The sequence below is a fragment of the Phaenicophaeus curvirostris genome, chromosome 1, assembly GCF_032191515.1.
Source record: "Phaenicophaeus curvirostris isolate KB17595 chromosome 1, BPBGC_Pcur_1.0, whole genome shotgun sequence".
Taxonomy (NCBI): Eukaryota; Metazoa; Chordata; class Aves; order Cuculiformes; family Cuculidae; genus Phaenicophaeus; species Phaenicophaeus curvirostris.
Window position 1 is genome coordinate 128,170,146 of NC_091392.1, and position 282,345 is coordinate 128,452,490.

General features: G+C 40.1%; 4 protein-coding genes across 8 annotated transcripts; 3 read left to right on the forward strand and 1 right to left on the reverse strand.

The window, feature by feature from the left end:
* Positions 1-2,550: 2,550 nt before the first annotated feature.
* On the forward strand, positions 2,551-85,850 carry MAP3K15 (mitogen-activated protein kinase kinase kinase 15). The gene is made up of 29 exons (XM_069854485.1): positions 2,551-2,791; positions 24,166-24,305; positions 27,127-27,150; positions 35,316-35,509; positions 38,090-38,258; positions 39,380-39,486; positions 48,970-49,140; positions 50,176-50,288; positions 51,316-51,475; positions 52,083-52,233; positions 52,637-52,744; positions 54,129-54,178; positions 55,977-56,072; positions 57,665-57,752; positions 61,508-61,641; positions 62,248-62,375; positions 63,843-63,973; positions 64,265-64,370; positions 67,606-67,763; positions 75,913-76,096; positions 78,365-78,542; positions 79,246-79,420; positions 81,124-81,309; positions 81,628-81,733; positions 83,245-83,455; positions 84,267-84,379; positions 84,561-84,658; positions 84,767-84,843; positions 85,337-85,850. Exons 1-29 carry the CDS (start codon positions 2,551-2,553, stop codon positions 85,455-85,457), a joined length of 3,918 nt encoding a protein of 1,305 aa, XP_069710586.1. The 3' UTR covers positions 85,458-85,850.
* Positions 85,851-85,996: 146 nt separating this feature from the next.
* On the reverse strand, positions 85,997-103,060 carry PDHA1 (pyruvate dehydrogenase E1 subunit alpha 1). Of its 2 annotated transcripts, XM_069874192.1 has the most exons (12): positions 102,897-103,060; positions 100,788-100,802; positions 99,346-99,414; positions 97,713-97,886; positions 97,238-97,364; positions 94,684-94,775; positions 94,214-94,306; positions 90,230-90,385; positions 89,920-89,991; positions 87,960-88,027; positions 87,040-87,148; positions 85,997-86,377 (listed from the first exon to the last, which is right to left on the reverse strand). In XM_069874192.1, exons 1-12 carry the CDS (start codon positions 102,975-102,977, stop codon positions 86,213-86,215), a joined length of 1,221 nt encoding a protein of 406 aa, XP_069730293.1. In that variant the 5' UTR covers positions 102,978-103,060; the 3' UTR covers positions 85,997-86,212. The 2 variants fall into 2 exon arrangements, with proteins under 2 accessions (XP_069730293.1, XP_069730301.1); XM_069874200.1 differs by lacking the exon at positions 100,788-100,802 and having other exon boundaries at positions 102,897-103,058.
* Positions 103,061-194,074: 91,014 nt separating this feature from the next.
* On the forward strand, positions 194,075-235,182 carry ADGRG2 (adhesion G protein-coupled receptor G2). 3 transcript variants are annotated; one of them, XM_069874350.1, is made up of 27 exons: positions 194,075-194,192; positions 198,155-198,772; positions 207,798-207,839; positions 209,203-209,226; positions 210,972-211,004; positions 211,786-211,827; positions 213,572-213,619; positions 214,698-214,765; positions 215,573-215,646; positions 216,697-216,736; positions 216,869-216,903; positions 218,286-218,368; positions 219,022-219,082; positions 219,567-220,300; positions 221,061-221,259; positions 221,602-221,758; positions 223,835-223,984; positions 224,208-224,330; positions 225,433-225,478; positions 225,584-225,687; positions 226,272-226,396; positions 227,258-227,526; positions 228,306-228,405; positions 228,714-228,988; positions 230,551-230,652; positions 231,313-231,465; positions 233,113-235,182. In XM_069874350.1, the coding sequence occupies exons 1-27, from the start codon at positions 194,075-194,077 to the stop codon at positions 233,295-233,297; spliced, it is 4,008 nt and encodes a 1,335-aa protein (XP_069730451.1). In that variant the 3' UTR covers positions 233,298-235,182. The 3 variants fall into 3 exon arrangements, with proteins under 3 accessions (XP_069730451.1, XP_069730465.1, XP_069730458.1); XM_069874364.1 differs by having other exon boundaries at positions 233,188-235,182; XM_069874357.1 differs by having other exon boundaries at positions 209,206-209,226.
* Positions 235,183-237,997: 2,815 nt separating this feature from the next.
* Positions 237,998-281,782, forward strand: PHKA2 (phosphorylase kinase regulatory subunit alpha 2). Of its 2 annotated transcripts, XM_069874376.1 has the most exons (32): positions 237,998-238,088; positions 243,454-243,612; positions 244,913-244,960; positions 245,445-245,613; positions 246,463-246,545; positions 247,152-247,232; positions 249,233-249,331; positions 250,203-250,349; positions 250,560-250,613; positions 251,158-251,280; positions 253,453-253,548; positions 254,884-254,991; positions 255,713-255,791; positions 257,189-257,323; positions 258,574-258,683; positions 261,445-261,589; positions 262,077-262,155; positions 263,044-263,207; positions 263,815-263,988; positions 264,816-264,877; positions 266,041-266,174; positions 267,663-267,819; positions 269,264-269,343; positions 269,592-269,670; positions 269,795-269,924; positions 271,434-271,535; positions 272,152-272,270; positions 274,688-274,735; positions 276,932-277,096; positions 278,733-278,786; positions 280,075-280,275; positions 280,734-281,782. In XM_069874376.1, exons 1-32 carry the CDS (start codon positions 238,011-238,013, stop codon positions 280,905-280,907), a joined length of 3,636 nt encoding a protein of 1,211 aa, XP_069730477.1. In that variant the 5' UTR covers positions 237,998-238,010; the 3' UTR covers positions 280,908-281,782. The 2 variants fall into 2 exon arrangements, with proteins under 2 accessions (XP_069730477.1, XP_069730487.1); XM_069874386.1 differs by lacking the exon at positions 274,688-274,735 and having other exon boundaries at positions 280,734-281,781.
* Positions 281,783-282,345: the final 563 nt, after the last annotated feature.

A 282,345-nucleotide genomic window follows, 5' to 3' on the forward strand; every position in this document is an offset into this window, starting at 1 on the left:
ACTTAAAATCTATTCTGTCACAGTGAGTGAAAAAATGAGATGAGAAAGCTTTCCAGCCAGGTTTACTACTCCAAGCACAAATTTGCTTGAGGACTGCAGTTTTCCAGTGTTCCTTTGGTCACTGGTCAGCCATGGTCTCCGTAGGGTAGGCTGGTGTCCTTTAGACAGCTGGGGTACAAGGCTGAGATACAGGTTGTCCACACACAGCCTGCCTTTCACTTTCTCTTGCTGCATAGATCAGCAACTGTCCCACTGGCCGCGCCAAAGCTGAGGCTGCCATCAGCAGCTTGCCTGATAACAAAAACGTGTTTGGAAATGGGATGCTCAAAATGATTTACAGGCTGGAAAAGTGGGCTTGTGAAAACCTCATGAGGTTCAACAGGGCCAAATGCAAGGTCCTGCACCTGGGTCGGGGCAATCCCCGATTTCAGTACAGGATGGGGGATGATGTGACTGAGAGCTGCCCTGCAGAGAAGAACTTGGGGGTGCTGGTTGATGAAAAGCTTGACAGAAGCTGGCAGTGTGCGCTTGCAGCCCAGAAGACCAACTGTATCCTGGGCTGCATCAAAAGAAGTGTGGCCAGCTGGTCAAGGGAGGCGATTCTGTCCCTCTATTCCTCTCTTGTGAGACCTCATCTGGAGTATTGTGTCCAGTTCTGGAATCCTCAGCGTAAGAAGGATATGGAGCTGTTGGAATGGGTCCCGAGGAGGGCTACAGATGTGATCCGAAGGCTGGAGCACCTCCCCTGGACGACAGAAGGCTCCAAGGAGATCTTATAGCAACCTTTCAGTACCTGAAGGGGCTACAGGAAAGCTGGGAAGGGGCTGTTAGCAAAGGCTTGTAGTGATAGGACGAGGTGGAATGGGTATAAACTGGAGAGGGGCAGATTTGGACTAGACATAAGGAAAAATTTCTCCACGTTGAGAGTAGTGAGGCACTGGCACAGGTTGCCCAGGGAAGCTGTGACTGCCCCATCCCTGGAGGTGTTCAAGGCCAGGTTGGACGGGGTCCTGGGCAGCCTGGTCTGGTGGGAGGTGTCCCTGCAGGGAAGCTGGAACTGGATGATCTTTAAGGTCCTTTTCAACCCAAATCATTCTATGATTTTTGTTCTTATAGAGCATCCAGGAGTTGCCACACAGTTTCTAGGAGCTGGGTTTTTTGCCCTCACGGTGTGAGATTTTAAGGAAGAAGAGAAGGAATTGAAGGACGAACTAATATCCGAACTTGTGATACATTTTGCGGCCAAAGCCGTTTAAACAATAACGGAGCGATAACGGGACGAAGAACCAGTGAGGGGCAAGCCGTGACAGAGCGAGCCGAGGGACGGGGACGGGAGGTAACACGCGAGCCGCGCGGTCGCCCCGACGGTGCCTTTTCGGTGACGGAGAGAAACGGGGGCGCCCGTTCGTCCCGGGAAGGCGCGGCGGGGCTGTCCGTCTGTCCCGCCGAGGGGGGAGCCCGGGCTCTCGCTCCCCGTGCGGGGAGGGCAGAGCCGAGCGCCGCCTGCCTCCACCTCGCCTCACCAGGGGCCGGCGGCGAGCGGGGCCGGGGAAGGAGAGAAGGGAGGTAGGGAAGGAGGGAGGGAGGGAAGGAGGGAGGGAGGTAGGGAAGGAGAAAGGGAAGGAAGGGAGAGGGAGGGAAGAAGGGAGGGACGGAGGGGGAGAGAGAGAGAAGGGAGAGAGGGAAGGAAGGGAGGGAGAGAGAGAGAAGGGAGAGAGGGAAGGAAGGAAGGGAGAGAGAGAGGGAAGGAGGGAGAGAAAGAGAGGAAGGGAAGGAGGGAAAGAGGGGAAGGGAAGGAGGGAAAGAGGGGAAGGGAAGGAGGGAAAGAGGGGAAGGGAAGGAGGGAAAGAGGGGAAGGGAAGGAGGGAAAGAGGGGAGGGGAAAGGAAGGAGGGAAAGGGGGGAGGGGAAAGGAAGGAGGGAAAGGGGGGAAGGGAAGGAGGGGAAGGGGAAGGGAAGGAGGGGAAGGGGAAGGGAAAGAGGGGAAGGGCAGGAGGGAAAGAGGAAGGGCAGGAGGGAAAGAGGAAGGGCAGGAGGGAAAGAGAGGAAGGGCAGGAGGGAAAGAGGAAGGGAAGGAGGGAAAGAGGAAGGGAAGGAGGGAAAGAGGAAGGGAAGGAGGGAAGGAGAGGAAGGGAAGGAGGGAAAGAGGAAGGGAAGGAGGGAAAGAGGAAGGGAAGGAGGGAAAGAGGAAGGGAAGGAGGGAGAGGAAGGGAGGCGGAAAGAGAGGGAGGTCAGGAGAGAGACAGGTGGGAAGGAGAGAGGGAAGGAGAGGGAAGGAGGGGAGAGGCAGAGAAAGGGGGAGGGAGAAGGAAAGAGAGGGAAGAAGAGGAAGGGTGGCAGAGAGAGGGAGAAAGAGGTAGGGAGGGAGAGAGGGAAAGAGAGAGGGAGGGAGGTCAGGAGAGAGGGAAAGATGGGGAGGGAGAGAATGGAAGTTGGAGGGGGAGGGGGGAGAAAGGTGCTGCCCCACCCGCCCCCTTCGGATGGGTGTCTCTGGGCTGCAGGCGCCCTTTGCCGGCTCACGTCGAGCTTCTCCTCCAGCAGCGGCCCCGCGATGGAGAGCGTCGCGGCGGCGGAGCCGGAGCCGTCGCCGGCCGGTGTGTGCGCGGAGGCGTCGCCCCCGCGGCGGCTGCGGGCCGTGTACGTGCTGAGCGAGGCGGGCGGGGGCCCCGAGGCCGGGGCGCGGCGCTGCCTGCTGCGGGCCTGCGAGGCCGAGGGGGCGCGGCTCGGCACCGCCAGCTTCGGGGAGCTGGACTTCGGCGAGGCGGCCGTGCTCGACGCCTTCTACGACGCGGGTGAGCGGGGGACCCCGGGGGGCTCTCGGGGAACGGGGTTGGGGGCGGGAGGATGGGAAGGGAGGAAGAGCCCGGTCTTCGGGAGCGGCCTGCACGTGGAACGGGACGGGTGAGAAGAAACTCACGGGCTGACGCCGGCTCCGCCAGGAACCTCGATGCGTCATCCCGGCAGGACCGTGGATTGAGTCCGTGGTACTGACCGAGCTTTAAGGGGTAGCAAACCTCTCGCTAGTGTCTTTTGCTAAGGAACCCTCTTCCAGCTCCCAGCCTGCTTGGGAGCTCGGGGTGAGATGGAGCGTGAAGGCCGGCTGGCCAGAAGCCTCCCATCTGGAGGCCCTGGAACAGGCTGCCCAGGGAGGGGGTTCAGTCACCTTCCCTGGAGGGGTTTAAAGGATGGGTGGATGAGGTGCTGAGGGGCATGGTTTAGTGCTTGATAAGAATGGTTGGACTTGATGATCCAGTGGGTCTTTTCCAACCTAGTGATTCTGTGATCTGGCTTGGCCAGGTGCTTCATGTTCATTGCTCCAACTCCAGACTTGGACAGTGAAATTGTCTTGCAAGGTTAGTGAAATTGGTTTAGCAAGGAACAGGGTGATTCAGCATCGCTCTGAACTGGGGAGTGCATAAGTGTGTACTGAGGACAAAGACCCATGAGAACAAGTCTTAGGAGGAGCAGCTGAGAGAGCTGGGGTTGTTCAGCCTGGAGAAGAGGAGGCTGAGGGGAGACCTCATTGCTCTCTACAACTGCCTGAAAGGAGGTTGTGGAGAGCAGGGAGCTGGCCTCTTCTCCCAAGAGACAGGACAAGGGGAATGGCCTCAAGCTCCGCCAGGGGAGGTTCAGGCTTGACATCAGGAAAAATATATTTCATGGAAAGGGTCATTGGGCACTGGAACAGGCTGCCCAGGGAGGTGGTTCAGTCACCTTCCCTGGAGGTGTTTAAAAGATGGGTGGATGAGGTGCTGAGGGGCATGGTTTAGTGCTTGATAGAAATGGTTGGACAGTGAAATTGGCTTGCAAGGTTAGTGAAATTGGTTTAGCAAGGAACAGAGTGATCTGACATCGCTCTGAACCAGGGAGTGAAGTGTGTCCTGAGGACAAAGACCTGTGAGTATTGCCTGTCCTGTCTAGGCTCAGATGGTTCCAAATAAAGCTGCTGTCCCTTCTCCACTCAAAGAACACCTGAGTGGCTGGGCAGTGTGTTACATAATTGATAGCTTTTTGAGCAAGCAGAGAAAGCTCCTGAGTGAAAAGGTGTTATTAAAACTAATCAAGGTGGGTATGTGAGCATGTTATAGACACACACGTATTTTTTTCTCATCTCTTTCTAAAGCAGGCATTAGGAAACTGGGGGATTCACAGACTCTAAAGAGGGAAAATTACCATTAAGTCTGTGTTGATGTTCAACTTTCACATGAACTTTGTTTTGGTCATGAGATATGTTAAAGAATGCTTCTTAAAACCTTTGTTTTACTTTTAAGTTCTCATATGGTGATGAGTCCATATCATACCCTGATAAGTCACCCAAATATGGAGAAGCCTCACCTCTGTTGTTTGTTTTTGGTTTTTTTTAACTTCCCAGTCAAGGGATTTTGTTGTATCTCTGCTAGCAATGTTGACAAGTGTGTAATAAATATATTCTTTGTGTGTCTTAGTACACAGCCATGAACTAGAAATTTCTTTGTGTATCTCCAGTGTTTTTGTAGTCCTTCAGAAGGTACGTGTAATAGTGTACTGATGGTCTTATAAATGCAAAATTATTTTTCTGTTTCTGCTGATAGTCCTATTAACATTATAGGCACACACCTCCTCTGCATTGTACTGAGAGTGTGAGACAGTCATTTAAAACGGTTTCTTAAGTTGCTGCATTATGAACTGGGTGTCTGTTCTCTGGGAATGTGGCAAAGCTTCACAGACTTCTGCATTCGAGTAATCTTGTAGGACCAAGATAATTTTATCAGTGATTACTATCACTTTCTAATTGTAAAGTGCCTTGTTGTTGGATACTCCAGTCACACACATGTCCAGGTTTAGTCAGCAAATACTTTAGATAATTTTTAGTGTCCTTTAAAAAATAATGGAATAGTCCTGAACTAGGAATTGTTCTGAAGTAGTCTGTTCAAACTAATCCTTATGTGGATTTATTTTCAATAGCAACATTTGAGATCAGCCAGGGGAACATCTTTCGAATCTGTGTAATGTATGCCTTTATTTGGCAAACTTCTTGGTCAAAGCATCCTTTAATGATGTTACCTGTATTAAGAGGTACTCAAGTGTATTAGCAAGAGTCACCTTTATCAACAAGACCTGCAAGCTGTCACAAAGCAGAGAGATTTATTTGTCTGTATATACTCTACTGAAAACCATGCTGGATGTGTTAGTAGTGTTTTAGCATTAATTCATTGTCAGGGGTCCCAAATTAAATCTGTTAACTGGAATATTACCCTGAAAATGCAAACATTCTTAATTGAAAAAAAAATGCTATTAAGTATAAACAACCGTTTTAATAGAGTATGTATTTTACTCTTCTGTTGTTTTTGTATATTAATAAGTAGCTCTTCTACTGCCAACATTTTTAATAGCTTTTTTGTTCTTGCATTGCTGCAGTTACTGTTTTTTTTTAACTGAACATCTCTGTAGTTACCTTTTATTTTTTTTTTTTAATTTTTTAAAATAGTTGGGCTGTACTGATGTTTGCCTCATCCTTTGGAGTTTCCCAATACCTATGGTATGTCTAAAATTGATGTTCAGAGAAATCTTCAGTCAGAACCTTTAATCTTCTAAGATTTATACTTATACATTTATGCTTGTGCATTGAGAAGAAGCGTCTTTATCATAGTACTTGCTGCTTCATTTCTTCCTATTACGTGGGGAAATTTTTAGTTCCTTTAACAGTTTCACGTGGAGTAACTGCATCTTCTTGCTTCATTCTGCAAAGGGACAAAAAGTATGCATTACACTTTTCACTTTATTGTTTTGATTTCCTTTGTTTTCCTTTTTCTTCCTTTTATCTTTGTGGTGTCAACTAACAGTGGACCTCAATATCTTGTTGAATTTTCATTATCATGGATTTTAAGTGCTGCCTTTTTTCAGTTCTCATTTTATACACAACGGTCGGTCGTTATTTCCTAAGAACTTTTGTTGCACCATTCTTGTTTTCATCCTTTGTGTTGTTTATTGATGAGTTCTTCCTGTCTGTTGTTTTTGAATACATATCAAGCTGTTATCCAGAAATGCTGAATCTGATAATTCTTCCTTTACATGCAACAGTCTTAAGCTACTGCCCTGCAATTTCTTTAATCTTTGAAAAATCAGTCCTTTTTATTTGCTATATTTCATAGATACATTGTTGCCATATTCTTTTTTTTCTAGAAGATGTGTTGGATTGGGACTTTTGGCATCTATTCAGTTCTTAACAAAGAACAATGTTAAAGAATAAGTTTTAATATGAGCAATTCTATGGTTCATTGTGAGCTTTCTGTGTAAGGGAATTACTGTGTGTTCTCTTTAAAAAACCAAGAAATCTAAAGAATTTTTATTACTGTCTGTTTAGGGTATCAAGCAAATGTTTTCCATTCTGAAGATATCTATGATAATGTATATTTACTTTCTGTGCGCCATGGGCAGAACCTTGAGAAGCAGTTGTTCTTGCTTTGCTATGAGAGTGGGAGTTATGTAAAATATGATTGCCAGTAGGCATGTCTAGGTTTGCTAGTTGGAACCTTAATCAGTAAGTATCCGCTAATGCTTTTAAAGACTGAGCAGGGAGGTCCACCTCACTGTGAATAGTAATAGGGTCCTTGTTAAAAGTGCTAGCCCTTATCCCTTTTTCCCTACTCTCCCTGACACTGTAACCATTAAAGTCATAAGACACTCCACTCCTGCTCCCAAGCAAGCTTATCTGCTCTGAATCTGTAATATAATAATTTTTGGAATTGGTACCTTTGATGACAAAACTAGCAAACTTTAAGGACAGTGCGAAGAAAAAGTTCAAAGGGAACGTCTTTTCCTATCTGCAGGCAGACTTTCTAATAGATGATTTTTCAGTAAATGACTGAGAAGAGTGCTGCAAAACCACCTATATTGCATAATAAGAGTATGATCTCTCTTTTATCCTTGAGTATACTCATTACTGACTTCCCAGCCTTTGAGATTTTATCATGAATGGTAGTGTGGTTTATGCCTTAGGTTAGTTATTGCAGACCAGCTGGTAGTGCAGAATGACCCTGATCTTTGGAAATCACTAAACTTTTGAAGATGCTTTGCTAAAGGGGAACTAAAACACTTATGATGGCAGGCAGATCAAATTGTGAAATAAGGGCTTGATAACAGAAAAATGAGATCTCCTTGCTCAGTCTGTGCTAGAAACAAACTGTCAACAAAGTAAGTCAGAAGTGGTTCACCGTATCTGCGTAATAAAGAAGCCACACGGATGCTTGCCTACATTGGCTGTACCTCTGGGAAGAAAGAGACAGTATCTTTAGACAGAAAGCCACAGAAGCTGGGTATTAGTGTAAAGATTTTTAGCGTGAAATAAAAGCAGTTTTACAAAGGAATGGTGAGTCTAGTAGCTAGCAGGATTTTAAAAATTTTTCAGAATTATGCCATGCAGAAAATCAAACTACAGGAACTGCAGTGAATTAATAAACAGCTTAAGAGACGTTGTAAAAAGGTGAGCGTGGCTTGGGTAGCGATATTATCGATAGAGTGATTCAGCCTCTTTGTGCTTTTACCGTAGCTGCAAAGGATTCTTCTGTTCTGGATGTACTAAGAAAGTAAGCATGTTGTCAAAAGTAAATGTCTGATCTGTACCTATGGAAAGGTGATGTGAGATGGAAAGAGATGTAGATTTTAGTTCTCTACCTAAAACTTTATCAAGGCTTATTGCCCAATATCCCAAGATATTTGGCTGCAGTGTTAGTGAAGCGGTGGCCTCTACAGTTGTATGAGTTTTGAATGTTCCCATTTTGCTTCTGTGAAATCCTATTTCTGTAGCTGATCATCCTTTTACCTGGAGTCCTGAGGAATAAAGCTAAAAGTTTGCCTGAAAAAAATGAGTAAACCAGTAAACCATGTCAGATCATTTGTGAGTATGGTGGACTATTTTGAAGTCTGTTGTTTTGCTACATGTGAACTTCTCAAAACAACATCCTGCATGATAAAGCAGCCTCAAAATGCATTGTTTGATACATGTCTCTGAAGTTCCATCTTCAGTGCACTGTAGTTGAACCACTGCTAATATAACTGTAATTTCTTGCTCCTGAAACTCTTTCTTCACGTAGCACCATGAAAAGAGATGGAGGAAATGTATGTTCTGGATCCTGATTTTCAGAGTCTGGCAGCCACTGAAGGAATCCTCACTGCCTGTATCCAGATGCCTGCCCTGAAGCCCTGTGCCCTCTGAAGGCCAGTGTCCCCACTTCATAATTAGCAGGGATGCTTCTTCAGCCCAAAGAACGTTATGTCAGGATACATGACACATTTGTCACTAGTTTAAGGTAATATATGACATGGTAATCAGTGTAGCTGAACTGGAGGCACATAACTTGTTTTACTGACTCCTCAGCAGGGATTGGAATCTGACAGGAAGGTAAGAATGACAGCTGAGGACAATAACTTCTTAAAGAAACTTCGACAAACTTTCCTGCTGCTATTCATCTTTGCCCCTGGGTGTGACAGTCAACAGTGAGGAAACCTGCAAAAAAAGTCTTTGTATCAGCTGTGTTGCTTTTTCCAGCCATAACCTGAAAGGCTCCACTTTAGTTCAACTTGTGTGTGTTTTATGAAATAGCTCCTTTAATGTCAGTTGAGCAAGTTTAGAAACATGCAAATAAATAACTATAAATAGATTATGTGGAATTCATTAATTTTTCTTTGGTATATTGCCATGGGCCAAATGCAAGATCAAAGCTGTATTCAGAGAATGATGATGGTATTAAAAACAAAAAGAAGAAATATATCTTGATTCTCTAATGGAGAGAGATTCAGTTTAATTACTTCTCCTTTTGCTACCAGCATCTCTTTTTAGTTGTAATGGATCGCGTGGAAAAAAAATACTGACAATCCAAACCCGGTCTGAGTCTTATGCTTCAATGAAGCTTTGAATGAAGTTCTCTGCATCTCTAAAACTCTGATGCTAAACATGTGAATTTGGATTTTTTTCATTGTTCCAGGGTGAGTGTGTGTACGTGTGCATGTACTGTCTAGCCGAAGTGACTAATTTCTGAGCCATGACTTTTAGATATAGAAAAAAAAAAAAAGGAATGTACTTTACTGTTCTTTCCTGTGCCTGAGACTAACTTACTTCCTGGAACCTGACTGTGAACCCCATGTCACTATGTTTTGAAGCTGGGAACGCTACAGGTGTTGAACCAGCTGAGAATAAATGTTCTCCCTAAATGTAATACAAATTGTGTGTGTTTCTGAAGAAGCTTTTATGCCCATTAGAGCAAATAATGTAGAAAATTTGAACATTTAGGGTTATTCTGTTGAGATGAATGACTGCATCTATATTGAGTTGCCTTTGATCTGAAGACGCTGACAGTCCTTGAAAACATGGCAGTTAGGGTGGGTTTTTTGCTTTGTTTTGGTGGTTCTTCTTTCAGTATTGCTCAAATGGGGTTTTTTTTTTGAAATGTAATATTTCTGGACTTCTTCATATAAATAAATGTTCTGATTACTGGTAAAAGAAAAAGTGCTGACTACACATACCAATCAGTCAGTGAATTCTAAATGTCACCATTTTATTCTGTTTAAGAATGATACGCTTAGAGAAACATATTTTTCAATATGGTTCCAGAGTTACTGTGAAGGCATCTGCTGTGCCATTTGACCATGAGATACCAGCAAGTTCCACCATGTTACATTTCAACTTGACTCTTATCAAGGTTGCTCCTGGAAATAAGCTGTGCGTGAGGCTGACACGCTTGAGTTAACCAGGGTGGGCGCAGGAGGCTGCATATGTGTGAGCCTGGATCCTGCAAGCACATCTCCTTTGCAGTGATTGCATGCTTTTTCATTCTTGCTGTGCTGTGTGTAGCATATTCTTTATAGGCTTAAGATTTTTTTTCTGTAAGACCTGAGGTCAGAAAATTAAGTTAATATAAAATAAAAGGGAAGTATTTGCTTATATGGGTTAATGACATTGCTTTAATTTCCATCCTTCCATAAAATAGACAAGTTATGGTAGGTATATGGTAGCTTATTTTATATTCTGCAGTCATGTCCTGCTTTTATCAATGTAATCAAACATAGCTTTTGTAATTGCTAAATTAGACTTGCACGTTAATAAATGTTGATGTACTCCCTAGTTAAAAAGTAACTAATGTTCTTGGTTTGAGGACATAGAAGTTTGAGGCACAGCTCTTCTGATGTGTAAGGAGTCAGTGCAGAACTTGGGTGAGAACTCCAGACTTGTCTTCCTCTATATTCTGCTTAAAAGATGACCTTAAGTTCAGACTCCCTGGCTGTCCATGTTGGCTGCAAGCCTGTGTTCAGCCAGTACTCCAGGCATATTGCTACTTCGATGCACATGGAAAAGCTGCCCCAGCAGTGGTTGGTTGTTCCAGCTGCTGCCTTTTTTCACACCACAGGGATGTTACGTGGCTGAAATTAGGCAGTCAGGATAGTTGTAATGTTCCCCTTCCTAGGGGAACATTAAGGTGCTTTGCCACTTGCAGGTGACATTTGTGAGCATGTTAGGCTCTGTTTGCCTTGCACTTCAGCACGGATGTGAATTGCTTTAGCTTCAGGCTACCTTTGAACAGCCACGTGGGTGGCTGAAACTGAGCCAAGAGAGGGAGGGAGCACGGCTGTTGCTTCATCCTGCTCCCTGGCACAGGCTTGCTATAAACAGCATAGTTGCGGTCTCTGCCGAGGTCACTGTGATTCAGCTGGCAGCTGATGGGCCAGACGTGTCCCACACTATGATTTCACCTAGCCTGTCTTCTTTCTCTCAGGGGTGCTGCTACTGCCCTCGCATTTTCCTGGGAGAGTGGGGTGGCTGTAGAGGCGTGCCAGGAGCAAAAGCTGCATCACTGTAGTCTGCAAGGAGGGACCCAAATTTGGGACATGAATTCTGATGCTTAAAAGTATTGGATTTTTATGTTGTGCTAAACTGTGCTTGCTTTTTTTATCCCTCATAACAAGGTAAAATGATTCTGCTGTGGTGTTCAAGGTGTTAGAACTAAAACATTTCAGATATTCTCTGGTAAAGCTTCTGGGCATTTAAACTTGGTTCTAAGTCACTAGGTCAGCAACATTTATGACTTGGAGCTCAACGCCAAATGGAATTCACAACTTTGAAAATGTACCCAAACTTTTATTACATTGAAAGTACATGATCCCAGTCTTAGTAAATGTGATCTTTGATTGACTGAAGCAGTGACTGATGACAGGCACAAATCCAAAACAGTCATGACACTGTTAAGACTACATCTCTAGCTTTCTGCTGATCTGGGATGGTATAGCTAAATCTAGTATTAAAGAAGGAACTCTAGTTTATCATGGCTGTACCCGTGCACACATAGTTGTTTCTACTCTAGTATATACTAGTTTTATGCTTCAATTATGTATAAAAAATCTTTATTATTTCCTTGTAGTAAGCAACAAAGGGTAATTGTAAGTAGAATCATCTTGAAAAGTGCTTTTTAACACCATTTCCCACTGTAATCTTTTGTTTCATTTTGAATTGTTATGGAAGGAAATGCCTGGACACTCTGCTGTTTGTTTTTTTTTTTTAATTCCCTTTAGAAAAAACATTCCATCGTGCACAGAACTGTCGCACAGTCACTGATGGTCATTGGCCTCTCAAAAATTTCAGAAACGTTGCAGTGGAAATATTCTCACGTGACACTTGTCACACTGCTAGTGCAGCAGGCAAGTGTGAAGTGCATGTTTTTAATTTACCCCACTCTTTCTTTTCTTCTCTGCTGTTAAATAAGGCAGAGGAATGACAGATTTGGTAGTATTAGCAGGCTCGTTAGCTTGCAGAGAAAGGTTAGGAAATGTTATCCTTATTGAGCTGGCATAGAGAAAAGTATGCATGATGAGATATCCAATCATTATGGCTGTCTAGCATCTGTGTTAACGTTTTTTATGTACTAATAGTATATAAACAGGGAAAATTATTGAACAGGTATCTTTCTCACCCATCTTCACTGATCACAGATCATCTGTGACGGTTAAGTATTTTTGTAGTGTCCTGAATATGTATATTTGGAAGACTTTCTCAGTCGGTGGAAATGAATTTGAGAAAAATGAGAAGTGAGTGGATTATTAATGTGGATTATTTAAATACTCTTTGAGAAGTTTTGAATGCTGGTTTGTTAGTATTCATTTGGATATGAAGATTGAATAAGCACATGGGAAGTGCAAATATCTTTCTTGAGCTATGATTCAGGCATATTGATTGCTCTGTAGATGCTTGGCTGCTTTGCAGATGGAAGACTACAGATGCTAAGTCAGAGACTATTTGAGCTGTAACTCATGCCGAGGTACAACTGGATGATAGAAGGGAATAGTTTAGATAAAAGGAATTTTCTTCTCTCTAAGGGCATTGGGCTTGTTACAACTACATTTAAAATGGAGGCTTTGTTTTTCAAAGCCATTTTTTGTGTTCCATTGGAATATTTTGATTTCCTTGCCCCCAAAAATCGGAATCTTAATAACTGTATGGTCACCAAGTTCATTTCTGAAATCTCAGTTTATGTGACTAGGCTAGCATGACACAGCAGCTGTGGGGTAGAAGGAATCAGGGGTGGAATTCAGTTACGCAGACAAGCATTCAGCTGCTTAATCCATGATACTGCTGTTACTCTTCCTGCAGTTTTGTCAGCCTGTGTCACAGTATGCCACTGATGCAAGTGGGAACTGCTTTTTTCACCACATACCTCACAGTTGCTTGTCTGCTATGGTTGTGTTGGATCTCAACACTGCACAGTTAGCTCTTACAATTGGTCTTTTGCTCCTCAGGAAATCTTGGTTTTCACTCTTCCCATTTTGACAAGTAGATAATGAGTCCTGGATCAAATGTACACTTTATCCAGCCTCTGCCTTGCTAAGAGACTGGGGGGGGGAGAATAAAGGTGAAAGCTAAGGTAACAGAAAATTGAAACTTCAGTCACCGATGCAGTGAACCTTTGAAGGATATTTTAAAGCATGTGTTATAATAGCTGCTCTTCCATGACTTTTTTGATATCAGCTAAGCTTGATTCTTGCTAAAATATTTTAGGTGTGATGTTGAAAAATGTTCTTAGAATGTTAAGATTCTTCAGTACAATTTAACAATAATTAGGCAGTGAGCATAGAGCATTTTATGCTATATATTGGCTTTTTAAAGGAAGGATTTTTTACCTGAAACTTGCAGTGGTTAGTAATTGGTACTTTTTACACTATAAATGGTTGAATGATGGATGTCAACCTGCAATAGCAAATTGCTTTAATTTGTCTTCCCCCCCCCCCCTTTTTAATTCTGTTGGATGTGTGCTTACCAGGTTTAAATAGCAGCTGCTGTACATATAAATACTTTGGTTTTGCACTCAAGAAAGACGATTATACAAACCTCCCCTGGTGCAGTGTGAGGCCATTTTTTCTCATCATGTCACTTGGGAGATGGGACCAACATCTACCTCACTACAACCTCTTTTCTCGTAGTTTTAGAGAGTGGTAAGTTTTCTCAAAGCTAGACAGCCCCAGTTTCCTCAGCCACTCCTAATAAGACTTGTTCTCCAGCCCTTTCACCAGCTTTGTTGCCCTTCTCTGGACATGCTCCAGCAGCTCAATGTCCTTCTTGTAGTGAGGGGCCCAGAACTGAACACGCTATTCAAGGTGTGGCCTCACCAGAGCCAAGTACAGAGGGATGGTGACATCCATAGTCCCTACTCCATTCCAGCTTCTATCAGCTGCTGTGCTAGCACTACGTCAGGCAGAAGTTATCAAGTTAATACAATTGAGCAGTATGGGGAGGATAGCATGTGACAAGAGGGAGACAGAGACCCTGGGTCATGGAAAAGAGGTAGGATTTGCAGATGGGCATAAGCATTCTTCTGCCTGGGCCATGAAATTGCTCAAATGGCTGAGATCCAAGTGATAAGGTCTCTTTCAGTTTCTAACCCAGGAGCTTAGAGGCTATAATTTTACAAAGAAGTGGCATGAATATTGGTCTCTTATGCACGTCAAAACATTGAGAAATAATTTATTAGCCATTTGCAGACCTGGGCAGGATGCATCTGATATGAATGTGATTGGTAACTAAAAATCTGTGGCTTTGTGGTCCCAGAGTGGGTAAACTTTTACTATCTTTCCTCAAGGAAGAGTGACTATGCAAAAGGGTGAGTTTCCAGTGATGGGGGTTGTGTATATGCTCTTTTTTGTAACTGTGGTCTCTCACACCCCTGTGAATTAGCTCCCTTAGACCTGAGACTATGTTGCTCCCAAGACCTTTGGAGTTATGGTATGAAAGATGCACCCCCGCCCCGCGCTTTAAATCTATTAGTAGTCAGTATGAATTTCATTGGCCTACAAGAAAATGTAATGCTTATATTTAGCTTGAAGGTAATTTTGCTGAGAATTTAATTCAAATGTAAACTTCAAATTAAAGGAGATTACAGCCCGTGTTCCAATGTAACTAAACAATCAGATTATATGAGCAGAAGAAAGGGCTCTGGGCTGAGATAGTACATGCAGAAACACGTCTTGAAGAATGGTCCTCCAGATAGTTGTATAATCACATTTCTTTGATGCCAAGACAAACAATGTCATAAACTGGGATTCACAAAATGAGCTCCCAGTTTCTGGAAAGCTCGAGCAATAGTTAGGTGTTTCAGAGAATCCTTTGGGTCTGAGAGCTTCACTTATGACAATTCCTCCTTTTCTTTCTCACAGGCAGAGAGGCAGAGTAACTGTGGGAATAGTACTGATGAGAAAGAGCTGTAGTCCTTCTCCATGGACCACCAATTCACTAGTCAGCTGGTGGAAATATCTGCAGAGAAATACCTGATGAGATGATGTCATTCTTGGCTGAAATGCCTTGATGGTTAATGAAGTTCTTCAAAGCAGAGCTGTTAGGCTCTATGGAGAGGGTTCATAACATTGAACGCCTTCAGTGAGGGTGTCTGCAGTTGGCTTTGACTCTTTTCAGAATTGGTGGAGAGAAATTGGCACTTCAGGGCTCTGTAGTTAAACTCATCCTAAAGCAAATTTCTGACAGATCAGATGAGTGGTGTTCTTAAAGTTGTTTCCTCTCTCTGCATTAACAATGAAGTGAGTGAGGACTGGCTCATCTGAGACCAGACATTTCCCTTGTGACTCCGACCAACTAATTTCTGAAATCTTAGAATGAGTGGCATTTCATGAGGCTAACGAGTACTTCCAGACAGCCTAACTCGTCTGACACGTTTCTGATTTGGTCCTTGAAAGTCTTCTTAGTTTGGCATGAGAGGATGTTTAACATTGCTCAGAAAAATAAGTTCTCCAATACAGTGTCCGAAATGACTGGATTGTTTTTAATTAAATCTTTTATAAAGAAAAAACCCCAAACCCATCAACCTGAAGCAAAGACTGAAAAAGTTAAAAAGGACTAAAAGCAAAGCTTTGTTATGGTAAACATTAAGCAGATTCTAAGCTTAGGCATACACTGTTTACAGTGAATTATATATTTCCTAACTTCTGCAATTCAATATTGCAAAAGTTCTTTGAGGAATTAGTTCTTTGTTTCCTTCTTTTCCTAAACTGCCAACTGTACAAAAAAATAGTAGTTTTCTGCTCTCTTCTGAATGACAGGTTATTCTCAGGTGTTTCACTGTTCCAATCATACAATATTTTTCTCCTTCATACTTTAACAAAAGCATTAGAAATATATTTTAAGTTTGGATGCTCTATGTATTGTGTTAACTGCATTACTTTTCTTCCCAAGCCACTTCTTGTGGATGCTGGTTGTATTCTGTTTTGGCAGAGTCTGAGAGACTCTCTTTAAAGATTAATTAAAGAAATAATAAGCACACACATGCTCTGGACACAATTTTTGCTTTTCTGGATCAGTAGAACTGTGTTCTTATTTTAGTGTAGTGCCTTGCCTTGCTTGAAGCTTAGTTTTACTGCAAATTTAATTACATTTAAGAAACATCTAAACTGTTTCTTAAAGCTTTTGCTTTTTGTATCTGAGGGTTTTAGAAGAATCCTTGCTCTCATTTAACAAAAAGAGTTCCTAGTATGATTGCAGCAGAAAGAATTGAAAGCTTCAGATGATGTAGCTAATGAATAAAGAACCCTTTAAACATAAAGTTAAATGAGAACTTGAGTTACAGATCAACCTCTGAAACTGTCAGTGTTGCTCACATGATGTAATTTGTTCTGTTCCTTTAACTAAAGTGCAGTTTCTTGGGTGATTTAAATTTTTGAACAGATGGTTATTTTGATATTAAGTAATATGTGTCAATTATAAATATGACACAAATATTTGTCATAGTTTAGAGAAGCAATACTTTCAGATGCTAGGTTCTCCTGAGTTGCCACTGGAGCACGAAAAATATGTTCTAGTTCTATTTTTAATGTGTTCCGTGTACCAGAGGACAGATGAAAGATACGATATCTGAGTGCAACTGTAAAGTAATACCACCGTGCTAGCATGATTAGTGGCCGTAATGTTTGGGTCTGAATGTAACCCTGATGTGGAGTTAATTGTATGAAACAGATACTCGTAGAGAATTATGAAAGCCAGAGATGAGCATTGGCCCCTCAGTCTAGTCTGTGCTGTCCATGAATGCTTGTCTGGTTTTCACTGTATCCTGAGGGTCAGTTTTGCTGGATGGGAGTTGCTGGTGGATGTTGTAATGTCATAGGTTACTAAGATAGCGTAAGACTAAAATTTTCAAATGTTGTTTCAAAGGCTGATATTTGAGATCAAAAGAACTAAAGGTTACAGGTGAGAATTGATCTCACAAACAAGACCACAGGAAATATTGAAAATAAATATGGGGTTTGTATTCCTTACCTGCATTAAAATACTTTCAGGCTCTGTGTACGTGTTGCTGTGCTGGTTGCACTCATTACTGGTCTCACTCAAACTACCTGTGCCTCTGTTTCTCCCACGCTGGATTATTCTGATGGCTGCTTCTTTGGACTTTTCACCACCTGGAATAGATATTCAAAAAGCACTCGTGCTGTTTCAAGCTGCTGGAGGTTCTCCCAGCACTTTTGTGATCTATGCATGGGAAACAATTGTACCAGCTTCCTTATCTCCACTTTTAGAGTGTAATCCAGGTTACAGCTTTGGTTGGTAAGTTCTGACCATTCTGGTAGTTTAAAAACTGCTGTATTTCAGCACTGGGAGCTGAGAGGCTTAAATTTAAATGCTCCAAATGTTTTAGATGTGGAGGAAGGAGGAGTTGCCTTGCTGGGTCACTTGAAAGGACTGTCTAGCATACACCCAAATGCTGTGGTTAGAAACAGACTTGAATGTCAACTCTTTTCCTCCCTCCTCCTCTATATGGATGCACACGCTTTCCAGGCAGAGGCAGTAGGTCAGCTGGATGCAGCCTGTTAAGTGCCAGTTGGACCACTTTGCTTGACACAGCCGTTCCCAGATTTGTCTCTGGAGGTGGGACACTGCCAGTTTTAGCATGTTTGTGTTAAGTGGAGCAAAGCAATCATCCTAATTGTTGCAGTTAGTAATGCTGCCATATAGCGGAAGGGCTTATCTGAAAATTAAAGTTTTGCAGTTTCCTAGCAACAGCAAGGCTCTGGATGCGCCTGGTCCTTTTAGGAAAGTTATTTAACAGCTGACTTTCCTTAGCCAAGAATGCTCAGCTAATACATAGTTAAAATTACTTCTTCAGCACTCACAGTATTCACATTCACAGAGCAGAATGACTTCATGGGGAAGGATGTGAAACTGCTTTCCAGAGCAAGATTTGACACACAGGAAGGAAGAAATGTAAAAGAAAGGTCTGACGTTCCCCCTTGTATTTGCTGTTCTGATAATGTTGGCTTTTATAAGGTCCCCAGCTTTTAGGCTTTTTTTTCTTCACCTTCCGTTATGCTAGGTGAGAGAAGCAGAACTGATATATTTTAGGGTGTGTGTGCTTTTCTTACCAACAGATCATTTTGTAACATAAAACCTGTGGCAAATAATGGTAAGATTAAAGTCATAGCCAAGTAAAAGGCAAATGACAAACTTAGTCCAAGAGCAGAAATTAGAGGTGTTGCTCTGTTTTCTGTAAAACAACACATGCCGGAAATTGCCTTTTGTCGTCCTGAGCAAACAAACAATGGACAAGCACATTTCAGAATTTTTGCCATTTGATGCCCAGGTTTTCAGAATTCCTGAAACACTTAACAAATCCACTAGAGCTGTCAAAAGTGAGATATTTTAATTTAGATTTTGCTTCCTTTTATAATCACAGTGGATGTGGATGGATAATACAGCAGAATCTGAATCTAATGTGCTCTATTGTCTTCCCAAGATAATTATCGTGTAAAAAAAACAAGTGAATTAAAAATTATTTGGCCAATATTAAAGTTATTTTCTTTCTCCCATTTGAGATTGATGTGATTAATAAAACCCCCAGATATTTTTGTTTTTTTTTTTTCAGAGCTTACTACATGTGAACAAAAAAATAAAAGCTGTAAGGAATCGTGAAAGGCAGGTCCTGCCAAACTAACCTGATTGCCTTCTATGGCAAGGTGACCTGCTTACTGGATAAGGGAAAAGCTGTGGATATAGTCTTCTTGGACGTCAGTAAAGCCTTTGACACAGTTCCTCACAGCATTCTGCTTAGGAAACTGGCTGCCACTGGCCTGGAACGGTGCACACTCTTCTTGGATGGAAAACAGGTTGGACGGCTGGGCCCAGAGAGTGGTGGTAAATGGTGTGAAATCCAGCTGGAGGCCAGTGACAAGTGGTGCCCCCCAGGGCTCAGTGCTGGGTCCAGCCCTGTTCAACATCTTTATCAATGACCTGGATGAAGGCATTGAGTGCACCCTTAGCAAGTTTGCAGACAACACTAAGCTGGGAGGAAGTGTGGATCTGCTGGAGGGTCGGGAGGCTCTGCAAAGGGATCTGAACAGGCTGGACCGCTGGGCTGAGTCCAGTGGCATGAGGTTCAATGAGGCCAAATGCCGGGTCCTGCACTTGGGGCACAACAACCCTGTGCAGTGCTACAGACTAGGAGAAGTCTGTCTAGAAAGCTGCCTGGAGGAGAGGGACCTGGGGGTGTTGGTTGACAGCGACTGAACGTGAGCCAGCAGTGTGCCCAGGTGGCCAAGAAGGCCAATGGCATCTTGGCTTGTATCAGAAACGGCGTGGCCAGCAGGTCCAGGGAGGTTGTTCTGCCCTCGTACTGAGCACTGGTGAGACTGCTCCTCGAATACTGTGTTCAGTTCTGGGCCCCTCACCACAAGAAGGATGTTGAGGCTCTGGAACGAGTCCAGAGAAGAGCAACGAAGCTGGTGAAGGGGCTGGAGAACAAGTCTTACGAGGAGCGGCTGAGGGAGCTGGGGTTGTTTAGCCTGGAGAAGAGGAGGCTGAGGGGAGACCTCATTGCTCTCTGCAGCTACCTGAAAGGAGGTTGTGGAGAGGAGGGTGCTGGCCTCTTCTCCCAAGTGACAGGGGGCAGTGACCTCAAGCTCCGCCAGGGGAGGTTTAGGCTGGACATTAGGAAAAAATTCTTCACAGAAAGGGTCATTGGTCACTGGAACAGGCTTCCCAGGGAGGTGGTTGAGTCACCTTCCCTGGAGGTATTTAAAAGACGAGTAGACTTGCTCAGGGACATGGTTTAGTGGCAGACAGGAATGGTTGGACTCATTGATCCAAGAGATATTTTCCAACCTGGTGATTCTATGATTCATACGTACTTTTATTCTTAATTTTTCTGTCCTTTGAGTTCTTAATTCCTTTCACCTATGGAAAGGAAGTGCCCTTGCTGTATCAAAAACTTTCACACCTCCAGTGTGCATGCTTTTGTTTTCTTTTCTGAAGTAGGAAGTAGGCTGGATCTTGTAGTCAAACTCCACCTACAACTGAATTCTTGTGCAAAAGTTGATTGCAGCTTATATAAACAATCTTCCTTCTTAAAAGTCCTTTGTAAGTAATTTCTAAACCATTACAGTTAATTCTGTTATTTATACAAAAATGCAACATTTGGTTTTAATCTACAAGAAGTTAAACCTGCTCTGAAATATATGTAATGTTTTTTGAGTTGCTATTTAATGTGATTATATTATATACAAGTCTATATTGCAGCAGAAATTATTATTGTCTGGTTGTTTTATTAATTTGTGACCAATTCTAGCTCTATAACAAATGAGTGAAGTTAACAAAGTTCATGGTATAATATTGCAAGCTCAAAGAGGCTGAGTTGAAATACTTCCTTTTTTAATCAGGAATTCCTAAATCTAGGAAAAAGTTTCACGTTTATATCTCATGACTCTTCTATCTTCTAGGGCAACTTCTAGTTGTATTCTTGTATTTTACTGTGTGGTCACAATTGGAACAAACTATTTGTATTTGTAAAAAATAAACAGATTCTTAAGGAATAGTGTGATTTTAGAGAAGTGAGATTTTAATAAAACTTGATGCATTATGAGACTTATAATAACATCACAGATGTTGACAGTGGAAATGATTTCTAAAATTAATTTCAGTTGTTACAGGTATTTATTTTTGACCCTGTCTGGTCTCTTAAAACAGAGTAATGTTAAAAGATGTAAAATACAGTATGAGAAATTATTTATGCACCATCTGCTGTAACAATGCAGAGACCTAATCAAGATTGTACAGGTAATATTAATTACCTTAATGCACTGTAAAATGTAAACATAGTGAAATTGTTTTAAAATGGAAACAAATGCTGAGACAAATGAACTACAACCAAATAATAAGTGTTTGGGATTGTGATAAAAGATAACTATTTTCAGGATGGCAGTAGTTTCATGTACATCTACGAGAGAGCAAAGAGATTTGAAAAGATCTCTTATGCTTAAGAAATGAGGAAGGGTGCATTTTTATGGGCGTGTTCTTTTGAATATGAGTTGTTGCTGTAGAAATAAAGCAGTGAGTTTAAATGTTCTATCCCAAAGTCATCCAAAATTTGTCATGTGCAACATTAAGCACCCTACCTTTCCACACCTTCTGGTGGTTACACTGTGAAGATATTTGGACTTCCTTGGAAGTCTTTACAGAGGGGCTGTGCCTTTCCGTGCTCTCTTTCCTTCTGAACGTGGGAAACCATATCCATTGGTCTTTTAAACTGATATGAATCATTATCACATAAAATTCCTCATTCATTAAAAGGTTTGATCAGAGTTGGCATTAGCGCTCGCTTCACACTTTTCTGTAATGGAGGAAATTGAACTTAAATTTGAAAGGGGAGCCCAGAAGTGAATTTGGCTGAACAGGCTCTCCTGGTATGGAAGATCGGAGTTGAGGATGAAGTGACTTATGCTTCTATTCATAAATCAAGCTTTAAGAAGCAGATACTAGTGTTGTGGTATTTTTTTTTTTATGTATTGCAGGAAGTTTAAGGGAGTTATTATCTCTTATCAGCCATACTAAATATGTGGTTGAAGTACAGGGCTCTGTGTCTGTGTTAGAATTGTAGAGGAAAGATTTTAGCATAAATAATAAAAAATAAAGGACAACTGAAATGGAAATATTGGTTGTGTCACATATCGGCGTTGTTCACTGAGTGATTCACAGAACTACCTTCACCAAAAAGAGGGGTGTAACCCTGGAAACAGTAGTATTGGATCGTGTGCTTAGACCCAGTGATCAATGACACTGAGCATCGTACTCTCAGCACTGAGTACACTGGAAACATTTTAGGGGTCTGTTTCCTTCATACGCGTTGTTTGGTAATGACCTGTTCTCCATAGAAATTTGCGTGCATTTTCTGGGTTCACTGGACTCAAGGGGTGTTCATTAGCGTATTAGTAAATCTGATTTGTAAGCAGATCTCTTTCCTCCTTGCTCCTGCTGGAGGGAGGCTTGGAGAGCACCCTGGGAATGCAGCCTGTCATCACTGCTCTAGTCCACATCTCTGGCACTTCTGATGCTCTGCTTCTGTCTGCTGTCACTTGCTTCTATGCCATCCCTTGATTCTCATGATCTGATTGGATCCATTCAATTATATTCCTAGGACTGCTTTTCACTTGCATGCATGTTTTCGTGATACTGTCATTATCTCCTCTGCTAGTCTTCAATTTGTTTTATATTTATTTTGCTTTACCTTATTCAATCCTGTGTGCATGAGGTGTGAATAAACAAGAAAAACTTATTTTCATGCATCTCTGTTATCGGTGTGAATGAATATTTAAGTGATGGATAATTACCTTTTTTAATGCAGATGCTTACTTCTGTTCTTAGATCCATTTAATGTGTTTGTGATGCTGCTTACATTGTTACCTAGTAGCACTCAGTAGCAGACAAATTTCAGTTGCAGACTACTATATGTAGCAATGAACTGTGTATAGCCTTGTTTCAATAAACCCTGTTATGGATCAGCGCACACATTGTATTGTAAAATGCAGTAACTGTGTGCTATGTGAACCCATTGTTTAAATTCTCTTACCAGGATGGTGATTTTGATTTCACAGCACTCTAGTTCCACAAAAAAAACAGTTTACACATCCGCTAAAAACGGTTCAAGTTCTTAACCATAATGTGTTGGGGGTTTTTCTTCTTAGATGATACTTGATTCTAGGGCTGCTTGTTAGTTTGTCTTAACTTTTGTTTTGTAGATAATTTATGTTTTCCAAAATGATTTTGTATTGAAATAATCTAGATTTGGACATGTGTGTAGAGGTGGGATTTTGGGATTTACTACTTTAAGTCTGTTTGGTTTATGTGACCCTATAGTGTGCCATACAGTAAGAATTTTGTAGTGAGCTGGCTAAACAGGAACAGCAAAAATCATCAGTAGATGTTGCAGGATGTGAGGTTCCACAGGAATACGGGAATTTTCTCATGATTTTATGTTGGAGTTTTGGTTTTTGAGGGGGTAAGGGAAAATGTTTGGATTTTTGTGACGTTTGTTTGGTTTGTTGTTTCTTTGTTTTTCTCTTGAATGCTGATATTTTGATTTTAAGGCAGATTCAAAATGTTCCTTGCATTTTAACAATGCATTTGTTAGTAACCAGACTGTCTGGCTGACCACAGTGGGGTGTATTAGCATAGCCTGATGGAATTGTATTGGAATGTACGCTCATTGCAGGCTTTTCCAAGGTCTTACCTACTAAGATTGATTCCTGTAATGAGTCACCTTAATGAAGCCCTGGTAAACTGGTTGCTGGTTTTGGATCTTATAAATCAGATTTGCTTTTAGATTTCTTAGTTTTTAGCAACTCGTACTCATTCCCTGTAGGTACAGACACTGTCTGTTACCCCTTCAGAGAGGTAAGATTTACTGCCCAGTTGCACAGAACTTCTGGAACCTGTTTTGAACCTCAGACTCCTCTGTGTCTAGTCTTATGAATACTTTGAATTTAAGTTCATCCATCTATCCCATAGTGGTGATAGTAGACAGATGTATAGATACAGGCCTTTAAAAAGTTTAAAATAAAATTTTCTTAGGAAGCATAGAGGTTATAAAAATCAAGGAAAAACACTCAGCATTAAGTGTCGTCCAGATACTTCTCTCTGTATTGGCCTTCAGGCTTATATGAAAACCAAATGATGAACTCGGAGTCTTTTGCCTGTATTTCAGCTTTCCTGCATAATATGGGATATTTCTCCTTAGACCTCTGTATAGGTCATCTTCCACAGATGTCAAATTTTTACTTCCCTTTCTGACTGGAATACTATTCAAGAGCAGAGGAAGTCTTACTGTGGCTACTTGTATTGAATCCTTTCATTCCTGCAAACCCCCATATTGAACTTCTTGCCTGTAGCTCTTAAGAGTCAACTTTCACACTAATTCCTTTTTCTACTGTTAAGGAATTTCCTGTTCTTCATACCCCAGCTTCTTCGGATAAACATGGTCTTGCAATTTTCCCTAATTTTCTGCTACATTATTAGAGGTTCCACATGCAAGTTTGGAACCTTCCATCCTGTTGGGTGTTCAGGCTGTCAGGCCCAGCTCAGAGAGCAAATACAGAACTGCTGCTTCACTCAGGGTATTCCAGATACAGTGATTTTATGCAGAATTCCTAAACTCTGCTTCCCAGTTACTGTAACACTGTGATAGTTTCCTGAGTAGGTTCTTTGTATGAATGTTATCATTTACTTGTACCAAGAGAAAGTGATTCTTCTTTGAATATGTTGATTTTATATGTCCAAATGTATGTGTAATTTCAGGATGTATTTTAAATCCTGTCTAAGAATAAAACTGGTTTTAAGATAATTATTCTTTTAGCACTTCTCTCCCTCTCTCTCTCATTTCAGATGTTGCAGTTGTGGACATGAGTGATATTTCCAAGCAACCATCACTGTTCTACCACCTTGGTGTGCGTGAAAGCTTTGACATGGCTAATAATGTTATACTCTACCATGACACTGATGCTGACACTGCTCAGTCTCTCAAAGTAAGATTCTCACTTCAAAATCTGTTGAATTTTAGAATGTTGCAGTCTGTGTAATAACAACGCTTGAACTATATTGCAACCTACTTCTTCTATCGAAACACTTCTGTTAAGTGAGGTTTGTATCTCCTAGGTGCTGAATAGCTAAGGCTACAGGAATCTCCTTTTTATTACTGTTTGAAGGCAGAAACAATGTCCTTGCCAGATCTTTTTATAGGCCTGCTGCTCAGTTACTATGTTATACATTTTAAGTCCTGAAATTGCTGTTCTGGATGCAAGTAATATATTGTGGATATTTCTGTCTTAGTACAGGTTCTCTTTGTTTTAGATTGCATTTAGACTTTTACCCTCTGTTTCTTTTATCCTCAGGTCCCCATATGCATTCACATTCCATCTGACTCAGAGTTGGACCATCTCCCACTCTTTGCTGAAGAGGCTATCCGTGCAGATATGTGCTAAGACATACTTGCATGCCTTCCATTCCTCTAGCTAATCTGGGTGGACAGGCATGCGACTTTTCATCCTGCATTGTTAATATACCTGACAGCAAAGAGATCTTTCATTTCTGATTTTCAGTAGAACAATTCTACCTTTCTCTAATGCTCATCACTCAGTCGTTCTGATCAACTTGGTTCTCCCAATGGTGTGCCAAAGTTTGGGAAGCACAGGCCCAACATCTATTTATCTCTACCCAGTGATGACCTCTTGTGAATGGCTTTGATTTCTGCACTTTGTTGCAAACACATATGCCAGCACCTGCTCCGTAACTGGAGTGCTGAATGACCTCCATGGTTGCATCTATCCATGGGCTGGATCTTCACATTGTTTGTTGCCAGAACTTGCAAGTCTTTACAGTGTCAGTTTTGGGGCTTTTTTTCCCTGAGGATGTAAAGCTCAAGGACAAGTCTGTGGACTTGGGAACATTGGCACATGACTGCATCATTATCACAGAATCACAGAATAACCAGGTTGGAAGAGACCCACCGGATCATCGAGTCCAACCGTTAAATTATATAGCCATAAATAATTATGGCTAGAAGATTTCTGGTCTGCCTTCGTGTCTCTTCTGCTAGGAACTTTATCAGTGTCACTGATGTCTTTCTTATCTCCCAGTTGTCTCATAACCTCCTTGCCCTACGTAGGACCTTGGCGTATCTTACTATGGGATCAGAAAGTTTGATTTAAGTTGCAGGAACTGGGTAGAAGAGGTCAAGTGCTAGAGTAGTTTAGGCAGGGTGCTGATTCAGTCCTACCCTGATGTCCTTGATACCTCTTATGCCCAGTTCAGTGTTGGGTACCATACAAATAGGCTTATACCCCTTTCTTAGGAATATTTCAGAAAGTAGTAGGGATTGCACTTGGGGTCTTTAAGTGAAGAACAGTTCATGACACAAGTCATGGCTTAGGTGCTGGGTAGCTCTCAGCAGAATTTGTTTCTCCCTGCTGAGAAAGATCTTTATCTGCAGTAAATAAAGCTATACTGGAGATAATTGATTAGGTAGGCAGACATATTGATTTTCAGATATGTGCTATTTCAGATGTCTAAGCCTTCCATTATCTTTGTTCTGAGGTATTCTATTTGGAGTTTAAGTTAATCAGCAATTCTGTTTAGGTTTTGATACCTTCATATGTATTTCAGATCATTTGCTGGTGTTTCTTTATTCTCAGGTTTATGACTAATTTGATCAGGGTTTTTTAACCCTTCCTTTCAGGAATTTATTGCTTTACTCTATATAGCTTGCTGAGCATGCCTCTTAAGAGTTATAAAGGCCTAAGCGTTATAAAGGCAGTATTCATGACTGCTATTGCTTCCACTAGGATGATCTGTGAAGTTCGGGTAGCCTGACTTTATATGCTTTATTTCTTGGGAGTCATACTGAAATTCTCCCAAGAGTTGTCTCTTGAGCTTCAACAGAACAGCCTAGTTCCAAGCATATAAAAGAATATATAATCCAGATTTTAAGAGGGTCATATTTGCAGAACTAAATCTATTAGATGGTCCCTAATATTTTGTTTGTTTTTGAGGAAAAGGCTGCATAGGCACTATCATTTCTATGCAGTGGTTGTTGAAGAGGATGTTGGGCTGTTATGTGTGAATTTACACAAGCAGAATCATCCTAGATTGTCAGAGCACATACAATTAAATTATATCAATAACTTTGCTTAGAATTTACTCTATATCTAACATTTGTTGGGTGACTTACCTGGAGATCTCGTTATTTTCACTGAGCAATGTTTATTGGAAATCTAAGCCATCACTAGAAGGCGGAGGAGGCTACTTACCAGAAACTGTAAATCTTTGGGTTTAAATGCCCATTAGTTTATCATCTGCCTCATAGTTTCTATATATATCTTTAGATTTCAAGATGAGAAGAATTAGGTTGTAGGAGGAATGTCATGGTCTGTGCCCATCCAGGTACGCCTAGGTATCTTAAGGATATTCTCTCAGAGAAAGAAAATCTTCAGCTTTTAATGTTTTATTTATTTTATCACAAATGCCCAGAGTGTGACTGGGTATGCGGAGTACCCAGCCTGAGAAACTCCAGTTACTGGCAAGTACAACCTTCTCATCTTCTGAGGACTTCTTTAAATAGGTTTCTTAATTGAATTGCTATTTTTTTCCTAATCTGAACTAGTAAGACTTTTTTTGATGTTGTTCTGTCCCTTTACTTGGAATTTACTGTGGCAGGAAATATGGGTTATGCTATGAAGAACCCATCTGTCTGTCTATGTGTGTATGTATATGTATATCAGTTATTTTTATTTGAAATAATAATTCCTAGTAAAAATGAACCAACATTTTTATTATCTTTTTTTTTTCCAGGATATGGTATCTCAGAAAAACACAGTAAGTATTAAATCTACATTCATTTTAAAACACAAAATGAGGATACAACATTTGAAGCAACTCTAATAACAGAGCTACCAATCATATATATGCTTTATATGGTTGAAAGAAGTCTGTTTTACTTCCGAAAATCTTGTTGACTTCCTTTCCAAAGTAAAGCCAGATCAAAAAAAATCACTTTGTTTAGAAGTTCCTTTTTAAGTTCTGGGAAAATTCCAGTAGATGTTTGTTATATATGTAGATTTATATATAAAAATTTAAATTCAGAAATTCACTCTTATTCTCCCTCTATCACTTTCACCCACTTGTGCAAGTATACCTGTGTGTGATGCCTTAATAGGGCTTAGTCTTGTATCTCAAATAGTTTTGGCTACTAGGTACCTATCCTCTTCCTCACTAATTAAAAGATTTTACTTAAGAATGCAAAAACTTATTTCCCAAAATGAAAAATATTTTTACCCTTAATGCAAGTAAAACTAAACAAGTAAGTGAGCCTGAACCAAGATAAAATTTAGTGGTGTTTTTAGGCTTGTTGCAATATGCCACGATATCTTAGACAATTGTGTATTTTGTCATACTACACATCCTATTGGTGCTCCTTTGATGATCCCTTAAACACTCTACACTGCCGTTTGGAGGACTATTGAATCTGCAAAAATCTTAAACTTCTGTTTATTCCTTTCTGTTTCCCTACATTCACCATATACTTCTATTTTCTTCAGAAGAATATAGAGCAGGACTAATAAAGCAGAATATAATAAAATGTTCTTTGAGTTGGCTAATAATTTAAAATAGAACTAGAGGAGAGAATTAATTAGTCACAAGTTTTACTTTGAGTTGCTGTTTGTACTTGGTCACAGAGTGGCATGTAGGCTAAAGATAGATCAGATGAGCATGTGAGTAAACCCAGGTCATTTTCCTGTCCATGTTGGTGATCTTTGAACTAGTTTTACCTGCACTTACTGGTCTGTAGCTCTGCGAAGGGGTGCCTCATAACAAAGCAGATTTTCTTGTGAATGCTGCTATCCATCAACTGGTGAATGATCAAAATGTCACAAGCATGTGTTTTCCCCTCCAGAGCAAGAGAGAGGATTGAGACTGAGCTATTTGGTGGTAATTCCAGAGATGGAATAAAGGCGAAGAGGACTGTGGCAAATTCAGCCTAATGCAAGCAGATTAGCAGCCTGCGATCTTTTCTTTTGGCAGATTCTTTCTCCCACAGAGGGAGGTATTTACCTTCATGTGGAAGAGAAGAAAAGATGGATCTGCTTTCTACAGAAGTGTCTGGTATTAGACCTGTAAACACACGTGGCTGGCAAAATGGGCAGGGAGGCATCCTGAAACTAAGATCCTGATGCTTCCTTTAAAAAGGAGGGATTGCCTAACCCACTTTCTTAAAGTGCTTAAAGTAAGAGAGCAATTGTGAGTAAAATACAGCGAGGGAAAAATAAATTATTGTAATACCAAGTATGGATTCTTGATCCTTTTGTGTTATTTGAAGTTGTTCATATTCTCTTTTATTAGAGAAATGCAATCCCATATTGCATTGTTTTATAAGTTTGTTAATCAAAAATTGCAACAAACATTAGCAAGCTAAATAGTTAATAGGTTAAAACTTTATGTTTCTAAGTTGGAGTTGACTTCAAATAGGCAAGTGCTTTCCCCTCCTTTCAGATCCACGGAGTTGTGAGGAGAGGCAGGCAGTTTGCCCTGCCACAATACAGTGCCACTGCTTCATTACTTATTAAATATTTCACAACCATATGGGATGGGCAATGTCTTGTTTGAAGTTAACTGCTAATGAGGGTTGATGTGCCAGTTAATTAGGTACAGGATTGGTGTGAATTTTCTGTGTCCAATCAAGTATGTAATTGCATAACAATTTCAGAATAAATGCTATTAGGTTCAACAGCCAATACCCCTGTACCAAGGTTTTGTATTTTCCTTTCACTTTTCCTCATTGAAAAGTGTGGCTATGCCTCTGCTATAGATGTGGAATAGCAGAAAGGACTTAAATGTACTCTTCATTAGGGTCTAGATGCACGTTTGAAAGAGGATAGATACTTGATCTGCTGAGCCTTCCTGTAACCCACAGGTAGCCATAGGAATACTATTGCTAATCTTACAAAGAGAAGTCCTGTCTGCATCTTAGCTCTGTCTGCACAACTGCACTGTGTATAAGGGAAGGGGGACAACTGAAGTTGCTACCAGGCATTGCACGCCATTTTTCCAGTAGCACAAGTGAAACTATCTGTGCTGGCTGCTGTGGCTAGGAGCTTTCTCTGAGGTTTTTCTGCCCTCACCTTTGCAACTTATTCTGCAGATCTTAAGTCACGGACAAAGGTGCAAAAAAATCATAGCGTAGAATAGGGGTGGATCTGTGTTTAAGATACGGAGAAGGCGAGTGCCTAGTGTGTCCTTTGTGGCAATTTTCTTTTATGTATTCCAAGTAAGCCTTGAAGAAAACAGATATTTTCTTTTTAAGGAAAACTTTTGCTTATTCAGCATCAAGTAGGAGGCCAGAGCGAGGAAACCAGACATACAGCTGAAAACAATGCATAGAAAAAAGGTCAGCAATTCATTTGGGATTTGGCCTGAATGCAGCAGATCTAACAGTGAAAATTATACAGGAGCATGCTGTGGCAGTGTTCATCTGAGAGATTTAATAGCTTACTGTCTAAAAAAAATAATGTAGGAGTAGGAGAACTTCCCTCCAGGAATGAAGTTTTAGGGATAAAATCACATGGGGAATGTGATTCAGTTCTGCTTGACTCCCCCAAACAAGCAATTGAAATTCTGTATTGATAATTTATTGCACACTTGTATACAAAAGGAAAGAATTATTGGCTGTGGGAGTTCAGTTCCCAAGAAAGAATTGTCCTGGCATGAAATTCAAGGTCAAGATTCAGTGTCGCAGGTTTCCTTCTGCAGCGCTCCTCTGAGCTTTGAGGATCTGCTAATTTTACTTAGGGAAGGTACACAGCTTCCTATTTTCTGTCAAAATTTTTATCAATGAAATAAATTGCAAACATGCAGTCTTGCAGAATAATTAATTTCCTATGTCACGGTGGAAGAATCAAGGTTTGATAGCACAGTGGATGCTACTGTACTGTAAGGTACAGGAAAATAAATATATCTTTGGAAACTGATCTTGTGCTTTGTAATTTCTTTAGATGTCAAATAACCATTGATTTACTAGATTAATGAAATTTCAAGGATTTTAAAAGCAAAGAAAGTTTAAAAAATAATCTTCCCCCAAACCAACATAATAGACAAAATCCATGGGAAAATTGTTCTATTTTGAAACTACATCTTGGGAATTTTTTTTCTTAGTAGGGAAGTTTCCTCTCCCTCTACAGAATTTTAAGAGACAGTGCATAAAAAACATCCAAGATGCAGTGAAGTGCACAAGAGGCTTTTTAGAAATTGCTGGAGTCAGGAAGCAAAATGTACAGTCCTCCTGGCAATAGTTCTAGCAATGGCTGCGCATAGTTTGAGATACAGACTGCGATCCATTCTGTTTGTCTGAATGTGACACTAAGAATACAAACGAGAATATCCCACTCTAGAAGAATTATTGTGGCAAGTACAGAATATAAAGAGAAAGTCTCAATAGTTAATTTTTCTATAGCTGATGGTATGCCTGAAGAAATATGAATAACCCTGTTAATTGCTTTCAGGGAAGGTATTTAAAGGAAAGTAAGCTGCCTATTAAACCAAAAGGTTTATTATGGTATACTTAGGCCCGTGGGCCTGATGAAGTGTTTTCAGAGATTTAAATGGGTTTTTTTTTTCATTAAATCCTCTAGCAGCTCTTATAGTAAGCAGAGAATAATGTCTGGGCTGTAGAGGAGTCATTAGCAAAAATTCTCCTTGATCTAAAGGGAACAGGACTGTAATTTATCCTTGCTACAAGGAATTTTTATTGTAATTGGCAGAAAGTCTCTTTAGAGTTTCACTAGCTCTATAAATTAGACTGTATCTACTGTTTCCAGGCAATGATCGCATGAGAAAACTACATAGAAAGATTTTGACGCTTTTACTCGTATTCTCCTGTAGCCCCAATGGATCGAGTTAAGCCAAGACTTGAAGATATGATTACGTTATTTGAATTTAATAATCTGTAGAAATAGTATTGCAGAGTAGCTTTATATTTTTTATTTTCTGATCATTATTACAGTGTATAAAAGTTTGTATGTTATGGTAATTTAAATATGTATTTTTAAAAAAGCTTGAGGCAGCAGAAGTTTTAAAAGAGTTTGCAAAAGGACACATAATCAAAGAGGAGGAGGAATGCCTTCAATACAGACAAGCATTTTTCCTTTTGGGGGAAAATAGTACAAAGGCAGTGGGTAACCCTGTAAATATTACTCCTAATGTTTCTAATCATGAAATATGCCACTGTTACTGTAAATATAATGAAAACTAAGGTTTTTAAACTTTATTTATGAATGGAAGTTTTAATTGAAAAGTAACTATCTCAAGAGATGCGTATTTGTTGTGGTTGGATTATAGATACCTAATCATTACTTAATGATTCTGATGTGTAGGTAATAGTAAGGCTTGAAAGCATCTTCATGATTACTTAAGGAGATATAGACAAATCATGTAGACAGAAATCTTATATTCTAGGTGGCGAAGTATTGCACTGTTTTCTTGGCCTTGTAAATATAGACTTGTTATAAATATTTATATTCGTTTTCCATTGTTTCCTTCTTTAATAATTTCTCTATTCATGTGTTATGTCTGTCTTTTTGATCCTTATGCTGTTTTGTGGTGGTGTTTTCCTATTTGTTTTATTTCAATTTGGAGTAGATTGCCAACCACAAAGCTTCAAGTTCAAATACCTCCTGAATACCACAGTGGTAATCTGATAGGCTAAGTACATATCGTGTTAAATCTGCTTTCTGTTAAATAAATATGCCTTTTTATTACTGCGTTTTTCTACATTTTTGTATAAGGAGGTTTTAAGAATTGTGCAAGTCAGACCCGAAGCATTCAGAATGATTGGCTTTTGATAATCTCCCTTCACAATCTTCACATAAATATATTGTGTACTTTTCAATTTCAGAAGAGGAGTTATTTTTACAAAATTTGTAATATTTTAGTCACCTGTACAGCAAGATGGATAGGAATGTGATGTCACAGAAAACTACTGTGAAAACCTTAATTCTTAAGAGAACAGTGCATTAAACTCCCTGAACACTCCAAAGTTTGTGACTTCTTTGAGTGAATGTAGTTCATTTTCAGTTATCATCCTGCAGGTTTTCCTTTTAACTGCTTTGTCAAGTAGGGTAAGCACTCCTAATACTCTTGATGCCTGACTTAGTCGAAAAATGAACTGCATGGCTCAAGTGAATTAATTGTGCTATTGGCTGTGCAGGCATAATTCCCTCCTAAAAATGCACAGATTTTACTCAAGATTGTTTATTTGGAAAAGAAAGCCCTTTAATTTTAGTGTAGCACCTCTGTCTCAAAATGACAGTTGCACTGGAATAATGTAGCAGTACAATTAAAAAACTGTTTACATTATTAAGCTCAAAAGTTTACTTTAAACAACATTAGCAAAATGTTTGGAGGAGTATTTTATGACAAAAAGCACTCCACATCTGGCCTGTCTTGTCTAGAGCCTAAAAATGGCGTATGTGGTCCTAACGCTGTCAGGTCTTCAGCAAAAGCATGGCTCTGTGCTTACTCCTCTTAACTGTTTTTCCCTGAAGAACAGGTTACTCTCTCCACTTACTTGCAGTTATTTACCTGGGTGGTTTTTTTGTCCTTAACCTTTTGGCATTTTTTTTGTGGTAGATTTTAAAGTATTGTGATTGAATACCAAGGTTTCATTAGTAGCATATTGGGCATACATTGTCTGATGGACAATAAGCTATTGAGAGCTTTTCTTTTTTTCAGTCTGCTTGGGTTTTTTGTATTTTTTAATCTAAACATTTCTCAAAACAGGAAAGTAAAAATAGCTTAACTACTAATCCTGAAATAAACCCACTCAGCATACAGTCTTTATAAGCTATGAAGTTATGATTCTGTTAGAATTAAGTAGGTCATGTTTTATGGGTTATACACATTTGCAGCTGGAATTGTTATATATGTTACTTCATATGTAATTGTGCCATTTATTGATTGTCTTAAAAAGGAATTGTTAGAGTATGACAGGATAGTAATTTTCACAATGATTAGCTATTGGTGTCAGACGCCAGCATCCTGAGTAGATAATCTGAAGAAGCAAAGATGATATTTTCAGCCATTTCTGTCCATTGATGGTATGAGAAAAGGTGATGGACAGAAGAGGTTTTTTATGTAATGAGGATAGGAAAGACCTCATAGAAAGCCCACACACTCTGTATGAAGGGGCTTTAAAATTTATTATGTATAAATGCTGGACAGAAGAAGCTAGAATATTGGAGCTGGTTGCCTTTCAGACAAGGTGACGTGCTCAAATATGTGCAGAGTTTGTAAGTTCTGCACACAAAAATGTCATTCATGGATAAAAATGTGGTTGTAATTGCATAGATTTCACTATCCAAAAAGTGGAAAGAAATGTAAGTCAAATAGATGAGATGTTGGCTGAGTAGGATTAATACAGTGTTTCATGCATGTCATTTAATTTTTTTCTGAAAATTGCTTTGCTTTTTCAGTAGATAACTGCAGCTCTCTTTGTGTCACAAGGTGCATCATACTTTCAGATTGGATTTTTATTTTTTTCCATTACAGGAAGAGCTTATTCATCGTTACAACTTTATGAATAGAGTTTATACACAAGCAGCTTTTGCATTGCCCTGAACTTGGTGTTTGTCTGAATAAACCCAAGACTGAATTGTTCTAATATACTGGTGACTTGAGTTGCAATTGTCCTAACTTTTTCAGTAGGAAGTTAAGATAGCATTGCAACAGATAATTATATTGTTGCAACAGAGATACTGTACTGTAGAGTTTACAGGGAAGGAATGTTGCTTGATCTTTATCTGTTAGAAATAATTTAAAATCCTAAATCCTTACAGATTCAGATTAGCAACAGGGTGTACTGTACAGGGTTTTTTCATCTTTATTTTTAGCAGCTGAATACCCTATGTTGTTACTTCCTGTGAACAGTTTCTCTCTTGTCTAGTTTATAGAAGAGCGTATAAAAAAGTGCCATCTTCATAGCCACTCTTTCCATTATTTCAGCATTTTCCCATTGCTCAAAGTGACTTTAAATGACTATAACTTTACTGCAGGCTTAGATGATGTGGAATAATGAAAGGTATGATTTTGCTGTATGTGTTTGATATCTCCAAGGTAATAGTTAAAGGGTATTTAGTAGTAGCTGATTTTATTAGATTTGTCGTACTTGTCCATGCTTCAGTGCTTCTATCTATTTACTCTGAAATGCAAAGTTTGCTTTTCTTTTAAACAGCAGAGAATTGTTGTAGCTCAAAATGGGATATTGGTGCTTGTTGCTGTGGAAACCTTTGCACTTGTCTGGTTTTGGGATCTTGCTCAGTAGCTGAAGACTCTGAACTTGCTAGTTTGGGGCTCTGAAGAGTATTTCCTGTTTCCTCTCCATTTTCATCACTTGATCACATTTACACTTAAGTGGCATATTAAGGGTTTCTGGGTTTTACTTCTAGAATTTCGTGTTAGAAGTCTTCCAAAATGTTTCAGAGTTTTGTTGGTTGGTTTAGTGTTTGATGGCAGCATGCAGCAGATATTTTGTAGGCTCCACTGGATTAAGCATCTCCATAAAATCCTTCCAGTGATTGTGTTTCTTTCTTCCTGTCTCTCTATGAGGAGCTCTATGTCATCTTTCTAGCACAGAGTGAGCCTACAGGATGCAAGTACATCTCTGGGTCCAAAAATTTGGGAGCAGAAGGTTAGCTTGTAACTGTCAGACCCTCTTAGGGTCCATGTCTCACATAAGACAAAATGAACAGTTTTGTTGTATTGTCAGTTAACAGGTCTGGACCCTTATTCATCACCCTTCTTAATATTTGTAACTCTTCCACAGAAAATTCCTTTAATTTAATGCTCACAAATCTTGTGTTAAATGGCATGCTAAAGCTTCATAGTGCACAAACTCTAATCTATCTGTTTTTCCTGACAGTAGAAGATTCTGATATACACAAGCATATTTCCACTTTCAGTTGTTTTCTAAACTGTGTCTGTTTTTCTTTTAGGCTTCCAGTGGCAATTATTATTTTATTCCATACATTGTCACACCTTGTGAAGACTACTTTTACTGTGAAAGTGATGCTCAACGAAGAGCTTCTGAGTATATGCAACACAGCTGGGATGACATCCTGGGGCCTCTTTGTGTCCCACTGGTGGACAAGTTAATCAGCCTTCTCAAAGATATTAATGTTAGATCATGGTAATTTTGCAACACACCTGCAGAACCTTTGATAGACTCTTTTTAATGTTATGAAAAAGAGATGCAGAATCTTGAGTAGCATTTGGGGTTTTTTATTTTTAGCTGCACTTAATAGATTGATAAAAGAATCTGGTAACTTCAGTGCTTTCTGTATTAGCGTCCCGCAGCTGTTGCAGTTAATTAACCATGTTACATTAGAAATTGACTTATGGTTACTTTCTGAAATACCAGTAAGCAAAGGCGGTCCATGAATAAGGTAAAGTGCTTAAGTATAAATTACAGTGCATGAGGTTGTAATAGGAGATAAGATCACTGCCTGTTCATATAGCTCAGACCCAAAGACTGTCCTTTTCTGTCACCAAACAAGTGTGTGTATATATATGTATATATATATATGGCAGCAAAGGGCAATCAAATGTGACTTCCATGGTTCAGGTTTTGTTTTATAACTTCTGATGTCACCTAATCAACATGGTACTGCTCAGCCACTTCTACAAGGGATTATTGGAGCTCTGAGAATTGGGACTGGAGATGAAAATCTTTTCTCCATTGCTCACTCTGTACTCTGCAGCTTGCCTGGTTTTATTTGCATTTCTGGAAAAAACTGGGAGAGGCTGAACTTCTAGGTTTTATTTTTCCCAGTGTCTGAAGCATGAAGGAGCACTGAGGACCCTTTGATTTCTTCCTCTTTCCATATTGTTATCCTACCCAAGTAAAAGGCTTATCTAAAAAATTTTTTCTTGCCTGGTCGCACACTTAGGATCCCATATATGACCCTTCACACACACCCCTTGTTCCTTACAGCTCCATCTATGGCAGGTGTGCTATTTTCTGGTACTTTGCTGGGCAGTCACTGGGATATTGGTGCCTTGAAGAAGCACAGGCTCCCTCTGGCTTTTTCGAAACAGGGCTAGTGAGGAGGCTACATTCACACAACACAGACCCACTTTGACAAAAGGTACAAGAGGAGGGGCAGAAACTCATTGAAGTTGGTCAGTATACAGGAAAGCTGTGCTCAGCAGTGCAGACTTGTGAAATTAGTAGCACAGTGTTCCTGGTAGTAGTAGATGTTGGTACTGCCTAGTGTTTGTATCGTTGTAAAATGGTGCCCTGGGCACCAGCTGCCCAAAGCTACTTGTTTACTTTGTCTCTGACATATATGCCCAGAATGGTGGGTGATTTTGGTTTGATAATTGTGTTGTGAAGTCCTACAGTAAGCATTTTTTTCTTGTTTTCAGGCTGAAGTGCCTGTAAGAGCCCTTTGTACAGCTGCAGAATTTGGCACTGTTGTTGTAGATCCTTGTGAAGAAGAAGGTATAGCTAGGTGATCCCTTGTTCCTGCCAGAAACTTGAATATGTTTGAAGAGGTTGTATGTTGCATCATTTTTGAACACGAGGCTCCCATTCCTAAGTAATTTAAATGAAAAACATTATCCCAGTATCCGCTTTTAGTTTGCTTAGCACAAGAAGTACTAATTATCATTAGCCTAGTAAAAGGCAATGCTGGATACAAACCTGAGATTGGAAATCCATGGTGAATTAGGCCTAATCTCCACTGACATTAAAACAACTACTGAAAGCTTTACTATAGTGTGACCTTGCTGCTTTGCATTATAAACATATGTCATGTGTAAGATATAATGTGTATTAGATAGAGAACTTGGTTTTCTTTGCTGTGTGTAGGGCTTACGCTAAGCAAAGCTGAATACTTTGCAGTACACAATTGTAAGCAAAAAAGGTCTTGTATGTACTTGAGTATCTGTCAGGTGACGTGCTAACATCCAAAGTATAGACTCCATCAGCTGCCCCAGATAAAGTTACTTCTAAGTTGCCTGTTCAGGTCATTTTTAGCTGTCACACTGATAATGTGCATATGATTTTGTGTTTTAACCAAAGCTCTGGTGCTAAATTGTACACTGATGTTAGTGTAACTAAGATGCACTTAGTGGGGCCTTTTACAGAGATCCTGCCTGCATTAGGAGTTATTTTCATTGAACAGATTGCAGTTAAATCAGCTTTTGGTGGCTTGTTTTTGTTTCAGTTTCTTTGTTTGAAAACCTCTTTTCTCCATTCATGGTAAAATCATGTACCTCCTCTTTACATCACACTGGTCCTTCCTGGGTCACTTTTTGAAAACTTCTTTTCTCTATTCATGGTAAAATCATGTACCTCCTCTTTACATCACACTGGTCCTTCCTGGGTCACTTTTTGAAAACTTCTTTTCTCTATTCATGGTAAAATCATGTACCTCCTCTTTACATCACACTGGTCCTTCCTGGGTCACTTTATTATCCCCATTGCTGCCTTCTTTACGATACAAATACAGTGTACCACATGGTCAGTAAAGTGTTGATAAAATGATCTCACGATCCTGGTTATAAACATATCGATATATGGCCCCACAGTCTGAGGTGGGACATGGCAGAATATTTATGAGTTAATGAAAAATATGGAAACATTCCTCACTCTGAGGAAATGGTATCTTTATTAGAAATTACGCTTTTTATTAGAAATATACCCATGTTTTGTAAGAAATGTGTAACATTCTTCTTCCCTTATGTCTATCTTTTATTTCCTTAGTGCCTATTATAAAGAAACACTGCTAAGTGATATTAGAAAAGCTAGAGAGAAGTATCAAGGAGATGAACTGGCTAAGGAGCTGGCCAGGATTAAGCTTCGTATGGATAATACTGAAGTGCTGACTTCTGACATTGTCATAAACCTGCTTCTTTCTTACAGAGATATTCAGGTAAGTTCCTAAAGACTAAAGAAAATTATTTTACTGTGATTTTGTCTCTTGTTTGCTCTGTACTTCATTGTTTGTTGAACAGTGATTCAAAGCTGACTCTACATTGTTACACCGTTTAGCATTTTGACTTGTCTGCTGGGTAGGTTAAGGGGCTTTAGACTCATTTATGTGCCCCATGAACAAGAAACATGGATTAAGTGACTTGTTGAGGTCTCCTCCTTTGTTTTTAGTAATTTTTAACCTCCTTAAAAATCTTGGTTCTCTGGGTAATTTTTTACAAAAAATTCCCCACAGAAGCAAATTTTTGCAGCTCCCTTCCCTCTCTTTCCTCCCTTGCTCCCAAAGTCAGATATGTTTAGCAATGAACAATATGCATTTGTTGTGACCATTGTATTGGCCAGGGCTGCCCAAGTTGACAGGTTTCTCTCAATGATAGTTCAGTTTGTCTTTAAAAGATAACTGCACCTTCTTTCCTTGACTTTTATTTTACATAAATTCTACTTGTGCTAAAACACAGCTTGCGTACTATATTTCCAAACTGCCAGTCTGTGTGTTTGACATCCCTTTTAAAATACATTTTCACAGAACCACTCTGTTGAATTTTTTTTCCATCGGGAGCTATGTTGGTTATTTTATCAGTATAAATGGGATATGAGAGCAGTGAGTGACCAGGTCATGCTTTGTAACTCAACTATCCCTTCTGAGATGCACATTTTCTTGCAACGATTTATGCAACTTCATTTTGATCGCCTCAGGTGGTCATTTTCATTCTTTTGAAAGATCATCTTAACTGAGAGATGTAGTCATCTGGAAACATGTTTTGAACAAACAAATTAAGGAATGTGAGACCATTTGTGTTGTCAATAAACTGGCCTCTTCAGCAACGTATTTGCGGTTTACCCCTGAGGAATCAAAATGAGTGCACAACCAGCTGACATGCTTAATTTCCCCGTTCAATTCCTTACACAGAATTTGTGTCTGTTTCACAGACTCTTCTAGGAATAGTCAGTTGAGATACTGTCTAGCAGTCATTATACATTTTAGTTCAGCGATGCTTTCCTCTGTTCTCCATTTCTTTTGTTTTCTTTCTTTTCTTCTTTTATTTTATTTATTTATACCAGGACTATGATGCTATGGTAAAGCTGGTAGAAACACTGGAAACGCTTCCTACCTGTGATCTGGCTGATCAACACAACATTAAATTTCATTATGCTTTTGCATTGAATCGGTAAGGATGATGAACGAAGATTGTTTCATTTTATTGCTGTTCCATGTTGGCTTATATATAAATTCATAGTGCAAATAATAGTAAATTCTTTTCCCCTGGCTGCACACGCTCATATTCACCACAGCCATCTTTTCCTAATACCATGCTTCCTGCACACCAGGACAGCTTGTAAGTTTTGAAATCATTGTTTCCCAACAGCCATCATTTTGTCATTGACTGACACCTCAGTAGATTGTGAAAGATACAAACGATACCAGTGGATTCTTGGTCAGGCTGTGATTGTTTATTCTGAGTAACTAATTATTCTGGACATCTTGAAAAGTTTAGTATAGCAGAGTACACATTCATGATGTGGCTTCCTTGAAAGGCTGAGAGGTGATCTGAACCTGTGGGCATGTCGCTGGATTAGGATACACAGAAATATTATTGAACTCTTCTATTTAGCTACAGATTTTTGTAGTGCCTATGTATAATAGTTACTTAATTTCTATAGAATTTATAGTAAGATTGCACTTTAAAAAATAGATCTTATGCAAATAAAATCATGTGTTATAATAAAAGTAACAGGTTACATGCAATTCACGTGCTGCTAGAAGTTATGACTTGCAGTCTAACTAAAAATTAGTGCTGGGTAGCGTCAGGATGGCATATATCAAAGGGATTAGGAATTTAAGAATAATCTACAGAAGCAATTCCTCTGACATGTTATATAAAGTGCTAGAAAAGCTATTTCTATGGCAAAGAAAAGTCTTCTCACAGCTTTAGATTTATTTATTTTTTAGAGAACACAGTCTATAATTCTCGTGCAACCATGTGCAAGGTCATGCACAGAGGAACAAAGAATGCAGTACATGCCAACAGAAAAGTTGATAGAAAACAGTGATTTTTTTTTTAAAAGGATCCAGTGGTTTGTTGAAAGACTAAATGATCATCTGAGTGATTCAGTATGAAGGAGGTTGGTTGAAGTCTTTGAAAGGATATAGTAGTGAGTAATACAGAGTGTATAGAGGATTCAGCATAGGTGTGACTGTAGGGCTTTTTTTTTTTTAAGACTGGAAGTGAACACTGGGTATTTTGATTATCCACTCCTGATATCATAGACCATTAAATCTTAGCTGATTAACCTCTACTGAATCTGTTAACTTGTTTTGTTGAAGTGTATCTTTCAGAAGATTTTGATCTGAACATATGAAGACAGAGAGAATCCATTTATGTAACTTGCAGTTTGTTCTGGTATTTATCACACCTAATGAAAGATAATTTTCTTGTTAGGCTGCTCAAAAAATAAAATGAAAAAATGCACTTTTGGTATAAAATGAATTGCTTTCCTCATCAACAGGTTTAATTAAATCGACCTCTAGCCTGAACCAGCGTGACTTTCCTTGTGTTCTTCTCAGAACGATTTAAACATTGCTATGGAAAAGTTTTTTCAGAAATAAATAATAAGTTTTCCATGAATAAGAATGCAGAATTTAGCTGCTACAGTTGCTTTTGCTTTCTTCAAACACAATGGTGGACAAAATTCAAAAGTTAAGACTTGAACATTTTCAGAACAGGTTCACTTAGTTGACTCCTAAGATGTTGCTTTTAGCATCTTACTTCTGTGGGATTTTTGAATCATTTATTTTTTCCATTTTAAAAACAAACTCTTTTTTAGTGGGTCCTACCAGAATCTATTTATAAAAATACACAATGATATTTTCACTTAATATTCTACTAATTTCAGCATGTACAACAATATTAATGTTGCTCAGTACAACCCATTCAGCCCACCCTGAACAAAATGCTAAAGTGTGCCAGAACTGTGATAATAATCAACGTAGGAAGTAATTAATTTATTTCTTCTTGGACACTCTGAGTTCTCTTTGCCATTAATTTCACTCACTATTCTCAAGTCAGTTCTAGTCTAGTGCTGCATAGAGCTAGAGATGTGGCAGGCAAGTGGTAGAGGATTGCTTCTGAGGGCCTCAGCTCTTTGCTGATGCATCAAGAGGACACAAGCCCAGTCTGAATGACAGGTGTGTGCAGTTCTGGGTACAAGTTAACAAGCTGTGCTAAGGAAAGGGGAAGGAATATTTTACTTTATACTCAGCACCATTCTAGCCTAGCTGCATGTCTTCTGGTTCAGAGCCAGCCTGGCTTGGATTATGAGCAAAACAAGCCTGGGCTTCCCTGCAGAGTACTGTGCAGAAATGTACTAAAACATATGTCGAGGAGGCAGACATTTTCATGTGAATTTCTGGTACCCTGATTCACAGAGCAGGTTTCTAAGCACAGCCGCTCTCCTGGATTGCTGTCTTCCACCCTGGTTTCTGTTTCAGAGCAGACCCTTGAGAACATTTTAGATTTGTTATGCCTTATGTCTGATAGTATTGAGGCTAATAATGGTGGCTTGCAATGACAGGCTTGTGCTTGTTTCCAAATCTGGGCTATCTAAATAGGTCACCCTCCTGGCTGCTTGTTTAGAACTCCTAGGGAGCAAAAGGCCATTCCTCTGCCAGTGTCTTAAGCTAACCGATTTTGACTCCATGCACAAGCAGAGCAGAGAGTGCTCTCTTTTATACAGATATGGGTTGATTTAAGATGTTGTTCCTTGCCGTCTCCTAGCTGAGATTTAGATATGATTGTATCTTAATTTAGGTGTAGGATGGAACACATCTTTAGGTGTAAGTTCAGCCCCAATGTGCAGTATGAATGTTTTCAGTTATTTGTATTCACAGCTTTGGTGTGAAGTAGGATGCTGTGCAACTGAGGGCTGGATGTTTCAGCTATAGATGGCTGTTTGCTTCTGTCTGTTGGTATACATACCCTGGAAGGCAAGCTCTGTGTAAGGAGAAGATTTAGTATGGGAGCTGCCATGAAAGGATGTTCTCTCTCATGTTTGCATGGTTGGACTCGATGAAGAGGTCTTTTCCAACCTAGTGATTCTATGGTAGTTCTATGATAGTATTTATTGTTGCAATACCTGAGTAATTTATGACCGTATAATGGAGAAATAGAGCAATGGTTTTTACTTACGTTTATAGATGTGGAAGTAACACATACAAGTAGATACCTGAACTCCAGTAATTAAAGATTCTTAGCTTGAGGTGTCTACAGTGTGATTTTTTTCTTTTGAAGTATAAAGCACAATAAAACGTATTCAAAAATCCCATTGTCTTCAGCAATAAATGTAAATTCAATTTTATTATTTAGCCTTCACTCTCTCGAGCTAGCCCTCCTTTAAAATGAGGACTGCACATTTCTGTGGCAAGTCTTTGGGTGAAGTGACCTGCATAAAGCCAGAAGGTAGTCATGCGGTATGGCCTCCAGCTGCCTCAGGTGTATAGTTGTTCTTTCTCCTGCATCTCCCAGCCTCTACTTTACCTGCATCCCAACTCCCAGGGCAGCGGCCTCAACACCTATAGCAAATGCAAGTCCATGGCAGAACCTCACAGTAAAATCAGCTCTTGTATGAGATGACCAATGGTCGTTTATCATTTAAGCAAACAAAACAAAACCACCATGCACCTGCACTTGATCTCACAGTTTAATTTTACATTTGCTAATACGCATATGGGAGCCTGAATTTACATTGTAATGACGACCTGAGTTTCTGGGGTTTTTCCTGAATTTTTCGGGGTTTTAGCAGCTTTAAAGAGTGTTCACCTGTGTTATGTCATGGTTTGCATGTTACTACGTATGTTACGTTTGTCCTCCCTGCTTTCCTGTATGAGTTACAGATACAGTTCATGGGAGTGACTTAGGTTAATAGTGCTGGCCTTAGGACCTGGCTTTTGTGAGATGAACTCTTTCTTGTACTGCTCTTATAGCTGAGGTTTGTTGAGTGCTTTTATTGATGAATTTCTAGACTCACACACAGAGGAGCTGGTCAATGATCCTGTTTTTAGTGGAAGCTTTCACCCTTGGATTTAATGTCTTGCAAAATCTGAACGTGCGAACTCATCCAGCTATCCTTTCAATAAGTAATTTGCCCGAATACCCAGTGCAATGGCTCTCTTTATTAATAAAAAACAGGTAGAAATACTACGTGCACGAATGGCATTGTGCTAAAACTCATTCTCTAGTATTACAGCTTTAGTCTTCCTTTTCTTTTAAATTAGAAAGACCTGAGAATCTTCTCAAGGAAGATGGTCATATAAAGTGATTTAATATGCTTTATTAATGTATTCTATATGCATACATTCTTCCCTTTTTTGTTTCAAACCAGAATATTTCTATGTTTTAAAGTATCATGTGGATTAATTATAAGCAACAGTTAAATTTTTGATCCATCTGGAGAAAAAAACAAACAGTGAAAGAAGATCTTAAAGTTTTTTTTAAACCTACTATTGTTTTCCACCAAGTCTTTTGTAGAAAGCAATAGCTGTGATGTTTCTTTAAAAAAAAAAGTTTATAGAATATCTTTTCTTATTTAGTAATTTTAGAATAAAACTAACCACTTCCTATTCTGTGTTTTATATAGCCTCAGATTATCTAAGTGTTGAGCAGGTTACATGAACAGTGTAAATCATAATCAATACCAGTGGATAATAAAGTTTTACAATCCATTTCTGTGAATTTTACATGCACAGAGTAAGTTAAGAGAGAGGTTAAGAGAGAAATAAAAAATTATAGTGGTTCTTTATTATTTTATTTTCTGTTGCTGTAGTATATATAGTAGATAAATAAAGTGCATATATTTATAGTTAATTCAAATGTGTGCTTTTCAGCTGGCTGTTTACTTAGGACCTACTTCACAAATTCAGGGCTGGATATTCAAGTTTTTGAAGATATGCAGTACACTTATTTTTGATTATATTCGTATTGGCCTTATTACCAAGACTGGAGTTATCAAGTTTTGGAAGCTTGCAAAGAAGCCAAATAATATGCCAAATTCTGTTCAAAACAGAGTGAGCTTAAAACCAAACCCAGCCTGGGCATGAGACCAGAGCTGTGAAGACTTCAGTTTCTTTCCAGGACACTTCTATCTTCACTTACAGTAAGGATGAGGGCAGCTGCAGTCACTGTTATTTAACTCAGCATGCTCTGTTTTAACAAGCAACATATTCCAGTACAATAATAAAATAAGCCAATTAGCAAGTGAAGGGCATAACAGGGTGCAAGTAGAAAATCACTAGTAATTATGAGTAATAATAATCCTAGGAAATTATTCCCATTGAAAAACACTGGGCTATTTAAAATGTCCTGTTCTGCAATTACTCAGATTTAGTAAAAAACACATGATGGGTTTTCTTATTTTATATGAGTGACTTGCATGAAGCACCAAAGTGTATACAAAAGTGAAAAAAAAAAAAATCAAACCACAACTGCTTTTTTAATTTTTATAGTTAACTGGAGACTTGCAAGTTTAGTTCCATTCTCAAAGCCCAATTTAGAGTCTTGCTTTCCTCATTTGCTGTTTCAAATATTGAAGGTTCTACAGTCAAACTGAATCCTTGGAATAATGTGTCATAACTCACAAATTAGTTTCTTGTTTAAGTGACAGTGCAAGTGTGATAACTCTATTTCAAATGAGTTGTTGTTTTTCTCAACAATTAAGATATTGTTTGCAATCTTTTTTTGCTAAAGATTTGTGTGCAGTTAGTAGCAGTTCAGATCATCTGCTATGGAGTCATATAGGCATACTTAATGAAGTGTCTTATTTTTATTCAAGAAAATTAATAATAAATATTATTAATTACATATAATTACTATAAGCAAAGGTATTGTACATTATAATAAATGAAAACAGTACCATATATGAAGACCATTTATTTTATCAATGGTAATCAATTAAGTAATCAATTAAGTTAATCAAATAAAGAAAATCAAATGAAATAAATAAATAAATGAATAAATAAATAAATAAAGTTAATCAAATTTAAAAAAGTTAATTAAATTAATCAAATAAAGTAATCAATTAAGTTGTATTGCTGACATTTCCGAAGTCAGGGGTTTTTTAAATCTTAATATGTGCAGTAAAATGTTGATAGCTGCTTCAAGGTTGAAATCAGATGATACACAAGTTTTATATAGGAATAGAGTGGAAAAAACAGGTTACTCTTTTTGAATGTACTATTCTATGGCAAATGTTTTCAGAATTATTGCTTACGGTTTTATTTATTCCCTTGTGCATTATTTTTCAAGAAATCTGCTTACAGATGCCTTAGAATAATAACAGAAGATCAAATCAATAAGTCAACATGAAATATAAAGAAAACCAAAACTAGATTCCCTTGAGCAAATTACTTTTCAGTGACATATGGCTTTCTGTAGTGTGCAATTTTCTCCAGCTAGACAGATGGAAACAATAAGGAGAAGATGTGAACAAAAAGGTGGAAAGAAAAGATTGTATCAGCTGTTACTTACAGAGTGAACTAATTCTTGTGCCAGTAAAATCCATGCTGTTCCTGTTAACTTTGTTGGACAAAGACTTGGTTCCTGAGTGTAGTTCTGGCTACTTAACCTTGTCAATGCTCTAAAGCTGGTGAAATCAGCCTGTGAAGCAGGAAGAATTCTTGTTCCAGGAATATTTAAAATTAGGACTCATTATAACGACTGCAGCAGAGAGAAGGATTCAGAAAAATAGAATGGATTTGAGGGGGAAGAAAGAAGCTATGAAACCAGAAAGAAAGAAAAAAAAGAGAATTTGGATTTTGCTGAATATGGGTTTTGCTGTAAGGCATTGTTATGCCAGGTGAGAGGCTGTGATATATGTATGATTTCTGGATGAAGTTTGAGAGTGAGAGGAGAGAAACGGTGTAAGGATGGCCATACAGGCTCAGGGCATAGTTCGCTCTAACCTGGATTCCTGTCTCTGCCAGTGGTCAATAGCACGTATCTGGGGAAGAGTATGAAGACAGGAGAATGCATAGTGATAAATCTCTGTGTTTCCACTGCTTCCACCAGCTTGTGACTGAGGGGACTTCCTGAGAGAGCAGTGGTGATTTTTATGTTTGTTAAGTAAATTTAGGAAGGGAAAAGAAGGATAGATTTGTAAAAAGATTCTGGTTTCTGCAAATGATGATTGATTGCTGTTTTTGCAACCTCTCTCCATTAGTACGAATTCAGAGAGAACTTGAACAATCTGAAGCAAACTTCAACAAGTGATTCTTGCACTTTGGAGCAGGAGAGACCTAGAGAACTGTGGAGTGGTAGATGGGGACAGGAACGTGTCTCAGCAGCACAGAGTACCTCTGGGCTTCTAAATTCGAGCCACAATTCTTGTGACTCAAGTTAGGTTATGCATGTTTATCCAACAGTATATTTTCATATTCATTTTGAGAAGCTGCTTGTAGCTGAAATTATGTGGTTTTTCTGGTTTGATTTTGTTTGGTTATTTTGCCTCTTTTTGGGTTTGCTTCAGAAGGCAATAACTGTTCCCAAATTTGTAATTGGTGTGTTGAGTTTGTTATTGCCCAATAGGCACCAAATTCTGCTGCCATGAAAAATATTTAGTGTAAAGATATCTAACCACATTTTTGTTTAATAATGTCCAGTTACATCAATGCATACTTGTGCCAGATTTAGGTTATTTTATTCTCATTTAAATGATTTTTATTCTTATCTTACAAGAGACAGACACCTTTAATTTCATTTTGAGTCAGCTAGTACACTATTTATTTAGAACTTGATTATTTGAAACGCTCCTGGTATTGTATTTGATGTGCTCAAGTTCATCCTTTGATGTCCAGAAGTGTCAATCTGCAGTGTTCTATTTTAAGCAGTCTTGCTTTATGCATTGTATTGTTTAAGTTATGCTTTTTCAATCAGAACACCTCAATATTATCATTAATATTTAACCTGTTCTCACACAAGGCAGGGTTCAATCAAGGTTTGTCTTGTCAGGGAAGCGGTGGGATTTTTTTAATCATTGTGGAAGTACTGTAACTTAGGCACTAGTGTGTTTTTTGCATTTTCAGAAAAAGCTTAAACACATGCCAGCTTCTGTAACCATGTAACACACGGCCTGGGGCTTGTTGGACTTACATTTTAGGGCCTAATTTTGTTTTAAGCTCTGTTTACTCAACTTTCTCTGTGTTCATATTGACAACAGTGAAACTTGGCTACTGTTACTGAGGAAGTCTTATTAGTTCAAAACAGGTTTGGTTAGAGCACGCTAATCTGTACAATAGATTTACCCACACTCTTTTAAAATTCTATTTAGTTCTTATAAAACTGGAAGAATACTCTGATTTTCTCCTTGCATTCTCATTAGAGGAGATCAGTATTAATTTAAGAACAACAGTTGATCTGAAGAAAAAACATTTTAAAAATATTCAAGTAGCCACTTTGAAAGTTTACACTCAGCCAGTGACATCAAAGGCAGGATAAAGCCTGCACAAAACTAGCTAAAATTCTGTTTAATGTTACTAGATGTTCTCCATAACCTAACATGCACACAGGCCTGAATTTTACTATAATGTGTTGTTATTGGTCTTATTGCATCAGCTGGTTACCTAAGGAACTGAGCTGCTTTACAGTACATATTAATCCATTCGGGGCATGCAAATAATAAATTTGCCAGAAGTCATTATCTGCTACTGGTATTGCTGACAAAGTAATCACAGTACTTGTAAGCCTGTTCCTGGATACATAGGTAGGGATCAAAAACTGGTAAACTGTTCTGAAAAGGGGTTATTAAATATTTTAAATCTTTCTAGTGATTAAACATGTTTTGAAGAGGCTATTGAACTCTAAAGCTGTGTTTGCATTACTCTTGCAAATTAGACATTTTTGTTTGTTGCAAGTGACTTTTTGCAGTAAATAGTGAATTCTAAATTTACAAAAACAACGAAGCAAAGGGAGGCAAAAATTCTGATGTGTTTAGTAATGAATAACACAAATGTTACTTAATCATTGATGTGTCACTGATACAGTTGTTAAATATTTGTCAAAAGAAGGTTTATGACAGCTGTTTGTTTCCCAAATTTTTCTCTAACCTGATTAATTTTAATTAAGAAAGAAGTACAGTTCAGTTTTTCCCTTTTCTTTTTGTATTTCAAAGGCCCATATTGAGCTGCATCATTCTTTTGTCTGAAACAGGATTTACCTGGCTTTTCCTGTATTTAGTCAGTACTGCCTGGTATTGACTCTGTATCCTCTGGATTCATAACTACAAGTCATATCTGAATGAGCTGTCATCTTGAATGCTGAAAATGGCTGGTTTTGTATGAATATTGTCAGGAATGAACACTAGCAGGATGTGCAGAGTATGTCTGCCTATATAGGGAGGAGTCAAGTGAGATGGCAGATTTTTTTCATAGAGGAGTTACTAGGCTTAAATCAGTCTTTATATGAGCTAGAAGCAGAGTCCTGTAATAGGAGAATACATTTGGTTTTTAGCAATCAACCAACAGTCACATATCAGTATAAATTAAGTCTGTATATAGTAATGATGGATGGGTTGTGGGGTAGATGGGGGATAACGTTATTCCACCATTTTGCAGTTACTGCTTCAGATCTGAGCTAATTTATTTTATTATCTGTACTTGATTTCAGAAGAAACAATGCAGGTGACAGGGAGAAGGCACTACAAGTTATGCTTCAAGTGTTGCAGACATGTGATCACCCTGCTCCAGATATGTTTTGCTTATGTGGGAGGATCTACAAGGATATGTTTCTTGATTCCGACTGTAAAGACACTGAAAGTCGAGATCACGCTATTGAATGGTAAAAGCCTACAAAAATCTCTACTTAAAAACTTTTTCAGACTTCTGATTATGGAAGTCAGGGCTGTAAGAGCTAGAAGAGCAAATGTTCTCCTTGTTCTGTCTTTTTTTCAGGGTCCTGTCCATGTAATTGGTTTACTGATTGATACTCATAGTTTATGGGGGGAGGAAGTCACCCACTTCTTTGTAGAGAAAATATACAGTTTATCTACTTCAAGGCCAAAGTGAAGTGCAAGTGAGGTCATAAGAATTATGTTGGTCCTTTGTGCAAGAATGGTTTCTGCCTTAGATCCCCAGGAAATCAATGATCTATGGTATATAGGAAAAATGTTGATAACCTGCATTATGCATCTTCTTAAGAGAGTAAAGCATGCATGTGCACACAGACTCTCACTGACATGCTGTTTACATGTGTATTTTTGTATAATCGTACAAACTACTGCTGAGTGCAATAATGTTAGCAATGTGTGGTTTCTGTTTTAACTGAAAATACCTCTCTCTCTCACTTATTTTTCCCCTCAAATCACCTCAACAAGGTTAGTACAATGTGGGTAACATGGGTAGTAGTGAACTTGCAGGCTTCAGGTGGATCTCTATTCTGCACTAGATAGTGGCATGCATTCAGCCTTTGTCAGCTGTCTCAGTTACCTATCATAAATGTGAAGCTTTAATACAAAGAGCTTGGAGACTTTTTGTTTAAAACTTGCACCAAAGACTAATATTTTCAGTGCTTCTCTCATATAAATAATCTATTAAAATTATGCTCTACTGCATTTAAGAGTTTTGCAGTAACCAGTTTAAGTTTTATTTTCACAAAATGACACAAGATGGTAGGACATAAAACTAAGCAGAAGTTCTTCTTTCTCTCTCTAAGACAAAAAGCTACTTTTTTTCAAGTGCTCTTTTCAGAGTGTCATTTGTACCAACCAGCCATATAGCCTTACAATAAATTAATACCTTGAAACACATACCAAAACTTTGCAGTATTTTAGTTCTTTTATTCAGTTATATGTGAGCTCTTTACTCTTCTCTACAGGTATCGCAAAGGATTTGAACTCCAGTCAACTCTGTATTCTGGAATTAACCTTGCAGTTTTGTTGCTTGTTGCAGGACAACAGTTTGAAAGCTCCATGGAACTGAGAAAAATAGGTAAATATCCACACACTGTGCCAGAGACAAGCTTTTTGTCCTTCTCCCTGTGATGAAAACAAAATGTTTATAGCAGTGGATTGCAGAGGCAGAAAGGTGGTTCAGGCTTTTGAGTGGCAGATCCCAGACAGTGGGCGAAAACACACACAGATCTTCGACCATTGTTCTCTTTGTTGCCTTGAGGCAGCTTTCTAGTAACTTGGCCCATCTAAAGGGTCCCAGAGATAAGAGAGGAACAAGGAAGAACCAACTTAAGCACCACCCATAAGCTGCCTTTACTGCACCACAAAGGTTATCCCATTGCACAGCCAACAGGGGACAAAGACAGGAAGTGACAATGTAGTCCAGCTCTCCTTGGTGAGGCCAGGGAAGGATCCAAGGGCTTCTGTTGTCCCTGAACTGAGAGATCCACAGGAAGTATGACCTGGAAGGGCCTACCAGGACAGTAACTAATTGTCTACCTAGAATCGCATCTTCCATGTAGGTGCTAACTAAAACCTATCACTATACATCTATAAAGATGTCATATAATAGAAAGAGACATACAATTCTTTCTAGAAAGGTAGTAGTTGAACATTATATTTGGAATCAGACCCTGATGAAACACATACTTTAACTTTAAAAAGGAAGAATTACCAAGGTGACTTTAAATAATTTCCTTGACCTTACTTCAGGGTAGGCTTATGTAAGCCTTTAGCCACTGATCTCTTGGAGTAGATGCAGAGATGCACAGTTTACGCTGAGAGTCAGGACACAGATAGCCCATACACATAGCACAAGAAGGTTTTCAACATTATGTGTGGCTGCAGTTCTGACTGTCTGAAGTGCATTAGTAATATTATTTGCAGACCCAGACTCCATGTTGGGCAATGTTGTTTTTTTCCTGGGGAAAACTTGCTCCACTTTATTTTTGTCACTAATGATTAATCAAGTCTTACTAATCTTTTACTGATAGACTTATCCATAAAAAACCACTTATTAGTGTTTAACTGATAGAAAAATATGGTTTTTAATTGAAATTTTACAGGTGTACGGTTAAACAGTTTATTGGGAAGAAAAGGAAGCCTAGAAAAAATGAACAATTACTGGGATGTGGGACAGTTCTTCAGTGTGAGCATGCTGGCTAATGATGTTGGTAAAGCAGTACAAGCAGCAGAGAAACTTTTTAAGCTGAAACCTCCAGTGTGGTATGTGGTAGAAGGCTGCAGCTCAAGTAACCAACTATGGGGAAATAGAGAAATTTAAAAAATCTTGTAGTCACTTGCATAACTGAAATGGATTTTTCTATCTTAGATTGTTTATAATTATGACTTTATACTCTGTTCTTTTGTTTTGGGAAGAAAGAGGGAAGATAAGAAATTACGTTACCCGTCACTGTTCGGTTTATATCCCATTGAAGCACATATTTTATAAGAAAGAATTTGGAAGTTAGTGGCAAATCCTTGTGAAACAATTGTGAATAATTACGAAACCATTATTTCCAGAGGTTAACTAGCTGCTGCTTCCCTCCTCCACCATCTTCTAGCTCATAATACCCCGTCTAATCACACATAACTACTCACATAACTATACCCTTTTGCAAAAAGAACATCATGTTCATGAACATCAGTGTGAGCTTATGACTTAAGATTTTGACTAAACTTGCTATTCTTTTCAGAAGCATTTCCATTATGGTAGCTTTTCAAGTACATTTGATTTTGCAGTTAATTTTTTTGATGTATAAGTCAGTTAAGTGTTTTTAAATCTGGTTAAATTTTATTTTCCCTGTTAACTCATTAATTCAATACATTCTAGGTACTTGAGATCATTAGTTCAGAATCTGGTGTTAATTCAGCGTTTCAAGAAACTCACCATAGAACATTCTCCTAGACAAGAAAGATTGACTTTCTGGCTAGATATAATTTTTGAGGCAACGAAAGAAACAACTAATGGACTGAGATTTCCAGTAAGATGTTATGTCCAAAAAGTTTTCTGTCTTATGTTTCTGGATAGGATATAACAAGAATTGGAAGACTCTAAACACAATACTTGCATACTTAACGCCCGTTATTTCATTGCATGAACCAAACCCCTGTATTCTGCTAATCTTTACTCTATAGAAAACATTTAACCCACCACCCTAAAAGCATTCTAAGAAATACTTTTAAGGCACTAGCAAGAAATTGTGATCATACTGTTTTGTTGTATCTAGGATCACAGCCTTTTCCTGCCTTGTCTTGCCCTTCTCTCTCCCCCTGGAAATTTTTTAGATCGTACTTTAAGATTACCCATTGTTTTTAGCAGAGCATTTAAAGATACTATTGTGTATTAGCTGCTGGTTTATTAAGGAAAAATGTTGCTCTCTTCAGGTTTTGGTGATAGAACCAACTAAAGTTTACCAGCCTGCATATGTTTCAATCAACAGTGAAGCAGATGAGAGATCTCTCTCCTTGTGGCATGTTTCTCCTACTGAAATGGTAAAACTACCAGCAGATGTGTTTCATGTATTTGATTCATTGTGCTTAAAGTCACTTTTTACATTTAGGTTTTGGAGCACTTTACAATAATTTAAAGTTTGCTGCATTTCTGTGAAGCACAAGCCTCGGTATCTCTTTTGTGCAGATACGAAAGTTGACTTTTTACAGAGAAAGTAAAAGGAGGGGCTATGATTAGAACTCAAGGGTTTTGACCTGTAGTTCAGATTTCATTTATCTTGACCACATCTCTTAGAAGCACTTGGTTTATTTGTTCTACTTATAATATTTCTCATTAGAATTGTGTGTGTTTTGTTGATGCAGCTCAAAGCTAGATGGAAAGTAAAGGTAAAGTCTAGTATTGTGTTTAATATTTTAGAAATTTTAAAGTTTTGCAATTATAAGATTAAAGACTAGAAAAAAACGGCAGCCTGTGATGAAGAAGTTTCAAAAGATGAAGTATTTGGTGTCTTGGGTTATTGGATAAGGCATAGTAGATTAGGAAAGGAGAAGGGCCGTTTATAGACAGTGTAATCCCTTAAAAGTGAGAAGTAATTTCAGTTTCATGTTGAAAGACTTGAAATCTGGAATGTATTTCACCAACCCTTCTTGATATCAGAACAACATAGATGGAGAATAGATTGAAAATGTAGAGGCAAAGTGTGGAAAAGAAGCATGTTAGAGTAGGAGAAGACCAAATAATCACCTAGATCTGTGAATTTCTTTTCCAGTACGCTGTTTACTTCACTACTTTGAGTGAACTTTATTTGGTGGATCAAATTCTTGGTGCATATCAGACAATGCTAAATAAGATCCAGCTATTAGCTAGAGATTTATGGAAGGCTGTGGTACCAGGCACAGGCTGTCCTCCTTCTGCTTTGCTTCCAGCACGCTCCCCAGGCCATAGCTGTTGGCTCGATACCTCTAGAAAGATGGGTGGAGTTTCCTTTTCCTCTGAGCCTGGTCTGCTCCATGTTTAATATAAAATGTTGATGTAATGAGCTAAAACATAATGTTTGGTAAATTGTACTTCAATTGTACTTATGCTCAGACATATGGTTTAGTAGTGGACAGGTACGGTTGCAGCTGATGATCTCAAAGGCCTTTTCCAACCAGATGATTCTAGGTTTCTATGATGATTCTATAAGAATTTAATTTTACATAAGGAAATGCAGCCTTTACTTCCACTTTGTGCTGTTTACATCAATTTTTTTTTAAGTATACTAACAATGCATGGTCTTTACCTATACATCAATCTTATTTGAAACTGGGGAGGGAGAGAAAGAAAGGAAAAAAGATATGGAGAAAACTTTTTGCTTACCATGCTGTGACTTTGTTTTGAATAATAATTTAATGTTAAACTGCTTTTTTCTTTTTTTTTTAATAGAAACAGATTCATGAGTGGAATTTTACAGCTTCTTCCATTAGGGGAATAAGGTTGGTATATCAGAAAACAGTTAAGTGTTTTTTATGTTTGTTTTTTAATTTCCCCTAAGGTGGAAATCCAGATTCTCCCTTAAATCTCTGCTTCGCATTGGATTTGGACATGGATTCTACCATAAATTCCGTATTTTCTTCTAGAAGAAGCAGGTTTTTGGTTTTTTTAAAATGAATTCAATATGATATTTTATTTTACTACTCCAGTGCAAGGTGACCGGATGTGAAGTCTGTGGAGCTGACGGAGCATAACTCAGCATAACATTTCTGAATGATATTAATTACCTTCAGTCTTTGAGAAAGATAACTTCTAATCAAGGAAAAGCAAGCCTAGAGAGGAAAAACCCCATGCACCAGTACAGATGAGGGGTTGACATGCTGGAAAGCAGCTTTTCAGAGAAAGACTCGGAAGTCCTGGAGGACAAGCTAACCATGAGCCAGCAATGTGCCCTTGTGGCCAAGAAGGCCAGTCGTATCCTGGGGTGCATCGAGTGTGGCCAGCAGGTTAAGGGAGGCTATCCTTCCCCGCTACTCTGCTCCAGTGAGGCCCTGTCTGGAGTACTGTGTCCAGTTCTGGGCTCCCCAGCTCAAGAAAGACAAGGAATTACTGGAGAGAGTGCAGCAGAGGGTCACAACGATAATTAGGGGACAGGAGCATCCCTCTTATGAGGAAAGACTGAGAGATTTGGGTCTCTTTAGCCTGAAGAAGCGAACATTGAGAGGAAATCTTCTCAAGACTTCTGTCAATGCTTATAAATATCTAAGGGGCAGGTGTCAAGATGATGGAGCCAGACTCTTTTCAGTGGTGCTGAGCAACAGGGCCAAGACAACAGGCTCAAACTGGAGGACCAGAATTTCCATCTGAACGTGAGGAAAAACCTCTTTACTGGTGAGAGTGACAGAGCACTGGATGACTAGAGATGTTGTGGAATCTCCTTCTCTAGACGTATTCAGCTTCTGCCTGGACATGTTCCTGTGCAACCTGCTGTAGGTGATCCTGCTTTAGCAGGGGAATTGGATTAATTGATGTCCAGAGATCCCTTCTAACCCTGACCATTCTGTAATTCCAGTGCTGTTTAATATCTACATCAATTACATAGACAGTGGGGTTGAGTGCACCCTCAGCAAGTCTGCTTATGACACCAAGCTGAGCGGTGTAGTTGACACAATTGATGGATAGGGTGCCATCCAGAGGGCCCTGGACAAGCTTGAGAAGTGGGCCCATGTGAACCTCATGAGGATCAACAAGGCCAAGTGCAAGGTCCTGCATCTGGGTCAGGGCAACTCCCAGTATCTGTACAGGCTGGGGAATAAAGAGATTGAGAGCAGCTCTGCTGAGAAGAACTTGGGGGTACTGGTGAATGAAAAGCTGGACATGAACCAGCAATATGCGCTTACAGTCCAGAAGGCCAACCATATCCTGGGCTGCATTAAAAGAAGCATAGCCAGCAGGTCAAGGGTGGTGATTCTGTTCCTCTCTGAAACACCACCTGGAGTGCTATGTCCAGCTCATTCAAGGTCAAGGTGGATGGAGCACTGAGCAACCTGGCCTAGTTGAAGATGTCTCTGCTCACTGCAGAGAGGTTGGACTAGATGACCTTTAAAGGTCCCTTCCAACCCATACCATTCTATGATTCTATGATAATATAGATATAATTGTACACTGCCTCTCTGTGGTAATTAACTGTGGAAAACGTGTTTGCTAAGTGTTCATAATGTAAAAAAAGTAACTCCTCCTTGCTCTGGTTCTTCTGATAGTTGTATTCAAAATAGTCTTTTCTTAATATGAATTTTACAGCATTTCCAAGTTTGATGAACGGTGTTGTTTTCTTTATGTCCATGACAACTCTGATGACTTTCAAATCTACTTTTCTACAGAAAACCAATGCAGTAGGTGAGTTCAGTTTGTGTGGGTATTGCATGCAAGATCTTTGTCCTGAGTGTAATTGATTTAGTAAAGATTGAAAGCTGATATTTTTGTTTGAGAAATTAATTATTTATTCCTTCACTTATTTTTTCTTCTTGATAAAGAAGCAATGAGCTAAACGCAGTGATAATTAAGGTGGTGAGAGCAATGCCCCATTACACTTGTCGACTAATTCTGGTCAGTTTATGTACAAGTCATTAGGTCTGAGAAAAGGCTTAAGTAGCTTATTCTAATTAAGAACTATTATCTTCTTTTTTTCCTGTGTCTTGGCCATGCCATGTAAGGTACTATGTTTGCTTCGATTCCCTTATGTACTTGTTCAGTTTTACTTAAGTAAGAGAAACAAGATGTAATAGAAATTTCTAGCTTATATTGTGTCACAGATATCTGTTATCATCTGTGCCTATATTCAAATATTTCCTGATGATGTCTTGTCCCTAAATAGTAAGCATACTGACTGAATTTCAGGCCTAAATTTTTACAGACCAAGTTATTCCTGGAGTCTGATTTTTGGCGTATAAACCGTCTGAATTAAGTAGGAGTGATTTGTTAATACATTCAGTATTTGGGGTTGGGTAATATATTTATTTTTCTTGCAATGATTATTATTTATGTATTACATAGAATAAACTCAAGTAAAAGAAAATTATTAGCTGTGCAGAGTGCAGTGTGTAAAAGATAGGAAACACCAAAATTAATGTTACCTGCTCAGCCTTAATTTAGCATCGCAGTTTGTGTTATGAAATGTGGTCATGTTTTTTATGCCTTATTCAGTGTACAACACGTGTCCATTCCAGAGATGTGTCTCTGTTAGTCAATGAAAGAGATGTGAATATTTTATAACAATTTTTAATAATTGTTAGCCATTTGTTATGGAATTTGGAAAAAAATGAGTGGCTCAGGCAGGGGACTACAGGAAAAGATGGTCTTGTACTTAACAATCTCTATCCCAGAGAGCTAGATAAAATTAGTCAACACCCTATTCTTCTTTTATATTCTTGGATTTCAGGATGCCCAACTAGAAACCACAAAATCTATTTTTCAGAAATACTGAGTAATCACACTTGCAACCGAAGTCCATAGAAACATTTAAATTCTCATCTCTGCACGGAAGGAGAATCACCCAATATGATGTTGCAAATGTAGCACTACAGAATTGAACCACTGAAAAGCAATACTTAATTTTTTAATATCTCTACTTTTTATCTAATTAGGTTTGTAAAGATGAAGCCGTACTAAGCACTTTCCATTAAAATGTAGAGCAAAAATATTTTGGTTTGATCAACTGAGATTTTATTATGCAATTACAATAACAAGCAAGTATTGGATTCTGCTGTAGCAAATAAAGTAATTTTATAAATAATTAGGCTTTTCAGTGTGTGTTTGTTCTTCCTTATTCATAATAGAAAAAATATGGAAACATAAGTAATGAAAGAAACATACTAACATGCTACTCCGTTTATTAGCTTGAAAGCAAAGTCCACCTTGCGAAGAATCTATTTAATCTCCTTCCAAATGAATGTTTTAATTTGATCTTGTGCTATTTGTTGCTATTTTAGATTCTGTGGATTGGTGAAAGAAATTTTGTCTGATGCAGTTGGCAGTACCTTGGAACTAGAAGGAGAAATTGATGGAGACACATTGGAGGTGTGTCAAGGGTAACAGATCCAAGAATTTAGTCTTCTGTGCACTTTCATGTCATATACTAGCAAGATAATAAATAGCATTTAAACTCCTTAAATGTATATGAAATTTCCACTCTTTCTTACAAAACTATTTCTACACAAGAGTTATATTTATTTGAAAGAACACATTTTTCATGAAGTGAGCTTGTTGCTACTGTAAACTGCATAAATCCCTAATGAAGGGTGGTACTGAACTTGTATTTATGTTGCAAACCCATCTCGAGGTGAGAATCATCTCATATCATCTGGCTTGAGTAGATAACAAAGATAAAATATTAAATAAATTCTAGGAAAAAGCCATTTAGCAAATGGACTTCAGCTTTTCTAGCTAGTATCTGATGCTATTACTACTCTAGGTAATTTCATTTGACAGGCTTTTTCTCTCAGAGAGATTTGTAGATATTTAGGATCAGATTAAACGATTGTGCTTTTGACTTTTCGCTGAAACATCTGTGTTAGGAACCTAGTAGCTGTAGACGTTCTTTATGATCAGTACAGAGGAGGAAATCACCCCAGACTTGGAAAGAGTTCACATTTTATGTGGGCTCAGGTTAGGGTAGGTGAATTCTTGTCTTTATAAATAGGCACTCTGCCTCATAGCAAATGTCTAGATTTATAGCACTAAGTACATATCCTGTGCTTCTGATAATTTGTTTTGAATTCTGAGAAGCCACCATAAAAAGTAGGTTGTAACTTTTATTTGTGATCAAGCAAATTCAATCAACCCAATTAATGAGTGTAAAAACCCTATTGTGTTTTGTTTGAGCTGATTATCATTCTGACCATGTCTTATTCCAGTAATTCTCTTAGGCTTACGACTCAGAGCAGCTCTTTATGACAGTGAATCTTTTGTAGTACCTCAGACTTCAGAAGAGGATTAGGAGAGTAGAAGACCCTCTACTGTACTGTTGGATGTAATTGCATATGGTGGGGAATATGAGTTTTTGCACTGATGTTTGTGCATAGTGGCTCCAGAATTTTCTCTTCAAGTGAAAAGGACAAGATGTGCACATACATTAAGCCCAGCTTAATACATACATCTGTGATCTTGGCCTAGGATCAGGGCTCTGCCTTGGTGAAGACAGGATATTATCAATAGCTGCACATTTTTACATTGCATATGTATGTACTGAGCTAATAGCAGGACAATCTCCAAACAACAAAGTCTATTCAACTGTAAAATAGTCTCTCAAAGGAAGTGAGCTCACTGTGGCTTGAGCCTTTTAAAAACTGAACTGGAAGAATCACTTGAGAATGCACAGCAGGAAACAATCCTGCATGAGTCAATGACATATGGAGAGAAATGACTGCAGAAAATAATTTTAAATCTTTATGCTGTATCATTTTACATATCTTGAAGTCTTCACAATTCTCACCTTGTATTTACTGTCTTAAATCAGGACTTTAAAATGGAAGTCAAGATACAGAAGGGTAGGATAAATTTCTTCAGTTTATGAATGAGGAAAGACACACAATGTTTTTCTGCAGCATGAAATCTTACATTTCAGAAGAGACAACAGGGAAGATGCCACTTTGTATGGTCTTGATGGGCTTGACAAGCACGGAGAAAGCAGAAGTTCTTACTGTTCATAAAACAGCTGTTTAAGGAAGAGGAATAAATAACCTTGAGCATAGTTTGGAGGAAGAAAATATGATTTCTGTTAGAATTCTTATGAGGATGTTGGCTCAAGGAGTTGTTTGCATTTTGGTTTGCAGTAGTATTTGAAAACAACTACAGTTTAGTTCTACAGCTGACTAGGATTTGAAAGGAGTTTGGCAGTCCTTTCTACCTTAGGGTATTGTCTTCTGGATATTGACATTGAAGAAGTTCCTATCACTTTAAGAGTATCTGCTGTACCCCAAATAGGATATCCTAGAGATGAGGCTCTGCCCTACCAGTTTCATCCAGAAGGGTAGCTCTGAGCACTTGTTTACTCATGTAATGGTTGAGTTGCACATCTAGTGGATCGCATATTCAGACTTCTGACAAGCAGCAGTGATTTATTCAATCTTTGTAGCTGTTGGGACAAGAGGAGGGAAGTGTAAAGTGGCGTCAAGTATATACAAGTCTATTAAGCTGTACACTAACTAGCAATGAACTGTGAATCCCAATGATTTTCATGTATTATAGGACCCAGACTAGAGAACACAGGTTTCTGTGCAGTAATTATAGAGTTGGCTTAGGACCAGTCTGTTGCAGGCAGGGTTGCTGTCAATCTTAAATTCTGCAATGTGGCTGCTGTCTTTTTTCCGCACAGTTTTCTGTCATATGATAGCTGTGAAAGCTGGATATCCTCTTATCAAAGAACCTGACAAGTTTTACATATGGCGCTTTGGGTCAGTTATGCCTATCGTATAACGAGATTGTGTTATGAACCGTGAAGTGCTGAAACATAGAAAATGAAATTGTACTAAAGCTGTGCTAACTCAAGTTTAATTCCACTGAGCAGAGTATACTGTTAGGATAAACGACAGACGGCTTTTCTTTAGCACTTTCCATAAAACAGCATGAAACTTGCCATCTTTGCTGAGGTGAAAAGTGGGGAATTCAGTGACACATGGACACTGCAGTATCAGAGCTGCAATATGAACTGGGAAGACACTTCAAAGAAATAGACCTCCAGGCTGCATTCTGTATAAGAGTCTTATTGGATGAAGCAGAAGAAGTGATGACAGAAATGTCAATAGTTATGGCCATTGTAAAATGTTGGGGATTTTTTAATGGAGAATCCATATGAAAAGATAGAGAATACCCTGCAGATCTCCCATATGGGACATCCTCTTGGATTTGGGAAGGTGCAAGGGGAGGCCTTTGTACTCCTGATAATATCTGAGGCTATGAAACTGTCCAATTCCTTTCTTAACACTTTGCAAAAAGTGCTTTTTCAGTTCCCTCATTTGAATCAGGGGTGTTCTGGTTAATGTAACTTCCATAAGAAATTTGTTTTTATTTGGTGTCTGGGATGTACTTTCATTAAGCATCATTTGTCAGTAGGCTTTTCCACTGACCTTCACAGCAGGAGAACACTGTGATAAGATCACTATAAGGGACAAGACTATGGTGTGGTGCGTATTAGTGCAGTCAGTGAACTAGCAGTGACTCATTCAGCTGACAGCATGACCCAGCATGTTTCAGCTGCAGTGGAAACAACCATTTCATATTATTTGATTATCCTTGGAGAAGATAAGCGGGGGTTTTTTTTTGCCTTTTGGAAAAGCTCATAATGAGTGGAATAGATCAGAAATTAATTTTGCCGTGGCTAAGCTCAAATCAGAGTTTAGGGTCTTAAAACAGTGTCCACCTGCTGTAGTGAGGCTGTCACTTTTATCTATTTATTAAACCATTGGTTTAAAAATTGTAGGTTATGTTCCATATGCTTACTTATGTATTCTGAGGGCTCTGTCAGCGATTCTTAGAGATGATACCTGAATGGGTTCTTTTGACAGCACTGTTTCATTGAATTTGGTTTAATACTGTGTTCCACATTTGGGTGAATGTGTTTCGAAGTTGGTTGGGGAAGATAGTTTTGTGAAGCAAGTAATGTGGAAATTTTACAAGTTGTATAACGCTGGTGGGTAACCTGTTGTATCACAGCTGTACTGCAGTATATACTTTGTATTGTACTGACAGTATAGTACATAACATTTGTTAAAGCTTTCTCTAATCTCAAATGTCAAACAATTTCTATGCTTTTTGTTTATCTTTTCTACTTGTAGTATGAATATGATTATGATGAGAATGGTGACAGAGTAATTCTAGGGAAAGGTACTTATGGAATAGTTTATGCTGGAAGAGACCTTAGCAATCAGGTCCGAATAGCCATCAAAGAAATACCTGAGAGAGACAGCAGGTAAGACCTAGTTTATTGCTATATATATACATTGTTGATGAAACTGCAGTTGTTTGCTGAAAATTTTTGCTGCTCTTAGTATGTATTACTATGTGGTTAGTTTTTAAAATCCCGGCATACTAAATATTAATTTTTATTTCCTCCTAGTATTTAACAATACCCTTTTGAGAAAATAAGTTCTTATTTTTTTGGACATGATATTAGATATATCATAAATAATACAGTTTGATAATCTATATGTATAATATAAATTCTGAAATAAGATGTATTTGGGGGTTTAAGTTGCAGTTCTACCTCATTTGTTTTCTTTTGAGGGGGAAGTGAGAAAAGCATAAAAGGCTTTTTAGAGGCAAAGGCAGTACTGTATAATGATACAGAATAAAGGTATGTATAATTTTATTTGAGGGTGTGTTTCTCCTTGAGGGTTCTCCTGGGATCTACCTCTCTACTTTTTCTGAATAGGCAGCCAGTCACACTGCATTTTGAAGGTCGTGGACAAGTTGTTTGATGACAATTGGATCAGTATCACTAAAATTTATTCTGTTTGCAAACTAGCATTTAACCTTTTCCTTCATGATGAGATAAACCTTGATTTTTTTTTAACAGGTATTCTCAACCTCTTCATGAAGAGATAGCATTGCATAAATATTTAAAGCATCGAAACATAGTCCAGTATCTTGGATCTGTTTCAGAAGATGGATACATTAAGATTTTTATGGAGCAGGTGCCAGGAGGTTTGTGTCATTCTGGTTTCTGTCTGTATCTTTCAAAGGAATCAAAACCAGTAGGGACTCTAAATCTAGTGAAAGCCAACAGATGTGCTTTTAATATGTTTGTGCACTGTATATGGCTTTTCAGTTGAGGTATTAACTACAGGCGACATTCTTCTCATAAAAAGAATAAATCTGAAGTGCACTGGTCCCCGTACCGCCTCCGCTTTCTGTGATAATTATAAGCCTAGCAAAAAAGTAATTAAAATTATTGTTGTTAAATATTCATGTGTTATAAAGTAGTGGAGTTAGAGCTGTACAGTGCATTTAGCCTCTGAGCATCTGAGTGATGACTGGAGCTGTGTCTATTGGGCAGTAACACTGAATAGACAATTAAGTATTATTTTGTAATTGCTGCATACCTAACCCTGCTATTTCCTAGGTAGATTAGTCATAAATGTTGTATGCTTCTCTTGCTTGTAATTCCCACTTTTGCTTCTCTAGTTTTCTCTCAGTTTAAAGATATGACGTCCCTCTCTGTCCTCTCTAGATTATATTGTATTTCCATGTCTCTTTTTCTATTTCCTCTTCAGTATCAAGGATATGTGAGAATGGGTGTTAAATTCTTATATGAATATAATTTGCAAAATAAAAACAGAAATAAGAAAACCGGGGAAAAACATTCAGATTTTCTAGGAAGAGTCCAGACACAAGCATTCAATGTGTAATTAATTACATCCAGGGAATTCAACATAGGGAAGTTGTTTAATTTTTAAATTCCTGTGACCCTCTTATCTAAAAACTGAGACACGTATGATGCATGTAGATGTGATGAGTTTATACCAACACTTCCACTTGTTTTCCTGCACTTGTTTAAATATTGTTTAAATAAACCTGTTTAAATGATTAGTATATTTGTGATATTTAAAAAAATATATTAGATTTATTACAAATAGGGGAAGAATGGATAACCTATCTCCTACTCTGAACATCCATTACTTGGATTCTTTCAGGAGCTTTCTTTCCTTTGTGTCTGAATATTTCCACAAGTTAATCCAATATTTGCAAGGAGAAGACGCTTTCCTTCTTTCTTCTTCCCTCCCCACCTTAGTAAATCAGCTTCTCTTTGCCTGTGCATGTGGTTTATGAAGCATAGTGTATAATATCATACAGTGTTACCTTTAGTCTTTGTTTCATTAAAGGTTAAATGATTGGTAAACATAGTCTCAACAGTTTTTAGACTGAAGTGAGAGAGGTGCATCCAGCTGTCATAACATTTATTTCTGCCATGGAGGTGGAAGCTGAGCTGGAAGGAAAGAAATAACCAGTCAGGAGCATCAGTAAATGATTTGTTTTGAGGGATTTGGCTTAATTATAGGTACTGCATTTCTCTTGTATTAGGATATTGAGCAAAGGCTTGAACCAAGCTTAAATGTTGTGTTCATTTGGAGATCTTGCTGTCTTGATAGACTTTCTTCTTAACTCTTACAGGCAGCCTCTCAGCTCTCCTAAGATCTAAGTGGGGCCCAGTGAAAGAACCTACAATTAAATTTTACACCAAGCAGATTCTGGAAGGACTTAAGTATCTCCATGAGAACCAGATTGTACACAGAGATATAAAGGTAGATTTTACCATTAGTGTATCTTGTGTGATTTGCTTTTTATCTTATTTACTTCAGACTGTTTCACTCTAACCTGAAGTAGAACTTTCAAAAGGATTTCATGGAGGCTTAAAACAAAAGGAAAGAATAAAACAGCCCCTTCTCCCTGGTCCTCCAGGAAAATTCCTTTGTAGAAAGATATATTACAAAGTTAATGGCAAACTTGGAGGAGTACTGAGATTGGGATTTGGAATCTGCACTCAACTGTCTCCCCTCCCTGCTCCTTCATGCTCTCTCTTATCCAAACCACAGGGGGATAATGTTTTGGTGAACACCTATAGTGGTGTGGTAAAGATATCTGACTTTGGTGCTTCCAAACGGCTGGCAGGAATCAATCCGTGCACTGAAACATTCACAGGTAAGTCTAATTAAGCAGAGGTTTTAAGAGGTTTGATGATAAATTTAGAGTTAGAGCCAAGAAGCTCTTTGGATTTGTGATGAAAACGTGATTAGGTCTCTTTTTTCAGGGAACAGTGAATGAGAGTGTGATCACCATAAGCAGAGGCTTGCTATATATATCTTTTTAAATGTAATTTTCTTCCGTTTTATTTTTTTTTTAAACTTAAGTGTGATGGGGTGTTAGCTTTTCTTCTGTGTTTTTCCTTAATTAGCAACTAATTTATTGCAATTACATCTGGAGACACTTGAATGCAGAGACTTTTTCATTTAATAATCTTGATACTAGTAACTTGGCTTTCTTAGAATATGTCTAAAAGTGTGGAAAACCAAACACAAACTTATAAATACTTTCAGTTTTTAGGCTTTAATTATAAAACCCAATCAGCTGGCTAACTTGTGATCAGCAGTGAAAAGAATAGTTTGCATGAGAAAACTAGGCTTGGATGTTACCGAAAAGATTTCACATACAACAAGGTACTAAAAACTCACAATATTCAGGGAAAACAATATTTGCTGTATAATAGCTGGAACTCCACATTGAAAAATGAATATATGGTCATATAATTACTTATTTCTTTTATCGGTAGAGGTATAAGTAATGCGATGCTTTCACTTGTTATATGGCTGCATGCATAGACTGATATCACAAATCACAAGCCTCATGCTGGCCTGCAGTTAAAGTAAATGCTACACAGACTCAACCATCAGTCATGTGCGGAAGACAGAAGACAACAGCTTCTGTTTAGGTGATAACCAAGGCTTCCCATTACATGTCTGGTGGTGAGTCTGAAGTTCCACCAGCTTTCTTACAAAGGAAGCCATGAAAATAAAATTATTAATGTTCTGAAATAACTTACCTTTCTCGGCTTTTTTTACTCATTATTAGCAAAGCCTATGAATTGGAAACTGGACATGATCCAAACACAGTATTTGATGTGTATGTCAACTGACATTCAGCATCTCATCAGGCGCAGGCACTTGAAACAAATCTCTTTACTGCAAAGCTTTAAAGATTTTTTGTTAGAAACGAATTGAGTTAAGTTCCTTTAAAGAGAAGAAAAAAAATCATCATTTGTCTAATTTGGAATAATAAATGCAGCATTTGACTGTTCTGTTTAGAATGAAGAGCTACTAGAAGCAATCTCTTCAGTTTGTAGATGCTACAAGTGATAGGTACGTAAATGACAGTGTGTCTGAACAGAGCTGGCTAGATGCTGGAGTCTGAAGCCTTCCTTTAAGGAGCTGCACTATTTTTTCCAAACAAGTTATTCAACAAGTAATTTTTTCATCAATCATCTTGCTTATGCAACTGGATGAATAACTGTCAAATGTGTACAGGTCTCTTATGGTATCTGGAAAGGAGTATTTTGTTAGACTGATTCAATGTAGTTACATTCCATGGGAAAGACATACACTACTAAGCGCACTTCTCATTTCTGTTGAATAATGTGGAACCTTTAAGTATATAAAGCAATTCAATAAGGTGAAAGATGAGATTATGGAAGAAGTTCATTTTGCAGCTCCTAAAAGTGATAATCCAAAATGTAATTTTGGCCCAGAAAGTGATTATTATGGCTTATTTGCTATTGTGGGTGGAGCAGATACTAGAGGAAAATCTGTCTTTATCTGAGGTCTACATACTCTTTTATGGATTTTTAGCAACTGGTTGTTATTAGAGGTGATACATGGTGAGATAATATCTGAAAAGAATCATCATAATGTAATAAAAGGAGGTATATCTTTCCTCGTGCCCTTCTTTGTTCTCTTCCATGTTTGCTGCCCTTTTTGTGTCTTAGAGATGTGATTTCCTATGAGAATAAATATTTCACTTAAATTCTCATTTTCGATTTAAAATATAGTAAGCAGGTAATAGCCCAGAGGGTCTTAAAAACTCTCTTGCAATTTGTTTTGTGTCTTAACTCAATACATAAACTCTGCAAATTTTAGACATTGTGTAATACAACCATATGATTGAAGAATCAGACTTCTAGTGGTTTAAATGTTATATCCCTCCATTCAAGACACACAGCCTGAGGGCAAAGCTGTAGCTTGAACTTTTGGTCTACAGCAGTCATATTTAATGAACATAGTGATCTCCAGTCCCTTTTATTTTCACCAGATGTCCTATACTTAATAGTTCACCATTTACCACAGTGTAATTTTATTGCATTCATTCAAGATGAAAAATAATTTAATTTAAAGACGTCATAACAGCTGGCTGAGAGTCATGTGGAGAAAGGACCATTTTAAACACTCAGAACATCCACAGGTTTCTGTTGCTGGTGTGAACTGTTTTCCTGTAAAGGCCCTTGTTAGCTGTGTTAATATATAATTGAGTATCAATGATTCCAAATTGACCATCTTTTATTTCATTTTTACTTTTCTTACTGTCTATCAGTACTTTAACTGGTATTACAGTGAGATTGTCTGTGAGCAAACTTTAGAGACATTCAAGTTTGCCTGTTAACAGTCAACTACAAACTTAGGCAGCATCATATTTTGCCAACATGTATAGCTGTACAAGTTTCAATAGATTTATTTCTTTAATTTTTTTTTCTTGCAAACTTTGGATGTCAGAAATCCCAAGCAAATCCAGAAGACTTTCTTTAATTGCAGTTTATGATGGGTTTCCTTAATTTTTTCTTCATCATGGAATTAATTTACTTTGTTGATTACAACCTTGACTGGTTTTGTGTAAAACATAAGATTTAAAAAAAAATGTTTATCTATAATAGTTACATTTACAAAAATAGCTTTTCAAACTAACTTTTCAAAACTCCCTGTCATTTTTGTTTGATTATAGGGGTAAACACATGAAAAATAGTCACATGAAGACTCTATCACTTTGCAGGTTTTCATCACCTCTTACCTATGTAATCTTTACAATTCAGTCTGCAAAAATTGCATGATAGAACTTTACATTCTGAGGAAGCATTTGGATTATGTAGGTTAATATCCTTTCAGCAATTTGAAGCCTCGTAACTAGAAAAAGGGAAAAAAAGATCGTTTATAGAAAATACGTTAAAACATCCGTTTCTGTCTAGTTTTCAGTGCTGATATTGGAAATCAAGTGGTTTGGCTATGCAGGTTGCAATTGACGATTTTCTGGCTGCTTAGTGTTGTGATAATTATCTTTCACGAGAGAGAAGAGAAAGAAGACTATAACACTTGACTATTCATTTTGTCCTGACTAGGAACGTTGCAGTACATGGCTCCAGAAATCATTGATAAAGGACCACGAGGATATGGTGCACCAGCTGACATCTGGTCACTAGGTTGTACCATTATTGAAATGGCAACAGGCAAACCTCCATTTCATGAACTAGGGGAGCCTCAAGCAGCAATGTTTAAAGTAAGTACAGCTTTTTTTGCTATAAAGTTTATGAATTTTCAAATACTAACTTATTTTTGTAATTTGTAGTAACGTTTTGTTGCGTGGGCTGTTTTGCAGAAAGCTACGGTCTGACCTGTGTTCTCTAGGGGGTACTAATCTATTTTTATGCTGGAAATAGGTCATGACTAAGAGCAGCAACCTGAAAAATGACTGAAGACTTATGAAAACTAATATTCTCTACCCTCTTCTATCATCTCCTGCTCTTGGTTTATGTTTTCCTTCTTGGCAACCAGTCTTACCGGTTATGACAACCAAGTCATTTCTGCTCCTTTAAGTCTTTTTTTTATAAGCCCCCTTCCCAAAGGATGTATTTGCCTTGCCTTTCAAAGGCCTGGTCTCTGCAACTTTATGGAAGCAGTGGTGGAAGAGGGCAGCAGGCTAACTTCCCAGGATTTCTGGTGTGTACTGAAGGAGTAAAAGAACTCTGTATTTTACATCCGAAGTCCTTTGGATTAAAGCTACATCCCTGATAAACTGTTGCCTCTAATACTTTATTTCTCTTGGTGTATTTGTTTTCAAATGCATAAATTAACACTTAAAAGAGAATTATTCCGATGGTTCTGGTAATAAATGTATTTGGAAAAAAAGTTACTTGTTCTAATTCTAAAGCTAACACTAGTGTAAAAGCTATGATATGATAATGGGTCAAATATGCAGACTGAAAACTTTTGGTTCTTCCAATGACTTGCAATAGCCCTTGTGCTTCAGGGTCCTTGTTCTTAAATGGGGAAAATACCGTATCCATAACCCAGCAAACTACTTTGAATTATCAATGTTGTTAAATTTTTTGTGTGTGGTGTTGAAAGTCACTGTTTGAGCATTAGAATAATATAATTATTATGGAAAATAATGTGGTAGCAAAACCAGGTCTTTATCAATAAATATAGTAAGCTGTGCTGCAATTCAGCATCACATGGAACACCATGTGTCATACTAGGTCTTTGAGTTGTCCCATGCACCATAGCTGAAAGGCAAATAAAATAATGGTTATGGGTTTTGATGTAGTTATTTCAGCAGTATAGTATGTCACTTTGGTGCTGTTGATTTGTGACACTACTGCAAAAGAAGCTTCCTGGGTGGACATGGTTTGGTTCACTAAAGCTTTCCTGAGGGAGCCATAGAAAAAGACTTTTTTCCACATCGCTGTAAATGTCAAATGTGGTTCTGTTGGCAGATGCCTTTTCTTCTTTATCTATCTGGCACGTAGTTCATCTGTTCAGTGAGCTACATGTCTTATTTTTCAACACAGGTTGTTGAACTGTCAGGGAGTGACGGTTCAGTTCTGGATGCTTGATGAGCTCTGCACAGGCTCACAGGGTGAGCTCTGGCAGGATTGTGCATGTCCTTGTTGCCTGCCCATACGCTTCTCCAGGCCACCAAACTGTGTTCTGAAGTTTCTGAATTGGCATTTTAAAAACTAGTTTTCTTTTCCTTCTTTCTTCAAGGATGTGGCAAGGGTTTTAGCATTGCTATTGCAGACTGTGTTAATGTGCTGTAGTCAAGCATTTGGGTTTTGTTTTCTGTTTCTTGGCTCTGCTGGCACCTGCTTGGAACTACTTCTTTGTGGGCACCATAAATTGCAAACCATGTTTTCTTTTTGCTGTGTAATAAAAATAAGCTAACCGGAAGCTGAGTTTGAAGCCAGGAATGAACCAGGCAATTAGGCAGGCATGTGAAACAGGCCTGGAAAACTTGGTATATTGAACTTTTTGAGATTCCCTACCTTCACATTTTGCATGCTCTGTTGTGCATAGGGCAAGTGAGGAAAGTGAAGGTCTGAGTCTGACTGTGCAGTCAGTATAGAGATTACAAATGACCAGAGAGATGGACGAAGTAGAATAAAGTTGCACGGGGGAGATTTTGACTGGATATTAGGAACAATTTCTTCACCAGAAAGTTTGCTTAGCATTGGAACAGGCTGCCCAGGGAAGTGGTTGAGTTACCACTCCTGGAGGTATTTAAATGTGTGTGTATGTTGTGCTTAGGGACATGGTTTAGTGGCGGACTTGGCAGTGCTAGGGTAAGGGTAGATTTGAATCATAGAATCATAGAATAACCAGGTTAGAAGAGACCCACCGGATCATCGAGTCTAACCGTTCCTATCAAACACTAAACCATGCCCCTTAGCACCTTGTCCACCTGTGCCTTAAACACCTCCAGGGAAGGTGAATCAACCACCTCCCTGGGCAGCCTGTTCCAGTGCCCAATGACCCTTTCCGTGAAGAATTTTTTCCTAATGTCCAGCCTAAATCTCCCCTGGCGGAGCTTGAGGCCATTCCCTCTTGTCCTGTCCCCTGCCACTTGGGAGAAGAGGCCATCACCCTCCTCTCCACAACCTCCTTTCAGGTAGTTAATAGAAAGCAATGAGGTCTCCCCTCAGCCTCCTCTTCTCCAGGCTAAACAACCCCAGCTCTCTCAGCTGTTCCTCATAGCACCTGTTCTCCAGCCCCTTCCCCAGCTTTGTTGCTCTTCTCTGGACTCGCTCCAGAGCCTCAACATCCTTCTTGTGGTGAGGGGCCCAGAACTGAACACAGTATTCGAGGAGCGGTCTCACCAGTGCTGAGTACAGAGGGAGGATAACCTCCCTGGACCTGCTGGTCACACCGTTTCTGATACAAGCCAAGATGCCAGTGGCCTTCTTGGCCACCTGGGCACACTGCTGGCTCATGTGCAGTCACTGTCAACCAACACCCCCAGGTCCCTCTCCTCCAGGCAGCTTTCTAGACAGACTTCTCCTAGTCTGTAGCACTGCATAGGGTTGTTGTGCCCCAAGCGCAGGACCCAGCATTTGGCCTTGTTAAACCTCATGCCATTGGACTCAGCCCATTGGTCCAACCTGTTCAGATCCCTTTGCAGAGCCTCCCTACCCTCCAGCAGATCAACACTTCCACCCAGCTTAGTGTTGTCTGCAAACTTGCTAAGGGTGCACTCGATGCCTTCATCCAGGTCATTGATAAAGACATTGAACAGGGCTGGACCCAGCACTGAGCCCTGGGGGACACCACTTGTCACTGGCCTCCAGCTGGATTTCACACCATTTCCCACCACTTTCTGGGCCCGGCCATCCAACCAGTTTTCCACCCAGGAGAGTGTGCGCCTGTCCAGGCCAGAGGCTGACAGTTTCCTAAGCAGAATGCTGTGAGAAACTGCGTCAAAGGCTTTACTGAAGTCCAGGAAGACCACATCCACAGCCTTTCCCTCATCCAGCAGCTGAGTCACTTTGTCATAGAAGGCGATCAGGTTAGTTTGGCAAGACCTGCCTTTTGTGAACCCATGTTGACTGGGCCTGATCACCTGGTTCTCTTGCATGTGCTTCATGATAGCACTCAAGATCACCTGTTCCATGACTTTCCCTGGCACTGAAGTCTGACTGACAAGCCTGTAGTTTTCTGGGTCCTCCCTGCGACCCTTCTTATAGATGGGCACAACATCAGCCAGCCTCCAGTCCAGTGGGACTTCCCCAGTCTTCCAGGACTGTTGGAAGATGATGGAAAGGGGTTTGGCCAGCACATCCGCCAGCTCCTTCAATACCCTTGGATAAATCCCATCTGGCCCCATAGACTTGTGGGTGTCTAGTCAGGCTAGCAAGGCTCTGACCACCTCCTCGTGGATCATGGGATCTTCATTTTGCTCCTCTAGCTCCTGGATTTGTACACAGATGGAACAACTTTCTTTACAATTAAAGACTGAGGCAAAGAAAGCATTAAGTACCTCAGCCTTTTCCTCATCCCCTGTCACTGTTGTTCCTTCTGCATCCAATAGGGACTGTATGGTCTCCCTAGTCCTCCTTTTATTATTTTTATATTTATAGAAAGATTTTTTTGTTTTCTTTCACAGACTTTGCCAATCTGATTTCTAGTTGAGCCTTAGCCCTTCTGATTTTTTCTCTACACAATCTCACTTCCCTCCTGTAGTCCACCCAAGAGGCTTGTCCCCTCTTCCAGAGCCCATAAACATTTCTCTTCTTCTTGATATCACTCAAGATTTCTCTATTCAACCAAGCTGTTTTTTTCCCCTGCCAGCTTTTTTTCCGGAACATGGGGATGGCTTTCTCTGAGCTGCTAGGATTTCCTTTTTGAAGAGCTCCCAGCCCTCATGGGCTCCCTTGCCCTTAAGTACTGTCTCCCATGAGACTTTGCCAACCAGCCTTCTGAAGAGTTCGAAGTCTACCCTCTGGAAATTTAATGCTACTGTCCTACTAACCACCCTCTTCACTTCATCTAGAACAGAAAACCCTATCATCTCATGATCACTTAGTCCTAGGCGTCCACCTACTGCCACATCCCCCACAAGGCCTTCTCTGTTCACAAACAGCAGGTCCAGGAGAGCACCTTCCCTTGTTGGTTCATTCACCAGTTGTGCAAGGAAGTTGTCTTCCACGCACTCCAGGAACCTCCTAGACTGCTTCCTTTCTGCTCTATTGTACTTCCAGCAGATATCAGGCAGATTGAAGTCTCCCACAAGAACAAGAGGCATTGAGCTAGAGATTAACCCCAGCTGTTTATAGAAGAGCTCATCAGCTGCTTCCTTGGCTGGGTGGTTTGTAACAGACTCCCATTACGAAATCTACCTTCTTGTGGACTCCTCTGATTTTAACCCACAGGCACTCAATCTCCTCATCGCCACAATCCATCTCAACGGTGTCCAAGTCCTCCCTTACAAAGAGGGCCACTCCACCTCCTCTCCTGCCCTTCCTATCCCGCCTGAAGAGCTTGTACCCCACCATAGCTGTACTCCAGTTATATGAGTCATCTCACCACGTTTCCATGATGGCAACGACATCATAGGCTCCTTGCCCTACGACAGCTTCCAGCTCTTCCTTCTTATTCCCCATGCTGCGTGCATTGGTGTAAATGCACTTCAGCTGAGCTGCCGAGCCTTCAGCCCTCTTAGAGGGAACAGGGTTCGTTCCCAATTGCCTGCTAACTGGAGTAGCTAGCTCCAGAGTGCCCGTATCTCCCTTAGCACCCCCAGGTGTGTTCTCCCCCACTTTTTGTGTGGTGATGTGCTGGTGGTCCTCACCGAATCACCAGTGCCCCACGTCCAGGCTCGTTCCTGTCTAGCCTGGGCTCAACCCCCTCCCCCTTCACATCTAGTTTAAAGCTCGATTTATGAGCTTAGCTAGGTTTTTAGCAAGGGCTTTAGCCCCCCTAGGAGACACACATGTCCCATACTTAGCAACAAAGCCTGGGGGTGCATGAGCCACCCCATGATCAAAGAAACCAAAGCCTCTTTCCTCACACCAGGGTCGGAGCCAGGCATTAATTGAATTCTTCTTCCTGACTTCCAGCTCCTCTCTATTTAGCCTTGCGATGGAGCAGAATACTATTTGTGCCCCAGAGCCCTCCATCATTTTCCCAATGGCCCTGAAGTCATTCTTGATGGTTTTGGTCTTTCTGTTTACTAGACCATCGTTACCAGTTTGGACTACTATCAGAGGATAGTAGTCTGTCTCATGGACCAGGGAAGGAAGTTTTCTAGCTACCTCCTTCACTGATGCCCCCGGTAAGCAGCAGACCTCTCTGTGGAGCGGGTCCTGTCTGCAAATGGGTCCCTCTGTTCCTTTTAGGAGGGAGTCCCCTACAAAAATCACCCTCCTCTTCTTCTTAATGGAGGATGTTTTTATCTTTTTCTGAGGATGGTGTGGCCTAGGGAAAGATTCTAGGCTGTGGGAGCCATCATCCTCAGGGTTGGATTCCACCTGCAGCACATGGTACTTGTTCACCAGGGGGATCTGGGGTTTTGCTGTCTCGGTGAGGGGAGCAGGTTTCCTTCTGGCAGGAACTTGCTGCCACTCCCCATCTCTTGTTCCCCCAACCTCACAGTTTGCAGGTGGATGGTGTTTGGACACACCAGCTCCAACAGGCTGCTGAGTTAGTGAGAGGACACTACTCCACTGGTCTATCTCCGTCTCGCACTCCCTGATGGTCCTCAGCCTCTTTACCTCCTCTCTTAACTCCTCCACCATGTGAAGGAGTTCCCCCACTTGAGCACAGCTTTCACAAGTGGAGCCAGTAACAGAGGCACGAGCTGGTGTGGGAGGGGGGCACTGCCTGCAGCCCAGGGTCTGGGTAGCTGCCTGCACCCACTGTGGCTCTGGCTGGGTGGCAGCATCCATCCTGCCTGCTGGAGCACACGGAGCAGCTTTAATCTTCTGCCGGGTGGCCACCATGGTCTTTGGTGCCTCCTGTCTAGTCTCTAGGTCCTCTCTGCGCCCTCCCTGCTTGCCCTGCCCGCTCGAACTGCCGCTCAAACTGCCCCACACCTCTTCGCCGTGCTCCAGGTCATGGTGCTCTGATCTTAAAGGTCTTTTGATGATCTTAAGGTCTTTTCCAACCTAAATGATTCTACGAAAGGGCGCTAGAGGAAACAGAACTGGTAATTCCTTGCTGAGTGTATATTGTCTGGTATTTCATCTGTGAACACTGTTTGGTATGCATGTGCATGAAAGGAGCGCAAACAAATGACATTGAAAGGACATAAAGTAAACTAACATTTCCTTATGATGAAACTTATTCTGAGCCACAGAGATAAAGGTAAGATCAGAGGCATGCATTCAAATTTCCTCGTCTTGGTTTGGACTCTTGAGGGTTTGGTTTAGTGCATAAGGGGATAACCTGGCAACAGAGTGCTATCAGCTTGTGACACTGCTGCAGCTGAAGCTGGCCGTGTGAGCCTGTCACCAGAGCACACAGGGAGGAGCAGGCTGACCAAAGGGACAGGCATGTCAACAGCAGCTGTCAGAGCACAGCAAGCAGGTGGCTGTCTTCTCACTGCTCCAAAGCAAAAAATTCTGCCGAGCTGATGTTTTGCAGTGGTGAAACTGTATATGCATTTATAAAACACGGTCCAATATATGCATGGGTATTTACAAATCAGATAGGATTTGTAGGACAATCAGATAGGATTTGCCAGCAGGACACATTATTCATTTACTTTCTTATTCAATTTCTTTATTAAAAACATCAATTTAATTGCAGAGGTTAGCATGTTACATGCAGGAAATACTGAGTTTGAATACACTTAGGGCCATGGTTTGGAAGGGCTTAATGCATTATTAGCATTTTAAATTCTTCTCTGTCATTTGAACAGAAACAGAACTGCTCAGCATATTTTGTTTCAGCTTACACTGAAGCTGAATTACTATTGTGCATGACTAATGATGCCACAGTGTGTTAATACAGCTCTATAATGAGATTATTTAAACAACTTTTCATTTTAGCAAGCAGCTGGCACTTGTTTAACTGCTGGGCTACTATCTCCCTTGAGGCCACTATCTTTCTGCTGGTCCTTCAGAGCCTGTTTTATGTAAAGATGCTGAGACTACAACCCATAATCTTGCCAGGTACATGCCATACAGTGCATACTTGCTGCACAACTTTTGCTTCAAAACATTTATGCCAGATTGTTATTGGAGAATAAGAAGGCACTTAAGGAGCTGGAAAAATCACTAGGAAGCAAGCTGTAGAAGCACATTTTTTGTTACTTAAACAAAGAGTGGGGGTCTTGTTAGATCTTTGGACTTCATGTGCTTTCCAGTTAGATAACCCTGAAAAGCTAGGGCAGACATCTGGCCTGAGTGCCAGGAGTGGTGACAAGGTCTGCTAAGGTCATTGTGAGCATTTGTACAAGGAGGATTGTCAGCAGTAGGAGCAGAACAGGTGCAGGCTCCAGACAGTCAGTGCTAGAAGAGGAAGTTATTCCTGTTCTTGGGCACAAATGTGCTGGAGGAGTCAGCAATTTAGAGAGACAGTACTGGCCTGGGGTGATGGGAAGCATATGTAATAGCTGAAGGAATTTATGGCTGGTTGGAGAAGCAGCATTTGAAGCACTTAGTGTGGATAATGTCCAGCTCCCGAGATTGCCTGAAGATAGATGGTTAGATACATTTGTGTAATACCATGTGGATATCCGCGCCATGCTTGCAATGAAGTAAAACAGGATTAGAACCTTGTTGTCACTTCACCACTTTGTGTGGGTACCTGGATCACTCTTTTTCCATGACAGTCAGTGAGAATGCGAGAGATGTTAGTATAAGAAGACTTTGTCCAGTGATCTCCTTGCAGATGTTTAGTAAAAATTATTTGTATTCATGTTTTACTTGCAGGTTGGGATGTTTAAGATTCATCCTGAAATACCAGAATCACTGTCTGCTGAAACAAGGGCCTTTATTTTGCTCTGTTTCGAACCTGATCCTACTAAACGTGTTACAGCAGCGGATTTGCTCAGAGATTCCTTCCTAAAACAAGTAAACAAGGGCAAGAAAAACAGAATTGCATTCAAGCCTACAGGTAATGGATTATTAGCCAAATCCAAGTCAACATCATTATTAAATGTTATGTAAAATATGGGAATTGTTAAGCACTCTCTTTTACAAAGGACGTTTCTTATGCCAGGAAAGCAGCAGGAACCCAACTATTGAAAGTGACTGTGATTTGTAATTAGACATATTTAAATTCAACAATTCTCGCAAAATATGGTGTCTTGTTTATTTTGCGTTTTGCTTGCTGAAACCTTCCAACCCCATTTTTCCTCTCCCCAGAAATAAATGCCTCACTAGTAGTGAATTAAAATTAGAGAAATAACATTTCATGAAGCTTCTCCAAAGCAGTTCTACGTTCTAGATTCACAATTATGTTTATAGAGGTTTATAGAGTAGGTGTTTGGCACCTGATAATATGTGTCTGTTAGGTGTTCGGGTCCACATGGTTCAGCATTTTTCAAACTTGTTATGTAAGTTGGTAAATTGGCACATACATACTGATGTAGCTGTGTAGTGGGTTGTTTTGTTTTATCCGTCTAGTGTCTTCCCTCCTCCTCACTCCCAAACATATCAGCCACTTTCTCAGTGATAAGATAATAAACCTTAATATAAACCTGCCAAATAAGTTATCAGTGTTTGAAGGAACTGTCACTTCAAAAATGGGCAAAGCCTGCTTCTTTCCCCTGCCTGCTTACACCCATGCACACACTCCCGGTGCAAATTGAATTGTTTTCCTTTTTAAGCTTTCTCCCTCCCTCCCTCAGTAAGGAACATTTGAAGTAATAGAGTTGTAAGGGAAAAAAACTAGCAAAGAATGTATAACATCTAGCTGAACTGCTAGCGGAGGTATTGGCAGTCTGTAGCGTTCTGCCCCACTGCAATACTGTTCCCCTGTGCCCTTCTCAGCCCTTGCCTGAGGACATTTTCCTGGAAAAATTACATGGTATCAGAACTCCTTCAGATGGGCTGAGGATCTGCCAGGTTACACACTGAGCTGCTGCAAGAAGCAAACTCAGTGCTGGCCATGGACAGGAACAGAGCAGGCAAATGAAAGCTGGTTGTCAGCTAAAAGGAGGGAAAGGCAAAATGACTGCAGCCAAGTGTGTGTTTTGCTGTGCTGGAGCAGGGGAAAGCTGTGCTGGCTGCTGCAGCCATCTCCAAGGGGAGCTTGGGGGCCCAGCAAGTTGCCACAATCTCAGCTACAGCAGTTCAATCTGTCTCCTCCCTCCACTGCCTCCCTCACTGCCAATTTCCAGCTTTGTCCCCACCATTCCATCCTGTCTCTATTACTTTTCTCTTTCCAATAATAAAAGCAGCCCAGAGCAAATCTCAGCACTTACTCTTGGGACAGCAACTTTCAATTTTCTATATTGTTGAGACACCTTGAACCGGTTTTCACAAGGTGACATATATTGTTTCATTTCTGTGACTTCACCCTCAGCCATCTGAACATCAGTCATGTACCATGGAGTAAGTCAGAGCTCTCCGAACAACTTTTAACTTCTCACTCTCTCCTTCCCCCTCCTCCACACGATTTGAAGTGACAAGCATCAAAATCTTTTGTAGTAGTTTAGCTTCATGGATGTGTGCACATAAACGTTTTGACAGAACTTCTTCCTCACCTTCCCTGTGACACAGTTGCAAACTGGCAATCAGAATTATAGCAAGCTCTCAATACCTGTTATTTTTAATTTCTCCTTACTTTGAAGATGAATTGAAAAGGGACTGGAGATTTCTTTCAGGCTAGTGCAGAGAGAGAGAGTCCTTCATGAGGGCAAGGGGACATGTGAGCAAGGCGGATACCTCAGGTGTTGGAGAGGGAGCAAACATAATAACATAGTCATAAAGAGGTGAGGAGAGCAAGTAGCAGAGTGCTCTCTGCCTAGAGATATGGCTGTGATGGAGCAGTTGATGGTAACCTATTGGTTTGATTCAGGCTCTTTAAACATCTGTATAATCCAGTTGTTCCACTTTGTCAGACCAGCACCAAGAGGGAGTGTGTTTATGGGGGGGGGGGGGGGGGGGTGTGCAAGGCAGTGTGACAAAATGGCATTTCATATGAGTATCTAGCTGCTTTGCTGCCGTTGGGTTCATTAGTTAGCTCGTTCACACCTTTTATTGGTTATGCATGTAATGATTTTGAGTTGTATTGCTGCTTTCTATCAGCAAGGTTAGCTGTTTCTAACCCACATTTCAAAATGAAATCTTGATATCACTGAAGTTGATCACAGCTGTTTCAAGCACATAGTCCTTTTCTGCCTAGTTCTGTTACATGTTTTACCATGTCTATTTATAGATTATAATCATACTACATCCCTCCCACTGCCAATCCATGGAGAACAGGCTGGCAGTAGCAGCAGTGAACATGGCTCTGTTTCACCAGACTCTGATGTACAGCATGACATGTTTTTTGAAAGGCCAAAGAGATCCATTTCAGAGATTCAGACAAAGCATCCGATTTCCCATTTAATAAGGTAAAGCATTTGCTTGTCGCTTGACACCCATGAGGGTTTATATGGGTTTAATTCACATAATGACTAGATAAGCAGGTGTGTTAAACAGCAAGCGAGTTGCATAGGCAAGTTACCAGTTAATTTAAATATTTTCTGTATTTATTTAATGAACAATGATCCTTTCTTTTCAGGTTTCCACGTCTTTATATATTCCCCACAAGAAAAAGTGAATTAAATATCAGTAGTCTTATTGACTGAGTGGATTTGGGAGTCAGCGGAGGAGTTGACCCTTCCATGTACTCATGGAAAAAGTGAAGGAAAGGGGCATCAGAAAGACAGTTCTGCTGCTTAGAGGGCACAAATACTTTCAAATGAGTATGTTGCAGTATGGGGCCAGAAAAAAAGAATAGTTATCTCAATCCAGGGTTCTTGGCTTTCCTCCCCCAAACTGATCCAGTGCTGGGTGACATTAATGCCAGCATCTAAGCTGGATGGTCAGCCTTGTGCTTTCAGCTTCAGTGGGGTCCGAGGATCAGACCTCAGCCAGCTGAGGATGTGAGCCATTTTCTGTCTCAGAATTAGGGTTTAACAGTCTGATCAATCTGTTGCTGTAGTTTAACTCACTTTTTAGCATCTGAAGTGTCCCTACTCACTTCTGACAGTACTGACGTGTTGCTAATGCTGAGCTCTCTCTTTTGTGTGTGTGGCCCGGTTGCTGATGCAGCGTGCCTGATGATTGCTCGACCTCAGAGGACAGGAGCACCTCTCCTTCCCTTGAAGATAAGGATTCTGGTCTGTTTCTGCTGCGGAAGGACAGTGAACGCCGAGCGATCCTATATAAAATCCTTAAAGAAGAACAGAATGAAGTTGCTTCCAATTTGCAGGACTGTATTGCACAGGTAATTCCACTTCAGCTCTTCTTTTCCCATGTCGAAAGGCAAATGACAAGCCAGGTAGTAGTATTCCTTTTCTGAGAATTAATAAGTGGAAGGTACTTGGGTCGTTTCATCCGAGTATCTTTAATCACTGAGACCTGTAACCGTGTGAGCCATTTGCTGTCAGCTGAATGGATCGCAAGCACTACCTTTGCCTGCTGCTGGGCTCCTGCCTTCTCTGAGGGAGAAGATTTGGAGCATTTGGTGGGTTGGGTGGTTTTGGTGCTGTGCTTTGTTTTGGCTTTTAAGGACATGGAAATGCAACATCAGGTAGCAATAGGTATGATTTGCATTAAAGATAGAGAACTGATTAACAATTTTTAATTCGAAGCATGTGTAAACTAGGTGCCAAGAACACAGTATCTGAATCTTAAAAAAGCTCGGGTAGATTTCTAGAGAGGGAAGGATTGAGTGGGAAGGTTTACTGACTGTAAAGAGGAGCAAGGAAATAAACATCTTTTCAGTTAACCCATGGCCAAGCAATGCCACACACCAGTTAGAGTTGATTGTTTAGCTTCTTCTTCTCCATATCTGCTCCAAAGGTGCCACAGACATTATCTGTTCTTCTCAAAGCTGTGGTTTTTCACCTGGACTGCATTTATATCAAGGTCAGCCTGGTGACCTGTGGTGTCCCTGGCCAGCCATGGGTCTTGGTGCCCAGGTGCTGGTGAGGGTCCTGCTGCTCCTGGGGCAGCTCCAGTTGAGCCTAGTGTGAGCAGCCACCTCCACGCAGCACAGGGCTTTGGTGCTCCCCCAGGTCTCGCTTCCCCTGCAAACTGCCTAACAGTGTAGATGGGCTCATTCCAGACCCTGGGGGGTCTTGCAGAGCTTTACAGGCCCAGGAGAAAGGCTCACAAACTCAGGCTGGGAAAGAAATTGAGGTAAATTTCTGCTCTGAGCTTAAACTGCAAAATAGGTTACAGCCTTGTGAAGGACTAGAATTCATATGTGAGCTCTTAGTCAGAAATAACTAGGGCTCTAAATATTTTCCAGGATAAAGAAGGATTATTTAGTAACAGCAAGTCCTACCTACCTCCAGCTGTTTTTGCAGCACTGCTGTGATCATCTCGTTTCCATAATTTTTGTAATACTTCTCCCTTTACCTTGTAGTTTTACAGGTTGTTTGGATAGCTTTAACTGTAGGGGAAATGGACTGCAAATCATAGAATGAACACTTGAATCCTATCACTGTGTAATCTTGGACCTTTATCTGACTTATAATAAATGCATAAACAAAGAGATATTTTTCCTAAGGAAACAAAGTGTCCACATAATCGGATCTAAGTCCAGGTTCAGCTTATTGAAAGGACAGCAGCTAAAAAAATTCAGTCTCTACTGACTCTGCTCTTTTTGTGGAGAAGAGCTGCCCTCTGCAGTACCTTGCAGAAATGTGGAGATGTTATCTGGAACCTCTTCCCTTTGTGACAGACACAGTAGTAGTAAATTTAATTTATTTTTTGGAAAATAGGAATTATGATTAAAAATTTTTTAGTTAGAAAAAGGTAGAAACAAAAGGCTTTGCAGAAACGAAAGTTCTGTGATTTCAGTGCATCGCTGTGAAATAAATATGAGCAATGCTGTTAATTGCAGCCCTAAAAATACTAATGCTACTAATTAGATGTTTAATGACCCTGGGCTTTGATAGGCATTCGTTATCTTTTCTCCAGAGCTCTGAAGAACTGCATCTTTCAGTGGCTCATATCAAGCAAATTATTGGGATTTTAAGGGACTTCATACGCTCTCCAGAGCAGAGAGTGATGGCTTCTACCATATCCAAGTTAAAAATGGATTTGGACTTTGACAGCACTTCCATTAATCAGATTCATCTGGTCCTGTTCGGATTTCAGGATGCGGTGAGTTCTTTTCTAGCAGACGAGGAGAGGGATTCTTCCCGGACAGAGCTCACCTCAGGGTTTTGCAGCTTCCCCACTTTATTCCTCTTCCTCCTTGTACTATTGAGGGGCTTGAATCACACTCCGGGTCGGGTTTGAAAGCTCTGCCCTAAAACTGCCACATCTGTTGATTAGACGTTCAGAAGTGGAGGGTGTTTAGTGACCCACGCAGTTGTTGCTTTAGAAAATTTCATCTGGTTATTGAAAAACAAGATTGTCTTTCCAAAGGTGTAAGCAAATGTTGTTTGCTGCTATTTTAACTTGCTTATTTATTTACAGGTGAATAAGGTATTAAGAAATCACTTAATAAGGCCCCACTGGATGTTTGCAATGGATAACATAATTCGCCGTGCAGTCCAAGCAGCAGTCACTATTCTTATTCCAGGTAAATCAAAGCATCTGAAAATAATTTTTTCTCTTTTTCTTTTTTTTTTTTTTAAAAAAAGGCATTTCAAAGAGTTCTGGCAAATGGAACAGTTTAGATGTTTAATCTGTCAGCATGCCATTAACTGCATCACGTGTGCCCCTACATCAAAGGCACAGGGTCAGGATGTTGTACAGAAAGAAGCGTTGATCTGGAGGATTAATGTTGTACTTGCAGTACAGACGCATGTAATGAGGAGATAACCAGCGGTTCTGCGCTGCCAGTGTGGTCCAACCACGACAGAAAAGGCAAATTAAATTCAGGCCGAGCTGGAGCTTATCCAGTAAGAAAGAAGGTGGCTCTGTACAACATTTTAATGACATCCAAAGTGGGCAACACTGGTTATGTACTCTGAAAAATGATCACTGAGCTGTGGAACAGATGCACGGAGTGCATTAATATGAGGAGGAGTACGGTTTTGGACTATAGATAGATGGTAGGATAAGTAGATAGTAGGAAAAATCACTAGCACCACCAAGAAGCAGGAGGATAAATGACTAAGAACTGTATGGGAATAAGTCTAACCTGGAAATCTGCAAGTGGTTTTGTAACCCTCTGAAGTGCTGAGCACCCTTTCCAGTAGGAGTGTTCTGAGAGCACTTACTGATGGGTGAGCCCTTTCAGTCCAAAGCTGCTTTTGCATTCAAGCCTAATCAACTACGTTTTTTAAGACTGTGTTTGTAGGAGAAGAATGCCAGCTACTCTCTGATGGGAAGGGTGGCCACTGGCAACAAGTTCTGAGAGAACTAGTGTTAGAAATGCTACCTGGAAAAGAGGAAAGCTCTTTGGCCCAGGGCATTAGGGGAAAACAACCCTCTTCCCTTTCTCTTTTCCCTTTTCTCCCTTTTTTCTTCTCCCTTTTCTTCTTCCTTTTTTCTTCTCCCTTTTCTCTTCTCCCTTTTTCCTTCTCCCTTTTCTCTTCTCCCTTTTTCCTTCTCCCTTTTCTCTTCTGCCTTTCCCTTTCCCTGTTCTCCTTTCCTTTTCCCTCGCCCCTCCTCTCCTCTTCCCTCTCCCCTCCTCTCTTCCCTTTCTCCTCCTCTTCCCTGTCCCCTTTTCCCTTTTCCTTTCCCTTTCCCTTTCCCTTTCCCTTTCCCTTTCCCTTTCCCTCTTTTCTTTAATCTCCATGCTTTCAAGAATTTCTCATTAATACATTTTATTAACTATGTTTCTATTTATTTCATCACCAATGTCTTTGTCACCTCTACAGCTGTGATCTGCAGCTGCCTCCCTCTACTGTTGTGCTACAGCTGAGCTATCGCAGTGCCGCTTAGTTCAGAATCGATGCCAGAGAATCTCTGGTCCAGCCCACAATGCTTTGCTGCTCCCCTGCTCAGTGCTGCGATAAAGCACTCCGTGCACAGGCCACTTCCTTAGCTGAAGCTCTCCCTCTCACAGTAATAAAGCCGACTGTAACACCTCTGAAGACACATTTGTTCAAAGAAATGTGTATTCTTCACTGTTCACTTGCCCAGAGCTTCGAGCTCACTTTGAGCCGGCGTCAGAAACCGAAGGCGGGGACAAGGACTGCGATGAAGCAGAGGACAGTTTCCAGCCTGCTGAACAGAATGGGGCTGAGGATCCCCTCGTCACATCAGGAGTCAGCACCCTTAGTTCTGTGGTGTCACATGAGGCTCGGCAGCAGCTTAGCCTGGAGCTGGCCAGACTTAAACAAGAGACTTTAAGGTAACCCCCGTGTAAAGGCCGTGGATTTATTTTCAGGTACCCTTTGGAAAACTCAGATGTCACTTTGTACAGTGACACGTACAACAGAACGTAGATACTGCTCACCTACTGCAATTGCCTTGTGATAAGGCAGACCTTCAAGGAACACAAATGGATTCAGAACGTGCTGGTAAACAGCCTTCAGTACAACTTTTGTTTCTCTGTAATTCATCTTTTAATTGCAGAACGTCAGGTCAGATTTCTGCTGTTAAGTAATTAGGCTTGTGCAACCGTGTTGGTTTCCTTCTTTCTTCTTTGACTCCTTGGGTGCCACCTTAACCCAGTGGCAGTGACCTTAAAGCTGTTCCTGCAATGAAAGGCCAGAGCAGCTCTGTCCTGGCCCCCTAATTAGCACCAGCAGAGCCCCCGTCCTGTTTCTCTTGGGTTACATTTGCAGGCTGCTGCCAGTGTGTTAACAGCTGAAGGTCCCATTCTATTTATGGAAAATCTGTGATCAGGAAGTCCCTGGTAGAACATCTCAGTGTAAATACTGTTAAGCAGTAAATGGCGGCATAAAGGCTGCAAGTATAAAGGCTACAAAACAACAGGAACAGAATTTGCCAGCTATTCACTTAATTCTGCAAAGATGAAAGCTTTAAAGGATCACCACTAAGTTGAATCTCAGACAACCAAGATGACATCTGTGAGCCACAAAATATGTCATAAAGAGAGTGACATCTCTGTCCTTGGGTAGTTGTTAAAAATGATAAATATTTTTTTCAGCTAGTTGTATTCTTACTATGGTTGTGTTTGATCTCTCTCATGCTAACAGGCTTTTGGAAAACCTTGTTCAGAAGGAGAAAGAGTACCAGGCTCTCTTACGACAATGTTTGGAGCAAAAAACTCAAGAATTACACTTGCTTCAATTACAACTAAAACCCAAAGGTATGAGGAGGTACTGCATACTGGGACTGCTGCACACAAATGTACTGGATTGTGTTTGCTTATTTGATTTGGCTCAGGGTAACTTCAGAGTTACATCTATTTTAAGCTTCAGTAGTTTGAAACCCATCATTTCTGCCCTAGTTTTGAGGTGCATTAACCCATACTTTTGTTTCCTGTTTAGACTCCCAGTGGTCTGCAGCATCTTTTAGAGAGAACGCAGACCCTGAGCTCACAAACTGGCTGAAACAGCAAGGAGCAGACTTGGATGCTATTAAAAGGGTAAGAAAAATTTAACACAAAATTGTTTCTTATAAGGCCATGGTAGGCATGATTAGCAGTTTGGTTTCAAAGAAGGACTATTAATTTAGGAATAAATTTGCCTTTTAGTTTGCTGAAGAAGATTATACCCTGAGCACTGTCCTTAATGATATCACTAAAGATGATTTGCGTTATCTTCAACTGCGGTAAGAAAGTCTCTCTTGGTGCATTGTTACGAGCTTAACTACTTTGTAAAAAAAAGTTAGAATTCAGGTTACTCAAACAGCTCAGAGATTGCTCGGCGGCAACAGCTGTGAATTGCATCTCTGATTTTGTGTTCAAGTTTTTCCCATTTGAACTGACACAGCAGAACAACCACAGCTCGGGTGCTTCAAGCCACCTAAGCTTTGGGGTTTATCAAGGTTGGAGCTACCTCTGCACCATTCAGGATGATGGTAGAAAACAGGCATAAAGAACTGAATTTTCCTACCGACTGATTCAAGTCCTTTCATTGTCATTCTGTTAACCCCTGGATGACCTGGAAGAAGTTGTTTTAGCCATATCCTTGAAGAAGCACAGTGTTTTCTACGTAGTCATACAGGGGGACCCTGGGGATTTCTAGATTTACTTCATGCTCACTTCAAAGTAAAGGAGATGAGGGAGCTTTCCCCTAACTGTTCTCCGTGCTTCTTCACACAGGGGTGGTCTTCTCTGCAGAATCTGGAAAGCAATATTGAACCACCGACAAACAGCTGGGATGACCTCAGAGCAGAAGGTTGATGCTTTGGAAGGAGAAGGTGCAATGGGAATAAACAAATGAAAGATACATTCCTGACACTTAAATTATTAGATGTGTTTATGTACGTGTAGTGGCCTTGCAGGTTTTGCACAATTAGTTAGGTAGCTTGTTTGACCATCAATGTAACACACAGTGAACAGTAGCAGCTTTTAAGTCAATGTCAATGCACTTGAATTATTTCTGCCAGAGTAATGCAGAAGTCAAACGCCTGTCTCTGTAATATAAAGCATTAGCTGAGAAAAAACCTTTTCTGCAGAACAGGTGCCACTCACCAGAACTGGCTTTAGCATTGTGAAAACTGTGAACTTAAAATGTGCTACAGTTGTGCTGGCTGGTGGTTTGAGCAGGGAGGATACACTAGAGCATATGTTGCCCTTTCACAGATGACTGTACATAGCTTTTTGTATTAAAGCTACTCTCACTGAACTACTAAGAAAAGCCTGGCGTGTTTTCACTTTGTAATTTTTCTGCAGCAGAAACACCACATCTAAAAGGCTTTTTTTTGGTGTCTTTTGAGGGGAAAATGGTTCATCAACAAACGAAGCAAACAGACCAGCAGGTACACATTGTTAAAGTTTAATATTTTATACACTGTACATAACACATACAGTAACCCAAGGAAAAGTCAGTAAAGCAAATATATAGCAACTTAAATAAACCACTGCTTTCTCGTAACCTAGCTCCTCCTGAAACATTCAGCATGTTTAAGAAAATCCATACTGAGACAGATTTCCCTACATCTTTTCTCTTTTGAATAAGTTATGCCAACAGAGCCTTTAGCTGACAGACTTGTACCTTATCCACTGGTTTGGCCCACGCACTTCAAAGGGTGGCTCATTGTAGTAGATGTGGTTACCTAGTTCTTCCAGTGGTGGTTCTGGGTCAGTGGTAGCAAACTGAGCGGCTTCCTCAATCTCCTTTCTTACTGCCACATCAATTTCCTAAACCAAAAACAGATGCTTAGTGTAAAACAGCAGCATAATTTTGAATTTAAACACAATGATTAAGTATTGGTTAGAATTAGTGCTAACATTGCCTATAAAAAAATTAAAAACCTTTGAAAATTTTCTTTCTAGTCAACTGCACCATTTGTCCCTTTGGGACACAGTACAGGTAATTGACTGCCAGAGGAATGTGACTCCACTGAGCCTCTGCATTTTTAATTATGATTCTGCAAAACACTCAGACTGTGAGGGTCAATTTTTTTAAGCAGAGTTGATGAAAGTAGTTTCAACATCCGATTAGTGTTCCTGGCTCCTTCACTAGGATTTTCCACTTCAGAGACCTACCCCCTTCCAAGGTAGTCGAGAAGGCTTAGGTACTTTTGATTTCTACATTGCAGTATATGACAAGAGTTGTACTTGAAACACCAGCACCCATATACACCCTTCCACCGCCGAGTTACACTCAGCACCCAAAAGCAAGACACCTTTCAAGCAGAGTGCAACTTCTTTAGACAGTCTGCAACAAAACTTCACCAATACAAGTCATGTTAAAGAACCTCAAAGAACAAGTGATGCTTGCTTGCCTGTGATATGCTTTTCAGAGCTTGTTAGTGTGTGACTACTCAAGTGCCTGCTTTAACAGCAACCAAAAGCCGTACCTTTAATTCTTCAATGCTGGCAAGGTTATTGTTGACCATTCTGTCCTTCAGCAAAGTAATGGGATCACTTTTGCTTCTCACTTCTTGAATTTCTTCTCTAGTACGATAGCTAGAAGCAAGACAAGCAAAGACATGAACATCTGCAGTGGCATCCTTGAACAGAGGTGAGGTTCTGGACATCGCTCATTTTTAGAAAAAGGTGTGACTATAGGATTGTGAGGAATGCCATAAAAAAATACAGCAACATTCACCACTTAAAGGATGGCACAGCTACATCTAGAACACTTCTTAGTAAGTGGCAACCAAGCTGAAGTAGCTTCAGACTCGAACACAGTGTAGGCAGGGAAAGAGGAACTATCCCAGTCTGAGACAGTTAGTACAAGGGCATATTTCCCCTTTCTCGTCACCTGTAAGGTGCTGCACGCTTCCACTTTACTACAGCAAACCGGTGGGATACAGCTCTACTTCATGTACATAAATACAGATTTGACAGCTGGCATGATGCCCAAGTGTTTTTGGCACCTGTGTATTTGTATTTTTAATAAATATTCCACTTGACCAGACAGTCCAAGCTGTTCCTGTAATTTTAGCTTACAGGATTTAAAATACTCTAAAACACTGTAAAAGCCCTGGAAAAGAATGCTGTTCTTCAGGCAAAACTTAATTAGAGCACAGCATAAATTTATCCTGAAAGCAGAATTCGTAATAGAAAGTACAAAGTTTAACTGACTTTCTAAACGTCTTAATACTTCAAGTAAAACAAGTATGTTACATAGCCAAGGATTATCCACTGAGCAATTTCATCATAACCTTTGTATGCACTTCCCAACAGATTTAAACATCAAACCCATGACAGTTCCAGGATTTTGACCATCAATACTTAATTGTTTCCAGTGAATGCCACGGAAGAGCCACAGTACCTTATTCCAGGGTCACTCATACTGTGGCCATGGTAACGGTATGTCTGTAACTCCATCAGAATAGGACCCTTAAAAGGAAAGAAGCCACAGAGAGCATTACCACCCTGAGCAACAAATTTATTGTTATAGCAGCAACTATTTGCTGTAGGTAAATTGCACCAGGGAGGAATGATTTAATTCAATGTCTTCAGTGTAGTTTATATAACGTTATTGCAACTAGTAAAATGAAACCTAACTCTTTTCAAATGAAAGCATATGTTGATATTGTAAGCATTTATACTCATGTTCTTACTGAGCAGCATTAAACAACTTCTTCCCTCCCAATGTCATTCAGCCATTACTTGGGCTACTTCCAACTGCCTGTCATTTCACTGCAAGATTGTAACTCACAGAACCTTATTCTTGTGTATAAGCCCTTTGCTGTTGCACATTCCCAGCACAAACATTACTTCAACAAATCCATCAGGACCGGGGAAGCAATCGCCCCCTGTACTTGGCATCGGTGAGGCCACCCCTTGAATACTATGTTCAGTTTTGGGCCCCTCGCTACAAGAAAGATATTGAGCTGCTGAAGTGTGTCCAGAGAAGGGCAGTAAAGCTGGTGAAGGATCTGGAGAATGAGGCTTATGAGGAGCAACTAAGGGAACTGGAGTTGTTAGGCTGGAGAAGGGGCAGCTGAGAGGAGACCTTATTGCTGTCTACAACTACCTGAAAAGAGGTTGTAGTGAGGTGGGTGTTGGGTCTCTTCTCCCCTAAGTGACAGGTGGTTGGATGAGAGGAAGTGACATCAAGTTGCACTAGGGAAGTTTCAGATTAGACGTCAGAAAAATTTTTTTCACTGAAAGGGCTATCGGACATTGGAATAGGCTGCCCAGGGAGATGGTTGAGTCACCATTCCTGGAGGTATTTAAAAGACGTGCACATTAAGTGCTCAGGGAGATGGTTCAGGAGTGGTAAGGCATGGTTGGACTTGATGATCTCAAAAGCCTTTTCCAACCAAGCAATTCTATGACTCTTAGAAATCTTCAGAGTAAGTGCATCATATGTGGGTGACAGACACTAATGCTGATTCACAACACTTATTTCATTTTCCATTTTTGTAAATACATAATGATTACTATTCCCCTTGATGCTTCCCCTAATTAAACTCTTCACAAAGAACACAACTGATAAGTCAGAACACCTTGCATAATAGAATTTATCTGGGGTAGAAATGGGGAAAAAGATGAGAGAGTATTGTGTCCAGTTCTGGAATCCCTAACATAAGATAGATAAGGAACTGTTGGAACGGATCCAGAGTAGGGCCACAAAGACGATCAGAGCGCTGGAGCACCTCTGCTATGGAGACATGCTGAGAGAGTTGGGGTTGTTCAGCCTAGAGAAGAGAAGGCTCCAGGGAGACCTTCCAGTGACCTTCCAGTACCCAAAGGGGGCTAAAGGAAAGGCTGGGGAGGGACTTTTCACGGGGGCATGTAGTGATAGCATTAGGGGGAATGGCTTTAAATTGGAATGTGGAAGATCTAGATTGGACATTAGGAAGAAAATCTTCATGATGAGGGTGGTAAGGCCCTGGCACAGGTTGCCCAGCGAAGCTGTGGCTGCCCCATCCCTGGAGGTGCTCAAGGCCAGGTTGGATGGGGCCCTGAGCAGCCTGATCCAGTGGGAAGTGTCTCTGCCCATGGCAGAGGGGTTGGAACTACATGATCTTTAAAAGCTCCTTTTCAACCCAAACCATTCTATTATATATTTAAAAGCTTGGTCAATTCCAACTGCATTTAATAAATGCTAACAAAATTAAAGAACCACTCAATTGCTTACAGATTTGGTACTGTGAAGAAAAAAGGAAATAAAGGTCAAAAAGTTTCAACAGTGACTGGAGAAAACGTGCTAGATGTGGGATTTATTACACAAAAATAATCTGGCTAAAAATTTCACCTACGGAAAAGGAATGATGACTTACTTTTCCAGCTCTACAGTATTCAGCTGCAAACTTTGCTGCTTCTCGAACACAAAGAACATCCATGCCATCCACCTGATAAACAGAAACTACAAGTTGAGCCAAAAAAATGCCAAAGTCCAAATTTCCAATTTCAGTATTTCCACAAGCGCAAGAGCAATTGAGTTTCAAGTTTTTCTATATTTAGAAAAAATGTTTATAAATATATTTATTAAAAAAAAGAAACACATGCAAATGTATGTGTTGTGTAGGTATGTGCATGCACATTCCCCTGGTTCCACCCATTCCTTAAAAAAACTGGGGTTGTCCTCACCCTGAGTCCTGGAATGAAATCTCCTCTTTTGTAGTAGTCAGTACTGGCTGCAGCCCTTTCAACTGAAGTTCCCATTCCATACCGGTTGTTCTCACAGATAAAAATACAAGGCAACTTCCATAAGGCGGCCATATTGTATGTTTCAAATATCTGGCCCTGAAAGAAACAAGAGCAAGTTACATCTAGAGAAGGTGCTCAGCCTTCAAGCATTAAGCTCTAGATTTGGTTGCAGAGGTCTAGCTAGAAGAAATTTTAATGCTGAAAGTGATCTCAAACCAGCCACTTGCTGCAGCTCAACACAAATAAAAGAGAATGCAAGGTAACTTTCATTTCAACTACTTGTTTATAGAACTTATTTTTTAAACTTATTTCAGTATCTGTGTTAGGGTAGCGCATCTTCGCTGAAATATTTCAGTTAGCAGTCATAAAGTGAAAGAAAAGGTCAACCGCAGTGACTTTGATACAGTCTCGCACAGTATCCTCCTAACAAAATGCCCAGCACACAGCTGTATAAACACATAATGCAGAGGGTGAGCAACTGGCTGACGAGTCAGACTCCAAGTGTCATTGTGAACGGGGTTACACTGGGCTGGTAACCAGCCACTAGCAGCGTTCTGCAGGGATCCATCTTAGGACCAATACTCTAATGTCTTCATAAATCATCTGGATGCAAGACTTGATGGAGACAAGATGAAGGTTTAATAATTAAGTTTGTGGATGACCCAAAATTGAGTGGAGCTGATGACACTCTTGAGGGCAGAGGCCCCACAGAGGGATCTGGACAAATTGGGTTCACATGAAGGTGAACCAGGGTGAGTGTCGTGTTTGCAGCTGGGATGTGGCAACCCTGGATAAATGTACAGACTGGGGAGCGAGAGGCTAGAAAGCCACCCTGCAGAAAGGGATCTGGGGGTTCTGGTCGACAGCAAGTTGATCGTGAACCAACAGTGTGTCCTGGCAGCCAAGAGGGCCAACCGTGTCCTGGGGCGCATCAAGCACAGCGTTGCCAGCCGGCCGAGGAAGGTGATTGTCCCGCTTTGCTCCACACTGGTGTGGCCCCACCTTGAATCCCGTGCGCAGCTTTTTGCGCTGCAGTATAAAAAGGCTACCAAGCTACTGGAGACTGTCCAGAGCAGGGCCGGAAAGATGGTGGAGGGTCTAGAGGGGAAGTCATATGAGGAATAGCTAAAATCACTTCATCTGTTCAGCCTGGAGGAGAACAAGGGAGATTTCATCAGAGTTTACTGCTACCTCACAGGGGAAGGAGCAGGTGCTGATCTCTCCTCTCCGGCGACCAATGACAGGACCTGAAGGAATGGCAGGAAGATGTGGCTGGGGAGGTTTAGGATGGATATTAAGAAAACGTTCTCCACCCAGAGGGTGGTGGAGCACTGGAACAGGCTCCTCAGGGAAGCAGTCATGGCGCCAAGCCTGACAATATTCCAGAAGCATTTGGACAACGCCCTCAAAACACGTGGTGTGAATGTCAGGGTTGTTTTATGCCGGGATAGGATTTGGATTCAATGATCCTTGTGGGTCCCTTCCAACTCAGGATATTCTGTGATTCTATGACTGAATCAGCCTTGCTGGTCTAAGTCAGACAGTGAAAACCAAAAACGGAGTTCCCCACCTGTGCTTTCAAAGTAGGAAATTACATCAATGATACACTCTAAACATCCATTTCTTATCTGGCTTAATGTCTCTGTTGATAACATAAACAGACCAGCTGGAATGTCAATAGTAAGTGGCTCTGCAAGATGCTCTGTCCTCTCCTCTGTCTTCAGAAGTATGTTACATGTTTGTCCCTATTCAGCAGCACTGCTATCATTCAGAGCTCTCCTTGCAGCACAGAGACTTCAGCGTGTCACACTTAGGTGAGCCATGTGCATCTAGAAAGCAGATAACAAGAGCAACTGGAAATCACTCCTCCCGTGACTCCTGCAGTCTTCAAATAATTAACCACTACACTCACTCCACCAGTATATAGAGCACTCCAGGAGGAAAGGAGCTGTGAAGCCTCCCCCTCCACTCCAGGGACAAGGGCAGAGTTCAAAACAGGGGTGGGGAACAACAGGTCCAAAACACAACAACAAAATCTGAGCACATACTACATTCCTGATACATAAAGAGCCTCTCCTAATCAACCGTTCAACAAAAATCACCTCTCTGAGGACTATACAGTTCTAGAAACACATTCCTTCTCAAACATCTAAGACAACACAAACAAGAGGTGCTAGCGTCCAAAATCTGCAAGATGTCTGGCCACCTACTGGAAGTTTGTCTCAGTAAACAGCACTTCACAACAAAAGTGCTAAGAAAAACTGCAGTGAGCTGTAGGCCAGAAGCTGTCTGCTCTCCCTTAAAGATTGCTTCTTCAGCATCAGGAGACTCCTTTAATAAAGCATCCTTGCAGCAGAAAGCCCAACACATCTCAGCATGAGCTCCAAGTGACAATCAAAAAGACCGAGGAGGCGATGTGAACCTCTGAAACTGAGGTGTGGGCCTGATGACCCTCAACAGCAGTTATGCTGGTATGATTAGAATGATTATTAGTCTATTCCAATTGCATCGTTAAAATTAGGTAATTCAAGGTCCTTGTGGAAATTGTTCACAAACTAGTAGCTTGATTAAGTAAGCATGTCAAAAAAAAGTGAAAAGCATCACATTTCCTATTGTTTTAAACTCTAGAAGGATGTTAAGCAGAGGTTCCATGAATTAATACAACCTACTCATATCAGATGGGGCAGAGCTGAGGCAAGGAGTGTATACAATAGTTACAGTGTGGAGTTTTTTTAACATTTTTGTGGAACATACACTGTTTCAATGTAAGGGCACACAGTGTTTCAACCTGTAGTACATAAGGGTAGCACAGTGGAATCGATGGATGTCATCCCTTGCCTGTCCCCCATACACAAATTTGAAATATGTAATGAAAAATCAATAAGTTAATGCCTTTACTCTGTAAATTATTTTCCCAGAGAAGATGCTTCTACATAAGTAGTACTAGAGTAAATTAAGAGAATCATAATTGTGGTGGGTTGACCCTGGCTGGACTCCAGATGCTTATGAAAGCCACCCTATCACTCCCCTTCTCAGCACGATTAGGGAGAGAAAATGTAGTGAAAGGCTCATGGGTTGAGATAAGGACAGGGAGAAATCACTCCCCAATTACTATTAAGGGCAAACCAGATTGAATGAATTTAATTTATTACAAATCAAATCAGAGTAGGAGAATGAGAAAAATCCCAAATCTTAAAACACCTTCCCTCCACCCCTCCCGTTCCTTCTCCAATATGAGTCTTTCCCACGGGTTGCAGTCCTTCAGGAACAGACTGCTCCATCATGGGTCACAAGCCCTGCCAGAAAACCTGTTCCAGTGTGGGCTCTTCTCTCCACTGGTCCCGCCAGGAGCCTGCTCCAGCACGAGCTTCCCACAAGGTCACAGCATCCTTCAGGCACATCTATCTGCTTCGACATGGGATTTTCTATGGGCTACAGCTGGATATCTGTTCCACCATTAGACTCCACAGACTGCAAGGGCACAACCTGCCTGACCATGGTCTTCACCATGGGTTGCAGGGGAATCTCTGCCCTCCTCCTTCATTGACCTTGGTGTCTCCAGAGTTGTTAGATATTCTCGCTCGTCTGTCCCAGCTGCTGTTGCACAGCAGAATTTTCCCCTTCTGAAATATGTTATGTTAGAGGCACTACCATCACTGCTGACTAGCTTGGCCTTGGCGAGTGGTTAAATGTTATTTTTCACCCATTAGACATACATTTCAGACTTCAGAACCGAAAATACAGGGTATTCATATGACTAGATGACAGAAAACTCAGACATTGCCTGAGTTGCAGGTACTGGCACAGACAGGGTCAAAGGTGCCCTCCCACCACCCTGTGGACAGGCAGAGCTAACAGCAGGAAAACAGATAACCCACAGTCACACCCCTCCTCACAGAGCCACACTGCACAAAGCTCATTTACCTGATTGGCTGCACCATCCCCATATAACGTCAAACAGACTTCGTTTTTACCGAAGTATTTACAGGCGAGCGCAATCCCAGCTCCAAGAGGAACCTATCACAAAATACAGGACAAACCAAGATTTTAGAACAACGTTTAGCAGAGTTGGAGACAGACAGCTTGTGAACTGTAAGGAGACATTTATCCTGTTAAGAGATCTGCTCAACAAACAAGTTGTTACCAACCCACCTCCATTTCTTCCAATCTACATCATAGCCGAAATATAAACATTAACTATATTCTCAACTTGTTTCACTTTTGCTGCAGTTCACAAAACAGGGAGCAAACCAGAGCAAAGACATAACAGATCTAATAACCACAGAGCAACAGTTTCTGCAAACAATCTCACACCATGAAAACTGAAAGGAAACATTTGTATAGGACATGAGACAAATTCCACTTGTGCTTTAAAGCAGAGGTCATGTACGTACCTGAGCACCAACAATACCATTGCCGCCATAGAAGTTTTTGGTATACATATGCATCGAACCTCCTTTTCCCTTCACGCATCCTCCTTTTCGACCTGAAACATGAATAACAAGCAATTTATTTTTTGGAGGAAATGTACAATACAAATGGGAACATCTAATTCAGTTCCTAATGATTATAACACTAAGATCATGTTGCTGTCATTAGATCTATGTGGAGTTAAGACACAGGGGCCTCAGAGCTTACAGTTAAACGTTTTAGAGAAGAGGGAAAAAGAGAATGATAATGAAAACATGATTCAGGAAATGCAGAATGAGATAAAAAGAATTTTTAAAACCATTCAAGAAGTTTCAGTGTCTTACTTTACAAAAGCATTTTCAGATAAATATGGGGGGGTTAATAGCCAACACGGCCTGTATTTCTCACACATGCAATCTGTAAGAAGAAGTACATATAGTCCTTATTACTTTTAGCCTCTGCAAGAAAGATATGAACACTATTCCAGATTAGTTGCGATTATCTACACTTGTCTTCCCTGTGGCAATAACCAGAAGTAAACATTACAGACAAGATGTTTTAAAAAAAACCCTAAACCCCACCAACACTCCCAATCCCAGGATAAACATCAAACAATCACCTAGCCCAGCATTATTCAAGCTGTAGTTTGAGGATAACTGGTGGTCCACGAAGCATTACATCAAACCCAATTTCAATGAGCTGCTCTAAGAACACAGAATTTCTCCTCAGCCATTTCTTATTTTAATCTGTCTTGTTACCAGCCACACAGGCTTCTATTCTATTTCTAATAAACACAGCTTGTTTGGTTGGTTTTTTTCTTAGCCTTGGTGTTTATTTCGGAAGTCAAATGCTGGATCTTTTTCTGGGATTTGTACTTCTCTCTCTTACTTAACAGTGGACCGTTTTAATTATTGGTCTTTTTCATACCTTTCATATGCTTATGAATTGGTTTCATGTAAGCTTTTATGGATTCTGCCAGCTGGGGTCAAAGCAAAATAAAAAAAATGAGAAAAGAAAAAAGGATTGTCTAATTTTAAAAGCTATTTTTGTTAAGCATAACTACACTTCAGCAATCTCCCTCCACTTTTTGTACAATCTTTTTTTGAATTTTGGCTAAGACCCCCTGACAGACCAATGTCACTTTCTGCTAAACTTTCTACTTTTCTTAGAACACAAAACCATTTCTCAGAGAATCATCTGTTCTCCTGCCAAGACCTTTGCTACACTTTGTTCCCTGTAGGATCTTATCGACTCATCCTATTTTGGGTAATTCTGCTTCCTGGTCCTTCAAAGACTTTTTAATTCTGTCATTTCCCAGTCACTGTAACTCACGCTCTCTTTCGATTCAGCATTTTCAGTCAAGATCTTTGTCTACAATAATCAATTCTAGCAGCACTCCTCTCTAGAAGCTTTCCCTAAGCGTTCTTTCTTGGAACAACAGTCTCTTGCTCTTTCCCAATTAAAAGAGCCCCACCAAACCTAAGCATAATGCTATAGATGATGATGTGTGTTATGAAACAAAGCAAAGAAAAAAGCCTGCATCACCATTATTTGTAGATTCAGGACCCACAGCAGACTTCAGTCATGACAACCTCCCCATTTACTTCTTCTCATATCCATATCAGTATACAGTGAGTTCACCAGGCTGATCCTCTCTTCTCTTCCCTGCTCCACCTATAACCTGCCGTGAATAACCATCTTCCCTTGCTGCAAAATCTTAGATCTGTCCAAACTACCTTTTAATATTCTTGCTATAGTTAAATTTTCCCAAACCGTTCAGTTTATCATTACAGGCAGTGCTTACCAATCTTCCTAAGACTTCAGCAGCATAATTCTAAAAATCCAAGTCTGCCTGCTAGGGATGGTAATGCCCTGTCCTAAAAGGAACAAATGCCTACCACCAAGTTCCATTTAAAGAAGCTGCTGCAGCACAACTGCAAGATAAGATATCAAGATAAAATTTCAAAATTTGTGCTTTACAAGTACCAGCACTTAAATATTCCTTATGACTTATGTTTTATACTAAAAAGTGGTTGCATAATAAATTATAATATTGACTTTTTGAGAGATTTGATTTCATTTGAGACACTTGGGCTTGTTTAGCCTAGTGAAGAGAAGACTCCAGGGTGACCTTACAGCAGCCTTCAAGTACTGATGAGGGGGAACAGTTTTCAGCTGAAAGGAGGGCAGATTTAGACTAGATACTAGGAAGAATTTTTTTCCTGTGAGGGTGGTGAGGCACTGGAACAGACTGCCCGGAGAAGCTGTAAATGCCTCACTCCTGGAGCTGTTCAAGGCCAGGTTGGATGAGGCTTTGAGTGACCAGATCCAGTGTAAGGTGTTCCTGGCAAGGGGGTTGAACTAGACAACCTCTGAGGTCCCTTCCAGCCCAATCCATTCTATGATTTATTCTGCTATAGCACTAAACTGCTTCTGAAGACCCAGTATACTTTGTGCATCAATGTAATTTTGAATTTGAATAAAAAATTCTGACACAAGTACAGCAGCATGCAAATTCTCACTTTACTCAGCACGAACCTGTAAGTTCAGCAAGGATTTCTCGAACAGGCACTCCTCGTGCGTAGGTAAAGCCATGAGCTCTGTAAGCTGTTATCACATGGTCTGTAGGCTTTATGGCAACTTCAAGCCCTACACAGCAAGCCTCCTGTTACAAAGGAATGAAGACAAGCACACAATTTTCACAGTCAGCTGTGTGGCAAGGGCTAACTATGGTCCAATATACTTCAAATACCAGCAGAAAACAGCAAGAGCTTGTCTTAAGCCGCACCTCATCTTCTTTGTCTTCCTATTGCTTTATCAAAATCTCAGGGATTCCCTTCTGTGCTAAGATACTGCTTTTAAAGAAATGATGAGCTAAATCATGGATCCAGGCAGAACTTCAGGCAGTGCACATAGATACTCAGTTCTAGACTTACTCTCCACTTTATTCAAATCCCTACATTAAGTAGGGTAAGAAAATATAAAACCTTTTGGGGAAAAGAAATAATCTTACCTGACCATCATATAAGTGGCAGAAGCCACGAATAATCTTCTGCTTGTAAAGCTGGTCAGACTTCAGCTCCATGCGTCGTATGGTCTGCATTGTCTTGTAGTAATGGAGTCCCTCCTCTCGACTCATCACTGCTGTGGTAGGAGGGCCTTCTTCCAGGCGATGGAGGTCACATTTCTGCAAAGACGAACAAGTAGTCTCTTCTTGAAAGTAATTAATCCTATTTATGAATATAACTTGATGATGTGTCAAATTCAGATTTTAATAAATTTTAAGTCAGCAAAACCTAGGGGTCAAAGTGCACAAACTTTACAGCTATTATTTCCAAATTCAGGGAAATAAGAGCTTTACTTTTAATAAAGATCGATTTCCACTCATGAAATGAAGCCTTGTAGCTCCTGCTGGCAGTAAGAGCTACAGAGGCTTCATAAAGAGATGAGGAAGAGTGAGTTTCCTTTGTCAAGATCTGGTTTGTAAGATCTGGTCCTGAGACTGGACTTAACCTCCCCTGCTGCCACTCCAAACAGGCAGTAACAAACCACTGCTGCACCAGCCACCCTGACAGCCAAATCACCATCTGTACAGTAACAACTTCCTTCCCAAAACATGGACTTGCACCAAGGGCCAATTTTAGGTTCTCACATAAAACAAAAACAAAAAAAATAAAATCAGTCAAGATCAGTGGAACAGACCAAACAAATTACTCTGTCAGTGCAGATTAAATGGCCAAAATGCTGCTATACAGACTAAAGACAGTTTATATTAAAGCAAAGTCTCTCCAGCGCAAATCCACTGAAATTTAGATGAATGTGATACAACACATGTGCCCATTACTCTTAAGACAGCTCTTCTTCAGACTTCACATAACACTAGAAACTTAGGATCTTGTAATCAACACAGAACCAAACATTAAACCTACCATCTACTCAGAGAAGACTTTTCATATAAACATGTTTGCCCTCCATTCTGCCTGTGAAACAATTTTAACACTTTACAGGCCTGGACAAACAGGGAGTGAGTAAAAGAAAAACTGAATAATTTATTTCAGAGTTTCTTTTATCAATCCCTGATTGAAAAGCCAGCACAAAAGCTATTGCCAATGGAAGCATCATTTTTTCCACTGTGGAAAGCTGACAGAATATAACAGGCATTTTTGAGCAGCACCAAGTCAAACATTAAAAAGGATGCCATGTTTTTTCCTCCAAAGTGCATACGGACCTAAATCGGCTGCACATCTGGGATACAATACCCATGAATCCATACACAAAAGGTAGATGGACAGAAGGGAGGCAGCAAACACGAGCTGTATGTTTTAAAAGCATTAAGAAAACATTAACACACTTCCTGCAGAACAGAGAAGGTTCTTTAGCACCTTTATAACACCATCCTTGTAGCTGCATTGCAATATCACAGCTGCAAAGAATCACAACTTCACTTCTTAGAAACACTGCTATGTACTGCCAAGCACAGTATTTTCAGCTGCATTTTGAAATCGGGCCAGATAGCAAGGGGTTTGGACTTGGAAATTCAAAGTGTTTTTTTTTAAATGAAAAGATCAGGGGGGCAAGTCCATCACATCAAGATCTACAACAAACACTTAATAAGAATAGCAGTATTGACTATTCAGATGCTTTACCTTAATTTCAAACGTAGCTTCACTTGCAAAGTCTGCATAGTTGCGTGATGCTACCATCACTCGAGAGCCCTTAAAAAAACCACAAAACCAAAGCATGAGTAATATTTAAATATAATTAACAAGCAAAAGTAGGTGCATTATCAAACAATTTCTAACAGTACTCCCAAACTGAAACAATTTGTTAATGAAACTTACTCAGAGGCAAATCTCTATAATACTACAGAGCTTTTATTTTGTACGTGTCCACTAGAAGACCTAGTATTTAAAATTAAGAACAGAAAAAGAAAGTAGAATTTTTAAATTTGTAGTACCTTGGATTAGGCTAAAAGAAAACATATAAGCTTCAAAAGATAGTGAAGCGCATAAAAATCACTAAAATAAGTATTTTTTCCTTCACATGCTGGATTGTCTATATCAGTAGAGACAGCCAATGCAGATTTTGATGGTGCTCTGCGCAGACTGGATTTTCACCTTGACAGAACAAAAAATTTCTTTGGAAAATAAAAAAAAAACAAAACATCAGATTTCTGGAATATGAACTACTCTCTCTGCTTTCAGCAAGAAGAGAAGTTGGGAGAATAGAAGGCAACAGCAATGAAGAAAGAGTATCATGTAAGTGAGTAACAGCACAGCCACTACATAAAGATGATACCAAAACAGAAAAGGTGACACACCTAAGGATACATGAAATGCAGAACAACAGAAAAGGTGGCACGGTAGAGGAGAGACGAGAATTATGTCTAAAAATACACTACAGATGCATCTTACGGAACATGCACAAGCTATTAACTAATAAACAACTGGTATTTTTAGATAATTTCAGTTAGTTTCACTACAGCATCAGATATGATGCTCATTTGTCCACACATGGTGTTGTGGCCACAGCATAAGGAACACCGTACATCTTTACTGGCAAAATTGTATTGCCGATTACGTTGCACATACATTTCAGTACCTCATTCAACCATGGAATTTGCACACATTTAGTTGAAAGTTCATTCTTACAAACTTTCAAGAATTATCAAAATTTGTCTGATTAATAGGTATAAAGCTCAGAAAAAAGCCCAGGGAAATTCCTCAACGCATTTTGTTTATCTACTCTTTGATTTGGCAATCATGATTGCCCCTTCCCCACTTCCCATTACCAGATTAAACATTTAGAGCTTTTAATCAAACCAAGTTTCTACACTGTTTAGAACAATGAATCAGTATTATTGGTGAGGAAAAGCTACTGTACTTCCAGAGCTGGAAGTGAATTAAGAGTCTGGGACGCAGAGAACGTTTGAGATTGTAATGGACCTCTGCAGCCCACCTGGTCCAACTGCCCTGCCCTGAACACTATATAAAAGCAACAATGAAGTTGTTGAACTGTACAAAAGTTCTAAGACGTGGCCAGTACACATATCAGAAACAAACTTTGACACGACTGATTCAGGCCTTACCTCACTAACGGCTCCCTAGGTTAGCAGCATTTGGAAGGGAAAAAAAAAAAAAAAGAAGAAAAAAGAGTAAGTACCTGAAACATTGGGGAGGAGCAGTCAGCAAATTATTAGCTAACTATTGCACTGTAAAAGGCAGTTTCCTTACAGGTAAGCCCTGTGTCATGGAAATCCATCTGTATGCTTTGCATTATGCTCAAAGCATATATAAAATATTGCTTTAGGGGTCAGGACTGCTTCTATTTATTTGGTAATTTATACCTTCACTATAAATGCATAGGAACAATTAAAGACAAATATTTACATATTTGGTTATCAGTAGGATCCGAAAATCCATATTTAGATATCCAAACCAGATCTAGTTTGGACCTCCAGGAAAATGCAGTATGTCAGGAGCAGGCTAAGTACTTGCAGTAAGGGATTAATTTTAGGCACTCGTATTTGAAAAGTTTAATATGGGTATTTTAATTGTAAACTGGGAAATACTTTTAGATATGTGAACCCAACACACACAGGAAGATCTTCTGGTGAATCTGTTCTCTCGTGTCATTCTCATGAATCCAGTCACTCACAGGCAGGTGACTTTTTCCACACGAAGGGAACGCTTAGCCAAGTGACCCACTACAGAAGAGACGCACATCAACAGATACGTGCTCTCAATGGCAAAAAGGCATTTGACTTCCAATGACCAGAAAGTACCCTTTAATGCATTGACCCGAGCCTGCCAACATTTTTTTTTTTCTGCAGGCTTAATTTTTCCTGATGGCTGCAGCCATAAAAAGGGAATATGGAGAATGAAGATGTAAAAGACTTTTCACACAAGAGGTAAAACACAACAAATTGTAACAGACTAATGCCAAAAAATCCACAGAATTTGTAAGAAAATTCAGGAAGAGATGACAAGGGACTGTTGTCTGAGTAAGGAAAGGTGAAGCAGCTCAAAAAGCCAGGTAGCCAAATCCCAAATGGAAGAAGAGTATGTTTACTCCCTGTTTAGGATCTCACCTCGGCTGATAGTCAAAATATACATAAATAAAATAAAGCAGAGGGTCCAGAAAAAGGCTTCTGAAAGCAACCTACACATCTTATACACACTAAAACTACAAACAGCAGGGAGATTACTGCGCACATGGCTGACAGAAGGTCTGGGCCCAGCGCTCCCAGCGCTCCCTGCCCTCCCGAGACTGCAAACCATCCCGGATCTTAATGTCATGAAGGAAAACCAGCCCTGCGTGGATCTCAGGACAATACCAAAAATGCTGGCAAATAAACTCTGTAAGACTTGTTTTGGAGTTAAAGAAAATGAGTGTCTTTTATCAGGCCTGGGTAACACTATGGAGTGACCTCCATCAATCGTGTGCAGTTAGACAAGAGCTGGGGAAAGAAAATACTTCCCAGTTACATGCATATGTATAATTGCCCCCCCCCCAAATCGTATGCATATTCTATTACTTTCCAAAGACTAATTTTAATGTTATTGTGAACTTCACAACAGTCAAATCTCTCGCTAACTTCAAGCTTTGGAGCCACCTCTGCCTGACGTTGCATTTGAGATGGGGAAAGGCTGCAAACAGAGGTGATCGCAGAAGCAGACACAGCTGCTCAGCACAGATCACGCTTCACACGAGACGCTGTCATCTCCAAAGAATGAACTGGGAAAACACTGCCTGAAAGAAAACATCCTCTCAGAGGATGTAACTTTCGATAAAATACAATTACTTAGAGGAAACTTAACTCTGCTTCGGCTTAAATAAAAGATATTCCACTTCTTGTGATAGTAACTACTTCTCATATCATGGGCCCGCTGCAGCGTGGGGAAAAGACATCTTATATCTCCACGCGGGATTCCACACAGAGTGGGAAAAGTAATTCTTCCCCCCCCCCTTGTCGTTGTTTCCTCGCCGGGACCGAGCAACCGGGCTCCTAGGCGTTTTCCTTCGCCCTATTTCCACCCCAGGCACCTTTACAGGGACCTTAAAGGTCATCTAGTTCCAGCCTCCCCTGCTATGGCCAGAGACACCGGCCCTGGCCGCGTCTCCCCCTCCCCTCCCCTCCCACCGGCCCAGCCTCGCGCCGCGGCCGTTGGGGCGGTTGCTGGGGCCGCGCGCTCACCGTCCTCCCCGCGGCGGTAGCGGCGGCGCCGGCCGGTCCCTGCAGCACCCGGGAGAGCGCGGCCAGCAGCATCTTGCGCATGGAGCGGCGGCGGAGAGGGGCGACGAGTGCCTAGAGAGGGATTTGCCCCCTTCCTCCTTCAGTCTCCTTCAGCCGCCGCCTCGCTTGCGACCGGCCCGGCCCGGCCCGTCCCGCCCCTCCCGGCCAACCAAGCGAGTGACGGCGCGTGGCGCCTACGGCCTGCGTCACTGCTGCGCCGCGCGCGTGCTCGGAGGAGGCGGCGCGCGGCGTTGGGGCGGGCGGCGGAGGGAGTGAAAGGGACGGTTACCCGCTTCAGCGGCAGAAGGGAGCGGGGGGCATTAACGGCGGAGGCGGCGGCAGGCGGACCCTGCAGCACCCTGGAGAGCGCCAGCAGCAGCTGCTTGCGCGTGGAGCGGGGTGTGGGGGTTGGGGGGGGAGGGGTGGGCAGGGACACCTCTCACCAGACCAGGCTCCCCAAGGCCTCATCCAGCCTGGCTTCGAGCACCTCCAGGGATGGGGCAGCCACAGCTTCCCTGGGCAGCCTGTGCCAGTGCCTCATCGCCCTCATGGTGAAGCAATTCTTCCTTATATCTCGTCTAAATCTGCCCCTCTCCAAGTGCAAGGGTTCAGGATGCTAAGAGACGAGTCGGAGTTGCTAGCAACGTAAATGTTTATTAAATGCGCATAGGAAATCAGGTAACTGACCGGCCAGGGTCGTCCCAGACAATGGAGGGCGACCCCGAATCGGTGCACTAAGGGATGTATTTATACTCACACAGACACATGCAGTTTCCATAGAGGCTTTTGCAAGCCAGATAATAAATCAGCTAAGTTTACAGAGTTGTCGTAGTTCAGCAATCTTCAAGGTTGCAGTCCTGTTCTTTGCCAAACAGTTTCTAAATCCCCCCTTCTCCTCCCTTCCTCCTTATCTCTGGGCAACTTGTTCCTTACTTGCACAATGCCGCATTCTTTGAGCTGGCTAATTAACTTCTGCTGGGGCCCAAGGTGATTTGTGATCCTAACACCAAGCTCATACCAGTTGCCCCTAGTCCTATCACCACAAGCCTTTGTAAAAGGTCCCTCCCCAGCTTTCTTGTAGCCCCTTCAGGTACTGGGAAGTAGCTATAAATTCTCCTTGGAGCCTTCTCCAGGCTGAACAAGCCCAACTCTCTCAGCCTGTTCTTGTATGGGAGGTGCTCCAGCACTCTGATCGTCTCTGTAGCCCTCCTCTGGACCTGTTCCAACAGCTCCATATCCTTCTTACGTTAAGGATTCCAGAACTGGACACAGTACTCCAGATAAGGTCTCACAAGAGAGGAACAGAGGGGCAGAATCACCTCCCTCGACCTGCTGCATCTCTTGATGCAGCCCAGGATACGGTTATACACAGACAGATCTGTGGGCTAACCCCTCTGTGTTCTATGTTACAGAAGTTTGATCACTACATTTGTTGTCTGCAGTACTGCAAGGTGAGCTTATGAAAACCCAGCTGATTCCACACTCCACAGATCAAAAGTAATGGCCAGATAATCAAAGTTCTGTGCCAATTCTAAAGCTTTCGTTACAAGTGGCATTGTATAAAGCATATATAAAAACAAGCAGTGTTTTCAGGCTAGGATGATTAGAGGGAGGATGCCTAGGCTGCCTGCTCAGGGACCTCACACAGGATTTTCTGGCAGGTGTGAGGGCTCTGTCTAGAAGGAGGGGTGGTGCATGAGGGGCTCACCGGCCCATTGTTAACTGTTTTAAAGAAAGGGAACTGTTCTGCTCCTCGGGAGGACCAGCCCCCAGCACCAGTACAGGTTAGGGGTTGAGTGGCTGGGAAGCAGTTCTGCAGAGGAGGAACTGTAGAGCAACAAGCTAGCCATGAGCAAGCGATGTGCCCTCCTGGCCAAGAAGGCCAATGGTATTCTGAGGTCCATGGAGAAGAGCATGGCCAGCAGGTCGAGGGAGGTTATCTAGCCCTCCGTTCAGCCCCAGTGAGACCCCATCTGGAGTACTGTGTCCAGTTCTAGGTTCCCCAGCTCAAGAAATACAAGATACTACTGAAGAGAGCCCAGCAGAGGGTCACGAAGATGATCAGGGGATTGGAGCATCTCTCATGAGGAAAGGCCAAGAGATCTAGACATGTTTAGCCTGGAGAAGAGAAGACTAGAAGGGGACTTGATCAGTGCTCATAAATATATAAGGAGCAAGTGTGAAGAGGATGGGGCCAGGCTCTTCTCAGCAGTGTCCTGTGACAGGACAAGGGGCAATAGGCACAAAGTGGAGTATGGGAATTTCCACCTTAAAATATGGAAAAACTGTGAGGGTGACGGAGCACTGGAGCAGGCTGGCCAGAGAGGTTGTAGAATCTCCTTCTCTGGAGGTGTTCAAACCACCCCTGGACACTTTCCTGTGCAGCCTGTTCTAGGTGAATCTACTTTAGCAGGGAAGTTTGACTGGATGATGTCCAGGGGTCCCTTCCAGTCCTGACCGTTCTGTGAAAAATATTGATACATTCAAAAGTCTTAGAATCTACTAGGTGTACCTGGGTTAGTGCTAGCCTTGGCCAGCCTGATCTGAAAAGGAGAGTTTTGGACATGCCACCTCTCCCCTGTCCATGCTACTGTCCCCAGGTCCATTTGGTGCCTTGCAAGGCCCATCCAGCACAGACTGGGATAGTGACATGGGTCCGAGTATTTAGCGCTCTGCTACGTAAGAGTTGGTATTTGTAAAGAGCGGCCCCTGACCGGTTTTTATATGTACTAAGTAACTAAAGTGTTGAAACAGTACCTTTTCATTTCACAGGCATCTAACTCCTGGCAAATGTAAACAAAGTTAAGATTTAACTAAATGTTGAGGAGTCATCTCATCATATCACTTCTGCTGATCTCTCCAGCCAGCCTTCTCTTTTCTTGCCACCCACTTAAAGGCTCACACTGAGCTTACACACTGGGTTGCACTGGAGTCCCCAAACCAGGTTAACCACTCACCATCCTGGCTCCACACGTAGTACAGCCTCCCCACCCCAGCACCCCCCCAAATTAAAAAACCCCAACAAACTCAAACCCCAAACCCCAAACCTGAAACCAAAACAAAAAAAACAACCCAGAAAGTAAATGATGTTCATCTTATGATGTTGTGATCACAAATGCTTGTGTTTGCTGAGTCCTTGTCATTGCACAGAGCTCAGCACTTTTGCAGCACAAGTGGTAAATACTTAAGGCACTTTTGGCTCTAAAAATGTGTTCCTCAAACTACACCCTCAGATTCCATCAGATGGGACAGAAAGTAGGCATCTATTTCTAAAGCACAGCTTCATCTGGATCCCCACTGCATTGTTCACTCCTTCCTTGGCTGCCCACCAGTTCTATTTACAGGATGCTAGCAGCCAATGTGTTTTCTTCTTCATCTTCTCCATAATACCAAATGAGAAGACAGATAGCCATCTCTGCAGACGGGTGTTATGAAGAAGACTAACTTTTTATGTATTTGGTTAGGTTAGAAAAGCAAATCCAGTCTTGCTGGAGGACTGAAAACCACCAAACTTGCTTCAGCTTTAAGTACAGCTGCCAATGCAGAGTACTGACACTGCTCAGCATCCTACATTTGTGCTGCTGCCCTGCAGGTCCTCTGAGGTAAGAGTGTCTTGGCACAGGCTGAAATGTACAAAAGGTGCAATATGAAGCTAGCATTTTTCATGTTTAAGGGATGAAAGCCCTAAAAATTTGAAAAAGATGTCACTTTTGCTATCACGAAGTTCCCCCCATGTGTAGATAGGTAGTGCTGTTTTCAGTTGTCACTAGAGATAAAGCAGTTCTTGCCAACACACTGGTAAAGGCAAGTCTGCACGGAGGCTTCTTGTGGAGTCACTTTGGGCATACAATTTGTAGGAAGCTCCAATTTTACATGTCAGCTCTGCACTGCTAAGCAGCTTTAGACTTTGTTCATGAAGCAACAAGAGCAGTGACAGTAGCTGGCCTCCAAGAGAACAAAAAGCAATGTAAAAAGGTTGATATATTGCTTCAGAAGGCATTTTTGCTAGAGTATCTTCAGTCTGTATCGCTTCTCATCTTGAAAAGCAAGCATAGGCTTGCTGGAGGTGTTGTTCTCCAGGCTGGGAGTGGCTCTGCAGCTTGAGAAAGCATTATCTTGAAGGTCTGTCTGGAGCTTTCCCCAGGGTTGCCAAGGTACTGTGGGAGACGGAGAGGTCCCAGGCCACTGGTGAATGGTGTAGCCACCTCTATCTGGACATTTGCAACCTGCACTTTTATCAATCAATACTGAACAATTCCAGAGAGATTACAATGTATTCACGTGCACTGATGGTGTTTGTGCACACACCAGTTATGTTGGTGTGACTCACGTAACACCATGGCATCTTCTTGGGCTACTCAGGTTTATAGCAAGGCCAAATGGGATGGGATGACTGCTGCTGTCTGCAGGTGGCAGGATTTCCTTAGCAGCCCATGTCACTAATCTGGTGGGGAGAGGGTCAGGAAATGGGTAGGAGAAGTGGAGGCTTTGAGACATTCCTCACTATGATCCTGCTGTGCTGGTGATAATAGCTTCCTGACAGCACTTACAGGAGATGCTGCATTTTGTGAGATGTGCAGAAAAACCCATCTATATGAAGACCACAAAGGGGCCAAGGTCCCTGACAGCAACAGTAGAGCCTCTCTTCATCACTGATCTTTTCCTGTCAAGAGAGAACAATGACCAGTTAGGAGAAGTGCCTCTGAACATGGTGCTTTTGCGCATATGGCTGAATCTTCCTGCTGCACACTCCCTCTCTTGTCCCTGAGCCTTGTTTAGCTTCTCCATAAATTATCTCTTCCATATGTTATCTTCTCCCTATCAAAAGCAAAATTCTCTTCTTCCTCTTCCCGTGACTCCCAGTGCTGTTTCTTCATTCTTTGTCATTTTTAACAAGCAGTTTCTTGTCCTGTCTTCTCCATTGCACTAACTCTGTAACAGTTTCACTCTTCCTACTGTCTCCTTTGTACCCGCCTTTCATCCTTATTAATCCATATTTTTTAGCACTTCCCATTTGGAAAACTGGCCTCTGGAGGTGGATACGCACTGTAGGTAGCTTGCAGTGGAGAAGATGGTGACACTGTCAGAATTTCCTACAGTACATGGCACAACATGCATTCACTGCGTTATTCTGTAGGTTTAGTGCTCTGTAGATGAGGGTGATCTGCTTTAGCTCCAGACAATGAAGAGTACTGGTATCTGTACATGAGACAGAAACCTTGTGGTAAACTCATGTGCCACTTCTTCGCTAAGCAACAATATGAAGTAAAGGTTTCAAGGGATCTATGAACAATTGTTAACCATACACCTTGTCCAGCTCAAAGTAAAAGTTGTATTATTATTACAAAAGAATGCAGTCATGCTTATTTCAAGTTCAGTGCCATCTCTACATGAAAGAAAAAGGCAGAGTAATTTTTACAATTATGCATTTTTTTGATGGACACATTATTAACACTTCTAGTAGTCATAGGAAATAGTTATTATTTTATGGGAAAGGATCCATTTTTGCCCTCCCTGGAAATGCAGTAAAGTACTGATTTACAATACCTCTGACTTTTTTACTTTTCATAGTATTTCATTAATATTCATCTGCTTTCTCCATTAAAAACTCTTAAGACACCCTGAAATGATTAAATTGTCCCACAGAATAAGCAGGAAGCTTATTCATGAATGAGGTAAACAGTGAAAAGGAAAACATAATAAACTCATAAGCAAAGAATGACACTAGGAAATAATGTAATGAAAGATGATTATGTAATATTTCATAACGGAGCACCTCGTCATGTGTGACCCTAGTATTGCTACAACAAGGGTGTGTTAGGTGGCAGTCAGCCAAAACTCATTGTTTTCTGTTGTTCTGGGTGTGATCCTGAAATGTTATCATTTTTCAGATAGCAGCTGCTGTTACAAACACCTGCCATTGCATTAAAGATAAAGGGGAGCATCCAGTGTTTGGGACTCACACTAGCTGACCATCTATCTGCATCCAGGTGAAAGCAGTCCTCGCCTCACTTCAGGATTCTTAAGTTTCCTGCCTGGTTTTTCTTCTTCTTGTGCCTCTGTAGATCTAACTCACAGAAGGCAGCAACGTGGGGGACTGTGGCAGAACAGTTTGTGGTGACATCGCTTCAGCCTCATTTCCTCTGTGGGTACAATTACACCACAGTGCACTCGCCCAGGTCTGCTGTGTGGCACCATATGGTGCCTTCCTTAAATTGTCATAACTATTCTTCATATTTATTTATTTCAAAATGCTTGAAGTAAACTGAGGCAGTGTAGCAGCCTTTCTGAGGGGCATTTGAATGGCATTGCACAGTGGTACTGTGCTGCATCCTCAGTGCTGTGGGCATCTGTGAGATGGCTCTGCTTTGGAGGACTGGCTGGGAAGGATGGTGTCACAGCCTCATCCATGCTGGTCACAGGCAGCAGCCTCCAGGACTGTGCCTTGGTTTCTTCCTAGGGAGAAGCAATCAACTCCAAAGGAAAGTACACAAATAGATGAACACAGATGTGAATGACTGGGGACTAGGTCGTGAGACTGAAATGAAGAGTAAAGTTATCAAAAAAACAGGTGTAGCCTTAGCTCCTTTTCCATCTTAAAAAATCTGAATCATCAGCTTCACTCAAGATGCATCCTCCAGTTCTAAATATATTGTACTTTGTTTGAAACTGCTTAGCAGGAACAATCCTTTTTCTCTCATTATTCCTTCTTTTGAGCCTTTCTTTTCTTCTCCTCCCATTTTTTCTTCTTATCGTTCCCTGTCTCATTTGATTTTCTTGCCCAAACATTTCTTTTTCATTATTCCTCTCATTTTCTCAGGTCTACTTTGCTACTCTGCATCTTTCACAAAAAATAAATCTCTCTATTTTGCTGTTTTGACTCCCACAGAATTCATATTTTGTCCTACATTTTCTAGTAATTCCTGCTTTAGACAGTAGCACTGCTCCCAACTCACTTTGAATACAGAGACCCACGCAGTCGACGTTGATGGGGGAATTGGAATAATTAATCACGCTGTCAAAATCCTTCAGATGATTTGCTTCTTTTGGAGTTGTTGGAGTTTGGAAGACAACTAGTTTTCTAGGATCTTCCAGATGTTTTTCTTCTAAAAGTGACAGAAAAAAAGGATGATTTTTCTTTGCTGCGGTGATTCCTTTCCTTCATTGCTATTGGTAGAACACCAAAGGAGCAAGATGCCAATGAAGTTACAATGTCATTTTTCATGTTTGAATTATTTATCCTTTTATGCCATTCCTCTCTGTGCTTCCCATTATGTTAATTACTTTAAAAAAAATAAAATCCCAGGAGTAATCAGTATTATAGCATACAGAGAAGCACTGCTGTAATAAAGGCTGTATTAATTTATGCAGTAAACTCCCAGGGGAAAAGAGATGTTATCTTACTGTCCCAGGTAAGCCCAGCTACTGTAGAATTATTTGAATGCAACATTTATAGGTTTGGAAACTGGGAAGAAAAGAAAACAGGCATTTTCTGCTGTTGCTGGATCTTGTCAATGTGAAAACTGTAATGTTATGTCTAGGATTCAGTTCAGTCCTGCATTTTGAGATCATATATGTCTTTCAGGCATATACAAAAGTATAGTTTTGTCCAAAGCCAATGTCAAAGACTTTTTGTCTGCAAGGGTCTCACAAATGCTCTAAACACATGCTTTGTGAAACTTTTGTGTACATAGAAAGCTTGCAGGATTGTTGCCAGCCCCTGCCTGCCTTTTGTTTGCTGGGTTCTGCTCTCTGCTTCCAGGCAGAAACCACCAATTTACATTGTGTTGTTCAGATCTCTCTTTGGTTTTACAAATAACTCTCGAGTTCTCACCCCCTGCTCCAGAGTGCTTGCAGTTCCTCTCAGTTTTATGTCTCCCCTGGACTAAATGGGAGATGATTTATTTATCCTTGCTAATAAGAAAATTGAGCAGTGTTTGCAAAGGGAAAGACTTTGTCAGAATTAGGTTAGAATCATGGATAAAAAACGAGAGCTGTGGAGAAAAAGTGCCGTAAGGCGGCAGTGCAGCCCAAGGCTGGGAGCACCTCTGCTCTTTCTCCTGACCCATGACCCAGTAGTGAACTAAGACCTACCAAGTGCCCCAGAAGTGACTCAGACTGCTTTAGCAGTAGGACAGGGGACGTTGCTTAGTTACTTGACAAGATAGTGTCAGGGTAATATTAAGACAACACACTGAAAATAAGTTGGTTACATTAGAAAAGGAGTGACTCCCTGCTATTGCTTCCCCAGTTGTATCTGTGCTGTTTGTTTCCTTTCCCTGAGCACAAAAAGAGGGTGTGTTGGTACCCAGTCTGTTGCCTTTGCTCCCAGTACGCTGGCTTCCTCAGGGGAAGAAGTGTCAGGTTTAGATTTGTCCTACAATAATTTTGGTGCTTGCCTGGTTTTAAGCCCATGAATTTGAGGGGAATCAAATTTATACAACCCTACTTCCCACACCAAAGAACACAACTTTACTGGTTTGAAAGCTTTTTGAACCTCTGAAAAATCAGAACTAGTCTTACGGTATACAGTAAGTGCCATATAACACCAAAAACCCCCACCCTGAGCTATGTGTCATGACCATCCGATACCAGACTCAAGATCTGAAGCTCTTTTGCACTAAGCCACATTGTGTCTAACAACCGTGAGCAGATTCTGATTCATCCCTTCCTTACTCTAGTTTCATGATGATATGATGCCACTTGCTTTAGCATGTGTGCATCTGGATCCAGAAAACCTGCAAATAATTATAAGAGAGAATGCTATGCTTATGAAAGCAGATCAAACAAATAATAGATTTAAGGATATTTTTTAATTTGGCTTCCTGAGCTTTGATACTAAAATAGGCCCTCGCCCATTTGTGGAAGACTCGGGAATAAAGCTCTTCTCTCACGCATTCAAAAATTCTCTTTTTCTGCCATGATTAAGAGTATTTAAAATTATCCTTGATTATGCAACTAAGGCTGCTCTAAATGCTTACAAATAGAATGGGGAGTCGGGAGTGAATTAAGTAAGAAAACAGACATGTTTTTCAGAGAGGTGTAAAGCAATCCGTCTGGTCTGACAATTTTCTGTTCAGATTTTTTCTTTTCTTGAGGGTGGTTGATATGCATTTAAGTGCAAGAATTTGTTAAGGGAACTTAGCTAACTTTCACCAAACTGCTGAATGTCTTCTGGTAATCTGTGTGAGGCTTCCTGCATGAGTAGAATGAGCCCTGTATTATTACACGGTTCCTAGGTTTTAAAATTAAGTTTTCTTAGAGCTGAATAGAGTATCACCAGGTCCTCAACATTACAAGACAATAGCTACACATCTTTTTCTAAATGCTATTTTCTCAAATGGAATCTTCCATACAATTTTGACTGTGTTACATTTGGATATTAGAAATTTTCTTGGTTTACTATCAGTCAGGCAAGTCCTGATAAAGTAGCCAAAGGCAGTGCTAGCGCAAGGCTTCTCAGTAGCTGTGGCAAGGCTGAATTGGCTAAGCAAAATTTGGAGCTGTGTCCTGGGCTGGGCAGGAAAGGATGGAAAGAGCTGTAAAAACATAAGGAGAGCTGTATGGAACTGAGTTTGTGGCTCCTGAGGCCTAGGTAGGGATGGGGAACATGAACACCGTGACCTGCCTGAGCAGCGCTGCTGCTCTGTGAACCTCTCTGCCAGCAGCAACATCCAGCTTGACTTTCCACGTCCCTGGCACTGGCAAAATAAGCAGCAGGGCCGTGACCATTTTGTTGTCTCTGGCAGTCAGCTGTCCTAGGTAAATCCTGGCTCTGCCCATGGTTCTTGTTGGCCTCACACAAAGATGGCTTTTTATTCTAGCTGTGTATCTCCTTGATGCGTTGCCTACAAACCCTGAAGGGCCAATGCGTGCTGTAAACATAAACTAGCTTGCAAAAATATTTCCTAAATAGTAACTCGCTGTGATGGCACAGGAGAGGGAGGAAAAGGGGAATGTCTCTTCAGAAAGCAGCTAGTGGAGGCTAGGAAGGGTTACCTGTGTACCTACCATCTGGATGCAAACAAGGTTTACTGTGCTAGTTTTCACATTATGAGTCTTCTCCAGTCTCAATCAAAATCGACTGAAAGCCTCCCATTGATGTGTGTTTTCAGTCAAACCCATTGTGGTTTAGCTGTCATGTACATCAGTATGTGTGTATTTGCAATCAAACAAAATCCTGTAACACTGACATAATACAGGCAAATCATTAAAAGATTTTAAGATTGTGTGAAAGTCCTATATTCAGAGTTTGGGAGGCATGATTAACTTCAGCTGTACTTAAACAATGAGTAAATGTGAAGAAGAGTTCATTCTTGAATCCAAACTATTTTTAAGGGTTTGTTCGTTTTACGGTGTCTGCCAAATAAGACAGAGCTTATTTATTTTTGTCTGACTAACTTCAGCTGCTTTAAAGTCACATACATTTATACAACAATGATGCCTTGGATCTTTTTACTACGTGGTACTGCTTCCCTTTGCTCTATTTTTTCTTCAGGCATCTGTCTCCTATTTCATATGGCAGGCAGTGTTCTCCCAGATCCTTTGCCAGCTAGACTCCAGTATTTTTTTGCTGGTGCCATATAATGCAGCTGACAGCAAATTTTCTTTCCCATTAGAAACTTCAATAGTCATTCATTTGTTTTGAATTATGTTTGTTGGAACATTTCCTATTTTTTTGCAGGTGTCTGTTTTTTTCCTTAAACAAAGCTAATACTTCAAGTGAGTCAACTATTTTGATTTATGCGTTAGCCAAATAAAACAAATTTGTAAAATTCTCCTAGCCTATATACTTGAAACAAGTACATTTTGGTGAGGAAAGGAACTGTGTGAGTTGGATGGAGTGGGTACAGGCAAGGAAAACTGGATTTGTTGTATTTTTCTACAGCAGTATGACAGTAATTTTCAGCAAGGCTCCCAGCAATTTTTTTTTAGTCTCCTGTGAAATGGGTTCATTTTTTTCCCATTAATTTTTCATCAATTTTTTTTTAGTGAGAGTAGACAAGCAGACTGAGCATCTGATTTCCACAAAGACTAGAATATACTTTTCTTAATATTTGCAGAGTTACCGGGAATATCTCTCTTGGGTTTTTTATATGTGTTTTGTACATTTGATGTCCCATACCCTCTGCCCCGAATTTAGCTCCTAAAGAAATTTTAAGCCATTCTAATTGCATCATACAGTCTGTTATTCAGATATTCAGCTCAATCAATACTTCAAAGAATCTGAAGCTTTGGAAAAAAGGGTTAGGAAATCCCGTTCCAGAACACATTATGACTGCACATCAATTTCCAGTACTAACATTCATCCTGAGAGAAATCTAATGGGGAAAACTCAGTGATGGTAATCACGGCTATATTTGAGGAATAGGCAGCAATTAAACCAGGAGCTATGCAATATTAGAATATTATTTTTACCTTTATTTTCACTTGAGAAGGCTGTTGAAATGGAGGAAGACAGTAATACTGTACAAATTTGGTATATAGGGGTCATCATAGTGTGGCCACCAACCACTTGAAAGCTAGTAAGGAAAGATGGACAAACAGAATTTGTGATACAACATTTCTCAATGGCTGGAAAAGTGTTTGAGAGAAGTGATCCAGCTGGCTGACCCAAAGCTGTGTAAATGTTGCAGATTTCCAGTGTGGATTTTTTTATAGGTCTTCTAGGAGAAGTTTAGCTGAAAGGATAGATCAGAAAACAGAAGCAAATGAAATCTGAGCCAGTATGAGTTTTCCTGTTATTTTCCAAACTTTTTGTATGCGTACATTTGGTCAGCTGAAGAGCTCCCTCTTTTGTCCTGCACACTTCTTTCCACTTTCTTTCCAGCAGAAGGAAGGCCAGAGGTGGAATTATAAAGTGGTGGTGTTTCAGGGTGTTGTATTCAATTGATTTTCTTTCTTGTGTGCCTTAATCTGGTGCCGATTTTAGTAATTTCATCCTGCATTTGGCCTAGGTATAACTGAAATATTTATGAAGACTGAGCTGGCTTGTTAGCTATATATTAAGAAGTATAATATAGGCAAATATAGGCTGAGTGGTGAATGGATTGAGAGCAACCCTGAAGGGAAGGACTTGGGTGTGTTGGTGGATGAGCAGCTCATCCACTGGCAATGTGTGCTTGCTGCCCAGAAAGCCAACTGTATCCTGGGCTGCATCAAAGAAAGTGTGACCAGCAGGTCAAAGGAGGTGCTTCTCCCCCTCTACTCTTGTTGAGACCACACCTGGAGTACTGCATACAATTCTGGAGTCCTCAGCACAGGAAGGATATGGATCTGTTAGAGCGAGTCCAGAGGAGGGCCATGAAGATGATTAGAGGGCTGGAGCACCTCCCATATGAGGACAAGCTGAGAGTTAGTCTTGTTTAGCCTAGAGAAGAGAAGGCTCTGGAGAAACCTTGTAGCAGCCTTCCAGTAGTTAAAGGGGGTTTACAGGAAAGACAGGAAGGGGCTCTTTATGAGGCAGTGCAGTGACAGGATGAGGGGTAATGGTTTTGAGGTGGAGGAAGGGAGATTTAGATTAGCTATTGGGAAGAAATTTTTTACTGTGAGGGTATTGAGGCACTGGAACAGATTGCCCAAAGAAGTCGTGGATGCCCCATCCCTGGAGGTGCTCAAGACCAGGTGGATGAGGCGTTGAGTGACCGAATCTAGTGGGAGATGTGTGTGTCCATGACAGGGGAGTTGGAACTGGATGATCCTTAAGGTCCCTTGCAACCCAAACCATTTTATGATAATTTTTCCAGGAAGAGAATAGAATAAAATGCTCAACAGATTGTCTCTAGATTGACTTTTCCTGGACATAAGATAAAAATAACTTCTTCATTTCTCCCAGCACATGCAGCTTTTATTCAGCCATGCATCTCTTGCAGATTTCCTGTGCCAGCAAAAGATGTATAACTAGGAAGAGCAAAATATGTTTCATAGAACAGTATGTCTTGGATCAGCCTAAATGGTTGACACTAAAGGTGCCATCCTGTCCTCATATATGTAATTAATTTTCTTCTTAATTTGTTAGAATTAATTTAAGCCTCACAATGACACTGAGACACTGAAATCATAGAATCATAGAATCATAGAATAACCAGGTTGGAAGAGACCCACCGGGTCATCGAGTCCAACCATTCCTATCAAACACTAAACCATTCCCCTTAGCACCTCGTCCACCTGTGCCTTAAACACCTCCAGGGAAGGTGAATCAACCACCTCCCTGGGCAGCCTGTTCCAGTGCCCAACGACCCTTTCTGTGAAGAGTTTTTTCGTAATGCCCAGCCTAAATCTCCCCTGGCACTTGGAAGAAGAGGCCATCACCCTCCTCTCCACAACCTCCTTTCAGGTAGTTGTAGAGAGCAATGAGGTCTTCCCTCAGCCTCCTCTTCTCCAGGCTAAACAACCCCAGCTCTCTCAGCCGTTCCTCATAAGGCCTGTTCTCCAGCCCCCTCACCAGCTTTGTTGCTCTTCTCTGGACTCGCTCCAGAGCCTCAACATCCTTCTTGTGGTGAGGGGCCCAGAACTGAACACAGTATTCGAGGAGCGGTCTCACCAATGCCGAGTACAGAGGGAGAATAACCTCCCTGGACCTGCTGGTCACACCATTTCTGATATAAGCCAAGATGCCATTGGCCTTCTTGGCCACTTGGGCACACTGCTGGCTCATGTTCAGTCGCTGTCAACCAACACCCCCAGGTCCCTCTCCTCCAGGCAGCTTTCTAGACAGACTTCTCCTAGTCTGTAGCACTGCACAGGGTTGTTGTGCCCCAAGTGCAGGACCCGGCATTTGGCCTTGTTAAACCTCATCCCACTGGACTCAGCCCAGCGGTCCAGCCTGTTCAGATCCCTTTGCAGAGCCTTCTGACCCTCCAGAAGATCAACACTTCCACCCAGCTTAGTGTCATCTGCAAACTTGCTAAGGGTGTACTCAATGCCTTCATCCAGGTCATTGATAAAGACATTGAACAGGGCTGGACCCAGCACTGAGCCCTGGGGAACCCCACTTGTCACTGGCCTCCAGCTGGATTTCACACCATTTCCCACCACTCTCTGGGCCCGGCCAGCCAACCAGTTTTCCACCCAGGAGAGTGTGCGCCTGTCCAGGCCAGAGGCTGACAGTTTCTGAAGCAGAATGCTGTGAGAAACTGTGTCAAAGGCTTTGCTGAAGTCCAGGAAGACCACATCCACAGCCTTTCCCTCATCCAGCAGCCGAGTCACTTTGTCATAGAAGGCGATCAGGTTAGTCTGGCAAGACCTGCCTTTTGTGAACCCATGTTGACTGGGCCTGATCACCTGGTTCTCTTGCATGTGCTAATGAGCACTTGAGGCTATTACTGTAGCATTTTATATTAAAGATCACCTTTTTTTTTTCTTTTTCAAATAAGGTATTGGCCCCCTGAAAGCCAGGGTGAGACACTGTCACCCTCTGAGACTCATTATCACTTAGATCAGGGCTACTTAACAGTTTAGTGGGACAGGTGCCAGTATGGGGCACATCTGCTGTCCATTTGTGCTGTTCTCACAACTCATTTAGGCAGGATTATTGCTCATCAAAGACAGGGCTCAAGCACGTGGAATCAAAGTAGGATAAGTCTGAATTGTTAGAGGCTGAGGAAAATCACCCCACAAGCTGCCAGCTGCTTTCTCTAATCCAGACTGTTACTCTTTGGTATTATTTCTTACCAGACCTTAGTTTCGCAAGCCTGTTATTCCTTCCATAGCTGGAAAACTGCTGTAAGTGAGCAGATGATCACTTAAAGAGGAGAGATCTTTGTTGACAAGACTATCATTCAGCATCAGGAAAGTCAGAGTTAATAGTAACTCTTTGTAATACTAGATGAACAATCTGAGAATAAAACAAGTCTATGAGAAATCCAAACACAAGGACCTCAAAATGAGAGTTCCTGACAATACTTCTTTTCAAGCCACTCTTACAAGAATGTCAATTCTGAAAACAAAGGCTTGCTGTGTCCTCTTCTTGCATGTAGAAAACCACATTGTTATAAGTGGGATGTTTACATGCAAAAAGAGCTTTGGATAAATCTGTCAGCCCTCAAGGCTTCTTGAAAAATCCCTAGGCAGTCAGTTGGGCAGGTTCTTAATGGATTTGAATATTTGATGTTGCCAAGCCGAAATTTAACATCATTAAAACCAATATAAAATTATAGAATCATAGAATTGGATCATAGAATGGTTTGGGTTGGAAGGGAACCCCCTGCCATGGGGGTTGTTTATCCATGCTTGTTTCAGAAGTCTATAATTATGTTCTAATATTTCTGCAAATGGGCCCTTTGCATTTAAGGACGTAATGATATTAATGTGACTAGTGCTGTTTCTAATGGTCACTCAAGTGAGTAAATTCAACAGACTGAATCCATAGATATCGGAGAGTGAGGACCAATTTGGATCATAATGAAAATTGATTTTGAGATTACTGCCTTTTTTATGTGCTTTCTCTCAGCAGTTTCACATCAGTCAAACTTCACTCATGTCAGGGAAATGCTTTTTTTGGACTTTTGCTAGTGGGAATAAGTCTATTGTATGCAGGTAATGCTGGCATGTCTTGATTTATATTGCTCCTCCAAGTGGAGATCCATTAAGAATAATTTAGAAAAAAATCCATGTTTTGAATAGATTTTTAAAAAATATTGTCTGTCATGGCAAAGCATCATCATACAGAGATACTGAGCTAGAATTAAATCAAGTAATCTGCATGCCATGAGAAATTCAGATGTGCTAACACAGTTCTCTGTCTTGCTAATTTGATCTAGCTTGGACATTTTTGCATAGCAGCTGTGCTTTATTTGTGCGTGCACATGTGTGTAAATAAAATGTATACAAATGTACACAAATAGTATAGATCTCAGAGAAATGGAGTTTGAAGGTGGCATTATTTATATTCTTAACCAAATAAAGAGAACTTTCTGCTTTTCTTTAGGCAAGCTTTCTCAGACAAGAATCCAATGCACACAAAAACAGGAGAAGGAGGCAAGAAGAGGTTCCCATCCACCCACAGCATAAAGTCAGAGCGAAGGCTTGGAGGGAACAGGTTTGCAATAAGGGTCTTCATGCGAGAATCTGGAGCAGATGCAAAATGTGCCTCAAACCAAACATGTACACGGAGATCCTGCATTGGCAGAGCTAAACGACCCTACAGAATGGTTCGATTTACCCTAACATATCACCGGTAAAATAATGGCCCCCTGGAAGAGACTGGCTTAGGATATTTGAAATGACAATAGATAGGTGAAAAGAATCACATATAACATGAAAAAGAAAGACTGGAGTTAAACATTAATTGGTACTAAGCAGAATAAACCAGAAAATGTTAAAGGAACTCTCTTAAACATGAAAACAAATATCTTAGCTTGAGTGTCACAACTTCAATGCATTGCATGCTGACTAGGATTAGACACAAATTCTGAGCAAAGAAAGGTTAGCAGGTGGGTTTCATTGGTGCCTTTGCACTCATTAATATATCAAAGGATAGTGGAGTTTTTGCTGTCATTATTTTTTTTTTCTTCATTTAAGGAGAAACAGGAACACAAAACGAATCCAGTAATTCAGTGATATCCATATTTTGCCTCCTCTGACAGTTTCTGAAATAACATTTTCATTTCCTTTTTCATAGTTCCTGTTAAACAATGAAAACTCACAGTAACTATTTAACTGTACTCCCAGTGAATTTCAGAAAATTTTTTTCTTTGGTGTGGCCAGTGCTGGCATAATGCAGATACCTCTAATGGATATTTTTATAAAGCATACTATAAAAGAAAGGGAATTTTACCATCTCTTCACACTCTGACCCTGCCAAATGCTACCTGGGCTGAAATTTGCACAGGAGTTTGGCTTAGTCACTAGGCATACGGGAATCTTGTTCATTCTTTATTATTATTAAAAAAATATTACTGCAACAATCCTCCCTATCCAACTAATAACAGAAAACAGATCTATGGGAAGGCTGACCTAAGGTAGGATCAGGGTCTACATTTACCTCCAACCTGTTACTTCTATTTTGCATACTGCAGTAGAGAGATTCTAGAAGTACATTTTACAACATGCAGATTTCCCTCTCTGAAATAAATACATTGAATCACTATTATTACCGTAAATCCCTTTTTTGGAATCTGGACCTGATTCCTTAGGCTGTTACTTGGTGAAATAAAATTGTTGCAGTCATGGAGGGCTGGTAAGCAAGAGATAAGGATATGCCTGATTCATAGCTTCCCAATCTGACAAAGCTCTACTACCAGCATTTTTAAAATAAGAATTCCTCTATTTCTAAAAGTATTTGCATTATCTGGTAGATGACAAATACAATGGAAATCCAAGTGAAATTCTCTAGCTTGCCAGCCAAATTAGCCCAAATCCTTCAAATGCTTTTGCAGAGGCTTAGCTTTACACCCAGGGAAGCAGACCCCATTATGGGTCCGCTCATTTCTGTAAAATCAAGCATATGCCTAGTGATTGCACAGTTGCAGGGAAAGGGAGAGGCAGGATGAAAGGAAATCCTAAATTGTTTAAGTCCCCTTCATTGTGTAATCTACAAATTGGATCGGAGGGAGCTTTCATGTGCCATGTGGTCTAATTTGCAACAGGATGAATTTCATAAACACCAATAAGAAGCCCTGTGTCTCCTACATTTGTGAACTGGCACAAAAAAAGTGTTCTCTAAAGAACCCCTGACCTTTTGTCTTCGTACCCGAAAAAAAAACCAACAAACTATGAACAACTGGAGAGCCCACAACTAGTTATAATTTAGTGCTCCTTTTCAGAATGTAGCTGTTATATGGAATAGCCAACTCTCCTTTTGCACAGGGAACGTCCAGCCTTTTGATAGAGTAACTGAGAAACTGATACAGAGTGGACTTGAGCATCACCTTGAGTTACTTTGAGGGGAAATGTGGGAATGTCTGATATCTGTTAGCTCATAAAAAATCTTTGACTCTAAACCTTCTAACCACTTCCTAGAAGCAAAGAAATTTGGAAAATTAATGTCAAGATTCAGAAGTACTGTTAACATTCTATAACGAAATTGTTACTCTTGTAAATTTTGCACTTTGGGGCAGTAACCTCAAAGGCTTGGGAAAGGTTTCATTCATTGCTGTGGAAATACAGATAACTATTAAGAAATTCTTATGATAACCCATGCTTGTATAAAAAGGGAATTAGTGTGAAGAATCAGGAAAATTATTTTATCTTTGTTTATAGTCCTGATACTGGAATATCGTGTACTGTTCTGAAACTACTATGAAGAAAGAGAGGGAAGTGAGAAACATTTCAAAAGACTTATAATGCTTTACAGTGATAAATTTAAAGAGCACAACCCACTTATATACACTAAATTAACATTTAATACATAAAGTATTATGCTTGATACTTTTGCCATGAACAATCTAGTAGAGAAAAACATGAGAAGAACCAATTTCACTAGGAAAAAAACACGTGCTTAATACTGATGATAACAACATCCAAATAAATTACCTAGAGAAGTATGGGTTCTCCATCCTCAAACTGAATTTGCCTGAAATGCTTTCCAGAGCTGAGCACAAGTTATTAGACTCAGGATATGAGTTGCTGGATGCCATTCCACACTTGACATTATGCAGAAAATAAAGCTGGTAGGGGAGTAACTTTACAAGATTTTCTTGGCCCAGCTGCTATTCCCGTGGACATTCTTGCAGATTTCAGTACTGTTGTTAATATTTACCAAAGCAACAGAGATAAATTGCAATTATTTTCTTCTCTTTAGCCTTATGTATTGTCCCCGTATGTTGGAAAAAAGAAGACAGAGTCATTACTTTATTTCATTTTATGAGGAAATGTTCTATCCGAACTTGTTTATGAATCACAGTTTGTTCAGGTGGTCACTGCAAGTCCACTTGAAAATATTAGTGAGATTACTGTGTTTGCAATTTACCCATTAGTGGTAGGATAAAAATAAACTTCACAGCTGTCAAGATTTATAGAGTCATATATGAAAATATAATTTGTGGGGGGTCAGAAAATGAGATTCAACCAGTTAATTTAAAATGAGAAAAAAATATTATACTTACTGACCAGTTTAATTCTAACTCCGATATACTGAACAAGCCTTTCATTAAGCCTTCCCTAAGTTTGATAGTTAAGGGAGCAAATGTGTTTAGTCATCTGGGTTTGTTGCTGGGTTTTTTTGAGGAATTTTTGGCTTATTTTTTTATAATAAATGTCTCAAAGGAAACTTTGAAGGAAAGTAACATTAAATCTTATTCCAAACAGCAATTCCAAGACGAAGTCATTATTAAAATTCTGAATACTAAAAATGTGTTGCATTTATTAAGACAAATGTGACACGTTACACTTGAGGTTTCCAGCCTGTAGCTGGAGTTGTAGATTTCTTTTTAAAAGCATGTAACATTACATATGTGATGCAAAGTGAGCTATCATTTTGTTCTCAGAGAAAAATGGCCAAAGTAGCTCTGACTGCACAGAGAATTACACTGCTGCAGAGTGTACTTTAAAACAGAAATCTAGAATTCATGCAACTCCTTCCACAGATTGGTAACCTCAAATACATCTAATTAAATTCTCTGCGTTAATAATTTACTTAATTTTAATCATTATTGTGAATCACTGTGATACAATTTGATTTTGGTTTTCCTTGAATTTCCTTTTATAGTGACTAAACCATAACTCCCCCCACAAAATTGCATGACAAAATATATTTGATTCTTTACTGATAAATGTTTTTCATACAACATGAGCTGGAGCTGTTTGGCCAGGGAAAAGTTTCAGCCTTCTACTTCTGCACCAGCGTAATTCCCAGTGCAATCAAAATTTCTGCAGACTAATGCTGCTTTTATGAAAGCAGAATGAGATTCACTTTGCAGAGTAGGTGTTATTCCATTGTGCATATATCAGTGAATTTCAGCCTTTTTTGGAAGCTGTTGACCTTTCATAGTTTTCCAAGGGAAATACAGATCCCTGGATAGTGAATTGAAATTATAATACCAGTAAGCGTGGGTTTTATAGTCCCATCCTGAAGATGTTTTAGAAGCAGTCATCAAATCCCCAGGGGTCTGTGGGACACAGTGTGAAACCCACTGCACTGAGGGCTATTCTTACAGGAAATAGTTGCCAGCCTACTCTGTGACTGATACAGATCTTTCCCTCTGTTCTGTAGAACACAAAACAATCTCAGCTTCAGCTCCCTCCATTCCATTGCTGCAGTCACACTGGAAGAGCAGGAGTCCTGATCCATCACAAACAAAGCATATCTAAAGTTCTTATAATTAAAAATACACAGAGGAGGGAGGAATCTGGAATTTCTTATTTCCAGTCTCTGAGCAGACCACACCACTTTAGAGCCTATTTCCAAAATAGTGTTCTTCCTCTTCAGCATAGGCGTTGACTCAAGCTAAGGAATGTATTCCATTACAGTCCTGCTGGCTTGCACCATAACTTCATGTAGAACCAGTTAGTTGCTGTGGTGACAGCAACCAACAAACAGAAAAAGTCTTTAACTCTTTCAGAACTGGTCAGAGCAGTTTAATGACAGGATCCACTCTTAAAACTTCAAACATTCTTGTTTTGTTGTCTTTTAAAAGGAGGCTCAACCACTCGAGTAAACATGTAATATCATCCTAAGACCATCCACGCCTCCTGAGATTTGTTTCAAGGTTCTGGCAGATTTTTGCAGATGCAGAGACTGTAATCTATACTTATTATTTCAACAAAATCTGGAGTTTATCTTTCTAACAGCAACTTGAACCACAGTTAAACTTGGTGAAACTCTACTATCTTTTGGAGAGGTACATGAAGACAGAATCTGAGCTTGTTTGTGTGGATAGGGTTCATCTAGTGCTTAAATTATTGCAATACTTTATAACCATGGAATCATAGAATAGTTTGGGCTGGAAGGGACCTTAAAGATCATGTAGTTCCAATCCCCCTATCATGGGCAGGGACACCTCCCACCAGACCAGGCTGCCCAATGCCCCATCCAACCTGGCCTTGAACATCTCCAGGGATAGGGCAGCCACAGCTTCCCTGGGCAAAATCAACTATTTTTGCAAAATCAACTATAACATTTAATGGAAGCATTTGGAAATATAACATAAATAGAACATTATGTTGTGTTGAAAGAGAGATAGAAACTCCCTGAAAATTCACAAAAAAACCAAAGGTCCTCACTAGCTTCATTATTGCTTTCATTCTCTAAGTTATTAACAATTTCAGGAAAGGCACATTGTGAGATGCCATCTATTGAAAAGTGAAGATTTCTCATTTTAAAGGGAAAAAATGTTTTAAAACTCCCTTATTTCATTTTAAGCTCTGTAATGTTTATCTCTACAAATGTAATCCAGTGACTATGAGATGGGTGTAAACTGTGGTGCAGATTACTGCAAGGATGCTGGGATGTTACTTGCACTGTGCTGAAGGAGGTGGAGCCTGGGGAAAAAGGAGATTACTTAGAAAGGGCTAATTCAAAAAGGAGGACATTTTTATATCAGGAGGAGATATTATGTTGTCTTCCCTCAGATTATTTTGTTCAGTTTGATCAATAAAGCACCAGAGGAAAGATCTCTCTAAGAGCAAATTTGTCCTTTTTTATTCAACCCCTCCACCGGTTATAGTGACTTCTACAAACTGTGATTACAGTTTTGTCCATTGCACAGCTGTGAAACAACTGAGTTTCTCTTCTTCTTTCAATGCATTTTGTTTTGAAGGGTGTTATAGTAAAAGTTGATAGTAAAAACCTGTTTCTAGCTGTGGGACTCATGGACCTTCTGGAGGTGTCAGAAAAACCTAAGGAGATTTTTCAACAAAATCACAGAACTACAGCACAGCCCAGGCTGGAAGGGACCTTTAAAAATCATCTGGTCCAACCTTCTGTGGGAAAAAGAGCCAGATGATATTATCTAGCATCTTGCCCAATCACATCTTGAAAACTTCCACTGATGGGGATTCCACCACATCCCTGGGGCAGTTGATTCAGTAATTACTGTTCTCACTGTAAACAATGTCTTTCTTATACCAAGGTTTCAGCCTCTCACGGTACGACTTTTATCTATTTCTCCTTGTCTTCTCCACGTGGGTCTTTGTGAAGACAGAGCCTCCGTCCTCCTTGTTCATGGTTTAGTGATTGGTAGGAATGGTTGGATTTGATGATCCGGTGGGTCTTTTCCAACCTGGTGATCCTATGATTCTAAGATCAGTCTAAAATGGTGCCATTCCTTCATTGCATCCACACAGAACTGGAGGATTCAGAGACTCTTTGGTTGCTGCCTGCTTGCAAAAGCACCTTTGGAGGAGGCTTTTGGTAGCCTCACCACAGCTGCCAGCATCTTGTGCTGACACAACGCTCAGAGGCTCATCCGATTGTCCTCCTGCAGAATTGCCACCCCCACAGAGAAGACGGCACTTGCTGAGTAGGCTCAGCTCCATCTGCAAGGATAACCTCTGGGATTAGTGGGCCTTCTGAGCTCAGCCGAGAGGTCAAACAACATATAAAAGCACAAACAAGAGGCACCTCCATGCTGGTGGCTCCTGAGGGTTAGAGGATGTCTGGGCTCACAGGATGGTGGCTGTGGTGGCATGTACAGGCACGTTTATGTGTGGTATTGTGCACACATGTTGTCATTTTCATAAACAGATATTATAATGGTCTAATCATTTGCCACAAAGAACTGTGCCTGTACAAATCCATGTGGAAAAAACATACTTGTTATGGTATGATGTGAGCTGGAAATTTTGGCTCTGAAGTTACACATATGCACATATGTACCTGTAAGTACATGTCTTTGTATGCATGTTTGTGTCTGTATATTTCATTACTATATGCTGTGTTATTATTATAGTTAGGTAATTCTCATCCCATTACTTTTATTACTATATTTGTTACTTTACCATATATCCTCAAGAGGCTTTGTTAACATTGGCAGGATAAGCCTAAGGCTGTTGTGATGTCTAGACAAAAGGAATTAAAGACACGGCAGAAGTATTTACTCAATATTTCCCTTCTGTGGGAAGTTTCTGCCTCACTCTTACAACCCTTTTAATGAAACTTTATTAAGGATTTAATGTAATAACCAATGTGTGCTGTAATGGAATAAGTGTAAATGTTTTACATGTATTTACAGTTGGCTGGGCAGACTTTCCCTGCCTAATATCAAGGCCAATTTAATGTTGTGGGTTTGAAATTACACCAGGAATGTTAAGTTACTAGAACGAATCTCATCAGTTAATTGGTACTATGGGAATCTTGTACTATTTTTAGAAGGTGAGAATGTAAGCTTGCTCCTTGAACAGCAACATATGGAAAAAGAAAAAAGCAAAAATTTGAGTTATATGTGTGTGGGAAACACAATTAAGGGAAGATTCAGGACCATCATGGTAAAAGTCTTGTTTAAGTTCCTACCAAACCACTAGACAAAGAATCCTGCTGTATCCCCCTGTATCCTCCTAACTGCATCAACAAAGGAATTAATGGGTTGAGGTGTTGACAGCTCTCTTTCCAAACTTATGTCTTAATTTTTCTTCTTTCATGTCTTCCAAGTTATTTAAATTAAAGTGTCTTCTACAAAGAGGATCTGATACTTGTGAATGAAAGCCAGATAAATCAGGATATTATCATCAGAAAAAGTCAGGAGAAAAGAAGAATGCAAGATAAAAGGGCAGTTCAGAGAGAAGAGGATGGATCTGATAGAGTGAGGAAGTCTAGAAGAATGTGGGATGGAAAAGGGGCTATGTCAGAAGATAAAGAGGTTTTGAAAAATGGCCATACTTATGAAGACTGAGCTGAGTGATACTGGTCTGAGTCTCCAACAAATAACATATAACTAATGAAAAGAAACACAGAAGAACAGAATGAAACAGAAGTGGAGAGCTTGGAGAAAGGTATCTGGCTTACATATGCTGTATTGTTTAAAAGTTTAAACATGCATTTTTATCTGAAAGCTAGAAATACTTTTCCTAAAAGGATAAAACTCTAGTATGACCCAGATTATGAAAAAGCTTTCCCATGGCTTTGCTAGAAAAGAGAGTCAGTAGTGGTTTGGAGGCTGTTTGACAACCTGGAGCATGTGGCTTAAAATGATCTATTTTTTCTGGGCTTGATTTTGAAGTTAGGAGACTACATTGTCATATCAGCAAACCGCAGAACACGTCATCCAAACCAAAACCACTAGCCAACTTACAAATGCAACTGAATCTAGGATTGTTCACAATGCCTATGTATACTGGGATTTCCATGTAAATTCTCAAAACACATGCACATGTCACTATACATACACATTCTTAAATACATGATGAAAATAAAAGAATACAAAAGCAAATAGAGATGCCTGAATGTTTTTGTAGCCAAATAATTTAATTATCACCTTTCCTGTCTGATTCTTTCACCAATTTTGAAAACAGATATAGCGGAAATGGTGTACTAAATTTTGAGAGCTTTAGATGATAACATGGATAAAATCTTCCACTGTTTCTCATGTAGGCATTTTATTTGTACAGGTACATTTTTCAGAGGAATTTTTTCAAGATGTCTGCAGACTCAAGAAGGCAAAATACAATCTAGTTGATTGGAGGTATCATATTCATGATGGCAAACAATAAATATACCCATCTTTGTAAAGGTGTCTGCTTGGGTCATTACAAGACCTACTACCTCCATGGAGCACTTTTCATGTAATATCAGCTATGAAAGTGAAGACTCTTGGGGGGGACTAGAAGGAATTTTTTTATTTTTAAGAGCTATTCTGAGTGAATAATTTTATTCTTGAGTTATGAAGTGGTAGGTCTCTCCCTGTACTCTATGAAAAGGTTAGAAATTCAGAAAAAAAAGTAGGTCTGTAATACTATACATAATTCACAACTAGAGCAAGTTCACTGTGTTCTTATTCAGTATTTTTCTCTTTTAAGTGCTTTAGAAAAGTAGTAAAGTCTTTGCCTCATTTTTGGATGGTGCCCAAATGAAAAAAAAAAAGTAGGTAAACCTAAAAACTGAAAATAGCCAGTATAATCTTCAGTCAAACGCTGGCCAGAGGCACCCATATATAGCTCTCTTTTGCCCTGTTCTCTGAGAGAATCAGTCTAACCTTCCCTAGCATCTGAACACTTCAGGTTTTGTCTGCTTACATACTTCTGCTTTGCAGACTGGTTTTCTTTTTGCCTTTCTTAGCCAAAGTGAATTCTGGAATTTTCCCGGACTGCTCCAATTCTGAAAAAGTGCTATTAAAAGATTTAGTAGAGTTACAGGACAAACAAGTTAGTGTTAAATACATAGTGAAGTCAGCTAAAACTCTGCTAGTATTTCCTATGGATCTTAAATAACATTTCTGAATCTTTTCTCTCTGCTTTTGAATTTAAGTTCCAGTTCCCAAGGCAACTCCCTGCTGTAATACTGAGGATGTCCAAAAGATGATCCCTCTTGCACTCTAGCTTATGCTGCAAGACAAAATCTCAACATCAGTTTCCAGGGGTATTCTGAGAAATCAGAAGTGTGTGTAGGATTGAAATAAATATTTTTGTTTGGATTCAGCATAAAGCTCTCTAATATCTGAATTGATAGATTCAAGTTTCTTGGTAGACATGAGGATACATGACATCCTGTCTCTGTTTTCCTGGAAAGCAGAATGCAAGGACCCTCTCCAATGGGCTGTTTACTCATAACCCTACCATGCAGAGGTTTACTTAATTCAATATCTGGGCAGGAGCTGATGACCACTGTGTTATCATCACTGTTTCACATAACAGTTGAGAAAACTCCTAAGAAAACTCATCTACCCCCTTTTTCCCTGTTCCAAGTTGACAATAATTATATTAATTAGCAGTGTTCATGTAAGCAAAATTTTGAATTCAGAGAGACATTTTACATTCAATTAGTCTCTGTTTCAACCAATGCAATGTGGAACTGTTGTCCATTCAGCAGGTCTCCCCAAAGACACCCACGTTCCTATTGTTGGTAACGGGTGTTCATCTGATTGTATCACCTGCCAGCTCAGCTCACAGAGGTTGCTCCCCCTCATAGACCTCAGAAGACGTAACAGCAGTTCTGCATTTCTTATCTCCTGCAGTTTTGGGACATGAAGAATGCACCTACATATCCACAGCTTGCATGTAGATACATGTCATGGTACAGCTGCTGTTTACAATCATTTTTCCATCAAAGGGGGTTTGTTTTGCTTCACCTATCTTTTAAACCCCAGTCTGACTAAGTAAGACATTAGCCTCTGTGCTTCCTTTCACCCCTAACAATGCAAGGCACTGTGTCTGTAAGCTGTGAATACAGAGGTTATTCTAACAATTACAAGTGTCTGGATTGTAAATTGAACATAAACCTGACAAAAAATTGGTGCTGTGTGGCACATTAGACAAGTGATAAATATGCCCTGTCAGGGCCATACACCTTTTTGATTTTCAGTTCTCGGTTGAACTAGTTTTCTAAAGGTGACAGCATATGCTTTCTTGGTGTCATTCTATCATTTAATAGTGCTAAACACAACATGTGCCACGAGCTCCTTTGCCTGATTCCTTTCTTTCTTTTAACATACCAGAAGCTGTTCACAATGGCACTTCTAGTCTGAAATCTAACATACAGATATATGGGCATAAATATACATGTACACATATGATTGGCTGTTCTTAGCTATGCTTTTGTTCTAAAACACAGTTCAGGATGTTGTAATATTGCAATGAGTCATCACCACCGTGGTCCTTGTAAATGTGATTCCAGCTAGCGCTGAACGTTCTTTCTCTGCCTCACAGGGGTCTGTGAAGATACTGTGCTAGCTTCTGGTTCTGCTAATCTGCCGTATTACTTGCTACTGTGTCTCATCCTCAGCAGTAGCTCTGGCACTCAGAGTCTGCATTTCCTCAGGCAATTTTTTTTTTCATTGTCATACAGTCAAGCCACAAAATGTGCTTTGTTCAATTTTTTTCAGTGCCCTAAATGGAGCTTCTATATATTTCACTTTTCTAACACCAGTACTGTGCTCAGTTTACAGACATTTGTAAATGAAAAAAAAGGAAGTAATATGTGTAACGATGGTGTACAGAGACAGTGTGCTTGTTTGCTGGGGGAGAAAGTTGCATGAGGTTGAGGGATTCAACTCTGTGGTATGTGTTTTCTGTGCATGACACTCACTTGCCTTCCAGAAGTACTATGTAAAGTTTTTACACACATGCATTATGTTTCAAGTTGTGTATTCATGTATAAGCCACTGGAATTAATTATCACAGTTACTCTCACATCATTCATCATGTTTAGTTTCTCAAACACATTTACATTATATGTATCTTTTGTTTTCTAGTCATCATTGCATACTGGTACTTGCAAGCTATTTGTTCAGGTCGTTTAACTAGACAAATATTTCCCTATAAACAGCAAAATGCATTACATCTCGTTATCTTGTCTTATCTTCAAACTGCTTTCTGCTTGTATTTTAAAAATTAAAAAAAAAATCAAATAAAAGGACACCAAGTGTTGTGGCTTTCAGATGTGAAAGCTGGCAACACTCTGGAATAAGTAATTTATAGTACATCATGCTTCTATATACCCTAACCTGTGAATTCAGACGTTTCTGTTGCACTCTTTACCAATTCCTTAGTTCTGTAGGGAAATGAAACATTCCCTGACAAATTTTGTTTTCTGAAAGCAAACTGTTGCTATAGAAATATCTGGTGTCTCGTCTCAAACCTAACTACAATGGAGGCTGAAAGAGAGCAAGATATTTTAGAACATAAATCATCCCTGTAAGGTCACTGAACATGCTGTTTAATAAACAAAAGAAACTGGAATTATATTTAATTTGAAACTTTCCTGTTACTGAAAAGCCTCTTTCTTTAATGGGATCTACCAGCTCATGTTTTCTATTTGAAAAAATATTTGCATCTCTCATCCAGGACAAAATATGTGTATTTTCTTTAACTGTACTCTTACATATATGTAACTTAGCAGATGAGGTTGGCCTTGGGGTACACAAGAAAGCCACTGGCTTGGGTTTGTCTTGCCTAGACCATTTCTACTGGATACTCTGAGACAACTGGCCCAGATGGGAGAGCTAATGGAATAGAAATAAGTATGTTTGTCTGAAGGTGGCACTCAGTTCCCACCTAGTGGCCAGGCACCCCTGCTCAGGCAGCAGTTCCCATGGCCCCATAACTCTGATAGAAAGTCCCCTGATATCAGTGCAGTGCTGGGCAGGCAGGAAGAGAGAGATTGGCCAATATGTGTGAGTTAGTTGTTTTACTCTCCGCAAAGACATTTGACCAGGTGAAAGAAATCCATTTGCAGAAATAACAATATTTCTTTTGTGACTGGGTATAGCATTGCAAATATTTGCCTTCATCTGGTCTCCCAGCCTATGGCTGCACCTGGCCTGATGGGAGCCTCCAGACTCCATCACCCAACCCATTGGCCAAGTCACACTGGCACTGGATTGAGATATTCTCAACACTTGAAAACATCCGTATCCAGGCCCACGTAAACTATATAGAATCATAGGATCACTAGGTTGGAAAGGACCCACTGGATCACTGAGTCCAACCATTCCTATCAAACACTAAACCATGCCCCTTAGCCCCTCGTCCACCCGTCCTTTAAACACCTCCAGGGAAAGTGACTCAACCACCTTCCTGGGCAGCCTGTTCCAGTGCCCAACGACCCTTTCCGTGAAAAATTTTTTCCTGATGTCAAGCCTGAACTTCCCCTGGCAGAGCTTGAGGCCATTCCCTCTTGTCCTGTCCCCTGTCACTTGGGAGAAGAGGCCAGCACCCTCCTCTCTACAACGTCCTTTCAGGTAGTTGTAGAGAGCAATGAGGTCTCCCCTCAGCCTCCTCTTCTCCAGGCTAAACAATCCCAGCTCTCTCAGCCGCTCCTCATAAGGCCTGTTCTCCAGCCCCTTCATCAGCTTCATTGCTCTTCTCTGGACTCTCTCCAGAGCCTCAACATCCTTCTTGTGGTGAGGGGCCCAGAACTGAACACAGGATTCGAGGAGCGGTCTCACCAGTGCCGAGTACAGAGGGGGAATAACCTCCCTGTACCTGCTGGTCACGCCGTTTCTGATACAAGCAAAGATATAACAAAGCATGGCTGTTGGACATCCTCAGACTAGCAACAATCCAGTCAGCTTTAGGACCAAAGGCAGCATTGTGCTGGTGTGTACTCTGCCTAGGTTAATTAGGTGTGCTAAGAATTAGGGCTCTCTTATCTCTGGGGCAGCACTGCAGGCTACAGGGCTTTATGTGGTGCCACACAGCTACATTAGAACTGCTAGGAGCTAGTTTAGAGCTTTTTCCTTCATGCTATATGGTACAGCATAGACACTACCCTTTAGACCCAAAGAGTATGTAGCGATGTGCAGAGATACCATGAAGTAGTGGGCCAAGTAATTTGTGTGCCTTCACCTCACTCAGTCTCAGAGCTAGAAATTGTAACGATTATATTAAATGTTACTCCACTAAGAAGCACTGTCTGTGCCAGGAGCAAGGCACCATGGCAGACTCTAGTCAAGGGTGAACACCTGTTTTCCTCACTTTTCATTCCTAAGGACGAAATCAAGGAGAGTGCAAACGGCCTCCATCTAACACAGGACCTGGCTGCAGTCTGCATGTTGGCCCATCTGCTGAGGGCAGTGTAGCCTCAAGAGTCTAAGAAAATTCTTAGATTGAAGAATTAGACACGAAATTCAAAACAAACTGTATTTTCAGCTATCATGGTCCTAATATTAATATAATGAGCAACAACAATTCAACATTTTTCTTCAATTAGTTGCCTAATTTAAGTACAGACCACTATCAAAAATAGGTGACTGTTTCCCACGTTAGTATAGCACAAGAAATAATTGAAGCTGCTATAAGGGTGCCACACTGAGTCATAAGGATGACTCTGTGAGGCCTTTAATGACAACAACTGTAAGTAGTTATCCAACTATAAAGGACAATGTCATTAACATCTTAACTATTTGGGAAGTACAATTTCTCTTCTTTTTAAATGTAGCACCTTAAATGTAACCATTTTTTCCCCAGCTGATAGATGTTTTTTGTATCATCTAAGGCTGCTTATTTTACGTATTTAAAACACAAATGAAGTTATGGATAGCCTGTCAGCAGCCCAGAGTCACTAACCAGTCCAGGAATATATTTCCTGTAATTCTTATAATAAAATGGCTAAACATGCTTGAATAGAGCAAAACATGTTTGAGAAGAAAAGTTTAGTGATTGAGTAGTAATAAATTGCTTCCGCAAGGTATTCTACTCCTTTTGCTAAGATCCACCAACCGCTGAACTCTCCCTCACTTCAACATTGTTCTGCTATCAGCTTGTGTGCCTGACAGAGAGACCAAGGCTAGAAAGTATCGCTGTGGTCCATCCTTCTCTCCCAGGACAGGGTCAGCTATTCTTAAACCATTTTGATGGGATTACTTCGAATACATTTGTTAATAATGAAAATTTGTATATGCCATGTATAGGCTTCCTATGTAGTTCTTATTTCCAGATCCATACGTAGTTTACCATTTTCTTTTTCATGAGTTCATACTATTTTGTGTGTTTTTCACATAAATAGAGTTAAAATAGAGTTGCTAAGGAAACAAGTAATGACTACAGCTAAAACATCCTGAAGTGTTTAGTAATGCTCAACTCTGGTGCTGGAATAGGCAAAGCATTGTTCAGGAGAATTTTACTTGCCTGAATCCCAAACTGGATTGCTTAAATGCAGCTGTTCCCGTGGTGTGCCAGAAATGGTGGCTGTCCTTATGGAATATTACACCAAATTGTGTAGATCCAGGTGGATAATGCTAAATAGAGCTCATGGTTAAAAGAAGGAGATACTGTTTGACTAAAACTCACCTTTTTGATTAATGTGTTCAAGCACTTTCAGAAAAATAGGAAAATGTAATGAGTTCCTGGGAATTGCCTGTGGTTTCTTACAAACTGGAAACTTGTAACATATACCAAAATTTTGGAGCTATCTGTTTCACTGGAAGAATTTGCCCAGAGCGATGGTAGACGCCCCATTCCTGGAAGCATTCAAGATCAAGCTGGATAGGGCTCTGAGCAGCCTGATCTAGTAGAATACGTCCCTGCTTACTGCAGGGAGGTTGGACTAGATGACGTTTAAAGGTCCCTTCAACCCAAACTATTCCATGATTCTCCATCAGAAGACAGGAAAAGGAGATCTAAATAAAGGAGCCGCTGCTGTTGTCTGTCAGCTGAACATAGAGCTTTCTATATGCTTGCTCAAAGAGGACCTTCATTTTCTTTTATGGCTCTAGGCAAAGCAGCAGTCTGCTGCCACATTATGTCCTCTTTACTCCAAAATTCTAACTGTTTTACCCTTTAGTGAGTTTCTTAGTATTCATGGTATATTCTGCTATCCTGTGCTGAGTTTGCCCTCCTCTCCATTCCCATTGCCAAGAAAAGGTGGCTTCCCACGGGATTACTTTGCAGTTACTGCTCTTCCCAAGAATGAACACTTGTAGTCACTTAAAGGAAGGGCAGATTATTTTTCTCACGTCCTTCTGATTGCCTTAATCTAGCTAACAAAAGCTAGATGCCTGCCTGAGGCATGGCTGTGGTGGGAACGCGTGCTGGCTCGCTGCCATTTTGCACAAGGTGGCCACACTCTGGCTCTGCCCCCTACCCCCTTCTCGATGTTTGCACTGGTGGGACAGCGTGGGTGAAGCCCGTCTTTGTCCCTGCCACGACACCGCTTGCTTGCAGGGCATCTTTGTATCCAAGTGTAAAATTAACTACTGTTTCCCTGTGTTTAGGGGCTGCCTCAAAGCCCTTTGAAATTGGTAGGGATTTTTCTACCCACTTCAAAGGGTCCTGGCTCATGCATGTACAGCACAGGGTGCACCAGTTAATTTTTAAACTCCCATTACCTAAAAACTTCTTGTAAAGTGCACTGGAGCGTAGGGCTGTGGACCAGTTTGCTGAAACACCTGACAAGCACAGCTGAATAACTAGGATTAAGAATGTCTTTCTTTCCTTTTTATCCTTTTAGCCATGCATATGCCTTTTAATCAGTCTTTTTAATCATTTACCTGTGTTTTCTACTGTCCTGCACATTTAGTGCTCAGCCGTTCCTCTTGCGACAGCCTGCCCAGCAACACACAGGACCCAGCGAGTTTGTGAGGCATGCAGGACTTCCCTGAGCTGACCTTACATTTCTGAACAGCCCAGAGGGTTTTAGGAACCCCTGCCATGTCTAAGTCCAGCCCATACCACTGCGTGGGTGGCTCTGCAGGCAGGTGTAGAGAGCAGCCTGTGAGCAACGTGCTCTCTTGACAGGGTGCTGGGCAGTCATCCCTCTCTGCCTCCCCATCTCCTTGCCTCCTCAAAGGAACGGTCCCCAAGCAATCTCTCCCACTGCTGCTTGGGATGCTTACTGTCACAGGATGGTTACTGGTGGGATGAGGAGTTATTCAGTGGAATATAAAGCCTGTGGTTATATTTGGCTCTGGTTTGTGAGTTGTATAAAGATATGGTGAGAGATTTTAAAAACCAAACCAAAACAATCCAACTCCCTCCCCCCAAATAAATATATTCCCTTTATTTACTTCCTCGGTAGAATTTCATGGCTCCAAGAGTAATAAAATAAGATTAAAAAAAAAAAAGGAAAGTAGTTTTTAAATAGAGAAGGCAAGCAAAGAAAATTTTCTTTAAAGAGCAAGAAGTGAATAAACATACCTCTGAACTGAATTGTAGAGTAGCCTCCCAAGGGAAATTGTGGAAATCATATTGCTTGAATAATTTAAAACTAGACTGGACATAAAACTTAATAATATATGACAGAAAAGAAGCCTGCCTTGGCAGGAGATGGAGTGGATGACTTAATAGTTGTTTTCCCCCCCGTCTCTAGCCTATATTATTTTCTGGTTTATTCCTCTAGATGACTCAATTTTATCAATACTTAGTATGTTTTCTTACAACTGCTTGCCACAGGACAGTGCATGTCTATGTCATTATACTTTATCAATTATCTCCAGTTACCAGCAAGGCACTGGAGGCCTCAAGCACTGTTTATGCATGAAATATTGTGTGAGTGTCTCTTTTTTAAGGCTGCATATGTGAAAAGAGTGGAAACCCATCCATTAACTCCATAGATCATCCTAGAAAGAGATATATGATATCTCTCATGATATATGTCACACGTTACTCTCATGGGTTTTTGCATGGTCATAAGTTACAGCAAAACAGTTTGTGGAGTGTTCTCAAAAGTGCAGAAATTGGTTTTGTACCACTAAACTTGAGGCTTACTTTGCTTTAATTACCACGGTGTAACGTTGCAGAGCTCTGTGAGAGAGGGGAAAACACAGTCTGCAGTGCTTCTAAAGTGGGCCCTAGACAAAATATTATATTCACTTTAGAAGTGTCTATAAATTACACTAAAATCTTCTACACATTTCTTCTTCTACACATCTTCTACACATTTCTTCTATGTAAGAACAATAGACTTGCAGAAAGGGAACCATAAGTTAGACTCATGGAGAATCTAATAGTAAGAATACTGAAGAACAGGAATATTTTGCTTGGATATTATGAAATTCTTCAACAGATGTCAGACAAAAACCTATTTAGAATGATTCAGGTTCATTTGATATTAGTTCAGGCCAAAGTACGAGATGATTTCATTCTGTTCCTTTCATCTCTCTGTGAATTTGTGGATCAAAGGAGAACTTCTGTGGAAAGAACAATCCTGAGAAAGTACTGACAAAAGGGCTTCTGAGACAAGCATGGAGAAAACATGCACACAATTATTTATAATATTGTGTAATTTGTACATTTGTCATGCTACGTAAAAAAAGTAAGAAATTGGCATTTTGGAATCATTGCAAAGTGTTTTTTCAGTTGTCATGTTGTCATTGTAATCCAGAGAACCTACAAGATGGGAGTGCCAGAAAGATGCATTTACAGAGATACTGAGAGGTCTGCAGTAATCCTAGCTTGGGGGTTCAAATGCTCGTGGAGTGCACAATTTCCACGCAGGAGTTACAGGCAAGGCTGTGCTTAGCCAAGGAAAGAAGACGCCAGCAAAAAAGTAGGGTTACCTTGACAGTTTTGTCTCTGTTGAAAAGGACACTTCCCCAATATTTCCCAAGTTGTATTCTTTGCAATGCCAGCAAAAGCTTTTGTCAGTGTTTTTTGACCATGTTAATGTATATTGGCCTGTGACAGTGGGCACATTCTACATACAAACAGTCTAAACCATTCCAATTTTCTATATGAGATACCACAGAGAGAAGTTCTTTTAGCCTTTCGGTTCTTTCTGCTCCATAATCCTTGAACACAGCTTTAGGCTACCTGCATTTCACATCTGCAAATGCCTAAAATAGGCCAAATAGTACTAGATATGTCATGGATCTCCATCTCATTCATCCATATTTTTGGAAGATCCAAATGGAATCGTAGTACCACCTATGATGGAGAAGCAAAATACTAGCTACATTTACAGGTGATAAATCTGATTTTGCAATTACTAAAAGCTGTTCGGATTTCCTTATTAAAGTTTATATCCCATTTTGATGATAAACATAAAGTGTTCTTTGTTGTCATGAGAGCATGAATTTGTGGGGTTTGTTTTTTACTCCTTTCTTATGTACTGAAAAAATTGCTTTTTCCCCCCTCTTCTTTTACGTGGGATTCCCGTCATCCCTTGCTTTTTAGAATCATAGAATAACCAGGTTGGTAGAGACCCACCGGATCATCGAGTCCAACCATTCCTATCAATCACTAAACCACGCCCCTTAGCACCTCGTCCACCTGTGCCTTAAACACCTCCAGGGAAGGTGACTCAACCACCTCCCTGGGCAGCCTGTTCCAGTGCCCAACGACCCTTTCTGTAAAGAATTTTTTCCTAATGTCCAGCCTAAATCTCCCCTGGTGGAGCTTGAGGCCATTCCCCTTGTCCTGTCCCCTGTCACTTGGGAGAAGAGGCCATCACCCTCCTCTCCACAACCTCCTTTCAGGTAGTTGTAGAGAGCAATGAGGTCTCCCCTCAGCCTCCTCTTCTCCAGGCTAAACAACCCCAGCTCTCTCAGCTGTTCCTCATAACGCCTGTTCTCCAGCCCCTTCACCAGCCTCGTTGCTCTTCTCTGGACTCGCTCCAGAGCCTCAACATCCTTCTTGTGGTGAGGGGCCCAGAACTGAACACAGTATTCGAGGAGCGGTCTCACCAGTGCTGAGTACAGAGGGAGAATAACCTCCCTGGCCCTGCTGGTCACGCCGTTTCTGATACAAGCCAAGATGCCACTGGCCTTCTTGGCCACCTGGGCACACTGCTGGCTCATGTTCAGTCGGCTGTCAACCAACACCCCCAGGTCTCTCTCCTCCAGGCAGCTTTCTAGACAGACTTCTCCTAGTCTGTAGCACTGCATAGGGTTGTTGTGCCCCAAGTGCAGGACCTGGCATTTGGCCTTGTTAAACCTCATGCCATTGGACTCTGCCCATTGGTCCAGCCTGTTCAGATCCCTTTTAGTTCCCTGTATTTTCTCATTGGGAAGCATACCATAATATACCATAAATAACAGAACACAAGCCATTTCCTCATCAATGCTATCACATTTCAGCAATACTGACAAGCATAATTTCTGTAGTGATGAAGTCCATAAAATGAAGCAGAAAACATCCCCCACAGTGCTGTCCATTCTCTTCTGTGCCAAAAGTCTCTAGGTCATTGTTCCCTGCAGCTCCGCTAGTATTTTTTTCAAAGCTGCTTTTATTAACCAAGTGTGAGAGATTTGGAGAGCTCCTTGGGCAAAATAAAAGAGTTGGTTACACAAAATAAATTGGAATGTTGTCAATTCTATTTTCCAGATCTCTTATTTTCTCCCAACACCTGCTAAAACCATTGCAGTACTAACCTCTCCTTAAAGCTGCACTCCACAAACTAGTTTGTCCATGTTCCTGTCCCACAAATTCAAAGCCTATTAACAGTAGCAAATCTAACCAGGGTTTTCTGGAGTTACATGTTTGCACTTATCCTTCTGTTTTGTTTTGTTGTATTTGTTTTTCCTGCTGTAAGAAAATAAACTGTATTGAAGTTAAGACCTGCAAAGCAGACCTAAGGACACGATCTGAGTGCTCCTCTGATGTTGCAGAGGAGAGTAGATGATGAAAGAGGTGAAACTCAGCAGCAGCTGCTGACCCTTCTTAGCCGTGCGTCAGAAATCTTGTCATGGCCAGGAACTACATGCACTGCAGAAACTCGGGGGGGAAATGAAGCTTTGAGTGTGAGTCACAAGCAGAAGTTAACCATGGCTGGTGGGAACAGCAGCAACCCAGCGTGGGTGGGTGCTGGAGACAGTGTGCTACTGGGTCATGGATGGAAGACCATCCCACAACCTCTGATGTTTTTATCCTGGAGGTGGGGATTTGGATAAGGTAGTGCGAACACAATCAGGTGATGGAGGTGTAACCTGTTGTCTGCATTTGAGCTGCTTACTGATGGTGTCTGATTCACTCTGCAACAAGCCTCTGATCTCCTTCTTTTTAGACCTAAAGTAATAGAAGAGGCTCAACAACCCAAACTGTCTGTGCTGCACCTTTTCATTTACAAGTCTGAATGAGTCACTTCGGATGCTCTGGTTTTGGTGAGAGTAAGGAACTCCCAAACACAGCCTGTAAAAAAACCAAGCCAAAACAAAACAAAACCCAACTCCATGCTTCAAAACAAAATAAATCAAATCAAATCAGAACAGGGGTAAGGCAGAAGTTGGATAGTTCTTAAAGTTGGCAGGTACATGCTACTGCCTGAAAAGGGTGTGCATTGTTTGGCTTCAGGGTGAAAAAAAAACCCAAACAACATTTAAATGACATTCCACGTACAAATTATAAAAGAGTGAAAAATAATTTCCAGGCTTGCAGCAGAATATGTGTAAAGATTTCTAGCAGAAGCTAATGGAACCACACCCCTTGTTATCACACATGGTGTGGTCTGAAGGAGACTTGGAGAGATGCTATTCCAACTACCGGCCTTTAGCTGAAGCAATTAATATGAAGGAGACAGTAATTGCACGATTGGAAAGCCACAATCAAAAGTCTTAACAAAGCAAACAGAACTCAAGCAACAGAACACTCCTCCCTGTCATTTGAAGGGAGGCAGGTGAAAACTGGAGAGCTGAAACAAGAATGGAGGATTGACAGAAAGTGAGACTTTAAAATGTCTTAAGATTGCAGGCCTAGAAATTTAAACTCAAAGTTCTGCCTGACAATGTAAGTTTTGAACGCAAAACACAGACATATTTTAGAATCCTAATTCTGCTCAGTTCTGCTGTAGTTAACCCTCCCACACTTGAGAGACAAGAAGTGTCTCCAGCTGTGCCAGAGACAACCTCTCTGTGCTGCACCAGGAATATTTCCAGGTTGGTGGTTCTGAAGATGTGCCAGGTCCACATTAATATGTGTGTGTGTGTCTGTGTATGTGTGTGAGAGAGAGAGAGCTGTGGGACCACACTTGGCCTTTCCCCCTGAGGCACCTTGATGTCCACACAGAGAAATCCCAGTATACACATCAAAGGAGAGCAGTTGTGCTGTGTATTCCCCGCTAGGGATAGTCTGAATGATTGGGGTGTATTGCTGTGGCTAAGAACAACATTATGCCCTTTTTTGCTAACATTCCTCTCCAGCTCCAAGGAGCCACCTTAAACAAGTTGAACTTAGAATCATAGAATCATAGAATCATAGAATAACCAGGTTGGAAGAGACCCACCGGATCATCGAGTCCAACCATTCCTATCAAACACTAAACCATGCCCCGCAGCACCTCAAACTTGTACCAAACCTTGAAGGTACTTGTTCTTTCAGGGTGGAAGAAAGGCTGCTGCGGCCAAAAACATGCATCTTTCCCCCAAGTATTTCTATTGGTCTCATGAAAAAATGATTTCTCCCTCCAAGACTTGCCTAAAAAGATTTCTGTTTTCATTAAAAAGTCAAGGGTACAGTTTCAGCTGTCTCAACACAAAGAGTTGCCACAAACCTGACAAATAGAAATGCAAAGATGTGCAATACAATAATGAGATGAAATGCAAAAAAAAAAAAAAGTGTTTTTTTTTTAAAGATTGGGGTCCCAGAGCTTTGAAATATTTTGCTTCCAGTACTGTATGGGCACCATCTTCCCTTCCTCTTAAACTAATATTTTAATTTTGACTAGATTGTGCTTTCTTTAATATGGATACAAGATACCTACTTCCTGTACCTTCTGCCTTGCACAAAGACTGGCCATAATCTTGGACTTCTGTGCAGCAACCATTTACACATGAATTTAACCTTGTGCTCTTCAGTTACATTTCACTCCTTGTCTTTTTGCTCTGTAAGAAATGCTGTGCAATACTATCTCCTAGAAAGCCATAAAATATAGAGGTAATATTCCTTTGGGAACTTTTAAATTGTTCTCTGTAGACTTAAATTTGTCTTTCATATTTAGAAGTGTGTGTAAACGAGAGATGCTAGGGCAAAGATCTACTTAATATAATAAGGTATTTCTCCAAGGATTACATGGTGATTACACTTTCTGGGAATACAGAATGAGTCTGTCTTCACTTTACATCATTTCCATGTACCTGCAGATTCCACAGGATGCTAGATGAATATTGGAAATAGGAATTCTCTCCTAACTTTTTATTTCCTTGTTTTTTTTTCATCACAATTAATTTTGGAATATAAGTCCATTTATTTCTTGTTAAATAGAGGCACCAGCCCTGACATTTGATCAGACACAAGATATTAATTCAGACAAAGTGCTTTATTTGAGTTTAAATTAATTATTAGTTAAAATATTAATTAAAAGAAAGACACAGATTGTTCCAGGTAAACTGACACTAGTATTTCCAGGTCCAATGTTGTTGTAAGTGGTAAACCTGAGAACTAACATAAAAGGCTCTGAGATTTTATAGAGACCTTCCAGTACATGAAGGGGACCTACAAGAGAGCTGGGGAGGGACTTTTTACAAAGGCTTGTAGTGATAGGACAAGGGGGAATGGCTATAAACCGAAGAGGGGCAGATTTAGACTAGATGTAAGGAGGAAATTCTTCACAATGAGGATTCTGAGGCACTGGAACAGGATACCCATGGAAGTTGTGGCTGCCCCATCCCTGGAGGTGCTCAAGGCCAGGCTGGATGGGGCCTTGAGCAGCTTGGTCTGGTGGGAGATGTCCCCAGTTGGAACTGGATGATTTTTGAGGTCCCTTCCAGCCCAAACCATTGTATGATCCTGTGATTCTAAGACATCAATCAAGCCTAACTCTCTACAATTCTCTGCTGTTCAATCTGCTGGCAGCACGTATTGGTGTCTCATCTTTTTCCACTGATTGCCCCATGGGGAGGATAATAGCACTGCCAACTATTTCCTTTGTTCTGGAAATATGTGTTTCTGCAGTAGATCTCAGAGTATAAAACTTATCAGTAATGAGGTTTGGTGGCCTGCATGGCTTCATATGATGATAAAACTTCCAGCTTTTGATATTTTTTTTCCTCTATCTTGTCCCCCAGATTTAAAACACTGTGTCAAATGAACTTGCAAATTTTAGCCATATGTTCCTGACTTCACCTTTCCCTGCACAACAATTGCTTATCGGGAGGCTTATTGGGAGTTTGCTGTTGTAAGGATTTCACACAAAATCTAAAATGAGCAGGTGCTTATAATCAGTGATGCTGCCCAGAGGAAGATAATCACATTTCACAGTGATGTTTCAAAATGTGGGTTGTTTTTCTGTATGTCTTTCAAAAACATTTTGAGAAAATGCAAGAGCATCAATATACCTGGTTTGAAATGAAGAACAGAAAGATTTCTGCATAGGTGGCTGCTGGGAATTCTACTTGTAAAGAAATGTTCTGCTTCTTTTGGATCTGCCTTCTCATGACGACTCTGAGGATTATGTCAAAACCAGGCAAGTCTCTGTGAAACATTTCATTTTTGGCAAAACAACATGTTAAAACAAAATTTTATAAAAAACATTCTGATGAGGCTTATTTTCCATATCCTGCAGCCCTTGAAAGAAACTGGTGGCTGCATGAACCCTTATATTATATTTGATTGATATGATCGAACATTTATCTATCCACAGCAACATTTATAGCTAAGTAATCAGACACTCATCCTGAGTTTCTTTTTATGTTCTTTTATGCCTACCAACATACATTATTGAATTTTGACGAAAAAAACCTCTTTTAAAAACGTCACTGAAAACTGTTCCTTTTCAATGTTTAGAACAAAGCAGAATGCCACAACTTACAGTAGAGACATCCGTTTGCATTAAGAAACTTGTAGATATCTCATAGTAGCTACAAAAGTTTGTTATAGAAAGACATGCAAGACTATGAACCTACAGAGAATACTTGAAATACGAAGATTCATACTTGTTGCTCTTGATTTTGCGAACTTGAGCATCTTCTTGCTTTATCTGTTTTACAAGTTTTCAATCATATAATCGCTTCCCTGTTTATTGGGAAGGAGAAAGAGAAGATACTTTCAGGTCTGTTGGAACATTAAAATAATAACACTAAGGACTGCACATCAAACAGACACACAGAATCCGTGATTAATAAACTCTCTCCACAAACCAAAAATAACTAAAATATTTGAGTCTTTGCAAGTGCACAATTATAGCCTCAAAGCAGTTTAGCTTGAATAAGTGAAGCAAAGGCTGAGTTGTACAGAATTCCCTTTTGGGGTCTTCCAGATTTTGGAACTGGCTTGCAGTCCTTGTTTCCAATGCAAGCCAGGACATTTCAGGCTAGACAGTGATGCTAATCACATTTCAGCTATGAATAGGGTATGAATGTGGATTTGACATTCAAGTCTTCCATAGGTTGTTAGCTAAATAATTATGTAGCCTATAAAACATTTCATAATTCAGTGTTGTTGCTTTTATCAAGTATTTCAGGTATGGCATATCTATTTTGAAATCATGGTCCAGAAATTTTCAGTGAATAAACAGTAAAAGACTTCAACAAGTTTCTCCCTCTTTAGCAAACATTTGCTAATAGATTTCACAATCACAATTCATGTTTTCAGGATAAAAGTCACATGGAAACTAAACATTCGATATTCTGTGTGGGAACACTAGCAGTTTCCATCTTCATTAAGGATGAGTTGGACCCAAACTTTTTTACAATAGATAATAAATCATATTACGTGTTCCAGTGTTGACAGGTCTAGACTCCTTCCAGAATGCTATTGATACAGGAGGCTGCATAATTTCTGACACTGGCTAGTTTTTGAACAATGTTGTTGATCTGTTTTTCAGAGACACAACTGTGTGACTGGTGGCTTTATTTTCTGAACAGAATGTATTCATTTTTCTGTCTTGCATATGTAATGTGGCAGGGTATCAAAATGACTATCTGGATAGCCAAGACAAATGGGAAAACTGAGTTGTTTGAGTATGCTAAGCTCTGGGAATGGTTTAAAAATATTTCTCCTGCCTTGTCCATCCCTGATTCCATCCACTGCCTTCTTTCCTTTTGTCTGTACAGCAGTGGTTTTCCAGGCAGGAGTTATTTCATGACCCAAGTGTCTTCTTAGACCATTAACCTCTCCCCATAGCCTACATGCAGCCAAATGAGGTCTCAGGGGTGAATGAGGAGTTGTTTCCTTCTAGTCCTTGGAATATACCCCCAGCTTAAAACAATAAAAAATTGTCACCACCTTTTTTTGCATGTTTTTTTTTTGGTGCGAAAGAATTTCAGGCTAAGCCCATCCCTTAAAACTTTATTTTAGGAGGAAGTTCTGCTGAACTCCACGCTGGAAGCAAGACCCATGACAATGTTGCTCATTGTTACCTTTCAGTTATTGTCCCCAGTCAATTGCTGACTCACTCGTTCTCCAGCATGTACAAAACCTCCTTTCTTTTTCTGGAGAATGTTCTGCAAGACCCATTGCTGTAGTATGCAAGCAAATTTTCAACATCGACAGTAATATTACCAATGCAGTAGAGCTTCTGTGACATCCTCTTTTAAGGGTCTCAGACTGCTCAACTTAACCATCTCAGCATTTGCACTAAGCAATGAAGTGCCATTCTGTTGTTTTTCATAGAGTGAGAACAGTCAAATACAGCACTGGGAATTCTCTTACTGCAGGTCTTGCAGCTGCAGGGTGAATCAGAGGTGGTATAAAACATCCAACCACATTGAATGCAGAGTGGAGATATGCAGTCCTTACAAAGGCAGGGTCACAAGACCTATTTACAATTACATATTTGCTGCTAATAAAAGTGAACAAGTTGGGGTGAATTTTTAGAAATCTGCAGTTAATCTAATGCAGGTTTTCCAGCAGTTCAGCCATATCCACGAATAAATCAGTTTTCCTTTCCTTGGAAATCTGGATTCAAAAATTTTATAATTAAGTTTATTTAGGCTGCAATCTGAAGCTCATCCTTGAGGTTGTTGAAAGCAGAACATCACCCTCCAGCTTGGTTAGTAAAGCAGTCATCTAGTGCTCTTCAGTTACCTTATGCTCGTTAATAAACTTCCAAAGACTACAAGATTAGCCTTAACACAAACTTTCCTTGTAGATGCCTAGAGGCAAATTCTTTCAAAGTCAAATAACCCCCTGGGTCTCTGGATTACTAAACTCTCATATCGTAGCCATGAACTCCTTCTTCCTTTAGTTCTCTGCAGTCCTTCAGGCTGCTTTTTCCTTTCTGCTAGATCTCTTCTTCTTCAGCATCTTTTTCAACTGTCTCAGGAAAGCATAATAATACTTAAGCTTCAAGAGTACTCCTGATTTTCCTGGAATAGTGCTGATCTTCTGGGAATAACCTTGCTCTACCTTCCGGATCCTAAGAGTGATGAATTAACACAGTTTTGCATTTCCTGAAGCTTTCCCCGGGAGATCTAAACAGCCATGAGTATACTGAACTTCAATTGTAATTAGAATTAGGACAGAAGCCCCTCACCAGAGAAAGGCTTTTTCCCACTCTACAGTCACAGAATCACAGAATCACAGAATAACCAGGTTGGAAGAGACCCACCGGATCATCGAGTCCAACCATTCCTATCAAACACTAAACCATATCCCTCAGCACCTCATCCACCCGTGCCTTAAACACCTCCAGGGAAGGTGACTCAACCACCTCCCTGGGCAGCCTGTTCCTGTGCCCAATGACCCTTTCTGTGAAGAATTTTTTCCTAATGTCCAGCCTAAACCTCCCCTGGCGGAGCTTGAGGCCATTCCCTCTTGTCCTGTCCCCTGACACTTGGAAGAAGAGGCCAGCACCCTCCTCTCTACAACGTCCTTTCAGGTAGTTGTAGAGAGCAATGAGGTCTCCCCTCAGCCTCCTCTTCTCCAGTAGTTTCTACACCAATTTTTCTTCCAGTCAGTATGAAATTGCAGCCTAGCCTCCAAACCCACTCTTGCTTTAAAGGCCCTGTCCTTTCTTCCCTGATTTGTAATACCCAAGTTATAAAAAAGAGCAAAACAACTGAACAAAAATCACCCCTTGCCCTCTCCTCTCCACGAAACCCTGTGTCTTTATAACACTGTAACTTTTATTGCTGATGTCAAGGGTAAGTCCTGGTTTCTGTTAATTAGAAGCAGGCACAAATCCTGTCTTAATAGTGCCACTGAAAGAAATTGCTTGATTGCTCTCTGAAATCAGCCAACCCAGCCAGTGTCCTCCTGCCTGGCAGAGAGCCTTTCCTGTTACCTAATGATCACTAGGCATTTCTTCCTGCCTTGGCCACGTGAAGGACACCCTGTTATTCTTTGATACACAGTGGGTGCGTACTACAGTGCTGTTAAGGTGCTGCGGTTTCTATTTTCACTGTTTGTTTGGGTGGGGAATGCTTTGTTGTTATTCAGTCATCTTGAAACCACTCTTAATGAACGCTAAGTTAACCAAAGATGCAAATAAAGGATTCATTCATCCAATCCAAGTAGAACATGTGGCTTGAAAGGCTTACAAAAGAAAAAGGCTAAGAAAACAAAGAAAGAGTGCTCCTCATCTTTTTGGAGTAAGGGATGGTTGCACTTAAGTAGCAGCTCACGCCAGTCTCAGTATCTATGATGAGGGAGAGCATTGGGAAGGTAGTCTGACCATACTCAGTAGCAACATTTCTGCATTTCCACCAGTCTAATTACTAATGTACAGGCCAGGTAATGCAGGATGTTGGTCCATGATGCCATACTGGCACCTAAAAATCTTTTCTGGTATGGCTTCAGGATGAATACATTGCATGCCAATACTTGTCAGTTTTTGTACTGGGAAATATCAGGACTTCCAAACTTCTGTGGTATGAAGTACTATGCCAGCTCAACTTCAATCATTCTTGAGTATATAGATGAAGTGATTTTTTTTTTTTTTGAGTACTCCTCCATATAACCAGAAGTAACTTCAACAGTACCTATTTACTTCAAGGGGACACTTTAAAACCAAATCAGTATTTGTGAAGTGCTTACAGTCATAAATTCAGTAGAATTTTACATATAAGACCTACTTTTAGAAAGCAGAAAGCATGTAGTTAAATACATTATCACCATGCCTCCCCACAAGAAAGCCGGGCAAAGGTTATACAGGCTACCATTATCTGTTGTACTCAGTGCAGCCTTCATGCTTGCTTTTTCAGTATCCCTCTGAGGACCTAATTATTAACAGAGATGAATCCAAGTTACATGATCCTGATCTGGATCCAAATGTAGCTGAAATCTGAAGTAGCTCACACAAATGATTTCTAAATAAGAATTGTCAGAAATACTGTGTTCCTCTCCCCTAGCATATCTGAAGTGAAAGACGACTTTAGTAGTCAAAACTCTACTGGCATCATCAGAGGGGTGCATGCTAGTGTTGACATGCAACAGAAAAGCTAAAGGTATAAGTTTGATTCTGCCGCTGTCCTTCAATTAAGAGTATCAATGGTTCTGTCTTTGGCCCCTATATTAGGACCGGCCCATACTTCGAACAAAGTGTCTCAGGAGCACGAGACAATTCTGTAATAGAAATAGTATGTCCTTTCTGTTCCTCTCTGGGCCCTTTCTAGGAAATTGAGTAGCATTCTGAGAAGACAAGCCTTTCAAGCTATGTTCTCCAGCAACGCTGAAGAAGCTCAGTTGCCATTTGGATGCGTTAGGCTGTTTTTTACTGTGATTCACAATTGGAGTTGCAGAAGCCCTTGAAAATTGCTTTTTCTCCAGCCCACTAGTGATACACATGACTTGCACTGCTGTCTGGCTGAGAGTTCTTCCCTGTTCCAGTCCCTTATTCACACCATAGCATGGGATACAAGGGAATTGCTGTGCTTGTGCACTCCTAAAACTGCCTTATATGCAGGTATCTCATGACAGTTTCTGAAGACACTGAGGTGTAAGAAGAAGGTCTTATTAACACAGCTCTGGTGTAAATCTAGTGCTACTGTCTGTAAAGGTTTGTGAGTATAAAACTAATTGTCAAGTGTTCAACAGATAACTATGTTATTTATTTTCATGGTATATAACCCTCTAGTTTGTATATCCTCTGCTACAGTGCTTGTAACAATCTAGAACGTATTACTACTTAACCTTCTACTTACTCTGTCTCTGATATAAAATGAATGTTACTATAAAATTTAACCAAAATATCTCATTAGCTAACATGGAAATCGTCAATTAAAATTGTACTCAAGAGGTGAATATCCATATGAAATACCCATACAAGGACAGGCTGAGACAGTTGGGCTTGTTCAGCCTGGAGAAGGGAAGGCTGCCAGGAGACCTTATAGTGACCTTCCAGCACCTGAAAGGGGCTACAGCAAAGCTGGGGAGTTCCCAAAGGCTTGTAGTGATAGGATGGGGGGGAATGGGTATAAACTGGAGAGGGGCAGATTTAGACTAGACATAAGGAAGAATTTCTTGACACTGAGAGTGGTGAGGCACTGGTACAGGTTGCCCAGGGAAGCTGTGGCTGCCCCATCCCTGGAGGTGTTCAAGGCCAGGTTGGATGGGGCCTTGAGCAGCCTGGTCTGGTGGGAGGTGTCCCTGCCCATGGCAGGTGGGTTGGAACTAGATGATCTTTAAAGTCCCTTCCAACCCAAACTATCCTATGATTCTATGATTCTAAGTATATAAATGAATTTACATATCTAAGAACACCTCAATTTTTTCAGATCTGGCCCAGTGTCAGCATTCTCTCTATATTCTGGGTTGGTTTTGTTTTTTTTTTTTTCAAATTACTAAGCAATTGCAACACCAGCAACAGGCTTTACAAATACATTTGCTCCTTTGTACATCATTAATGTGCCATTAGCCAAGAGAAACTGAGCCTTCGGCATATCTTTTGTACACCTCAACAGTAAAAAACTTAACCTTGGAACTCTTTGCACTTAACTGATCTATTGACCGGTGCATCTACAAAGATCAGACAATATTTTCAAGGCTGAGTTATAATTTAATGCTTTATTTTGAGAGCGAGGCACCTAAATGAAGCCCAATGCACAAGAAACGCTGAGCAAGCTATAATCAGGCCCTTCTGGCATTTCTTGTGTTGAGCATTTCAGTCATATAATAAAACTCTGAAATTTCTTAGTATCATAATATTATGATAGTAATGTTAGCAGCGAGATTGTGCTGTTAAAGAGCATGATCTGTGCTGCAAAAATATTGATTCTTTTACTTGTTTGAGGTTAATTCCCAAGATTCATTAGAGAGCATTTGTAGGGTGCCACTGATTTCAGAATGTACCTCTAAAACTGGCAGGTTTTCCAAATATTCATTTATAGCATAAGCTTCATAACAGAAAAAGCAGAACAGATAAAAATGTAGACTCTTGGGGGCACAGAAATAATCTTCCTGTTAAAGAGCAGTATTATGCAGGTCTCTTGCTGGTATTTTCTTGCATAAATAACTGCAGTGAAGCTATGCTTGTCAGCGCTGATCAGTGTGAAAAGGGAGTGTGTATTCTGAAAAAAAAAGAAACAATAGGAGAAACAGCAGAAATAAATGGCATTCAGTTTGCAGTAAGGATTCCTTAAAAGGTAGTTCAACATAATTTTGTTTAGGTCTACCACTCAGCCTCACTGGCACTTGTGGGAAGCCACTATTTCGCAATTAATTTTTGCACCTACCCACAGAGAAAGAATATATTTATCCATACGTGGGGAGTGTCTTGAGATTTCTGTGTGAAAAGGATTGTTCAGATGCATACAATTTAATTTTTCTTCCAATATATATGGTGGAATTTTTTCCACGATTGCTTCCTTGTCAAAATTTTCATGAACGTTTGTGGGGAGCTTTGTCTTTGGCTCGGGTCTGTAAGACGTATTGCTAGCAGTGTTTCTGTCTCTTCGGCAAAGAATATGCCTCTATCGGTGGAGTTACATATGCAAGGTGGCTCATATAAACGGCAGTTTGCAGGACAAAGTCATGACCTTGGCATTCTACTTCCATATTTCTCAGACACCTTGCCACAGAACACGTGCAGTTCTGCTCTAAGCAAATAGCACCTAGATTTCCCTCTTATCTGTTCAGCATCTTGCTAAAGCACTGCAAAACACAAGGAAATTTGCCAATCTGGCCTCTAATCAAACCTACTTTGAAAGACCCTTCTGGACTTGCAGCCCTGAGTGTAGACAAAGATTATTTCACTCACCTGAGCTCTCAGCGTAGCTCTGTGTAAGGATCTAATTAACTCCAGTGTAAGAGACACGCTAAGAAACTGCAAGAGTTATTGCAGACAGGATAAATTACAGAAGGAGACACCAACACTGTTTTTTTAAATATTATGCATGTATATAGGAGGCTGATTGCAGTTAGTGGAAAGATCTGAATTACTTCAACAAGCTTTGGATCAGATCCCACATTTTTTTTTGTAACTTTTAGTACAACACTTTTGCTAGCACAAAGTAAACTGGTTTAAGTATTTCCTGTGACTCACTGAAAAGTAAAGGAGCTATTTAATACAACTGCTATGTTCATTTCAATGGATATAATCTAACACCAGTCTAACTACACCGGCAGGATTATGTATAACACTACTGGGCTAGCAGCAGCCGATAAGATAATAACTGAAACACCATTAACGGGAAAGCAGTCTGTGAGAAAAAGCAATGTTGGATTGATGTGTGTTTAAGTGTTGTGTGATTTCAGTTCTGGAATCTTGTTCCTTATTCTTACCTGCCTAATTAAAATAATGAAATGCAGTATGCCTTTCTTCATCACAGAGAACATTATCGTATGCTGTCCTCAATATACAAGGAAATGCTTGAGATGCAGTAGAATATGTAATAATTCTATTACTAAAAATAAGAATTTTTAAGCTAAAAATATGGTTCACACTTAACGAATCACAGAAAAACTCATCATTGAAGTCAAATGCCTTCCACCACTGCTAAACGATAACCGTGAAATAAGAATATTTTCCAAGTCTCCTTTCAAACAAATACAAACTGATAATGGCTTCTCTGGATAATTACAATGAAAGATTGAAATTCTTTTTTGTTATCCTGCAGTCATAACACATTATTATTTATATGTATATGTGTGTATATATATACACACATATGAGAAGTCACTTCGATTGTACCTGGCCACTATTACAAGAAAAAGAGAAAAGTCCCAAGCATTTTAGTCTAGGCCTTATATTTCACATAAAAATTAAATAATTGCTTTCTAGTGAAATAAAAAACTGCAACAAAAGTTCTTTAAATTTAGGTAAATTTTAAATCAACAAAAAGCTCTTCCTGTGTTTACTAATTTAAGTGAAACCTAAGCCACTAAAAACTTAGAAAAATGTTAAGGTCATTGCCAATAGCTTTGATTAGCCATAAAAAAGGGACACAAGAACAGGCTAATGGTATGAAGACATTAAATATTTAAAAAGGAGCTATTGATTTAAAGGTGCATTTGCTAAAACTAAGTAGCAGTAGCTATTGACCAAATGGTAGACTATTGTAGACTAATGGTTTCTGACAACGTGTCCACCAACCTATTATTATTTATCATATTTTCCCAGTTGTCTTGTAAATGCTACCTTTTCTGTTTTGTTTTGCATTGTTTTTTTATTTCAGTTTTTAAAAACAGAATAAATAAGAGAATGAATATTCCAACTTTTTCACAAATCATTGCCCACACTGATTTATGTTTCTGTGTTTAGAAGTATGTCGAAAAGGAGGGAGTAAATATTATGCATTGTTCTAGGGGCATCTTTATTATATTTCAGATCACAAGAAGAGACATGAACACATAAATATTTCCTAGGTATAAGGATGTACATCTGTGAATTGCAAGTATACATACATCTGCAGATGCATGAACATTGCAGATTTCTCCAGGAACACAAGCCATGGGAGATGGGAAGTCTTCCCAGGAATATGGAATATCCTTCTCGTTGTTCTCATTGGCCTGGACTGCAAAGAAGTGGAATAAGTAAAGAGAAGACCCTGAGTCTTCTAAGTCTTCCTCTGCCCTATTCTCAAATAACTTACGTTTTTCAGGAGAAATGCATACCTACAGGTCTTTGCTGCCAACTCATATAACAGATGCACGTGCCAGGGACACTTGCACATCATAAAAAGACGGCATAATCTTTCCAAGCATAAATTTTACCTAGAGACCAAGTCATTCAGAAGTGCACTTTCTCCTCAAATAAGAACACTGCATGCTCATCCTTCAGTTTCATGCTTCTTCTCTGGGTAGTTAAAAAAATTAAATGACAAAATGAATGCTGTCCTTCTGGTAGACTGAGCTTTTTGTTCATTATGGGAAGACATGGATTGCTCGAGTGATTTCTGTGAAGCTTAATTCTTTGCTCAGGTATGGAAGAACCAAGGAAAATATAATTTTAACCTCAAGGAAACTAAAACACCAGTGGAAATTGCAGACTAATCAAACTCTGGCAAGGTGCCAATCCTACATTTCATTAGCTAAATCTGGTGTACTGTACATCAACTTCAAATAAGTTATATAATTATACAAAGTTAGATTTTGCAGGAAACCATCTTAGATATTCAACCAGTCATTAGCTAAATCTGGTGTAAAGAACCAAGTTGAGCATTCTCATTATACTCAGGGGGACTACTCACACACATAAAGCTAACACATGCTGTAATATGCTAGTAACTCTGTGACTCAGTGAATTTCTCAGATAAATAATCTAGAATTCTACCTAGCATTTTGTGGCTTTACATTGCAACCTCTTACCTCGGGACTATTGAGTTTTTTTGCATGCTTAGTTTATACCCTAATGATGATAGAAGCCTTTGTGGAAAGCTAAAATCAATGTAATACACTTAAGGAAAGTAAGTATAAATAGAAAACACTAATATAGGAGTGGGTTAAAGCACTGGAGAAAGTAGTGTAAGGAATAATTCCACACTAGAAGTGGTGTGGAAGTGATGAGCTATCTTTTGAGTCAATTAACTCCATGACTCAGTGAATGTCTCAGATAAATAACCAGAATTCTACATAACAGTTTGTGACATCCTGTTTTGTTCCCAAAGCATCTAAAATAATTTGAATTTATATTTATCACTGATTATTTTTATCTCCAGGTATTTTTAGCATCCTTTCTTTCTCAGGAGTGATGTGACAGAATAGATGATGTGGAAATCACTAAGGAGGAAACGCAGTCACTTCAGCCTCACCTTTGTCATCCACTAGTTCATTTGCAGCTGTGGCACAGAGACCGCTGTAATGAAAGGAGATGTGGGGCAATTTCTTCAGGAATAAGATTTGAAGTGACTTATTATGACATATTTAAATGTGTGTGCACATACAGAAGTATATGAGAGGTGTTTTATTTCCATATGTAAAAGCCTGCAAACATCTGTAAATGTGTTCCTGCCACTGTACTTTTTGCCCTGGCTTTTAAATAAGACCAACGTTAAGAGAACAAGGGGTTAATTTTGTTTCAGAAGAAAAGTTCTGTGAAGTACATGGTAGGGTATAGCAGTTTAAAGAGTTAGAAATGCATCAGTGAGTGAAGAATGCACCCGGACCAGGAGACAAACCAAATTTAAGCTTCAGCTTTCCCACAGATCATTCCATCAAAAAGAAGATGATGATTTGCTCCTAGCAAGGGAATGTGGTCAACAGATCATGAAGTGTCTGGCACAGTGCTGGGATGGCCGATAAATGCATGGTGACAACTGTCCTGCACATCCTTAGCTGCAAATGAAGTTCCTGAGGGGATGTGCTGAGTTCCTCAAGATGCTCTGCAGGGCTAACATTTTTTTGGTGAGACTAATTCTGTATATTCCCTTCCTGCTCAGCAGGGGAATTTTCCCTGCCTCTTGATATTCAGGTTTCCCACCTAGCTGAGTGGCACAGCAGAGGCAGCTGCTGTACAACAGAGTAAATTCCTTCTTGGTTCTGCACAACAGTCTCCCCTGACTGCACTGAACTGTTTCTCTTCAAGTTGTCCTATGACATGATTCTGTCCTTTCCCCTTTTGCCTCCCCTCCCTGCATGCCTCCCAGCAGCACAGTTCACAGCAGAATAGTCTTTGCATACAGAAGCTCAGTCCAGGTGACCATTGCCTGGCCCACAGGAGTCTCTGCGCTGTGGGTCATGCCGCAGAGGCGCACCTTTCCCTTTATCAGCTGGTCTTACCCTCTAGGGCACAACATTTTCATTAAACTGTTGCTTGTTTATTTGTTCTTTTTTTAATAGAACATAGTGTGGATGAACAAATCATCTTGTAGGAAATGTTTGCCATTAAGAAAATCACAAAACTTTCAGAATGCTGCAAGCCTAGACAATTAATTATTTTGATTGAAAATATGTGGGGTTTGTGATAAAGCACTTCCAATTTTAAAGAGGTTTTGTGAACTTTTTCGATGATCTGACACACTGTATTTGGTATCTACCAAATATAGTAAAACAAAAAATACAGAAAACCCCAATACATTGGAAACAGAAGGAATTCACCTAAAAAATCACCTAAATAATCTTTGTTTATGTACCCGCCTCTAATTAAAATTAGTCTTCTTACAGAAATCACTGTGGAGTTGTCCAGGCAATTTGATGTAACCTGTGGTTAATCATTGATTATTTCACTATGAAAAAAACTTCAAGTTGCATGACTTGGTGAATAGCATATAGGGGAAGAATGTAATAAGTAAATATTTAGTCACTAGCTTATTATTTCCATTTTTATCATGTAGAGTAAATAGTACTGTGTACAAACTGCTGCTTCTGTAATAAGAAAAGAAAGTAGTAATGCCAATTAAAGGTGATTTTTATTACAGAATAGTAAAGTGGTTACAGATTCTTTGCGCTTTAACTTCACTTATTAAATATTCTTCCATTACTGCATAGTTTAGGTACTGCCTTTGTTTGCAGTATACTTTGTATCCTTTCTTTGAAAAGTGTTGGAAACAAACTGAAGAAGTTGCCTTGAAAAAAGAGGTGAGGGGACTTTAAAACTACCTCCAAATATATAAAAATTAGAGCTTCAGAAATATTCAGAGCACTTTACCTTAGGATGTTTCCTGTTAAATGCTTTTTATGGTATACAGTCTGTGCGCTTTAAAATGTTATGTGCTGATATTATGAAAACAGACTTAATGATGATCTCATTACATCATTTGCAATTACAAACGTAACCAGGATGCTTCTTTTTCTGAAGATCCTCCAGAGAATCAAAACACCAAGAATTTGATCTTAGCACCTGCACCCAACCACAGCCTTGGAAATATGTGTCATTATGTAATCAACATGAGCAAGCCATTGAGTTGCAACAGGGAACACCCAAATTGGCTGCACACACTCAGATGGAAAGACAAAGAGCATGGGTATTTGTGTGTTAAAAAACGTACACAATATTTTTGAGTAAAATATATTTTTGAGTAAAATAATGAACATATTAATTTAAGTAACTTCAGCCTCAACTTAAACTTCTATTACAGTGGAATGTACCTCTAGATATATTCTGGTGCACAAGCAGTGCCTTGTTTTACATAGTACATGTTCTGTATATACGCTAATAAACAGCTATAAGAAACTCTTTCAAGAAAGAAGCATTTATTGATTATTCAGTCTTTGATAATCATCCTTCCTTTTTCTTCTGTTTTAATGCTCTCAGGCATCCGAGCAGTCAAATGGAAAATGTTGTTAGACATATATGACTAATCACATACCGTTAATAGTGAACAGCCGAGAGTCAAATTTTCTTCTCCCTGGAAGAAAAATAAAAAAATAGTGCTCTTGTGCTCTTCAGCACAAGCTTAAAGATGGCAAAATATTTTACAGTGATCACAGTGAACCTGTGAATTATTCACTGGTAGGAAGATCTTTTTGCAACACAGCCAGCCTCATGAACAAAATAACCTTATAGATGGAACTGACATTAACAGCAATATCCTGGGTGTTCAGTAGTTATCTCAATTCACTTGAATTGCCTTAGTAGGAGTGTGAGCAATTCCAGCTGGGGAGAGAGTTGCATCCTGATCTGACCAAGAGTGCAGGTGACCTGCCTAAAATCTGTTCGACCAAGCAGGATCCCCAGTACAGGCATCGGTTCAAGTATAACCCGATAGCTTCAGTTTAATTAGTGCTTAACAAGAGCTAGTGGTACTGTCTGTTGAACAACCGCTGCCCCAGAGAAACACATGAGCTGTATCTTAAGATAAGAAAGCACCAAAGGTAAGTAAAACTGGCAAAGAAAGACTAGAATAGATACAGCCTAAGGTCATGTGATAAGATCAATAATAGCACAAATCTATAGACATGTTCCTGGGTGGTCTACCCAAAGTGAGATTTCCCACCTCCTTTCCAGAGGGATTTGGAAAATAAATCTGCCAGTCCTAAAGAGTACATAAGCCTGAATGGTGTTTGGGTTCTCCTGAAACTAGACTGATGCTTAATTTCACACATTGCAAACTCCATTACAGGGTGATAGCTTTTCATTTCCTCATGTTGGCGTAAAAACATAGAGAAGAGCTAATTATTTGCTTTGAAATTGTTAGTTGAATGTACGTCTTCATGAAATAAAAGCATTGTAGGCTTGGGGCATTTTTAGGCTGGAGCATTGGGTTCCCTACGATAGTTTTCCTGAACTGTCACATTTATGTACACTGTTCACTAAACATTGGAAGGGAAGAAATTGTCTATACAACATTTTTGTGCGCCATCCTGTTCCATATTTGGCTGATCAGGTAGGGAGAAAAAACAAATCTGCAGAAGGGTCTTTCCCTCAGTTATCTTGGCACAAACTGTTTAATTTTTAACAGCACAGTTTCTGATTCATAATGCATTTGAAACTCCTTTGACCATGGTGAGCTTGGGCCTTATTGTTGATTTTTTATTACAAATCATTTTTTATAACAGTAATTTATTGTTGCTGTCTATTTAGCAACAGGATATCTCACTATATATATGTTTATGCCAAAGTGCTAATTGTGGCACGTCATATAACTTGGGCATGACAATTAAAAAAGGTTTAAAGGCAAAAATTCTAGTCTTTGGATTTCTTCAACCAGATAATTAGTGTCAATACTTTTTTACGTGCTCACTTCAGTGGACTTCTAAAAATTGATTTTTGCAGATAATTAAGACCTCTTTTCTGAGGTTGTCTGTGTGAGGGTAGGAAAGCTCAGATGAGAAAACCCTTAAGCTGTTTTTTTCATGCAGCCAGCAGATCTGTGGTCATCACAGAATCACTAGGTTGGAAAAGAACCACTGGATCATCAGGTCCAACCATTCCTATCAATCACTAAACCATGTCCCTCAGCACCTCATCCACTCATCTTTTAAACACCTCCAGGGAAGGTGAATCAACCACTTCCCTGGGCAGCCTGTTCCAGTGCCCAATGACCCTTTCTGTGAAGAATTTTCTCCTGATGTCCAGTCTGAACCTCCCCTGGTGGAGCTTGAGGCCATTCCCTCTTGTCCTGTCCCCTGTCACTTGGGAGAAGAGGCCAGCTCCCTCCTCTCTACAACCTCCTTTCAGGTAGTTGTAGAGAGCAATGAGGTCTCCCCTCAGCCTCCTCTTCTCCAGGCTAAACAACCCCAGCTCTCTCAGCCACTCCTCGTAAGACCTGCTCTCCAGCCCCCTCACCAGTCATGCTGCCGCTGATGGGACAGTTCCTTCCATCCCCTTCAACCCAGCCATGACTTCCTACCACAATACTGGTGTTGGCAGCTGCAATCATGCAGCATACTGGTTGACTGGATCAAGCCACTCGTCTGACAGCTATGTACTTTTTAATGGGTTTTCAGCTTTGTTAATGAACTGGTCCATCTTGCCATGTGGCCGGACACTGGCTAGTGCATCTTTTTGGGCCGTTCCTGGCCAAATGTCAAGCCCAGACCCAGAGAAGAGTGCAGGGGATCCTGGCTGTGTGGCCACCCGGGAGGGCTCTGGCTGATGCTAAGTAGGTGTTGAAAAGGCCTCGTTTGGGATGGGGAAGCATGTGGGCTGGCCACAGTTTGTAAGGTCTGGGACACCACACCCTCAGGCTCATTTTTGTGGAGACAGCAGCTGTGCGGTCCAAGGAAAATGGAATGAGATGCAGCTGCTGGTCTCAGTGGCGAGCTCTGCTCTGCCCCTCCCTAATGCATCCCAGAGGCTGCCGGCACTCCCGAGGCTTTCCAAAACATGTTCCTAACCCAGATATGATGCACTGACTCTGGGCCCTTATCAAATGTTGATTCACTTTGAATCATGGACACATGTTGAATAAATTAATTCATTTATTCATCACAAATAGATGAAATCACCGCTTATTACAAAAGCAATTTGCTTTTAGTCTTGTCATTTTTCCTTTTCTGTTTGCTCCAGCTCTTAAATATCTTAGCCCATATAACAGGCCAGAGAGATGTAAAACATTTTAAAAGCAGGACTCTTTTTAAGGAAATAGCTTGGAGGAGGTATGAAACGCAGACTTAATTTCTTTTTCTGTGCCCTGTAACATAGAACAGTCACATTAGTTTTATATTTATTTCTTAAAAAAAAAATCTCCCTGGCACTAAAAGCTTCTCTGCCAATTTTGCAGTTTACTAAAAAACACCTCAAAGTAAGGATTTAGAATGGAAAGACTGACACATCACACTAAAAATGTCCTAGACTCTGCTCTTATACTGCTTCTTTTGTGCATATTCCACCCAAAAAAAATGGACACATTACAGTTAATAAAGTAAAACATTGAGTATCTTTTTAATTACAGAAGTTCTGCAGTAAAATATCCAGTTTAATGAAGAAGTTGAAATCTCATTCTCCTGAATTCAATGAAAGGCTGGATTTCTGCAGCTGTGCCTGTGACGTAAAAATTTTGACAGCTTTAGAGAAACAAGAACTGAAGCTGGCACATTCAAATTGTAAATACTATTTGATAATTATAGTGTCTGTGATCTCATTTAATAGTTTTTCCTTGGTATTGCAGCATTTTTGTTCCAGTATTTTTGGGTTGGCTCACTGCTTTTATTTACACATTCTGATGTAGCCAGAAAACACTACGAAGTCCCTGACAATATTTTCCTTCAGTAATTATAGGATGCTTTGCTTCTTTAACCTAATGCAAAGTGAATGTGCTTCATTTTAGAAAAAGGGATTTGTTTTTATCAGCTTTTAGTACATAATGGAAGCTGCTTGTAACTTTCTTGGAAGCAAACAGCTTGAAAGGGACCATTCAAAATGCAGAGCATTTAGTGAAAAGTTGTAGCCCTCAGAATTCTGGCATTCTGCCATGCCGAGTCCTAGGTTAAATCAAATGGATTTTTGAATTTCCAGATCAGATGATCACTTTCCCTTATACTTAACCAAATGATCCTAATAAGCCATCATAAGCTTTTCCTCCTTGAATGCTCTTGGGAAATTTGGCTGAGTTCAACAAAGAAGTTGTACATGTAATGTTTCTAGCAGGAATTATACAATCTCTTCAGTTGACCAAAATGTGAATTAAGGAAACTATGATGATTATCTGTACAACAGAGGAACAAAAGAAGTCATTTAAAGCCCTGTAACATAATACCCTGTACTGAATTGCCCTCACCTTTAGCAGCCCTCTCTGCAGTTAGAACTGCTGGTGCTGCACAGAACAGAAACTACTACAGAAGTTCTATGACACGATTCTTCTGCACAAGTTGGTAAATTTGTTGACACTGAATTATGTCAAGGTGCATTTAGATAGAAGTATAAATACACTTAATGTGCCTAAAAGTAATTTAAACATTTTGGTCATTAGGTGAATTTTTTGAAACAGCAAACAAAATTTAAAGTAAGATTATGCAAATTTAGTTTGAATTTTAAGATGATTGATTTATTAAATAATATGTATGTGTAATAAGATAACTAAAACAATTATTTCAGAGCACCGCATCTTACAGAAACAGTAGGTTCACTCTTGCCACACTTTAATTCTTATTGATTAAAATTGGAAAAATAAAGTGTTTTTTTTCTTAAAGTTTTCTTATACCGTCCACACTAACTATAGAGGCCTTTAAAACATCTAGTAGTTTCATCATTCTTTACTGTCAGCTTTAAATAGTGCTCAGCTAGCTCACAAAATTCCTTATCTGTCTTTTAGGTGTATCTGATAAGGTGATGGAACTGAAATATCCTATGGACTGGAGAGTTTAACACTCTCAGCCCCAAAATCCTGAAAATCCTCAGATAGAAAAAAATTCTTGAAATGTTTGGCAGGCTTTGACCCGAATTTTCAGTCATCTTCCTATAACAGAATAGATTTAGGTATCCACACCTGGATTTAGATGACAAAGTCAAACAACCTCTTTTTTTTATGGGAGAAGGTCGATGACAAAAGTGAGCATTTGCCATTTCAGAGATCCCCCTTTGTTTAGATGCCTAACACCAAGCCTACAGAGCTGAAAAGTCAGGTCAGTGTGCAGCAGAGTATGTTAGCTGCCCCTGCAAAAAAATGCCATGGCAGTTACCTTGCACGTTTTATTTTAGGAGATAGAGTGAATGGTTTATCAAGCAGAAATGCCAAGAGAACTTGACTTGTTTAATGTTGTTGTGGCTCTTACACTGAAAATCAGTTCTGCTTCAAATCTGGATCAGGTTAATGGTCCTTTTCCTTGACTAATAGGCGTGAGTGGTCACAGAAATACCTGGAGAGCTATCATTGCTGGAGAAATTATTTTTAAAAAGGGGAGGAGGGGGAGGACTTGTCCTCTGTGTAACACAATTTCCCCATTCTCCTAAAAACTTCATAACTAATTCAAAATGTTGTGTTTTAGCAAGGTTTTGAATACAATTTCTAAGCAAGCAACATATATTACATCTGCAGCTAGGTCATTATTCTGTCATTTGAAAAATCTTGGGCAGTTGTCCAAGAAAAAACAGATGACTTTAGATATTATTGTGAAATCATCCAATTATTCAAAAAATTTTAGTAGTTGTCTTGGCACCATTAGATATCACTGAGCCAAGAAGATGTCATAATTGGAATACACTGGAAATAAACTAACTTGTATGTTGTGCAGATCCCAACTTAGTTTCACAATACCCCTTGGACCTGTCATCAGTTATTGAGTAGAAAGGTGCAAACTTCACTTGTTAAAAACCTCTAATCAAGGAGACAGGAAGGTCATTGAAACACAAAGATCGCGTTATTTAAGAAAAAAAGCACCAGCTTATGCTGACTGTAGAACTTCTCTGTAGTAATTCTAGGTATTTACACACTTGTGTGCAGAAGTTTGACACAAGTTTTATAAAAGGTTGGTATTTTTTCCAGTTCTGCAGTTGAAACTTCCCTTACTGGGTACCTGTTGGACTATTGTGTCCAGGCCTGTCACATCAGACCATGATCTTAAACTTCACGAGCACGAGTATGCCTCAGCATACACCTCTTCAACTGTCTGCAAAAGCAGGACCTTGGTGCCTTCTGGCATTTGGCATTAATCCATCCCTGTATGGGAGAAACCTTTTCTCATAGGGAGCTGACGGTTTCCACTTAAGTTTCCTTCTTATAGGGAACTTAAGTGTTTCCACTTAAGCAGCCAATACAGGTTGCAGTAGCTTCTCACCCCACACAACATTCGGTGTTTTGTGTACTACAAACATGTGAGTAAAGGCAGAGTTTCCTCCAGAACTTTCTTATCTCAGCTAGCTTCCTCGCCAACTTGCCCTAACCTGTTTTTCTTATCTCAATGGCTCCTTGTCTTTAATTCTTTCAGCTTTTGATTTCTTGTGTACATACTGTGCGAGCAGGGCTTTGCACGAGAAAATACATTACTAATGTTGCTTCACAGAAGTTTTTCAACGAATCAGTTCTTCACTTCAGCAAGAAGCAGATCCACCCAGAACTGCAATTTACTGAAATGTAGTGGCGTAGAGTTCTTTGGGTATAGACTAGAATTACCAGACTTGGGTCATCACCACACACAATGAGCTCCTGGAAGCAGTCTCTATCTGGTAAAGTATGAGAAAAGTCTCAGTCACTGCTCAGGCATTCAGATGCTTAAAAAAGAGAAGAGAAAATCCTGAAAAATATAGTCTATATACAGTGAAGTGATTTACTGTGAATTTATTTAAACATTTTCAACAAATCCCTAAGGAACTATTGTCTCCTATGAGCATTTTTTCTTATATCTGTGTCCACAAACTGAAAAAAAGGCTCAGATTATCATTAATCTTCACATGCTTTTATCACAAATATTTTAATTTAAAAATCTACCTACTCTACCCATTAACCTAGCAATATATATTTACCAACCTTTTACTATGGCCTGGAGAGCCTTCACCGATTTGCAACCTCAGGTTGGGAACCACTGGCTTAAGCAATCAAATAAAGGTCCAAATGTCTTCAGACAGGAAGCCTGGACTTGTGTTTCCTTCTTGTTTTACTGACAGAAGATGCTCTGACATCTGACATCATTTTTCACAGAAAAAAATACGTTAAGTGGAAAAGAGATGTGGTAAAACCTGTGATATTGCAAGCATTTTTTCTACCACCTGTGAACTAAACCACAGTGTCTTATAGAAAAAAAACACACTTCAATTCTGGGTTTTTTGGATGTCCAGAAATTAGTAAACGTGTTCTGTTCAGACATCAGGTCTTGCCTGATTCCTCCTCGCATGCACATCACGAAGTTTCTCAGCACCCAGGAGTGTTTTACAGGATTTGCAGATTATGCACTGCTTCTTTGGGAGATCTATGTGCATACCTGTGGCAAACAGATGAGACTCGGAATTTAGTCACCTTCCAATCACTTCTGCATACATCAACTGAATGCAGGGTTTTATTTATTTTCTGAAAGGATATCTTGTGCCTTCTAAAGTGAATCTCCATACAAAAAGCCTGCATACTATTATGATTATTGGACATAAGCACTATGTCCTGAGAAAGACATAACACAGTTTCCTCACCAAAAATAAAGTGAAAATAAATGCCATGGGACTGTTAAGGACATGCCTGCTTTTGTGATTGAGGCCTCAACATAATTTGAATATATAACAACAAATGTCTAACTGGCCGCACATTTGGAGCTTGTTGTTTTAAAAGGGAGGAATTTGCTAGCAGTTACCACACTTCAATATCTGACATTACCAATTCCACTAAATTTAGAACAGGATATGACTGCATTAACTGACACAGCAGTTCCATGAGTGATTCAGGCTGAGACTGCCACTGAAAGGAGTGGCCCTGCCTCACCTCCACCCCTGCTGCTCCCTGCTGCTGCCCCAGAGCCACCCACCTCTCTTCATGCAAAAATATCCCCTGTGGTCCTTCATCCATGAGCTGAGGCACAAACCCAGGTGAAAGCCTTCCTTGTAACCACCCCCAGTTCACTGGGTTAGCACGCGAGTCGCTGTGCCTGTAACAAAGCAGGACATGAAGAGGGGAGAAGGAACCATGGAGACAGGCAACTGGAGAAAAGCAGAAGGTGAGGTGCACTGCTGGCTTAGCTGGTCTTAGATGTTGCACGAAACCGCAGCAGCAGACATTGACTTCTGATTCATATGTGCAGGGACTGTATTTCTTTACAATTGCCTTCTTTATAATTGGATAATTCTATTTACTGCTGAGGAAGCTCAGGTATATTTGACAATTTCACTATTGTTGATTATGGAACAATAACATCAGTACAATACAAAACACAATTTGTGTAGTTTCTGATTAGCATCCTTCCACAAAGAATAATGGTTCAAGGTTTATCAGCAGATATCTTGATCTTGCACTCTGCAGCAAGTATGGAATCATAGACTCATGGAATGGTTTGGGTTGAAAAGGACCTTAAAGATCACTCAGTTACAACCCCCGTGCCATGGTCAGGGACACCTTCCACTGGGTCAGGTTGCTCAAAGCCTCATCCAACCTGGCCTTGAACACCTCCAGGGATGGGGAATCCATGACTTCTCTGGGAAACCTCTTCCAGTGTCTCATCATTCTCACGGTAAAAAAAAAAAATCTTTCCAATGTTTGATCTAAATCTCCCCTCTTTCATCTTAAAACCATTCCCCCTGGTTCTAGAGAGTCCCTCCCCATCTTTCCAGTAAGCCCCCATCAAGTACTTGAAGGCTGCTATAAGGTCTCCCTAGAGCTTTCTCTTCTCTAGGCCAAACAAGATTAACTCTCTTAGCTTGTCCTCACAGGGGAGGTGCTCCAGACCTCTGATCATCTTTGCAGCCCATTATGGACTTGCTCTAACAGATCCATATCCATCTTGTGCTGAGGACTCCAGAGTTGTATGCAGTACTCCAGGTGAAGTTTGAAAATTTATGGACAGGGAAGGGGTATGCCTGGCAAATTTGCACTTGCCTTTCTTAATGAATTCACCCACAGGACTTTCGATTAGTCCTTAATTGTAGTGGCTTTTCGTTGTTTACTTCTCCCTGTAGAAAAATTTGTGAGGACTTGCTCACCCTTTATAATTACTGGCTGCTCTTGTGGGAGACAGCAGTATCTAAATTGTGTGTATGGAACAACACACCTTAATTTTTAATATTTCTGAAAATAAACATCAAACATTGAATGAATTTCTAGGCTTTGTAATTCTAGGCTTTTACAGTCATTCTTTAAAATGCTTATTACATTTTCCCACCACATTTAATGAGAGTTTTCTCCATCCAGCTGAGATTCCATATTATTTAATCCTCACATCTATGTCTCCATTAATCTTCATTCTTCATCTGTAAAAACATCATTATCTGTCATTCTTGGTCAAAGTAATAGTCGAACATAGCAGTATTAGCTCCCAGCTCTCTATTTCATTACTGCTCAAAAAACTCCGTGATGGGAGAACATTCAGAGGGACAGATCAGTGAAGACTGCCAAGCTTCTGATTCAATATATGTCAGATTTTGGCATAGAATGATGGCAGATCAACAAAGAGCAAGTAAGTGCCCTTTTTTTTTTGCGAAAACACAGCTGGTTCACTCAGGAACAAGCATTAAAAATGGAGAACACTTCTGTACCCAAACACAGGGCTAGGAGTCAGGAGGAACAAACGATTCCTTTGTTTCCCCTGCAAGTTTCCTGTAGCTCATTGTCTGAAGTGAGAATCGTCCTTCCCCTGTTTGCTCTAATGATTTGAGATTGGGACACATTTTACTTCCTTTTATCTTCCCAAAACTGAAATGAGCTCACAGTTTGTTGTAATCAAATCAAAGCAAGACCTGTAAATACTGGATTGCTCACATCTCTTCAGCGCACATTCACAGAGTAGCTTGGGCAGCTTCTTATTCAGCTTTTTGCTTTCTTGTGCCTCTGTTACACAATCTCGTCTGAACATGCCAGAACCAGAAAGAGATTTTCTCTCCTTCTCTGTGAACGATGCCAAGACACATTCATCTACTGTTACCAGGTCACTAGAAAGAAATCAGGTCATCTTTACTCCTGTCCCAGCTCCACCCACTTGCTTGCAATTACACGTTCTTCAATAAAAGTTTTGAAAGCCATGTGCGTCAGAGAGATATTTATGCACCTCCAGGAAATGCTTCTTCCTCTTGTCCAAACAAAGTCAGTCAGAAATCATGGTATCTGACTAAGGTGCAGAGTAGATGAAGCTCAAATGTAGTGGGTTGTCTGTGTGACTGGCAACAATAAAGTATGTTTTTCTTCTTTCAAGGATACAGTAAAGTACTCTGGCTAAGTCAGTTATAAGGGAGTGTGAGCATCTTTCAGATGAAAATAATTTGAGCAGGCTAATTCCTGATAATGCTAATAAAAATTGCTTACTGGATCTGTGTTACGATCTGTATTATAGACAACCTACATTAGGCATCCCCTTTTTCTTCAGGAAAAATACTGTTGGGAAGACATATGGAGCCTGGGAGAAACCAACAATTGTGAAAAAGCATTCACTCAAGCTTTCATGTCTGACAGCAAATTCTAAACTTTTAGCTTGTTTTTTTCAGTGGAGAGGAAGAAGAGGGGCAAGTATAATACCTAGCCAAGTGCCATGCCAGATTTGCTTCAGTTTCTAGAAAGAATCAGGCCTTGGTTTGCTCACCAAAGCCCTGAGCATTATAATCACATTTTACCCACAAGCAAAACGAACTGTGATGAGTTAAATACTCTCCTGAGGCCACTAAGCCAAGCTTCAATTTTAATTTCTCTGCCCTGGCCATTAAGTTGTCTGCAAATAGTGTACCTGAAGCTATCAATACATCCAAGTACTTGGAATGATAATCCAGTTTACCCTGACAATGAAGGCAGTGGAGATAAGCCAGTTCAATGGATCTAAGCCAGGGATGATTTGGGTGTTCAGCCCATGCAATGGTAACATGCAGATGAACTTGCTTCCATCTTTCACCATCTGTACTTCAGACTGCTGCATGAAAACAGATTTTTCCAAACAAACTGAACCCCATTACTCAACAACCAGACACTCTTTTTTTCACTTCTTCTGAATAATACTGACCTAATGACAAAAAATAATTCAAAAGCAAATTAAAAAGTAATTTTCAGACAAATGTGTATGTTGTCAGAAAAGTGACTTGCAGACAACAGTCACTCGTGTACTTCTCACTTTAAGAGTGGTGAATATGAGGACAGGCTGAAAGAGTTGGGCTTGTTTAGACTTGAGAAGAGAAGTCTCTGGGGAGACCTAATAGCAGACTTCCCATACTTAAAGGGGGCCTACAGGACATCCAGAGAGGGACTTTATCAAGGATTATTGTGATGAGACCAGGTGTAATGATCTTAAGCTGAAAGAGGGGAAATTTAGATTAGATATTAGAAATAATTGTTTTACAAAGACAGTGGCGAGGTACAGGAAGAGGTTGCCCAGAGAAGTCATGGATTCTTTGGAGGTGTTCAAGGCCAGGTTGGATGAGGCTTTGAGCAACCTGATCTAGTGGAAGGTGTCCCTAACCATGACAGGGGGGTTGGAACTGGATGGTCTTTAAGGTGCCTTCTAACCCAAACCATTATATGGCTTTATGATTCTATGATTCTATAAATACACATCATTGCATACCTATGTAATCAAACTCACTTTGTTCTTACATTTCAGAAAAGTTGATGAATTCCTGTTTTATGCTAACTAATTAAAGCCAAACCAGATCTCTTTATGACGTTGATGATTATCTTTCATTATTCACATATACACATACCTAAGAGATAAGCATAAATTCACACAGTTACTAAATACTGTGCATACCTCACACAAGGAGTGATACATGTTTCATCGTTGTAACTCAGGCTAAATTTACGTTTTTACAAATTCAAACCAAGAGAAGAATCAGGCATTAAGAGTATATATTGCAGGCTGATAGAGACATATTATTATATTATCACACGTTAATTACATATTATGTAGCATATATTATATAAATTATACATTACATGTAGAGAGACATCTACAAGTCAAGTGCTGCAATATAACAACTCAGAGAAAGAATCCAGGCAATAAGTTCAATTTTTCCCAGTAAATTACTTTTCTTTTGCTAGATTTATTTTATCTTAAGATAAGCACTTTCAAGATTTTTAGTTTCCAGCTATAAATCGTGAAAATAAATTCTAATCATGCAGGGGCACTGGAAGTCTCTTTTTATCCCCCAGTCACACCACAATAGCTTGGAGACAGAGCTGAAATATCTGCTAACAGGATTAGATGAGTTACCAGGGCCTAACGAATCTATGGTATCTTTAATCTGATAACATCTTTGTATTTCAACAGCTGCATCTTTTAAACCACAATTACATTGGAGAGGCAGTACACATAAAAAAAAATCTGAAGTGTCAGCAAATTTAAATTAGACAAAATTAGAGATAGTTAACTAAATTGAGAGAAATACAATTTATTAGCTTTGCAGAAAACCAACCATTTTTTCAGGCATAATGAAAAACATAGGGCCCTTTTCTTCTCATGCAAAAAGTAATTATTGGAATTAAAAATATTTTCTTGGAAAAACAATCGAGTCAGGATGTGCAAATCATGCTTTTCAACTTAAGTACTTAATGAAAATATTTCATTAGTCTATCATAGAATTTTATTGCCATAGCAGTGTGCAACTGCCACATGAAACATAGTAAGTCTGTTGTTTCAGTAGCAATTTGTGGCATTAAGGTAACAGTCTGTACCCCAAAGAATCAGTCTCTCACTGGAGGACGCCTGGCAGAATGCCTTCTTCAGAGCTCTTCTTAAACTGATGTTACTTGACTCCAAGGAGCTCAGACAACTAACTCTGATTTACCATTGTCTGCAAAGTAATACTGAATGTTCACGCAATGCCATGTGTGTTGGTGGTGAGATGGCAGGGTCATCGTGGAGCAGACATCCACATTGCTGCACGTCAAGGTAGATATATCTTGAAGGCACACATACCCGAGGAGACCCCACACTGGAGTAGGAACTGCATCTCATGGTGGACCCATGCTAGAGCAGCTTTATCCTGAGGGACTGTAGCCCATGGAGAGGACCCACACTGGAAGAGGGAAAAGTGTGGTGTAGGACAGAGCAGCAGAGCAATTGTCCTGAATTGATTGCAAGCCCCATGCTCCATGCCCCTGCCCCACTTCGGGGAAGGAGGGAGAGTAGTTGGGAATGAAGGTGGGAATTTGAGCCTGGAAAAAACAGGGGGTGGGAGGAAAGTGTTTTAGTTTTTTCCTCTGTTTCTCACCATCCAGCTCCATGTTAACTTGGCAATAAACTAATTTACCCCAAGGTGAATTGAGCCTGTTTCGCTTGTGATAGTAATTGGTGACTGAAGTCCTTGCCTTTATCTCAACCATAAGCTTTTTCATCTTTTCAACTTCACTTTCATGAGGAGGGGGGATGAGAGAGTGGCTGGGTGGGTGCCTGGCAGCTGGGGAAGGTCAACCTGCCACCTGCTCTGTGAGAGTTTCTGTTATCTTTTATAAGCAACAATATCTGTTTTCTTTCATGATATACAGACACTGAAGTGTTTTTAACGCAGCTCAGACCACATTCTTTCTTCACAGTGCTGCAAAATATGGAACTTCAGAAATACACAGGTATGGCAGAGATAAATATGCCAGATGCTCACTATGATTTCTGGCTTATCTCACCCTTAGAATCATCAATCAATCTTACACTTATTATGCCCAATACAGTCTCTGAAACCAAGGGACCCCAGAAATTACCTCACAAATGTCATACATTTGAAATCAAATTATCCAACTTCAAATATTTTAATATCATGAAAGACAAATCTTGAAGACCTCATCACTCTCATGGTGAAGAAATTCTTCCTTACATTTAGTCTAAATCTGTCCCTCTCCAATTCATATCCATTCCCCCCTGTCCTATCACTACAAGCCTTTGTGAACAGTCCCTCCACAGCTTTCTTGTAGGCCCCTTTCAGGTACTGGAAGGTTGCTATAATGTCTCCTCAGAGCCTTCTCTTCTCCAGGCTGAACAATCCCAACTTAGCCACAAATATGTGGCTAAATAAAAACTTAGCAGATAAAAAAAAGATGCAAAGTGCTCAAGACTACTGCCAGAAGAATTTGCAAATATAATATTCCTGAAGTTGCCTAAAGGTATAAGATTAGCCCTTATATTACTGGTGGAAAACATCTGCCAAGACCAGCTCTCATGAAATGTCATACATAGTCCCGAATGATCATATATGAATCTCAGTGTGTGATGAATTTAAGAATAATTAAGAGTATAAAGCCAAACACAACAATTGAGAAACAAATTTCAGATTCTACTGTCTAAGTACAAACATCCATATCCTTGCTTATCTTTTCATTATTATCCTTTTCTTCCACAGTATTCATAGAAAACTGAAGACCATTATTATATCTGTTCTGGTCTGCTCTAAGCAATTATCCTTACATCAAGCTCAGCAAAACTTACTGACGAATGTCCCAGGTATCAGCTGACATATGATCTCCGCTGTTTATTAACTTTTTTTGGCAAACTATTTTCAGACATGTAACCCAGTGATATTTTGTCCTTTTTATTTATCTGTTTGCTTTTGTGGCCACAGATATGGGCATTTCCCTTACCCAGGAACTCAGCACAATCCAGTACCTTTCCCAGCCCCTTTCCATTTGAATGGACCTTTCTAAAAAAAGGGAATAAACAAAACTGCTCTTAAGACTTCAGTCATTCCTTGGCAAATCAAAGAAATTAATACAAAGTGGCATAAAGAAGTCTCTGCTCAATACTTTCCTGGAGATACAAAGGATCATCACTGGGCCTCTCCTGAAAGGTGAAACAAAGTTCTGTCAATATTAGTGAGGGGCATTTTGCTTCTTTGCAAACATTTATCTATAATCAGCACAGTAACCAAAGAATAAGACAACAGAGAGAAAATGATATATAACACAGAAAAGATCCTAAAAATAAAGTCATGTATGAGATGATTTTCTTTCGAAATCTTCTGTTTGTTCATGAAGAAAAATCATAGAGTTCTTAAGTTTGGCCATGTATCTCAGGTTAGAAGTCATACACAGATGGTATTGAACATGAAATGTACCCAAGGTAGTCATAAAATGCTATCCTGAGGAATACATACCTCCTTTCCAAAAGACAGTACTAGGTCCAGTTCTATATCCAAAATGCAATTACAAAACATTAATTTCACCTGCATTCAGAATATTTGCACAAGACCTGATAATAACTTCAATAATACTTAAGTCCTCAAAAGAGACATCTACCTCCACAACCTACATGTACACTTTCTCCTGGCCTTTGGAACAGGAAAGAATAATATTTGAAATATATATACTATTATATGACATTTGTTTATCCAGAACAGATACAGATTCAAGACCATAATAAATTTGAATTTAATCTTGGAGGAGGTAATATATTTCAGAAAATTATGTGGCATCCAAATTTGTGTCACAGCAAGGCCAAGTTTGAAGGTGATAAAAGATAATTCACGCAAAAAAAACCAGCACCACCACCACCACAGAGAAACAAAACACCTGCTACCCCCCGCCAACTCCCAAGTAAGTTTAGGGACTACAAAACAAAATTTATAGGAGATAGTTAGAATATCATATTGACATTTCAGTTATGGTGGTTTCGATTTTACTTTTCCACCCTAGAACTCCAGTGCCACTACTCTTCTCCATGTTTCAGTTGCCTGGTCTCAAAGCTACCAGACAGAGCAAAGACTTGACATAAACCACAGAAATATAAGCAGGACTTTGAAAAAAAACCAACCAAACCCAAATTTGAGACATTTGGAATAAAATTTGGGATTGCATAAAATGATGAAAAAATCTGATTTTGTTTTCTCTAAATCTGTACATTCCAAGAACTTTACATGAAGAATCAATACTATCTTGTCTACCAGTTTCTTTGACACTATGGCAAGGCAGACTGTAAGACACAGACATCACTTCATCCTGAGTATCTTATCATTTTTTCTGTCCATAAAATAGAGCTAACCTAAACTTAAAGCTTGAAGTTGATCTTTAGTATAAAGAAATACAGCAATATAATATTTTTTTAATATGGTGTATGGGTATATTACAGCTTGACTCAAGGAGAATTTTGCTAAGACCTTAAAGATGCTGTGAAAGACAAGGAAAGCATTCCTTCAGGTATCAGAGACACAAAATCAAGGACCTGTATGCTCAGTAAAATGCCCATTTCAGCAACATAATTATTAAGTTGATCAAATTAAGCATTAAAAGGAGTTATATTTATGCAAAGCTGGATTTAGGGGAATTCAATCCTGTGTTTTCCAAGACTGGCTAAATTACTGCATTTAGCTGAACACTCAAATTGGGTGGGCAGGTAGAGGGAGTATAACAGTAAACTGGAGATATAAAAAGTGGTTAAGCATACAGTATAGTAAGTAATGTAAGGAAGTAATAGGAAGGCTTCAGGTGTAGCAAAACATTTGTATAAAAAGATACTACGTTCTAGAGTCAGGCTGACAGTTTTCTTTCAAAGGTTTTACTTCCTTAATCTCTGAGGAGCTTCACGGCGCCTCTCCCATTGGAGCCTTTCATCTAGAGAAATACATATAACATCTGAAAAACAGTACGAATAACAAATAAGCCTGGAAGAGGAAAAGTTAAGACCAAACATAATTGTTAAGTGTTGGGGTTTGAGCTGAATCAGAGTCAGTTTTGGCTCTAACTCAATTGTTCAAAGTTACTTCATTCTCTGAAAGATAACTGTATGTTTTTGAGAAAGCGTTCTTCTCCCAAAGTGATAATGCAAAGGATAGGAGGACAGGTGGCCCTAGACTGACCAGCAGAGTATTCCATCCCATGTAAGTTATATGTGGTATAAAATCAGAGATTACAAGGGTTTCATCCCTCTTCTGTGATGGCTAACATCCAGTGAGAACCTCATCTGTCTGATTGACCCTGATCTGGGATCCATGTGTTCCTGAATCCAGTTTCTGAGCTCAGCTCCCTCCTAGCCATGGACTCATTCCCTCTACAGTATTTGTGGTGATGTATAGTCATTGAGGGGTGGGGTGGGGGTGCAATCTCATATATTTGCATGTATTTTATTGCTTTCTAATTATTTTCATCATTATTGTTATTATTATCTTTTCATTAAATCTCTAGTTTAGTTTCCAACACACAAGTCTTTTTCCTCTCATTTCTCTCTCCCCTTTCCCTGGGGGTGGGGTGGGAATGGATGTTAGAAGCTCAGCTGCACAGTTTTAGATGCTGAAATTTAGCTGGGCCAGGGCTAAAATTGTAACATTGGGAATTCAATACTGAAAAGGTCAACAGCCAAAAAGTTCTGATTTTTTTTTTAATTCAGAAAAGGTTCCCCCCTCACCATGACACAAAAAGTAATAGCTTCTATTATAAAAGCATATTTTATTCATTTGAGTCATTCCAGTTGGAAAAATAGTTTTTTAAAATAAAATCAAGTTTTGTGAAATATCTATAACTTGTAAGAAGACATTCCAACTATTTGAGGAGACAGGCACATAAGGGTAAAAGAAAACATTAATTTCCTGGCACTTGAGGGTTTATGCGCTTCTTTTTTTATCTCAGTCATCCAGTATTATAGGTTGTTTAATATTTAATATTACAAATTATTTGACCTAGGTAGAAATAAGAAGTGGATTTTCTGTACAGACCATTTAGAATGTCAGTCAAATTACAACTAATGGCAGTGCTGAGGTTTATTAAAACTCCTGTGGTTCACTTAGCCAAAGAGCTTTCTGGCATCACCAAGAATGACATATTAGCATTGCTGTTAACATTTTAAAAGATTAAATAAAAAGACATTTAGTATAAAACAACTGATGTATACAGAAAAAGGTCAAAATACTATCTCTGGTCTATAGATGAACAACCAAATTACTGTCTACCATTTTATTGCCCTTTTCCATCAGACATCGGATATGTCACTAGTGATTTCCATGCACCCTAGATGAAGACAACTAGCCATATCTTACGTGGCTCCTACCATGTGTGGTATCTGCTTCCAACCAGACCTAAGAATTGTGGAAACGTAGTTGACGTGTAGTAGGTTGTCTAGCTGCACATAGCCTATACCAGAAGCCACCACTTGAACGGCACTTGAAATTCCAGCCTTCACCTCAGAAATAATTTACTGTAAAGGCTACTGAAGGTTTTGGGAAGTCCTATATCTCCTTTGCCTTAATCCTGCTACACAATACCAGTACTAACAGTAGATTTTGTGACTTCTCTATTTATATACTCCTGCATCCCAGACAGATGATGTGGGAAGGACACTTTTGAGCTGAAAAATTTTCAGACTCCAGTTTTCCTCCTGTGAGGTTCCCTAGCTGAAACCAGGGAGGATTTCATTTGAAATCCCTGAGACGAAATAAAGATACAAGCAAGGTCAAGTGCCATAAATCAAAAGGCTTGCTTTATTGCAAAAAAGGCTGTAGGTGAAAGACAGCAACAGGAAAATGAGTAATAAAGATAAAAATTAAGCAAGAGTTTGGGATAGAATAGCAAGAATAGTAATCACCACGAGTCCATAGGGGTCTTAGAGGTCCTGCAAAGAGTCAGGGGTCCTGTGAAGAGTCAGTGGTGGGTAGAGAGCATGCACATGCTGCTCAGGTACTTTATATAGCTTTCTTCAATTCAAGTTGTCATGTAGCATTCATCCTCCACATCTCCACCCAACTGTGCCCGCTCGTTGCTATCCAGAGTCTCAAGTCTGCTCCCCCTACTTTCTACTGTGAGGTGCTGATTTGCTTTGGTCAGCAATCTTTGAGGCAGCTATGTTGCAATCAGGTTCCTCACATCTCCCAGACATTGTATGATTAAAAAGAAGCTTTGTAAAACAGATCTATGCTGGTGTAAAATCCAAGGCAGCATGGATCAATTGACCTTTTAGGAACTACTTTTCTCTTTTCCAAACCAGCAGAAGACTGAAAAATGGACAAGGTTGAAAAGGAATATGGTCAGTGGCATTCAAATTGTAGGAGTACAAACTTCAGCAGAAATGTCTTCCAGAAGTACTCTAACAGTTTGCTAAGGTCTTCCCTGACTCCCTGATTCAATTATTTGCTGTAAAGTGTGGGTGAAGTTCAACGCAGTGAAACAAAGGAACAAATTATAGAATTAAACTGGGGGAAAGCAATCTCTTCTCCTTTGATACATCAAAAGCAGGTTGCCTTCCTCGCTGATCTTCAACATATGGTGGCATCTCATGCTTTATACTGCCTGCCACCACCTACCTCTTATTTTAGAGCTAAGATGCACATACTGTGTTTAAAATATACAGAAAAGCCAAGAACAGAGTTTAGACAGGACAACTATGAATGCAAGTTTTCCACTCAAGAAAAGAAGAAAAAAGTGTTGTCAGGGAGGAAAGGACTTGGCATGAAAGTGAAAATCCTTTCCCCAGTATGTGAAAGATACACATTGCAGACCACGCATTGGGAAAGTGTTCCCTGATGAAAAAAATAAGATCCTTCTCTGTTGCTTTACAAATTACATAGACTTGAGAATCAACCGGGGGTATAGTAACTTCCTTGGCTTTGTTTTCGTAGTTCTTGCTATGATCAAGGTCTTACTACACAAGAGCATTTAATGTGGAATCACTATAGTCAGTCTAAACTTCCAGAGGATAACACAGCTTTTTTTTGTAAATTAAGTTTTACAAAAACGAAAAGCAAAAATTTGAAATGTTCCCAGCATGAGAATTTGCCTGCCAAGATCCACATAGACTCATTTTTATGGACAAGTTACAACTCGATTAAAATGTTTGTTTAATGGAAATACAAATGTTGGTACAATTTAAAGAGAGTGAGTGCCATAAATAGAGAACTGAAAAGTTTCATAATCCTTTCCAGGCGTTCTATTCAGAATTGCTTTCCTTGCCAACTCTTCTTTGTAGTTTCCCATAATGTTAATTAGCACCTTGATCTGGGCTTTTGGGTTCAGGAGACTTTCGTCACCTTCAAGTTTTTTTACAATCATTGTCCTTTGTTTGGCCAAAAGTGTATTTTTATACTGAGAGAAAGAAAAGTGTCAGCAGTTCTCATAGTGTCACAGACTGGCTCAGGCTGGAGGGCTTCTCCGGAAATTGCCTAGCTCAACCTCCTGCTCAGAGCAGGGGCCACTGCAACAGGTTGCCCAGGGCCATATCCAGATAACTTCTGAATATATCCAAGGGTGGAGACTCCACAGCCTTTCTGGGCAACCTGCCTCAGTGTTTGGTCACCCTCACCATAAAAAAGATTTTTCTTAGGTTTAAATGGAATTTCTTGCATTTCAATTTGTGCTGCGTTCACTTTCAACTCCAATGGGTAAGTATGAAGGCTCTCAACTCCACAAAATTGAGTGTTGTATGAAAACATATGCAGAGGGTTAAGTCTTGAAGGCCTGATCACTTAAGAGAATACAATGCTCATCTTGCTGCCACACATAACCACTCACTCTTCATATAAGAAGCGTGAAATTTTGCTAAACAAAATGACATCAAAGATTTCTCATTTCATTTGGCCTGCATACCTAAGAAATTGCCTCCCACCTTTATCCTGTCTTGGAATGTGAGTGCAAAAGGGATGCTGAGCTGGAATACAGTTCAATATGACATGGCCGTGTGTCTGTAAGCAGAGGACTTGGAATTCAGTAGGGCCAAATAACATGGCCAAATAACATAAGTATCACTTGTCATCAGCAATGACAGAAAACACAACTCTAAATGTGTTTTTTAAAAAAACTAGTGAAATGCATGTTTCTTTGGTGAGTTGAGGCTCAGAAGTTAACCACAGAGATATAGTTACTGTTATTATTTTAATATCCTTTCTGGACCTTCAGCAGAGAAGATATTACTTTTTTTTTTTTAATGAAGAAACTGCAATAATCAAAATAAAATCTTACCCTGGGTGTTGCACTTTGTATTTGATAACATGTAAAATCACAGCTGGATAGACTAAATCTCCTTACTCAAAGATTACATATCTAAGAGATTTCTTTTACATATTGGTTCAGTTAACATTCAACAAACACTGAGCTCATGGCATCCACGCCTATATGCTACTTTCTGACAAAAGAATATTAATAAGTAGGTATTCTATTAGAATGTTAAGATAGGTATATCTACTCCAAGAACTCTTTTGTAAGATACGCATTTGTTTATCAGGCACAAATTTTGAACAGAGGCAGCCCCTTTTTCACAAACTAAGCTCTCACCTTTGTGCTAAATATGTGCAGTTTTAAGATTAGACTTGAGAACCTCCTCCCTTGGTATGTTTAACCCGTTTCAGCATCACAGCTACTCTTCAGTATAATTTCCTTATCCTAAAATTGCTCACTCGTTGTTTACAACTTTGCAAAGGTGAAAGCAGAAAATAGATCAAAAGACTCATGGATGATTTTATCTAACCTTCAATGTTATTGGTTCAAAAAAACACCTAACCAATTTTTTACCTAATAATCTGTAATTTACATGACTCGCAACTAGTACATCCTCCAGTCCTACACATCAAGAATATGGAAGGAGTAAGCACAGGACAAGTCTGTTCTGTCAGGAACCTTTGTGAAACAAGTGCATCCTACCTTTAGAGCATAAATGAAAAGGCAAACGGACCTCACCTATCCCACCTCCTCTCCTCTTTCTCATGTCAATTACTTGCGTATTTCCTGCTGAGACAAGAATTGCATCATTAGAACAAATCCCATTTGGATACATAAATTATAAACATGAAATGAACACTTCAATACCTCTCAGTAATAACTTATCTCCCTAGGAAACACATATACACACAGACATAAATAAAGAGAGAAAGAGTTTAAAGAAAAGACTTAATGAATCCCAAACCAATGAGAAAGCATAATCTGAAATACTGGTTAAGGTGAACTTAATGGCAATTTAGGCACTGTCTTCGTTGGAATCACTGTTGGGGTTACTATGTTCAGTGTACAGGTGAAAATAAACACTTGAATTATCAAACCCTTGAAATTCAGTATTTCTCTACTAGGAGGATGCATGGCCGAACTTATATCAACACCAGTTTAGGGCATCCATGCTCCAGTTTCCAAGATAGTGACCTTTTGATCAGTAAATCTCTGGAGAGTCTTCCAGCTCCAGGAACTAATAGCTTTATTCAAGATATTAGTAATATGATCACTTTGCCTGGGGAGAGAAGCTTTGCCTCCTTCTCTCCAAGGGAGTATCATTCTCTTAAATCTGTGTATCTCACCTGCCATTCCTACTAAGCCAGTGTTCAGTATTGCATAAGCATACAATAAAGGAGGCATTGAGCAATCTGAATTAAGACAATCCTTTATTTTTTTGGCATTTTCTCAAAAACATGACACAACTAATGGGACTGAAAAGTTCTTCATTGTTCAGTTATCCATACTTGTTCCTTAGACCAGCTATCATCTACGTTTTTTTGGTAAGTGCATAGGAGTTTGCCTGTGGCTTGCATGCGACACTGGCCAGATCCAATGTAGACCTGGAACTGTATAGCTCGTGCACTGGTGTCTAAGTGAATATACACAGACTTCAGGGACTTTTCCAGCTAAGCACAGATATAAAAATGCACTTTGGGAATTAAGTTCTTAGGCTGGCTTCTAGGTGATTGTCAATCAATTCTGTTTAGTTTCTCTGCGTTACTGGACACTGCCCAGCTGTATGAAATACACAGTTTAAATCAACAATTACAGACATAAATTGAGTGTTTCCCTTTTGCATATTACACAGTATTTTCTCCTAATAAATGAACTTGGCCTGAGTGAAAGGGAATAGGTGTTTTGAAGCAATTCCCCTGCCTGCGGTTACATTTCAGCGCTTGAGAATTAAGCAACTGGATGACTTTTATCCAAAAGAACGTGTCATTTGTCAGAGGTGTTGGGTGGATGGAGGCAGGCTTCCAATTATCTGTACACTAGTAACTAACTATTCACACAACAAGCAACACAGCTTACTAACTAACTCTGCCAACACGTAGCATGCACAGGAGTAAGTTGGGCTTCAGTTTCCAGTCTCATACAAACTGCCAGACTTTCTGTTGAGACATTGCTAAGCCACATTGGTAAAGCACACTGTTTGTGGATGTGTCAAAAGAGCACTGATGTAGAACTACTAGGCAAGTTATTTCATAGACAAACAATATCACACCCCTAGCATTAACTTCAGGATAATTTTTCTCTTCTTCCTTATTGACCTCAGACATCCAGAGCAGAAGTGAAGGAGGAGACATAATTTTCACAGGTGTTATAAGCCTAGGAAGAGAATACCATTTGTAGTGCTTAAACAGTCAAGGAAGTTAAAGATATCCCAGTAACCAAGGCAAAGAAATATAAATACCTCCCGGTTTTTCCTCTGTGAGGTATCATGAAAGCACTGGTCTTACGTTCTACTAGATACCAGCTCCAAAGCATCTTAAGACACCACTGATCAAAGCAAAATGAAACAAATATCTTCATCTAACCTCAATTCTTCTTTGCAAGTATTTCTATACAAAACACTGCTCACCATGTGAACTCATTGCACCCTGCATCTTCAGGAAGACCTGCTTGAGTCTGTCTTGCTGGCAGGGGAGGCTATTGTGCTCACTGTTGCTCTCTCAGTGGATGTGGGCTGGCGACAGTGGTATGTAGGCTGACTTTGGGCTAAAGGCAGTTGGGTGTAGTGAGGGTTATCGATTATAGAACAGGCTCCTCTAGGTGGGTTGGGGACACCGCCAGCTCCTTAGAGTTTTAAGTATTTGTGCTTATAATTCTCGGGCAGATACTTTGGTAAAGTATCAAGATTTAGGGCTAGGCATAGTGGGATATCTAATCCCAGTTTGCGCTCTAGCTTTCGTAGATCTAATCTGTCAAGGGGGGGCCAGGATCATTTTAATGCTGGCTTTAGGTGCAGCTTGGGCTTATGACAGCTCAGATGCGCTTTGATCTTAGGTGTTACAATAGAGCGTGTACCACTCTATGCCATGTTACAGCTAATTTGAGCTTCTGGTGTGACCGCGATGGCTGGCACAAGATTTACCAACCCTAAAGATAATTGCTATGACTAAGTCAAGTCTGCATTTGAGTCTCTGGAGTTTGTAGAATTTGTAGAATTTGTCCCTGTCTTATCTGCAGTGACATAGAGAAGAGATGTTGCCTAAAGCTCCAGCCTCTCCTTCAGGATGTGCAGTGTTAACTGCTCTCTCCAGCTATGCCTAGGAGCCAGCCTGTTCTCAGCAGTGCCTAGTGACCAAAGCTCCAGCCCATCTGCAGAGAGCAGTTCCTAAACATTTTGCTATAATAAGCTATTAAAAAAAGAAAAAAAGAAAGTAAGTGCAAATGTTACATTTCACAATATATTTAGAATCATAGAATGGTTTGGGTTGGAAGGGACCTTAAAGATCATCCAGTTCCAACCCCTCTGCCATGGGCTGGGACGCCTTCCACTACCTTGGGGTGCTCAAACCCTCATCCAATTTGGCCTTGAACACTTCCATGGATGGGGCATCTATGACTTCTCTGGGATTCACCATCCTCACAGCATAACATTTCTTCCTAATGTCTAATTTAAATCTCCCTTTTCAGCTTAAATCCATTACCCCTGTCCTATCACTGCACTCCCTAATGAAAAGCCCCTCCTCAGCTTTTATAGAATCATAGAATCAAATGCTTCACCCCAAAGAGTTAAAAAAAGGGAACAGGAGGGCCACAGCTGCAGCTTGCTGCTGTCCTGATGGCTAAGCAAAGTTATCTATGCTGTCAGTAATCTGAACTGACTGAAGGTTTTGGTGGATACCAGACTCAACATGAGTGAACAGTGCGCTGCAGCAGCAAAGCAGGCTAACAGGATGCCGGGGTGCACCGAGAAGGGTATCACCAGCAAAGATAAAGAAGTCATTATTCCACTCCACTGAGTGCTTGTCAGGCCACACCTGGTGTACTGCATCCAGTTTTGGTCCCTGCTGTACAAAAAAGATGTGGACAGGCTTGAGAGGCTCCAGAGGAGGGTCACTGAGGTGATCAGATGACTAGGAAACCTACTATATACAGTAAAGCAAAGAGAACTGGGTCTGTTCAGCCTTGAGAGGAGAAGGCTTAGAGCAGTCTTTATTACCATGTACCAGTACATAAAGGCTGCCTACCAGGAGGATGGAGACTCCCTTTTTATGAGGAGTCACACGGAAAAGACAGGAGTAATGTAAGTGGTGGATTCCTCTACACCGGACACTTTTAAGGCTCAACTTGACAGAGTGCTGGGCTATCTCAATTAAACTTATAGATCACCTAAAAAGGTTGGATGAGATGACCCCTGAGGTCGCTTCCAACCTGGTATTCTATGATTCTATGAAAGTGTGAATCTCAAATGAAGTCAAATCAAGGGTGCTAATTCTGAAAAACTACATTTACATTAGGGCTCCATGTAGTTAAGTCTGTTTTAAAACTAAGCTAACCAAGAAAAAAACAAAAAAAACCTGAAGTAGGCTGATGTAACACCAAACACACTGTCCATCAAGGAATTTATAATCATAGAATCATCAGGCTGGAAAAGATCTTTGGGATGAATGAGTCCAACCATACCTGTCTGCCACTAAATCATATCCTCAAGTACATTTACCCGTGTTTTAAACACCTCCAGGGATGGTGACTCAACCACCTCCCTGGGCAGCTTCTGCCAGTGCCTGATAACCCTTTGGGTGAAAATTTTTTCCCTAACGTCCAATCGGAACCTCTCCTGGTGCAGCTTGAGGTCATTTCCTCTCATCCTATCGGATGAAGAAACCAACACCCTTCTCTCCACAACCTCCTTTCACAGAATCACAGAATAACCAGGTTGGAAGAGACCCACCAGATCATCGAGTCCAACCGCTCCCATCGAACACTAAACCATATCCCTCAGCACCTCGTCCACCCGTGCCTTAAACATCTCCAGGGAAGGGGATTCAACCACCTCCCTGGGCAGCCTGTTCCAGTGCCCAATGACCCTTTCTGTAAAGAATTTTTTCCTAACGTCCAGCCTAAACCTCCCCTGGCGGAGCTTGAGGCCATTCCCTCTTGTCCTGTCCCCTGTCACTTGGAAGAAGAGGCCAGCACCCTCCTCTCCACAACCTCCTTTCAGGTAGTTGTAGAGAGCAATGAGGTCTCCCCGCAGCCTTCTCTTCTCCAGGCTAAACAACCCCAGCTCTCTCAGCCGCTCCTCATAAGGCCTGTTCTCCAGCCCCCTCACCAGCTTCGTTGCTCTTCTCTGGACTCGCTCCAGAGCCTCAACATCCTTCTTGTAGTGAGGGGCCCAGAACTGAACACAGTATTCGAGGAGCGGTCTCACCAGTGCCGAGTACAGAGGGAGGATAACCTCCCTGGACCTGCTGGTCACGCCGTTTCTGATACAAGCCAAGATGCCATTGGCCTTCTTGGCCACCTGGGCACACTGCTGGCTCATGTTCAGTCGCTGTCAACCAACACCCCCAGGTCCCTCTCCTCCAGGCAGCTTTCTAGACAGACTTCTCCTAGTCTGTAGCTCTGCATAGGGTTGTTGTGCCCCAAGCGCAGGAGGCGGTTTAAGCAGAAAGGTGAATCCCGGCGCCTTGTATCCATCCTCGGCGACTCCTCACGGTTTACCCCCCGGCCCCGGCTCCCCGCGGCGCCGCCCCCGGCGCGGCCCCCGCCTCCGCTCCCCTCCCGCTGCCCCTCCTGCGCCCGGGGCCGGGCGGTCCCTCGGGGGCCGGGAGAGCGGCTGCTGGGCTTGGAGCGGGGGCTCTGCGGGAGGGAGAAGGTGGGAGCCTCCCTGCGCTGCCGGGATAAGGTGAGCGGCTCCGGGAGGCGGGGATGCGCGGCTCTCCGGGAATGGGCTTTTCCTACCCGCGCTCCCCGGCGGGACGAGCGAGGGGAGCGAGGGACAGACGCTGCCCAGCCGCGAAGCTGGCGGTGGCGGGCGGAGAACAGGTTGTGGAGTCACAGAGGGGTTCGGGTTGGAAGCCCGTCCGGTTCCAAGCCCCCATCCCGCCGGATCGGGTGGCTCGGAGCCCCATCCCGCCTGGCCCCGGGCCCTTCCAGCGAGGGGGCGTCCCCGGCTTCGCGGCGCGGGGGGAGCCTCGCCCTGAGCCCCGAGGCTCCCGCTCCGTCTCCTTCCGCGCTCCCCTCCGGCGGGTCCCGCTCCCGCGGGTGAGTGCGGGGGGTGGGCGGGGGGGAGGCCGCCTGGGGGCGGGGCCGGGGCCGTTGGTGGCCGCTCGGTGGCCGCTGGTGGCCGTTTGGTGGCCGCGGGTCTGGCGGGGAGCGAGAGCGGCGCGGCGGCTCCTTTTGCCAGGTACCTTTCTCAGTGGCGGGGCCGGTTCTGGAAAGGGATCCTTCTGTTCTCCAGCCTTGTCTTAAGCGCTTACTCAGCAGTGAGTAAAAAAGAAAAATAACGAATATATTTTTTTTAAAAAAAAGAGTATTTAGATGGGTTCAAAAGTGAATGATTCCTGACGGAATGTACGATCAGGAGCCAGGGCAGCGTCCCGCTGGGACTGAATTTCTGGGCTGGGTCAGGTTTTGCTCTCCCACACCTTTGCTGTGGGAAGGGTTGCTGAGAATACCTTCAGCTCAGAAGTTTTTATACTGCTTGTTTCTGCAAGGTAATCGGTATCGGTTAAAGCAAAATGTATTCAGTCACCTGTTACGCACAGTAGTGGTTTTGAGGGGGTTTTGGTCTGTTTTTTTGCCTTGTCTCCTTCCACTGGCCAAGTGAGGGAAGGTCAGTGTACTGGAAGCATCCTCTCCTAGCTGCATTTATTTTTGCTTCGCAAATATATATTTTTTTATATTTTCGCTCCTGGGTAGTACTTATAACAGTACCAAACTCTTTTGCTTTTACTGTGTAATTATCTGGCATTGATTTATGCGGAAGTGTTGAAGATATGTTTATAAACTAATTCGCTAGCCTTCTGAAGGCTTGTCCAGCAAATTAAACATGTGATGTACAAGCCCAGGCTGGTTTTGACTTACATGAAATCAGTGCTAGAAATGCTCAAAACGTGGTAGAATGAGTTTCAGCATGAGCCAAAATATGAGTTTACAACCTCAGACACGCAGATCTCAGTGTTACTTGGTCCCAGACCAAACTATTTGGGTATTTAGTGCCATCATTTGTGCTGAGAAGGTAAAGCTGGCTTTATGTGTCTCTACTCGGAATAAGTTTCTTCATTATGGTTGGACTCGATGATACGGTGGGTCTCTTCCAACCTGGTTATTCTATGATTCTATGATTTTGCTTCTGTAGTCTAACAGTGTACATCGTCATCAGAAGAGAGCTGTGCAAGTTGATATTCCTGTTCTTAAGTTTTAAGCTTACGCCTTTAGCCATTCCATCCTAAGATGGAAAGTATACTCCTGTGATTGTTTGCATCGGGGAAGCATGCTGGATTTGGTCTTCTGCTGGCTTTGTTGAATTAGAGAAGAGTAAAACATGTCTTTGCTTAGGAGGGTCTCACTTGTCTTCACTGAGGAAGCACGCTGGTAACTTATTGATAAAGACAGTCTCCAAAGTTAAATGCCTTGACAGAAGATGCAGGAAAAGAATTGCATGTAAACAAAGTTTTGCTTGGATGTGGATTGGGGCTACAAAATTTTCTGCTTACACTTCAAGTTTACTTTATTTCTGCTCTTGCTGTCAGACACCAAATGAACTAATGTCATCAGTATCTTTATTAATGTTACATTAATTAAGGTAGGTTAAGGTGGTTCTGTAGATCAGGTGACCTTTGTGAGCATGTTTTTTTCTCTTCAGTGCCTTCCAGATTGAATGTTAAAATTCTATTTCCAATACATCAACAGAAATTGGCTCAAATTAGAGCCAGCTGGAGAGGGATGAAGGACTAAATTCCCACTCTCAAGTTAGTTGCTCAGTTTATACAGTTTTTGTGCTGTGAATGCTTTTATTCAGGACTTACACTAATAACTGTAGAATGTCAGCAAATTGAGAAAGTTTGGGACTTCATGAGGGAATAATTGGTGTTACATTTGGATGATATTTAGTACTTAATAGGTAAAATGATCAGTGGCCTTAGCAAATACAGTATAGCTTTAAAAGTGACCACTACACTTGAGTATGGATTTTTATGTTTTCACTGGAATAGTTGATTAGATTATTTGAAGGCCAAAATCAGGGTAGCTCATACAATTAATTCCGTTGACTTCAGTGGAAGACTTGGCATGAATATGGTATGCTGTTTGGCCTGAAATGTTAGCTTTCTGTTAACTTTTAAGTTTAGTAGTATTATTGTATCTAGGTGCAGTTAAAGCCTTTCTCTTTTTTCAGAGGCATGTACTTAGAGAACATTAAGTTGTTGCAGGATACTGGTGGGTGCTACTCAGCCTGTGAACAAGAGAGGTGCAGACTGAATAATATCATGTTTATTAGGTGGTTGTGATTATGAGGGTCTTATCCTTTCCAGTCATAAATTCCTGATGGAATTACAATTTGGAAAGGTTCTATACTTGCTTTCTGTGTAACTTGATATCCACTGTATGATAGGCTTGTGTAACTATGAGGTAACTAATAGGACTCGATTATCTGGGAGTCTTGTGTTACTGTTGTGCGAAAGTATCTTTGAAATTTACTGTTGTTCAGGGTGGACAAAGGATCTTTTGTAGCTGACGTTAAGTCAAAGACAAAAAAAAAAATGTATCTCAAACTCCTCCCTTCATGAGTCACATGGATTTGTCTCCAGCTGTGAGCTGAACATCTTGTTATGCCACAGGTGTTCAGCCTGTGAGTGTTACATGGGCTTCAGTACAGTTTTATTGCAGGTAATACGCAGTGGAACTGAAACAAGATTTAAGAAGTGTATTTGGCAGATAAATTCCCAGCTTCAGCATTTTGTTTTTCTTTTATTGATGAGCATTGTAGCCTAGAAATCTAATTATTTTTTGACATAACAGCTGCTTTTCAGCTGATGCCTTATGAATACAGTGATTTTGTTCTTCCATTGTAGGTTGTCTTCTGCTGGCTACTGAAATGCAGTAAACGCAGTGTGCTTAACATCTCAGAGAAAAACTGTAGTTTGGAACATGATTTTCTGGGTTTTGTTTGCTTTAAAAGAAAACTGTACTAGATGAGATAGGGTATGGAAAAGAAATGGTTTATGAAGTTTCCTGGTTCACTTAAAATACTTTTTCACTCCATAGAGTTTAGAGGGAATTGCTGTAATTTATCATATTGTTTCTGTTTCCTGAAATTTGCATGAGATGAGTACCTCAGGTGATGCCTTAGTTGCCAAAAAAAAGAACAACAGCTCACAAATTAAGGTATTAACACCGTTTATGGTGTTCCTTAAAGTAATCATTGAAGAGTTAAGGCCCAAGATACCCATCACAGAATCATAGAATCACTAGGTTGGAAAAGACCTCTTAGACCATCGAGTCTAACCATTCCTATCTGCCACTAAACCATCAGTAAGTTTGTCAGAAGTTGTCATGTTTGACAAGATGTGACACATTTGGAAATGGTAGAACTAGCAAGAAAATGAGTGTTTTAAATATTTTCTAAAAAATCCCTTTTATATTCTTTACAGAAAAAATTACTGTGGCTCTCTGCCTGGATTTATTAGACATCTGGGCATGCCTGGTGGTGAACGTTGCCAAATTCCACATTTAGTTTCTGAGTTTTCAGCCAGACTTTGAATTTGTTTCTTTTGCACCAAATTAATTATGGAAATAAGCTGACAGAATTGGTTTCTGATAATACTTTGTCAGTTTGTTTTTTGAAGTCTGGAGGGCTTTGTTCCATCATTACTTATTCATAGCACAGTATGAGTATTCATATAACTTGAATTAAAAAGTGCTTTCTTCTTACTTATCTGTGTTTCAGCAAGTCAGCATTGTGGCTAGGGTGATTTATTTGTAAGCAGGCTAGTCACTTTTTTGTATAGAGGTGGTGATGGTGGAAGAAGCTGTGTGCAATATAGTTGTAAGGAGTAAATTTTCTGAGCTGATCCACTGACAGGAGCTGCGCGCAGAAATTATGCTGGTTTAAATAAATTATTCTGAAGTTGCTTTGAAGTCATCAGCTCTGTTGTGTGACCACTTTTAAGAATTTAAGAATGATTGCTATTCACTACGTTGTTTCAGTTGTATTAGTCTGACATGAGCTCCAGTTGGAACTTTGCCTCCTCTTCTTTCCGTAACAACAGATTATGGCGTTTGTGCCAATGGTGCCATCTCCTTTCCCCTAAGCTCCTTGGAATTGCATTGTACTCTAAGGAGAGGCAGTGCTAAAAAAGCCTGAAACTCTGTTCTGGCATAACCCAGTTACCTAGAATGCCTTAACAGAGGACCCTCAAATCTTTACCTCATGTGGAGATTGAGGTGCCAAAGTGACTGCATTTTCTTAGGCTGTATAGGGTAGTGATGCCATATTCCTAATCAGAGTTTTAATGGGGGTCTGGAAGATGCTTGCTTCAGTGCATTCAAAACTGATGAGTTGTATTTCTTTGGTACAAATTATAGATTTTGGTCATTGCACTGTTGATTAAAAAAGTCTAGGAGACTATTTAAGAGAAACAAAACCCCCAAACCTCCACCAAGTATTCTTGGCTTCCAGAGAAATTTTAACAGTACTTAGTGCAAGATCCAAGAGACCTGTTAAATCCATAAAATGAAGCTTAGGATGAAATCACAATATGATTTCTTTTTTAAGACTTTGGCGGGGGGATGCTGCTATTCAAGCCAACAGAGCATGGAAAGGAGAGTAGGGAAAGAAAGCATAAAAGTGAGCAGAAACAACTGTTCCCATTTTAGAGTAAGTCAAAATAAACTTTCAGGTCTCAATTTTAAAAGTAGGAAAATTGAAAATATGAGCTGAATAATCTTATTTCTGGCATGCCTGGCACTCGCTTGGTTCCTTACAGCCTGCTTACATTGTTCAGTGGTTTGAATAGTCTAGCTTTAGAAAACTCTTTGTCCTTCCCTCTTTCTCTCTGCGTCAAATTCAAGTCCTGTTACCAAATACAAAGGTTTTGTAAAACCTTTGTACACCCTTCCTCATCTTTTTTACATGGCTTAAGGTAGACGTCTAGCATTCTTTTAATCTTTTTTCCATGTGCCTACTTAAATGTGGTCTTTGTTGTTCCTTCAGTCTTCTACTCTGCAGAACACTTCTTTTGTTACTTCCCTCTCCTTGAAAACTGAATACTTCCATAACCTGAAGTACTATTAATGAAAATGTAAACAACCTGCGTGTAGCTGAAGTCACTAGACTTGTGACAAATGTAAATACTTTATTACATCTCTGCCTCTTACGCTTCATCAGTACTCTGCAAACTCTTTGAAATAGAAACCTGCTCAGGTATTGTCACTGAAGGGCTTTTTAGTTTGCTTTAGAAGATTTAATAGAGTGCATGGATAATACTGTGCTCTCGAGTGAATAAACAACACAGAGGGGGATTTCCTGGATAGTGAAGAACTTTTATAAGAGCTAGAAAGAGGCCTCTTTCTTGTCTCCCAGGTGACTGCTGGATATGGGGAAGTAAAACATTGCCGAACTGGATAAAAGGGAACAAAAATGTGCTTGAAATTGCCCCATTCCATTTTTGCACTATATACAACAGCACAAGTTGCTGAAAGAGAGAATTAAGTACTAAAAGTGCTACCTAATAACATTACACTCATGGATCCACTTATATAAACCTTAATGATTAAGCTTACACTTTTACAGTAGTCTAAGGGGAGATCTGTGAGTTGAACTTAGGGCAGACTTTGGCTTACACAGCTTCCTATTTGCAAAATACCCCACAATCAAAATCTTTCTAATACCAGTATCCTGCAGCAGTTAAAAGACTAAACAAAATAATGGATTTCTTGGAGAGTTTTTCCTTCCATATATTTCTGTTAAGAACTGGACCAGTGACCTCTGAGTTTTGTAGAAGAGTGATGTTTGTAACTAAATGGCTTGCTGCTCTCTGTAAGCCAACTTATTAAAAAGTAAATTATTTAATATCTTTGAAAACAGTAAAGATTTGTCAGGACAACATGTTTGGAAGGTCCTTGAACTGGCTAAACATATTACCAATGCAGTCTTAGAAAAGCTGTTGTTCTACATAAAGTGACTAAATTTTGTAGAACACAGTACGCCTGTTTTTGCAAACTTAAATAAACACCAGAGAAAATTAATGAAAACCAAGCTATTATCAGACAGTAATAATCTTATTGGATTGGAAAAACGCATTAAAAAACCCCCATGGAACAACATTTTTAAATCAATGGTGCTACTTCTCCTGTTATGTCAGTGAATGCTGTATGTGCCAAAATTCACAGTGACATAAGACTTTCCAACATAAGCGTCCTCCCTATTACATCTGACTTGCTTCAGCCAAAATTTAAAAATAACATTAAAACTTTACTACATTTTCATTCCAGTCTGGAAAATATAAGGGGTTGATGGAAGAAGTCTACAGTCTTGTTTCTAGAAGTAATTAAAGGCATCAAGAAGATTTGATACCTGGGCAGTATGATGTTTCTCTTGCTCTTTCCTGCCTTTTATCACCTGGTGTAGATTTGAATAATGCCGATTCTCACAGAACAATAGCCAGAAACTTACCGTTCATTATTACCCTTCTCCTCAGCAGTAAATTCTATAAATTTGGGAAGTATTTTTGTTAAAGTCCAAGATTTAAATATCTGCAAAAGTAGACAGAATAAGCCCCAAAGACTATGGATTGAGTAAGTGTGACTTGGACACAGCTGCTTGAAGTTCAGCAGCAGACAGCATGATTAGAAGTAAATGATTGATTGCTTCGGGTCATGATTTCCCACTAAGTTTCTGTTACCAACGGTTTAGGCATTATAGAATCATAGACTCATAGAATAACCAGGTAGGAAGAGATCCACCGGATCACCAGATCATTGCCACTGAGAACCTCCTCTGGCGAAAACTTGGCATAGAAGGACTGATGCGTATTTTTAATTTTAAAGAGTGCCATTAAACAGCTGTGTTCAACAGGAACTGTAAAATTTGAATGTATTTTTTACAAAGTGATTCAACAAAGTATGCTACAGCACGGAACAGCTGTATTTGCACTTTCTTTGGCTTTAAGCATATTGAAAATATATCTGCTGTAACACAAGGCAAACCGTCCCTGAAGGTAAGTGCTGCATCTCTTAATATGCCGTCTGTGGGTGCATACTTGGAAAGCAGTCCATGTTTGTCACACTGCTCTTTGAGAGAATCTCCGCCGTGCAGTCCACCTTGAGGCTGGTTGTAGAGGCACCGACTCCATCTCCTCTGCCTCCCAGTTGTGTTTGTTGCACAAGCCCAGTTTCCTTGGGCACATCAAAATCCTTTCACTGTGGGTACCTGTGACTGACTAGCTAGCTGAAGGACTTTAAAACCATCAACTTCAAATAATGTTACTCATCTTGCAGAGTTACAAAGCTGGGTACAGCAGAGTAAACACAGCAAAAGTGTATCACTTTCTGATACAGGCCATGGTTTTAACAGTTGTCTTTGCCTCCTCTTGTAAATTGCTCTTGACTTACTGGCCTTCATCCCTCTATTCTGCCCATCCTTCTGCAACAAGCTCCCTGTCACAGTCTTTGTCTCGGTCAGCCTGTTAGATTTCAGTAACTTTTCCTGCAGAAACTCTCTGCTCTTTAGGCAGATAAATATCCCATTGTGTTGGAAGATAATGCCATGAAAAAACTAGAAAATAGCACGACATAAGCTAATTAATACTAACAATAAGAATACAGACTCCGCTTTAAACCATCTTCATGCCTTTGTTTCCAGTAACCTCTTTAATTTCCACAGAATGCGATGCTAATTCAGGCCTGTAACATGTGCGACATGACATATTAGACAACCATTGATTTTTTCAAAGCGTGTTTGTTTATTGGTTTTAAGAAAACTTCTAGCAACTCTACTTTTACTTTTGAATTAATGACATAGAATCATAGAATGGTTTCGAATCATTGAATCATAGAATCACTAGGTTGGAAAGGACCCTCAGGATCATCGAGTCCAACCATTCCTATCAATCACTAAACTGTGTCCCTCAGCACCTCGTCCACTCATCTTTTAAACACCTCCTGGGAAGGTGACTCAACCACCTCCCTAGGCAGCCTGTTCCAGTGCCCAATGACCCTTTCTGTGAAAAATTTTTTTCCTGATGCCAAGCCTGAACCTCCCCTGGCAGAGCTTGAGGCCATTTCCTCTTGTTCTGTCCCCTGTCACTTGGGAGAAGAGGCCAGCACCCTCCTCTCTACAACCTCCTTTCAGGTAGTTATAGAGAGCAATGAGGTCTCCTTCAGCCTCCTCTTCTCCAGGCTAAACAACCCCAGCTCTCTCAGCCGCTCCTCCTAATACTTGTTCTCCAGCCCCTTCACCAGCTTCATTGCTCTTCTCTGGACTCGCTCCAGAGCCTCAACATCCTTCTTGTGGTGAGGGGCCCAGAACTGAACACAGTATTCAAGGAACGGTCTCACCAGTGCCAAGTACAGGGGGTGAATAACCTCCCTGGACCTGCTGGTCATGCCATTTCTGATGGAAGCCAAGATGCCTTTGCAGCAAAATGTACTGCAAAATTATAGTCTTTCATTTAAATACTGGACAAACATTAGCAAAGCTCACCCTGGAAGGCCTGAATTACGGAAAGGGCTATTCAAGGGCTACATCGCATTCAGGCAGAGTTGGAATCAGAAGCAGAAATTTCTTGTCTCTTGCCCTCAAATTTAGACTCTTTGCAGTTTTTAATTTGATGGACGGGACACTAATGTGACTGTCTAAGAACACACACTTGATAGTACGGGATTAAACCTTTGTTCTAATCAGCTCATTTCATATATATCTCCTTGCAGAACTGAGGTTTAAAGAGGAAACTAAATGCAGGAAATATCATAGAATCATTTAGGTTGGAAAAGACCTTGAGAACATTGAGTCCAACTGTGACTCTTAACACTGCCAAGTCTACAACTAAACTATGTCCGCAAGACCCACATCTTCTAAATCTGGGGATAGTGACTCAACCACTTACCTGGGCAGCCTGTTCCAGTGCTTGACAAAGTGAAGAAATTTTTTCCTGATACCCAATCCAAATCTCCCCTGGCACAACTTGAGGCCATTTCCTCTCATTCTGTCACTTGTTACATGGGAAACAGGAGCATTCTGAATCTGTATTATGTGTGAGGCAGAGAAAGCAGTTTGCTTAAGTACTTAGCATCGATGGCTAAACTTGTGCCACTGAGTATTTTTGGCCTCCATCCCATTCACATCTCAATTCTTGATGTCTAGGTCATAGAGGCAAGGGATGTGGGAATTTGTGCTTGGTTTGTTGTCTAAATGCATCACTATGGATAGATGGTTTACTGTACAAAGAAGAGATCTCCCTATAAAATGAAGGCATAAGTAGACAGCTTGGATTTGCTTGGAAGTGACCTGATTTGAGACCAGAATGAAAAGCATGAGTAAGCAAAGAAAGGAAACAGCTTTTGGATGGGCATCACTTTTAGCCCTAGCAAATTATATTTTGATGCACAGTCCTTGAAGTAGTAAAATATTTTTAATCATGTTAGTTTTTGTTATCAAGTAATTAATGTAGTTTTGCTACTTAATTTACTGACTGAACAACTTCATTAACACATGATTTTTAAGGATTCAAGAGAAGCAAGGTGAAAACAGGTTTGGGTATGTTTTCTGTGAATCTTTATAAAGCTAGCCTGCCTTTGACAATTCTTGCTTTTTTTTTTCCACTTGTTTTTGTTTGGGTTTGGTCTCTCCTGCATAGGATTCTGTGTATTAGCTACATTCATTGCTTTAACATGCCATTTATTTTCTCTCAGCTTTAGTATGCTTGGGTTTTGTATTCCATTTATCAATAGCCTTTCTTCATGCTGGTTAACATCTGCAGCATCAATGTAGATATCATTCACAGTGTTGCTACAATTTGACTGTTATTTCTTTAGTGTATTTCAATTTTAAGTGTAGCATTCAGAATCTGCAAAGCGGAAGCAGTTTGTGTCATTATCCAGATTGATTTGCTTCAATGCAATCAGTATGATCTTATTTTTCTGCTAGAAATATTGCATACTGTATAATTATTGAAAACACTGGCTGGCAGCAATGTTGCAGTACTCTAATTTTCTTAAAAGCCTTTGCTCTCTTTTCTGTGTTATGTTATTATATGTGGGTAATTTATTTGCATGTACATTTAATCAGTTTCCAAAATGTGAATAACCCAGCAACTTCACTGTTTCTCAGTTTATTTCTCTAGCACTTCTCTTGCAGAGATCAACCCATAGTAACCATTTGGTGCTAATTATTTATGTGAATGCCTGCGAAAAATACATTCAAGCCCTAACCTTAACATGAATTTACAGCTTCTGAAAGAGTTCACGATTTACAGTTCCTGGTAAGAAGGGAACCTGTTGCAGCCTGATACAGCATGTGTAAAAATACAGTAAAGTTTGTGAGCTGTGTGAGCGCTAAGCCATACGGTCACATATGCACCAAACTTGTGTTGCCGTACAGAATGATCTGGTCTACCATAAAGCTGATATATTAAAGATAAACAATGCATGAAATTTTCTGCTTTGCATTTGTTTTAAGAATCAGTTTTAGAAACACTTACAACTATGTATTTACCATTGGAGTTGATGATCTCTAAGGTCTTTTCCAACCTAATGAACCTTTTTATTTCAGAAATAATGCATGCACAAAGCACGGGAATGTTTCCCTTTAATGTTTCACTTAATGTTTCTTTCAGCGTGAAAAATATTCTGGATGTAGGGTTTTTTAAAAAGATCTTTTTAAAAAAGCGTATCATCTCATAGAGGATTACGTCTTACAGTAGGAGACATGTTCTTTGTCCACCACCATGTCCTATTACTCACATTAGGCAACTATCACAAGGAAGAGATGTGGACAAACCAGGTTTTGATGATATTCTCCATGACCTTGCTGCCCACAGTGACTTGTGGCTTATCTAATTTATTTGCAGTAGGTTCATATCTTGAGAATGAGATGAGGACTGGGAATCAAACTCTTGCTTCTTCCTTAGGAGCTCACAGTGTTGCTATGAAAATGTCAGAACCTGTTGGTAGGGGACTCGAGATGCTTTCTATATACTTATTGAGATCAAAACTTTTGGATGAGCTCTTCAGACTTGCTCTCTGCTTGATTTTGGTTAGATTTTGTGTATGTGTATGTTTGTTGTTGTTTGTTGTTTTTCCAAATATTGAAAGCCTTATATCTGTAAGGGTTTGTGGCCATGATCTGATGCATTTGTGTGAGTCTTTGGAGAACTAGAGATTTAGTAGGTTTTTCTTACTGTAGCTTTTTCCTTTCAGCAAACAGCTCTTTCTTGGCGACTTGGCAATAGTCTACACAATGTTTGTGCAATATATACCCAATAGTGTAACAGGGTTGAAAAGATTTACACTGCTGGGTTAGAAATATAATTGGCAAAAGATCATAAAATCTGCATACCTGCACTTTTAATATTTACTGTGGTTTCTTTATTTATTTTTTCTTCTAGAATGGTTGCCAGGGGAAAACAGCAATGCTGTGTTGGCAGAATACAGGATGTTTTCTTGAGATTTCGGACTGTTCTAGCAGTCCTTTTATTTCATTTGTTCCTGGCTACAGCAGTCAAAGGTAAGACAATTTTTTCCTGATTCATCTAGTGTTGATATTCCAAATAAATAACATTAGTCTTGATGAATAGGACTTTTGAATATATTCAGAAAAGGGAGGTTTCTGCCCTCTTGAAGTCAAGAGGAAAAAGTGCCATTAACAAGAAATGAAACAATTGATGCTTAGCGTTATGAATATGTTTATAGTACTTGTTTTCGTAAAAAATCATCAGTTGTAACTTCTTTTCAGGTGTGGATGGGGAGAGAGTATGTAATAACAAGACAATTTCATTTCTTGCTGGTTTTTTGAACTGGAAGTAATACTATTTTCAGAGTGTGTTGTTAAATCTGTTACACTGCTCTTAAACAAACATCACAAGATTCTTTGAGCTTCGTTTTACTTAGTGCATGTATGAGTATTGAAAATCTCCTGCTTTTGGTTGTGGATCTGAATATGGGTAGGGGCATGATAGTAAGGTTCGAAACATATAAAAGAAATTATGTATTTGAATTTGACAGTCTGTGCTCTTTATATAACAGTAAATGAAAAATTCGTAAGATTCTTGTACAAATTGGTTAACTGACATGGTGATGCTTCTGTATGAGGTACAGTAGAATTAACAATTTGTGTTTTATTCATGGCTGTTTTGTATACTGGCAGATAAAAAGGTCTGTCACTACTCTGGACCTCAACTGATACAGACAACAGAGTTCGTCATTTATAACACTTCCTTGTATCAGTAGTGTGTGACACATTTCTCATGTTAGTAATGTGCATGGAATATTAAAAAAATACATGTTTGGTTTTTTTCCACGTACACAGTGTCTAGTTGTAAAAACTGCTTCCTGTGTTGTGGCATGTTATTTTACTTGCAGTCCCAATGTACTTACTAAGTATGCCTGTTTACTGGCATTGCACAAGCAATGAAGTTTCATAGATTTACACACTAGACTAATTCTGCTTCTGTTTCTCCGTATATACTATTTTTCTTCAATCGAAGCTTTTACCGAGACAGAATTTGAGAGTCAGGTGATAAAACTGTTATGAAGATGGTAAGGTTAAAACCTTGTGTACTTTGAATAGTAGAAAGGACAAGGCTTCTTAGCAGATGGGCAGATGTCTTATGAGAATTCTTCCACGGAAAATTCGACTGCATCTGGAGTTCTGAGGAAGCAAACAAAGAGGAATTTTGTCTTTCACCTATGTATTTCTTGCATGTGTCAATAATCCTTCAAGAAAAGCTGAACTGAGGCAAGAGTTCATTTGTGATTCCACCCTGTTTTTTTGGAGTTTTATGCTGTTGGCACTGTCAGCAGCATCTCTACTCAGTTCTCTCGTCATCTAAGGTGCCAAAGTATTCATATGTTCTCCAGGATATATGAAGAGAGAAGAACTGCCTGTGTTCTTTCTGATGTCTAGGACAGTCTGGATGGTATGGCGTAGTTATCCAAATGCAGCTGTGAATGAAAAGGAGGGATGAAATCAGTTTCAATGAAACAATTCTTAGCTTCAGATTTCCTAAACATTTGGCAGAATCAAGTGTCTCACATGTAGAAAGTTTAGAGTTTTAAAATTTATAAAGAACTGTTATGAGCTCTATATGGAAAACGTTAAGATACAAGATTCTTGTGATGTCATTTCAATGGACCGTAGGAGGCCAAATGTGTTACAGGTGGCAAACGCGTAGAAATTAATGACTATTGCTGTTAGTTGTTAAAAGCCAGATTGTGCAGACCCCCGCTTCTTGCATCTGTTAGAGATAAATATATGAAGAAGGACCAATTTGCATTTCTGAAAGAGGTAAAGTGCCCAAATACAGCAAATTTCATTGAAGACTCAGCCCACAATTACTGTTGCATAGAGTTTCCTTGGCTCCAAATTGTGATTTTTGGCTTGCTTTTATTACTTAGGAGATGTTTTGAACATTCTTTCTACTATGATACATTTTCTGTGCTATATTGATAAAGGTTTGTTCGTGGCTGGGTTTCTGAATGTGATTTATATTATCTGGACCTAAAGGAACTAATTGTAAGCCCAGAATGCTACTCTCAGAGAACAGCCAGTTCCAGCTCCTCGGTTCTATGGTCAAGGAGTAGCAGCCCACAAGTACTATTACTAGAGAAAATAAGCGATGACTAACAGAACTTCCAAAAGCTTTAAAGTCATGTCATCTCTTACTTACGTTGGATCCACCCACTTATCAAACAGGCTTAGCTAGCATGATGTTGATAATTAATTTCTATTTTAATGCTGTACTGCGTGTGTTCCACCTGCAACAGTGAAGTGCATTTTCTGCTTATGGTTATGATTTCCTTTGTGGTATTTCAGCATTCCTTGGGTAGACAAACTGTATAAAGTTTTCCAAGCCTTTCTTGTAACAATTCAGGTAGTATTGGTATCTATTCTCTTAACTTTGGCACCCTTTTTGGCACCTTTTGGAGGTTGTTTTTTGAATTGTTTGAATCAAAGTGGGCCAGAATTTCCAGTTTCCAGACTCTCCAAGTAAACTCTTTTGTTAGCTTAAATTAATTCATCAGGCTTTGCATACTGATCAGCTGGAGTTTTTTTGAATGATACAATGCAGACTATGAGAATCATCAGCAGGATCAATCTAATTTTTCATTATTTCTGTTGGTTTCCTGCCTTAAGTCTGTCTTCACTTGCAAGTTCATATTCACTCTTACTCCCTTGACAACTTTGTAGTATCTGCTCCTCTAGGAATGTAATAGGATTTTGCAGTTGTTTAATTAATTCACTGTTGACACATAAACACTGATTTAACGCCTAACATGAAATCAAGCCTCTCAGAATTTGTTCCCTTACAAAATCAAGTCTGATGATAATACCTCAACTTACGATTTTTGCTCAGGAATGGACTTCCCATCTTCCAATCTGGATAGTTAACAGACTTCAAGTTTTGAAGCTACATCAGGAGGCTTCACTTTGGCTATCTCTTCGTGTTCAAAATTGCTTACAGGGGTTTCAGAGGGTATAGGGGTCATGCAGGTATACTTCTGACGTTTACTGTCTGAGGAACAGATGCTGCATCAAGGCTTTCAAAACCTTCAGCGTAATTCCTATTAAATAATGAAAGACTCGCGCAGTTATTTTTCTTTGGAGAGATCGTGTCACAAGTGTTGGTATACAATTGTGTATCTAGTTACCTGTTTCCTCTAGAAAATCAGTTTCCTTCTGGTCTGTCCAAATAGGAGGTAGCAGATCTATTTTAATTGTAGTCTTACTTTTACTAGGAAGAGTAGGTATATTTGAGTCTTGATCTAAAAATATCCACTTCTGTGACGTTTTCCCCTCCCACTTAGTCTTCTTCACCCCAACTTTTAAGTCATATTTTAAAAACTACTTTTCCATGCTGAACTGTTCTTAGTTGAGTATCCCAGACAGATTTGGCCTGTTAGACTGACAAATGGCCAAAGTGAGTGAAGGAATTAATGCTTCCTGGTTGGGCAGGGGGAGTAGTTCTACTCCTTGCTGTTGGGTCAAGTCTTTTTTCTTCTCCATTGCTGCAGAATTATGATAAGTATTGCCTCACCATTCAGAATTCACTCTCTGCAATTTAAGATTTTCACCTAATTAAGTTTGTGTCCTGAGAGACTTTTGTTTGATCTGTAGCCTTGTATGGCACTTCCATGACGTGTGTTGAACTTTAGGAATGGTACAGGATTTGAAATGATGCCTACAAGTTTCTGCTAATCAGCATCACAAAGAAGTGCATTTACTTCAAAGCTTTCATGTGTGGCTAGGATTTATTGACTGCCTCCAAATTTTACACTTCTCTATGCCAAAAAAAAAAAAAAAAAAAGGGAGAAGGATGCAATGTTGTTTCTTAATGTTTGAATTGTTTTGTTTAATTCTTTTGAAAACTCCTAAATGTCTAGGAACAGTACTATGTGGAGTAATAACATTCATAGAGAATATCCTTTCAAAAACTAAATCATTTCACACATCATCTTTTTTTTATTTAGATCAGGAAGATTTCCTAGGACAATATAAAGCCGTCTTCAAGACTACATGTGAAGATCCTTGGATTTTGTCACCAAGAATTTCTCTGCGTCCCTTGAAAGAATTCATTGTCTGTGTGCACCTCAAGCTATATTCCTCAAATAGTCCCTGGACAGCATATGTATACACTCAAGAAACACCTCACAGCAATCTCTCTGCAAATAGGTATGATCTTGGACTTACAGGAGATCAGGGTAGATTGAGTATATGGCTCTTTGGAAATAAAATAAATACAGAAGTGAGACTTCATGAAGACACTTGGAACCGAGTATGTATCCAGTGGAAAAGTGAAGATGAGGAGATGAAAGTGTTCATAAATGAAACAAAAAAAGTAAACAATAAACTACGTGGGAAAGTTAATTTGCCTGGGAAAGGGAAGTTCTTACTTGGCTGTTCAAAGCTACCAGGTACAGCTACATCACCTGACCTCGGTATGACTGGGGAGCTGTACATGTTCAGAATGTGGGATAAAGCAAATATAAAGCGATCTCGGGACTGTGAAGATAGTGGTGTTATACGCTGGAGAAAAGCAGATTGGATCTATAATAAGACAGTAGAAGAGGATAACTCTTTGCCATGTGGTAAGTACCATCGCACCCCTGTTTTTAAAATAATATTTTTGTCAAAAGTGGGTCTGAACGTGTCTAACATTTCTGATCAAGATCTTACAAAGTCTTTGTTAGTCATTTCTAGCTAAATGCTTGCAGAGATTGTGTGAAGATCTGCAGCTTTCAACAGCTTTTATCCAAATATAAAAAGCATAGCAGTAGTCCTTTAAAGACTTTCAACTTGCTTCAACTTTTGTGTGTGTCTACTGTCCATGTAATGGTAATGAGAGCAGGATGCATCCAACCGAAACTCCTTGGATTATTAGGGCTTTCTATCAATGTCATCTTAAAATAATTAATTCACACACCTTCTTTTCAGTGAATAAATATAGAGGAAAGCATTGCTAGTACTCAGTCTGTACATTCCCTGGGCCAGAACTTCAGTGAGTGCAGCTTTTCACTGCTTCACTGGCACATTACACCATCTTTACTTGGTATGGTCTACATTTGTAGAGATTACTAGACGCTCTGAATTCTTCTTGTTTCTATATCAGTACTATCTTTGTTTATTAAAATGTCCGAATGGTTTCTCACACACTTCTCAAAATTCCTCCTGCCCTGAACCATAAAATCAAAGAACCATAAAAATCTTTGAACCAAAATAAATCAAGATTTTATTTTCAAAGCAGTTGAGTTCTAATATAGCTGAAATGGAGTTAAAGCAAGAGAATCATCTTCTTTCTAGCTTTTGTTATCCTATCTATTGACGAGAAAGACAAACTTGAATCAAGCTTGAATGGGATCCCATTTATCAACAATAGTAAATTGTATTACCTTCTGAGACCTTCAAAGAGATTTTAAGGTGATGAGCTCAGTTGGTTCCTAAAATTCTTATACAGCCCAGGTGCCTTAGTTAAACTGTGGCCCCAATCTTAGTCTTCATGGCCTTTATCCGTAAAAACTATACCTGCGTATTTTTTGCAGGCTAAAAAATATCTTTAGGTAATGTTAAAATCTCTGCCTGAGTGGGTAGATTAGAAGTGTCTTAGTAAGGACGTTAAAATAAGGTGACCAAATTTCTTTCTCTGGAAGAGAAAGAATCTGTCCCACAACCTAGGGCTCAATGAGGAGAATGCTTCTAACAGTAGGTCATAGTGAACAAAGTGCCTCTGGTGGCCTGCTGCTGTGCTTGAGAGCACATCTTCTCTGTTTGGTTGTATGATCTGGGAGAGGAACTGAAGAAATGATGTCTTTGTTTTGCTCATGTGTGACTGAGATTGAAGCAACACAGTGCTAGGGCCGAAAGGGGAACATTCTGGCCACCAGGCGAATGTTTAGTACAAGGAAAGTGTGAGAAACAGCTGTCTGGATTGTGAGATGAATCCTGGTCAGAGTGGAGCATCTGATTGTCTTTCACTGAGTCACAGAAAGGAAAACCTTCTTGTTTTCAGTTTCAGCACTTTCTGTCCTCAATATAGAACATACTTGAGCATTACAGAGCAGCTTGGTTAGGCAATGCCAAACTCCAGATCCAGCTCACTAAGGATTTTAGAATTAGTGATTTAGAGGATTGTGGAATCCTTTGTCTAACTGCAGAAGCTCTGTAGTGATGTATAGTTTTCAAAGCTCTCTTGTTTAGCCGTCTTGAACTTTAATTAGGCTGATAGAGGTTTGTTGCCATACAATGACCATCCCTACTGCAAAACTTAAGTTAACTTCTCTAAATAACTTAGAAGAATAACAGCTTCTTGAAGAAAAGTTCAGTTTAGGGGGTTTTTTTTAACATTTTATTTGCCTGTTTTCAGGATCAAAACATTTTAACTGATTGCCATCCAGCTCCATGTCACCAACTGAATGGCATATTTTTAGCCAGTTTCAGTCCAACAATTAAACAAAGCCATAACATTGACAGTTGGAGCATCTCATAGTCAGCATCAGGCAATTTTAATTGATGGTGTTACTAGTCTTACAATCTGATTTCTTTCTGTAAGTTCCTTGGTACATTTGTGTAAAAATTGCATGATTTTGGAGACTTCTCTGTTTTTGTTAGAAGGACTTGATTTTGCATCCTCAAAGAACATAACTGGCAAAGGGCTAAAGCTTGGGAAAGAGCTAGGTCTCCTGTCTAAGAACAAAAGCTGAAGAGGAAGTGGTTCATGACTGTGAAAATTGTGCCAGAGGACAAGTTTCAGAATTTTTTTTTTATGATCTGGATGGCATTTTGTGCCTACATAAAACAATGATTTGTAAAATGTTCAGTTACCATGATTTCTGTGATTTCTCCCTTGATTAACCACTGTCATGAGGGTTGATTACATTTTTTGAACTAACAGAACTTAGCAACAGAAACTTTTAGGTCTGAATTAAAGATGCAACTCTTACTTCTTCCGGTCACGCAGTCTTGTGGTTCTCCTCTGCTATCTGTAGGCACTGCATGCTGAGCAGGTTTAAGTACTGCTGGTGCGGTCAAAGAGGGAAGGAGGCCCCACGCATTGTGTGTCACTAACCTTTCACTGGAATTCCTCAGGTTCCTCTAATAATTTTCCTGAGAACGAGAAGTACCACAACAGCTGTGATATAGAGAATGAATGCCACAGATTGAATGTATCTCCCTTTAAAGTCATCTCCCAGTATTTAAAAATATGTAAGTGAGGAAAGATGTGTTCACTTTTCCAAGTGCCAACTTTGTAATATTTCTTTACGTTATTCCTTGATGAATGACTCTTGTTTAGCTACTTTAATGTGGACAATATGGTGATATCGCTATGGTCTTTGCATATTTCAATGAAAAGGTGCACTAAGTAACATAAAGCTCTGGGTGATTTAGGAGAATACAAAGACACAAGGAAATAGGTGAGTTTCAAAAGCTAAATGCTTGAAAAGAAACTTTAGTCATCTGTGAGCACCTTCAGCTGTCATTTTTACATGGGATATTTGCAAGTTGCCTTTAATAATAACTTGATATCTGGAAGAAATGTACTGTTTAAATATTAATCATTTCAGTTACACATTAAACAATAGCATTCTTAACCCAAATATAAATATCCAAACTGTTACACCATGCACTTATGCAAGGAGCGCAGATATGACAGGTTAGCTTTTACAGATTTCAATGAGTACGTAAAATAGATTGTCTATGGCATAACTGTAAATACTGTTACTGACAGTAAAGCACTGCCATCTCATATGTGGTTATCAGTGCACTAACTTTTAGCAGGAGTCCAGTGCCTGTTGCTTTTAGTTGTATTTTTTTTGCATAAGTATGATTCAGTGTTTATATTGTGGCATTCTGGATTTTTCTAAACTGTCCTGTCCAACTTTCTAGTTTAAGATTTGTTGAAGGTGTTGCCCCCTTTTTAGCATGTGTCCTTTTTGCTCCAAATACTGCTGAGCCCGATATTGGTGTTGCTGGAGGAGGTTTCCAGGCTTGTGGGAATGAAACAGTTTAGTGCTTATGGGAAGTGACCATAGAATCATAGAATAACCAGGTTGGAAGAGACCCACCGGATCATCGAGTCCAACCATTCCTATCAAACACTAAACCATGCCTGGTGTAACTATTTTGCCTTTGCCTGCTCAAGGAAGATGAAAACTTCAGCTTGGGCTGTTTCTGGTTTTCAGGTGTGAGCAGTAGGAGGTGTGATTTAGGCTCATGAAAGCCCTTTTAAAGATAGCCTGAGCTGTGTGCACTTCTGATCACAGGATCAGCTTTCCTGGAAGGGAGGGTGGAGTCCCAGGGCTTTACCTCCTCAGGCAGAAGGTGGATATAGGGCTGCGACTCATCTAGTCTGCATCCCAGTCAGTTTGGTACCAAATTTTGGGCCATATTGTTACATGTACTGAGTGAATTATGAAAGCTGGAGGTGAAAAATAAATTATTTGCCCCAAGATAATTTTCTTTCTAAAAATGTAAGGACAGAGTGCTAGAGAACTCTCTAGAAGCTCTTAAAGGAAGTAAATGTGACAAGGAAAAAATACTTAGTTCTGAAGTGCCTATTTAATGAGTCACGTACTACTCTACTTTTTACCTATTAACAGAACGCATATTTGACGTTCTTTTTCTTTGCTCTCATTGCCTCCCTCTTCTGTGATATCAAATGAAATAGATTTTTTGAAATGAGCCTGAGAGAGAAGAGGTGATTTTATTCACTGCTGTATCTAATGTACAGCTTTATATAAACAGAACTTCATACAAACAAATAAAAACTGAGTTTATAACCTAATTTCCTAGAAGCCTGTTTAACATTAAAGCTGAGTTAAAAATATTGCACCTGAATGTTTTGCTAAGGATACTAAAATGAACTGGCCAAAGTGCCAGAGTCTGATGTGAGCAAGTACATTCATAATTTTCTTATATTTGCTTCTGTTCAATAGCCAGTGATAATTCCTTTCTTCCATAGTGTCACCACGAAAAGTCAAAACAGACATAAGGTGTCATGAGAGGCACCAAAACATAAAATTAAGATTACACTTAGTTTTCTCCTATAAACTTATACAATGTCTCTCAAAATCCAACTTGCATAAAAAGTCGATATGGGGTAATGTCTATGGTGGAACAATTGGGGAGGATTTTTTATGTGTTACTTTTATTAGTGTCCTGTGTGATAGAACGGTTCATTTCAGTAAATAGATGGATTTTAGAACAGTACCACTTCAAAATTTTGCTGTTGGGGCTACTCAGTTTTATTAATGAGAAGCTCTTATGAAATGTATTAATGCCAGGCATTTTCATATGGTTGTATCCTAGTAACGCTGGATACCAATAGATGGTAGTTGCTTCGCAGTACTGGTAACTGATATGCTACATATTGATAACTGTTGCCTGTCAGAATATTTAGAAGAGAGTTTGTGTAGACTTAAAAATGCAGTATGGAATAAACTTTTTGGTGTAAAATGGTTTTAACTATTTTTTTTTAAAGCCCAAATTTGATAGTATGTATCTATCTGGAATGAAAATGTCCACTTCAGTATTTCCAATGGGAATTTTTAATGCAAATTAATTCCCCTGCCTGAAACAGTTGAATTTTTGGTGAAAAAACTTTCAGCACTAAGTTTTCTGTTGCATCCGTGGTATTTTTGTGTGTATTTGTAAGTGAAAACTGAGCTTATCAGAAATACACAATCATGGTTATTGAACGCCATTCTGTGGTGTCAGCCAGGTACTGCAGCATGGGGTGACCACATTAAGTAGCCACGAAAGGTGGCCCTTGGGGTTCTTCCATTCAGATTCTGCTATTGATCTGTTTGTGAGTGCTGACATGGTCAAGATTATCTTTAGTTTGAAAGAATAGTCCTCGGCAATAATACAAACTGCTCTCATTTTTGGCATTTTTTCCAATTAATATAGGTAAAATTTTAGGCACTTAATTTAATTAACTTTTCATCTAGGTCCCAGAATGTGTAAGTCCATAAGTGTATGTTTTTCTGTCAGTAATGTTGTCTGTGCTTCTACAGATTGCCAGGGCTGTTGCTGCTCCTTACACATTCAGGACCTGTTTCATGTCTGGACCTGACTATAAAGCAACTGCCCCTTGCATTCTCTCCCTGTGTTTCCTGAGAGACAGAGGCTGGCAGGCACAATCCTTCTTGCTGCACCATCCCCTGCCCCTTCACACACTGGGCAGCGTGAGTGTCCATGGGAAGGCTCTATTTCATCTCAGTTCACTCTAGTTTCCTCGTTCTCCTAACAAAGCACTCTAGTTGCTGTCTCAGGCTTGCTCAAAGGATGCTTTCAGCAGAAGTTTAAAGGCAATCATGAAGTGTTAGGTGAAACGGTATTAGTCAGCAGCAACACTGTTCCTCTGACATAGTGGGGCAAGAAGCAGCTGCCAGTAACTTAGTTCTTCCATGATGGTATCTGTAGCCAGGTTCTAGCTACTTCTTTCCCCACACCCTGGAAAAACTGAACTGCTTCTGCCAGAGCAGCTTGCCTGAAGACAGGTGAATCAGAAAAGCTATTGCTTTTCAAAAAAATTTAAGAAAAAGTGTACTAATCGTATTAGATATGAGGTAGGGAGAAGAAAAGGGTATTTTACATTCTTCCAGTTGGAGATAGAACATCATACACTGTTCATGCTTTAAGAGCTTTTCTGTATCCTGTGTCCAAGTTACTGAACAAAAGGCATGCTATGAGTGACAGTACCTTTGGTGCAGGGACAAGAACCATCCATTCCAGCTTTAGCCCTGTGTTACAAAGCCTTCTTCTCTTTCTTTCATTTTAGCTGAATTAATTTTTGAATTCCGCTTTGCTTGTTAGAACAGCTTCAACAGGACTTGCGGAGACCATGACATCCTAAAAGAGGCAATAGACTGTTAGTTAAGATCTGTCAACCACCCCATGGCCAGGGGGCTGGAACTGGATGGTCTTTAAGGTCCCTTCCAACCTAAACCATTCTACGATTCTATGATTCTGTGATTGAAAGCCAACTGTATCCTGGGCTACATCAGAAGAAGGTTGAAGGAGGTGATTTTGCCCCTGTACTCTGCTTTTGTGAGACCTCACTGGAGTACTACATTCATTACTGGAGTCTCAGCACAGGAAGGACATGGACCTGCTAGAGTGAGTCCAGAGGAGGATTGATCAGAGGGCTGGAGCACCTTCCATGTCAGGCTGTGAGATTTGGGCTTGTTTACGCTAGAGAAGAGAAGGCTACCTTATAATAGCCTTCCAGTATTTATAGGAGCCTACAGGAAAGCTGAGGAGGGCTGTTCATCAGGGAGTGCAGTGATAGGATGAGGGGTAATGGTTTAAAGCTGAAAGAGGCTAGATTTGGATTAGATATCAGGAAGATATTTTTTACTGTGAGGATGGTGAGGTACTGGAACAGGTTGCCCTGGGAAGCTGTGGCTGCCCCATCTCTGGAGGTGTTTAAGGCCAGGTTGGATGAGGCTTTGAGCAACCTGGTCTAGTGGAAGGTGTCCCTGACCATGTCATGGGGGTTGTAACTGGATGATCTTTAAGTTCTCTTCCAACCCAAACAGTTTTATGATTCTATGAGTAGGGACTGAGTGGATTCTGTCTCTTTTAGGGTTGCTGTCACTTCCCCCTCCTGTTCCTGTGGCTGTCCTGCTGCAGAACAGGCTCCCTCTTCTGAATCTTCTTATTGTATTGTCTCAAGACGAGCTGCTTCTTCCACAAACTGAGTCAACTTCCACTTCAATTGTTTCCTCTTGACTGCAAGAATGATTGTTATGGTTAGAGTTGTGTCTCTGGTTTAGCCACAGCATCCATTTGTATCCAGAGACCCTCTTATCATTTCAGGGTGCTGGACACAGGCCTAACAGGCATATGCCAGGCCCCTTTACAGCATCAAAAGCCTCTGTCTGTCTTCACTGTAAGCAAGACGTCCTTCCTTCAAGTGGTCTGCCATTCAACAGGATCCTGTGCCTGTTCAGGCATTAAACTCCCAGGCCGTCAGAGTTGAAAACTCCTCTATGCACCTGCCCAAATTCTCTCACGCATCTTGCCACCCAAGAATTTGCTGCCTTAGAGCACTTCCCTGTGTGTCATCCCCAAATGGTTGGTTACTGGAGGTCTCACAGAGTTTTGAACTTGAATCAGTGGTTTCAGAGTCTGAGGATGGTCCTGTAGACTACTGATGCACATGTACCTCCACTGATGATAGAAAGAAGGCTTCCAGTATCTGAGGGGGTGGGAGTGGGGTGGTGGTCTACAGCAACATAGACACCAACCAGGTCTCCAAAGATCTAAATGACATCCATTGCACATGGGCCATGTGGCAGAGGTTATTACAGTACATACCAGTAATATGCCAACACCTCGGTGATGATGGACTGGTCAGATGTTGAGGCGCTAACTGTGGAGAAGCTGTCCCACCAACTCTGGCAAGGCAAAGAGAAGTTCAGTGACATGAAAAGAGTATCTCTTCCTCCTTGTCTGAACAGCCAGAGTCTCAGCTATCAAGGATGCTGAAGGGGATGACAGTGCTTTTACTGTATCTTGTCCTGTGTTACCGCTTGTTTTTCAAGGTCCAGGCTGATGTTTTGGGTGGTAGCACAGGCTGCAAGTGACACAGGCTGACATTTCTAGCCACCAGCTAGTTGCCTCCACCAGGGAAAAAACACAATGGTGGTCTGATGCAGTCGATCTGCTAGACTTCCTCATATTGATAGCCAAGCCACTATTTTCAGTTCCGGGGACTTTTTGTCTTTTGGTTCACTTGGTTACAGAGCATGTTTCACATTCATGAGTGGCCTGTGCGATAGCTATCAGATCTGCGCCTTGATCAAGAGCCCATCTGTATGTTGCATCTCTCTGTAGGTGGTCCAGGGACATATTTCATGGGCCCACTGAGCTAGAAATAGCTCACCTTTTCATTCCCAGTCCAGGTCCACCCGAGACACTTCATTTCTGGCAGCCTGGTCTATCTGCTTACAGTTTTGGTGTTCTTTCATGGTGCAGCTCTTGGGCATGTGAACATCTACATAATGTATATATAAACATCATGTTGTAGAGGTATTTTCAAATTACCTCTCATGTAATTTGTAAATATGTGTGGAATAAAGCATGCCTGTCTTACACAACTCTCCTGCTCCCTTGCTTTTTTATTGTTTTTGCTTAATTTCTTTGGTTCTCATTCCATTAATAACATTTCACTTCTTGTATAATTCATTAGCATTTCTTTTCCACTTTTTTTGCAAAAATAGCTGTGTGAAAACACAGTTGTTATGTACCTGTTACCTTTTTGGTTGCTGCTATTTATTCTGCTTCATCGCTCAAGCAAATATTCTGAAAGGGTTTCTGAAGACATTGACAATGGAAGGGCAGTGGGAAAGGTCACAGCCTGGTCTGTGTCTTCCCTAAGTGTAAAAGTGATAAGCTAAGTAAAAAATTGTACTCAAAAAAGTTCAATTTCCAGTTTTCAAAAAGACTTGACCCACATTTCTCAATGGGTGGTGAGTAGCTTTGGAAACCAGCTTGAACTGAGGTGAGTAGCACATCTGAAATGTTTGTATTTGAAAAAGTATGTGTACATACATGTGTGTGGAAGTGCATATAAAAAACTTCTGCTCCTAAAAATATCTTCTTCCTTTGTAGTTGAAACTACTGCTACGTTGCCTGGTGAAAGACAGATAACAGGTATATGAGGGTGCTGTGTGATTTTTTCCCATTGTTCTTAAATTTTTAAAAAGTGCGTAGGAAGATTGCTGCTGCTGTTACTTTTTACTTCATGGAGATAGTTAAAAATATGTAAGTTTTGAAAATTAATTATCCATATCATCATTGTGGCTTACTAGCAGATAATCAAATAGCATCAGTAATTTTCCAGAAAAGATGAAAATAAGGTCACTGAGTCGACTGTGATTCTGCTTTCATTGCAGAAATTATCCTTTACAATTATCCTTTATAATTACAATTATCCTTTGGAAAGAAGCTATTAGCAGTTTTCAGTAAGGCAAGCAAAATAGTCTGAGCCAGAAATTGTGTGAATTATTAGCATTTCAGAAACTCCCCGTTTACTGTGTTTAACCAAAAAAACCCTGATTTTCTGCAGAGACTTTTGGTGTCTCTGTCTTAACTCTTATGCAACAGTAGGAAAGGCTTTACAGTATAATCAGTGTATTGTAGCAACATTATAGGATGACTTTTGCATTTTGAGTGAAAATGTTGAAATACCCTAAGTATATTTTTAAAAAAATGTTTCATATTTGCAGTGTTTGCAGTTCTTTAGACTGTTGTTGTGATAACTGTGACTTGACTTGTCTGTGGCACTGTCAGAGACCACTCAGCGAATGAAAGGCCTAACTTTGAAGTTGCTGTGGGAACTAGATATCAAATTTCCTAATTTCTTCTTGATCAAAATACTGACTGTAACAACATCAAAGAGTCAGTGGCAAATGTTTGCTATATAAATAATTGACTGGCTCCTATCAAGATTAGAGGTTCAAACTTGAAATGAATTAGGTTTTTGTAATGCTGCCTTCTGCAAGACAGAAAAGTATGGGATAAATTTTAAATGGCAGCTCTGAGTGTTATTATACAAAGTCTGAGAAGAGTTCTTAATTTGAGGCTACAGCAATCTCATTATGTACACTTGGTTCCCATTCCCAGAATTACCATGGCACTCAGAGTAGCCATGCAGCTTTCGGGCTAGCGTGGCATGTACCTTGGGACAATGATTTTTGTTTTCTTAACATTATGCAATGCAAATTGTCCAGTATTTGTTGAAAAGAAATAAACTTCTGTTGAATTCTATTCAAATTCATAAAAATTATAAGGTTTTTTTTAGCAGAGATTGTTATGTCTTCCTTTTTTGGCAATTTGAAAGTATTCTGATAAGCAAGTGTTGCCCTCTTCTGGTGAATGCAGTAAACTTTTGATACTATTACAAAAGGAAGGGTTGCTGAGGGTGGTTATGTTTGCATCTGAAACTTCATTGTGGTCCTTTTTATCCTTTTTTTTTTTTCTTTCCCCCCATCTAAACCAAACCCTGCAAATTCAGAAGGATCAGCAACAACCATTTCTGGTAAGAAAATCAGGACTTTACTGATTACTGCAGTGATTGTCATTTCCTCTGAGATAAATCTGCTCTTGTCTGAGGTAATGCAGAAAAGTTGTAATGTAAAGGAGTCCCAATGTTTGGTGTTTTCATTGTGTTTTTTTTTTTAATTTAAAATTGATGTCTTCAGTCTACTTTCTAACGAAATAGCTTACCTTATAGGATCATTTATGGTTTGTGACATTGATGCTTGGGGATGAAGTAAGTGCAAGCTGCTTGATTAGGAGCCTTTTGTCCAACAAAAGGAGCCTAAACAGTGAACAAATGTCCGAGGAACACTGTAGTGAGAACTCCCTTGCATCTCCTTCCACCCTAGCAGATGTGCACATGTCATTTGGTGCAGGAAGGTATCGCACACACACACGTGTGCACACACACACAAGACTAATAATTTCTGGAACTGGAGGTGATGGCATCATCTATGAAAGCATTTTTAACAAATGAAGAATGTAGACACACAGAAATAGCTGTGTGAATGCTTAATGTATACTGGCATCTTGTGCTCTAGAGGAAAGAAATAAACAATCACGCCTTTGTTCTTTTACAGATACAGTCTTTTTCTGGGAAGGGTTCATCTTTAACAGCTGCAGCCAATTCAATATTTCTTGTAGTTTATACCGAGCCAAATAATACAGATTAAGTCATTACTTAGTCTTCACTCTAATTCCTCGTATTTTGGCTGCATGTTAGTTGCCATAGAAAATCAGTTGTCTTCAGGATTGTTACTTATGAACCAAATACGCGTAACTTTTCCTCCGAGTATGGAATTAAGAAGGCAGTTTTGAAAAAGTCTCAAAATGGCTCATCTAGTTGAACTAAATACATCAGAAAGAGAAGCTCCCTTTACATGTAGTGATGAATCCCTTTTGCTTCTTGAGAGGCAGCTGTCTTTAAGCCAAGCCACCGACTTTACCATACCTAAGATATTGCTTCTACGAAGCTGCTCTGGCCAGTTTTAAAAAAGATACTAAGTTGTCATATTGGAGTGATATGAAGTCCTCTAACCACTTTGTATTCCTGTGCTGGCACCTAAAAATACTGACTGCCAGTTACATCCTTCCTGAGCAATTTGCATGTTTTTCTATTGTTTTAATATTATCTTTTTTTTTCTTTTGATGTAGCTGAAAAAAAAACTTGCATCCTCATGGTTACTGGCAAAAATAGCTTTTTTGGAGAGACAGTTTGCCAAACCTGTCGAGTCATTTCTGCTCATGAGTGTTGTGAGCTGGTACAGGGAAAGGTCCTTGGAGCTAAGCAGTTATCACTATTGGATATGCCAAATTCATCTGCATTTTCTAAAAGAATGAAACCAATGAAGGGACTTCTCTGAAGGAACTCAAATTACAAGCTGTTTGTATGCAGACAGTCAGGTTTTTTGAAATAATGTGAACATTATTTAAAATATTTATACTGAAATAATTTGAATATTCCTAACAAGCATGGCAGTTATTCTTTATACGAACCTTAGGTAATTAAAATTCAGTTCCTGTTTGAAGTTCTACATGCTTGATCTTTTTTTCTCCAAAATTCATAAAAATAGAATATTAGTACAGTTTCTACTTATTTTCTCTTTTATTTTCTAGAGTTGTTACTTTTACAACCTACCCTATTAATGTTTTATTAATGTTTCTCTTATTTACATTTAGTTAGATTTAGAGTTTTTTAGATTTTTATTTTTATTATTTTTACTGTTATTAATTTTTCTTCTTCAGATATGACTTCAGAGGAGACTACACAAACTGCAGGTGAGAATTAGCATGAAGAGAGTAAGGTCTGAAGGGAGATGTTTGCTGCATTCAGGAAAGTTTTCTTTTTTTACTTTTTTAATAACTGAGATTTGTCTAGTCCGAATTATTTTTTTTACATGATCTTAGAATTCGTATTTATTTCCAATCCGTATTTTAAGTCTGCATGGGTATGTTTTTGAAGTGCATTAAACTGACACTGAGCAGCCAGCCTTCCTTTATTATCCAGAATATGACATTGCTCACTAAGGCCCAACTTGGGCATGTTTATTTTCAGCAAATATGGAGTTTTTTGGTATATCTATGGATCAAACGTTTTGTCTACTTTCTGATACTATTTAACGTGTTTTACAAACCTAAAATATACACCCCATTCATTAAAGGTACTTAGATGATAGAAGTTCTTGGGATGAGTAGCCAAATATGATCAGTAAAGACTTGATCAGAAGAACTTGCTACACTTTTTTTCCTACTGTTTGCATTTGAAAACAGGGAGTAGGGCCATCCCATATCAGTACAGATTCCTACATATATGAGCTAGACATCCTGCTATTCTTCACAGAATCATAGACTGGTTTGGGCTGAAGGGACCTTACAGATCATCTGCTGCTTTTTCATTTCCGATGTCGAAAGTAACTGAATTCCCTTATGTGGTGTGTTTACAGATATCCTGGAAAAGAGTCTGAAGCAGAAATTAGGAAACTTATTCTTGTGACATGTATTTCATAGACATTTTAAGTTAAAATGTGAAAACTTAATTTAAACCTTTTTCTTTTAACAGAGGCTCTTCACGTTGTTGGTTATTACCCCGCTGTAACACCAGGTAGGATTCATATTTCACCACTGATCTTAAATAACTCTCAAAATTTAAGTTTCTGTGAGTTCAGAAAGTCTTCTCCCAAATACTTTTAATAGAATCATTTTCTTGGTATTATCGCCATCATATTAGCAGCTGATCTTTCTTCACATTGATTTCCAGTCTGGTAGGTCGAATACCACAGTGCTTGCCTAGATGGCCATGTAAATTTGGTTATTTTGTAAGTCAGAGCAACAGGTTACCACAAAGATGTAAGAACACAGTCTCAGTGTTTCCATGATTACTTTAAAAAAAAAATCCTCATGCCGTTTAGTAGGTTGAAGCAGACTAAATTCAGTCATGATGTTCTCATGGCAGGCCCCGAGTTAGGAGCAGGCTGAATTTATTTTTTTATTATCCATGTAGGAGCCTTCTAGACCAGTTAGAATGTATTTGCACAGAATTAGTTCAAGTGGTAGAAGAACTGACTTGGAGCCATGCTGGGTAATATAATTTGACTCTGTGAATGTGACTTGCAGAAAGTTTGCAGCTGTGTTATCTGTCTTTGGGAACTGGAAACGCTAATGATTCTTTATCAGTCTTATATTCTGTGCTTTTGTGCATTTTGGTGGTGGCCAGAGGTCCTGAGCAAGATCGGGTGGCACACAAATGGGTGGTCTGTGGAGAAAAAGAGGCTTAGGTTACCCTTCACTTTTGTGTTGTTTTGTCTTGGATTTTTATGTGTTGTTCTTTATATAGTTAATAAATTCTGACAAGTCGTTTGTGAACATTTAATTTCTTTAAAGATTGGGTTTTTGTAAACAAAATAAGAGTGCTGATACAATTTTCGTAACTATTTCACTGACAATTGCCAGCACAAAAGGGAAGGCAAATGCATTTGAATCTGAATTGCTGTTGGAAAAAATAACTTTTTTTCTAATAATTTGAATGTTGCCACAAGCTTACAATTTGTATCCTCTGATGGCTGCTTGCTGATGGTGATAAAATTGGTGAAGCATCAAAGTAACAGGCAAGTGTTTATACCACAGGAAAAATAATAAAAAAAAAATTAATTTTGAATCATTTTGGTGTATCTCAGCATAATTGTGGGATCTGGTTAAGTTATGTAAGGAAGGTTGTGCTGCCACATTGTTTTTATGAACAAATCTTTTATTTTGATTTTATACAACAGAGCCATCTTGTTTACAGTGCCCTTAATACCGGATCAGTGTTATTTCTTTTGAGGATAGGTAGTATTAAAAAATATGGGAGCATCCAAAAGCTTGTTGTAACTAGCTAAAACCATGTTCTACTAGATGAGAGGATGCATATTTGCTGTCACCGTAGTTTTAGTTTTGTGCTATCATAAGTAGCCATAGTAGGATACTCAGAAGCAGCTAATATGCTACCTAGTGATGGAAGACTCTGATATTTTAAGATGTTATTTATAATATGTTGATTTCTGTTTCATCTAAACTTAAAAAAATAGAGACCACTTGCATGTAGGTCTTCTGTGGAAACTGGTGCAGAAAATTATTCCAAATTCATTAATCAAAAGCAGCATGTCTCACTCTGAATACCGAGTCTTGGGAAGTGTCATGGTAAGAGCTCTGGAGAAGAGAAAGCTAGACAGTTTGTCAAATATTTCTAAAAGTTGAAGACCTTTACACTTAAACCATCAAAATGATTGTAAATATGTATGTTTGTCAGTACAGGATTTAAGCTGAAATTTTACTAACTGAATTTTTTTTTCCCCAAAAAAAAAATCTAGCAAAAGAGACCATTTTATGCAACATAACACCTGTCTGTAACTTTTCAGGTTAGTGGTTTTCTTTTTCCTTTTATTTTCTTAGAAAAAATATGTCGAGCTATTTCCTGTTCTGAATAGCGAGAACGCTTTTAGTTGCTGTGTAATAGCTAGCTCTGTAATGAATTTTCTTGCAAATTTAGGAAGATTTTCTATAACTTCTAAAAATTACTACAAGTGTAATATTTAGTCTATTGTATTTTCAATCTTTGGTTTCTTATCAAAGGCTACGCGGTTGCAGATAAGAATTACAAACTAGAGAAACTAAGAAATGAGTATGGTATGGCAGATACTAATGCCTGACATATTGAGCCTAACTGTATCAGGAAGAGAAGTTGAAATAGCGTTCAGGAGAGTTATTGTCAAAGCCCAGGTGTACTTTGAAAGTGTAGTGTTGCACAACAGTCTAAAAAGGAAAATGGAAAGGGCAGTGTTAACAAAAAAAATTGTAGTAAAAGAAGATTTTGTTGATGTGTGTTGGTGCTTTCCAAAACACTTTAATAAATGGCTTCTGTGAGAACTACTTGAGAAAATGAAGTCACTTCTGCCAAGCAGCCATGTGCTGAGTACTTTAGAGATTAGGAAGAGGCAGAAAAAATATCTGCCTCCCCCCTAAAGGTTCCCTACTAGTTGACTTAGTAAATTGCTAGATAATTTGGGTGATGTCATTTATGCCTCCCTGTATGGATGTTTCTCTGTAGCCTGCACTGAATGTCTGGCTGCAGAAAGTGAAGTGTCTTAGAAATCCTTTGTGTCTCCACACTGGGCCTACCAGCTCTCAAGGATGTTGAATGAAGCTCTGAATTATGGTATGCTGAAAGCTCTGTAATTCCCAAGGGAATGATTTTCAGAGTTTCACTTTGCCTTTACCCACACATTTTATACTCTTTGTGGGAGTTCATTTGTGGAAACAGTAACTGAGGAGATGGAAGGGCAAGTGCAAAAATAGTGAATGATCAGAAAAGCTAGTGTAAGTGTTCTTATTTCCCTTCTGTTGTAACACAAAATGGTGAATTTTTGAATTCTCAAATAATTTTACATCGTGTGGTTTAGTGTTGATTTTCTTAACTTTTTTGCCTCTTGGTTTTAGTGTTCTGTGTGGGGAAAGCAAAACTGCAGGCAAGTGAAGAAAGTAACACATCACTAAGTGTAGAAATAGTAAGTGTCCTCTCTTTTAAACCTCTGTTATAAGGAAGGTTGAAATTAGTTTATTTGTTTACACTTAAATTACTATAACCCTGACATGATTCTTAATATGATTTTTATAGTTTTATTTTATTTCATATACAATTTGCGGTACAAGTGGATATTTACAGTGGATGTTAGAATTCAAGCTAAGTAAACTTCCTACAGTAAGCACTTATGTTGTCTATATAGGAGGGTGAAGCCCTGGGAAGTCTGGAAGGAGGAACTGCCTGATTATGAATCTACATTTCAGCATACAGGATCTTCCTGTGGAGATTAATTTAGCCACTTTATTTTAGAAAGCAAGCATAAATTAAGTTGGATTGCATCCTGGGAATAATTCATGTTGAGCCTCTCATAAATAGAGTATCCTTCTATGATTTTTGCCATGTCGTTAATGAGTTAAAAATTTTGCTTGTGTGACATGAATGTGTCCACTTGCATAACACAAAAGAGATTTAGGAGAATGATGTCATGCAAAGCAAGGGCCATATAGATCATTCAGTATCAAGATAATACTATGAGCAGGAGAATGATCAGTCTGAAGGGATTAAAAAAAAAAGACATTAGCTTGTAGAGGACCTTGTATCTTTCTTCTGTGGATGCCTGTCTGCACTTGGTCTGAGATTTCATATGCCAGTCTTTGCAAGCATGAGGCTAGTCAGCAAAATCACCACAGAGAGCATTTCAGACTGTTAAAATGCGTGAAAAGAACATGGTTTTTTTTTAAGGCTAATAATTACTGATTTTGCTTAGCTGTGGAATCTTTGTTTCTAATAGATTAATAATATAACGGGCAACAATCAAGTTAGAAAATTAATTGCAGTTCCAGCACCTACCCCACAAGAAATGAGGTAAGCAGTTGTAAGTAAGGGTTGAAATCTTTGTTGTATTTGAAAGAAAGATGAATTGAGACCTTCTATGTGGTTATCAGACTCTTTACTTTGCATTCCTGCACTTTATAAATTAAAAATTTCAGGAGTTGTAAGTTACTGTTCTTTTAACATAAAGTTCATATTGGTTAAAGGAATCTTACTTTTGTTTTATGCACTACTGGAGTTTATTCTGAGAAATGGTAGACTTGCTGGTTTCCTTTTAGGTCCTTCAGTTTCCCTGGGGCTCAACAAGGCTGTTGTTCATATGCTGATGACCTTAATAAAAGTAATAATATTAATAGCAGTAGCAGTAGTAATAACAACAATAACAGTAACAATAATACTTGAAGACACGAGCTGTGGATTGTTGAGAATGCCAGTCTGGCTGCTGCTGTTTGTGAATAAATGGGGTGTATAATTTCAGGGATTCAGCCTATCTCATAGGAAATTGCTAAAAGAACATCATAGTTACATGTTTTTGATATGTATTCTTGTACTTATGTCTGTATTTTTATTTTGGTATAGTTTCTTCTTTCACAGTCTTTATAAGGAAAAGTTTGAATGAGTGAATATTTACTGCTATTCCTAAATCTTACCCTGAAAATCAAAAAGATGTAATTAGCCAAAAGGTCTTGTTTGAACAAGAAATCCATCCTTCCCACTCATTCTATTTCTGTGGCTTTTAGTATAAATGTAGAATTCTGTTCTAAATACTTTCTTGCCAAAAGGCAACACAAAAATTTATCTTTTCCTCTTTCAAATAACTTTTAAGGAAGTGGACTGATGTTAAAATATGTGATGATGGATGTTTAAAATTAGTTTGTGGCGTGACTAATACAAGGCAACTTTTAAAATGTTTTTGCCTTTGGAAAGTGGTTTTACAGTAATGGAACTGGCATGATTAAAAATCACTGATCAACTGGAATTTTTTTTCCCCTCAGTTGTTGCTTGTACTTTTCATTACATTGTTGTAATTGTCTTTAGAAACATAACTAAGGCATCCTCCCTAATGCTAACTTTACTTTACAGAATTTCAGAGTTCAACAAAACCTTGCAAGCATTAAGTGAGGTAAGGTTACTAATTGTTCTTACTGTTCGGAAAACATTTTCCAGTGTAGTTCTGATAAAGTTGTTGTCTAAGTATCAGTCCTGTTTTCTCCTGACAGAACAATTTTTTTTCTGTTTTCACTTGTCATTACAGTCCTCTTTTATGAAATGCAGTGCAGAAAACCAGAGGTTTGTTGTTAATTTTATTTAATTCTTATATATTTAAAAGCTCGTATATTGTCTTGTGATATATCAAGCCCCAAACTTTCTAGGAAGTTAAGTTTGAGAAACAGACTGGAGAAATATATGTAGGCTGACAAAGAAATTCTGATTCCATTATTCTGCTAGCATTACTGATTTTTTTTTTTTTTAATCAAACCGTATTGCTTTTTGTTAATCTTCTGGTGAAGCACAGGCTTGTCTGCCATATTTCTTCTGCATCTTTGTATTAGCTGGGTCATATAGCAACTTAACGACTAAGGCTGTGGGATTTGGGACCACCAAACTTCCAGCGCTTGTGAATACAATGCAGTCCTTCTGAGGGAATTGCTTCTGACATCTCAAGTTGATGTTCCTTGGCTTGGGAAACCAGCCATCCTCATGCCAGGGGAAGTCTGGCAACCAGTTCAGAGTTTGGAAGCCATGGAATATCAGAACAGAAAGGCTGCTCCACAGAGGTGATACCTAAAACCCTGAAATGCAGATAATGTCTGTCAATTTAATTGTTACTCACCACTAAATTGACAGTCTTGGATCAGCTTGGAAACACTCTATTGTAAAACAAAATATGTAACTTCATTTCCTGAAATACTTGAAAGCGTGGTTTATCTTCCTGGGTTAGGATGAAAGAAAAGTCCAAAACACTCAAAAGTAATAGACAGAAAAATCACACCTTCATGTCATGTACTGGCAGTAGCTAGGGTGCTGCTCTTGTTCTTTTTAGCTGGAAAGAAGCTTCACTTACTTTTTTAAGTGCTGCTTTTTCATTCACCTGTTTTTTGAATTTGCTGAACATGAAGAATTCTTACTGTAGGTTTGCTAGTTTAGGCAGGGTTTCAAGTCATTGAACCATAGTTTAAATGTGTTGTTACATGCTTAATTGGATTGTTTTAAGTTCTCTCTAAAGTCAAGAGAGAGAAAACTGGCTTTCCCCAGGTGACTGAGTTTTCATATACACTGACATACCCACCTAGGACTCTTGGTAGTTCTTCTCTGGAGGAACTCTTCTTACAGTAACAGTGGAGATTGTTTGATTAGCTTTACAAGATTATCGATGTTTCAATGACCAACATTAAATAAGGAGGAACCCATTAAAGAATCAACGGTGTATGTTTAGAAAAAGAGAAAATAAGCTGCTACAAAGTGATGTATTGCTCTTCTGTTTAGCCTGGCATAGAGTTTTGTGTGTATTAAAAATATCCCCAGATCTGAAAGAGCCTAGGGAAAAATGTGCTTTCACACTTTGCATTTGTGCTAATGTATTTTCACTTAGCATTTGATGTTAGTTTCGTGCATTGTGAAGATGAGGCAGATCTGTTTCTTAAGTCTAAAGCTTTTTCTTCTCATTATAGTATATACTGCAGTTTCATAATGAAGCTAACTGAGGGAGCAAATATAAGCAGGTTAAGAGAAAAAGCAGAAGTAACTCAACTTGGTAAGTTATGCTTTAAACATAGTCTCATCACAGTTACCCTTTCAGATTAAATTTCATATCTTTACGCATGACCTCCAAGTAGCTAGAAGAAAAGTTTGTTACTCATTTTTAGATAAAAATATTTTTTTGTTGAACAATAGAAATACATAAAAATGCAGCCTTCATATTTTTGAGTGGGAAAGTGGAAGAGAGAAATCTGTTTAGAAAACTTTGATATAAAGTTACCGACTACATTAATAAAGCAGACTTTGAAAGGATTAGGTGTAAAAGTACTTGAGAACATAAATGTGTTAGTGAAATGGCAATGAAAAATTTATAAGGTAGCCAGGCTTTCTTAATGATACTGTGATAGTAAGGAGTGGTGACCCATACTATTTGTCTCTTACTTTCAAAAGATTTTGGTTTGGTTACAATAACAAAAGGACGAATCTGTACTTGTCAGGTATTGAGCAAAAATCAGGGGTATTGCAGTATTCTGACTGGTCAAGATCTATTTTGCAAATGTAATTTCAGAAAAAAAAACAAATCAACTATGCAATATACATTATTGTTTAAAAAAAGATAAAACGTGCTTATATGAATGTCCTACATTACAGTATTAATAATTTTTTTGCTTCAGGATAGACTAAGTTAATGCTTCTCTGTCATCTCAGGACAGTGCTGCTGTTCATCACTGGAGCATTGTTCATTGACTGCTGAAGAATTACAGATGTAGTAAGTATAAATACAAAATCCAAGTTGCTTATTTCCTAATGCATTGACAGAGTCATCTTCCATATTGCAGTGTAATATCCAGGACGGATTCCACAAGAACAACCTGACAGGCGTTTTCCTATATAGGCCTCTCCCCATTCCTCCCTTTTTCCCTGCCCCTTTTTTTTCCCTGATGCCAATAGCCTTTGTGTTCAGCATCAGGTCACCTCCAGAAGAGTCAGCGAAGGCAGTAGTAGTATTTATGGATTTGGTAGTTGATAACTACAGCAAAATAGACTGTAAGAATCCTGAGAATGTTGTAACTATTATGGATTTCATATTTGTTATTAGAGCACGAAACATCTAATCTGCATGATTTTAAAATACACACTATTAGTATTGTGCCCATACAATTAATGTATATTCCTCTATTATAACTAATTTTCTCTAATATATAAACAAAGTTAAGTTTAACATGCATTTATCTATGTTTTTTTTTTCACAGTACTATACAAGTGCCATCTCATTCTTTATGGGTTCCTTTACATCATTCTCCTTCTCACCCTAAAAATACTTCCCCAAAATATAATACTTCTATTTCCCCACCTATGCTTTTTACTGAACAAAGCACCACAGTTAGGCCACTGACCCCACCATTCAGAGACATTACTTTTTCTGAAGCACTCTCCACATCTCCCAATACAGATCCTTTCTCTGAAACTTCTACCGTATCTACTACTGAAACTTCCGTGTCTTTCACCAGTGTTACCACTACACTTTCCTCTTCTGAGAGTCTTGCTCAACCTACCATGACAACTTTTCCTTCCATAGCTTCTAATAAATTTGTTACGATTTCCACCCCTGCAACAAAACCTGTCACCAATGCTGCTTCCTCAGTTAAAACTGATGCTGCATATCTTAGCAAGCCTGTTACAAGAATTTCTCCTTCTGTAGGTTTCACTAAACATTCTGCAGTTTCCTCTTCTGAGCTTCCCCCAAAACATCCAGTAGCAATTCCTCCTATTGAGTCTACCACCAAACCTGATGCACAAATTGATCTTAATACATATTCGACCCAACCTGTTTCTGATAAAAATATTGCTACAGCACCTATTCTTCCCCTTACTCCTTTCACAATAACTTTGAGCCCTACTGTTAGTCCTGTCAACCATTCTATCTCAGTTTCTCACCCTCCTCCTACTGCTGATGGCCATCGTAGCCGGCCTGATGGGAGCACAGGTAAATATGACAATTAAAATGATTGCTTTTTTTTTTTTTCTTTTAATTTGAATGCCATATACTAAGTTTGCTTTTAAGCTTTTTAAACAAGATTAGATATCTGAGACAGCTCTCACAAGGTGTGTACTTATTTTAAAAAAGCATTCTGATGCCTTTGGCCGTGATGAATGATATCTCAGTCCACAAACTGGTTGGTAACTGTGATAAATAGGAGCTGTGTTAAGTCCCCAACAGGTACCTTTGACAAAAAAAAAATAAGTCACGGAATGAGGTAGCATTTTTTTCACTAAGCTTTTTCTTAAAATATTGCAAATCATTGTTGGATCTTCCTTAAAATATTCGTAGTGGCTCTGTATTTCCTTGTGAAGATTGTACACATCTTCACGAGCTACTTTTCAAATAGCTGCTGTTATCTTGGTTTTATTCTACTTTCAGGCATACAGTGGCTACAAATCCAAAATAATAAATTATTTAACATCACTAGTAGTCTGAAGTGAAGAACTTTGTAGTCAATGAAAAGTGGAATTAATGCCAGCTATTTGAAACTTTGCTTTATGTTTTCATAAGATTTAAAGTATTTCTATCTGCAAAGTAGTTGATAGGTAGAAAAGGGCATCCTGTCTCATGAAACATGTTGAAACACAATTTGTGCTAAGGTTTGTTGGTCAAGAGAACTGCTTAATATTTCTTCTTCTCAAAGGTTTATTTCATTTGTTGACTGCAATGTTTAAATAAATGCACAACTTTTCTTTTGTCACAGGGAAGATACTATCAGCTACCACATACACAACTTCTGTACACACCACCATTAATATCACCACAGCTGAGCTAATTGTGTCCAAAATAGAAAATGATTTAGCAGCTGGAAAAGTAGAACCAAAAGATGTAGAGAGGATGGTTAGTGAGGTTAGCAAAGTCCTTACTGCTTCTCAGCCATTACCACCCCGAATTTCTAACAGGTATGTCATTCTGGCAGTAGATTAAAGGTGTGTTGTATTGACTGTCTTGATAAATTGGCTTCAGCAAATTTCATTTTTTTTCACAATCATAACCCAAAAGAGTATTTCATGTTCTTAAAGGTACTTGTGCAAAACAGAAGGATTATTATTCTAGCATTACCAGCAGTACTGTAATATAATGTCATGGAAAACAGGGTTTTTTTTGTGTGTTGACATTAAAATAAGTGAGCAGAGTCAGCTGTATTTTACACTATGCTTAGATTGCTTTTCCATAACCACAACTTGCCTAAAAATTTTGAGTGTATGTGATTGGTAATACTAAGTATCTCTTTTTCTTAACAGAATTATAAAACTGGTGGATTATATTGGCTTAAAACTGAACTTTTCCGCAAAGTCTGCTGATTTTGCCTCCCCTTCCTTGGCTCTGGCAGTTGTCAAAACCAATAGCATCCGCTCCAACCAAATGTCTTTTGCTGTCCAGGACTCAGCCGATCTCCAGGTTAAGCACTGATAATTCTAAATGCTACCAAATTCTCAAACATTTCTTTTAAAGTATTTATGTTTTTATATATGCTAGGAGTTTGTTCTGTGTTTATATCACAGTCTCAGGACCTCTTGTGTTTGTGTTAATTCATAGTTTTTCCTTTAATTTTGTATTGTCTGAATGAGTGTAAGTAAGCAACAGACTTTTCAGAATTTGGCATTCAATGAATAAGCCGTTAGAGAGGGTACAGCCAGAACACCAGAGTGGACAGAGTGCTTGGCAGAATAAATTTGCCTGAAAACCCCTGAATCATGAGTCACTTAATCACCCACCTTAACAGTGCTGACATTTGTCAAGGACTCTTGCCAGACAGCTTCATCTGTTAGAAGGATATTAAGTGTGGAGAGTTCCAGGAAAGAACTATTATGTTGCTTGGAAAATGACGTTCATACATTTGTCACTCATGACTAGTTCGTCTTGCCAAGCAAGAATCGCTTAGAAAGTTTGGATCGCTTTGTCTCACTCAAACCTTTCTCCTCTTTGAGGAAGTAATAATTTGGACAATACTGGCCTTGGAGGCTTAAGCAAGCAGAGATAGAAGGTTCTAGACAAATTTTGACACACACTGTCCTCTCAGACAAGGGAATAGCTTCATGTAGCATGAGCCATAAGTAGTATTGGAACTATTCTGTAGTACTGACAAAGACAGCAAATGTTAACATTTGAGTGCTTTTCTGTTTTCTTAGCAGTATGTGGTGTGTGTATGTGAGGTGACTAGGAGGCGGTAGGGCTGTAAACTAGATATTTACTAAGTAATAATTTTCTGGAAATCTCATGGCACTGGCAATGAAATACAGAGAATTTTCAATAAGTATCATCTAGTTGAAACCAGAGCAACAGGAATGATTTTGTGGAGATGATTCAGGATTTCTTTGGTGGCTATCTAAAGGAGTGATCTCCAAAGTGGGGTGTAAGTACCACAGGGTGTGCACATGACAGTCCACTGTGGTGCAGGAAGAAAATATTTTTTATATGATTAATAAATAAAAAAAAATCAATTTCAAAATAATAATGTTTAGGCTTTGTCTCACCCTTTCAAAATCTCTTGTTTTGTGCATGTTTTGTGATGTGCATAATATATTAATGCAGCAGTGCATGCGTATAACTAATAAATAGGTATATACATTTTAGAATGGACGCTCAAATGTTTTCGGTTGTGCATGATAAAAAAGTTTAGATACTGGTTTAAGCAGAAAAAGTCTAAGCAGAAAAGTGAAACCATATTGTTAGGGTGCTGTGGGGAGCTCACACTGTTACTCCTGTTACAGCTAGTCTTTGAATACACAGCTAATTTCTTTCTTCAGTTCTGCCAGTGTTTAGTATCTCTCAGGAACACTGAGGCAATGATATTTGTATGTAAAGTGACTCATGTGCAACAAGAAAATGTTAGAGATTTTGTACTAAGCAAAGCACTCTGTCCTGCAAGTACAGCACAGAAAATCAGGTGAAAGTTCAAATCTTTTTTGTATAATGTTAGATCACTAAGTTCTTGAGATACCTGAATTATAACTTATTAAGGTTTTGTGTCATTTTTGTCAGGTGATTGTAAAGTTAGGGTTTATGTTTTTAGATTCAGCTTCACCTGTGGTACTTAAAAACCTATTGACAAATTATGGCTATTTACAGTTTTCCTGAATTCTGGCATATGGGGTATAAAAATGCTTTGCCTTTGCGGGCTTTGATGCTGTGAAGTGTTAATCTTCCTACACAGTTACATAGACCTACCTCGGTTGTTGCTCTTCACCTTTTTCAAATCAATATTACCCACCACAGTGATGTGTTCTGTCCCTGGAAGGAACGGGTAAAGCCAGAGTGTCTTCAATGGCAGATAGACCTGAAATGAGTTATATCCTTTTCAGGCCTGCGGGTGCTATTTATTCATTGGAGCAGGAGAGGAATGAGAGAGCAGCAGCGAGTCCTTGATAGTGATTAAAGAGAGGTGTATTTTGAAGTTCTAAACTGAAAAGAAGTCATCATTTAATTTCTCTTTAGTGACTGAAATGAAGCATAAGGCTTGCATTTATTTTTCAGATTTCTCTGGGCATCAGTGCAATTAATGATTTAAATAATCTCGGATCAGTTACACTTCCTTCGTCATTGCTGACAAATTTACCCCCTGAAGAGTTGGACTTGGCTTCTAGAATTATATTCAACTTCTTTAAAAAGACCACTGTGTTCCAGGTATCTGTTTAGTCCTCTATAAGGGTTTTAAACTCAAGCCTAGTGCAAAATACGATACGAATGGACTTTTTATCCCCGCAAAACACATTTCAAAGTTTCCTGACTTAAAAAGTAATTGTTTTTGTCCAGTACACACTCCATATAATAACTGAGCTTGTGGGTGCTGTGCTCTACTATTGTTTCCTTTAAGATTTAAAAATCTGATTATTTTTTGTCATTCCAGGATCTGTCCTTGAAGAATGCATCTTTAATCAGCAGTGTTATATCATCAAGTGTTGGTAACCTCACAGTTAGGAACTTAAAGGCAAATGTCACTGTCACTTTACAGAATATCAAGCCTAATCAGGTATGATTTACATTTTGGCAGACTTAAAGTCGAGTTTTGTCACCTCCATTGGAGTTCCTGTGGGAGAAATGCTATTCGGATTGTTTGCTTCTGCTTTACTGATGTGACCATTTCATCTCCATCTGGACTTGCAATATCACTCATCTACACTTCTTCATCACTAGTGAAATCTTTCATTCTCAGTTGGTTTTAGATAATTTCTCTATCATTTATCTATTCAGATTTATCTTTCCTACCTCCCCTTCTGTTTATTTTTCAAAGAATAAAAACTCTTGGGTGAAAGCCTGACAGTGGAGGTTGCTACAGAGATGCCGCAGTCCTGACATTTGTAGGTACTGCATGCGCAGAAAGTCGTTAAAGTCTTTTGTCATAGGGTGAATGTTGTCCTATAAACTGGAGCACAGGACTTGGAGCTCATTTACAGCTTCTATTTCCTAAATGAGCATCAATGATTAAAATCTTCTATCCCATATCTTATAAAAGTACTAAAATATTCTAAACTGAAAACTATAGGGATTCCACTAATGTACCTGAAGCTTTTTCAAGATCTGACTTAGTTCAGTTTTGTATGGATTGAAGACTGAGTTTTGAGATACAGCTTTAGAAACATTAGTCTTTGTAGCATTATAGTGTATTAGTGCTGCTCATTTTAGGATTTTCAAGTGTGTATGTGAAATCTATATGTAAACCTTTAACATGATGATAATAAAAGGTGATCAAATGTTTGCAAATGAAAATAGGTTTTTCCTTTTCTGTTTGGTCATGTTTGTACTTAAAAATTCAGAAAGGATGAGAAATCCCAAGAGTTTCTATAGTGTGGGAGGACAATGAAAGAACATTCATTATGTTCTTACCAGGAGCAGAATCTTAGCATAAGCATGAGCGCCAGCTTCTGTATGGGGACTTCAGTTTTGTTCAGCATATTTTCACATGGATATTGCAACATGAATCCATTCTATGCACCTAAATTCATTCTGTAGAACAAGTATATTTGCTGTATACAGTATTTATTCTTGCCTGAATTTTGTAAATAATTCAGAAGATACTTGATCGTAAACTCATAGTTGATTAAAACATTTTTTTTCCTTTACCTCCTAAACAGGATAATTCAACAGTTAGATGTGTTTTTTGGGACTTTAATAAAAATGGTAAGTACTTGCTATCACACAGGGTACTGTGCAGTTTTAGCTATGTTAATTCAACTTAATATTTTATTTGACTTTTATGAATAACAAAGCTATTTTCCTTAACAGGTAGACATGGAGGCTGGTCATATGAAGGTTGCATAGTTAAAGAAAGTAGAGTAAATGAAACAGTCTGCTCATGCAACCACCTCACAAGCTTTGCAGTTTTGATGGTAATTATTTAAAAAAAAATATGCAATTGTACTCTGAACACATTTAAGCATGTGTTATCTAAAGCAAATGAGTATTCAGGAAGCACATACCAGCTATGAAATACCACTGAGGTTCTGTTCACTTCTGTGTTAGTACATGTAGCCACAGAATTAGTTACATGCCTAAGCTGCTTGTTGAATGGGGCCCATGAGTTTCATTGATGCAAAAATTCTGTAAGTGCTTATTAAGCTGCATCTTTTATACTTAGGCAGTTGTTTATATCATAGGAAATAAAACTGAAGATAAATTAAATTTAAAATGGGTTTTTAATCAAATGGAAATTCACAGTTAGAAAAATAGAGTAACAGAATATCTCAAGTTGGAAGGGACCCATAAGGATCTTCAAATCCAACTTCATGCTCCTTGTAGGGTTATATTGGCTTTTCTGTTTTTCAGTTAACCTTTTATAAGATCCAGGATGAAAAGAACTGTTTCCTTTTTTTTTTTTTTTTAATTGCAGAGGGAAAGATGCATTTTTGGGTTTTTTGATCTTATTCCATTTAATAAACATATTCTCTGAAATTAACTTCTGTTTCTGTTTTAGGACTTATATGGAAATACTCCTTTGAATCCCACACAAGAATTGGTATTGACATTTATATCCTATATAGGCTGTGGCCTTTCTGCTATTTTTCTTTCTATTACTCTTGTGACCTACATAGCCTTTGAGTAAGTATCTATTCAACTAAGCTCCCAATATTTTTCATCATGGTTGCTTGTAGTCTTCACTGCAAAGTCCTTTCCAATAGTAGTGGATTCTATCTTATTGGTTATGCACAAATTTGTGCATTTAAACAGGAAGGTGTTGATTCAGTCCTCGGGAATGTTAATCTTGTGAACAAGTAAACTTATTTTGAGGCTTTATGCAGTAAGAAGTGAAGAAGTAGCAATCAAATATTTTATAATGGATTATCATAACAGGAGTGGAGGAATGTGCTTAGGAAACAACATATATCGAGCAGTGCTGAATGAACTGAATGATAGCATTTTTAAATGCATTTGTGTTCTTTGTTGTTTGTTGGAATATTTTCTTATGTCTGAGCCTGAACTGTCGAATCTTCCATACTATGTTTTGGGAATCCTCTACAAAGTTATTTGATACACATTTATTCTCTCATAATCATGTCATCAAGGACATGTCTCTGTCAAGGTTTTAGAAGCCCAGTCAAAAGCCTAATCTAGTTTAGTAATAAAGAAGAGTTACGTTTTGGTTTTTGGAAGTGCTGTTAACAAGGAGAAGTCCAATATACAGTGTAAAAAAGAATAAATCATGGTATTAAACTCTAAGAATCCTAGTTATTGGTCATAACCTTATTATAGCAAACTTCCTTCATACAGACCATTAATTTTAAGATCATTTGTAAATTATTCTTGCTATGTATAAATGCAATATATGAAACATTGTATATGGATGAAAATACATAAATAACTTTTTTTTTCTTGGCATTTGTGCACTAAGGACTACAAGACAGTAACGAAGTCAGGGCTCTGTAGACAATTGATATCATCTCACTAATTTGCCTTTTTTAGGAAAATCAGGAGAGACTACCCTTCCAAAATCCTCATTCAGCTGTGTGCTGCGTTACTTCTGCTCAACTTAGTTTTCCTCCTTGACTCATGGATTGCACTGTATGATACACGAGGCCTGTGCATTGCAGTTGCAGTATTTCTTCACTATTTCCTCTTGGTTTCCTTCACCTGGATGGGCCTAGAAGCTTTCCACATGTATCTGGCCCTTGTGAAAGTATTTAATACCTATGTCCGGAAATACATTCTTAAATTTTGCGTTGTTGGGTGGGGTACGTATTTTTTTTCCTCCTTTTGGATGCTAAGTAGATAAATCCATTTATCAAGTATTTCAGTGAATGTGGCACAGTTCAGAAACAAAAATGAAGTAGTCGCTAAATGTTACGACCTTGCAGTGACTGAGTATTCATGAGTAAACCTGATCCTATATATTCCACCTTTCTGAGGTAGGGAACTACCTGCTCCACCCCCAACAGTAGAACTGAGGGTGCTGCAATGCAAATTGATAATAAATTTTCTTTGTGCAAGCACCGTGGAACCAATTTTGAATGTGCATACTTTCATTTCCATTTACCAGATGGATGGCATCAGTTGTATTTTGAAAATAAATGCCTATAAGTATATATATTCCATTTTTGGAATAGCGCTGTTGCTAAAAAAAGCAGTATCCTGGATACAGGATGAAGAGATTCTGGACCTGATTATCCTATCGGACCACTTGAGTAAACATGAGTGAAGGCACTAAACCAAACAGAATTGTTTTTTTAAAAAAAGATATAAAAAGGAAAATCAGGCATTCTGTATTTGATGTTTTAAATCAGTTTGATGAGTATTTGTTGCCTTATTCAGAAAGGTTTGGAGCTGTCTGTGGAGAACCTGTTTCTTAGCAAGTTATGCTCCTGAGCAGTTTGAATGCCACAGTTTTTAGATTGTAAACAGAATTCAACAGACAAATCTCAGAAATAAGTTGTGTATTTCACAGAAAAATATAGTAATTTCACTTCTTCATAATAACTGATTTTCACTTATGTGTTTGCTCATAATCTTTTAGGATTACCAGCAGTAGTTGTGTCCATTGTTTTGGCAGTATCACCAGATAATTATGGACTTATAACCACTGGGAAAGTTTCAATAAACAGACCTGACGAATTGTGAGTTAAAGGGGGGTGCTTTTATGGTGTGGGTGGGTGGGCGGTCCTAAAAAATCATTTTTCTTTAAAGTAAAGGTGGGGAAGGAAAGGAAGCAATGGGGGAGCTTTGACACGGCGTAGCTCTACCCTATGCCATGTGTTTAGTAGTTACTGCCTGCATGAAAGCTCTTACCTTTAGCCAAAAAAAACCCTTTTTACTAAAGAGGCAAAAATAGTTTGCATGTGCAACAAACTGCAGCTTTATCTTCTGTTTATTTTACTTAATTTCTGTTTCTGAAAACAGTTGACAGACTATTATTGTGTTCTAGCTGCTGGATTAAAAATAGAATTGTATTCTACATTACTGCCGTGGGATACTTCTGTGTGATATTCCTGATCAATATCAGCATGTTCATTGTTGTGCTGATCCAGCTCTGTCGTATCAAAAAGAAAAAACAACTTGGTGCCCAAAGAAAGACCAGTATTCAAGACCTTAGGAGTGTTGCCGGCCTCACATTCTTGTTGGGAATTACTTGGGGATTTGCTTTCTTCACGGTAAATGAGGTATTTACTTACCTCTTTACCATTTTCAACACTTTGCAAGGTAAGGTTATCCTTCATGTGACAGCCCATTGCATACAATATAATGAACAAAACATTTGGAAATGGCACTTTTTTGACTCAGCAATAAAGATGTAATTTTGGTACGTGCTTTAACATGTTAATTAAATCAGAGTTGAAACTGCTTTACTGCAATCTTAATTTACAATGATGTTATAGTAAGGTACAGGAAAGCTATCTACTGTTTACACGTATAGTATATTTATATATATAAGTATCATTTAAGTAATGTCTGCAAACCACACAACACTAGAAATTACTGTATTTTGCTAGTCAACAGATCAATTATAAATACTCAGTTACAGTAAGTGTTCACATAATAATGCAAGTAATGTAGTGTCATTTCTTCACTTACCCCTCAGGTTTAGGGGTGCAATGTGGCATTCAACAAAGGGCCATTGAGACAGGCAAGGCTGCAACATCTGAAAGTTAGTGGTCTAACTCTGAAGCATGGCCTTTAGTACTTAAGAACATATAGGAAGTAGATATAATGGCATGCAGCTTCACAAAGGCCAGGATGCTACTGGACAGAGTTTCAGAGGCTGCAAAAGCTTTCATAGAAATAGGAGGTACCATAGATGCCTACAGTTATCTAAGTATACCTGAATTGCCTTACTGAAGTTTGGATCCAAACTTCTGCTTAAATGGCACTTTAGATAACTGGTTGGGTGGTTTCCCAGAGAGATTAAATCAAGGAATACTGCACATCAGTGCATATACCTCTCCTCTATTTACTATGTTGATCTTTGAGTAAGTTGAAGGGTAGAACCCACATCCTTCCAGGTCTTGCATAGGATTTTGTGGAACTAATACAAGACTAGATTCTATGTGGTCAGAGAAATCTGTTATATGAAGCTAAATTTCTCTTTACCCAGTTTTAAGCTGGTTGCTGAGCAAACTTGGATATCAGAAGTAATAAACATGCATGAATTGCAGTCAAAAGTAAATGAGAAACAGTGAGTCTATAATGTGGCACTGGCAAGAGGCAGGGATGAGCCCCATCCCTTCCACAAAACATTTGGCTTTGAATTTGTGGTAAAGAGGGTATCATTTATTATTATTTTAGATATGAGATATTGTCATTGTATGACTGTCCGACATTTTGTAGCATTACAGGTTCTTTTACAAGGTGTTGGTAACAGGTTAGCTGCTAATAAAAGATAAGACAATGTCACACCATGTACTAACAGCTGCATAACCTGACAGTGTCGTATCATACCTTCTGTTTGACGTTGCTTTGAATTCTTTTCCAAAAGCGTTAAGTAAATTTCAGATCCACAGAATTTTTCCCATCTTATTTGATAGAAGGAAGCTTTATGCACCTTGTGGATTTGGCTATATTTCTTTTTCTTGTATTTGTGTGTATCATTCCTTTCATCTGTGTAATGGAAAAATATTCTTCAGTGTTGAGAATTGTAAACTTTTTCACCAAAGAAAGATGTTATTACTTTTGAATAGAAATTTTAAAGACATGAAAGAAAACCAAAATATTGTTCATTAAGAAGTAGTAAATTTTCAACATTCTCTAATGTTTTTGCCTTGCAGGATTCTTCATTTTTGTCTTCTATTGTGTAACAAAGGAGAATGTCCGTAAACAGTGGAGAAGATACCTCTGTTGTGGAAAATTCAGGTTGGCTGAAAACTCTGGTAAATATGAATATTTCTCTTTTTTTTTTTTTAAACTTCTGAATATTTATACTCAGTGTTAAGTTCCTAGTATTTTGTAATACTTAAAAAAAATCATATTGCTGCAGTTACATTTCTAATTTTTCTCTAAGGTATAATAAACCTCCAAAATTATACTTTTTAAAGGTGGTAGTTTATGCAGGTCTTAGATGCAGTTGCTCTCTTCTACTGCGGTATAAAGACACTTGACCAGTTAGAAGCTGTAAGATTCATTCCAGCTTCTGAGTCAATGGTCGTTTTACCAGTGACTTCCACAAAAACAAGGGGAAGCATAATTTAAACCAAAAAAGTTAGAAAATATTTTATGCTGGTTTCTTATTCACTAGTTCACTTCTCGTAAAGCTATACACTTTTTATACACTTTAACTTAGAGGATCAACTGTCCTTCAGCTATTTTTCTATGACAGTTGGCTGCTCGTATTAAAGAAAGGGACAAGAGAAAAAAGAACTAGACTTATATAATTTTTAAACCTGAAGAATCATTACATTCTTAGAACAATATCTTTGGACAGAGGGGAGTCAAGAAAGCCTTGTTTTTATTGTAATTCAGTTGCATTATTAACTATATTTTTAAATATTGCTTGAATGAGTTTGCCATTTTCTGTAACATCTTTATTGTAGACTGGAGTAGAACTGCTACTAACGGTTTGAAGAAGCAGACTGTAAATCAGGGAGTATCCAGTTCTTCCAATTCCTTGCAATCAAACAGTAACTCCACTAACTCTACAACACTGCTAATGAATAATGATTATTCAGTGCATGCAAATGGAAATGGTATGTATAATGCAAAATAGTATTTCTCAAGCTATTTTTTTCTTGTCTTAAAATAGAAATGCTATGTTCCTCATGATAATGTAAAGTGAAGTGCTGACAAAATACCATTTCTAAGTATAGAGTCAGAATATTTCAGGATGTTCTCACTAACAATACCATACATCTGATTTAGGGAACTGTAGACAAAGTTTTCAAATATCCGTTTCTCCTACTCAGTGGGAACTCTTGATTTATATGTCAAATAACAGGTAATATTCATTATTAGAGTGATTACTTACCAGAAGCTGCTTTGCTAATATTTTTCTTGTCGCCTGAATATATGACAATAAATGTAAGGCATGTTTTAAAACAGTTTGTATTTTAAACCTTAGTGAAACAAACATTGCCTAAAGAAGAAAGAAATATGAGATAATAATATAGCTTGAAAGCATGAAAGAAGTATGTAGGAGGTAATAGGAAGAGGAACATTAATGGAATACTTAGATGGAACAGCTTATGAGAGGAGAAGTAAGAGAAAATGGAGACTGTAACTTATAAAATCACCTTAGTGAAGACAGCACTCCTGAGAAGGCTGCCTTGCTGCTGGCTATGGAAGGAATGTTGAAACTGAATTTCTCAATAGCTCTATATTTCCCCTGTGGAGTTCTTAAGGATGTTTTTGCCTAACAAAAATATACCTTTGTTGCAGGAAACAATTCTTCAGAAGTAAAATTCTCTATCCTTCCTGTTTTAATACAATACTGTCCTCTGAACTGTAACCCTCTGAGAAGTTGAAAGGCCAGTGTATGTAGCACTCCAGTCAATTTCATTAGCAGACTGGTGTGGTTTATTTATCTATTGAGAAAACCAGATGTGACTCTTCACTGAATGTGCTTACTAAAAAATGACCTTTTTTTCAGTGGACATAATCTAGTTTTTCACACTTTTGCTGGACAGACAGCATGAGCTCACATGGTGTCAAAGAGAAAAGTAACTTAGAAGTTGCTAATGTATAAAAGCCTAAGTTGAGCAAAACTTACAAGACGTTACTCCTGCTTACCTGGGGTATTTTTCCCAGCTGATTAAAAGCTGAGGCTAAGAAGACATGCAAACAGCTAGATTGTTTAGTATGAAGTTATAGAATGCGCTCTCAGAAGCTGTGTTGTCCTCATTCCGTGGCATATGTTGTCAGAAGACAGCAGATAATCAATGGGGTAATCTCAGCAGTTAATCTTTCAGATGTCCACAGTAAAAAGCTATTGAGTGCCTTTCAAAGGAAAAAAAAAATCCTTGTTGTCTCAAACACTTTCCAGATGCATGACAAACCTGAGAAACCTTTTAAACTTAAATTGTTAATGCAAAACTAAAATGAGAAGTATTTTGCATCTTGTCTAGTGATATTTGTTCCAAGTCAGAGTCTGCATCCTGAGCATTGTAACCTTCACGACTTAAAATATGAAATCCTGTTGTTTATAAATATCTTAAATCTCTTACTAGTTTTGTGCAGGAAAATAAATATATACACAGTATGCACAAAAAAAATCCACATTTTGAAAGTGTTGCAGGGATAAAACAAGAGTGCATGAACTCCCTACAGAGACTACAGAAGCATGGGACACTTGATTCTGAACCTTTCTGATAGGGGATGCACTTCTTTTGTTTCAACAGGTCATCTTTGCAGTGAGAAAAATGGTGTTTCTTTCATTGTACAGAATGGTGATGTGTGTCTCCATGACTTTTCAGGCAAACAACTTGTATTTCAAGAAAAGGATAATACAGGCAGCCAAAAAAGCCGTGTCTCAGTCAGAAGGACTTCAAAGAGAGGAAGCCTAACTTTTATTGAGAAAATGTGATTTCCTTTTAAACAGCACATTGTTTTACAGTGTGAAGTACAGATTTACTTTAACAGTTTTATATAATGTGAGCAGACCGAGAACTGATTTTATTTAATATATGGTACTGGAACTTCAAGGCAGCCACGCAATGGATAAGGACAATTATTACCAAAAAAAAAAAGAGCAAGCTACTGTTTTGACAAGGTGTCTTGGATGTCAAATTACAGTTAGCACGTTTCCATTTTGATTCTTCAGTAGAGGTTCTTTGAAGTTGTTTTTTACATTTAAAGGAATGTTTTGTTTAGACTTTTTTTGTTACAACTAAGTTTATCTGGATATACTGCATAGTAGTATTGTATAAATGTAGGAAGTTAAAACTTGTGTGTACAAACAATGTTATCTTTAAAAATGTTAGCTACGCTGTCTCAACTTTTTGTACGTTGTAGTAAACTCTGTAGTGATGTACATAAGCAGAAAAGCACCAACCTTTAAGCATCTTAATGATACTTTTATATTTATTTCTTGTAATATAAATTTAAATATTCCTATGTATAGAAAAATAATTGGTGTTTTGTTTTAACTTTTGTTGTAAGTTTGAGGTTTTGTTTAGTTGAGATAATTAACAGAGAACAATACAGAAGTTAATTTGTTCAGTAAGTGAAATCACTTACAGTGGTTTAAATAGATTTACTATATACAGAACTGTAAATACACTATTGGTCTTGAACCTTTAGTGACCTCTTAGTATGCCACAGAGGGATGGAAACCGAGTATCATCTGAATGCCATGAACGAGGGAGTGATAAAGTAGTCAGTAGGTTATGAAATAGAACTAAGCTATGCTAGTGGCTCGATTAAGTCAGTGGGAGCTTTTGCCATTGATTTCACCAGGGTGAATATTTAATCTTCAGGGGTGGTTCCAGATATTTAAACACTGCCATTTCTCATTTGCAGTGATAAAGAAAAGTAGAGAAGTGTTACTTTTTAAAGAAAAAACACAGAGAATAAATGCTAGCTGCTGCAGTTAGTAGCTGAGAAATTGTCTGTTTTGTTGTGTGGCTTTCGTTTAAGGGGCAACTTAATGAGTAATTCTGCTTCGGCCTTAGCTGGCAAGCCAAGTCCTGAGGCCTGAGCTCAGTAATTACTGAAGCAAAATTTCATTCCCGTTGTGATATTTATCTGAAAAAGCTGGATTTGGGGTCTTCATGCACAACAGCTGAAAGAAAGTAGAGCTCATACAACATTGTGAAGTCTTCCTGAGCAGAAATTAGCTTGAGCCCTGGTTGTGCCTCTTCTTCCTCACACAAGTGTGCAGCTGTGGCCATCACTTTTTAGCTTTGTGTTCTTGGGCAAAGTTTGGATGCTCCTGAAGCAAGAGCTAGAACAAACTGCTGCCACACTGCAGAGTGCCAGGCCCTGTAAAGAGCATTTTTTTATGCAGATGCACACTGGAGAGAAGCAAGGACTTTGTATTTCCATCAGACTTGGTAGGGAGCCCTGGAAACACTATTCTTAACAAAAAGTATCAGTTAAACGCCTCCTATCCAGGATTCTGCTGTAGTTCAGCCATCAGAGCCCTTCAGTCCTCAGACCCTCTTGTGGCTTTACATACAACACAGGGGTTCTTTTGGTCTCCTGTGTCCACGACTACTCTGAATATGCTTTTAGAGTGAGAATTTAAAGTATTTGTTGTGTTTATCCACAGGGTTTTAACTGCATGTTAATAGAAGATGGTACTGGAATGCTAGTAGCTGGAATGCATTTCTGTGAATGCTTTAACTATTTGGCTAATGGCCTTTGCACTGTTCCTTGTAAATTTATTTAATGTTCTTGTATTTATATTTTCAACTGTAAAAAAAGTAATAAATCTACAGCAAGTACAACACACAAAATATATAAACTTTGTCTTTCAGATAAATGTGTCGTTATACTGGGCTGTGTTACAATTCTTCATATTATGTGAGCTGCATTACATAACCTCTTGGAGAAAATGCTCATATGTTTATTGTCTTCCACATATTTTACCTTTCATGGTTCTAGCAGATCTATTTTTTTAGCAGAGAAAACCCTGACGTGTCTGTCCAGCCAGTACTTGCCATCAAGTCTGCTGAAGCTCTTCCACATGTATCCTGTGAGGAAAGCACATGGCTGAGTTTGGCCTCAGTACCCAAGTTCCCTATGGAAAACATATTCCACTGTCACTGGCCTGTTTGGAATCATCGTTTTTATTTTTGCACACTAAACATATGTTAGAGCCCTTTTAATCTTTTTTTATTTGATACATTTCTGGGGATGGGGAATCTTTTCTGACTTGGCCACTTAAAAAACACACATATTGTAGTAAGGTTTTGCACCCACAGGAGCATCTATTTTAGCTCAGTGAGTTGTTATCATCATAAAGCCAGATAAAAAAAAAGTGTTTGCATATTGAGTGTTGTAACATCCTTCTGGTACTTGGTCTCTTGTGCACTGCTAGCAATTTAGCCATGGCAGCCCAGGGCTCAAATGAAAGTGTAATCCCTTACCAGAATTCAAAGTATAATTCTGTGCATCACCTTGTGGCTGCAAAGCTAACTCAGAGACATCTGTAAGGAGGTTTTAAGCTTAGTCACAGATAAACAGCAGCATGCTGTGTGCAGCTGGCACCACCTTGCTCAGCAGCCCTGTTCCCTAAGCGTATGGTACCAGTGCCCTGGAGTAGGAATCCTGTGCAGAATTTAGGGGAGATTGAACTGCTCCATGTTCTAGGACTTTGCAGCCTTCTGACCTGCAGCTGCAGGGCTCTGGTTGATGGAGTTAATGAACCTCTGAGCAGTGCTATGTCCCATTCCTGCTGTGCTGTACTTACATAAATGCTGTCCCATGGCCGCTGCTGAAGGAACCGCTCTCCTTTTAAGACTTTTCTCAACCGTGGCTGTTAGCCACACAGTCAGTCAAGTAAGAAGAGCAGAAAAGTTACAAAATTAGCACTGTTAATGCTGTAATTTGACATGAGAAAAGAAAGAAGGCAGCAGAAAAATCCTTTCTGAAGTTCGAGTGGATCCCACACCTCCAGCTACTCTGCACATCCTTCCTGTGCTTCAGCACCCATCCACGCTTACTATTGATTTCCTGTCACCAGGAGCACAGAGGGAACTCACTGAATATTTTGCAACTGTACGTAACACATATCTTTCATAGCTTTGCCAAGTTTCTAAGTCTTGGTTCTCTTTGCCTGACTTCCCATTCTGCTCACTCCTGTTGTATCCATGTTTAGGAACTACAGCGTGAAAGAGGCATGCAGGGGCAAATTTGGTCAAAAATGCACATTGCCTAATGCCTCTGTGTGAGTGCCTAAGGGAACAGCAGGTCATCCCCATCAAAGATCTCTAAATCTGGTGTATTAAGTTGGAAAGCCAAGGCTGGTTTGTGAAGACACCTGATAAAATCCTTCATTTTGGGTCTTTCATTGTATCTGGTCTCAAAACAGTATTTTTTACAGATACCAAAAAAAAGGGAGGGGTTTCCAAGAAATGTTCTCGCCTTTTGCATTTTATCTTATGATCTTGCAAAGAGGATGTATAAAACCACTGTTACTTTTAACAGTTTTGCCTGACTTTGGTCCCGCTAGGGCTCACGCTGCTTTCCTTTGTTCCAAATGAGTCCCTTGGGCATTGCACCCTGCTGCCCCAGCGTCCTTGGTGCCATCCCTCACGCTCGCCCTTCCCCTGCTGCTCCCTGGGCAGCGTGCTGAGCCTTGGGAAAGCGCTGGTGCTCCAGGAAAGCTGAACTTGGGATTTCAAGTCCAGAGTGAGTACAGAGAAGAGCGACGAAGCTGGTGAAGGGGCTGGAGAACAGGCTTTATGAGGAGCGGCTGAGAAAGCTGGGGTTGTTTAGCCTGGAGAAGGCTGAGGGGAGACCTCATTGCTCTCTACAACTACCTGAAAGGAGGTTGTAGAGAGGAGGGTGCTGGCCTCTTCTTCCAAGTGACAGGGGACAGGACAAGAGGGAATGGCCTCAAGCTCCACCAGGGGAGGTTCAGGCTGAACATTAGGAAAGAAAGGGCCATTTTCACAGAAAGGGTCATTGGGCACTGGAACAGGCTGCCCAGAGAGGTGGTTCAGTCACCTTCCCTGGAGGCTTTAAGGGACGGGTGGGCAAGGTGCTGAGGGGCATGGTTTAGTGTTTGATAGGAATGGTTGGACTCGATGATCCGGTGGGTCTTTTCCAACCTGGTGATTCTATGATTCTACGATTCTATGATTCAAGCATCCCAATCGCATGGCTGTGACCCTGCTCTCTGACGGTCCACAGGCTCACGCCGCTGCAGAGACAGCCCACACTCACCATCCTCATCCTCACCCTCTCACACTCTCATTTCCTCTCCTTCTTTCCCTCTCTCCCCCACTCCCACTCCTATTCCCCGTCCTAGTCCCTCTCCCAGTCCTACTCCTTGTTCCACTCCCATTCCCTCTCCTCTCTTCCACTCCTTCTCCCTTTCCGTCTTTTTCCCCTATTCCCTCTCCCAGTCCTACTTCTTGCATTCCCATTCCCCGTTCCTCTTGCACTCTCGTTCTTATTCCCGTTCCCTCTCCCCCTCCCTCCCCTCTCCCTCTCTCTCTCTCCCCCTCCCGCCAGCCCGAGCAGGGAAGAGGCCGGGCGTCCCCCGCCGCTCCGCTCCGCCCCTCGGCCGGGCGGGAGGCAGGGCGGGAGGAGCTGCCGCCATCTCCGGCAGCCGCGGGCCCGCGGGGCGATGCGGAGCCGCAGCAACTCCGGGGTGCGCCTGGATGGCTACGCGCGCCTGGTCCAGCGGACCATCCTCTGCCACCAGGTGAGGGCGGCGCCGCGGGGCCTGAGGGGGCCGGGGCTGGAGCCGGGGCGGGGGCGGGGGATGGGGCAGGAGCCGGGGCCGGGGCAGGAGCCGGGGCTGGAGCTGGAGCAGGGGGCAGGAGCTGGGACTGGAGCAGGGGACAGGAGCTGGAGCTGGAGCCGGGGACAGGGGCTGGAGCCGGGGACAGGGGCTGGAGCCGGGAACAGGGGCAGGAGCTGGGGCTGGAGCCGGTGCTGGGGCTGGAGCCGGTGCTGGGGCTGGAGCCGGGGCTGGGGCTGAGGGCTGGGGGCTGGAGCTGGGGTTGGAGCTGGTAGCTGGAGCTGGCGGCTGGAGCTGTGGCTGGGGGCTGGGGGCAGGAGCTGGGGGCTGGAGCTGGGGGCAGGAGCTGGAGCTGGAGCAGGGGACAGGAGCCGGGGGCTGGGGGCTGGAGCCTGGGGGCTGGGTGCAGGGGCTGGAGCTGCTGGCACTGCCCACAGCCTGGCGGCACATGGGGCACGTCGGGGCCGGTGGAAGGAGGTATTTCTTCTCTTCTCCCTGTCTCCTCCTTTGCCCGCCTCAGGAAGCTCGGGGTGCTTCCCCAGCTGCTTGCATAAGTGGAGGTTGGAAAGCCATGTGGATAGGAGATAGGTGGAAGTACAGCAAATGTGAGCTTGCGAGCACCGATACAGCGTCTGGAATGCGTCCATGGACACGTTATACACACCATCCCGCTGTGACGCTCTATATATACGCGCCCGCAGCACTGTTAAGTCCCAGCGACATAGAGCTGCCTTTGAAATACATCCGTAAGCATCGGCTCGGTGTGAATCCAGGCCGGCATGTGCGCTTTGTGCGATACGTGTGTGCAGGGCTGCACGTCCGAGAGATTCCCATCCTGGCTTGCTGGTGCAGCTCTTTCATTGTTGGTGATAGTAGAACAACTTATCCCTGTGTTACCCTGCTTGGGCTCTGAGTTGTCAGGCGGTGCTGCCTGTGTATGTGAGCAGGAAAAGAAAAGGTAGGGAAAACCTGTTTTCCACTCTGTTTTATGGCCGGTGCGTGTGTATAAATGTGCTGTATAGAGCTCTGTGCTTAATGCTCTCGCTGTGAGGATGGACGTGCACAGCGTGCTCTGTGGCCTCATGCCACAGTCCAGTACGTAAAGATGGGAACAACAGGGTTTTTTGCGTGAATCATTTCCTAAATGTACTTAGTTGCTGAGGATTATAAGCAGCTGGAAAGAGGTGAGCACCCAAGTCCACACTTAGGTCAGTGAGATTTTTGTCACTGACTTTTGGTGTGGGCACAGGATCCAGACACCTGTGAATTAATGTTTGTATACTAATTACTGTAAATTCATTAGAAACAAACACAAAACCAAGGTGTAAGTGGTGTGAGAAGATAATTTTGCTCTCTTGCTTTCCCAGGGTGCAGGAGTTGCTTTGAGGTATGTTCCTGTCTCTGCCCTTTCTTTGTGGGATGACTTTGGATGAGTCACTTGGCTTCCATTGCCTGCCTTGATTTCCATGTTTATAAGATGAGGATGCTGATAAGAGCCTCCATTAGAGATGAGATAGAGCCTCTGGGGTCCAGAGATCAAACATGCCCCATGCAAGCTGTGTTTTAATGATACTGACAGTTAACAATAGAAAAAATGGTAACTTAATGGCAGTATAGGAGTTTATAGAAGATTGATGGTTGGACGTGATGATCTTAAAAGTCTTTTCCAACCTTAATGATTCTGTGATTCTACCAGTGAACCAGAATTTTATAGTTTATATTTACAGTGCTTTAATGCCTGTCCGTGACTCAGTGCTGCCTTTTCCACTAAATGCTGAGTGCTGGGGAGAGTTCAGAGGTAGAGGAAGGAGATAAATATGTGTTCACAGGCTATCAGCAATGCAGAGAGACAACAATATCACAAGAGGGCCCAGAGGGATGCTGCAAGACAGGTTTCTGGGTTTGTTTTCTGTATCTATACTCTTTATGGTTTTCCACCACAACAGATCGAAAATGTCCTGCTCATCTGGGTGAAGAAATGCAGTGCTTGCTTGGGCAAGTTCGGGGTGGTTGTCCTTGGTCCATATGCAGCCCTGGCTTGCTTGGGAGCAGAATGGTCTGTGGTGTGTTGGGCAAACCTGTGGCTTCAGTTCCCCTCCCTGGCTCTCTCCTGAAGGGCACCAGGAGGGCACCAGATGTGGAGACTTGGCACATCAGCTGGTGTGCTCTGGGGGAGGGCAGTAATGAGCTTGCTCTTGTAAGAATGCAGCTAGGAGAACACATCGTGTGCTCTAGAACATTTTGCTTTGATAAGAAGGTGTTGAATATGCCAGGGGTCAAGTTTATCAGTAGCAGGAATTGGTCATGCATTCCTTCTGATCGCTCTACATCAGTATCAGTTTAGAGGCAAATTTTAATGTAGAATATACGTGTAACCAGGCAGACATGCATTCAAATCGCAGGTCTGGACCCCTCACCAAAGCTGAGAGTTTTCCATATGCAGCACTTTTGCAGGACTGGATCTGTAGCAAACTTTTTAATGTTTTGCAGGCAGTGCATTCTGGTGCTCGGTCCCTGCAGCAGGCTTGGTGACAGATATGGTCCTGCTAAGGGTTATGCAAGGAGGCTAAGGCCAAATTACTGGCTCCTGTCTCGTTCCCTTGCATTGGTTATACCACCTTGCTGTAGTGGGGGGTCTGCCAGCTATCGCACGTGCCAGTGGGAACAGGAGCTAGAGGGATGCTTTGATACTGTAGCTGAGCAAACACAGCGTCACCAGAATGCTGTTCTCAGCTGCTTATCACACTTGTTAATTTGAGTGAGATAAGTCAGGATATGTCTTAATCTCTATATAAATTTTAAGCGTTACTAGTGTTATAAGAGGAAAGCATATGGATCTGATAAGGAAGGCATGTTTGGCAAATGTTTATGGGTAACCCAAATTGTGTTATGTCTGGTTTCACACATACAATCTATCTGCAAACTTTGCTAGAGCTTACATCAGTTTTCTTCTGATGGATCAATGAGACAGGTTAAATAGATTTTCAACAAGATAGTAATTACAGGCTTACTTGTATTGCTGCTCTGAGTGCAACACTGCTGCTTTTGTGCCTGTATTGCTGAAGTTCTTATTAGCATCTGGGCCCCTTCAGGAACTGGTGCTGTGTTTTGTGGTTTTTAGTCTTCAGACTAACAGATAGACTTAAAAGTAGGATTGGGTGTGATACAACTGTTTTAAGTTTTAATCCAGAAATCAGCTTTATTTTGCAGTGTTGTCAGCTCACAGAGCCTGTGGATGCTAGTAAAACTCTTTTGGATTTGACTGGGCTGTGTGATTTGCAGGATGAGACCTGCTAGTCCAATTAGTGGTCACTGTGTCGACATAATGGTTTGAAGTATTAGCTAAGCTAAAATCCCTTTGACATCTTTGGGGTTAAGCACATTCAGTGTTTTTTTGGTTCTTTAGCACCTTGTAAGGGTTGTACTTTTCATGTGGTGTCAGCAGGCAACAGAAGAGAATAATTGTAGTTTTTAGAAGTAAACACTTCCTTAAAAAATAAAACACGTGTGTCCCCCTGCCTCACCCCCGCCCCCCAAAATCTAAAACCTTAAAATACTGTGTTTCTCTACTACCATTCTAAACATGCATGCAGAAAGACATTAATATATTGTCAGTCTGTGAGAGACAGCTCTGGTGTGACCAAAGAGCTGGGACCTTCTTGTAGAGGAGCCAAAGGCACTGAAATGGTAATAGCTGCCTTGAATGTGTTTAATGAAGCCTCTTGAAGGCAGGCAAGTCCCTCCCTCAGGACTGAACAGTCTTTTGAAATCCCATTTTTCTGGGATGTCCATCTTGGTACTCGGAAGCATTTTTATTTTGCACCTGGCAGCCAGACCAGGATGGAGGGAGAGGAGAAATAAACCAAAATAATAGTTTCTCAGACAGCAGGGCAATCTCTGTCAAGCCAGAGCTGCAGGTGCCATAAGCTTTTGTTGTCCTGCACAGGAGGGAGGGAAACAGGGTGCCTTCTGACAATACTGGGAATATGTCTTCTGCCTGTTGACATCCAGGTTTTTTTTTTTTGGCATGGGTGCAGTGCTGAACTGGGACTGGGGTCTCCTTCCTTTGCTTGCTCGCTTGTTCTTCTGTAACTCCTTGGTTTCACTTTTGGAATTCAGAAAGAAGTTTTTTAAGCTCTTTGGGTGAATAAGTGCTACTTAACATAGATGAGTAGGTGGTTCTTCGGTTGTTACTTGGTTTGTGAAGACCCTACTGAGTGGCTGTTCCAGCAGAACAACACATCTCTGCTCTCAGCGACCCACCAGACGTTGCTGTATTTAAACCATAACAATAGCCGTGACTGTACCCAGTCATGTGTGTTGGGCTGTCACCCATGTCTCATTCCACTGTCGCATGCAAATCCTAGAAAATTGTGAGTGAAGCCCCTTCCCCTCAGAACTTCTTTCTTAAAAATAACTACAGAAGGAATTGAGTGAGCCGATGTGTGACAGAAATGAGAAATTGGTGTGTGTGTTCTTTTTACTTTTACTTATCTTTATTATTGTAATCTTTGCCCTCTGCCAACCCAGCCCTGGCAGCTGAAATTTGCTGTAAAGGCTTGATTTGACTGAAAGCTCTATTGACCTTTACCTTCTCTGCCTCATTATTTTGGTGGTGAAGAACATGCAGCTGAGAAAGATGGTCTTGAAAAATAATGATGACAAAGTGATGGGAATTAATGATGCAGTGAAAAATTAATGGAGTGTTTGGGGTGTGGGAGATACTCAGTGTGCTGGTTTTCAGACACTGCTGCTTTTCAGCACCATCAGGATTTGTTTATCAAGATAAGGAGGATATAAAAAAACTTTGCCTGCATTCATGCCTCCACTGTCATAAACCAAGCAGGTAATACTTTTTTAATTTCCTGGAAGGGAAGTAGTGTTTTTTAACTTCCTTAAGATTATGCCACAGACCAGTTACGCAGAGAATAGATTCCAGACTCAGTTTCTAATGTTAACCCAGTACCTTCTTCTCCTTACAAATATGTACAATATAAATTCTTCTTTCCCCAACGTATTTCAAATTTCACTTAGTGACTTAGCTAATAATCCTGTGTGGATGCAGATGCCCAGCTGGACTCTTTAAGATTTATGTCATGAAATGTTCAAAGAAATTTTGCATTTCACTTGTGCGGGTTTGGGAAAGAAAGATTGAACCTCACTTTTATTGTGAAATTGTGAGCACCTGCAGTGTGTAGTCACTGTGAAATCATCTCTGGCTCTCTCTTTTGTTTTGTTACCTTATGATATCGTAAGAAATGGTGCATTTCAATTGTTGGGATTTCAGGTACTAATATTTGTTCTTTATGCCCTCTGCCATGATTAGAATCCAGTTACGGGGCTGCTCTCTGCTGGCACGGACCATAAGGATGCTTGGGTACGGGACAACATCTACAGCATCCTGGCTGTGTGGGGGCTGGGGATGGCTTATCGGAAGAATGCAGACCGGGATGAGGATAAGGCGAAAGCCTACGAGCTTGAGCAGGTATGTCAAAGTTTGGTGTAAAACAGTTAACGTTCTTTGGTTTTTTCATATGGTAGTGGCTTCAAATGCTGCATTTGCATTGCTGCTGTGTCTAGGATCTGGCAGGGTTTTCCCAGTTTGGAGTACATGTCTTGTTCCTATGACGGCAGCATCAACGCAGTGTGTGGTGGGCAGTGTTCCTTGCAGCCTTTGGGTGAGCAGGATTTTGAGAAGTGGGTGGCAGAGAGGCTAACATAAACAAATCAAAAGCATGTAGGAGTCAGACTTAACCAATAGGTCGATTGTTGAAAACTAGACTTCTGAAAGATTTTTATGGTCAGACCTAGAAGCCTCTGATGAAGCCTTGAGATCCCTCATGAGGTGTATTACAGAGCAGAAAATCAAGCCTAGGTCGCTTGGATCCTAGGGTAGGAATCTATCTGCTAGACCATTCTTACTTGTAAGGAGAAGCACACCTTTTGAAGTAGCAGTCTTTGAAATGTGCATTTGTGTCATCTCATGGAAGTTGTGTGTGGTGTATCAGCGTGTTTGATCAGAACAGACAAGGTAAAGATCTCCAAACTGGTGGTGTTCGTGTGCTGGAGAATTGGAAGGGAGGTAACTCAGTTTCTGTAATCTGCAGCTGGGAAAGCAGGCATCAGAAGTGAGTGTGTGGAGATGGGTTAAATGGGAAATGAAGGACTGTTAGTGTCCTGCTATTGTTTTGAAGGCACTGGGTAAATTGTCTGCTGAGGTGTACTGCTGAAACCAGGGAGATCTGTGGTGACAGAATAACCTTGACTCAGTTTGCATCATCATATTTTGAGGCTACAGTAATTTTTGGGTACAAAGACAAGGCTGATTTCTTCATTTAAGGCAAAATCTTGTGCTTCTCTTGCTATGTGCTAAAGGCCCCTTCTTTATATTAGTCATTGGCTTTCTTTATAAAGAGCGGAAGAAGCTCTGCAGGTTTTCCGATCATACCAATGTCTTTCAGTCATCTACAAGTGTTATCATTATTCTTACAAGACATAGTATTCCTTTTACTTCCTTAGCTGGATAGAAGTACCTTAGAGAATTGCTCTGCTGTTTAGACAGGGCCTTTGGGAAAAGATTTGTGTGTATATATATATACATATATATATATATATACACATATATATATATATGTAAACCCCAAACATTTTAAGTAAATGCACATTTCTTTACTTCTGGCAGTGCATTTGTAGAGGGTGTGACCCTGGTCGTTTTTGAATGTTGTTTGTAACAGCTGATGATTCTGGGCTTGCGTAGGTATCACTGGTCTGTTTTGTTTCTGCAGAACGTTGTGAAGCTGATGCGGGGACTCTTACAGTGCATGATGAGACAGGTAATGTCATAGGTATGAGCTGAATTAGTACATGTTGTCTTTACAAAGTACTTCATCCATAGCATGTATTTCTTTTGTCTTTTATGTAAAGTGATTCTTTTGCATGTGTGTAGATGGTGGTGTTGGGAGTCTTTTTAAAACTCTTTGAGCAAAATTCTGATCTTACGTGCACCTTTTTGAGGTTATGCTTGTAGCAAATCACAGTTTTGCCTTTGCAAACTGATTATCACCAAGATACATACCTGTAACCAAGATCTGAATTCAACAAGGTAATTCCATCTTATTCTTTCCCAAAGTGATGTGAATTTAGCTGGAGCCTAAGGTTAGAGTTATGCTTAAGCACCCTGATCATTTGAAACAGACTGAAGTGAGGTAGCAGGACTTCAAGTTTCTCCTCACCCAAGAAAAATCGTTTATTTTAAAATAATTTGGAGAATTTCTTCCAAAACATTTCAAATTTGAGATTTGTGGTGGGTTTTTTTAGGTAGATAAAGTAGAGAAGTTCAAACGCACACAGAGTACCAAAGACTGCCTGCATGCCAAGTACAATTCTGCAACTTGTGCCACGGTAGTTGGGGATGACCAGTGGGGGCATCTACAAGTGGATGCAACTTCTCTTTACCTGCTCTTCTTGGCACAGATGACCGCATCAGGTAAGCAGAAGGTATTTTAGCCTTGACTGTTGTCTCAGTCTTTTTCTATTCTAGCTTTCATTTACAAATTAAAAAGGTTGTGTACCTACAAAGACCTTTACGTAATTATTACTCAGAAGAAAGTAATATTTCACTGGAAAAGAGATTTTATGTAGTTGGGATTTCATGTTTATAGTAACTGATGGTGTCCATTCCCTTAATGTTTGTTGGCATACAAACCATGAGATTTTCAGAGCCATGTCAGAGAAGAGTTTCATGTTTGAAAACTGTGTAGGGTGTCCTAATGGACAGCCAGGTTTCTTTGGAGAGTGGTAACACTGAATCAGGTGCACTAGTGCCGTCTGTATTCCTCTTCTTGCTGGCTGCGTATTTTAACTTATACTCTTCTCAACTGCACTCCTCTTATGAGGATAAGGATTTGTTTCCTTACATGTTTTTCTGTCCTCAGAGCCCCTTGCAATTGACCCCTGAAGAATGGGCACCTGGTGGTCCCTCAAAAGAGCACTAAGGACAGAGGGGTGGGGAGCTGTGGGAATTGGGATACGCTGCTCTTGAACAGCCAGAACTGGCTCAGATATCTCTGCTTTCTACCCAGTGTGTCTGAATGCCACCCTCCTGGGATGGTTTTTGGTTGTTCTTTGAAACAGTATTTATTGGTAGCATGTTAAGTATTTTAGCAGCAGCAAGTATTGAGGCTTGCTGCCTGGTCTTTTGAAATCAGCATGAGTTTTTCTGTTAATTTCAGTGGGTAGTAGTTGGTAGCAAATAAACAAAAGCATGAAACTTACAGAAGAACCAGTATTTCAGTTCTGATACAGTATAATTACTCTCTTCTCTTCTTCTAATCAGGATTACGTATTATCTTCACCCTCGATGAAGTAACCTTTATTCAGAATCTTGTTTTTTACATAGAGGCTGCCTACAAAGTTGCTGTAAGTAGTTATTTGTATGTAAATCACCTGAACACTGCTTAGATGTGGGTGGAAAATTATTTATTGATGGAGGAAAAAACCGTGGACTTCTTTTTCCATGAGAAGTTATCAGAACCTGTTAGTACTTTATGTTGTAGGCAGCATCTTTGGAGATGGTGGGAGGGCTGTGGAGGATTTACTGCTGCTTGGATGAGGCATACTTTTCTATCATAGTAATAATAATATTAATTGATAATTAATATATTTCTTAGTGTCTCATTAAAATGTTATGAGCCTTTCTAAAAGTGTCAAAGTGTTAGCAAATGTTTTGGAAAGTGGCAAGTTGAAAGGACGAGAGAAAAGCATGCTCGGGGGAAAGACAAAGGGCTCTGTGTTCTGTGAAGGCAGTGATTCATGACTATTGATCTAATCCTGCTGGTATACATTTTTATGTGCTGCTTTTTAAACATGACGAGGGGCTTTTTGGAGACTTTCTTCCTTTTCTTTCTTTTTTTTTTCTTCTTCAGCAAATAAACTGCAGGGCTCTGGTTTTGTTTCAGGGTGAGAGGGGGAAACATTGTTTTTCTATATAATCATGCCAATTTTTTCTTTATTATGTTGTTGCAGGATTATGGAATTTGGGAACGTGGTGATAAGACAAACCAGGGCATACCTGAACTGAACGCGAGCTCCGTAGGGATGGCCAAAGTGAGAATGTCTTCCTGACACCTCCTTCATGGCTCTCCTGTCATGCTGAAGGGCTCTGACAAACCTTATGACTTCCTTTGCATAGTCGTCTTGGCCGCTGCAATACTTAACTGATTGTATAAGAATTTTTGTTTGGGTGTGAGTGAGTATTTTTTAGTGTAAAATCCTTGTGATAATGGCTTTCATTGAAGGACCTCAGCACAGTTGTTCCGGGGATTGCAAGAAGGCTGCCAGATTCATCGAGCCATGAATCTGATAGATTTAGTGAGGTGGCCTCTGGTTTTCTGTCTCTCTTTCCCAATTCACCAGCTCCAGTATTATATGTGATGTTTTCATGCTAAGATTAAGCCAGATGTAAATTCTGGAAAATGGCAGAATATCAGTCTAAGAAATTTGCAAGTAAATTAGAGAAACATGAATAGAGATGTAGTTCAAAGAAACTAGATACTTCTTGTTCTTGTTCCCCCATAGCACAAGGTCATGGAGATACTAAGTGAAGTTCAGAAGGTCACAAATGTGTAATTGACAACTACCTGTTTACATGGTGTCTGGAGGACCAACAGAAGCCAAATATCATTAAGGCTAAAGGTCTAGTTGCATTTCAGCAGGATTTATTAGTTATCAAGATCTTTTATGGCTGCAAGAGGCTGCTGGTCTTGGCCACAGTTCAGTTGAATAGCTGTGGGGCAGTGTGTGTGGGAGAGGTCATTCTTCGCTTTCCAGTACGTGCTGAACAGTCTGGTGTGAGTTACTGTGGTCTCTGCACAACTTTTGGGTGTGTTGGTGTCGGGATCATCTTGCTGCAAAGCTTTGCTTCTCTGTGGGTCTGAGTTCAATATGGGGGCTGTTCAGGGTGGGGACTGAGGGAGCACACCAGAGGTTCTGCTGCAGAGGGTGAGATAGATGCTATTTTATTCAATCTGCCTCAGGAATTTTGCCTCTTAGCATGTCTCTCCCATGTCTGCTTTGTGTGGTAGTACAATGCAGAGTATATGCCTTTGAGTGGATCTCAGTGCCTTTTCTGCACTGTTAAGACTGCCCGTGGTCCTGGCTATTAATTCCTCCAGGGAGCTTTCTGGAGCATCTACTGCTCTAGTGCTTGGCTAGAGAGAGAGGTGCTGCACAGCAGGTAATCCTGTGTTTGTGTTGGCAGAACTAAAATAACCTTGCCCTTCTGCAGAGAGAGAAGGCCAGCTGTGCTGTGCAATCCTTTCTTTGTCAGAGACTGACATTACTGTGAAGCTGCAGGACAAAAACAGACGTGGAGCCACATTCATTGCTACCGCAATGCTGTGAATGGGAAGGCTTGCCTAGCCTGGCTCTGGCTGTCTGGTCCTTGCTCTCTTCCTGCCAAATTCCCTGTATGGTGCTGCACCGCCCCACTTCTTCAAAGCCAAGTACCTTAGGGAAGTTGTTGGTTGGGCTGCTGCTGTCTTCACTAGGCGAATGTGTTACAGCCAGGAGGTGAGAGATGTGGAGTTTGACCTGTTGATACGGAGCATGCTGTGTTTCGATGGGCTGTGGAGGGAGCAGGCATCTCATTTCTCTTTCTGTCAGGAAGTGATAGCTTCAGAGAGATGGTGATGCTCTCTTTTCTGGGCACTGGCCTCTGCTGATTCTGGGCCTTGAACAGGCTTTCCTCTATGAACAGTCCATCAGGCAGGAAAGGAAGGCCACTGAACATGAAGGTTACTTTGGAATATAGTACAGGAAAAGCATTTATAGATATTGTCTTGGTGGAAGCCCTGCTCCCCACTGCTTTGCATTGCCTTTAAATGGTGAGAAGAGTCACCAGCATGTCAGTCCTATAGCAGAAAGAGAGAAATATTTGCTTTTTTTCTAAAATATTGCCAAGCTTCCTTTAAAGATTACAAATGTCTGTGAAGCTAACTTCTCCCTTACATGATTTCCTTCAAAGGATAAGCACAGATGCTAGGGTGTGTAATTGCCTTAAAATTTATTTAATGTTTTTGGGTTGTTGTTTGGCCTTTTTTTTGAAGGCTGCTTTGGAAGCAATTGATGAATTGGATCTTTTTGGAGCTCATGGGGGACACAAATCGGTGATTCATGTTCTTCCTGATGAAGTAGAACATTGTCAGGTAAAAACTAGTCGTCATTTTCCTTTGATAGGGAAAAACCCAGCACCCTCTCCCTTTTGTTTTTAAATAAAACGCTGATTAACTGAACCAAGAACTTAACATGATAAGGATGGCTTCAGAGTATGCCGTTCACCCTGTTTTAATAGATCATGTGAAAGTGTGTGGAGTGAAGCATTCTCATACTGAGTTAAAAACAAAATTGAGTTCTCTCAAAAAAGCAAGCCTGTCAGTTTGCAAATAGCATTCTTGATTCCATTTGCAGATAGAATAGCATCACAGAATGTTTGTATTGGAAGAGACCTTAAAGATCATCCCATTCCAAACCCCCTGCCGTGGGCAGGGACACCTCCCACTAGGCCAGGCTGCTCAAGGCCCCATCTATCCTGGCCTTGAACACCTCCAGGGATGGGGCATCCACAGCTTCCCTGGGCAACCTGTTCTGGTGTCTCACCACCTTCATCATGAAGAATTTCTTCCTAATGTCTAGTCAAAATCTTCCCCCTCCCAATTTAAAGCCAAACCCCCTCATCCTGTCACTACATGTCCTTATAAAATGTCCCTCTTCAACTTTCTTGTAGGCCCCCTTCAGGTCCACTATAAGGTCTCCCTGGAGCCTTCTCTTCTCCTGGTTCAACAAACCCAAACCTCTCAACTTGTCCCCATAACAGAGCTGCTCTAGCCCTCTGATCATCTTTGTAGCCTCCTCTGGACCCATTCCAACATTCCCATATCCTTCTCATGTTAGGATTCCAGAACTGGACACAATACTCCAGGTGGGGTCTCATGAGAATGAACAGGACATAGTCTTGGAATAGTCTTTTGAAGCAGGTAAATTTTATTATATACCACTATTCTGTTCCTGTTTTCTCAGTCGATTCTATACTCCATGTTGCCAAGGGCATCCACGTCAAAGGAGATAGACGCTGGCCTTCTCTCTATTATTTCTTACCCAGCTTTTGCAGTGGAGGATCTAAACCTTGTTAATGTGACCAAGAGTGAAATCATATCCAAACTGCAGGTAAGGATTTCCTTTATTTTTTTTTTCCAGAGGGGAAATAGAAGCAACACCTGCCTTTCTAGATTGCCAGATTTGGTGAATCTATGCCTGGAAGAGAGGCAGGAAAACCACTATATGACACTTAAAATTCAGCATGTACAGACTAAGACCAGCACAAAAGTGGGGAAGAAGAGTATGTAAAGTTTTCTATAATTTTATCTGATTTTGCAGGGTCGCTATGGCTGCTGTCGCTTTCTCCGAGATGGTTACAAGACACCCAAAGAGGTAGGTACTTTTGATATATATTTTCAGTGGACATTAGGAAGAATTTTATCTCTTGTTTTGTCTCATTTATATGAAGAAGTGAAGTTCTTTATCACTGTTAAGACCTCTTAGTGGATTTGGAGTTAGTCCAGGTATCCACTCTGGAAATGACACATATCTGAAGAAGACTCGGGGTTTAAGAACCAGTTATTAAGGACAGAATTTAATTCATAATTCTATAAAGAATGAGCCCTTCTAGATATACTTACGGTGCCTCAGGGGAAACGATGTCTCTGAGGCATCCCAAAATATGTTTGAACTGAGGCGAAGCCGAAGTTACTTGGATGACACCTGGATTCTGAGACTGGGAAGGGTTGATTTGCCTGTGGAATGATCATATGAGTTGGAGGCTGTGAGAAAGGAGTTGAGGCTACATGGAAACTGTTTCTAGTGGTTTTATTCTTTTCCTGGTTTTAATTACTTGTGTAAAATAGGGTACCATTATGACTGGAATATGAGTAACTGATTTAGCACTGTGACTAAACAAATATGATTGAATTTCTAGGATCCAAGCAGGCTGCACTATGATCCTGCTGAGCTCAAGCTCTTTGAGAATATTGAGTGTGAGTGGCCAGTATTTTGGACATACTTCCTAATTGATGGAGTATTTAATGAAGACAAAATTCAGGTGAGGAAAGAAGAAATTACTTTAAATGGAAATGCAAAGCCATTTACCCACAGTGTTTTGTAGCTTTGCTCCAGCTTTATTTTTGGGTATCAGTTGGATACCCCATTAGCAGGATGGGAATAGTCTTCAACCAGTTTCACTTTCTACTTCCTAGGGAGCACGTGATGTGGTAGATACTGCAGCGTTGTGCATGCTGGGTCCTTGTTGCCCTCTCTACTAGGCTCTCTGTTAGCTGGTGTGGTACATCTGAGCTAAACAGGGTTTATTTGCCTGCTTCTATTTTATCGCCAACCTTAATGCCTGTTTCCCAGTTACTGCAGGATGAGCCCAGCTTCTTTTTCCCCCAGTCTTTGTGGTTTAGCGCTGAGAACAGGATTCATAGTACATTCAGTCCTTTTGGACATTTGGGGAGATTTGGGGTTGGATTATGAAAAGCCATTTCATTTCACTGGTTTTCTAAATTAATTGATGATTTCATGCCTTTACTGTGTCAAGCTTCAAGTGGTCAGGGGAGCCAAGTTGATTGTAGAACTCCAAAAGTTACAGTGGCACCTGGAGAGTACTGGTAAATTAAAGAGCGACAGGTAGCGAGGACTAAATGTATTCATACCAAGACTTCTATAGATTAGTGGGTTGGATGGAGTAAACAATACATTGGATTCAAAATTGACTAGTATGCAGAGGAACAGGAGATTGCTCAACATAATCCCTTAAAAAAATAAAGTGGCATCAGAAACAAAGTGGGAAATTTCAGACCAAAAAGTCCTTTTTCTGTACCAGATGTTGTAAACCAAGTGAAATCCTTACTCACACTAGATAGAAATACAAGATACTTTCCTGAAAACAGTAAAAACAGTCTGGTGGAGGGAAAAATGACATTATTTCACAAAAGGGTGTTGTTGTTTGAGCTAAAGTAGAATCAGTTTCTAACTTCAGCTAAGTTTTGCCTAAGTAACTTCATTTTCTGAACACTACATGTTTTTCAGACAGTTTGTCATTTCCCCTTTTCCTGGAGGTGGTGGCAGAGAAGGGAACTGGGGGTCCAGCTGCTCGGCTTTAGCTGCCAGAATTGGCCAGGCTGGGGCTAAACCGTGGTAGAGGGGGGAAAAATCAGAGTTTGCTGAAACTTAAGTCATTTATATAATACAATGAAGTCATCTCTAGAATTTAGTTGGATGATCTGGAATGGTAGGAACCTGGTTGCCTTTATGATGGGCTGGTGGGCTGTGCTAGGGCGTACTCGGAGCAGGCAATTGCTTCTGTTCCCACAGTTTTAGCATAGCTGGTGAGTGACTGTGTCACTTGAGTGAGTGTCTAGTCTTCCTCAGTTACTGCTGCAAACAAGTAGTTGCAATGGCAGCAATTGTTAGGAAAAATAAGCACCCTGAGGACTCCAAAAGAGTGAAGAAGAACAGGGTACCAAAAAATATCAGTGTACCATAATACAAACCTCTGGTACCTTGCCTTGCATATAACAAAAGTAGAATTTCAGAGGCAGATGCCGGTCGTGCTTGAATACAGTTTCCCTGTAAGTAAAAAGTTGGAATGAGATAGTTAAGATTTGGAATGCAAGTGATCTGGTAAGAGGAATAGTAAATGTTCTATGTGTTGTGTCACTCTGTTATTCCTGTTCACAATATCTTGTCTAACAACAAAGAACAAGAGGATTTTCTGTTCAATTAACTTGGGTATTTTTAAACAGTTTTCTAGAGGGAAAATTTTTAAGCAAATCAGAAGAGAAACTGATTTCCCAGTACTGCAAAGCAGAATTCAGAAAACCATGCAAATGTTCCTGGTGGAAATCTAACCATTTATGCACCTTACACTTTTATGGATATTGGCAGTCCTGACATCCATGTCACTGCATTGTCATCCGTTGCAAAATTCATGTAGGATTAGTTCCAGTGACTTCCTGATAGGCATATAGTAGAAGTGTTGAATTGCACTGGTGTGTTACAGATTAAAGATGTGTGTTCTTATTTCTGAGATACATTGAGATGCTGGAACAGTCTCTGAGAATTTGAACCCTGATCTTCCATCAGCAAGTCACCCCCCCTTTTTAAAATTAACTTTAATCAGAAAAATACTCTTGAAAAACACTAAAAATTTAACCTTACTATTTCTGTTTTGCTCACTGTATTGTGATTCCCGCTCTCTTAAAAATATTTCCAGGTACAAGAGTACAGAGAGGCTCTGGAAGGAATACTTATTAGAGAGAAGAACGGAATAGTGCTAATGCCTGAACTGTATGCAGTTCCCCCAGAAAAGGTATTGTGAAAATACAGCATCCAGTTTAGTTTGCAAAGTGTAAATATCAAGAAGAATGTAGGTTTTATAGTTTGCCTGTAGCTGGTAAATCTAAATGAGCAATAAAAAAAAAAAAAAGACTACTGCGCACTATTTAAAAACTAAGAGACCTCTCATAGCTCCGACTGACAAATGGTAAACTTTAGTCACAGATCTCACTTGAGAATCTGGGTGCCAAGAGAAATACCAGAGCAGGTCTGAAATTTTAAATCCTCATAGTGAGATGTGTGTTTAAGAAGTGCTGATGCTGACTTGGGAACGGAAGCTCAAAGATGAAATAAAGCATAAGCTGTTCTGCCTGTCTAGTGTACCGATTGATTGTGCTCTTTCTTTTCCAGAGCTTGTGTGTGAGCGAGAAACAGGTTTCAGGTGGATTAGGGTTGGGGATGATTTGTTTGTTTTGTTTGGTTTTCTTTTCCTTCCTTTACTATTACTGTTTACCTGATTCTCCCGTTGTGACAGAGAAATTCACATGGGCAACTACTTCTCCTGCTCAGAACTCCTCAGCTCTCACTCATTAAGGGTGTGGTGCCTCCTGGGTTCCTCTGAGTTTGGACAGGGAGCATTGACACTTCATGTCTTGCTCACAGATCTGAGATGGAAACTCTGAACTGCCTTCCTAGTGGGAACAACTGTGTAAGAGTTCAGAGCCTTTGTGTGAATTTTGGTACAGTGATGGTCTGATGATTGTGCCAAATAAATAGGGTAGATATTTGCCTGTCATTTATAACATCTTAATCATAGCCATTTTAAAATTTATGTAGGAAGGTTCCCCGCTAACAATAGATCTGTATACTGCAGAACCAAGGCAGATTTTCTAAATTAATAAGAATTTGCTCTTAATGTTTCCATTGACTATTGTTGCTATCACAAGAAAAGTGGGGTAGCCTTCATTTTTGGAAGGTACCTTTAGGAAGCTAGATATCAGTGAAGTTCAAGTGTCATCTTGCAAAAGTTTGGAAAGCAGACATGCAATTACCTGCAGGCTCCCCAGAGGGAAAGCCAGCAAAGGCATGGTGAGAAGGAAGGGGAAGTGCAAACACCAAAGCTCTAATTGCATTCAAAGTCCCCATTCAGCCTTTGGCTTTGAAGGATGAGGTGATGTACAAAAAGAAAGCATAGTTCTTGTCCCAGAAAACGTGCAACCTTAAAAGTAAACCCAAGAGATCTGGATGTCAGTAGTAATGGCAGGTTAAAAAGGGTAGATGTAGACCATTTTTTTTCAAATACTTCCATGCTGTTGATTGTCCTTCAGACCTTCAGAGTAATTTTTCTTGCTTATGCATTTTTTTTTAGGTGGATGAGGAGTATGAAAATCCTCACTCAGTGGATCGTATCCCAGTGGGAAAATTACCTCATCTTTGGGGCCAGTCATTGTATGTCCTTAGCTGCCTTTTATCAGAGGTAATTATTTTTTGTATAGTAGGTGAGCTTGTGTTTTATTTTGTTTTGAGATGCCTTGGGCTTTAAGTTAAATTTGGCTGAACAGGTAGAGGGCAGTATGTTTTCCAGAAGAAGCGCGTACGTGAATCATGGAGAGTTGACTTTGCGCTTTCAGGAGTTTGGGAGGTTTTTTTATATAAATATGCAATTGTCTATTTCTAATCAAGCTGAATAAGTTTTCAGATGGATTGGATATATGGTTAGGCATATTCCCAAACTGACTTGGCTGTCCCAGAGCTAGGATTTTGCACTGTTTCGGCTCCACTAGACTAGGCCTTACTCTGTGGCATGAGATGCCTATGAAGCTGTCCCTTGGTTGTAACAAGCCATGGACTTGTTAAACAAACGCCTGAATATATCTGTGAGGCTGCAAAAAAAAAAAACAAAAACAAAAAAAATCACTAGGCTGGCAAAATTACATCAGTTGCTGCGACTCTGAAACAGAAAACCTGAACGTGCAGATTGTCAGTTGTAGCCATTTTCTTGTTCTTAAAAAATATTACAGCCGTTGTTTTATTGAATTTACTACTTGCTGGACCTGGTTAGAGAAATCAGGCTTGGAATCCTACTCTTCTGCCAATATGTGGAAGTTGGTTAAGATTACTTCTATATGTCATCAGAAGCCTTTTTCTTAATTTCTGTTTGTTTCCTTCCTTTTTTCTTTGTTTTGCATTTATTCTAGGGATTTCTTGCTGCAGGTGAAATTGATCCCTTAAACAGGAGATTTTCTACTGGATTTAAACCTGATGTCGTGGTACAAGGTGAGGGGGTTTTTTTTGAACATTCTGAGTGAATTGGGTCATGTGATGATGAAGTCCCTATGTACAGGAGAGAAGACAGGCATATTTAAAACCAGCGTGGATTCTTGCATGGGATGGGGATGCCTTGGTGGTACTGTGAGAAGGAAGAAGGCGTTGTTTGCCTAGCTACCATTTTCCCAGTGGGAAGATCAGGTTTAACAAGCTTTTAAAATACTCTTATTGACATTTCAAGAACAGTCAGGGACTGAGGAGTGGTGAACTTAATTTTTTAGTATAAAGGAAAATCTTGGTGGATTCTAGCAAGAAAGGACAGGAAACCAGTCAATTTAAGTTTCTGTGCAGCCCCTTTTTGCAGAAACCAGAGAGCAGTGAGCGGGGAGGATCTGCGTACACACCGGTGAAGCATACAGACTTGTAGCTATCTTTTGGCTACTGCAGGGGAGCGACTTCTTTTCTCAACACAGGAACAGCCAAACCCAGAAAATTAAGCAAAGAGCAAACATCAGCTGATCATGACTTACAGGCTTTTCAAGGGCCTGTGCTACTCTAGAAAAGTAATCAGCTTGTTTATCAGGAGCAGCCTTTGTCAGTGATGCTGTGACATGGGCGGGTGCTTGTTTATCCCATTTATGTCTCACAGGTGTGGCATTTTGGTATTCTGAAGTGCTTAATTTGTAGTAGAAATGTAAGTGCCTGCCTATATCTAGCATTCTTTGACAAGTCATTACGATGCAAAAAAGAACACCAAATTGTTAGTCCCAAACTAAAAAGCCAGCTAACATGGTCAAAACATTAAACAGAACAGGAAGTTGGATCAAGGACTGAATTGTAAAATCCTCTGATTTGGGGACATTTTTATTCCCCTACCTCTGCTACTTTATGGCCTCTGTAACATTTACTGTGGTACAGGTAACAGCCTTTGTTCCCACTGACTTGGCTACATTGTTATAGTGTACTGTATTAAAGCAAGGAAGATTGTTCAAATTGGATTCCCCCTTGTTTTATGGGTGAAAAGCACCATCTGCTGAAAGAGATTGCGTGATCCAAGCAAGTGGTACCAAAAGAAATCAGAAGAAACTGATAAAGCCCTGAAGAACCTTAAGAGCTGCTTTGAATAGGAGGTCAGAGTAGAGGTTGTGAACTCTTGTGACTTGAATTACCATGTGGTTCAGTATGGACAAGAATGACAAGACATGTTGAAACGCAGGGAGCCAAAAGCTGTCTGATGCTCTTAAAATCCTTTTTGATCTCACAGGCTCATAAAGTGAAAAAAAAAAAAAGAGGCCTTTGTGCGTTTTTTGTCCACCATGTACTAGTTGAGAGGTGACAATAGAGACAGCGAATTAAAAAGAAAAGAACTTTGGTTCTTACTAGTGTTTTTGTTTTCTGTTACACAGTAACTGTGCTGGCAGAATCTAATCAAATTAAGAACCTCTTGCAAGATCATGGAATCAATGTTCAGAGCATTGCTGACATCCATCCTCTCAGAGTGCAGCCAGCCCGCATCCTGAGTAACCTCTACACCATGCTGGGTAGGTATTTGAACATGGAAGCCTCTCTGCTCTGCTCTGCAAGATACATTTTAAGGGTGGTGTTTTGTTTGTTGTTTTACTTGTTTAACAATGTCTCAATTTCTTGACTTTCTTTTTTTAAAATAAATCTCTTTGATTTAAAAAAAAATGTATTCGTGCAAAGAAGCTTAACAAATTAGAACTTTAGTCTTAAACAAGGAACTCAAAGAGGAAAAAATTGCTTTATTATGAAAGATGACCAAGATACAAATTTCCCTGTACCCTTGGAGCTAGACAAGAAATGACTCTTCTTGTCCTGCAGGAACTACTTCGACAGAGAAAATGGCTTAGTAAAGGGTTGTTTTCTTTATTGTTGTGGTGTGTTTTCTTGGTGGTTTTTTTAGTTTGTTTCATCAGGAGGCATTTTGGAAGCATCCCAAGTAATGGGGCCTTCAAATAAGTCTTAGAAAGCATGCCCTTTACATGAAAAAAGGAAATTGCTTGTGCTACTTACAGGAAAGAACTTGTCTTTTTGTCAGAAATAATTTTTATCAAGTGAAACATTTGCAGGGCTTTGCTGAAGCTTACATTTATTTCATAATAACATAATAGCTTTCTTTCACTAGTGAGGGCGGGTAGGGCGATTTGACACACTGGTATATTGTTTTTAACAGTGACTTCTTTGGGAATGTTTACAGTGGTATTTTTTCAGGCACATGGTTGGTTGGCTCATGTTTCTTGTCAGACACATTCAAGTCAACTCCTGGCTGCTAGAGCAAAGAGTGCGGTGTGGATCATTTGCTAATAAGCTCTGCTGAGAAAAGTGGAAATTACAAGCCTGATTAAAAATCTCTTTGTGTTTGAATGTACTTTTTCTTTGGATCTTGCCCTCTGTGGGCAAGAATCCTTAAGGTTCTACAGAGAAAGCACTGCAATTTCTGTTGTATGTTAATGGCCTTGTTTTTGAAAAGGCGTGCCTCTGTCCTTCTTGGTAGGGAAGCTTTGGGTGCTGAGCAATGACTAATTATAAAGACCTGATCCTATGGTCAGTGAAACCAAATTTTTTATTTTTAATCAGGCCTTTGAAGTACTCTAATTATTACATTGGTGGTTGCTGCAGAACAGACCAGTCTGTAGCATCTCACTGTTATCTGTCTTCTGGCTTGCTGATGTGAATGAAGTAGATTTCCCTGTCTAAAATGGTGTGGTTGTTGTGGAAAAACAGACAGAGAATGTTAGGTGAGACTATTTTCTTTCTCTTTTCTTTACAGGCCAGAATAAGAACATGAAATTAAGTGGGCGGCCACACCGACACATTGGAGTCTTAGGCACCTCCAAGCTGTATGTCATCAGAAATCAAATATTTGCTTTTACCCCTCAGGTGAGTGTGTAAAGGCGGTGGGTAGTCACTGGTTACTTGATGGCTGATCGTTAGTGAAGCATTGTAGTTTTACGTACTATGACTGAACTTCAGGGGCTGATAAAGCAAACATGCTTTGTTATGTGGGATTTTTAGGAGTGCTGGTTGATCAGCATGGTAGGAGTGTCTCTTCTGTCGCATAGTGTGGCTTCTTTGCCTTCTGGCTTAGGACAACACAGCAAATCAATAGTACAAAGTTGTTACTGATCTCTGCCCGAACCAACATTCTAGCTAATGAAATAGTTTCTCCAGAAATAGGTCACTTCTTATATCTTCCTACTGACTGCTTTGATGGAAAATCTAGTTTCACATAAGTGTGCCAAGTGCTACAACCTCAAAGAGACAAAAGATGTAATCTTTTCATTATACTGTTGAAAGGGTCAGTAGTACTGAGAAAGGGTTATTTTGTCTTTGTTTCTTGTCTAGCAGCTCTTTCAGTGTAGCTGGAAGTTTGGATTCTCCCAGGATTAATGACTTTTGTTTATACATTTAATTAAATATGTCACACTTCAAAAGTGTGCACATGGAGCAGCCTAAAGAGCGTTAATACCCTCCTAAATAGATATTCAGCTAATGTTGTCCTTGAGTTCCAGTGGAAGATATTTAGTGGATTTCATAGATGGTCCTGCAGTGCTTCCTAATGTCCAAACAACATCAAATTTACTGCAAATAATCTGTCTCCCTCCCTGGTCTTCCCTGTGTGAATTGATCACAAGCAGCTTTCTAACAGATTATTTGTTGTGGTGTTCTGCCAAACAAATTTTCACTTTTGCAGATAAAGGAAAAATTCCTTAGATTCATGATTTTGTTCAAAGTACCTCTTTGTCTGCTTTTTACAATGTAACTAGGACTCAATATTCCAGCTGAAATCTTGCTGTATACCAAGGATGGACATGCTTATCAATATATTTCAGAATAGCAATTATCTTTTCATCAGCAACGTGCTGACTGTTCTTGCTTATTCCACATTTGACTAAAACCTCTGTAACATTTTCAGTTGTACTTAGTAGCCAGACAGTTCCCCCTGACTTTTATTTGAGGGGTGGAATTAATGTTTTAATTTCACTTTCCTCAGGTTAGCAGTTAACTCATCTGTGTTGATCTTGAGTAACGTCCGCAGATTTTGTGGTTTTGTAGTTTGTATTTCATCCTGTTCTCTAATGAAAACACTGGTTAGCTGTGGGGCAAGGGCTGACCCCATTTATATACCCTCTCATTCTGAAAAGAAAGTGGTGAATAACTGCCTTTTAACAACACTTTTCCAAGCAGTTCTGCCTCCTCAGATGTCTTGTCCTCTCTTCTCTTCTCTTCAGCTCATTAGTGTGAACATTTACAAAATTTGAGAGATGTCAGCTGCTCTGTTGTGCCTACTATCTAGTTGCCCCAAAAGAAGGAAATTGAACTGATTTGCTGAGACTGGTTTTTGGATGTGGCTGTTGGGCCATCTTGCTTATCATTTTATAATTATCTTGGCAGTCTCAGACTGGCTTTATTTTCCTCTGCTTTCAGGCACTGGAATTACTTGACTGGTCTGTCTTATCCTAGCTCTTCCTTTTTAAAGACAGGCAGTGTGTTTACTTCTCTCTGGATTTCTGGGTCTTGTTCATCCTGAATTGTGGCTCAGGGATTGTTTTAGCTAGTTCCTTAAGTTCTGTGAAGTAATTTGCCTAGACTTTGCTGGCTTGAATTTACATACTCTTTAACTTCTTCTTCCCATACTCAGACTGGACTCCTAGTGCTTCATTAAAAGTGGTATCCACTACTTTTCTTCTGTCAGTAAAAACAGCATCACGTGCTTAGGCTTGTCTGTATCCTCTCTTCCTTCCTCCTTTCTTTCTCCATCAACAGACCTACAGTTTCTATGTTTTCCTGCTACCTCTGTTGCATTTAAAGGATGTTTTCTCCTTGACCATTATGTGTCTTACTAATTGATGTTTGCTTTACGTTGCAGCCTCCTTTTTCCACACCTCCCCAAGGCTTATGTGCTTCCTTAACTTATTGTGGCTGATATGACATACTTTCCGTTGTTTCTACAGCTTTTTTGGTTTGCAGCTCTTGAAGTAGCTGTAATTGTCTCTTACTGTGATTCTTGGCTTTCCTCTGTGGTGGGAACAGCACACTTTATCACTGTACATTTAATGTGCCTTTTTTACCAACAGTAACTGGCAGCTTTTCTGAATTCTGCTTGACTTTCAGGTTGTTACCAGTAGATGTACAGTTGCTAGTTCCTAGTCCCCAACATGTACTTAAGCCTATTTATTGTTCCTTTTGCTATATAGTCAGGTTTTCATCCATATTCAGGGTATTTCCATCTCCCAGATCATAGGTCACTGTAACTCATCATTGGGAAGATTTTACTTCATGGATGTGGTTATCTACTTTTTATTTATATGGCTTACTTCTTTCACGGACAACGTACAAGTTTGAGAAATGGACTTGGCACTGGAGAGGAAGAACTGTCTGCAGCCGATTTTCCCACAGGGACAACTTTCTGTGTGAAGGGTTAGGTGCTGGGGCTCCCCACAGAGACTTTGCTGCAGAGGGTTGTACTAGACGTGTCTGCACAAGCATGGATTTCCTTTTCATGGTGATAGGCTATGTTAGGTTAATTCATGCAGTCTGTATTGTGGTCAGGAACAGTTTGTATGGCTTCTGTGAATGATTTAAGGGAGAAAAGAGAGTGCTGACAACTACTCACGTGCCATGTTTCTCTGTTCTCTAGTTTACTGACCAGCATCACTTCTATCTGGCTCTAGACAATCAGATGATTGTGGAGATGCTCAAGACAGAGCTGGCTTACCTCACTTCTTGTTGGAGGATGACAGGGAGGCCAACCCTGACATTTCCCATCACCCACACAATGCTTGGTAAACTTCATTTTCTCTGTTTCAAGCAGAGTAGGTCACTGCAGGGGAGTAAGGTGGGAATTGGTTTAAGAGGAGACAGGAGGAATGACTGGTTCAACATCTGACTTTTAATGTCAAATGTGCAGTGTTACTTTCTTAGGTGCATCCTGGATTTATATAACATGGTAATATTTCATTTTTATTTTACTCCATATCATCTGCATGCTCTTTCTGTCCAAAGAAATTTGATATACATCCCTTTGGAACTTCTTTTGAGTGAGTTGGATTTTTGTCTTGAAAATTCCCTTTGGAACTTATCTCAGAGTTGTTTTTTGTTTGCTTCTTTGTTTGAGGCTTTTGAATAAGATATTATTGATAGCAGTTGTGGGTTCTGTTTTAAATTTCTCTGATTTACTTTGTAGAGAACACCCAGTGATCCACTTTGTTTGGACACGATAATGTGAGAATGTGTTGGTAAGCTTCAAAATCTTATATTATTCTTTTTCAGTTGATGATGGTACTGACATTCATCCAGCAGTTCTTGCCTCCATAAGAAAATTAGAGGATGGTTATTTTGGAGGTGCAAGGTAATGTCAAAAACTCCAAATGTGTTTTTCACCCTCCATGTATTTTTTAATTAAATCCTCTGCAAGCTTCAGGTTTGAACTTGTGATAGTGCTGCATAGGCCTTGTACTGGAACTCTGCAGAGACAGAATTTTTTGCTTTAATTATTATGTCATGATTAGATGGTAGCTGGACTTAAGGTGCAATAGGAAGGACCTGTCTCCAAAGAGGTGCACCATCTCTTACTGCCATTAATGGTTAAGAAAGACCCACTGTCATACCTCTAGAAATGCAAAAACTTGGTTTTGATTGGATTTCTGGTTTTTGAGAAGTAATTGTCTTTCACAGTTATTGGTCGTAGTTTTAACATGAATTACAGTTAGTACTTGTAAGTGTATGTGTTTCATTCACTTACATATTGAAGCAACTTAATATGATGGTGCAGTGTCTCTCTGTTCTCTTTCTGCTTGCCCTCTCTCAGGCGGTATCTTCCTCTTATAATCAGATTTGCTTTCTGGTTTTTAGCAGCACTGCAGTTCTGTGAAAAGATGCTGCTATTCACGGCAGCATCTCATCCCCAGTTTGCATGTATTATCCTCTGAGTTTAGGTCTTTGTTCAGGGTCTCTCTTCACAGAAACATACGGCACCCTCCGTAATTAGGCTTTGAGTAAGGGCTGTAGGTGTTACCATAACACAGTTAAGTTCAGATAGTAGCTACGGCAGTAAGTACTCATCTGAATCTGCAACTATGGTTTTGCATTTGTTTTCCGTGGTATTTTTTTTCTGTTTCTTCATAGTTAGTTTGATAGTATGTCTCAGACTTCGGAGGAGTACTTGAAAGCTGAGTGAGCATTCATCGTGTCAGAAAAGTGCACGTCAGTGCTCTCTAGTGTGTGTTCATGTTTGCAGGGTGAAGATAGGCAAGCTATCTGAATTTCTTACCACCTCTTTTCATACGCATCTGAGCTTCTTGGATCCGGACTGTGATGTAAAACTGTTTGATGAGCCTAACGAAGGCCGTAATAGTCCTGACAGTGAATATGGAGGCTATCCGGCAGACTTCTGTGGAAAAGGTAGTGGTTTCTCAATGTAATTTTTTTCACTTTCAGGTTCTCACAGCAGAGCCTGGATGTACCTACAATGCAGGATCTAGTTTGAGCACAGTTTATGGTCATTCAGGTTTCTCGTGCATCAGACTGAGGACAGTACATACATGACAATACGGAAGAGGACTTCGTCTGTATTCTCCCCATGTTCGTAGTATGGTGTTGGCCAGTAACTACTGCAGTAAAGCTGGGTCTGAAGAGTCAGCAGGTGGAGGGGAAGTGTGAAAGAGGCCGGATCAGGGAAGAGTGGAAGAGACTGTGAGGAGACATAGACAACAATTTGTGTGGAAGAGCTGATCTTTGGACTACCAGAAAGATAAAAGCTCTTTTGCTTCCTTTTAAAGGGAAAAACCCAACTTTTTAATGTAGCTGTTTCGAAAGTATCAATAACTGATTAAAAGAAAATTCTTTCCAATTTGTTCAGCTTAGAAATCTCTTACTTGTGATATTCTTGCGTTTCTGTTTGCTCTTCTGTATAAGCAAGAATAGAGTGGAGTGTTTGAAAAAAAGAACGCACTGATAAATTATGTTCTTACCTTTTAATAAACCTTTCTTTTTTTGTATGTCACACTAGAAAGCCAGGATGAGCTGGATCAGTATATAAATGATGTCCTACAGAGTACAGCACTGAAGTCATACCTGCCTCCAACTTCAAAGACTGCAAATCAACCACCTGTGTTCAGTTCAAGCCATTCCACAAAAGAGATACTGTCAATAATGGCCAAGACGAAGGGCCTGGAGGTTCCAGGTATTTCTCTCTATTACTTATTTAGTGGTAATAATAGAAAACCTGTTTTGGATGCTTAAAAGAGTAAGTCCAAGTCTTTCAAAATGCTGCAGTTTAAAAAGAAGTAGTGACACACAAGAATGTTTTAGTTTTCTAGAAATAAGAATAAGTCTAAAGTTGTTACTGTGGTGTTCCCACAGAATCCCATTTCTTGGTGTATATGTAAATAACCTGCTATGAAATGTAACATCTAATCAAAGTTGATAATATGGAAACTGATGCAGCTTCTCACTAGGACAGAATTTTAGAACCTGAGTCAGTGAATTGGGGTTTTTTTGTCTTTGTATAAACAGGGGCAGACAAAATGGACTTCATTATTTTAATAAAGTTGTGGTGCAATTAAATGTTTTAATGCCAGAAAAACATGTACTTTCTACATTTGTGAAAATAAATGGAATAGAGAGAGGAGGACAGTATTCCTAATTAAGCTGATTCCTAATTAATTGATTGAAGGATTTACATAAAATTAATGCTTTGACTGGATTTGTAAATGGATTCCTATATATGCAGTGGTTTAAATGTAGGCATTCAATGTGATGGCTAAAGGAAGGCTTACCTCAGCTTCAATGTATATTAATAACTTTCAGACTTTTCTTTAGTCTTCTCTCTTACCTTTCATATGCAACACCATCTGATCCTCTGTTGAATTCAATATAGGAAATTGGCAGAGCATTAGCCTGCATTTACAGTTATCACTTTAATTATTTTCATGTTACTGAAATGGACTATTTTTCTTCTTTTGTGATGGCTTTGGTTTCCATCTGTGCCTTTGTCTGTTCCCACTAAAGTTCTGAACACACACCGGAAGTCTCTGAATCTTGTTGATAATCCCCATTTATTTGAGACAAAGGTAAGCTGCAGGAGTTTTTATTGCTATATTTTTTACAAACGTGTTTTTAAGATGGAGTACTGTGACCTTTCCTGTGTTTCCCATCCAAAGCCCTGTGCTAGTTCTTGCTTTCCTTCACAGACAAGCCATTCTGCCTGAGGCACTGGGTTGCTACTCCTTTGTTTTAGAATTGATTTACTTCTGGCTGCATTGAGGGTGTTTTTGTTAAATAGACATCAAATGGAAGATATTTAATAGTATGTGCAGAAGAGAAAAAAATATAATAACTAGTTATTTTAAAGGCTAAAGGTTAGGTCATCATCTCTAGTCCAAACTGAACATCATCTCTAGTCTGAACTGAACACGAGGGAAGGATGGGTTGTTCACAGCCCTTAGAGATTTTCTCTAAGACATGCTACTTACAGTAATGTCTGGGCAGGAGGAGAGTGTGTGAAAGGACAAATGTCCATAAGGCATCAGCCAAATCCTACTAAAAGACAGGAAGGTGAGGTGGTGCTGGGTACCAGTTTTGTCCTTGTGTATGTGACCAGCTGCTGAGAGTGTCCATCCAGCCTCCTGAAGGATTCTGCCCTATAGGCTCTCTCTGTGGAAATGGTATTCAACAATTCATATGGTCCTAAAATATCTTCTAAAGCAGAACTTCTCTTCATTGAAGAACTTGCCACAGGATTGCATTATGTGATTAGTTAACATGTTAGTTTCACAAGCTTGGAAAACTTACGATGGCAACATCTGCATTCATAAAGCACTGCATAGTCATATGCAGATTAGAGATGAAATTCCATAAGCTCTAAATCATGTCAGATTTTAAAAGGTAGTATCCTTCTGCATTTCTCTTTACAAGTAACAGCATAAGAAAGGGAAAGCGTACAAATAATTTGTTTCCTTCTTTTACAAATTATTCTTTGTTTTGTCAAAAAAAATACAGATTATTTCTTTGTTGATTTAACTGAAACTAAAGACAAAGTTCCATTCTGGGTATTGTATTTCCTGGAGCTAATCTCCTATTCATGTCTGTGGTAGTCTGGCATATAGCAGTCTGTATGTCAAGTGCAGAATTATGGTGCCTGGATATTGTATTTTTAATGGGAAGTTACAGCTTGAATTTCATCTGTTACTTTTCTCAAGATTGTTTCTTTGATTTTTCATCTCTCTGTTACCAGGACTGTGAAAATCTTTTGCACTTGCCTAAAGATGCTCATGGTGATTTGGATTGCCGGAGGCTTGTTGAGCAGCTGAAGGAATGCCCAACGCTCCATGATCAAGCAGATATCTTATACATCTTGCATATACTAAAGTGAGTTACCTTAGTATAAACTTCAGTATGTTTACAATTGGTCACAACTACCTAGTTATTCTTATGGAAAAGCTTCCCACTGTTCAGGGCTGAGTTTTGAGGTGAGCGGCTAGAATAGTTTTAAGGAGATACTTTCAGTTTGCTCCATCACATAAATAGTTTGTATACAAAATATACCTGTGGAAATTTCAGAGTTGATTGGCGCACAATTGTGAACACATATGGACTTGGAGGCTCACAAGTGAAATGCACAAATTGTTGCATGACTGGCACCACACCTTGCTATATTTATGGCACTCTGTAAAGTTCATGAACATCTGGTATGATTTTTATACACAAGAAGGGAAGTGGAAGAACACTTTATCTTGTCATTTTCTAACTGAAAACAAAATGCAGTTTTAATGAGTAGTCACTATTTTTTCCTCTCATCCCGCTGCATGATTAAGTGATCCCTGGCTAAAATTCAGTGCTCTTAAACACATTCTTGGAAGTGGTTGAACCCAAGCTGTTTGGGTTGGTAAACAGCCGCTCATTAAATAGGTTTGATGGGAAGAAAATGCAAATACAAACCAACAGAATAATCTTCTGGAGTGCATTTATTGGACTTCTTTTCGTATGCAGGAGAATACTGCTGTAACCAGGCAGAAAGTGAGCTTTGAGTGCAAAGATAAGCATGTGTTGATCACAGATGGTCTTCCTTACTGCTACAAAGATTGTATTTTTGTTTATTTTAGTCTTTCTCCTGTGAGGACCTCTTCTTTGCTCTTGCTTCCCCAAGGAAAATGCTTAGCAACCTCTCTTGGAGAGCAAAGGAAATCCTGAAAAAACACCATTTTGTTTTTAAACTACATGTTACACCCTTAATTTCCTCTTCTGGACTTGTTTGACTTGTTTCACTGTGGGATGGGCAATTGGACTTCTGGTGGACTCTGTCCCTCTAGCAGGCTTTGAAAGGTCATTCTGTGACACTTCAAAACATTGCCAGCAAGAAGCTATAAAGCAGTGAGTTTCAAAACCAGGAGAGGAACAGAAATCTCCTTTGCTTTTTCAGTAATGGCATATGCTGTGTGGAAGCTCGGTCAATAGCTAAGAAAGAGGAAAGGCAAAAAAAAAACCTGCATCTGAAAACGGGGTGCAGTCTTCAGCAGTACCAAAGACATTGCTGGATTCTGCTTTGGTAAAGCACCACATGGACTGATCCTACAGCAAATTGTGTGCGTGCGTGCTCATTTTAAAGTCTGGTGGGAATTCTCTTGAGTGGTTGCTTTGAAGTCACAGGCTCGTGGCTAGGTGCTTGCTCAAGTTAATATGAAAGTTCCTGGGTTTGTCCATATATAATCGATCTCTGGTGATGGCCCACCATCTACCGCTTAAGTGTGTCACCAAAATGAGCAATGCAGTCTAACTCAGGCTGCTTACTGTTGTAGTAAGGTTAAGCAGTGTAGTGTTTTATCTGATGACCATTACCTTCTGTGTCTTTTCTGGCAGAGGCGCTGACTGGGACACAGAGCTGGATGGACAGTGTGGTGTCACTGTTCATTGCCTACTCAACGAGCTCTACAGAAAGGCAGGCCTCAATCAAGAATGGGGCTTAATTCGTTATATCTCTGGTATACTCAAAAAGAGAGTGGAAGTTCTGGCTGAGGTATGAAATATAAATAATGTTGGTTTGTTTGGTTTTCTGCCTAGAAACAGGGATAAAACTACCAGTTTGTTGGTGGGGTTTCTGCTTGCCCTTCTTCTGGTCTTCACAACATATACAGTGCAGGATGTTTCAGTAAATGTTGATTGCTTTTCTGATCTAAAATCTTATTATAACATCCTTACCTTTCATTTGTACTGCAAATTGTGGTACTGTTGGCATGGACTGGGAATGTCACACTGTAAATGATTGTGGAGGCATCATTTAGTCTCTGTTAATCAGAGAAGCTTAATTATGTGCTTTGAAAGCTGTAGTTGTCATTGCTAATTGTCTGTTGCTATTGTGATAGCATGAAGACTTTTGAAGCACTAATACATCAAGGTGCTAGTGATGATGCAAAACCGTGTTCTGCCTATTTCCATCCCATTGGATAGACAGTCTGTCGTGTGTGTGGATGTTTGGAGTCATTAATATATCTGGGACTATTAAATGATAAGATCCACTGTAAAGGTACAAGACACCTTCTGAACATTGCAAAATTTTTTTCTCTGAAGTACTCTGCAAAGTATTTTGTTTAATTTCCTGCTTATCCCTATGTATTTCTGAAGAGCTTTTTCTCTGATTCCTGGCCATTTTCGATGCTTTGTCTGTCACATCCAAGACATCCTATTTAAGTGATTACAGGGAGCAATTTGTGATAATTGCCCTGCATGATACTTCATTAAACCTGTAACCTTTTCCATCCCCTGGACATGATGGACAAGGAATATAGACATGCTAAGAGAAAGCTGTGTATACTAAATTGAGGAGATACTTACGAAGAACTGAGGAGGAAGAGAATAGAGATGATCTATTTTATTCCATCTTAATGGATGGAAAACAGACTCTTCTCAAAATCAGAGGAGCATTGCTCTGTAAAGTCTTTGATTCAGGATGCTGATGACTTTTATGGTAGATATATAGAATAGTAAACACCGGTACTGAGGAAATTGCCTATTTCAGAATGTATCAGGGTGCCTAATTCGGGAATGTGATGCAATATGTTTGGTGTTTGTTTATTTAAAGATTTTTTTTTTAGCTAATGCTGTCGAGTTTTTCATTGATTAAAAATGGGTTTTTTCTTAACTAAAGAGCAAATGTTTGTTTTATGATAAAGGATAAAGTCCTTTATTGATCCGCCAGCCTCACTGGAGTCCCTAATCATTACACTGCTGATTTCACTGAGCAGGGAAGCAGGCTTTCAGCCTGGGCAGACTCTCATAACCCTTTTGATCTCAGGGGCTCTTTGGCAACTAATTAATAGCATTCTCAGGCTCTGCATGTCAGGTAATTAATAGAAATGCACTTAAAAATTGATAAAGAAATGCTTCATTTTGGGGAATTAAAAGCTGTATCACTTCCACGTGACTCAGAGAAAGGTCTCTTGCTTTCTGTCCCATCATGACAGGCATGCACAGACCTTCTGTCACATCACAAGCAGCTTACAGTGGGCCTGCCACCAGAACCACGTGAGAAAATCATTACCACGTAAGTTGGAGCTCTGCCTCAGTTACAGAAACAGCCTGCCCTTCATATTCCTGACAGTACCATTCTGCTGCTGTTATCTTGTTTAAAAACTTATTTCTCCCTTTCAGAAGGAATTGCAGACACCCAAGTAGAATCATAGGCACCTTTGCAGTTCAAAGGTGTTTCTGAGTGATTTGGGTCCAAAGTTTGTTCAAGAGGTGAATAGCAGGTGCCTCAGTTGCTGCTAACTATGGTTTGCCCTCTTGCAGCCCGCTGCCACCTGAGGAGCTCACAGATCTTATTTATGAAGCCAGTGGCCAAGACATCAGTATTGCAGTCCTGACACAGGTATGCAGTGTATGTAAAAGGGTTCTTCCAGCTGTGCCCAGTGTGACACAAGTATTTGCTCTGTGACTGGGAAAGCCAAGAGGATCCACTCTGAATGGATGCCCTTATGGATTTGTCCTTACAGGAAATAATTATGTATTTGGCGATGTACGTCCGGTCACAGCCTAGTCTTTTTGTGGAGATGCTCAGGCTCCGCATTGGTCTGATAATTCAGGTGATGGCTACTGAGCTGGCTCGAAGTCTCAAATGCTCAGGTAAGGAGTGCTTATAGTGCTTATAGTGTTATTTCTGCTTCACCTTAGCTGTTGATTTTTCATTTATATGTGTAAAATCCTTTTATTAACCTCTTTGTTCTGCGTGCACAGTTACAAACTTTGAAAATAACTTATCTTTTTGACATAATGAAAGATTCCTGTCCCTCCATCCCTCAGTTATTCAAGCTGAAGTGGATATTAAATGATTAAGTCCCCTGACTTTTGGTAAGTGTTTGAGGTCCAGATTGTCAAATTGCATGTGTGTGTGTTTAGGGACCAAATGCCACCAATGTCAATGGGAATTAGAACCCTAGGTATCTTCTGAATATTTCAGCTTTAATTCATAGTTCTGGTAGTTTTTATTTGAAGTGACTTCTGATCTTCTTCCTTTGTGCTTTGTTGAAAAATATTTGCTGCTTATATTTCAGCTAGTGATACGTTATTTTGCCAGGAGGTCAGTAAAAAAAATTCTTACAGGCCCCCGAGATGTTGCATATGCCCTACAAAACCCCAAGAGTTGATAACAAACAAGTGGTGCAAGGCAAAAGTATTTTATAACTCATGTTGGAAGACAAAAGTGAAACTAGAGAAAAATCATGACTGGATAGAAATTTGAGAAATCACAGAGGAGTTTTCCCCATTGAAAAGAGTTGGAAGTCTAAGAAGGAGTAGTGGAACACAATCAAGTTAAATGTCACAGATACATTAGTCAAATGCCGACACTTGGGAGCATGATCTGGGACGTATTTTTTGTGACTTAGCTCTTGTTGCCTTTTGTAATGCCCTAGCACGCACCCTAAAAGGGGGTAACTTTGTGGAAGCGTGTTTTTTCTCCCTCTTGGAGTAAAGGGGGCGTCCCTGCTAGTTGGTTATATGGAGCCCACTTTGGACACTGCTGCTCCATAGCCTGAGTGGCTGCCACTGGAGGGTAGTAAGTTTTCCCCTTAGGAGAAGTTGACAGAAGGAGCCAAGTAATTTTCTGGAGTAATTCTCTTTCTGTATGAAGAGTGTAGAGCAAGCCCTGTTTCCCCCAGATCTGTAGCTGAATAACGGAAGCTGCTTTATTCACAGCACAAAACCTCTCTTCCCTGTGTTCCATTTTGTTATTCCTTAGCTTTAAACACCATCTGCTTTGTTACGCTGCCCTCCGCTTCGTATCTGCCTTTTCTGTGTTTTCCTGTGGCAGATTGTCTGTGCACACACATGTGCTCATGTGTATGTATGTGCTTTCTCTCTCTCACACTTACAAGCATGACCTTTTAATCAAATCAAACACAAACCTACTTGTATGTTTTTCTTTATGAAATAGTTCTGGCTTTGAAATTCAGATCTACATGTGATCTGCTGTTGGGAGATCTGCTGTAATGTCAAGATCCAAGTGATCTTGCTCCACAAAGGAGAAACTGCTTTCTCATCATCAGCTTGCTTCAGTGTGATTTTGCACAAGCTGCAGTCTAATATTCACTAATGTAAATGCTTTTTTTTTTTTTTTTTTTTTTATTTGACTAGGTGAAGAAGCTTCAGAGAGTTTGATGAATCTAAGCCCCTTTGATATGAAAAATCTCCTACACCATATTCTTAGTGGGAAAGAGTTTGGAGTGGAGAGAAGCTGTAAGTTGTCCATTTGGGTACTTGTATATGTGTATACTAACTATAAATATATAGTTAGATTGTCTACTCTCTCAGCGCATAAAATAGAGGTATAGGTAATTTATTAATCATGGGTGAACAGTAGATGCGTATGTCTGCCATGGAATAAACAAAACAGATAGAATGGGAGCTGTCCTGCACTGAAATACGGTTGTATCAAGTTTTCAGTGGTATGAAGCAAACTTTTAGAATGAAGAAATTTATGTGAATGTAATGAAAATAAGAAGGTCGTATCTAACCTGCCTTCAAGGAGCATGTCTGTGGTGCCCAGTTATTTCCAACTGGCGTGTCAGCTGTCTCCTGGGTTCATTCGTAGGTCCTCACGGCCTCCAATTCTGACATCTTTTGAAGTTATAGTGCCTTGGAAAATCAGGCCTCAATATCCAAGCATAGAACTAAGTCCCTTACTTGATGCAGTGAAGTTTGAACTATTGACGGAATTTGAAAGGATGCTGTCACCAAGAGCATTGTACACTTCTGAATGGATATCTATTCATCTTTAACCTCTAGATAGAATTTCATCTTTTTTTTTTTTTCTACCCCTAGAATTTTTTAAATGTCCATTTGCTTCTTTTAGTGCGACCTGTAGATTCCTCTTCATCTAGCCCTGCAATTTCTATTCATGAAATGGGGCATTCTGGAGCAACCAAAACAGAAAGAAGTGGTATTACTAAACTGAAGAGTGAGATGAAGCAGGTGAGTTTTTTTTTGTCAGAGCTCATAAAAAAAATACAGCTGTTCTGTAACCATCTTATGTTAGGTTTTGTTGCTGATAAATGTCAGAATTTTCCAAAGCTCCTTTGATTTAAGGCAGATCACAAAGTAGCAGGCATTGAGGGGATGTTTCCTCCGAAAATGTACTTCATGGTTTTGTTATTGTTTCACTTGCTGAATATATGATACAACTTGAACAAACTCTAACTCATTCATGGCATCAACTTTAAAACAGTTCTTTTATCCTATTTAGCTAAGGAAAGGTCAGTTGTACAAAGTAAAGCTTTCATGCAAACTGTTCATTTTTATGCTCTGCAAGAGTTGCTGATGTGGTTTACATGCCTTTCAGAAAAGATACACTTGGAAAACAAGTCTTGGTTTGTTTTCTTCCTGTTTTGTTTTTTCAGGAATGGACGATAATTGCTGCTAGAATCTATCAGTATTTACATTCGGTACTTTAAAATCCACAGCAACTGAGCATATGGAGAAATAGCATCAAAAATACCTCAAAAATATTCTGAATGAATGTGACAGATGGTTTTGTTATAAGTGGTTTTGATTTCTCTGTTTTTATGTTTCTATTAGTAGTTTTCTTTTGTTATAGATGAGTAGGAAGTAGAATACGTTTATAAGAATAGCTTCATATTGTTCAGCCTGGAGAAGAGAAGGCTCTAGGGAGAGCTTATTGTGGCCTTTCAGTATACAAAGGGAGCTTATAAGAAAGCTAAAGAGAGACTTTTTGCCAAGGCCTATTATTGAAAGGGCAAGGGGCAATGGTTTTACGCTGAAAGTGGGTAGGATTAGATTGGACATAAGGAAGAAATCTTTGTGAAGATGATGAGGCACTGGAATAGGTTGCCCAAGAGAAGTTGTGTTCAAGGCCAGGTTTAACAGGGTTTTGAACAGCCTAATCGCATAGAAGGTGTCACTGCCCATGGCACAGACTAGATGGTCTTTAAATATCCCTTCCAACACAAACTCTTCTATGATTCTATATTAGAAAACCATTTTTTAAGAGCCCTCTTTACAAGCAAACCAGTTGCATTTCTGTAAGTTTGTAGGGAAGTATTTAATGTTTTCCTTTGATTGTATGAAACAGATTTTCTCAATAAGCTTTTCTCAGAAAGGAGTGGCACTTCCGCGTGGTCTTGACATGAAGCGTTTGGTGGTGACAATAAAGTTCAGTTTATGATTCTTCGTGGGAGAAGTGAAAGCACCTACAGAATGCATGTTGTCGGTTTCATGAGACCTGGTTGCCATGTTTGAGCCATGGTGCTGAGCGTTGTCATGGCCAGGCCTTGTGGTATGGCTGTGGCTGTGAAGGTGCTGCTCGCTGCCTTCCACTAGCCCTAAAGTGACTTAGAGTGTCCAGTCTGGGACTCCCAGCAGGGCTTCCAGTCCTGAACTTCAGCGCCTTTCCAAGAAGGAAGAGGAAGTGAGCACTAGATGGCAGTATTATTTTGTTTTAAATGTGAAGGTGGGACTGAGCGGGAGCACCAGAAACTTTGTTGACATTGGAAATGTATATCCTGCATTGCTTTTGCAATAGGTGGAAACTTGCTGTTTTGCACAGAGAAGGAGATGGCTGGGTTTGGTTTTGTTCCCCTCACCTTGCCATTCATGCTGTTTCCTGCCGCGTTTCACTGTGTTCTCTGAATAATTCACTAGATACTAATTTAATGTTACTTTGACTGGAGAAAATCAACTTTATGTTACAAGGAATGTTTCAGGTACTTGTACTATTGTCTCCTTGCACCAGAGCTCAGGTGTTGAGTGAACACAGCGCTTTTGTTTGTTGCTGTTGTTTCTTGAACCTGAATACCAAGCCTTTGCCTGGGTCTGAACCATTAATGGTTAATTAGAAGGCATGGCTTGAGGTGGACAGTTAGAGAAAAGCGCTGTAAGTCTGAGGTGCTGCATATACATTTCAGCAAAAATTTTGCCTTGCAGCTGACTGCTTTGCGCTGCCCACGCGGAAGGCCAGACAGTCACTCAGACCTCCTCTTGCAGTTAGTGGAGAGAGATGCATTCCTCCCCAGGCCACCTGGTGCCTCCCTATGCATCTCTCTGACAGGGGAAGTCATTGCTCTTTGGGAATGTCTAGACGAACCTAACAAACCTAGACACTCACCAGTTGCTGGATGGCGTGGGCAGCTTCTGGCTGCCAAACAGGCTCCTGGCACAGCAGAGTCTGCCTCATGGTGACCCTTGGAATAGGCAGCAGATGCCCCAAAGTCCACTGAAGTGCAGCACTGCAAGAGGCCAGGGGCTGTTGCAGTTTTCCTCTGAGCTTACTCCATGTTCCTTGTCTTTGCATGGATGGGTTACTTGACCTTGTTTGCATCCTGTTCTGTCGTGGCTGTCTGTCTGACATGTTGGTGTCTGTTTTTGTTTTGTAGTTCTTTCGTGAGGGCCACTCCATGTCCAGCAGCATGTTCGCTTCCACGGTAAAACACCGTCTGCAGCTGCACTCCTGTTTTTTCACCCTTTGTGTGTATTTGTGTGTGTGTGTGTGCAAGCATTTTGTTTCTATAGGCACCTCCTGTGACCTCTCCTGTGACCTCTCCTATATAAAAACTTGTTTTCAAACGCTGCCCCTTTGTCTTGTTTCGCTGCACTGGAAACTAGTTCTCATTAATGGTCTTTTAATAGAAGTTGAGTCTCACATTTAGATCCACTTAGTTCTTCTGAAGCTTAAGTAATTGTAGCAGATAAAGCACCGTAGCAGGTTTAGCCAGTTGGTGGTGGATTATGTTACAGGTGTCATCAGGATTTAAAAGTAATGTAGCACTGATAAACCCTGGCAGTCCCTGGATGGTGATGAACCCAGAATAGCTTCACATTGCCGAGACAGGGTGGGGTTTGTGGGCATAGGTTTCTCCTCAGGCAGTCATCTTCTTTCAAGATGGAGAACTGTAGCTTTTAGCTCTCACTGTTAAGAAGGAAGATAATCATTTAAATATTCTACCAACAGAAACCTCCAACAAAGTGAAGTAGTTCTGAGGCTCCAAATCTGTCATGAAGAGATGGAAAGGTTGCAGCTATATGTGTGCACTTTGGACTGGCTGTTGTGATTTGTGGTTCTCTGCATCTGCAGACTTGACGTTGATGGCACACCTCCCAGGTGTTCTAAGTACACAACTGCAGAGCACCACTAGCCCTGTGGCCTGGCCTGAAAACTGCCAGAATCATAGAATCACAGAATCACCAGGTTGGAAAAGACCCACTGGATCATCGAGTCCAACCATTCCTATCAAACACTAAACCATGCCCCTCAGCACCTCGTCCCTTAAACACCTCCAGGGAAGGTGACTCAACCACCTCCCTGGGCAACCTGTTCCAGTGCCCAATGACCCTTTCTGTGAAAAATTTTTTCCTAATGTTCAGCCTAAACCTCCCCTAGTGGAGCGTGAGGCCATTCCCTCTCGTCCTGTCACCTGGGAGAAGAGGCCAGCTCCCTCCTCTCCACAACTTCCTTTTAGGTAGTTGTAGAGGTTGCTGTTCTCTCTCTTTTCCCACGTACCAGCACAGAAAGGCAGGCTTCCACTGTGTGCTTGATTAAAGTACACAGAATTGTTCAATGAGATCTTTTTGAACCACCTGAGTTAGCCAGATTAATTGTTGTATGCAGGTGTTTTTTTCTACTTTGGTACCAACCCTCCTGCTGACCTCCTGTGTCTTCTAGCTCTGCTCAACAGGGTTGGAGGAAGTTCTGTCTGTCTTGGTTAGTGTGCAGTGGAAAGGAACAGCAAGCGTCAAAACATCAAGGGAACACCACTTCTGCCTCGCTGACTCCAGTAGGAGTGGAAGTGGACTGTTCTTTTTGCAGAGCTTTGCTGTGTAGAATAAGTGATCCCACCCTTTGCAAACATACAGGTTTTGGTCTTATTTTTCATCCTTCCCAACTGCTTTGCTCAGGTGGTTTCTTACTCGAAGATGATGGGATTTGAGGTGGAGCTGTCAGGGTAGTCATTACTAGTCTGAAAGGAGCAAGGAAGCAGAAGAGCATGTGGTGTCTGGGAGTGCACAGAGCGGGCAGAATGCATGTGTGGAAATGGGAGCGAGAATCTGGTGATAGTGGCACAGTTTTGAAGATGATTTGCTGCCTAGTTGACTTTCCAGGTCTGGTAGAGTAAAATAATGGAGTAACAGTGGCAATAAAGGGAACAGACAAGGCTGATACTTGCAGTGAGGCAGGCAGGATGACTACACTACCATATTAAGTCGATTTTTAACCTTCTTACTTTAATGGAGATTTTGGCATAGGGCACTTCTCTTGCCAGACTCATGGGTCCTTTGGTTCTCTGAGCCCAAAATCTGAGTCAAATCCCTACCAACTTGCGCACCAGTAACACTGCCTTAGGAGCAAACGCATGCTTGTTAGTCATGCCTTGTGTTGAGCCAAGCAGTGAAGTTATGCCTTGTTCAACTGCTTGCCTGTGTTGTTGAGAAATGATTGAAGCAGTGGTAAGTGAAGGTTGTTGTGAAGGAGAGAGAAAGTGATCAGTCCTGCTCTGTCATGACATTGTGGCCTGTATTTTTTCCATCGTTCCGAGGTAGCATTGTAACAGAATGATGGATTCACAAAGAAGTAGCACTTGGAGTGGTAGAAAACAACTGACAAAGACTAATTTTTCTTACAGAGGGGCAGTACTCCGTCATCTCCCACTAGTACTTCTGCTGCCTCCACTGGAGACACGAGCTGGGGTGACCGAAAAGGGCAGTGGCTACGCAGAAGGAGGCTTGATGGTGCCATTAACAGAGTTCCAGTGGGCTTTTATGAGAAGGTTTGGAAAATCCTTCAGAAGGTAAGCTGACAGCAGTGGAGGGCTGGAAGCAAGCAAACTGTATGGTAGCTTGGGGACGTGGTGGTCCAGAGCCAGCATGTTGGCAGGAGCTGAAGTTGGTCTTCAGCTGACAGATGGGTGGAAACTAGAGCCATTGCTAGGAGCGTGTCTCTTGAATGTAGAAGGGCTCCATTAACACAAGTTCATGTGTTTGTTTGAAAGTGTACTTTTCTCTGAAACCACCACCGTTCCACCACTGTGTGTTTCATCACCCGTGGCCTAAAGCAAATTGTGGTCTGTGCTGCTGAGATGCACTGCAATGCAGAGCATTTCATGTGCTCCCCTTCATCAAGGCTGTGAGGAATGAGGTAGGGAACTACACTGGCTCTTCCAAAGTGTCTTGAAATCTCCTGCTGTCTCTTCTGAGCTTTATGGCGTTCTTAGCGAGTATTTTATTTGTTTTGAAATGAAAGATAAATCCTTGCCAAACACCTTGGAGATCAAGGGCACGGAAATGTGTTGAAGCAATCCTCCAGGAAGGAGGAGAGGGAAATTATGAATTCTTACTTATTTGAGTAGTTGTGCACCTGTTTTTCTGCTTTACCGGATGGAAGTCAGCATTCAGCACCTTGCAGTGCTGAGCTGTTCATAACTATGCAACTGGGAAAAATGTGCAGCACCAGCTGATGTTGATTTTGGTTGTCTTTCTAAAATCACTTATGCTGAAGCTGTTAGTGTTGATGTCAGCCAAGATGAGTTATATATGACCCTGTGGCTATTTACTAATGGGATCTCTCAGTAGAGCACGCATCACTTCTGTCCTGACCTAATGTAACAGCTGGGAGTACTGGAATGGTTTTCTGGCTGTTAAAATCATTTATGCTTGTTTAAGTTGTCTTCAGTATTTCACTCTTAAACCTTCTTTGGACTACTCTTAAAAGGTGTCTTCTCTTCTTGGCGTGTTTTTGTGTCTCAGGTACCCAGATGAGTCATTTTTCATCCTGCCTTCTCATTGCTTAGGTTTTGTCACTCTTCCCTTGTACATCACTTGGTATTTCTAACACCACATTTCTTCCACTCATCAACCTCATCATGAAGAATTTCTTCCTAATGTCCAATCTAAGTTTTCCCCCTCCCAATTTAAAGCCATTCCCCCTCATCCTGTCACTACATGCCCTTGTAAGAAGTCCCTCCCCAGCTTTCCTGTAGCCCCTTCAGGTACTGGAAGGCCGCTATAAGGTCTCCAGGATCCTTCTCATTTCCAGGCTGAAAAACTCCCGCTCTCTCAGCCTCTCCTCCTCATAGCAGAGGTGCTGCAGCCCTCTGATCATCTTTGTGGCCCTCCTCTGGACCCTTTCCAGCAGTTGCATGCCCTTCATATGCTGGGGATTCCAGAACTGGACACAATACTCCAGATGGAGCCTGTCAGGCTATTTCTAACTTTTGCCAGATTACATAGTAATTTCTTCAGCAAAAGTATAATAATACTTTAAACAAGCTTTTTGTTGTTGTTTGGGGACTTTCGTGGATTTTTATGTGGTTTGTTTGTTTGTTTGTTTTTAACTGAGTGTTGTTACATATTGGCTCATATCAGAGAACGCTCAGGTTTACTTGCAAGAACTGTGATTTCTATTCACCATCGATGTTGTTCTTTCAGTGCCATGGTCTGTCCATTGATGGGTACGTCCTTCCTTCCTCAACCACCAGAGAGGTACAGTAAAATGGCAGTGATTTTCTAGCTCCGTGACTGAATGTTTGGTTTGACAGCGTAAGATGCAGCGGTGTTGCTGTTGCAGATCCTTGGGTTTAAGAATGTGAGGAGATCTGGTTCTTCCCCCAAATATCCCCACCAGCTTCCTAGGGTTGTGACAAGCTTTCCACTTTGAGCTTGCCGTCCGCCCGCCTTCAGTCACCACGTGCACCCACAGAGCAGTGCTTGAAAGAGGGTGGCTGATGGCAGCCCTTCGGGCGGGGGAAGGAGGAAGCACAGCCTGGCTGAAGCAGACACGCTGCTTGCAACTTGTTTTTTTTAATGTGCTGCAGCAGCAGCCAGGGTATTTTGTCATCACAGTCACAAAAGTAGATACCAGTGGAGGATGATTGCTTCTAACCAAAGCTTTGACTCTATAAATCCATAACCTTTCCTTACCATTTTTTTCCATAGTTGCGTTGCCATTCTGTCTTTAGGCGCTTTGGCAAGTTTCAAATTCACATCTATTAAACAAACTCTTTTGAACAGTATTGCATCAGTTGAATAGAGTTGCTTGTGTGCCTGAGACTGTCTTCCTCTCTGGTTCCCTCTGGCTTCCTTTTCTTCCGAGGGACGGTGGTAACAGCTGGAGAGAGGAGCTGGAATTTTCTGCCGAATTTAAACCTTTTTTTTTTTTCTGAATGGAGAGCTTTATTTATTCTTATTGTATAGATAAACAGGCTTATATTTTTAGCCTGTCAGACCTAGACAGTATCTAATTTTGCTGTTGAAAGGAATGAAATGAAATAAGCACAAACCTCCTAAGGTGGCAGCCTTTCACATAACATCCGTACAGCTATGCCAGTGCAAGTTAAGCTGCTCTGCTAACAATATAGCTGTCTCAAAGCAGGTGGCTATTTTTGAAACTTGACAGTAATTTCAGCTTTGCAACTAACCTGCGATGCCAAAAAAAGGTTCTTACCAGGCAGGGTGCATGAGACCGCAGCACGAGGAGTAAGAGTTAACTTGCCAGCTCAGCGTAAGCAGTCCTGTGTGTAGCTACAACGTGTGTATGATGGGTTGCAGGACTGGAGCAGCCTTCTGGAAGTTGCGTAACTGTTTGCAGGATCAGGGCCTAGTGACATTAGAAGTTTCTGTTAAGTGCCAAAGCCGTGCAAACTTTTTGTTTGCTTCAGTCAGACTACTCTCATGTGCAGAGAGGAGCATATGTTTAAGTGTTTGCTGGGTGTGGGGAACTAGCCTTTTGGGTTTGTCAGTTTTCCTTTCCGTTTCCACTCAAACTTGCCAGATGACCCCATGCGAAATCAAGTTTGCTGTGCACGTGGAGTCGGTGCTGAACCATGTACCCCAGCCCGAGTACAGGCAGCTCTTGGTGGAAGCTATTCTTGTTCTCACGTTCCTCTCTGACATCGAGGTGAACAGCATCGGGGGCATCATCCACGTGGATCGAATTGTGCACGTGGCCAATGACCTATTTCTGCAGGAACTGGTGAGTTCAAAGGGCGGTAGTGGGAAGCCTCCACATTTGAAAATTTTCCCTTGGTGCATTTTTAATGTATGTGTTTTTCTTTGTTCTACAAAGACACACCAAATCACTTAATTATCTTCTCTGGAAAAGTAATCTAGGAATTGCAGCAGATTTAAAGGGAATAAACCTGTAGTCGCTAACGAGCTCTGAAGTACATGTAGATGGAAGTGAAGTTTCGCTTTACCAAGGCGTTAGAATTGCCAATATTTGAGTAATCTGACCCACCCCACAAAGGACAAAAATATGTGAAGTTACATGTCCCACTTACTTAGACTCATCCAACTACGTCATGTGAGTTCTGTAACAATCCTGATGAAGGTTTTCATGAGGGAAAGTAGAATCATAGGGCTGGGTTTTTTTTCCCATAAATAAGCATTACATGCCTGACTTTCCCTAATTCTTTGCTTGTGTCTTTTCAGAAATCATTCGGAGCTACTGGTAGTATCTTGGAGAAAGATGTAACCACAGGAATTTGCCACTTTTTCTATGACAGTGCTCCAAGCGGGGCCTATGGCACCATGACGTACCTAACAAAAGCCATAATTATTTATTTACATGATTTCCTGCCTAGCACAGGCTGTGCAATGCAATAAGCAAGGACTGATGTGGGAAGGAAGGCTTCAGAAGCCCTTTCTCCCCTTTACCCTGTTATGAAGCTCTGGTTTAGTTGCTGCATGTGTGTGCCGTGCACTACCTCAGCGTTCTACGCTAGTTGTCATGTTAGGTGCAGGCCTGCCTGCACAGAAACAGGTAGGTGGAATTTGGCCTGGTTTTAAGAGAGTGTGTGAGAAATAACAAATAATGAGGCTTCTTCTGCCCAAAGCGCATGAATGTAATTCATATTAAATTAGCAAGAATTACACAGTTCTGCCAAGGGGAAAACAAATTACTCTGTGGAGATCAAAAGGCATAATAAAACGAGAGAGCCGTATCAGACGTAGTCTCCCAAATAAGCGAAGTGATGGAATTCATTAATTTTTCTCCTGCTGTGTGTAAATGTACATTGTTGTGAATCACTAATGCACAGTGTGAAACATCTAGGGAAATGTACATTGGAGGAGCAGGAATAACTTAGGTGGCGTTTCTAATACATGTTTATGCTGATTGTCATCTCATTTGCACCAAGTCAGTGCAGGGCTAATGCCAGTGGAGACAAATGTCTTAACATATCCGCTAATTTGAAGGGATAGCCTCTCTCAGGAAGCAGCATTTCTCTTTAATCTGAACAAAATAGCTTTCTTCCCCGCATCCCCAAGGCTTTGGAGGCAAAATCTCAAGACTCCAGCTTCTCCAAGGTGACAGACAGTTTTATGTCTGTAATCTCTTCCTCTGAATGGAGCAAAATAAACCTCTTCCACTCGAGCACTCTTTCCAAGTCTCCCAATCCTTTCCCTTGCAAATAGCCTCAGAGTTAAGAACGGCATAATTGCCACCCTTCCAGCACAGCATGTGTTTATGGAAGGCTTTGATGTTTCTCTTCCTTTTTTTCTTTTTTTCTTTTTTTCTTTTTTTCTTTTTTTCTTTTTTTCTTTTTTTCTTTTTTTCTTTTTTTCTTTTTTTCTTTTTTTCTTTTTTTCTTTTTTTCTTTTGCTTTACCCCAGGCATCAGCTGTGGTTTTCCTTGTGCCGGTGTTGCTTTTTTTGCCACCAGCCAGCACGCATCTGCCTGACAGCTCTCTCAGCAGTTCCTCATAAGGCCTGTTCTCCAGCCCCTTCAACAGCTTTGTTGCTCTTCTCTGGACTCGCTCCAGAGCCTCAACATCCTTCTTACGGTGAGGGGCCCAGAACTGAACACAGTATTCGAGGAGCGGTCTCACCAGTGCTGAGTACAGAGGGAGAATAACCTCCCTGGACCTGCTGGTCACGCCGTTTCTGATACAAGCCAAGATGCCATTGGCCTTCTTGGCCACCTGGGCACACTGCTGGCTCATGTTCAGTCGCTGTCAACCAACACCCCCAGGTCCCTCTCCTCCAGGCAGCTTTCTAGACAGACTTCTAGTCTGTAGCACTGCTTAGGGTTGTTGTGCCCCAA

What these genes read in the sequence shown, in the direction of transcription:
- MAP3K15 (XM_069854485.1), top strand. Translation starts at nt 2,551, where the DNA reads ATGGAGAGCGTCGCGGCGGCGGAGCCGGAGCCGTCGCCGGCCGGTGTG. An exon ending in ATACCTGAGAGAGACAGCAG is followed by an intron (nt 61,642 to 62,247) that starts GTAAGACCTAGT and finishes TTTTTTTAACAG; the next exon opens with GTATTCTCAACCTCTTCATG. An exon ending in TATGGAGCAGGTGCCAGGAG is followed by an intron (nt 62,376 to 63,842) that starts GTTTGTGTCATT and finishes TAACTCTTACAG; the next exon opens with GCAGCCTCTCAGCTCTCCTA.
- PDHA1 (XM_069874192.1), bottom strand. Translation starts at nt 102,977, where the DNA reads ATGCGCAAGATGCTGCTGGCCGCGCTCTCCCGGGTGCTGCAGGGACCG. An exon ending in AAGCTACGTTTGAAATTAAG is followed by an intron (nt 97,887 to 99,345) that starts GTAAAGCATCTG and finishes TCGTCTTTGCAG; the next exon opens with AAATGTGACCTCCATCGCCT. An exon ending in AATACTGTAGAGCTGGAAAA is followed by an intron (nt 88,028 to 89,919) that starts GTAAGTCATCAT and finishes TTTCCTTTTAAG; the next exon opens with GGTCCTATTCTGATGGAGTT.
- ADGRG2 (XM_069874350.1), top strand. Translation starts at nt 194,075, where the DNA reads ATGGTTGCCAGGGGAAAACAGCAATGCTGTGTTGGCAGAATACAGGAT. An exon ending in ACCTGTCTGTAACTTTTCAG is followed by an intron (nt 213,620 to 214,697) that starts GTTAGTGGTTTT and finishes TCTTGGTTTTAG; the next exon opens with TGTTCTGTGTGGGGAAAGCA. An exon ending in ATTTTGCGTTGTTGGGTGGG is followed by an intron (nt 227,527 to 228,305) that starts GTACGTATTTTT and finishes ATAATCTTTTAG; the next exon opens with GATTACCAGCAGTAGTTGTG.
- PHKA2 (XM_069874376.1), top strand. Translation starts at nt 238,011, where the DNA reads ATGCGGAGCCGCAGCAACTCCGGGGTGCGCCTGGATGGCTACGCGCGC. An exon ending in GGCACAGATGACCGCATCAG is followed by an intron (nt 245,614 to 246,462) that starts GTAAGCAGAAGG and finishes TCTTCTAATCAG; the next exon opens with GATTACGTATTATCTTCACC. An exon ending in GTTTGGAGTGGAGAGAAGCT is followed by an intron (nt 271,536 to 272,151) that starts GTAAGTTGTCCA and finishes TGCTTCTTTTAG; the next exon opens with TGCGACCTGTAGATTCCTCT.